At 36.5% G+C, this 269,653-nt stretch overlaps 13 protein-coding genes across 17 annotated transcripts in view; 5 read left to right on the top strand and 8 right to left on the bottom strand.

Moving 5' to 3' along the window:
• Nucleotides 1–12,144, bottom strand: part of sdr42e2 (short chain dehydrogenase/reductase family 42E, member 2) — a 12,973-nt gene extending 829 nt beyond the window's left edge. Inside the window, exons 1-11 of the mRNA XM_087809200.1 lie at nucleotides 12,077–12,144; nucleotides 9,934–10,328; nucleotides 8,508–8,603; nucleotides 7,612–7,669; nucleotides 6,579–6,697; nucleotides 6,433–6,508; nucleotides 4,609–4,691; nucleotides 3,379–3,516; nucleotides 3,248–3,313; nucleotides 2,107–2,170; nucleotides 1,939–2,012 (exon numbers count right to left, since the gene is read on the bottom strand). Coding sequence (XP_087665326.1) covers nucleotides 1,939–2,012; nucleotides 2,107–2,170; nucleotides 3,248–3,313; nucleotides 3,379–3,516; nucleotides 4,609–4,691; nucleotides 6,433–6,508; nucleotides 6,579–6,697; nucleotides 7,612–7,669; nucleotides 8,508–8,603; nucleotides 9,934–10,323 — 1,164 coding nt within the window. The 5' untranslated portion in view covers nucleotides 10,324–10,328; nucleotides 12,077–12,144. The remainder of the gene's footprint in view (nucleotides 1–1,938; nucleotides 2,013–2,106; nucleotides 2,171–3,247; nucleotides 3,314–3,378; nucleotides 3,517–4,608; nucleotides 4,692–6,432; nucleotides 6,509–6,578; nucleotides 6,698–7,611; nucleotides 7,670–8,507; nucleotides 8,604–9,933; nucleotides 10,329–12,076) is intronic.
• Nucleotides 12,145–26,700: 14,556 nt separating this feature from the next.
• On the bottom strand, nucleotides 26,701–47,310 carry mosmoa (modulator of smoothened a). Its single transcript, XM_087810073.1, has 3 exons — nucleotides 47,103–47,310; nucleotides 36,400–36,612; nucleotides 26,701–29,180 (listed from the first exon to the last, which is right to left on the bottom strand). The coding sequence occupies exons 1-3, from the start codon at nucleotides 47,206–47,208 to the stop codon at nucleotides 28,996–28,998; spliced, it is 504 nt and encodes a 167-aa protein (XP_087666199.1). The 5' UTR covers nucleotides 47,209–47,310; the 3' UTR covers nucleotides 26,701–28,995.
• A 2,338-nt stretch (nucleotides 47,311–49,648) lies between these two features.
• Nucleotides 49,649–55,986, bottom strand: uqcrc2a (ubiquinol-cytochrome c reductase core protein 2a). The gene is made up of 14 exons (XM_087810072.1): nucleotides 55,884–55,986; nucleotides 54,529–54,627; nucleotides 54,276–54,425; nucleotides 54,035–54,099; nucleotides 53,895–53,951; nucleotides 52,827–52,951; nucleotides 52,623–52,720; nucleotides 52,501–52,558; nucleotides 51,271–51,366; nucleotides 51,005–51,204; nucleotides 50,473–50,553; nucleotides 50,321–50,397; nucleotides 50,040–50,193; nucleotides 49,649–49,947 (listed from the first exon to the last, which is right to left on the bottom strand). Exons 1-14 carry the CDS (start codon nucleotides 55,914–55,916, stop codon nucleotides 49,864–49,866), a joined length of 1,377 nt encoding a protein of 458 aa, XP_087666198.1. The 5' UTR covers nucleotides 55,917–55,986; the 3' UTR covers nucleotides 49,649–49,863.
• Nucleotides 55,987–56,158: 172 nt separating this feature from the next.
• LOC148065038 (kelch-like protein 24) lies at nucleotides 56,159–65,449 on the bottom strand. Its single transcript, XM_087810071.1, has 12 exons — nucleotides 65,244–65,449; nucleotides 64,735–65,034; nucleotides 62,654–62,788; nucleotides 62,396–62,587; nucleotides 61,038–61,181; nucleotides 59,559–59,745; nucleotides 59,309–59,455; nucleotides 59,111–59,239; nucleotides 57,847–58,023; nucleotides 56,955–57,101; nucleotides 56,722–56,887; nucleotides 56,159–56,655 (listed from the first exon to the last, which is right to left on the bottom strand). The coding sequence occupies exons 2-12, from the start codon at nucleotides 65,020–65,022 to the stop codon at nucleotides 56,514–56,516; spliced, it is 1,854 nt and encodes a 617-aa protein (XP_087666197.1). The 5' UTR covers nucleotides 65,023–65,034; nucleotides 65,244–65,449; the 3' UTR covers nucleotides 56,159–56,513.
• A 1,588-nt stretch (nucleotides 65,450–67,037) lies between these two features.
• On the bottom strand, nucleotides 67,038–70,534 carry anks4b (ankyrin repeat and sterile alpha motif domain containing 4B). The gene is made up of 3 exons (XM_087810070.1): nucleotides 70,448–70,534; nucleotides 70,206–70,391; nucleotides 67,038–68,426 (listed from the first exon to the last, which is right to left on the bottom strand). Exons 2-3 carry the CDS (start codon nucleotides 70,364–70,366, stop codon nucleotides 67,310–67,312), a joined length of 1,278 nt encoding a protein of 425 aa, XP_087666196.1. The 5' UTR covers nucleotides 70,367–70,391; nucleotides 70,448–70,534; the 3' UTR covers nucleotides 67,038–67,309.
• Nucleotides 70,535–72,237: 1,703 nt separating this feature from the next.
• Nucleotides 72,238–79,646, top strand: slc25a17l (solute carrier family 25 member 17-like). The gene is made up of 9 exons (XM_087810069.1): nucleotides 72,238–72,506; nucleotides 72,582–72,642; nucleotides 73,460–73,526; nucleotides 74,484–74,638; nucleotides 75,565–75,681; nucleotides 75,761–75,906; nucleotides 76,851–76,946; nucleotides 77,089–77,171; nucleotides 78,740–79,646. Exons 1-9 carry the CDS (start codon nucleotides 72,432–72,434, stop codon nucleotides 78,885–78,887), a joined length of 948 nt encoding a protein of 315 aa, XP_087666195.1. The 5' UTR covers nucleotides 72,238–72,431; the 3' UTR covers nucleotides 78,888–79,646.
• A 27-nt stretch (nucleotides 79,647–79,673) lies between these two features.
• On the bottom strand, nucleotides 79,674–84,153 carry dxo (decapping exoribonuclease). Of its 3 annotated transcripts, XM_087810067.1 has the most exons (7): nucleotides 84,018–84,149; nucleotides 83,245–83,804; nucleotides 82,935–83,161; nucleotides 82,018–82,237; nucleotides 81,820–81,955; nucleotides 80,587–80,681; nucleotides 79,674–80,512 (listed from the first exon to the last, which is right to left on the bottom strand). In XM_087810067.1, the coding sequence occupies exons 2-7, from the start codon at nucleotides 83,796–83,798 to the stop codon at nucleotides 80,380–80,382; spliced, it is 1,365 nt and encodes a 454-aa protein (XP_087666193.1). In that variant the 5' UTR covers nucleotides 83,799–83,804; nucleotides 84,018–84,149; the 3' UTR covers nucleotides 79,674–80,379. The 3 variants fall into 3 exon arrangements, with proteins under 3 accessions (XP_087666193.1, XP_087666191.1, XP_087666194.1); XM_087810065.1 differs by having other exon boundaries at nucleotides 83,245–84,153; XM_087810068.1 differs by lacking the exons at nucleotides 79,674–80,512; nucleotides 80,587–80,681 and having other exon boundaries at nucleotides 81,826–81,963; nucleotides 83,245–84,153.
• Nucleotides 84,154–84,412: 259 nt separating this feature from the next.
• On the top strand, nucleotides 84,413–86,721 carry LOC148065034 (winged helix repair factor 1-like). The gene is made up of 7 exons (XM_087810137.1): nucleotides 84,413–84,526; nucleotides 85,395–85,490; nucleotides 85,566–85,708; nucleotides 85,775–86,010; nucleotides 86,099–86,196; nucleotides 86,303–86,450; nucleotides 86,536–86,721. Exons 2-7 carry the CDS (start codon nucleotides 85,397–85,399, stop codon nucleotides 86,579–86,581), a joined length of 765 nt encoding a protein of 254 aa, XP_087666263.1. The 5' UTR covers nucleotides 84,413–84,526; nucleotides 85,395–85,396; the 3' UTR covers nucleotides 86,582–86,721.
• Nucleotides 86,722–87,311: 590 nt separating this feature from the next.
• Nucleotides 87,312–93,292, bottom strand: LOC148065033 (ras-related C3 botulinum toxin substrate 1-like). Its single transcript, XM_087810138.1, has 6 exons — nucleotides 92,982–93,292; nucleotides 90,841–90,912; nucleotides 90,560–90,677; nucleotides 89,599–89,661; nucleotides 88,470–88,629; nucleotides 87,312–88,389 (listed from the first exon to the last, which is right to left on the bottom strand). The coding sequence occupies exons 1-6, from the start codon at nucleotides 93,014–93,016 to the stop codon at nucleotides 88,256–88,258; spliced, it is 582 nt and encodes a 193-aa protein (XP_087666264.1). The 5' UTR covers nucleotides 93,017–93,292; the 3' UTR covers nucleotides 87,312–88,255.
• A 3,330-nt stretch (nucleotides 93,293–96,622) lies between these two features.
• smim10l3 (small integral membrane protein 10 like 3) lies at nucleotides 96,623–100,208 on the top strand. The gene is made up of 2 exons (XM_087809227.1): nucleotides 96,623–96,997; nucleotides 99,656–100,208. The coding sequence occupies exons 1-2, from the start codon at nucleotides 96,818–96,820 to the stop codon at nucleotides 99,674–99,676; spliced, it is 201 nt and encodes a 66-aa protein (XP_087665353.1). The 5' UTR covers nucleotides 96,623–96,817; the 3' UTR covers nucleotides 99,677–100,208.
• Nucleotides 100,209–106,754: 6,546 nt separating this feature from the next.
• LOC148065031 (cytohesin-3) lies at nucleotides 106,755–144,453 on the top strand. Its single transcript, XM_087808954.1, has 13 exons — nucleotides 106,755–107,033; nucleotides 127,649–127,731; nucleotides 127,800–127,864; nucleotides 129,014–129,080; nucleotides 129,202–129,320; nucleotides 131,274–131,354; nucleotides 131,483–131,595; nucleotides 135,061–135,209; nucleotides 136,171–136,282; nucleotides 139,210–139,286; nucleotides 139,456–139,527; nucleotides 140,596–140,750; nucleotides 142,516–144,453. The coding sequence occupies exons 1-13, from the start codon at nucleotides 107,015–107,017 to the stop codon at nucleotides 142,586–142,588; spliced, it is 1,185 nt and encodes a 394-aa protein (XP_087665080.1). The 5' UTR covers nucleotides 106,755–107,014; the 3' UTR covers nucleotides 142,589–144,453.
• A 3,250-nt stretch (nucleotides 144,454–147,703) lies between these two features.
• On the bottom strand, nucleotides 147,704–241,582 carry prkcab (protein kinase C, alpha, b). 3 transcript variants are annotated; one of them, XR_015713435.1, is made up of 19 exons: nucleotides 241,280–241,582; nucleotides 241,162–241,193; nucleotides 196,885–196,967; nucleotides 171,019–171,130; nucleotides 169,694–169,822; nucleotides 160,225–160,381; nucleotides 160,010–160,144; nucleotides 159,629–159,722; nucleotides 156,942–156,971; nucleotides 154,596–154,736; nucleotides 154,353–154,526; nucleotides 153,500–153,591; nucleotides 153,368–153,430; nucleotides 151,105–151,243; nucleotides 150,960–151,040; nucleotides 150,775–150,882; nucleotides 150,556–150,696; nucleotides 148,799–149,053; nucleotides 147,704–148,723 (listed from the first exon to the last, which is right to left on the bottom strand). XR_015713435.1 is itself a non-coding variant. In XM_087809748.1 (18 exons), exons 1-18 carry the CDS (start codon nucleotides 241,444–241,446, stop codon nucleotides 148,889–148,891), a joined length of 2,043 nt encoding a protein of 680 aa, XP_087665874.1. In that variant the 5' UTR covers nucleotides 241,447–241,555; the 3' UTR covers nucleotides 147,704–148,888. The 3 variants fall into 3 exon arrangements, 2 of the variants coding, with proteins under 2 accessions (XP_087665874.1, XP_087665872.1); XM_087809748.1 differs by having other exon boundaries at nucleotides 147,704–149,053; nucleotides 241,280–241,555; XM_087809746.1 differs by lacking the exon at nucleotides 156,942–156,971 and having other exon boundaries at nucleotides 147,704–149,053; nucleotides 241,280–241,581.
• Nucleotides 241,583–262,596: 21,014 nt separating this feature from the next.
• Nucleotides 262,597–269,653, top strand: part of cep112 (centrosomal protein 112) — a 96,055-nt gene continuing 88,998 nt past the window's right edge. Inside the window, exons 1-3 of the mRNA XM_087808368.1 lie at nucleotides 262,597–262,677; nucleotides 265,469–265,568; nucleotides 268,105–268,217. Of these exons, the coding sequence (XP_087664494.1) occupies nucleotides 262,597–262,677; nucleotides 265,469–265,568; nucleotides 268,105–268,217 (294 nt within the window). The remainder of the gene's footprint in view (nucleotides 262,678–265,468; nucleotides 265,569–268,104; nucleotides 268,218–269,653) is intronic.

Here is a 269,653-nt window from a genome sequence, read left to right as displayed (position 1 = left end):
ACCAGACAGTACCAATAGAGCACAGAGCCACATGATCCAACTTTTAAGCCAATCAAGCGAAGAGCAGACGATCACGTGATGATCACAGGAACTTTATCTCCTGGTGGCACAACTATAATAACATTTTAATATTGAAATTAAAAGACTACAGATTAAAACATATTGTATAAGGATTTTTTTTTTCTTTTTTTAATTATTGGAATAAACACGTCAAACTCTTTGTGTAAAAAATAAATCATTAATTTAATTCCTGTAATTTAGAATGTTTTAGTTAATGTACAAAAGGCTAATAAACAGAAGGAAATAGACATTTTGTAAATCGCTCGCAGACACTAACGAGTCTAATCGTTTTCACTAAGAGCTAAAAATAAATTGTTGTTCGGACAGAATTGCACCAGCGAACGTGATCTCCTACGCGTGTCACCACCCGGCCCCTGAGGTCACTTCCTGTCAACATCAACTTGAACTTCCTCCGTCCCGAACCCGCAGCAAGCGTGTGAATTATTCACCGGATAATCATTGATCCTCCGGTCAGCGGCGAGGCCTGACAGACGGCGCTCGGGGCAAGAGCCCACTTTGGTTTCGGCCTCATTAGACTTTGATGAGGACCTCGGATCCTCAAGACCAACACCTCGAGGATGAGACTCTGAACATCATCCTGGAGTCACCGCGAGTGTTCAAGAGGGGTTTCTGGGTAATATTCTAGATTGTTTGTCATGAGATATACATGTTTGTGTGTGCAATAATCTACTCGTCAGCAGGGAACTATATCCTGCACTTTCAATTAGACCCCCACACTCTGAGGAGTGTGTTCACACACACACACACACACACCCCCCCACACACACACACACACACACACACAGCTTTGAAGGCGGCGACACGGTTGCGTCATCATCACGCTCAATAAATCATCTCCTGCAGTTCAACCAGGTTCATGAGTAACGATATATATGGCTACGAATGTTGGGATTGAATTTAACTGAACTTTTTTTTTTTTTTTGTTGAAATAATTTTTGTTTAGCATTTAATACAATACAACATTCAATCATTTCTCTATTGAAAAGTTTTTTTATTTAATAAGTTAATTCAATGATTTGTATAGTGCTAAATAGTTTTTAATAAAAACTAACTAGCTAAAGAAAAAGTAACTTGCTAAACAAAAGCTTACAGGCTTGAAAAAGCTAACTAGCTAAAAAAAAAAAGAAGCCAATTAACTAAAAAAGGCTGACTAGCTAATAAAATGTAACCAGCCAAACAAATGCTAACTAGCTAAATTGAAGCTAACTAGCTAAACAAAAAAAACTTACTACCTAAAAAAAATCTTACTGACTTAGCAAAAGCTAACCACCTCAACAAAAAGCCAATTTATTTAAAAAAGGCTGTCTAGCTATAAGTTAACTAGCCAAACAAAAGCTAACTAGCTAAAAAAAAAAAAAAAAAGCTAACTAGCTCAACAAAAAGCCAACTTTCTAATAAAAAGGCTGTCTAGCTAAAAGCTAGCTAGCCAAACAAAAGCTTACTAGCTAAAAAAAAACAAAAAGATAACTAGCTTAACAAAAGCCAACTTATAAAATAAAGACTATCGAACATGTAATACAATATACAATTCAATAATTTCTGTATTGAAAAATTGAATTGTTTTTTTTTAATTTAATTAAGTAATTTGACCAAACTTCAATTCATTTGGATTTTTTTTCAGATGTTTTATATACACAAGAGCCACAATAACTCACTGGAAAAATATACTTTAGTTTCAGGAGATTATTAGTTTAATATTATTATACAAGCGGATAGTCGAGGATCTAACATTTGGCCACCAGGGGGCGGTGCATTAGACGGACGCTTAGATGTCAGAAGAAGAGAATCCAGTGAATTAATAACAAGTGGATCACAATAAAAAACAGTTTTAATAAAAACAGTGAATGACATTGTTACCTCACTTTTGGTGAACAGCAGTGGGACATGGACGATGGGTCGCAGGATAATGTGCAAATACTCCACAAACACGGCTGCAACACAAACATCGGTCATTAGAAGACGTGGAATCATATTATATTATCATTATTATATTATGTTGGGTTTTTTTACTTAAAAAGTCCAAACCTGCCGAGTAGACGAGGGAAAAGGGAAGATTTATCACCGGCCTGCTGTAACCAAGCTTCTCAAACTGCAACAGAAAATGAAAAGTGTATTTTGGATAATATTTATATTTGAATTCATAGTTTGTACAAGTTTAACAACAACTATTTCATCTCTGTAAAAAAAGGTATACATTGATTAATATTGATTGATTGACATTGATTGATTGATATTGATTGATTGATATACCTTTATTCTTCCTGCATGGGAGTTATTTGGCTTGTTTCAGCAGTTCACACCAAAAACATTAAACATACATAGACATTATTTAAATACATAGTTTACAGATATTAAAAATAATTCCAAGACATAAAAAAATAAAAATAAAAAAAGAATAATGCTAATAAAATAAGAAAAAAATGAATGTAAGATTAATTAAATTATAAATGAAACACAAATTAAAGATGTTATATTTTTTAAATGTTATATTCACTTTTAAACACATTATAATTTAAAAGAATGTTTAGGAAATTATATAGTATAATAATACTATATAAACAAGATAAAGATAAAAACATTATAATTGTTCTGCCACTTAGCAAACAACGCTAACTAGCTAGTAAAAGCTAACTAGCTAGTAAAAGCTAATTGGCAAAACAAAAACCTACTAGCTAAAAAAGTTTACTATCTAAGCAAAAGCTAATTAGCTAAACAAAAGCCAACTAACTAATAGAAAGACTAACTAGCAAAAAGTTAAATAAATGCTAACCAGCTAAAAATAAGCTAACTAGCTTTAAATAAAAACTAACTACCTTAACAAAAGCTAACTAGCTTAACAAAAGCCAACCAGTGCAACAAACGCCAGCCAACTAAAAGAAAGGCTATCTAGCAAAAAAGCGAACTACTTAAATACAATCTAACTAGCTTAACAGGAGCATACTAGCTTTTTTAAAAAAGCTAACACGCTAAAGAAAAGCTAACTGGCCAAAAAGCTGACTAGCTAAAGAAAAGCTACCAAACTATAGAAAAGCTTACTCGCTGAACAAGGCAAACTGGCTCAAAAAAGTAAACTTAATTTTAAAAAAAAGGTAACTTGCAAAATAAAACCTAACTAGCTTTAAAAAAAAAAAAAGCAAACTTATTAAAGTCAACCCACGATACTCACCAAAGGTGTCAACCACTCAAAGAGGTTCACAGAGACCCCGTCATTGATGAAGTAAACCTGACCGCTCTGTGAACACAAGGCTAAAGTCACTCAAGTGTCCTCCGGTTCTGAGGAAAGACCGGCTCGCTCACGGCGACGCAGCTCCTCCTGGGCGTCAGGGCCTGGGCGGCCAGGGTGTGAGCCAGGATCAGGTTGTCCACATGGACCCAGTTCATCCGGGCTCGCTCGTCCCCAAACCTGAAGCTAAACAAGCGACGCTCCACGTTCACCTGCAAACGAAAAACCAAGATCTTCCATCAGAGGGAAACGAAAGTTTAACTGTTGCAGTGCATTGTGGGACGACATTATTCTACAAGAATCCAATAAAATCGAACTAGCTAAACAGGAGCATATTAGCTTTAAACTAGCTTAACATAAGGTAACTAGCTAAACTAAATATAACTAGCCAAACAAAAGCTAAACATAAGGTAACTAGCTAAACAAAATGTAAGTAGCCAAACAAAAGCTAACAAGCTAAACATAAGGTAACTAGCTAAAGAAAATGTAACTAGCCAAACAAAAGCTAACTAGCTAAACATAAGGTAACCAGCTAAACAAAATGTAACTAGCCAAACAAAAGCTAACTAGCTAAACAAAAGCAAACTCGCTAAACAAACGCTAACTGGCTAAAAAGCTAACTAGGTAAACATAAGGTAACTAGCTAAACAAAATGTAACTAGCCAAACAAAAGCTAAACATAAGGTAACTAGCTAAACAAAATGTAACTAGCCAAACAAAAGCTAACTAGCTAAACAAAAGCAATCTAGCTAAACAAAAGCTAACCAGCTTAAAAAATGTTACTGTACTGTAAATGTACTTTATAAAGATGTCTGTGTTAAAGATAAGATAAGAAACATACTAAAACTAGATAGAGATAATTAAGATATGACTTAAACATTCAAAAATGAAAATACAACATAAAACCAGACTCCTACTTCCTGTTAAGGACAGAAAACACACATCTTGCTTGGCCCACGACCTTGACCCTTTCAACCTTTTCACGTCCTCTCTCCACTATTTTTGGCCGCCACATTTTGCACAGCATCTCTGATTCAAGTAGCGGTTGCCAGGCAACCGCTAGGATTTTCGATCTTGTCAAGACGGAATAAAATTCATGAGTTTTTTTAATCTAAATCTGATCAATACTCGTTCAGATTATCTCTGAATTTCACGGCGGTTCGGTCGGAGCGAGGAAGACGAGGCGGGGGGTTTGAAACAGGACGCCTGGAGTGAAGCATCAATAATGTAGACTCTCCAGGAACACGGTCTGTCGTCGAGGGCCTTCAAGATGTTGGCAACAAAAATATCTGTGGGTGTCTCACCATGACTCGGTGCAGGTGCCTCCTCTCCTCCGGCCCGTAGATGCCACAGGGACGAAGGACGCAGGTCCTCAGAAGACCTCCATCTCCGTGAAGAAACAACACTTGAAACTCTGCTCACGGCTACGAGAACATCTTGTTTTTTATCAAATATTGAAAACGTTTCATTTAAGTCAACCTCTAACTTAGAGCAAATCTAAAGTAAAAGCCAGGAACTGAAAATGCATCTTTCGATTATCTATTACTGACCTTAAATGGGTTTAATAATAATCTATTTTTATTCATTTGAATTAATTAATTTAAATTACTTTTAAACACTAACACCATTTAGTGAACTATATAGTACAATAATGCTATATAAAGAAAATATAGATAAAAACATGACAATTGTTGTCCAAGCAATGTTTGGGTCATTGTTCTGCCACTTAGCAAACAACACTAACTAGTAAAAGCTAACTAGCTAAACAAAAACCTATTAGCTAAAAAAGAGTATAAGGTAAGGTGAAGTTGATCCCTATACTAGCTAAGCAAAAGCTAAATAGCTAAACCAAAACCTACTAGTTAAAAAAGAGCATACTAGCTAAGCAAAAGCTAAATAGCTAAACCAAAACCTACTAGCTTAAAAAGAGCATACTAGCTAAGCAAAAGCTTAATAGCTAAACCAAAACCTGCTAGCTAAAAAAGAGCATACTAGCTAAGCAAAAGCTAAATAGCTAAACCAAAACCTACAAGCTAAAAAAAAAAAGCGTACTAGCTAAGCAGAAGCTAGAATAGCTCAACCAAAACCGACTAGCTTAAAAAGAGCATACTAGCTAAGCAAAAGCTTAATAGCTAAACCAAAATCTACTAGCTAAAAAAAAAAGCTTACTAGCTAAGCAGAAGCTAAATAGCTAAACCAGGACCTACTAGCTAAAAAAAAAGCGTACTAGATAAGCAGAAGCTAAATAGCTAAACCAAAACCTACTAGCTAAAAAAAAAGCGTACTAGCTAAGCAACAGCTAAATAGCTAAACCAAAGCCAACTAACTAAAAGAAAGGCTATCTAGCAAAAAGTTAAATAAAAGCTTTATAGCTAATCAGAAGTTAACTAGCTAAACAAAAGCAAACTGGCTTAAAAAAAGCTAGCCTACCAAACAAAATCTTACAGGCTAAAAAAGCTAAGTAGCTAAAAACAAGGCTGAATAGCTAATGGAAATTTAACGAGCCAAACAAAACGCTAACTAGCTAAACAAAAACTCACTACCCAAAATGTTTTTTATAATTACTGCCTCAAATGTGTAGTTTTTAAATCCTGTTTTTTCTAAAGTAACATTAGCCTGTCACTCATGACACCTCAAGACACTCCTGTCAGTCAAGTTTGTAAAGAAAATAAGAGATAAATTAAAACAAACTTTATGATTTCAGACGGTTGTATATTTAATAAGTAAGCCATTATTATTTGTAAATAGAATATCGACATCAAACCGATCTGTGGTGCAATAATACGCGGACGACTGACTCATATAACTCGGTCTTGGTGACATCTGTCCGTCAACCTGATACGCAGGTTCAGACATAAACGTCAGTCGAGAAGCGTGATCTTCACCCGACGCTGCAGAAGAAGAAGCTTTGAATGTATACGTCGACGGTGTCGCGTTTCAAGCGTGACCCGTTTCTCAGGCGTCACATCTGTGCGACCCGGGCAACCTAAGACCCCCGACGGTACCCAAGGTCTCATAGCGGGTCATGACTCAAAACACAGGAAGATCTGGGATCGGTTCAAACGGTTGTTTCCACTACGATAACTGCCGAAAAGAAATTTGGATTTTGTCTAAAGAATTCTTCGCACCTTTCAGGGAACATCCGTTGGCAGAGAGAACCGACTGCTCGGCGATAGCTTTGGTCCTGGAGTAGTGATCGATGTGCTGGACACAACAAACACACAAGTTTAGGTTTTTACAAAAAAAAAACTTCTTTAAGTGAATTTTTTTCAACCTGTTCTGGCGGCAAAGGTGGAACCGAGGACTCGTCTCCCTCGTCGATGGGCTCCCCGGCGAACACCACGTTAATAGTGCTGGTGTAGATGAGCCGCGGGATGCTACGCTCCTTGCACACTGGGAAAAAAAATATTATTATTAGTTTAATGTTTCATTGCCAGCAAGTGAAGTACTTCTATAATTCAGAAAAATTAAACTTGCAATTTCTAAGATATTCCCTACTCACTTTTAAACATGAACGTTTTTTGTTTTTTTTAAGATTTTTACTGTTTTTTGAGTTTCCGATTTTTTTTGTGATTGCGAGAGGTTTGTCGTAATACAATTTAAAATGACAAATACATTATTTTTGTATTGTATTTTACTTATTTTTTAGGTTTGTACTTTTTCTAAAAGGTTTTATCAAAATATTTCGAAGTAATCTCACGAAGTACAAATTTTATTTTAATCGTTTATATTTTGTGACTTTGTTAATTAAAAATAAAAAAATAAAAAATTGGTGTATCATGCCACAACTTCCAATAAAAACATGTAATAAACAGGAAATAAATTATGTGTCAAACGCTAAAAATGCAACACTCAGAGATAAAAAAAAAAAAAAGAATTAAAAAAAAAACACTGAACTCAGGATACAAATGTCTAAAATTCAATTTTAAAAAAAAGTTGTTAAAGCCCCAATAAGTACGATTGAAAATGTTGTTTTTGGCTTCCCCTAGTGTCGGGATGGTGTTACTACAATGTTGTTGTTTTCTGTGTATGTATTTCTTTCACTTCACAAAAAAAAAGAAAAACTCTGTCTCTGGTTTGATCTTTAGGGAAAACTTGGAAAAAAAAACCTCTCAGTACTTGAAAACTACTACTCCAGAAAAGTAGCCTGGTCACATGACGCTCAAAGACAATTCTGTTTGGTCGCCCAGGAAAAGTCGTGAAAAATATCGTTCAAATAATCAAGTTATGGTTGTTCAAAATCTGACCAATCAATGCTGGAAATCATTAATAAATATTCTCTTGAAAATGTTGCTGCTTCATATTACCTTTAATGACATTATTTGTTCCTCCAACGTTGATCGACTCCACCTGCTCTTTTCTCAGCTGGTTAAAAAAAAAAGAAAAGATAATGAAACACGTAATTACACTTATTATACATACATGTCAGCAGGTGATGATAATAGTTATTTAGCGACAAAGTTCGTCTGAGAATGATGACATCATTGTCTGATTCTAGCCCTACTGAACAAGTACTGGTTAAATTCTCAGACACTTGTTATATTTATTTGTGTCACCGAAGTTGAAATGTGTTTTTTTTTTAATAATTGCAAAAAATCGAATATTTTCAAAATATTGTTTTTACACAAAGAGTTTGATATTCTTATTCCAATAATATAAAAATATATATTTTTTAATTCAATATTTTTATATATTTAGCCTTTTAAATTCATTCTAAAATGACATACTTGATCAAATTTTAAGCCAATCATGCGACACATAAACAATCACATGACGACTTTGATCCTGAAGAAAACTGGCAGCCAGTGAAGAGTTTCGGAGAAATGTGAGTTCTTCTACTAGAGCAGATCCTACTTGTTTAGACACCAAAACAAACTGTAACAATAGTCCAAACAAGAAGACATACTCATGGATTACAAGATCCAGATCGTGTTGTGACATAATTTTCCTGATTTTTCTCAGATTTATACACATTTTTATATTTTTTAAATTATTGTTATCGAAATATTAAAATCTATTTGTAAGAAAAGGAAAATATTCTAATTATTAATTAAAATTAATAAATAAACCTAATTCAACCTTTTAATATACTAATTATTGAATTAAGTGACTTCATTATGAATTCATTAATAATGAAACGCTTAAAAAAGAACAACATTTCAATTAAAAACACTATAAGGATTTTGTATTTATTGAAACTCACCTGCTCTGGACCAGACATGCCGTACGACGCAGAGTGAAAAATACAATCAACTCCTTCACACAACTTGTGAAGTGATGAATAGTCGCGGATGTCGTTCTGAGGGAAAAAAAAAAAAAGTATAAATCAAAGACAATCTAATATCATCCCTGGACAAAAAATCTCAGGAGGAAGTGGTATCAGACCTAAAAACAGGCTTTCAGGCATAACTAGTCGATGGCCGAGATGCTGCATCATTAGCACCTTGGAATGTTCTCAGGTTAAGTGACATGTGTCACTAATCTGTCACAATTATAATAAAGCTAAGTGAGCGACGAGGCCTGCGGGTGAAACTTGAATCATGTCTCCACCCTCGAGTGGAAAACGTCATATTGCCGATGCCTGGAAAGTGCATCGATCATCTTGACTTGTTTTCTAAAGTTCCACAATAGATATATAGATTTATTAGTGCGTGGAAAACTGGATCTGACAGAAAAACAGCTTATTTTAAAATAAATATGTCTATGTTTATACATAATTGTGTGTAATTCGCCAAACAGGAAGTTGACAGGAGTGTGATCTCGATAATTTCCATCTTGAAGGCTTGATCTATCTTAAGATCTGTTCTTTTCCTTCTGTGATTATTTTTATTGTTATTGGAGTTCCTGTAAATTCTTGACACCCATAATCTATGTTTCTTTACTTTAACTGTGTGGCATTTGTAAGTAAGTAGGTAAGTAAGTAATTTATATTTATAGAGCGCTTTTCTAGACCAGGGTCACAAAACGCTTAAACAATCAAAACAATACTCAATAAAATATATACTTAAAATGTCAAGATAACACAGAGAACAACACGTGTCTTTTACTACTGTTAATTTTATTTTATTTTATTAACGTTAACAAATAATTAACTACTTATTTTTATTTTTATTTTATTTTAATTTATTTTAATTTTTTTTTAATTTTATTTTTAATTTTATTTAAAAAAGAATTACTTACTTATATTATATATATATATATATATATATATATTTATATATTTATATATATATATATATTTGTTTTGTTTTATTTTATTTAACAAATAATTACTTATTTACTTAATTTAATTGTAATTTTAATTGTAATTTTAATGTATTGTATTTTATTTTACAATTTAATTTAATTTAATTTAATTTTTATTTCATTTAATTTAAAAAAAAAGGTTTTACAGGAAATATGACATATGACAAATATTAAATATGTTGTTTTGAATGTTTCATTTTCAGGGACTTCACGTTCACCTTATATTAAGTCTCTGTCCTTTATCTTATCTTCAACACTGGAATCTTTAGTCACCATATCAACATGAACCTTCACCTACTTTCATTTGAGTGAATCATACGACCCCCAACATTGAATGAGTTTTTCATCATCACACGATTTGAAAACACATGATGTTCCTGCACCTGACAGAACACGGCTCCGTCAGGAATGTCACCCGGAGGTCCGTTCTTGTCCAGGAGGACGACGGACATGCCTTGACGGGCCAGCTCTCGACCCAGCCTGAACCCGAAGTACCCTCCTCCTCCGGTCACCAGAACCTTCCCGGACGAGAAGCTCCAGTCCAGCTCCTGCCGGGCCCTGGAGGCCTGACACTCGGGGATGCTGCAGCCGGACACCAGAGCTCCGCAGCCTCGGAGTCTGACGGGGGCCGGGTCGCCCGAGTGACCCGCCCGGGTCTGGTGGGTCAGGTGGGTCAGGTGGTTCTGGGCGCAGCGTCTGCTGGTCTTGAGACGACAAAGAGAGACATAGCAGGTTCTCTTCTTCGTCTGGTGGAGAGGACCTTCGCTCTCCATGATGCCTGTGGGACCAGAAACAAACAAGTTTTTTCATGGTTTTTGTTTCAATAAATTTGGTATAAGGTCAAATAATTATTTACACTTAACATATAAATATTAATATTATGATTGTTATGATTGTGATTTTATAATAGGTTTATAATTCAATCAGGTGGGAATAAATGTTTAAAAAAATTGATTAAAATAGTTATTGTTGTTATCAGGTTATCATCATAATTATTAATTTATTTTAAATACTTACTTTTCTCTATATTCAATAGCACTGAACGGGTTAATTTTTTTTGATAATTTATGGATTTCTTTTTAATAAAGTATTAAAAAAATATTTTAATTATTATTTATTAGCAATTAACCTGCAAATATGTACCTCGTTTGTTCGTTTTTCTGTTGCAATTAAACTTCATAATTACGTCCTTCACAGCTGAACAAAATCCTGTGAGATCCCGGTGATAACTGGGGACGAGAGGATACGGTAAACTCCAGCTTCTTTTACAGCTGATGTTTGGACATATTTTGGTTTGAAAACAAATGAAAGCAGTTACGACTTTGTCAAGAGTCATGTGGTCTGTAAATTCTGCAACACCAGAGTCAAGTACTCGACAATACTACAAATATATACTTGTTACTACAGTATCACTATATATCGTAACGTTGTCCCTGTATCGTTATACTTATCGCTAGATTCTCGCTAATATACATCTTTAATTGAAATATTAGTTATTACTTATATAGGTATAATTGGTCAAAATATTTATTTTCACTCATACAAGTATTTAAATACACCTGTTTTCTCATCATGTTGACCGTACGATACTAACTGCTTTCTGATGAAATTAATTTCATGTCAGCTTTCATTGTCCAAGTCATTCTAGAACGTGAGTGAAGTCGTCGCTACGATCAGAGCAAATAATTACTAGGCAAATACCATTTTAATTTTCAGTGTTGACTGACAGTTAATATCCTCATTAGATTTGATTGCAGATCAAGCAAACCATGGAAAGTAAATATTTTAGAAAACATGTCCAATTACAATAATAATTATATCATTAATATCGTATTTGTTCTCCTGTGATATTGATAGTTAAAGTAATGAATACATGTCTGTACATCAGCAACACGTCCCACGGAACGATGGTATTCAATATACAGAGGGTTATATTTACCTTTACTACGTTGATATTTGTCCACTCAGATCAAGTAATAAACACATATTCATATATCTTGTTTGCCATCTGCTGTCCACCAGATACTCCAGACTCAAAGTTTCTCTGAAAACCCTTCACCTGTCCGCAGGTAAACATGTTTTATACTAGATAAACTTAAGATTTAATATGTAACAAACTATTTTTTTTTAAAACCCATTATACTTTTCAGGTATATTTGTTAAATAATATCATGTTCTGATGATTTAAATGTCAATTTAAGTAATAAAATGCTTGCATTATAATAAAGAATGTATCAAGAAGGGAAATATAAAACAGAATAATATTGGGAATATATGATATTTAAAGGTTTAAACGTGGTTCTATGACATTTGAATCATCTCGAGGATGGATCTTAGGTATTCACAAGCAGCACAACACGTCAACAAAACAGGTTTCACGAGATATTTTGGCTCGCATGTGAGCTGAACAAGATGAATATGTCAGATAAGTATGTCAAGAGAGCGCTTTTTTGGTATCTTAGCAACCAATAAACTTGTAATAAACAAACTCTAAATAAAAAAAATAAAAATTATATATAAAGTTACCTTAAAATCTGGATCCTCCCGCTGCGATCAACTCTTGACCAGCAAGTCCAAGAAAGGATCCGATCTCGTCTTTTCTGCACCTGGATCCCTCCCAGCGCGTCACCTGTCTCACCTGCACGCACGAGATATCTCTTACCAGTAAATGCCCGGATGCTGCGCGCAACAGCCTCCTCTTCTGTCCCGTGAAGAAAGTCCTCATTGATGTTTTCATTCATTAAATCATATTTTGTTTTGCCTCTAAAGTTTTAGTCAACTTTACCTGAATTTACCTGCCGGCGTCGATGACGTCATCGCCATCCCCGCGCCGCCGTCGATGCGTTTGACCTCCGCAGTTTTCTAACGAGACTCTAGGGGGCGCCAGCTCACCTATTGTTTGGTTTTGGTTTAAACACATTTTTTTAAGTTATTATTTTTAATAACAAAATAATATAATAAATAATAATAATCCTTTTATCATTTTTTTTTCTTTGTCTTTGTTATTTTTCTTTGATCAATGTTCTTTATCTTTATCTTTAGACTTAGATTGTATCATCGTGTTCTTTCTCTTTATTTCTCTTAGTTCTTGTTCTTATTTTATTTTGATTTATTTTTTAATAAAAAATTGCTGTATTTGCTGTGGCTAATTGAAAAAAAAAACTATTTTCAATAAAGTTCTACCTGACCTAACCTAAAACTTAATTTTATATTGTAATAAAATGTTTGAAAAAAGGCTATTGTGTTGGCAAAAGAAGATTTTTACGTTCGGACAAAGCAACAGTTGTTCGTGGTGGACTAGTGAGTCCTGTTTTTCATGTTTTTTTTCTTTTACAGGATGTACCAGAGTCTGTGGGGAAGTCATTACCGAAGTGTCACCAGGATGGTCGCCTGGTATTGTGGAAGGATAACGTGGTAGTATTGTTAAGAGTTGTTGCCACTACATGTTGAGAGAAATATTGTGGCACAACTTTTTTACTTGAGCCAAGAGAAACAGGGTTTTCCAGCTGCTTTGGTCTTAAGGGAACACGGCACTGATTTGATCCCAATTGTGAATGTCGGCTCCAGTCCTCAGTCCTTCATCCCCATACAGTAAACCCCTCACCAACCGGTAACCACTGCTAAGGTCCTTCACAAAACTGAGGATCTTTTTATTATTTAAAAAAAATACCTCTTATTAGGATATTAATACAGTGCATTAATGTCAATATTATAATATTGATGTAATAATAAAACATATTATAACGGTAAAAAGATTAAAAACTATCGTTATTATCATGATTATTACCATTTTCCTAGTAATAATAGCAATAATTCATTTGCAATAATATTACAAATAGGGTTTGTAATAATAATAATAATAATGTTTGATAAAAAATATTTCCTGTCTTCACAGAACTTTCTTTTCTCCCTCCTAATTTACGGAACACTCATTTTAGTTACAGACCTGCATGTATATACATGACTTTATATTGTAGTGTATTAATAGAGTAGTTAATGGTCACTAAATCAATGAACTCAACCTCTGACCTCTAAAAAGATTTTATAGAGATCAATTAACCAAATAAGGTTTGTTCTTTTTTCATGAATGAAACGTTTTTCTCATATTATTTCTAACATTGTTTTAGAATAATTTCTTAAGGTTGCTTGCGCCTAAAAAAAGGCAAACATTTTTCATTTTTCCTTTGATTCCCGATCAACGAACAATACAAGACGATATGACAGGTATTATTTTTCAATTGTGTGCTCTCTGGCTCGTCGTAGTTTTGCTCTGTGGCAGGAAAACACCAATAATAAAATCAGTTTTTCTAGTTTTTAATTCATTTATATATGGACAACAACATGTCAAAATAAAAATCATAATGTATAAATGACAAAATGTGTATTTAGATGTAAAATAGCTCCATTCTTTGACAAAAACAAAAATTAGAAGTCATTTATTTATTTTGACATTTTGACATATTGATATTTATCCACACATTTATTTTGACATTTTGCTACGGATTTATACATTTATTTATACATCTATTTATACAATTATATATTTTGTTACGAATTTATACATTTATTTATACATTTACACATTTTGTGACGAATTTATTTTTACATTTTGTTAAGAATTTACACATTTATTTATACATTTTGTTACGCATTTATACATTTATTTAAACATTTATAAAAAAAATAATACATTTATGTATACATTTATACTTTATTTATACATTTGTAATTGTATTGATACATTTATTGATACATTTATTGATGCATTCATTTATACATTCATACTTTTAATTTTACATTTATTTATACATTCATACTTTTATTTATACATTTATTTATACATTCATACTTTTATTTATACATTTATTTATACACAAGTAATTTATCGTCCTTCATAATAGTAGCACTATTAGCAGCGTTTCAATCACTACATGTATTTATTATGAATCGAGTTATTATGGGGTCCCAACAGCAGGGGGCGCCACAGAACTGGATTCGCTGAGTCACCTGTCGTGCTACCAGTCAAATTGATTTTAATTTTCATTTAAAAGGATGTCAATCAACATTTCTCTAACCTTGTCAGGCTAACGTTCTAGTCGTTCGTCACCATCGACAGGTCACGGAGGGGTCACGGAGGGGTCACGGAGGGGTCACGGACTTCCTGGAGTCCAGATGATGAGTTGGAATCCAACAGGCTCCAGATGTGGCAGATGTTGGAAACACAGAGGACGTTCGGGCCTCGTGACAAGAATGTGAGATTTACGGCCGAGAATATCGACATAAATCCTCAGAGAATGTCTTTGGATATTCCGGGCGAGCGGCGGGGGAGGCGCCGGGCTCCGAAATAAACCTTTGGAGACGAAAAAAAAAGTTGAAGGAGAGGGAGGTGAAGAAGGAGAGATCAGAGATGTTGTGAAGGAGAAGCTTTTCCTTCTCGCACCTTGTTTTCTACTCCAGTGTGTGTGTATGTTGTGGGTTTATATGGTCATGTGAATTTATGGTCATTGGCAGAGGTATGCATTGTATCGGTGCTAGATAAAGAGGCCACATAAAGATGGCGGGGTTTGCCTGGATTTGGCCTCTCACGGGCTGTGACCTGATTGGTTGAACCTTCTCCTCCTTTGGTAACTCCTTCTCTAGAGATCTTCATCAAACCCACTTGTTTTTTTAATAATCAAACTGAATCATTTGCATGTTGAAAGAGAAGTTTAAAAAAAATGAAAATTTCAAAATGAAAATTTCCATCCCAATATTTTAAAATATGTAGCCTTTTTAATTCAATATAAAGATGTTGGTACAATAGTGTCACCAGACCTACTCAATCGCACTTTCAGCCAATCATGCGACGTACAGACGATCATGTGACGTCGTAGAACAGCTGGTGCGTTAATTCATCGTCGGGATATTTTAAAAGCAACAGTAAGATTTTATATATTTGCTGAAAATAATCGTAGTTTTACAGATTTGGGTGAATTTAAAAAGGTACTAATTCTACCACTACTTATTCTACTTCTAATTCTACTATTATTTCTTCTACTTCTACTACTAATTCTACTACTACTTATTCTACTTCTACTACTAATTCGACTATTATTTATTCGACTTCTACTACTAATTCTACTTCTACTACTAATTGTACTACTACTTCTTATTATTCTACTTCTACTACTAATTCTACTATTATTTATTCTACTTCCACTACTAATTCTACTATTATTTATTCTACTTCCACTACTAATTCTACTACTAATACTTCTACTTCTACTACTACTTCTTCTTCTTCTACTACTAATTTTACCACTACTACTTATTATTCTACTTCTACTATTAATTCCACTACTACTACTTATTATGCTTCTACTACTAATTCCACTACTACTACTTATTATACTTCTACTACTAATTCCACTACTACTACTTATTATACTTCTACTACTAATTCCACTACTACTACTTATTATACTTCTACTACTAATTCCACTACTACTACTTATTATGCTTCTACTACTAATTCTACTACTACTTATTATGCTTCTACTACTAATTCCACTACTACTACTAATTATACTTCTACTACTAATTCCACTACTACTACTTATTATACTTCTACTACTAATTCCACTACTACTACTTATTATACTTCTACTACTAATTCCACTACTACTACTTATTATACTTCTACTACTAATTCCACTACTACTACTTATTATACTTCTACTACTAATTCCACTACTACTACTAATTATACTTCTACTACTAATTCCACTACTACTACTTATTATACTTCTACTACTAATTCCACTACTACTACTTATTATACTTCTACTACTAATTCCACTACTACTACTAATTATACTTCTACTACTAATTCCACTACTACTACTTATTATACTTCTACTACTAATTCCACTACTACTACTTATTATGCTTCTACTACTAATTCTACTACTACTTATTATGCTTCTACTACTAATTCCACTACTACTACTTATTATACTTCTACTACTAATTCTACTACTACTTATTATGCTTCTACTACTAATTCTACTACTACTTATTATGCTTCTACTACTAATTCTACGACTACTACTTATTATACTTCTACTACTAATTCTACTACTACTTATTATGCTTCTACTACTAATTATACTACTTATTATACTTCTACTACTAATTCTACGACTACTACTTATTATACTTCTACTACTAATTCTACTACTAATTATTATGCTTCTACTACTAATTATACTACTACTACTTATTATACTTCTACTACTAATTCTACTTCTACTAATTATTCTACTACTTATTCTACTTATCCCAATAATTTTAATTCAATTAGTAAAAAACTCCATCATCCACATCTCTGTGTCTCCGATATACTTCATCAACCTCCTTCCTTATTAACTTAACTTAACTTAATAAAGCAGATCTTGAAGGCGACGCCGGTGTCTTTTATTTTTAAAGCAGCAATTATCGAGAAACGTTTCATTTCACGGACATTTTTAGAAAGCCGGCACCATGAGGGCTTCACTAATGCGCTGAGAGGATTTTCTCAACAACAAGCAATTAGCCGGGATTTATGGGAAGTCATTACTTGGGTGAAAAAAAGCAGCAAATAAGGAGGAGAAAATGTCTTTTTTTTGGGGGGGCGTCAAGATTTAGCGTGAAATCCAGATGTTCTAAAAGTGAAAAATAAAGCTTCATTTCCTGTGGACGATGATGGAGTAGAAAAAGTGTCTCCTCGGGGCTGGAGAGATAAAAATAGCAGCAGTACAGTGTCGGCGTTTAAAGAAGAAGAGATGAAACACTGGCTGTCAGAACGAGATGCCTTTCCTTGAGTCAGGAAACCTTGACAGTTTCAACCGTTTATCCTCAGAAAACCTGCGACTCGGAGCAGACGCTTCAAGACGACCACGACGGAAGTGACTTTGTTTTGTTCGTGAAAATATATACAGGAAGTTGAATTGAATCAAGGAGACAAACAAACCAAGAAGGAAAGAATAATGAGAAGAATAATGATGATAATGTGGATTCGCAATATTAATGACACAAGCTCACAAAAATAGGAAGTTTCATTTTCCTTCAGATATTTCAGGAACTACTCCGGTTTCACATTTATCCTTCAACAATACTGTGTTTTTTTTTACCCTAAACTTAGAAATGTACTCAGTCCTCACAGCTATTGAGCAATATGTCATTAAATCATAATAATTCTACTACTTCTTCTACTCCCACTACTACTTCTTCTACTACTAACTTCTACTTCAACTACTTCTTCTACTCCCACTACTACTTCTTCTACTACTAACTTCTACTACTTCGTCTACTCCCACTACTACTTCTTCTACTACTAACTTCTACTACTTCTACTACAATTCTACTACTTCTACTACTTATTCTTCTACTTCTACTACCAATTCTACTACTTCTACTACTAATTCTACTAATTCTACTACTTCTTCTACTCCCACTACTACTACTTATTCTAATAATTCTATCACTCATACTACTACTTCTACTAATAATTCTACTACTTCTTCTACTCCCACTACTACTTATACTACTCATACTTCTAATTCCACTACTACTTTTTCTACTTATACTACTTATTCTACTACTTATACTGCTAATTCTAATACTACTTCTACTTCTACTACTAATTATTCTACTACTTCTAGTAATACTTCTTCTACTTCTACTGCTAATCCCACTACTTCTACTGCTAATTCTAATTCTACTACTACTTCTACTACTACTTCTTCTACAACTTCTAGTACTACTTCTACTACTTCTTCTACTCCAACTACTACTACTTATTCTACTAATTCTATTACTCATACTACTACTTCTACTAATAATTCTACTACTACTACTAATTCTACTACTTCTTCTACTCCCACTACTACTTCTACTACTTCTACTTCTACTACTTTTACCACCACAAGATGGCAGTCACTGCACTTTGTTTTGAACGTCTGTTCTAATGAAACATCACATTATTTTTAAACGGATGGCGCCACCTACTGACCTCTAAACACCACAGCACTGTTTCATGAAGCTTCATCACTTTATTTCCACTTAGTTTCAAGCATAACTAATCCTCCGTCACCGAGAAGGATCTCTGAAGTGTCAGATCGCTCGTACTATCGTCAGGCTCACCTTGAGCGACTCAGTTGTTTGGATCTCGTCGTGAGGACGTTATCGCAGACAAAACATACTCTGTGAATTGTGAGCTCCCTGAAGCACAGGCTGTTCTCACATGTACCCACACATTCCCACGTGACTCATCCGAACACCAGAGACCAAATACAAACAGACATTAATACCCCGGTGAAAATAAACGTCGGGGGCCGACAGAAATAAACGCCGGTCCGAAGGAGCCGGACCCTCAGGACCCTCAGGACCCTCCTGCTGCGACGACGACAAACACAAACACAAACACACCGACGGGCTGAACCGATGGCGTGAAATTGTCTGAGGACTCGGCGAAGCCTTCATGCAGAAGAACAGCGGCAGCGAAGTGAGTCAGGAGCAATATTTCATTCTGACGTCTGGAGCACGATTCATCTATTTGAGGCAACAAACAGGATGATGGTTTCATTCACGGACGTCAAACTCAATCAGACGGGAATAAAAAGGATATTTCAAATGGTTTTCAATTTAAATGTTTTTCTGACAATTAAATGAAATCATTTGTATCTTGAAAGGGTGAATTTCTTGCTTTAAAAAAAATAAATAATTACATTTAATATTAATCCTTTTTTTTTTTTACACATAGAGTTTGATGTTTTAATTCCAATATTTAAAAAAATACATTTTCAGACTCATATTTTTCAATTCAAATTCAAATTTATAATCACCACACAAAACCAATAGACAACCGAGCTACTGTACATTTCGAACTTTCAGCCAATCAGGCGACGGAAAGACGATCATGTGACGATGCAGACGCACTGGTGCGTCAATTCATCGTCGCAAGAATATCGTTAATATTTTAGCTATTGCAACTATTTGTAGTTTAACAGCTTTGTGTGAATTTAAACTGTAGATATTTTACCAGTTTTTTTTTTATTGAATGTAAAATGTAGATATTAAACCAGCATTTTAAAAATTTAATTTAAAAGGCTACAAATTACAATTTTTAAAAAGCAACATTTTCAATGAATTAAAATATCAAACTCTGTGTATAAAAAAAACATTGAATTAAGAAATATTAAAAAATATGTAATTAAATTATTTTTAAAAATAATAAATTCAATCTTTTAATATAATTAAAAAATATTGATTGATTTGCCTTAAATAAAATATTATTCGTTTTTCTCACGCTTATATTGACCCATTTAATACTCTTGATTTATCTTTTCATGAAAATGAACTTTTTAACGTAAATCCAGCCAGTCACAGAATTCACCACGACATGTTAACCAATCAGAAGCAACATAAGGCGGGTCTATCTTTCAACACAGCATCACTAGTCTTACTGACAACAAAGTGTGTAACATTTTAATTCAATAAATAAATAAATAAATAAAAGCTCAGCTTTCAAATTAAGAGCATTGAATCAGCTGCGTCTTCCTTGTAATCCTTTACTATCACAGTCGTACTCTATACAGTTTAAATCCACGTTTGTTCATCCTTTTTTAAATGATTTATTAGTTCATCTTTTTCTATATCCATTGATTGTTTAAAACGACTATAGATTTTCAGCCAATTGAAAGTTCTCAGATCATTAAATATGGTTAAAGATTGAATAGAATATAGAATAATAGAATATAGAATTTTAAATACATTGATAATAATTAAAACATAGTATTTTAGCTATGACTCTTATGTCAATGTCAAAGATGACAAGTTAATGTAGCTCGATGACTGCCATAGATCTACAGGACGTAGACCAACACCCCACAAACCACAACAAACCTTCAGTCCTCACGGCTGTCGAGCAACACGCCAGTAAATCACTCAAAAACGATTCAAATCCTGCAGGACTGGAGTGAATGGATGGTTCCTGACGGAGCGAACACATCATTAAGGCTAAGGATGGCGTGCGGCGCCACATCTGCTTCACTACCTGACTCCGGGTAAACGGCAGCAGATGTCCTTGAATCTCCGCCGTTGATGATGAGGCGGCGACACGTGTTTGTGTTTATCTGCGCGTCCGGTCGTTGTCAACACGCTTTAGTGATCGGGCTTGTTTTGCAAATTCACTCAAAGGGAAATTTGAGTAAATGAGTTTTCTCAAGAACACAATAGTATATTTTTTAAGGATGTTTGATAGTAATGTAACAACAGCATTACTGCAATTATCTTACATTACATGACACTTATGTTAAAAATTGGTGTCAGAAGTAGGATATGCGGGGAATCGCATATTTTGAATATATAAAGAGGTTTTATTTGTGTTTATCCGTCAACAAATGAACCCCAAAACGGTAAACTTTTCACGAAACCTTGCTAATGCTACAAGACAGAGGTCGCCATTGTATTCCTCGGGGCGACCTTTAGATTAGAAGAAGTTAAAATAAACAACATAGAGTTTGTGTTTCATTCATTTACACTAGTTTACAGGTTTATTTTTTGAGTAAATTTGAATAAACGTCACGTGTCGAGAGTCGCAGGCTATTGTAACTTCAGAGGAAATGAAAAACAAAACACCTTTCAGACAGTATTAATCAATAGAACAGAAATAATTTCTTATTTCGGTGCCTCAGGGACCAGAACTGGTAGCCAGACTGGGAATTGTGGACCACTGGTGTAAGGAACAGAGTACCGAATAACCATCTGGATCCAGTAATAGCATGAAGTATTCGTCACTAATAAATGGTAAATGGTTCTTACTTATTAATGACTATCGTTGCTAATTTACCACTCGATACACTTTAGACTAAGACAGTTATTTACCGACGCAAAACACACACTGATGGGAGTAGGCCGCGACGCACCGAACCAGCTCACCATCAGCGACCAATCAGGATTCAATCGTCAACGATGACATCATTTCTACCAGTAGATCAAAAAGCACCTGTGGTAAATACTGTATAGTACAAGAGTTACAGATCCATTGATATTAACGAGAATTCAAAAGCTAAAAAGTTACTTTCTATACTTATTAAATTAATTTAGTGCAATAGTTTTGGGTTAAAATAATAGCTGGAGATTTATGTTTGTATATATTTTAGGTATTTAAAACTAAAATACTCTCCATTACCTTAACAAGTTTACGTACAAGGGAGAGTCATTAAATATATTCAGGGGCCACATTATATTCTGTGATTATTAAAAGGGAAAGAAAAGCAGGAAGAACAGGGAACAAAACCTTTAAAAAAAAACGTATAAAAAATATAAAATCTGATTTAAAAAAAGTTATCTTTTCAAAAAGGTTATTTAATTGAATTAAAAAAATTATTTTGTGGAACAAAAAAACAGGGTTGTGTTATTTGTTGGAATAAATAAAAATCAAACAAATTAAAAGTGTTGGTAAGATATCAAAGTAATTCCTACACGATCCTAACGTGACATCATGAGGGCCATATGTGACCCCCGGGCCGTACTTTTTTTTTACCACACGCAAACAAGTTTCCCATGTTTAATTCACGCACTTTTTCTATTACATGTTTTTTTTTCCTATTGTTTCATTTAATATTTGAAACGAAATCCCTCAGGACATGTTTTCTATCGACGGAGAAACATTGAATAATTCAACGAGGCTCGCGCCGATCATTACGCCTGATCGTGGAACAGAAACGAACGAGTCGGGACGACGACCTCCTCACCACGGCGGCGGATCAGACGGATGTCGGCCTCGGACGCCTCAGCTTCTTCCTCCCACAGAGCGGCGGGTCGATACTGGAGGTCGCTAAAGTTAGAAGCTCAGGAAACATCTTCTCATGACTCCTTCAAGTCTTGACTCCTGCGGGAGAGACAACGTTAGAAGCTTCTGGAGAAACAATAAAGCTTTGTATCAATAATTCAGAAGGAAGTTATGTATCGGATTCAGCGTTTTTGACGAATCACAGACGCCATTTAAACCATCGTGGGTTTTTTTTCCTAAAGGAAATTCAATTCTTGTTGTTTTAATGATAGATCATTTTATGAATTATAACTCAATGAAGTGTGTACAAAACAAAACAATCCAAATAAAATGAAAATACATGACAATATTCACAGCTTTTGTTGCATTTTTGTGTTGCAATTACATTTCTGTCCGCTAGATGGCAGCAGTCGTTACGTCCTCCACAGCTAAAGGAAGAATAAAATCCTGTTAGATCCTGGAGATGACTGAGGACGAGAGGATACGGTCGACTCCAGCAGCTTTTAAAGCTGATGTCTGGACACATTTTGGGTTGAAAACAAATGAAAGAAGTTACGACTTCGTCAAGAATCATGTGGTCTGTAAATTCTGCAACACCGGAGTCAAGTACTCGACAATGCTACAAATATATTCTTGGCCAATGACTGAGGACGAGAGGATACAGTTGACTCCAGCAGCTTTTATAGTTGACGTTTGGACGTATTTAGGTTTCAAAACAAATGAAAGCAGTTACGACTTCGTCAAGAGTCATGTGGTCTGTAGATTCTGCAACACCAGAGTCAAGTACTCGACAATACTACACATATATACTTGGCCAATGACTGAGGACGAGAGGATACAGTTGACTCCAGCAGCTTTTATAGTTGACGTTTGGACGTATTTAGGTTTCAAAACAAATGAAAGCAGTTACGACTTCGTCAAGATTCATGTGGTCTGTAAATTCTGAAACACCGCAGTCAAGTACTCGACAATACTACAAATATATGCTTGTTATTACAGTATCACTTTATATCATATCATTGCTCCTGTATCGTGATACGTATCCAGATTCTTGCACGCACTCGCGCAGAATAAGCGAAGGAAAGGCGTTAAATAAAGCAGTAAAGGATGGAAACTCTCCAAATATTCACCAGCATCTTCCGCCCACACAGCTCATGCCAAGATGGGGAAGATTTTGTCTGCAGACGAGTGATGGATGTAAACTGCATCACTGTTAAGCTCTTATGAATCAGGGGTTGAATTTAAAAGAGACTGAAAACACACAGTCCAACGTGTTTGTAAGACGGTAAGAAAGAGATGAAGGGAATATTGAAATTGTTCTTTCATTTCTATTCTTCTGTCCATTCATGCAAACTGCTGTGAGTTAAAGGCAGACTTCACCTGGGATTGTTCTGTTGCTCATGGAAACACAAAAAAGTAAATGAGATTCACAAACCTGATGCATTTCGTTACAGAGGGAAGAATGAACGTCACACCTGTGGGATTGTTCATTAACCTGCGTATGTTTTTTTGAATATTGAAGATATTCATGTAAAACAAATGAAGACCTTAGTATAGTAATATTTATTAGAGGCATGTACTTGAATCTGACGCTATATAGTAATACTGTAGTAACAAGCATACAATTGTAGTAATGTTGAGTACTTGACTCTGGTGTTGCAGAATTTACAGACCACATGACTCTTGACGAAGTCGTAACTGTTTTCGTTTGTTTTGAAACCAAAATATGTCCAAACATCAGCTTTAAAAGATGCTGGAGTCAATGAATCCTCTCGTCCTCAGTCATCACCAGGATCTCGTGGGATTTCATTGGTTCCTTTAGCTATGAAGGATTTAATGATTGGCCAGAACTTTAATTGCTTATATATATATATATATATATATATATATATATATGTATACATTTATTATATAAAACACCCTTTACTGAAATAAAAACCATAAAAGAACTATGATAAATAATAAAATGCGACTCCAAGTCAAAATTTGACGCCCAAAAAATGACAAAAATATATATATATATATATATATACACATTTTTTTTAATTTTTTTTTACAATTAACATATATAAACAATATATAAGGTAACCAATGAAATCCAGAGAGCCTGGAGATGACTGAGGACGAGAGGATATGTATATATACTGTATATATATATATATATATATATATATTTGGCTTCAAATCATATTGCATTTTTTATCATAATATAAAAAACGAAAATTTCAATATATTTAATAACTAAATAACACGCAATACGTTTGATTCTCCTCAATAATAAAAATCTTTTCATCTGCACTTCAGATTACAACTGATATTTTCATGTAAATAACAATACATGTAAAAACCTGAAGGTACAACACCAACGATTAAGATGCTTAAGTCTAATTAGAAAAACAGTTGAATGCCAACTTTTGAACATGAAGAACATTCTCACACGTTTGAACGTCTGATACGTGGCTTGAAAATAATTGATCTTGTGCTGAGATCTGTCAATAACTCACCGTTGAGCATCAGGAGAGCGAGAGTGAGACCCTCGACGGCTGATCACACCTGAGCACATGCAGAGCGACATACGTCGGCTGAAAGAAGTGAGAGCATCCATTTATTAGAAGCACTTCGGTGTGTTATTGATGACACGTTTAACAAAACACAAGCAGATATTAAGTAAGTAAAGGTTATTTGTAAAGATCTTTCTAGACCAGGGTCACGAAGCGCATTAACAATCAAAAACAATACATAGTTAAAATATATACTTTAAAAGATCAAGACACATAAGACAAACACAGGAGTCCCATAAAATCAGTGAAAAGCATGAATAAGAATGTCTAAAGATGTTTCTTGAAGGAGTCAGTAGATCATCAAACACAGAGATTGTTCCAAAGCTTAGGAGCAACAGCCTGGAAGGATTTCTCTCCTCTGGTCCTGAACCGTGTTCAGGAACCATCAGTAGATTCTGATCCACAGACCTCAGAGCCCGAGCTGGGGTGTAAGGCTGGATCAGATCACTGATGGAAGGAGGAGCCTGACCATGAATAGATCTGAAAGTAAGAACCAGAACTTTAAAAATGATCCTGAAGGAAACTGGAAGCCAGTGAAGAATTTTAAGGATCGGAGAAATGTGAGTTCTTCTACTAGAGCTGGTCAGAATTCTCGCTGCAGAGTTTTGTTTCAACTGCAGGCGTGACAGCTCCTTCTTGTTAAGACATGAAAATAAACTGTTACAATAGTCTAAACGAGAAGAAACAAACACATGGATTATAAGATCCAGGTGGTTTTGTCATTTTACTAAATTTATAGATTTTTCTCAGTCTTGTCCACATTTAGCTTCAAAGTGTTTTCACTCATTGTTTGATTTCTAGCAAGTTCAGCCTCTGGGGCTCAGTTGGATCAAAAGAGCAGTAGAGCTGGATGTCATCAGCAAACATGTGATAAGAAACATCAGGAAATCTCTGAATGATTTTACCCAGGGGAATCAAGTACAGCAAAAATAATAAAGGACCCAAAACAGAACCTTGAGGAACTCCACACAATAAATCGATATCATACAATGAAAATTATTAAGGAGGCAGCCATTTATAATAAATAAACCATTTGGAGATGTGGACAATAGACATCATTGTTGAGAAGCTTTTGTGACTTCAGATATTAAGATATTAGATGTGTCAGCACTCAAGAGCTCAAGGTCACAGTGAGGTCAAATACTTTTTATGTGAGAGAAATATATAAAAACATGCGACTTACCTGGAGGATGTTGAACTTTAAACTCAAAGATAAACATCTTTATATTTTAAGAATATTTGCTGCAAGTAAAGTGATTGTTATGATTATGCTACTATATTCAATTTTTCTCAAAAGAATGAATCGAGTTATATCCAATATAAACCAACATCTAATATTATTTTCACATTAAAACAATAAAAATAAACTAATATTCAAAATGTCTTATCGCTAGTTAGACTGATATTACTTTACAGAAAATACAAAAAAAATCAAGACAGTAATAATCAATAAAACAGGAATTGCACAACATCGTTCAACATCTTTCTTTGTTTTATTACTAGTGCAACTCTTTTTTTTCTACTTTTCTTTGCATTGTTTTTTTTGTTGTCGTTCAGAGAATTTTTAAATCATAAGAAATTTAGTTAAAATAAATATTATACAATTTGTTTAATGGTATCATCATACACATGTAATGCATTTTATAAAATAATAAAAAGGTAAAATATACGTTATATCCTGTTTGTTAAAATCTTCTAATACAATCAATTTAAAAGATTAAATAATATAAAATTCTTCTTGACCGTCGCAAAAGAAACGCACGACAAAGCGATAGTGTCAGTCACACACACCCATTTTCTTCTTTATTGAGTGATAAATAATTCCCTATGATCACAGGCTTTATGTGTAGAGTCCGATCAAGGCGAGAGACTAATGGGCGACACAATCTGCCACCGTTCCGAACAGAAACAAAAAACAATGAGGTAAGAAGTTTCTCTTTTTTTTTTTTTATACATTTGTGGTGCAACTATATCTTTTTAGCTTTAACTGTCCGACGCACAGTGTTTCCTAATACACCTGCCGATTTGTGTCTATACATTTTTCTTAAACAAACAAAAAAAAATAAAAATATGGCACAATACTGGAGTCACCCAGACGGGGGCGCTGCAGGGGCCGAAGGGGGAGAAGACTTGAAATGACTTGAGGACGGAGAGCTCTGTGAATGCAGGGACGGATCAGTTGGAATATTAACGTTAGGCTAACTTTATCGTTCTTAATCCATAATTGTATCGATGTAGGTTAGCAATGTTTGTTTAAAGACGCTAAAGCTAATAATACGGTTGTCATTAGCGTGTTATTATAAGAGTAGTTCTTAGCTTTAGTCTAACAACACGATGGGAAATAAAATGACTTTTATTTCGACTTGAAAACGAGTCGTTTCCAAACCATCGAAGCGAGTGTTTGGTTCACAGAGCTCCGGAGCAGCACAGAGGTTCCCGCCCCGTGATTGGACCAGACCAGCGGGTCCCTTAATACGTTCATTCTCCACAAAAAACAACATTTTTGATGGGATTTGAAGATTAAAAAAAAAAAAGAAAAAAAAAAAAAGGTAATCACCAAAATACTCATGATTCACATGTTATCAACCAAATATACAATCAATACTGTTCTTTGCTGACATTTCTTCATCTTAATGGCACTGAGTCGCCTCAACCCTCAGGAGTTCATCTCAACAGGAAGTGAGTGGAAGTTTTTCAGCGACATCGGAATAATCCACGGTTGAATTTAACGTTTTCAAATGTTGAAATTTTGTCTCTCATTGACTTATTTAGGCATGAAATATCTTTTGTATATTGAAAATTTGAGTTTGTTTTTGGTAGTTGTTTTTTTATAGTTACACAAAAAAAATTCAAATTTGAAATAGTTGGAAGGTATTTTCTTAAATTAAATATTTAAAAATGGGTAGCCTCTTAAATAAAAAAAATGTTTAAGTAAACTTTGATATTGTAATTCCAATAATTAAAAATATTTTTTCCTAATATTTTTTTCATTTGTAGCATTTTAAAGTAAACAGAAAATGTTGGTATAATTGTGCAACCATTTCTATATTCAACTTATAATGCAACAACAAATTAGAACATGAATGAATTTAGAAAACGCTTTTAAAATAAACAAAAAACATTCATGTTAGCATTATTATACCGACATTTTTATATTGAATTGAAATGCTACGAATTAAAAAATATTGAATTAAGAAGAAAAGAAAATAATTATTGGAAGTATATCAAACTTCATGTATAATCAATTTAAACCAAAAAACTGCATTCATTATTTTTTTTTTTTAAAGTCAACATTTTAATATAAAAAATGTTGAATTATTCAATTTAAAATTAAATGTAACCTTTTACTATAGAAAGCATTTAATTCAATAATGAACATTTTTTTTGTTAAATTCAACCATGATTATTCTGCAGCCACAGATACACTTGAATAGAATTAAAAGATTGAATTCACAGTCACTGGTTGGTTTTGGTGTTTGTCGTGGGCGAGCGTGTGGGGGCGTTTTACGGTCAATATAAATAAATGTTTTCTCCTCCATTTTTTAAGGAGCTTTTTTTCCCCCTCTTCCCGAGAGACAACGAGGGACCTGGACCACCTTTTTTTTCCCCCACGTGAACCTCATCCACAAACGAGGGGTGCACTTAAAGAACATGAACACAATGTACAACAGAAAGAAAACACACAGCAGAAATAGCTAGAGAGCCCAGAATAGCATCAGGGGGTGACAGTGTGGAAGCGTGAGGAGGGGGGGGGGGGGGGGGGGTGAGGCCTGCGGCTCCGAGCCAAGGTGAGGAGGGGGGGCTTGTAGTGGTCCTTGATGAAGTGTGAGCCAGCACTACGCCTACGGTTGCCATGAGAGCGGCAAAATAAAGCGCTTTGTTTCCACCGAGCGACGGCGTATCTGGGATGATGCTTGCGGCAGCTTCTCCGGGTTAGTGTTCGGCTGATCCGCGCCGTCATCGTCGTCGTCACAAACTTCCGCTTGTACTCAGTCGTTTTTATAAAAAAAATCCCATCGTGGTTCCAGAGCCTCCCGGGTCGGTCCGTGAGGCGGGCGCGCCGCCGTCCTTCAGCCCGGGAGGCAGACTTTCCCTGCGAACAGCAGTCCCACTATCGTGAAGAAGATGGAGAGCACGAAGAGGACGTACGACGAGCCCACCACCGTGTTGTTGGGCAGCTTGTAGGGCTGGCCCCCCACCTCGTTGATGTAGAAGCCTATGGGGAAGATGAGCGCCGCCATGCAGAACAGGATCACTGCAACACACAAGGGTCGAGGTTTAGCTTTATTAGATAATGTGGCAATACTTGAATAAACGTTAATAATTAATCAAATAAATAATAATAATACACATAAAGTCCTGTTGAATATCGATACGGTATAGTGGAAAAATGTTGCGAAATTAAAAATATTATACATTGTGTATTATACTTTATCGTAGATCTATTATGGTTTATATTTGAATATATTTACAATTAACATGCAAATATTTAGAGCCTTTTGTTTTTTATTTTGTTTTGAAATTAAACATACGGCCGCAAGATGGAAGCCGTCATTACGTCTAGCAAGATTGCGGGCGTTGACTTAGGATGAGAGGATACAGTGGACTCCAGCACCGAAAAATAGTTTTTTTATTTACATTGACATTAAAATATTAATAGGGTTTGTTTATTTTTTTTTGTGTTGCAATTAAACTTCTGGCCACGTAGTCATTACTTGCTCCCCAGCTATTGGAACAATTAAATCCTGAAGGATCCCGGCAATGACTAAGGACAAGAGGATACAGTCGATTCAAGCAGCTTAAGCCGATATTTGGACATATTTTGGTTTCAAAACAAATGAAAAGTTACGACTTCAAGTGGTCTGTAAATTCTACAACACCAAAGTCAAGTACTCGACAATACTACAACTATATCCTTGTTACTACACTATCACAATGTATAGTATCTATTTATTGCGATGTATTGTGAGGCTGTAGTAACAAGGATATAGTTGTAGTATTGTCGAGTACTTGACTTGACCACTTGAAGTCGTAACTGCTTTCATTTGTTTTGAAACCAAAATATGTCCAAACATCGGCTTTAAAAGCTGCTGGAATTGACTGTATCCCCTTGTCCTCAGTCATCGCCAGAATATCGCAGGATTTCATTGTCCCTTTAGCTGACGAGCAAGTAATGACTATGTGGCCAGAAGTTTAATTGCAAAACAATAAATACACAAACACTATTTATATTTGAATGTTAATGTAACTAAAAACGTTGAAAGAACTATGGTAAAAAATAAAATGACTTGAAATCCAGAAACATGGTTCAGTTGAATATAAAATAAAATGTAGATATAGACACATCAACACCACTAATCATATTGTTGCGACTTTATCGTGATACGTAGCGTATCGCATATTGTACTATGTACAATTAAATCCAATTAAAATACATTAAAAAAAGAAATCAATTTTAGTAAAAACCTACCTTGTATTTGGTTGTCAAATTTAAATTGAATATCAACATTGACATAGTGAGCAATGAACAAAAAAAACATTTATTATCACAGGTTTGTATTTCGTGACGCGGCGTGTTGACACAGAATCACTCGACGTTAGCGTGTTTCCGTTTCGGATGCTAAATCAATGCAAGTGGATCCATTAGCCAAACAGGGTTTGCACTTTCCCCACTGATCTTAAATGGAACGATTACGCCTGAAGCATCTCTCCTCGTTTTGTTGGAGAGGAAATGAGTCACGACGGAGAAGAAACAGTGGATTATTGTCTATTTTTGAAAATGTTGATAGATTCAGGGCGACAGACAAGTGCAGACGTCTTTGACGGAGTGTTGCCTGCTGCCGAAATAAATGATGTTTTAGGAAACATATCCACTTAAACCACCTCTAAATATTTGTACGTTTTTTTTCTCTAGATTTTCTTTAAAAACACAAGAAATGTTATCAAAGTAAATAACTGATGTCTTAGGTATAAATGACCAAGTAGCCATAGTGTTTCATCAAATATCATATTTCGCGCTTTAAAAAAACAAACATATGATTATCTTATTTCTTTATTTTATTCTGTAATTCCATCACACAGAAAATCTTATGTCGCGTTTATATTTCAATCCAACCATCATTGTATAGCAAATTTGAATTTAATCCATTAGTCTAAAAACCTTTTATTGCTCCCAACATTGAATTAGCTTGGCTTTCAAATCAAATTTTTAACCACAGTTATTTCATAGCCGACATTTAAATAAAGCGTGTTAAACATATATTCATTTTATTTACAATTTAAATGCAAATATTCACGGCATTTGTTCATTTTAGTGTCACAATTAAACTTGTAGTTGCTAAATTGAAGCACTCATTACATTCTTCTGAGCTAAAGGATGAAATCATGCAGGATCCCTGTGATGACTGAGGATGAGAGGATACCGTCGACCCCAGAAAATGAGACAAAAAAGAAAGAAGATAATCTTTGGCTATATGTAATAGGTTATATTTATTTGTATTTGTACAGTTGCACAAGAAATAAAGATATAAAGTATTAACCTGAATAAATATACTACTGGTCTTTTTTAGTTAGTTATAAAAAGCATCAACAACAGCCAAAATGACTCACAAAAGTGGAACCTGCGTGACACAAATGACTCAGAATCTCTGGCCATTATCGAACGAGACTCGGCGCTCGCCATCGACAACCCCCCCACTCGCTCACTCCATCTTCTCACAGCTGCAGCCCAGGTGTCGCTCGCAGCAGCAGCAGCCTTCGCTTACAAACAACACGTGAAGCGAACCTACAGCCATCTTGAAATGCATGTGTTCGGAGCCCTTCGTTCTCTGAACGGACTCGTTCACGGCGTCGTCGCCTCCGGAGCCGGCGACGGCATCTCAAATGTTGTCGAAAGGAAACCACGGTATATCCGGAAGGTCGCCACGAAGATGCTTCACATCCCTTCGTCAACATCCTTTATTTGTTTCACTGTCTTTATCCCATTATTTCCATCTGTACCTTTTACTCGCATGTCTTTTCCTAGGGATGTACGAAAAGTATTAATTAAACAAAAATGTTCTGGCTTAAGAGTGTTTATGGTTTATAATTGCATGACAGGAATATAAGCTAAAATTATTCTATTTTTTTTTTAAGATTCACAAACGTATGTTCAGGGCATTTGTTCATTTTTGAATTAAACTTCTGGCCACCAGATGGCAGCATCCCTTATCTGCTCCTCAGCTATAGGAAACCTATAAGATCCCGGGGCGATGAACGAAGACGAGAGGATACAGTCGACCCGAGCAGCTTTTTAAAGACGACGTTTGATCATAGTTCTTTTATGAATTATAAATTAAAATACAATGAAAATATTCATAGCTTTTGTTGCATTTTTTGTGTCGCAATTAAACTTCCGTCCGCTAGATGGCGGCAGTCGTTACGTCCTGCGCAGCTAAAGGAACAATGAAATCCTATTGGATCCTGGAGATGACTGAGGACGAGAGGATACTCCAGCTGCCGATGTTTGGACATAATTTGGTTTCAAAACAAATGAAAGCAGTTACGACTTCATCAAGAGTCATGTGGTCTGTAAGTTCTGCAACATTAGACGAAGTACTCGACGATACTACACATTTATACTTGTTCCTACAGTAATACAATATATCGTATTTAGGAGCATGTATTGAAAAAAGAAAAATCTGGTGATACAATAGATTTCAGAATACACGATACAATATATTGCGATACTGTTGAAACAAGAATACATTTGTAGTATTGTTGAGTAATTGACTCTGGTGTTGCAGTATTTACAGACCACATGGCTCTTGACAAACTAGAGTCAAGTACTTGGACAATACTACACATATTTACTTGTTCCTACAATATTACAATATCGTATTTAGGAGTATGTATGGAAAATAAAAAATCTGGTGATACAATAGGTTTCAGAATACAGGGACAACAATTAAATATATTGCGATACTGTTGGAACAAGGATACATTAGTATTTGAGTAATTTCAAACATCTATCTATCTAATTGACTCTGGTGTTGCAGTATTTACAGACCACATTACTCTTGACAAACTAGAGTCAAGTACTTGGACAATACTACAAAATACTTTTGCCCCTCCATCGTAATGTGTATTCTATTGCCAGAATCTTGCCGATACACGTCCATAGTTTACTAATAAACCCTTACAAGTGATGCAGAAGAGAAAGAAAATGATGCCCTTTCCGAGCCAATATTCTCTTTCCATCAAGAACTGGTCCGACTGTGAGAGTAGGCAGTGATACAAAGATAAATAAACCAACACAGGAAGGGTAAAATATAGCCATTCAAGTAGCCCAGTAAATCATCATCTGCAAGGATAAGAAAAACATTTTCTTATCAGTTACCCATAAGTACTCTTTCTCAAAACACCACAGGCTGATTAACGGATTAATATTCATCGCTAAGACTCGAGATGCAAATCGCTTATCAGATTTTCAAAACAAGCAGATCCATCTTTGTTGTTTACTCTGCAGGCGAGTCTACTCCCAAAATAGGCTCTTCGCGACCGCGGGACTGGACGCTGCGAGGCGGACCGATGCCGGAGAGTCCTTCAGCCGCCACTGGAGGTTACGTAACGCAAACGAGTGATCGAGAGGGTCTCCAAACAGGAAGTTGATTTGCATTCATCCTCTTATGTTACAAGTGACTTGTTTGTTAGTCTCGTGAGGAGATGAATCGATGCCAGAGACACGGAAATACGCCGAGGGTTTTAAGATAAGATTATAGTAGGGACTTGCCTGTGTTACCGCGGACCAGCTGAAGATATAGACAACAAGGGTTGATATCCAGGAGAAGAAGCAGGTTTTACATCATTATTAGTGAAACTAAATGCATACTTGGATCTAAGAAAAAGACAAAAACTTATCTTCCCTGATTCAGTACTTGTGTTCATTCTAGGCAAAGGTTGTCGAACTCAATCAAACATGGGGCCAAGATCCTTTAGCTGAGACGTTCAAAATGTGTATTTCCTGAGCTGCCAATAACAGTAAAAACTGATTTTAATTTTTTGTTTTTGGATTCTCAATATATCTGGGTTTGTTATCCATTATCAAACACTCTTCCCCACCTGTCACTCTTTCTCTATAGAGATATATATAGACATGTTATATAAAAAAACATTTATTTTAAATGTATTCATTTTAGAAGCGTGTAAACTGTTAGCACTGTTAATAAATTAAGCCTTTTTTTTTTCTTTGATTCATTTTGTCCAGCATTTGCAAGCTGTAGATTATGAATACTGTGTATATTTAGTTTCAGTTATATTTATTAAACCAAAATAAAATTAAAATCCCAAGATGTCACTAAATTTCCATCCCGCTTAATTGTTCACACGTCTCGAGTATCGACTTAAAACTCAGTGTCCCCTAAAATCCTTCCAGAAACTGTGCAAGTGCATCGAAATAGATCGTCCGGAATGGAACCATGAGCTAAAAATATCGTTTCATGAGATTAGTGTCGCGCTACAGACCAACTCCACACCCACCTGCATCACACACTCCTTATAACCCCTTTAGATTTAACACTTTTTACCTCAATTGAATGTGTTATTATTACTTTACATTGATTTAATTGTTCTTTGCATTTATAAAGCGACCACGAGAGCTCAAGAAGGCACTTTTAAATAAAATGTATAGACAAGGAAGGCAAATTATTGGTACCATAACATTCTAAATAGATATTTCCTCCATTTTTTGGTAAATCTAGACAAAACGGCAAACCCCAAAAAAACATCACCAAGGTAGCCAATATTTACACAAGTCTTAATAAACGTTCCGTTTCTCAGCAAACAAACAACAAACTAACTCGGGAATACATCACCTTCTTGGCAGAGGTCATGTACAAACAGTACCCGTAACACAACCCTTTTCTTAATTCGCCCCAGTTTCCATCACATTCAAACTGTGCACTAATGATCACGAAAACAGTATCTGTAATTACCGAGTGGAATGATTGACGTCCGTGAACACGGCGACACGGCATCCCGGTCGGAAATGAAATGGCCTTTTGTGTTCACGGAGAGAAAACGCTAGAAGAAACGGTGGCACTTAGGACTCCCACTCGTTTGCCAGAAAAGTGTGTGTGCGTCTGTTTTAGCTTCGGGGAGTGAGAGAAGTGACGGGGCATTGAAAAAAAAAACAAAAACAACAAATGCCAACACGAATACACACACCCACGCACAGGTTGTCGCGTCATTCCTCGACAAGAAAACAGACCGACGTTGCTGCATATCCGCTTGTAATAAAAAGGGATGCGACACGTATTATTTAAAAAGAAGAATACTACCTTATTTTCCGGACTATAAGTCGCTCCGGAGTACAAGTCGCACCAGCCATAAAATGCATAATAAAGGAAAAAACATATATAAGTCGCACTGGAGTGTAAGTCGGGGAAATTTATTTGATAAAATCCAACACCAAGAACAGACATGTCATCTTGAAAGACAATTTTAAATAAAAATAGAATAAAGGCAACGACAGGCTGAATAATTGTACGTTATGCTTACGTTACACAACTGAGAACGTACCTGGTATGTTAACATAACATATTAAGTAAGTAAGTAATATTTATTTATATAGCGCTTTGAGACCAGGGTCACAAAGCGCTTCGACAATCAAAACAATACTCAAAAAAGTACATACTTTAAAGATCAAGATAATACTGAGAACAACACATGAGTTCGAGAAATTCAAGGAAAAGTCTGAACAAATATAAACGTCTTAAGATGTTTCTTAAAGGAGTCAGTAGATCCATCAAGCGCAAAGAGAGAGGAAGATCGTTCCAAAGCTAAGGAGCAACAGTCTGGAAGGATTTCTCTCCTCTGGTCCAGAACCGTGTTCAGGAACCATCAGTAGATTCTGATCCACAGACCTCAGAGCCCGAGCTGGGGTGTAAGGCTGGATCAGATCAGTGATGTAAGGAGGAGTCTGACCATGAATAGATCTGGAAGTAAGAACCAGAATTTTAAAGTTGATCCTGAAAGAAACTGGAAGCCAGTGAAGAGTTTTAAGGATCGGAGAAATGTGAGTTCTTATTCAGATAACTATAGCATAAATAACTAAGAAGTTTACCAAACCATCCGTGTAACTCCAAATAACTCAAATCCAATGAAATCTTCATCCTTCGGTGTCACTTTTTAACAACTCCGCTAACTCCGGAGGTAGAAGATGCGGCGCTCCCTCTTCTACGTCGAAATTATCAACACAGGCCTGGAGCGCCCTCTTGTGGTTTAGTGTGAAAATAACATGTGAAATGATATACCGGTAATAATGTGTTAATAATTTCACACATAAGTCGCTCCAGAGTATAAGTCGCACCCCCGGACAAACTATGAAAAAAACTGCGACTTAAAGTCCGTAAAATGCGGTATTAAAATATGTTGACAAAGTTGTGTTTCTGATCCCGACACGTCCGTCCGTCTGTATGCATGTGTGGTTGACTTACTGCCTGTGAAGGCGATCCAGCGAGCGTACTTGGTGGCTTCCCTCCGCCAGTGCGACGCCACCAGCAGTCCACAGGTGACCGTGAGGGAGATGATGCCCATGATGATGAAGAAGAGCGTCGTGACCCACTCCGGGGGAAGCCGTGGAGGAATACAGGTCCGGTCTCGTCCGTGGATGGTCTGGCATTGTCGGACCAGACCCACCGTGAGCGCACCTGGACGAAGAAAAAGAAAAAAAGGTTCAAGTCGATTAGTGGCAAATCAAGTTTATTTCAGAAAGTTTATCTGTGTAGCATCGGAGGATATAATAAAACAGCTCTTGGAGTGAAAGTCTTTGCATACGCCCGTCTTTGTTTTCTTAAAGGGGCGTTTTGTTAGAGTGCCATTGAAAATGTGTGTTAGAAAGACACACCCTTGTATAAAGTTAAGTACACAATCAAATAAAGAGTATTCAACCTCGACAAACCAAAATAAAAAGACAAACAGGAAAATCTAAAATGCAAGAAAACGGAAATCAATTCAATGACGTGATGATATGACAACATTTTCTTTCTTTTTTTTGTAATATACCACAATTTGACTTAAGAAAATGTATTACAACTTCAGCTTAATGTCTTTTAAAATAAGAAACAATACCAGCAACAATATAAAACATCATATAAAGTCTAAAATGGTTTATGGCAATATTAATATGGCAGTATTATTTTTATTTTGGGTATTTTTTATTGCTTAAAAAAAAACAACCTTCAATGTTTTCACATATATAGACTTTGGTCCTTAATAGTACAACTGATTTTTCTTTTGTTGAATTAAGCAAAAGTAGGTTTCAAGCTCCACCTGCATCCCCTTCGTATTAAGTTTTATATAATCTTAACTTAATTTTCAAATGTTAGAAATAACTGTTTATAGCAGGAATAGTACCTTTAGAAAACGTATACTTAAGTAAACAAACTAGTTGTATTTATTTGTTATAAATAAAATCTCAGATCGAAAAAACAGTGTATTCACATTCTTCCTCCCAATTATTTCCAGACAACAATGAATACAAAGGAGAGATAATTAAAAAAAAAGCTTTGTTTTGATTTTTAGTTAAACACACCAATTTCCCCTAAAAAAAAGCGCCAGCTGTCTTTTCACAGATATCATTTGTCGTTACAGTCACCTTAAAAGCTGACATTCACAGAGAATTAAGCCATTAATGAATCCGAAGAAAAAAAACAAAAACAGAATTACATTCGTCATGAGCTTTAGACAATTATTTTTGCTCTTGAAAAATTTAATTTGCATGTTTTTCTGCCTCTTCAAATCTTGCCAAATGAAGGTTAATATTTTTTGCACAACCGCATGCGCATCTATAAACCAATTAAATATGATTTACTTAATTAATGATGAAGAAAAAAACTGGATAGAAAAACATGTACAAATGGCCTTAGGCACTAAATGAAAAAATGGCTTCTCATCTGGTGATGTAAAGAGAAAAAAAAGAGGTAAAGTGACAGATATATTCAGTGCCAGCAGCACAACAATCTGTAGGAGTCATTATATGACAGGCATTTTTTCTGGCTCCGTCAAGCTGAAGAAGACTGGAACAGACCGGGCCCGTCAATCACCCTTTCCAGCCCACGCCGGTACGACTCTCAGGACAGATACTGCTCACGAGAAAATGGATTTATATAAATGTCAGACTTAAACTAAAGAGATTCTATAATCAAGGGAATCATCATTTCACCAATACTGATTTTAAAACCGATTCAAAATTGTGTTTTTTTTTGTTAAGCGACTATTTACTATGATGTCGAAATGATTTGAAGCTTAAAAAAAAAAGAGCAACATGATCTGATAAGAAAAAATCTGGAGCCGTTAGACCCGAGCCACAGAAGTCGGGAGTCATGCTCCAGCGCTGCAGGGTCTGGGAGGACGTCATTCAATTAGAAAACATTCTCAAGGGCAATTTCTCCCACAGTAAGCAAAACCTGCTGATAAGCGGCAGGAAGTGATAGATGGATGGTTTTTGATTGGCAGCCGTCTCCTCGGCCAAATGGTTAAAGGGCCCGGTCGACTTGTGAGCGTCTATTTATGGAAGCCTGGAGGCAAAGACTTGCCATTTTAAAAGAAACATCAGCCTCAGTTCTCTCTTTCCAAGTCATTTTACTTTATTTTATTGCATTACAAAACAGGAGGAAACACAATTTAGGCTTTTAACTTCTAGATATACACTTTATTTAGAACTAAAAACATCTTATAAGTCAAATATTAGTGGAATAATCATAATTTATCAGCGTATTTACCATATTCATGTTCACAAAACAAAATATTTGAATGCATTTCAGGACATCAATAGATTAAATACACAAATCTCTTTGTATTAGGAATATACAGTATAAGGCTTCAATTATTTGTCTGGTCAAAAAAAGTGCAATGATTATTTCCCCGTCTTCAAAGAATATGTCATTTAAAGAAACCAGTTGTGTGAATTTAAAGTAAACTCAAATGTAAATGTGCAAATTTAATTGGGAAAAAAATGCTTAAAAAGAGTCATAAACAATTAGGGCTACACAATATATATGGAAAAAATATCGCGATATTGGCCTGTGCGATATGCATATCGAAAACATGTGCAATAATTTATGATTTTTCATTGTATAAATCCAGCATAACTTAAATGTGCACTTTGACCAAATAAACGAAAGGGAAATATTGCATGGTTCTAACTAATAAAGAGCTTTTTAGATAATATTTGCTAATTTATAATCGTGAGTTTGGAACATGTTTAAACAAAAGAAAACTGTTGACAGGTTGAACTAAACACTGGGAAACAAAAACTAAAAAAGAACACCTGTTTGGAACAATCTACGGGTAACTAGGTTAATTGGAGAGATTTAAGTGTCATGGTTGGATATAAAAGGAGAATTTATTGAGCAAATATTTGCAAAAAGAGGAAAAAAGGTTAAAGAGAATTTCCAAATGATCTTTTTTTATGTTGAATTGGAACTTTTTTGTTGCACTTTTCTGTACCTCAATCGTTGTATTGTTCTCAAACACACACACACACATTGCTGGTTGAGTTTTAAGCAAGAAACATTAGAATACTCACAATACTGACAGAAAGTAATGAGCTGGCGGCCGCACTCCCATTCAATCCACCGACCACGAAATAAATAAGCGATTCATTGTAAAAGCGAGTGTGGGCGACATCACAGGGCCTCTACAGTAGCTCGGCAAGTGGGCGGACACATGTAGCAAGCAAAGGAGTTTGAGGGTCGAAAGGTCAAACACTCTTCTGTCTGGCACCTGAATCTTCAAAACGTTCTCAAGAGCTCCGTTGTGTAACCAGGCATTCAATGGCGTGAATATGAAAAAGCCCGATAATTCCAAACAGGAAAAGCCAGGCATGTTCAAGAGAAAACGCTCCGGGGTGTGGTGGGTTCAGGCTGTCCAGAGGAAATCCTGTCCCTTTAAAAAACAACCCTTAAATCCTTTAACGACCAGACAGACATTTTGTGCTTCTTTAGCTCACGCGAACAATGCTGGTGTTGAAACGATGGAACAGTGATTCATGGATAATAGTTCACAGTCACTTCCAAGCAGCCGTTTGATGCGGAACATCTAGGGATCAATGTTAGCTTCCTCCGTGAATCTATAACGCTGTAGGTTTAGATCACAGGGCAGAATCTTTAAGTAGTCCGATATGCGGGAAACGCTAAATGTATATTTGCCTCAACAGGATGTGAAGGTCTTATATTTTCTTTGGGGTCTTATTAACACAAATTATCTCTGCGTTTGTTTACCAAAGAGTTTTACTCATATTTTTGACATCCGTCATTTCTATCGCTTTTCTTATACTAAACACTGGAATCTTAATAAATCACCTTGTAAATATGAACATAAATCAATGTTAAGCCTTGGCGGGCCCGATTTGGCCCCTGGCCACAAGTTAGAAATTGTGTTTAAGGACATCAAAAACTCTTTGTACGACCATTTTGTTGCTGAAAAAATAGCCCAGCTTTCACCCGCCGACGAGCCCATGAAACATCATTTTGACATTGAACCGGTCCCTGGTTGAGGCTGGGTATCAAACTTCAGTTATTTTGGGTAGGTTAGGTCAGGTATAGCTTTATTGATTATTTTTTTTTCTTTCCCAATTAGCCACAGCAATACAGCAATTATTCATAAAAAATAAATAAAAATAAAATAAGAACAAAGAGAAAGAACAGGATGATACAATCTAAGTCTAAAGATAAAGAACATAGATCAAAGAAAAATAACAAATACAAACGATACAAAGATTAACATAGAATAGAAAATTAAAATAAATGTGGAACCGACTGTAACGCTTGGGTAGTATAGAGCACCGAAACTTCATCTTTCGGTACCCAATTTTCAGGGAAACCTAGTCGTGATCAAAACGTGATGGTGTGTGAATTTATCTTAAGAATAACTGATGAAGTGACAAAGGCAGTAAAAATCAGATTCATTTGTTCCGTTTGAAAAAGGTGCTCGAAATAGTTTTTTTTTAATTTTGGTTTTCAATGACAAAATAGTTGAAATATTAAACTCAAAATTTGTACCAGGTTGTAGTGTCATTTTATTTCTGCTAGAATTGCCATTAAAAAAAATCGGTATCGAAGTTATATTTTATATTTATATATATATATATATATATATATATATATATATTCTATATATCTAAAATATTTTATTGTGTTTCGGTCTGTGTTCTCGGTCCATGGCACAAAAAGGATTGAGCACTGTTGATTTTATTGCATTAAATGAGGGGATTTAAAGATAACAAACACTAATGATGATAATAATGGTTGTGGCTCCTCCATTTCCCAGCACTCCAATGGTCTCACAGTTGCCCAAAACTTGTCTTAAATGTAGATAATAAGGGCTGTTAGCGTAGCGAGTGTAAAAACTGATAATGAGAACAAAAAAAACGTGTTAATGGCACCATTTAATGAGCGTTTTCCCTCCCCGGAGTCCTGGCGTTTCACTAGCGCTCAGTTTTAAATTCCTACAGCAGAGGCGGCAGGCACGCGATGGTCGCAGGTAAACACCTTTAATCCACACAAACAAATGGTTTGAGTTAGCGCTTGTGAAGTGAGCAAACACCATCTTGTTTGAAGAAAAATGGACCAAGATGTCTACATAGAAGAGCTTTCTTTTAGACGCTTAACAAAACACACCTTGTTACTACCTTCGACATGCAAGAAGCGACGGATGGTTTTAAGTTCTGCACCCGCGGCAGGTTCGCTCGCCTGCAACCCATTTACTGACTCCGGATCAAACCAATTTGGCTCTACGTGTCGCGGTCTAAATGAGAGGAAATAAGGGCTCGTTCCGGCGCGTCTCCGGCGCCATCATTAGTGCGGCCCGTGGTGCCGGCATGTTGTCGAGCGATGAGTCCAAGAGGTCTTGAACTGCAGCAGGAGGTAAATTGGAAAACAGCTAAAGCAACAAAAGGGACATTGCAAGAGGAATTCAGCATTCCTACGGCGTCGCAAAACAGTGCTGCAGGGCTGTGAGAAAATATCGATATAATTGAATATCGCAATATTTCTCTATACGATTATTATGTCCAACAACGCTGCATTGATTTAAAAAGATATATATATATATATATACATACATACATACATACATACATACATACATACACACACAGTATATCCATGTTCTTTATCTTTAGACTTAGATTGTATCATCTTTATTTCTCTTTGTTCTTGTTCTTATTTTAATTTATTTTTATGAAAAATTGCTGTTTTTTCTGTGGCTATTGGAAAAAAACTATTTCATCAATAAAGTTTTACCTTACCTTAGCTTATATATACAATGTTTTGGTGTTTTTTTGCCAACTAATTATAGTTCTGTTATGGTTTCTTTTTCAATAAAGTGTGTGTAAAATAATTCGTAGCAAGACGAGCAATCTAATCCCACAAGATTCAGGAGATGACTGAGGACGAGAGGATACATTCGAGTCAGCTAATAAATAGGTCCATTGGACACATTGTGGTTAGAAACAAACGAAAGCAGTTACGACTTCTTCGAGATTCACGTGGTCTGCAACAATACCACAAATACCTTAGTTCCCACAGCATTACAATATATTGACAGATTCTTGCCAATACACACTACCGCTATTGGTTTACGATGGTTTTGCAATGTTTTCAACCGCTGCTGTTTGGACACAAAGGATGTGGTCGCCGATTTTAAGGAACAACACACGTGTGACGCATCTTTGTGACGCTCGACACAAAAACCCACGCGCACACAGTACACAGTACAATAGACTTAAGAGATAATACAGTAAAACCAACACGGGTGAGAAGTGGATTTAAGGCTTGGTGGTGACACCATCTATCGTCTACATTATGCAGCAATACAATAGTTATGGTGGTTGAAGATCAGCAGGCGACGACTGTCGGGTTTAACACCTGTAACCATGTCTTACAGGGTCAGCAGATAAAAGTCAACCCTGGCACTGAGACCTTGTCGCAACAAAGTGTGGACTCAGATAGCGACTCTTCAGTCTTCTAGAACAGTGAGTAACACACGTCCATTGTTTGCCAAGGATTATCTTCAAAGCCACTTTGTTCTAAATACAGTCAATACTTAATCTCACATCATCAAGTCCTTATCTCGAGGAAACGGTGAATTTTCTACGCTTGAAACTAATATAAATTTTGCACCAATTCATTTCACAAATATTCTTCATAGTAAAAGGTTTTTTTTTCTCTTGAAATGAAAGAGAGAAAACTGGATGACACCGAGATGAAAGATGAGAGCATACACGTGAGGCAGCATCAAAAATGTACTTCAGAATGTATAATGACTTTTTTTCTGTTGTCTTGTTGAATGTAGCACGATCATCAACACACCACAAAATGAGTCTGAACTGAAAAACACGCCTGTTTGAAAGGCTAACTTATGAAAAACTGTTCTTCATATTGTCAAATTGAGCAAGTTTTAATTGACCAGACATGAAAAAATAATGCTCTGGGTCTGGACCACCAGTATTTATGGAATATTTGAGTAAAAGGTTGTATGATCCACAAAGGAAAGATAAGGTTTTCCCTCAGCTTCCCCCTCTTCGTTCATCTTTAAAACCACTCCGGTTTTGAGAAACACCAGCAAATGTCGGGGTTATGGTTCAGTTCATTCTACATTTGCATTAGGTTTTATTCACACCGTTACACGTCATCAGACAGAAAACAGTCTTTATTTAACCAGCTGCGTTGCGCAAGATGTCGCCTCAGACGTGTCGACATGGTTATCACACAGCGAGGTCAAACGTCCTGACATCCACTGATGAGTCATAAAGCCATGTGATAACCAAAAGCGACTGAGCAGGAGTAGCTTTTATAAAGCGGCGTCATGACTGTACCTCGTACAGTTATTGAAAATCAGAATTATACTTGACTAAAAAGGGACCAGATTGAAAAATCTACCTATTTAAAAACACAAGACTCATTTAAAAGGTATATTTTGATACTATACATAAATGTTAACGCTTTTCAGATGTCCATGCGTTCAGTTAACTAACATACAGCAACTTTCTAAAGATGGGAAGATAGTACAGTTGTGGAAAGACAACAACAACCACCAGCTTGTTTCGTTTCTTTAAGGACTTAATACACAAGTTCTAAGCAGAACCGACATGTGCAGAACACAAGAGAGTCTATTTATTAGCATATCCATAAAAAACAATGTTGTAATCACCTCTTAAAATTTGAAATGATTGGTTGTTTTTTTAACCCTGGGCGAGTCCTTACACTCTCAATTTTGAGTGCACAATGCATCCCGTTGAGCAATGTAGTGCACGATTGGTGCACTCAAACGGCCAGAAAATTGAGTGCGGATCGATGGACACTTTCCACCCTTAAGTAAGCTTGACGCTAATCGGAAGCTACATCACTGACGATGTTTCTTCGGGGCAGATAGTGACGTATATGTCTCGAGAAAACACTCATTTTACAACAAAACAACAACAATAATAACACAACTTAATAACTTGTTTCAATTGGGGAAAAAATGTTGTCAAGTGTCAGCGATGGAGTTCCAACAGCTAGTTCAGTCAGCTTTAAAAAGTAGTAGAAGAAGAAGCTGTCGAGTCATTTCCGGTAAGTGTGCAGCTGCAGTGTTTGATTTAAAACTGTTTTTATTTTGTTCAGGCTTTTCTTTGATTTTCTGGAACTCCTGTTGTGTTATCAGTTTTATCTTGCCCTTCAAAGTATATACTTTATTGAATATTGTTTTGATTGTTTAAGCGCTTTGTGACCCTGGTCTACAAAAGCGCTATACAAATAAAAATTACTTACTTACAGTACTACCCTTTTGAAAATGTGCGCAAGTACGTACACTGTCTTAAAGCGCACTTTAAACCTTTGCTAATGCACGAGTACTGAGACTTGGAACCAAAAGATGAAGTATGTTTCCATACAGAGGCGTTTCGGTCAGTCCTTTCGAAAAAAAACTGCATTTTGTTTGATACCCAGCCCTAACTGGTATCGACCATAGAAGACAGGATTGGCGTTTGGTAAACCATGTGTAGAAGAGATCTGGTGTATATATATATTTTTTACTTTATTTTGTCAAAGCAGTAATACATAACGACACACGTTCTCTCGACCAGACGGACTATCCACGGGCTCCAAAAACGCCTTCGGTTCCGCAGCAAAATCAATTACAATCAAAGTGCTAATTTATTTCAGAAGCATGGAGTGGTTGATGGCTCGAACGATGAGATTCCACCGACGCAGTCGAGCATTTCGAGATGTAGAACATTTGAATAATGGAGACACTACGATCGAGAAGAGATTTAGATCGTGTTATAGTGCGCGTGTTATAGTAGGAGGGTTTTGGCTGGAAATAGGAAAGAATTGCCGGAAGATGATTAACCCTCGGTGACCTGGTTACTAAGCCGTTATCCCGCAGAACAAAGAGCCATCGACCATTGATTTAACAAAAGAACATGTAAAACATCGAACAAAGCCTTGTTTATGAACAGATCAGTTTAGAAATCACGATTTATTTCGGATGCACGAGACACTTATCCAGAGAGGAAATCATTTTTAATTTCTTTGGAGCCACAACAGAAACAAGATATACTCACTAGTATAGTTTGGCCTTTAATCGTCAACTGCTTCCATTACTTATTTATGTGGTACATCTCATCTCGTTTACTCGCAACTTCTTCACAGTATCTCAACGATATATACAGCAACATGAACTATACTGAATCCTGTGCTCCACCAAAAAAGGTACCAGAGCGACGACGTAGCTCCTCTCGGGGCGTAGTGAGATAGGAAGTTGTTTAATAGCGTTATCTTGTCCCCGCGGTTATTAACAAACACCCGTGGTCGCCGGTGAGGACGAGAGCGATAAGAAAATACTCAAAAGTCATTGTCAGCTCTTTGAATTGGAACAAAGCGTCAGATATCAACGATTGATGCCAGCGATAAAGCTGAGCTAAGTGACAGATTATCAATGTCAACCATTATACTGAGACTTTTAAAGAAACACTTTGATTGGAAATAAATACACAAAAATGTGATATACAAAAAGATTTGGCCTCTTGTGTGATTGAGTTCGACACCCCAGGTCTACACCGATGTAGAGTTTTACTTCAGGTTCACGACTCGTTCTTGACCAACTATGCTGTGTATCCTGGATGAAAGAGGAAGTGTCGAATCCGCATAAAACTTACACTAAAATATTAACGCTGCTGACTCATTTCTAAACTAAATCTGCAATACTTCCTTTATAGAGGTGTGTGAGAAAATATCAAGACAACAGTACATGACTTACATTGTTATCTTTATTTTTGATGATAGTACTATACAGATGTCGTTCTTTCGGCTTTCAAATCACAGTTTTTATTTCAATCGTCGTCCTTTTATGGTTTTAATTTCAATAAAGTACATAAAAATGTGACTTACTTTGATATTCTCATTGCTGTACCATTTTTGTGTCGCGATTAAACGAGATAACTGAGGACGAGGGGATACAGTCGATTCCGGCTGCTTTTTAAAGATGATCCCTGGACATAATTTGTTTTTTTTTAGAACAAATGAAAGCAGTGACGACTTTGTCAAGAGTCATAATTCAGAGGCAAGTACTGGGACAATACTACAAATCATGTAGTCTCATTTACACCATTAAATGTTTAGTGTTTGTTGTGGAATTTCTCCAACAGATTCCGTCTAGACACAAAAGTAAGTAGCTGCTGATTTTAAAAGGAACAACACATGTGATGCATCTTTGTGATGCTACACACACACACACATCTGTTATTTTTTTATTTTAATCGTCGTCCTTTTATGGTTTTAATTTCAATAAAGTACATAAAAATGTGACTTACTTTGACATTCTCAGTCCATTTTTGTGTTGCGACGATTAAACGAGATAACTGAGGACGAGAGGATACAGTCGATTCCAGCTGCTTTTTAAAGATGATCCCTGGACATAATGTGTTTTTTTCTCTTTGTCAAGAGTCATAATTCTGCAACCCCAGAGGCAAGTACTCGGAACAATACTACAAATCGTATATAGTCTCATTTACACCATGAATCGTTTAGTGTTTGTTGTTGAATTCCTCCAACTGCTACCGTCTAGACACAAAAGGAAGTAGCTGCTGATTTTAACAACACGTGTGATGCATCTTTGTGACACACACACACACACACATATATACACACACATTTACCTGCCGACTCGCCGGTGTTGATCCAGTCCGGGTTCGCGATGCTGGCGATGGCGAAGATATCCGCGGCCAGAAACAGGCACCCCGATATGATGGTGAGTTTATCCATGTCTGGGAGCTGCTGGAGCGGGTGACGTCAAATGTCTAGTGTCGACCCCGGGTGTTGCGAGACACAGGGCGGCCTGTTATCAGCGTGACCTCGCCCCCCCACCACCCACCCCGCCACCCTCCTCCTCTCAGCCCAGTGTTGTGGTTCCGCCGTGCATTTTTGCAGCAACGTTAGCCCCCCCACTTTTTAGTTGTTTTTTTTAAATAGTTTTTCTTGCTACTAAACAAAAAAAAAGGGGGCCACAGTCACATCTCACCCGGTCCTGCGCAGTTGGAACAATAAGTCTCCGGGGCGCGCAGATGCTCTAAAGCGCTTTTGTTGTGATCCTCTGAGCATCAGCACAGCTGCAGCTAATGCTATAGCTAGTGCTAGCTGTAGCTATTCACCAGGTTCGGCCCAGAAACTGCTCGACCGGACCGGGACCGGGACCATGCTCGCGTTCCAGGGGAGTATCTCCCCCAAGGGGGAAGGAAGCCGCACTCCCTCGGTCGAGCTAGCACGTCTTTTTTATCTCCGGGAGGGTTTTTTTTTTTAGCCGTCCGGGAAGCGAGCGTCCATCACCGTCTTTGAAGTCCGCTGGACTAGCATCCGTTAGCCTCGCTCCGTGTCTGGACTCGACGCCGCGGAGCCAGAAGGAAAGTGTCCGGCGTTAGTGTTGTGTTTGCGGCAGTGCTGTGTGTGAGTGTCCGCCGTTAGCTCAGCCTCCCCTCTTCTTCTTCTTCTACTGCCGGATGACATCACGACACCCCCCGACACAAGACCACTGTGTTCCCGCGCCGGAGGAGGGGGGCTGGGGGGATCCACTGTCTTCTCGCGATATCGCGGTTTTTTTTTCTTTAATAATGGGGTTCGGTTCCGGTCACAACTCGTCCACAAGTCTTCTGAGGTCACGTTACATGAAAAGAGGAATGAATACGAGTTCTTGTCAATACTATTTATTGTAACCATTTATTTAATGATTTATTATTTATTTTATACGCTGCCTCTGTTATTTTATTGTATTGTCTTATATTTAATTAATTTCCTCTTTTTTTTCCCTGTAACCCCATTTCTGTGTGGTGAAAAAGAAAACAGGACGATTAAAAAATAAGAAAAGATAATAAGGTAAGGTAAGGTAAAACTTTATTGATTAAATTGTTTTTTTTCAATAGCCACAGAAAATACAGCAATTTTTCATAAAAAATAAATCAACAAATGAAAAACAAGAGAAATAAAGAGAAAGAATAAGATGTTACAAGTCTAAAGATAAAGAACATAGATAAAAAATAAATAATAAAGACAAAGGATACAAAGACTAAAATAAAATAAAGAAAATAATGTCAATAATAAAAATATATATGGTAAAGAAAATAAGTTTTATTAGAAAAAATAGTTGCGTAAAAAAAATTAACTAAAACACACAAACAATAAAGAAATATATAAAGGAAATATATAAAAGTTAGGTACAAAACCAAAAAGGAAATTGTGTAAAGAAAATAAATAAATATTGGACAAAAAAGTGGGGGGGAAACAAAAAGGTAATTGTGTAAATAAAATAAAGGAAATTTGATTAAAAAAAATCAAATAGTAAATTGTGTAAAGAAAATAAATACAAGTTGGAAAAAAGACGAAACGGTTGGATAACAAACAAACAAGAAAATGGTGTGAAAATAAACAATAGTTGGGGGAAAAAAAAGAAGAAAATTGTGTAAAGAAAATAGTACAGAAAAGTAAATGAGTTAAACTTTTAAGCGAATAGTATTTCACCACCTCTGAATCAAAGGTATACGTTCACATTATCTGACTTTTCTCCTCATCCTGTGCAAGATGTTATGTGGGAAAAGGGAAGTATATCAATATTGAAAATCAAACTTTAACCAAAAAGGTAACACAGAAGTTAAATAAGTCACCGCGATGTCATAACATTTTTTTTTAACTAGTAGGCTGTGTATTTGCAAGAATTTGCCGATCCATCAGCTTTATAAGCTGCTGAAGTCGACTGTATCCTCTCGTCCTCAGTCATCTCAGGGATCTTCTAGGACTTCATTGTTCCTTTAGCTAAGGTAAGGATAAAACTTTATTGACTTTATTTATTTAATGCATACATATTTGCATTAAATTGTAATTAATGTATAATTATTTTCACATTGTCCATTTATTTTAAACACAAAATAACTATAAGAGTATTTATACTGTTATTGCAATGTCAACAACTTCTCAGAAGGACTATTAAGTAGTGAAACTCCATTTAGTTTCACAATACACACATACTTCCACATTTATTTATTTATATTATTTATCTTACACAGCATTTAAAGTAAAATATTTATTTACAAAAGTCCAAGCTAAGAACTCTAATAATAAATTCTTTTCATGTTGTATTTGACGCCCCCTATTGGTCGAATACCAAAACACACGTTCCTAGTGATGTTGCCGGTCCAAACACACAACAAAGTCGATCTCACAGTCATTTCTTTAATTTACACAGATATACAGATGGATGGAAAGAGAGACAGTTTTGTTTGATTCTTGTTCTGAGTGGTGACGAAACACATCGATGGTAGATGAAATGCTGCCGAGGCCTTTCATGTCTTCAGAAGCACTCGGACGCGTCGCTTCGATGTTTGTTTTTTTTCCTTTTTTATATATAGTGGTAGATTCTATATTTAAAATGGCTCATATTTCATCTAAAAAGGGTGTCTTGACGAGGTGTCCGCTGGCCACCATTGACTTCTTACCGTCGATAAACTTCCTCGCAGCCTGGAATAGATCAAAAGTAACGTTGTAAAAAACAATAATCTACTGTTTTTAGAGGAAATATTCCGGCTGCACGAGCTTCAAAAACGACTCACTGCAACCACGCTCTCCTTGGAGATGGAGTCCATCGCCTGCAGGAAGGTTTCGGGAGCCTGGTACGCCGCCGTCATCAAAGCCTGAGTGCCGATCTCCTCCAGCAGGCCCTCGGAGCTCTCCAGGGACATCAGGTAGTCGGTCTTCACTTGGACTCTGTACGACGCAGAACCATGAGTGGGCTTTTTTTTTTTTCAGCTATAGAATAACATTCATGAGGCTAGAGGTTTTTTTTCCCGGGTGACTTAATTAGACGTGTCAATCAAAATAAATTGGGTCTTACCTGGCTCTGGCGACGTCAGCCTCCGACACGTTTCCATCGGCGACACCTTGAACCTGAGCCACGGCAGCTTTGATCACCTGCGCAGATGAAAACGCTTGAACGTTCCCGCGACTTTTAACCCCGAGACAATCTACGGGGATCTTCGCCCTCACCTGTCCCGCGCAGTCGGCCTGAGAGATGGTGTAGACGCCGAAAAGACCGGAGTCGGAGTAGGAAGAGTGGAAAGCCGAGGCCTTTGAAAAAAAAAGGAATAAATGAATAAAACCGAGACAAGAAAGTAACATTGTGTGTAACAAAAATGACATCATTTGATCAATTTACCCATTTTTTTTGCCTCTTGGTATTTTGAAACTCACATTTATTGACACTTTATCATCTTGTGTATCACAACATTGCACATTTCATTGAAAACTGGCACTCGTCATAATAATTCTTCAGCAGCTTCCAAATAAAGTCAATAGGATATTTCAGAAATAAACCAAAAAAGTCTCATATTGCAACAATATTTTAAGCACAGTAATTTCCATTTTAAGTTATTACAGAGTAAACTGTTACCTTTTCTACTTTTGTTGAGATTATATTGTTCATAAAAACCAAAACTGTCGTTTGTTGGTTGTCAATAAAACGTCAGAATAATTCTACTTCCTGTCGATTACCGAAAAACGATCAAAACATCCCACTTACATCGAAGGGTTCGGTGGTAGCTTTGGCGATTCCCTGACTCAGTTTACTGGTGATGTTGGCGCCTCTCTTCACGTGTGGACCGGCTCCCAGGATCCTTTGCAGCACGCTGAAGGCGTTGGTCTCGGCGCTCCCCGACACGCCGCCCTCGACCGCGATCAGCGCGTGCACCAGGTCGTCGTTGTTCTGCAGCCGGATTTCGGCTACAGTGACACACGGTGAGACTTGAGTGTTTTTTTTCCAATGGCGACCAAAGTAATCAAACTTACCGCTACGGTACGCCGCTTGGTCAGAGCTGGCTCCAGCGCCGCTGGGTGGGCTCAGGAGACCCTCAGCCGCCTGCCTCAAAGTCGAGTGGTTCACTCCTGCGTGAAGACGCATTGACAAGGTCATGGTTTTGAACCCTACGACAACCTGATAATAAACCTGGGGCTTCACGCACAAAGAAGTTTGTGGATTTTTCCTTTTTACATCCAAATCAACTTGGAAATAATCGCAGACTTTTTCGTCCCTTTTTCCAAGCCATCATTTACATATTTTAATGAACCAGAATCCGTGATTTTTCACTCTGTGATCAGAAAAAACAAATGAAACCATGAATTTTAAACTGGATTAACAGTTTATATTTGTTAATTTATAATATTTCTGACATGGATCACTTACTTAAATTTAGAAATGTAACTTTTTAAATATTAAATGAGTACAGACGAGCTCCTGTGTAAATGTTTATATTTTACATACAGTTATTAACACAAATACTTTATTTCAAGAGACGATCAGGGGCTTATTTGAAACATCTTAAAATGGAGTTTAACAAGAATAAAACTGTAAATCAGTAACTTGGAGCACAGATGATAATGATCTGAGCTTCATATGAATCTGTGACGCAGCTGCGCACATTTTTATTATATTTATAAAATAAAAGCGTTTTATTTACAAATTACAAATGAAAAAATCATGTGACGATGTATTTATGCAAGTATGTTTTTTAAGGAGATTGACATGACGAAAAATGTAGCTGCTTTCATTCTGCAGCTTCACTTTGATCGATCTGATCTGTGACTCCATCAGACGCCGATCATTTTGTTCGTTATATTATAAAAACAAGCTCATAAGTCATTAACATTTTTATGTGAAATATCTGATTAAAATATTTATTACAAAAAAATCGATGTTGTCTTAATAAATCTCAGATCATCAGTTTCATCAGTTTGGTGAATAAGAACATAGTTAGAAGTTTGTGACTAATTTAATATGCACTCCTGTCACTACAAACACGTGTGTGTGTGTGTGTTAATTTTTGATCAATATTGATGGTTAACGTAACTCTAGTGAGCAGTAAATAAGGACGTAGGCAAACTTCAACCGCGTCGGGAAGTCTGTAGTTTTTAATGCCCTTTTCCTTATTGATACATATGGAATTTGACGTGAAAAAGTATTTTCGCTCATTTTTTTGTATGTACGACCCCTCAGTACACGAGGCCCCTGGAGAAACTCACCCAGTCCAACAAGAGCCATTCTTCCCGAGGTGAAGTTGTCGCGCACAAACGACTGCAGCTGCAAAGGAAGTGGAAGGAGAAAAGTGAAGCGTTCTGTCATTTCAACCAGAGCAGAAACTCACATTTTCAGAGGAGATCCGGCCGACCATGTAGTCTGGGCAGTAGAGCGAGTTGGCGAGGCTGGTTTTATAAGCCGCTTCGTGCAACTTCTCAACCACTCCTACACGAGTGGAACGGACGATATTCAAGAGTTAGTTCACATTTTGGATGAGAGACAAAAAACGACAGGAACATCGAATGAAATAAGTTTGTTGAATTGTTCTCACGGATCTGAGGAGACTCGTTCGCCAGCGCGTTGTCAATCTGCACCCTGGACTTCAGCGCTTTCACCTCCCAAGGTCGGAACTCTTGAGCCGTCGTCACGTTGGCCAGATATCCCAAAAGCTCGTCTCTGAATCAACATATGACCAGAGTGAAGACATCACTTTCTGATGTCTACTTTCTGGTAAAATGTTTAATTAACGTTATGTATGCGTGTAAATCAGTGTCGTCACAATATTGAATGGTTAAATTTATTGTTGAAACTTGTTTTTGTTTTTTAATTGAAATGTTTTACAATAATTTAATTATTATTTCTTAAAATAATTAAACGTGTTCATTTCTATATATATACAGTATATATATATATATATATTGCTCTTGATGGAGTCTACCGACTCCTTTAAGAAACATCTTAAGACGTTTTTATTTGTTCAGGCTTTTCCTTGATTTTCTGGAACTCCTGTTGTGTTATCAGTTTTATCTTGACCTTTAAAGTATATATTTTATTGAATATTGTTTTGATTGTTTAAGCGCTTTGTGACCCTGGTCTTGAAAAGCGCTATACAAATAAAAATTACTTACTTACTTACATATAGGAAGGTTAAACATGTTTTTAGAAGAAATATTTGTTTTTTTTTGTTACAATTTTGGCCCTAACAACATCTTTATATTAAATGTAAAAAATTATGAATGAAAGAATATTGACTTAATTATTAATTATTTTTTAATTATTGGAATTGGAATATAAATTGTTATTCAATTATTATAAATTAAAAAAAAAATAATCAACCTTTCAATATAGAAATAATTATAATAGATAAAAAAAAAAACGATCTTTTTATATACAAAGTATTGAATTGTATTTATTCAAAAATAGTAATTAAACCAAACAAAAATGTAAGTACATTTGAAATGTTAAATTCAACCATTAAATATCCCGATGACACTGACATACTTCCATATTTACGACACATTGTGTTAATATACAAAACACCTTCTATACTTTTAAAGTCGATCCTTTGAGATTAAAAGAACATTTTATGTCCCAACAGTTTAAAAAAGGAAACACTCACAGATTATCTCTCAGGCACTCAGCAGTGTAAACCATAGTTTCTCGTGTCGAGGTCACGCTGCAGGTGAACAGATCATTAGTGAATGCGACCTTCGGTGCAGGTGAAAATAAAACGCGGAGATTAATTGTCGCACAACTGACCTCAGACTCCCTCCTAGAGCTTCAACCCCTCGACAGATCTTGAAAGCCGTCGCTCCTGTTGTGGTCTATAGACGGAAAGCGGGACAAGAGATAAAAGTCTTCATCGGGAATATAAGTGTATTTGTTTGCATCCATTCATAGTAATGACAGATGCTTAAAAGCGTTTTTTGAATAGTGGTCACGTAAATAGTAATACTTCTATAAAGAATCCATCCTTCTGTGACAAATAAAAGACTTTTACCAGGTTTGCTGCGAGCCGGAGCACATGAGAGACACCATGGCTGCCAGCTGTCTCGTAGCGACACCCGGCTTTCACGAAAAGACCAACGCTGGAAACTGGCGAGTAGTTCTCCAACGACGCCACAACCAGACCGTTCGGCATCTTGGAGACCTCGGGTGGCAAAAGGGAAAACGGATTTAAAAATATATATATATATATTTATACAGTATATATATAGAGATTGAGATTAAAAAGGTTAAATACGAGTGCTCACCTGAACATCTTGAGGCGGGAGAGTCGCGGCGATGGACGGTTTGCTCCCGGCCAAAGGCTGAGTCAGCGTGTTACTCCTCGCCGCTGCATAGCAGCGTTTCTTAAAAAAAAAGAAGGACATAATGAATTACATTTCAGTTGTCATTTTAATATTTGGAAATATACAATTAAATATAAAAAAAAAGCTTCCTGAAGAGAGGCAGTGGATTAAACCTTAGAGACAAAATAGATAATCCCTTGTAAATTAAGATTAAAACTACATTGTATAGGGAAAGACTTGTAGTCACGACTTGTAATAAACATAACCAGACAAGAAATATATATATATATATTTCATGGCACTTAACAGGTCGAGTAGATCACCTATTCTTTCATTTTAATACTTTTTTTAATGATCATTTTATTACATGCATTTTATTGGTATGTTAAATTATATATTTTATTGTATATTATATTGTTACAAATACATACAATTCAGATTATTTAATAGGATTCTACAAATGTGGGAATCATTGTTTTTTTCCCCATCTCTTTATAGTGTGTAAATAAATGAAGTAAAAGGAAAAATAGACAGACTTGTATATAAATCTCATTTGGGTTAAAAGTACATCTAATAATATATGTCCATTGTCCACCACATGTTCATCCATTATGTTTTTTAAATAATATCTTTATTAAAAGGTTAACTTCAAGTTTTTCTGTAGTGAAATACATTTTTTTTTATGATCAAAATATGTTTCATGTTAATATCATCTTAAATCAAAGTTCCTGTTTAAAATGCACTGCAAAAATCAACAATTGTTTTGTATTGAAGTACAATATGTCCAATGTTTACCTTCGTGTAAAACACGTAAATAAATAAATGTTGAGTGACGTGTTATGGAACCTGTCGTGAGTGCTGGGTGACACTAGTTGACCTGAAACAACGTGACCTTAAGGTTCAAATATTTCCACATGTCGACTTAAATTTACTAGAGGAACAAAAATGTTTTTTTGAGTGTTTTGACCAAATAATTGTGATTATTAGGGATTTAAATTCAAGTCAATGAACATTGTGAGGATGATGACCTTCAGATTACTTTCTAGAAATATGACAGACTCTAAGAAATGAATTTCATCGAACAAGGAGCACAAAAAAATGCATGTTTACGTTGAAGAGTTAATATAGTTTAATAGATAAACCACTTGTTGTTTAACTTGACTGCACAAATATCTGTGTGTTAGCACAGTTAGCATGCTAACTAGCATGAGCTACCAGCATAGATTCGCAATATTTTGCTGCCGGGCGAGGAGAATCCGATTAAAATGGAGTAAACGAGTTAAACACGAATTGAGAATATAAACGCCAGGACTCACGGGGAGATAGTTTAGAGCCTGGATTCTTCGCATGACTCCCAACTCTCTCCTTCAGCCGGGGAGAGACAGCTATGGCCGCGGTTGTCCACTTACCCACAATGCAGCACGGCGAGGAGCCAATCAAAGCGCAAGATGATGGCCTCGAAGATTTTTTATTTTCGAGTGATTAAAAAGTAAATAAAACAATCCAACTAATTTATTACAATTTAATTTAACGTCATAAATAATTAAGTGAATGCAGATACAACACACGCAATTATAAAATAAAAAAACAATAGCATTTATTCTTTATTAGAAACAATCCCCAGTTAAATTAACTAACGTTTCTTTACTTACACGATTACAAAAATATAATATACAGGTAGCAAATGCACATAAGAACATGTTTCGACAAAGCGGATAAAATAGTCACAGTTAAATCCAAAATTTCTCCCACAGACATTTTTTTCAAAAATGCCAGCTACACCCGAAATAAATACGTGTTAAACGACGATACAAAAATATACTATGTAGCTTACACTGCCTCGGTGGTGCAACATTCAATTTTTCAAAGTTATCCCCCAGATCGCAGGAATCTTAACAGCACTAAGGCTTCACAGGTTAGTTAGTGGGCAACCCTGGGAAAAGTCCCTACTCGTCCGGCGTCCCCGGACAAATGTCTTTCCTCAGCTGCAGCGAGACGCAGCTGAGCCAGCTCCGGCTGGTGGGCATCTCACCCACGATCTCCCAGGAGTCCGTCTCGTCACAGTACCTCTCGATGGTATCATGGTATCTTGAAACAAAAAAAAACACATTGAAATCTTTTTCCTTGTCTGTCCTTTTTTAACTAAATCCTCACCTGTCCCATCCTTCTTCTCCTCCCAGAACATAGATCTTCCCGTCCACGACCGTGGCGCCGGGTCGGTACCGGCGTTCCTTCATGGGGGCGCACATGGTCCACCGGTTGGTCTTGGGATCGTAACACTCCACCTTGTCGGTGTTTTCCGTCGAGGCGTGCCATCCGCCTGGAATAAAAAAAAAGGGAGTTGAAACTTCTGCTGCGGGCATCAGAAGGTTGTGGGTTTTCAGTACCGATGACGTAGATCTTCCCTTTCAAGGTGCAGGCGGCCGAGCCGGAGCGAGCGATCAGCATCGGGGACACCTGCGTCCACGCCGAGGTTTTGGGGTTGTAGACTTGAGCCAGGTCGGTGCCGTCGCCGTCCTCCAGCACCGCGCCGCCTTTGAAAGAGGATTTTTTTTCTTCAATCCAACATTCATTACATGCATTACATACAAAAATGTATAAACAAGTTCTTTTGTCCACTTACATTTTTTTTTTTAAATACCAGATTTGTTGAATCAAAAAACACAAACTGAATTGGTTCCTAAGGTCTTAGTCTTTTTCCACCGTCTTGTTTGTTGTTTTTTGTGTGTATAACTAGCGAGCATGTTTTTTTTTTTGGTTTGTTTTAAACCCAATTAAAAAGTTGTTTTTTTTAATGGTTTGACAACCAGTTCTTATTCAAATTGAGGAGGACTAAAGTAGAACATCAGTACAACATGTGCATCAAAACTGTTTAAAAAATTTGGCAAATAAAAAAGATTTTGTTTTCATCAGGAAAAGTAAACAAAATGCCCCTCCCCCCCAAAAAAAATCAACGTCTTTTAAAAAATTTAAATAAGCAGCAGAACCAAAGTCTGTGTTCAGTTGGACAATGTGAACACAAATAAATGTTACCCAATTTTCTAAAATGCTATTTTCCGAAGTTTCAAAAATTTGGAAGAAACTAAAAAATTGTGTTTGTCATTTGAAAAAGTGAAAAGAATTTAAAAGTCTGAAAGAAATGGTGAAATAATTCAGTTAAACCGAAGTAAATTTTAAGGCAGATTATTTGAAAATAATTAATATGTGTTCAAATATTTCAAGATTTGAATTTAACATTAAATACTACTTTGCATGTGATCGCATTTTCGGAATCTCTACCTGTCACATAAAGCAGTCCGTCCAATGCGACGACGGCGGGGCTTGTGACGGCCATCTTGTAGCACTCGGTGAACTGCCAGGAGTTGGTGTGAGGGTTGTAGCACTCGACAGAGTCCAGCCGAGAGTGACCCTCCCACCCACCCACGGCGTACACGAACCCGTCCAGCATCACCAGCCCTGTGAGACAATGAACAAAAATACCTTAAAATCACTTGATAATACATTTTAGTATTTTTAACATGAAATTTACAAAACATCTGAAAATGGCCTTTTTTTTGTATTGAAGAAACCAACTTGACCTTTATGGTATTTCAGGGTCAAGGTGACCCGAAGGCCCGAAAACAAATGTGTTTGTGGTATCCCTTGTGTTGTCTCTGGGTAAAGGTCAAGACCTCCTTAGCTGCCATGAATACATATGCAGTGGTGGAGGTCGTTCACATTTGTTTTCGGGCATTCGGGTCACCTTGACCCAGAGATAAATGTTCTTAAAAAAAAAAAACGGTAGATTTTTTTTCCACATGTTTGGATGTACATCAGCATCATCAAAATATTGAATGTTTGAATTTCATCATTTCACATGTTTAAACTTGATTATAATAATTATGTATTGAATTAAATTATTTCACATGTTGATTTTTCTTTTGTGTAAATAAAAATAAAAATGTTTTTGAATGATTATAAAAAAAATGAATTAAATTTCTTTTACAAACAGTTTGATATTCTTATTTATATCATTAAAAAATACATCGTCTAACTCGAATATTATTTGATTCGTAGGCTTTTAAATTCAATATAAAAATGTTGGTACAATTGCGTCACCAGACCAAACCAAACGAGTACCGATCAAACTCTCCTCCGCTAATAGTGTGAGGTACAGGCGATCATGTGACGACGTCATTATAACAAAATCTTTAAAATTGATATTAAATGGCTATGAATGAAAGAATCCAAAATTTAGAAATGTCTTTTTGAATTATTGGAATTTAAAATATTAAGTTCCGTTTCAAAAGAAAGAAGAAAAACAATTATTTTTTATTTTCTTTACTCAATTAATGAAAAACGTATTTGATTTGAATATCGAAATTAATTAATTCAATTAAAAATATATATATATTTAATATTATAATATTTAATGTTAAAAATGTTAAATCTTTTGATATTCTGACACAGATATACTTCCGTACAAATCCAAGTGTTCATTTCTTCCACCAGTATTGTATAAAATATCATTTTCTTCAAATACTCCATTAAAGTAACAACGTACCCAGCTCGGAGCGGGCGACATTCATCGGCGCCATCTCCATCCAGGAGTCGAAGCAGGGGTCGTAGCGCCACATCTCCCTGCTGGCCGAGCCGTCCGGAAACTCTCCGCCGGCCAGGTACACCGTAGAATCTGCAGAGAGACGACCATCTTTAAAAATGGCTTCTTTCTCTAAACCTCTTTCCATGACTCCGGACTCACCCGACACGACCATGCCGTGCTTGCTGATGGCGAAGGCGAGACACGCCAGATTCCTCCACGTGTTGGTCATGGGATCGAAGCTTTCCATGCTGCGAAGCACCACCTTATCGTCTTCCCCGCCGACCGTCACCACCACTTCTGCGGTTCCTGTTTCCAAGGCAACGACAGAACCGGCGATAAAAAAAAAAAAAAAAGGGGAAGCAATTTTTGAGTCGATCTGGGTCACGATCTTGATCCAAAGAAAGCGTACCGGTGGATCTGCGAGGCCGTGCTCTGTGGCAGTAGAGTTCTCCGCGGCGGTCTTTTAGCAGCAGGTAGTCTTTGGCTTCGGAGATGAGGGTCTGACAGCTGGGGGTCTCCTTCACCACATCCTGGGCCTCGATGACGTCGTGGAGGTAGTAGGGGCTGATCAGAGGTAGTCGTATGTGCTCCAGGACCTGACGACCAGTTGATAAACATCATTTAAATCAAGTGCTTTACTTCTTCCATTTTCATTCCTGAAGCGACTTATCACTTTTAGCGTATTTATAAAAAATCGACTGCGGGAAAAAAAGTGACGAGTGTAAGAAAATATCAATACACTATTGTTGTTCAACGATACCTTATCAATATTCAACGTATATGTATTGATTCATCTTAACCTTATTTGTCATTTTTACATTTCAAATTAAACCATTTATTTTATCATAGATATTTTGTCGGTTACATTTCATTAAAGTGTGTCTAAAATAAATTAGATTTTAATAAATTACATTTAGAATTCAAATAGTCACAGCGTTTGTTCATTTTTGTGATGCAATTAAACTACTCGCCGCTAGATGGCAGCAGTCATTAGTTTGTTTTGATCAATTTCACTAGTTTACAAACTTGTTTAATTTTACAAAGAAATAATAAAAAAAAAGTATTTTATTGAAGATTTAAATATTAAAGGGACAATTAAAGATGTAGTTATATATATAAGGTTCTTTAATGGTTTATATTCCAATAAAGTGTGTATGAGAACAAATAATTGGATTGTATTTTTTTTATTAACTATTAACATGTAAATATTCATGAGGTTTATTCATTTTTGTGTTGCATTTAAACCTACAGCCGCTAGGTGGCAGCAGTCATTACGTCCTCTGCCGCTAAAGGAACAATAAAATCCTTCAAGATCCTGGTGATGACTGAGGACGAGAGGATACAGTCGACTCCAGCTGTTTTTAAAGCTTCTTGGTTTCAAAACAAATTAAAGCAGTTACGACTTCGTCAAGAGTCATGTGGTCTTTAAATTCTGCAACACTAGAGTCAAGTACTCAACAATACTATACATATATACTTGTTACTACACTATCGTGCTACGAATCAAATTGCCGGACAATACACACCCCAAGTGTTTTATCCTACACAACGATGTTGCTTTTTCCAATTTCAAATTCAATTTGTGACCCAAAAATACTCATGGCAGGAAAATAGATCCCAAACGATACATGAAGTCAAACTATTTCAGTTCTACTGAGCAACGAAAAGGAAGAAGGAAGTAGAAATTAGGAGTTGTATTGGTTTACAAGGGTGTTTACGTGTCCCAAAATAGTCTCTACCGTCTGCGAAAAAACAGTGCGTCTTGATTTATGGACGTCTTCAACCCCGACAGCTGCCGAGCAACTCAACAAACCCCCCCTCGAGCAGCACTCTGGGTGTGGGACGCAGACTCGGATCAAACGGCAACAATACAGAATTTTAACGAGACCTTTTCGAAGCTCTGCTTGCGTGACGGGCACTTGTTGAGCCACAACATAGCGGCCTCAAACACCAGCTCCTCCTTCGTCACGTTGAGATGGTCGCTGGACAGTATTTCCGCCAGTTTGTCCACACACAGAGAGAGAAACTCCTCCTGCAGGACAAGATACAGTCTTACTAGGTTTACAAAACAACTCCTTCAGGTCAATCACGTTGTAGCCATTGATTCAGTCGTCGACAGGCGGGGATGGATTATCCAACTAAGCCCCTTTTAACACATGTAGCTGCGGCGCTGTCGGGCTCGTGACCACGATTGATATCACATACTGAACTGATCCAAAGAACAAATGACCTTTAAGTGAATTATTTTACCTGATTCAACTTCCATTTAGCACAAATATAAATATTTTGACAACACGATTCAATTGTTCATATATTAAAACATTATAAAAATGACATTTTTTTTCTTATGGGGTTAAATTATGAGTCACTACCATTACTTTTAATGTCCATTTCCTCTCATGGGTTCTATGGAAGTAAATCAGTGTCAAGAGATTATTGAATGGAATTTCAAATGTTGAAATTATTTTAATTTAAATGTTTTTCGGTGATTTAATTCGTTTTTATTAATTGAATTCAATTAAGTTAATTTTTTTTTCTTTAATGGTTGAAATAAAACATTAAAATATATTCAATATAAAATATATATATATATATATTTCAACATATACTGTAGTTTGTTATTCTAATTCCAATTATTAAAAAAAAAAGTTAAATATAATTATTTAATTCGTAGGCTTTTAAATTCAATATTAAAACGCTAGTACAGTAGTGCCACTGTAAAATACAAAGGGTACCGAGCAACTTGAGCAAAAAGTCACGTGATCGATGAGTGCATTATGATTGGCTGAAATTATTATTTATTTATTTTTCTCAGACTTTCTAATATACAGATTATTGAATTCAATTATTCAAGGAAAACTGATTCAAACCTTTCAAAATAGATATTATTTTATGTTTTTATTAAAAAATCCTCCATTTAATATTCTGATGGCACTGATATCCTTCCATAGAGTTCATCATCTAAACATGACATTTATTTATTTATATTCACACCAACAGCTTGATGGATCTACTGACTCCTTTAAGAAACATCTTTAGACATTTTTATTTGTTCAGGCTTTTCCTTGATTTTCTGGCACTCCTGTTGTGTAAACAGTTTTATTTTGATCTTTAAAGTATATACTTTATTGAATATCGATTTGATTGTTTAAGCGCTTTGTGACCCTGGTCTGGAAAAGCGCTATACAAATAAAAATTACTTACTTACTTACAATGTTTTAGATTTCAGCTCCAAAATATAATCACCTGCTGACACACGGTGCTGAAGTTTTCCAGGATGTACTCCATGCTCCGCTTCTCCAGAACCTTACAGGAGTGAGCTTCAGCGAAGCAGTGAATCCCAACACAGTTCATCTCGTCCATCTGTCGCTCCATGAATCGACAACAGGCCTCTCGCACGGCCATGATGTCCAGAAGATTGGCGGCAGCCAGCAACGCCTGCACGGAGAAGCGCAAGGGATTATGAACGCTGGAAACCATCGGGAGGTGGATTGGAGATCCTACCTGCACGTTGGCTTTGGATATGTAGACCTCCGACGTGTAGGCGTAGGTCACCAACTTGCCGATCATTTGAGGTTCCACTCCGTTGATGGCGACTCGCTCCTGGCATGATTCAATCAGGTCGGTGGAAAACATTGCCTGCGTAGGGGCAAAAAAATTAAAAGCATAAAATCAATGAAAATAAGCACTTGAGTGAACAAAAACATGTTTATTTCTGTCCACACAGGCATGCGTTTACTTTTGAAGTTATAACATTCATGCCAAACATTCATGTAACTAGACAAACCAGTTGTGTTTTTGGCTTCACTTTTATTTTTGTTCATGCAACTGGTGGAATGGATTTAGGTGTGGCACAAGCCTTTACTGAAACACACAGTAGATTTCTACTGCATATACTAGGAGTGTGTATTAGCAACACATCTACAGGTACAATGATGCGATATATAGTTATACTGTAGTAACAAGGATATATTTGTAGTATTGTCGAGTACTTGACTCTGGTGTTACAGAATTTACAGATCACATGACTCTTGATGAAGTCGCAACTGTTTTCATTTGTTTTCAAACCAAAACTGTATCCTCTCGTCCTCAGAAATTGCTAAAGATTTCCTTTAGCTGCGGAGGAGGTGATGACTGCTGCCACGTAGTTACCGGACGTTTAGTTGTAGCAAATGATCAAACGCTGTATTACGGATTGTTATTGTAGGTTGTTTTTTCAAGAAATGTACACTATACTACTACTACTACATTGAAATTTAAACCATAGAAAATATATGATTATTTCATTATTTTGTTCTGTACTGCCACCACAAAAAATCCTATCTTGTCTTAACAACACTGGAAATAAAAAGTTTCTGATTCTGAAATAAATGATTTGAAAGCCAAAACATAAAGAAAGGTTTTTTAAATATCCATGCAGTTTTTTTTATATCGATATGGTACTGTATAAAAAAAATGTGTGTTTTAGTCGATAGATTCTTTTCTCACATCCCTAATCAATTCTAGTATCATTTTATAGACAGATCGATAAAACTTAATTGATCCCTCTGGAGGTCTCCTTTGTGAAATTATTTTTCCAGTCAGCACACAGCAACACAGACGATAAATTCATAAAAAAAATACACAAAGTTTCTATAAAAAGAAAGTGCTAGATTACACAATCTGAAGATAAAGAACATAGATCAAAGGATGAATGAATGAATGAGTCCCTGAGTCTATTAGTGTTGCATCATGGGAGGAGCATTCGTGCTCTTCATCTGCTTCTCAGTTCACTGATGACAGTGTTCAGAGGATGATGTCATCATCCATGATGGACAGTAGTTTGTAGTTTATAAACATGTTTTAAAGTGTATTTTCTATGTTTAATGATAAACAAGTGTCCGGCACTTAAGAGGATTTAACTGAAGCTGGATATAATAGCAAGAGACTATTGTAACTCTGCAGCGAGAATTGTAACCCGCTCAAGTAAAAGAACTCACATTTCTCCGATCCTTAAAACTCTTCACTGGCTTCCAGTTTCTTTCAGGATCAACTTTAAAATTCTGGTTCTTATTTTCAGATCTATTCATGGTCAGACTCCTCCTTACATCACTGATCTGATCCAGACTTACACCCCAGCTCGGGCTCTGAGGTCTGTGGATCAGAATCTACTGATGGTTCCTGAACACGGTTCAGGACCAGAGGAGAGAAATCCTTCCAGACTGTTGCTCCTAAGCTTTGGAACGATCTTCCTCTCTCTTTGCGCTTGATGGATCTACTGACTCCTTTAAGAAACATCTATTTGTTCAGGCTTTTCCTTGATTTTCTGGAACTCCTGTTGTGTTATCAGTTTTATCTTGACCTTTTAAAGTATATACTTTATTGATTATTGTTTTGATTGTTTAAGCACTTTGTGACCCTGGTCTGGAAAAGCGCTATATAAATAAAAATCACTTACTTACTTAAGATTATTTAACTGAAGCTGGATTTAATAGTAAAATAGTATAAACTAAATGACTAGATCGACACACAATACATGCTTTGTCTTGTGAACTTCTTCTCTTATGACTGAGCCAACAACAACAAAAAAAAGAGAATTTATTTACCTGAAAGTAGGAGCTAAAGGAGGCCAACACTATTCGATGACAGGGGAACTCCTGCCCCCCACAACACAGGGTCACGTCGCAGAAGGCTTTGTTGAGTCGAAGGCTGTTGAGACCCTGCAGGACCGTGTTGGGGTGTCGGGACTCCACGAACAGGAAGTCCTCGGCGTTCCCCGGCGTCGGAACCGCAACCGCCGCCGGACCGTCGCTCTCCTCCTGGGCCGGGAAGTTCACGTCCAGGGTGGGCGTCGAAGGGAAACCGGCGTCGACAACAGCGAGACCATCAGCCATGTCTACCTCAGTCTGTGATGTTTTTTTTCGAGAGAGTTGTTGACAAACAGGTAAGAGTCCATTAGCTTTAAAGAGGCTTATCGTAGAAGAAGAAGAAGAGTCGTGACAACAACAGGTTCTCTTTCCAGGTAAACATCGTATTTGAAAAAAAAAGCACAAACGACTCGTATATATATGTATAAAATGAAATACTTGTCAGGTTTAGTCAAAAGACACTTTACCCGTTGGACATAATCTTGACCAGAACAAAGTCTCGGGAGAAACACCGACAGATTTTTAAGCCGTCAAACTTCTTCTTCTTTTGATCGTAATTGACAACCGGTGGAGCGCTTAACTGCGGGTGGCTGCCACCTACCGGGCAGAAGGAAAACTATATTTCAGAACTTTTTAAAAAACGAAATTGAAAGAAAAAAAGAGGTTAAGGTTGTTTTCGCAACACCTCTGCTCTAAAATGGAGTGAAATTATCATTATGTTGTATTGTATCCTTTGTATTTGTTATTTTTCTTTGATCTATGTTCTTTATCTTTAGACTTAGATTGTATCATCTTGTTCTTTCTCTTTATTTGTCTTTGTTCTTGTTCTTATTTTTATTTTTATTTTTATGGATAATTGCTGTATTGCTTTGTCTAATTGAAAAAAAAAAAAAATTCCCAAAGGAGACCGCCTGAGGGATCAATAAAGTTCTTCCTAACCTAACCTTAAAGGAAGTACAATGTAAGCGTACGAATGATCCTTTTGCTTTTTCACTTTTTTAATAATTAGCTTTGTTTTTTAATAATATTTGCAATATAACTAACGAAAAATATTTGTATATGTATGGTTAGACAAAAATGAATTCAGGGAAACAATACCTTTGTTTCCTCCAAACGTTGTTTTGTTGTTACTTTTCATCTTTAAAATTCAAGGGAAAATAAAATGCTTTGACACTTTATTGTCTAATAGAAGAACTCCCTGAAAAAAACATGGCTCTCACCCCCTAACATGTATTTAATAGTTTAGCCCTCACTTATAAAATTAAATGGCTTATTTAGTTGTGTTTTTTATTTTGTATGTATATTTATATGTCTTCGATTAAGAAATATGTGGCATATAATGTATTATGTGGACGGCAGGGAGTAAATATAGTTTATCAAACGGGATGTTCTGGTCCAGAGATTTCTTTAAACCTTGTGTTATCTCAGGGTCAAGGTGAACGACCTCCGCAGCTTCCATAAATACATATAAGTAAGTAAGTAAGTAATTTGTATTTATATAGCGCTTTTCCAGACCAGGGTCACAAAGCGCTTAAACAATCAAAACAATTGCAGTGGTTGAGGTCGTTTACCCGGACCCAGAGACAACATAAGGGATACCTGCTCTAGTAGAAGAACTCACATTTCCCCCGATCCTTAAAACTATTTACTGGCTGCCAGTTTCTTTCAGGATCATTTTTAAATTCTGGTTCTTACTTTCAGAGCTATTCATGGTCAGGCTCCTCCTTACATCACTGATCTGATCCAGCCTTACACCCCAACTCTGGTTCTGAGGTCTGTGGATCAGAATCTACTGATGGTTCCTGAACACGGTTGAGGACCAGAGGAGAGAAATCATTCCAGGCTGTTGCTCCTTTGGAACGATCTTCCTCTGTGTTTGATGATCTACTGACTCCTTCAAGAAACTTCTTAATATCGTTTTTATTTGTGTTTTTCCCTGATTTTCTGGAACTCCTGTGTTTCGTATGTTGTTTTAGCATTTTAGAGTTTTTAAATCTGTAGGTATATTTTAACTGTGTATTGTTTTAATTGTTCAAGCGCTTTGTGACCCTGGTCCAGAAAGGCGCTTTTTACGGCGCTAATAACTGTGACTTACTTACGAACACATTTCAGCACTTCGGGTCACCTTGACCCAGAGATAACACAAGGGGTTCATCTCCTTCCAGACGGGTAGCATTTCAAACAAGCGGCGTGTCCCGGGGGTAGAGGGTCAGATACGATCCTGCCTGAACTTTCAAAGTAAAACAAAATGAATAATTGGATACAATTCAAATAATTTATTATGTTTTATACGTTACAGTGTTTTCTTTATCATATTATTCAACGCTACATTTTGACATTTTAAGAGATTTACTTATATAACAAAAATGTGATTTTCCAAAAGCATCTTTTAATAGTACAATACAAATATTTCTAGTATACCTCAGTCACCAGGACTCACTTTTTAACCTGTGATACAATGGACGTTTTTTTTTGGAACTATGAGAAGTACAGTTGAAGTACTTTTGGATTTAGGATTACAGATGAGTTCATGTTACAAGCAGCTTTCTTTCATGACCCCCGAGGAGGCCAGAGCGTTCCTCCTCCTCGCAGCAGCGTCCAGGATCTTCTTCCGAGGCCCCAGCTGGATCTGAATTCCCTTCAGGTCCTCATCAGAGCAGAGCATGAGAGCTTCCAGGTCCAGGTGCTCTTTGTCAAACGCGTGAGAATACTCTGGTAAGGAAAGAGCGGAGAGAAAAACATCCAAGGCGGAGGAATCTTTATCCTCGTCGTCGTCCAGCCCGAGGTTTTCCTTTTCCCACGGCAGGTCGCTGTTCACGTCCAGGCCGTAGACGTCCTCGTCCGCCTCGTCCAAGGAGCTGTGGACCAGGTAGCCCAGGCTCTCGTTCTCGCCTCGGGGCAGATCCTCCGAAGACTCCAGCCTCATCTTGCTCATGAAAACCAGACCTCCCAGACCGGGTCGGTGAAAGATGGACTGCTTCCCTTCGGATTCTTCTCCTCCTCCTCCGGAGGGCGACTCCTCCTCCATCCCGGCCTCGTCCTGCTCGTTGAAAACCTCCAGAAACTCCGGCTCCTCGGACACCTTGCTCTCCGGCTTCAGGAAGATGACGTTCCCGTCAGCGGCCGTTTTCTGCAGGGTTCTTTTCTCCTTCTTTGACCCGAGCTTCCCGAACGTTCCCTTCAACCTGGCGCTGAGGGATCCGGATTTCTCCTTGGAGATGAGTTTGGAGAACTGCTCGTTGACGCCCGTGATGGTTCCTCCGCTCAGCAGCGCGGAGGCGGTGGCTTCCGACACGGACTCGTTGTAGTCGACGCCGCGATGCATTTTGCTCATCTTGCTCTGGTGCCGCTGCGTGACCTTCTGGTACTGCTTGACCCGCCGCTCAGCCTCCTTCTGCGCCTCCTTCTTCAACAACCCCACCCCCCTGGGGTCCTCGTTGGTGCGCCGCGAGCTGGCCGAGTCCAGGAACTCCACGCAGTCCATGCGGTCGCGGGACGCCGCCACGTCCATCGCGGTGTGGAAGTCGTTGTCCAGGGCGAAGAGGTTGACGTCGAAGCTGACCAGGAAGCTGAGGATGTGGATGTGGCCGTTGGTGGCGGCGTGGTGCAGCGGCGTGTTCCCCCAGATGTCGCACTTGTTGGCGTTGCCGCTGTAAATAAAAGGCAGGTTATCATTTTTTTTTTAATTGAGGGAATATCCAAGATCCAAGATCCAAGATTCTATAGACCAGTGGTGGGCAAGTCAATCTCCACAGGGGGCCACATTTTATCCAGTAAAAAAATAAACGAATTTAAAGCTTAAATACAATGGAACACAAAAATCTAATACATTTTTTTATTGTATTTTATATAAATTGTATTAAAAAAAACATTTTTTTAGGGGGCAATACATGATAACAAAAATGGACGAGATCTATATTGTTGTGTTGAATTTGTTTTTATTGAATAATATTAACATATATATTTTTTAAATAAAACGTTATTGGATGTTTTCAAAAGACCACAGTCACAAGCTACAATATTTGTATTATTGTTTTATATTTATAAATATATATTATTCATCTGATGTAAAATAATTAAAAATATATATATATTCACTTGTCTTTTTTAAGGGGCAAAAATACTAATAAAAAGTGTCCCTTATAGTGACATTTATTTAGAATTGGTCTAGAAATAAAACGTTATTGGATATTTTGAAATGACCACAGTCACAAGCTTAATGAGCTACAATATTTTTTATTATTGTTTTGTATTTATAAATATATATTATTCATCTGATGTAAAATAATAAAAAACATTTTTATATTCACTTGTCTTTTTTAAGGGGCAAACATACTAATATAAATGGAGTCCTTTATAATTAAATTTATTTAGAATTGATCTAGAAATAAAACGTTATTGGATATTTTCAAAAGACCACAGTTTCAAGCTAAATGAGCTACAATATTTTTTATTATTGTTTTATATTTATATAATATAAATATATATTATAAATCTGATGTAAAATAATTAAAAACATTTTTATATTCACTTGTCTTTTTCAAGGGGCAAAAATACTAATACAAATGGAGTCCCTTATAGTGACATTTATTTAGAATTGATCTAGAAATAATGACATATATATAAATATATAATCAATACAAAATCACATTTATTTTTAGCCTTTTTAGCTTCGTAGACATCTTAACGGCCGCATATATAAAATGTCCCACACTTTTAAATGTATTTCCTATTATTTGTTTGTTTTGTAAAATTATAAATACTAGATTATTTTATTAGTTTATTCTAAATATCCAAAAATGATGGTTCAACTCTGTGATCCACCTTTTCTTTTTTCTTTTTTTTTTTGGACAGCAATCTCCATCATAGCAGCTGGAAAATAATAAGTCATCCATTAAGATGTAAAGTCCTCGAGTTCTGAGGTTTTTATTGTCTCTGCGATAAAAAAAAAAGCTCCACCTTTAAATCACTGCTGGTGTTTCACAACCTGGTCCAGATGACCCATGACCCCCACAGTTACACTTCCAAACATGTCAGAAACACATTTTTATCTTGTTTTTGTTGTTGTTTGTTTCAAGGGAGGAGAACAGAGGGATGTGAGGACTAATAGGAGAAGCTTTTGTTTCGCTTCATGGTCGAATGAACCTTTGGTTCATCATGTAAGAGCCTGGAATGTGGGTCCGAATAAAGAAAGTATAAAGCTCGCTAAATCTTTATTTATGGTGCAGCAATAAGGAAGAAGAACTTACATTATGAATTTACTTTTTCAAAAAATATATAATTCAAAACATGTTAGATTATCTCTGATTTAAAATAAAAATAAACTTAACAAGGACCATAACATGGTTAATATTCCATTTTCTTAAATAGATGTGTAGTTTTGCACTTTAATATTAATAAAATGAGTTTGTTTATTGATTTTGTCTCACCCTCGACTGCAGATGAGCTGGAGAGCCTCGATGTGTCCGTAGAAAGCGGCCAGTAAAGTAGGAGTCATGCCATCCTCGTCAGGGGTGTTCAGGTCTTTCCTCGTGGCCTCCTTCAACATGTCCAGCTTGCCATCGATGGCCGCTTTGTGGTACCGAGACATTCTCTCTGGCCTCGTTCACAAGAAACTACAGGGAAATAAAAGTGAAGTTTTCTCATAGAATATCGAGGAATATAGTTGTACCTGCTGCTGCGTGGAAACACCGGAGAGGAGCAGAGAGAAGGAGGAACTGGGCGTAGACTTCAGTCCGAGCCATAAAACAAAGTCCAGTCCAGCTCACGCGTCTTCAGCCGCACCAGTCATTCAGTTCAATATCAACCAGTGTATTAAAAAAAACGGTTTTAATCTGCTGTTATTTCGGTAGATGGCGCTGTAATGAGCTTCAATTCGACAGGGAATATTAAAACATACCATTATTTAGTATCATAAAATAAATCGATTTTTCGATTTTTCATTCGACGAAAGTGACTAAAAATAAAGATTTCTATTTCTATCATATTTATCTTATCTTTCCTTTTTTTACATTTAAATATCGTATAGCAAAATAATATATTTATCTATTTTCATTGCACAATTATATATTTTTTTGCAATAAATATATATATATTTTTAATTATTTTATCTACTTTTTATCCCAATATATGATAACTTGCGTCTTAAAAAATAAAGACATTCAAATATATATTTTCCATCTCTGTACACAATTTTGTATTTTAATATTTGTATTTTCAATTGCAAAGTCGTTTATTTTAGTATTTTCCTTTGTACAACATTGTATTTTCTCTTTTTCAATGCACAATTTTGTATTTTGGTATTTATAATTGTACAGTATTGTATTTCAGTATTTTTCATTGAGAAGTAGTTTATTTCTCCATTTGTCTTTGTACAATGTTGTAATTCTGTATTTTTCTTTGTGCAATATAGTATTTTCCTTGCAAAATGTATATATATATATATTTTTTCATTCCACAATATATATATATTTTTTTTATTTAAAATAAAATACATATACTCTATCTCTTTGCACACATTTGTATTTTTGTATTTATAATTGTATAATATTTTTCTTTTAATATTTTTCTTTGTACAACATTGTATTTTGTGTTTTTCATTGCACATTATTGTTGTTTTTATTTAAAATAAAATACATATACTCTATCGCTTTGCACAAATTTGAAGTTTTGTATTTATAATTGTATAACATATATTTTTTTTGTATTTTTCTTTGTACAACATTGTATTTTAGTATTTTAAAATGCACAATTTGTATTTTAATATTCATATTTTTCATTGCAAAGTAGTTTATTTTACTATTCGTCTTTGTGCAACATTGTATTTTGTGTTTTTCATTGCACGTTATTGTTGTTTTTATTTAAAATAAAATACATATACTCTATCTCTATGCACAATTTTGTTCAGAATAAAATATCCAACATGGTGCCTCACTTTTAAATCAAATATAGAAATTGTCTTGTTTATAAAACGTAGTATTTGGACATTATTTTGTTAAAAAAAGTTTTTATCGTGTTCTAAACAAGCATTTATTTCCAATATTGATAAAAGTGCTGAGCTGCGAGACAAATGAAACATACCATAAAATAATAAATCAATAGTACTTTTCAAAAATGATAAATCAAACTTTATTACAATTTTGCAATATATATATATATTTTAAATTATTTTATCTATCAATCTTTTTATCCCAATATATAATAACTTGCGTCTTAAAAAGTAAAGACATTCAAATATATTTTTTCCATCTCTGTGCACAATTTTGTATTTTTATATTTTTAATTGCAGACTTTGTATTTTAATATTTGTATTTTTCATTGTGAAGTCGTTTATTTCTCCATTTGTCTTTGTACAATATTGTAATTTTCAATTTCAACTTTTTCGCCTTTTATAACCTCCTTTCCTTTTTGTCTCTGTGAGGCAGCCGTCGTGACGTCACGTGTGACCACTGCGCATGCGTGCTCGCTAGTATTTGATGCAGTTTCGGCAGGAGATTTTCACTCAACACCGGTTTTCTTCCTTCACTCTTGTGCAAGTTTCCTGTTGACATTTAAAAACTTTTGAACTGCTTCAAAAAAAGAGACGATTTCGAAGAAGAATTTCTTCTTTCTTTTGCGAACTTCACTCCGTCTGTCACCGGGAGAGAGAGAGAGAGATGTCCGGGGAAGGCGCCTCGACGGTCGGCCTTCTGTCGTATGAGACGCTGGTTCATGCGGTGGCAGGTGCTTTGGTGAACGAGCTTTTAAAATGTATTTTTATCTTTCTTTTAGTGTTTGTAACCTTTTTAAATGGATTATTCGTGCAGGGCAGCGTGACGGCCATGAGCACCTTCTTCCCTCTGGACACCGCCAAGAGCAGACTGCAGGGTGAGTTTGGACAGATGTTCACAACAATAGAAGTTTTTTTTTTTTCACAAATATAGGTTTAAACTCGTCAATATACTTGAATGTCTGGTTCTAAATTAAAAGCATAGTTCTACGTTTGAACTGCAGTATTTGTGTTGCTCTTTCTACTAAAACTATTGTCGCAAATTAAACTATAAAACATTTACACCTTTGACTTTGACTGTGTTTATGTCATGAAGACGTAGTAAAACTATAAAAACGGATAATCTAGAAATGTTTAAGACCATTTTTTTTATTCATCATTATATCATTTTCAATATGAAAAATAGAAAACAACCAAACAATATTATTGTATTATTGTATTCCTATTTCATAAACGATTTATCTTATGTAACTTTTCTTTTTTTTTTTACCCTTTTATTTGAACGTATTTTGGTTATAATTACTTTAAATTCCTATTTTTTTCATTCTTTATCAATTTTTTTTATTACTTTATCCATTCATTTTATTGTATTTTAGTTATAATTAATTTCCATTCCTATTTTATTTATTCTTTATCAATTTGTTTTATTTTTTTATTCATTTAATTTATACTTTATATTTTATTTGTTTTATTCTTACTTTCTTACTTGCGTTTAACTCAACGACTCACTGGCTTTTAAATAAATAAACTGAAACTGAATGTACTCAAAAAAAGTGAGATAAACTAGCAACTGTAGTAGAAAAATCTCTTTATTTTTCTCTTAAGACTGGACCATGTACTGAGTCTGACTCAGGCTTCTGGTCTTCTTTAGGATTTTTCACGACATTAGACTGAAGTGAACTTGGTTTGTTTCAGTGGATGAGAGTCGTAAATCCAAATCCACTCCGGTCATCTTGGCAGAGATTGTGCAGGAAGAAGGATTGTAAGTAGAACAAGTTCAACATTTCCTTTAGTTTTGTAACTCGCCTCAAACATTTATATCGTACACTATTTGTTTGTGTAATATATCGGTGTGTACTGTCAAGAATCTGGCGAAACGATACGTTACACGATACAGGTGCATGACAGGATATATTGTGATACTGTAGTAACAAGGATACATTTGTAGTATTGTTGAGTACTTGACTCTGGTTTTGCAGAATTTACAGACCACATGACTCTTGATGAAGTCGTAACTGCTTTCGTTTGTTTTGAAACCAAAATATGTCCAAACATCAGCTTCAAAAACTGCTGGGAGTCACTGTATCCTCTCATCCTCGGTCATCGCCAGGATATTGCGAGATTTCCTTATTCCTTTAGCTTCAGAGGACGTTATGACGGCTGCCATCTAGCAGCTGGAGGTTTAATCGCAACACAAAAATGAACAAATGTGTGAATATTTACATGTTAAAAGTAAATAAAAGAATAAAATAAATACAAGAAATGAATTGTTCTCGTACACACTTTATTGAAATAGAACTTAATCATTATTATTATTTTCCTTTTCCCTTTATAATATAGTTGACCGTATCCTCTTGTCCTCAGCCATTGTCAATATCTCACGTGACTCTAGACGAAGTCGTAATGGCTTTCATTTGTTTTGAAACCAAAATATGTTCAAACATCCGCTTCAAAACTGCCGGAGTCGATTGTATCCTCTAGTCCTGAGTCGTCGCCGGGATTGATTGTTCCGTTAGCTGTGGCGGATGTAATGACTGCCATCTAGCGGCCGGAAATGTAATTGCAACACAAAAATGATTAAATGTTGTGAATATTTCACGTTTAGTGTAAAAAAAACTGTATTATTTGTAGTCATGAACACTGTGCCATAAACAAACAAAAAAAGGATACAGAGATGGGATATTGTGAAATGATTGAACGTGTATCCTGTCGCCTCCAGGTTGTCTCTTTACAGAGGTTGGTTCCCTGTGATCTCCAGCCTCTGCTGCTCCAACTTCGTCTACTTCTACACCTTCAACTCACTGAAGAGACTGACGGCGTCGAGTCCTCGGGAATCCAGACTCGCAAGAGACCTGCTGATGGGAATCATATCAGGTCCGTGAGTTTAGAGAACAGGCTTCGAAACACTCCGGGTTATTTGCAGATTTCATGCAGCCTGTGGTGGTTTTTTGAAGTGTAAAAGTAAATATTTTAACTGTAACATTTTTTTTTAAACCTTTTATCATAAGAAAATGTCATGAAATATGGATGCTATTTGCTAAATAAGCAGCGTTTATTTAGTAAGTAATGGTTATTTGTTAAGATCTTTCTAGACCAGGGTCACAAATCACTTTAACAATCACAAAAAAAACAACAAAAAGATCAAGACAACATAAGACAAACACGGGAGTCGCAGAAAAACAGGGAAAAGCTCAAATAAGAATGTCTTAAGAAGTTTCTTAAAGGAGTCAGTAGATCATCAAACACAGAGGGAGAGGAAGATCGTTCCAAAGCTAAGGAGCAACAGCCTGGAAGGATTTCTCTCCTCTGGTCCTGAACCGTGTTTAGGAACCATCAGTAGATTCTGATCCACAGACCTCAGAGCCCGAGCTGGGGTGTAAGGCTGGATCAGATCAGTGATGTAAGGAGGAGTCTGACCATGAATAGATCTGAAAGTAAGAACCAGAATTTTAAAGTTGATCCTGAAAGAAACTGGCAGCCGGTGAATAGTTTTACGGATCGGGGGAAATGTGAGTTCTTCTACTAGATCGGTTCAGGATTCTCGTTGCAGAGTTTTGAATCAACTGCAGACGAGACAGATCCTTCTTGTTAAGACACGAAAATGAACCGTTACAATATTCCAAACGAGAAGAGGCAATCGCATGGATGACAAGATCCAGATCCCTAGAAGTTCGAACAGTTTCTGGTCAGTCTTCTGCAGTGTTGAACTAGAACTCCTGGATGAAGCGTCTCTTAAGAGCTTGTTTAATGTGGATCCAGATGATAAGAGGAACAGTTAAAGAAGGTTGTCTTCACCACAGGAGCCGTGAACGTCGTCCTGACCACTCCCATGTGGGTGGTCAACACCAGGCTTAAGCTGCAAGGCGTGAAGTTCAGGGACGAAGACCTCCACCAGACGCAGTACAAGGGGATCTTCGGTGAGTTTATTGTCTAAAAACCAACCGACGTGTCGACGCGTAGTCCTGGAAGTGACGCAGTGATATTTTGGGGGCGCAGACGCTTTCCGGCAGATCATCGCCAGCGAGGGGGTGGCGACGCTGTGGAACGGGACCCTCCCGTCGCTGATCCTGGTCCTCAATCCCGCGGTCCAGTTCATGATTTACGAGGCCATGAAGAGGAGGGCGGGTCACGGAGGGAAGAAGGTCAGCCTGTTGTCCGATCCTTTACGGACATTTCAAAGCAGTCGTTGGTTTACGGACTGAAAAAACTGAAGCCACTTCCTGAAATACCTAAAGGAATACGATACGATACATTGTGATACTGTAGTAACACTATGTGTAGTTTTGTCCAGTACTTGACTCTGGTCTTGCAGAATCTACAGACCACATGACTCTTGACGAAGTCACTTTCATTTGTTTTAAAACCAAAATATGTCCAACATCAGCTTTAAAACGCTGCTGGAGTTTACTGTATCCTCTCGTCCTCAGTCATCGCCTGGATATTGCAGGATCATTGTTACTTTAGCAGCGGAGGACGTAACTAATGCTGCCATCTAGCAGCTGGAGGTTTAATCGCAACACAAAAATGAACAAACGTCTTAAATATTTACATGTTAATAGTAAATTAAAATACATTAAAAAAAAAAATCCTTTTGTTCTCATACACACTTCATTGAAATGTAAACCATAATAGAACTTAATCATTATTTTGATTATTTAAATAATTGTTGTTCATTTCTTATGAAATAAAACGAGTAAACTAGTAAAAATGAGCAAAACAAAAAGCCTTCTAGAGCACCTGCTGAGTCAGCATTATTGTGGGATGTATTTTTCATGCACTCAAAGTAGTTTTTTCTGCCAGTCATTACGTTTTATTTGAACCGTTTCCTGTGTTTTTTTTAGGTCCGTGTGTAGGTCTACAATGATGACAATAAACTAGTACTGTAGTGCAAGAAAGATTGTAGAACCTTGATTTTAAATTCAATTAAAATAATTTAAATTTTAAACCATTTCCCGTAGTGATCAATAAAGTTCTAGCTAATTTTAAAGTACCTATTTAACCAGAGTACATCTACTACTGTGCGCCTGGTTTCTCGTCGTATCGTCATGCATTTAATCTCGTGCTCTTTCTTCACCTTCTCCTCCAGATCTCGTCCGCGGAGATCTTTCTCATCGGAGCCGTCGCCAAAGCCGTGGCGACCACAGCCACGTATCCTCTGCAGACGGTGCAGGCCATCCTCAGGGTGCGTTGACCTCCATGACCTTTACGGGGTTATCGCCCGGTCAAAGTGTCGAAGTAAACGCCGACCGAACCTTTTGTTTATGTCCTCGGACTTGTCGATAAGAAGTCAATGATTGTCTCGACAAATCTTCTTCTCCTGTTAGTTTGGTCAGCACAAGGTGGACGGCAAAGGCGGCGTCACCGGAAGCATCTCCAACATCTTCTCCTTGTTGATGGACAGAATCAAGTGAGTGATGCGTTTATATCAGTTTATAATTCATAACCTGATGTTTTGGATCAATTATTAAGAAAAAAAATGTTGTTTTCTTGTTGAAAATATTAGCATTTTTATACTACTTTATTTTCTATAACGGAAAAATAATCTAAGAAGTCAGATCTGGTGCATAAGTCTCACAGATCTGTACTCGTACTATTAATCCAGAAGGTACGCATGTGTAATTGAAGACTTGTAGTCGTAAAAAAAAAAACCCACAAAAAACAAGCGTTGACTATATTTTCCAAGTCTCTGAGTACAAGTTATTAAACACAACCTCTTGAATCTGCAGGCGGGAGTCACAGATTTGTTTTGCACCTCGATCACTGCTAAAAGTGTATAAATAAAGTATATACTTTATTGAATATTGTTTTGATTGTTTAAGCGCTTTGTGACCCTGGTCTCGAAAAGCGCTATACAAATAAAAATTACTTACTTACTAAAATAGTTGCATATATTCCGCACACTCATAGCCTGAGATCTGTACTTCAATTGTGAATACACCTTACTATACATTTGTAGTGCGTACCTTCTGGATTACGAGTATAAATATGTAGTTGCGTCAATGCAACTTAATAATACGAGTCTCATGTTACGGGTATGTGGGATTTATGCACCCGTTCTGACTTCATCATAATCTCCCCAAAATAATTTCTTCTAATTGTCAGCATCTGTTACACGACACATAAAAATGTTCGGGGCTTTGCAAGAAATATTGTTCTAGCTAATGTTTAACAGATATTTTCTATCAAATTTTTTTTGTACCTAAACTACCTGAATAATTGACCTTACTATGGACTGATAACTCATTTGATTCATCATTAATTATACCATTTATTTTGTTTTAAATGTATTTGTAAAAGTAGCAAACATGGCATTTCTTCTTAGGTCTAAACACAAAATATTTCATGAAATGAAGAAAGAAACAGATTTTCAATATGTATTTATACGTCATTTTGTGGTGATTTATCTTATTTGTTTTTTTTGTATTGGTGTAATTTGTTTTTTAATTAATCTCTTTATTTCATTTTTATATTCTGTGCGGAAACACAAGTTTTCCGATTCTGAGTAGAAACGAGAAAATGTCAGTTAAAAAGTGAAAATAAATCCGTAAAAAATAAGGTAAAATATGATGAAATCTGGAGAAAATATAAAGACTTCAGTAAATGTCTAAACCAGCGACTCCACCTGATCTTCCTCACAACATTTTTGATGTCACCTAAAGTACAATTTGAAAAGATGCAGATCAGTAGCACAAAATGTTCCTGACTGAAAGTGGAAGATTAAGATTATTAAGAATAATCTTGTTTATTTAGCCGATTTCACCTTTTTTTTTTTTCTTCAGTTAACTGCTTAAATAATCGTTTTAAATATTTGCAGGTAAACTGAAAACATTGCCGTCATCAATAACACACACTTTTTCCTGATTAATAAATTGTTGTTTTGGTTGTAAATCATTTGTTTTAAGACTGAAGTGGTAAAAGTGCCGTTTACGTGGCATATATTGATGTTTTTCTTCAAACGCTTCTCATGGTTTCCAGGAAACACGGAGCTCTGGGTCTGTACAAAGGACTGGAGGCCAAGTTGCTCCAGACGGTGCTGACGGCGGCGCTCATGTTCGTCATCTACGAGAAGATCACTGCCGCGACCTTCAGGGTCATGGGTCTGAACCAGAAACTGAAACTGTGAGATTACCATGAGCTACAGGCTCTAATGCGAAAGGTCAACGAAGACGGATTAATCCGTGTTAACGCGACCCAGATTTACGATACGAACACAAACGACAACTTCCTTCACGATTCTTCAGGTCTTTCTACCTCACAGACTGAAGGAAAAATGGCTTCTTTTCTGTCTGTAGACTGGTTTAAACCGGTGACGACCAACCAATAGAGTGCCTTAACAAGTCGCCAGGTTTAGATCAGAAATTAAACTTGATTAAAAGATATATACATTTAACTATGTTTAGATGTAAAACATTTCTTCAGTAACTCAAAAACAAAAGAAAGAAATGTCGTTTACTACGGCTTTTAATGCAGCATTAAGCAACAAGACTTTATAATTAAATAATAAAGCAATTTAGAAACCGATATTTCGGTTGTTAAGATAGTATTTTAATGTATTTGTTGTGATCAATAATTAAACGAAAACACTGTAACTTATCATGACTGTCTTAATTTACATGGTAGAGTAGCCAAAACGTATTAAAACCTCAAGGTTATTTATTTTGGACCATTGAGACTCAAAGGTGTCGAATCCAGAAGCAGAATAATACTTTTTTTTTTCCCCCGTAAGAGTTTTTACGAGACGTTCTTTATCTGTGGCCGAGCTTCTTCACGCGTGTGTGACATAAACATAATTCATTCCAGTTCAGTTCATTGATTAAACTGCTGTTTTTGTATTAAAATAATGTTTATTTCATCCTAATTACATCGAATAAACATGTTAAACCTGAAACCGTGTTTGTTCATCCTCTTAATTCGATTGTTTTTTTTCCATATCATTTTAAATACGAAGCCTTTTAAATTCCGCTCACTGAATCCTACTTACTGAATCATAAGATGTTTAAACTCCAGACGTTAAAACAAAGTTGATACTTTGTCATGAAAATATCTAAACTGACGTCGTCACCTGATCGTTTATGCAAGTATGATCAAATAGCTCGGTGCTCGTTTGGTTTGGGCTGGTCTTCTTTAATATCGTATTTAAAAGGCTACGAATTTAAAAAAAAAATTGAATTGAAATTAAAATATAAAAAATATTGAATAATTTAAATGATTTTAACGTTTAAATATGAATAATAATAAATTAAACCATTCAATGTTCTGATGGCACTTCCATAAAAATATGCTTTTTTTTTTTCAGCCCAGAAACTCAATTATTAAAAGATTTTGGCCCCTTGTACGATGGAGTTTGACTCCGCGGCTCCGAACTCTTAATTCAGATTATCATACGTTTATAATATCCTTTTTAAAAGGAATCTTGTCCAATCTTAAGTGTTTAGGTAAGAAAACAAAGGTAATGAACAGGTGGTCATAATGTTTATGTATGTCTTGTTTCTAGTATTTACAACACAGATCATTAAGGCATTAAAAACAGGTCAATGCAGTGAAAAAAATCTAGCTAAGAAAACGAAGACATGAAACGTTTTTGAAAAATTGCTTTTGAAATCCCAAAAGTGAATTCAGACTTGCTGAGAGTCAGATCCTCCGGTCATTCCCTCCACAAACCAGCGAGGCAGGAAGGAGTACGATGAGTTCCGGTGTATGGAGTATCCCACGTCCATGTGGGGCTCCCAGGAGAAGAGGTACACCAGGCTGGAGGTAACAAAATACCTCAACTTTAAATACTGTCAGACCTTGAAACTGGGGAGAAATCTAAAGGGACTCACTCTGGGTCGTCGTCGGTCGCTACAGATTTGACGAAGGAAAGGAAGTCGCAGCAGAAGTTCATGCAGATGGTTGGTTTCCAGGGGTTGATTTCATTCTGTTGAAAAACGTTACGTTACCGTACGTATCTCGATACAGGTGCACAACAGGACTCTTGACTCTAGTAATACTGTAGTAACAAGGAAATATTTGTAGTATTGTCGAGTACTTGACTCTGGTGTTGCAGAATTTACAGACCACATGACGCTTGACTAAGTCGAAACTGATTTAATTTGTTTTTCAAACCAACATATGTCCAAACATCAGCTTTAAAAGCTGCTAGAGTCCACTGTATCCTCTCGTCCTCAGTTGCATTTCATAATTCTTTTAGCTGCGTTGGAGTTAACGACTGCTGCCATCTGGTGGCCGGAATTTTAATTGCAAGACAAAAATGAACAAACGCTGTGAATATTTGCATTTTAAAAAGAATGTCATTTATTTTTACACGCAGTTTATTGAATTATGAAATAACGATGATAAATAAAATATGATTTAATAGCAATTATTTGATACTGTATTGCTCCTCCCATGATGCAACACTAATAGACTCAGGGACGCAGTTATTCCTCTTGCTATTAAATTGTTTAATTCTGAGTTTGGGGGCAGGAGTGGAGTGAAGAGATGATTCTATTCCATGTCTGTGCTGCGTCCGTCCGTCCGTCAATCCATCCGTCCGTCCGTCCGTCCGTCCGTCCGTCCGTCCGTCCGTCCGTCCGTCCGTCCGTCCGTCCGTCCGTCCGTCCGTCCGTCCGTCCGTCCGTCCGTCCGTCCGTCCGTCCGTCCGTCCGTCCGTCCGTCCGTCCGTCCGTCCGTCCGTCCGTCCGTCCGTCCGTCCGTCCGTCCGTCCGTCCGTCCGTCCGTCCGTCCGTCCGTCCATCCATCCATCCATCCATCCATCCATCCATCCATCGTTTCTTCAGCCCCGGAGCATTTGATGACTGCCGTCAGCTAGCGGCCGCAATTTTAGTTGCAATCGAAAGTGAAAAAAATGCAGTACAAACTCTTTATAATATATAAACCATAAAATAACTTTAATTCAAATCAAATATGAATTAAACCCCCCCCCCCCCCCCCACAAAATGATATATTTTTGATTTTATTAAAATATATATATATTAATATATATATATCATGAGAGTATTGTGAAAAAATTATCGCCATCGAAAGTTTACACACCACAGTTTAAAGCTTCATACCTTGGCAAGCTGTGACATTTTAGAGGTCTGGAAAGTCTCCGTCGACACGACCACTCCGTCATCATTTCGAAACCCCGCCACGACTCGGGGAACCCCGGGAAGAAAGGACTGCGCCCACCATTTCATCAGTCTGAACCTGCAGACCTACAGATCAGTTTCTTACACCGCAGAACCAGAACCGTGGCAGCCGGCGCTTACCTGTAGAAGGTGCTTAGGTGTCTCGGCTCGAGGATCTCTCTGGTGGTCTTCAGCTCCACGTAGCAGGCGGGGGGCGCCGGAGCGTTGGGGTCTTTATCGCGGCAGTCCACCTCGCCGGAGAACAGCAGTCTGTGATCCTCCAGGCGAGTCTGGACCACCGTGCAGAACGCCGTGTTTGTGTTCACCACGCCGTTTGGGTCGGGCGAGCCGTGGACGTCGTCTAGTCCAGAAAGTGAGCAGAAACATTAGTCGGGGGGCACGTACGTCCTCCTAATGTCATGAGGGGGTGTAACTCGAAACGATAACGTAGACAAGATAAAAACAGCTTCAATATACTGGAAAAAGTTAAGAAAAAAATAGTTTTACAGGTAAATCAAAAAGCTCTTTTGAAAGAAAACACGTGTGTTTCCCTTTTTCATATAATAGTGACTCAAAAAAAAAGGTTGGTTTATACAAGGAGTCCCTTGGAGGTGGAGGATTGATGAGGTGCGGTGACAACCCTTGATGAACAATGATGCCTGAGTGGGTGTGGTTATGGTAAACAAGATTTCATCTACAGAAAAACTGAAAGTTTTCAGTGGGCGGGGCTTAAGATCATTTTCCTAATGTCAATATATTTGAATGAAAAGAGAGTTTTTGTACAAACACACACTGATGATACGATAGAGTCACAACATCTATTTAAGACACACTTAAATCAACACGTTAGTTTTACCTTTGAACAACAACAAAAAACTAAATTGTACTTAGGAGTTTAACTAGTAATAGATTACTAAACAAGTTTAGTATCAGAAACGATTCTTTAAGACCTAGTTCTATAGCTTTACGCCGACATTAGGGGGCGCCGCCATGAAAACAATCAAAGGGGCCACATCTGATCTGGTCAGGTGTGTTTTAATACATCAAGAGGTACCCACCCGAGCACATGTACTGCTCAAACTTGTATCCCCAGTATTTCATCTCTTTCTGCCGCTCATTTTCCTTCTCCTCCATTTGTCGCGAAGCCTCCGTTTCCACTTCGCTGATGTAAAGAGTCCCTCGGAACCGGGTCACCGCCAGCAGCCATCCCTCCATGTTGCTGTAAGGAGTCGTCAGCACTTTGGTCAGGTGGCCCCGCCACGTTACAAAGTCATGGTCTAGACGACTGAGCAAAAAAAAAAAAAATGGAAAAAGTTAATAAAAGAGAAAACAAACCATTGTAAAAATAAAATAAAAAATGCAACACACCATGTTTTCGTGAGCTTTGACTTGTTAGTCAAGATCCATCGCAGCAAGTGGTCCAACTTCTCCTTCACGCCATCGTCTCTCTTCACAAAACGATCCCTGTATCCATCCCTTAGGTCAAAACGAGGGGTTCGGTCCGGCTCCACGTAATACTTCTCTGCCCTGCGGTCGTTGAAGAACCTTCGCTCGGGGTCCAGTGAGAACGAGCCCACCTCGACCGGCATCTTGTACACGGGGAAGTCTCGATCGTAGGCCTCCCTCCTGGCGCTCAGAACCTCCTGCCCGCTCCTGGATCTCTGAAGAACCTCCTGCCCACTCCTGGAGCTCAGAACCTCCTGCCTGCTCCTGGGGCTCAGAAGAACTTCCTGCCCGCTCCTGGAGCCCAGAAGAACCTCCTCCCCGCTCCTGGAGCTCAGAACCTCTTGCCCCATGGAGTCGGATTCTGTTCGACGCCGGTGTTTTGGCCGCGAAGTGTCCGAGAGATCGCATTCAAAATCGGCTCGACCCCGTTTGTTATTGTGTCCCGAGTGAGGAGTGTGTCGCCTGCGGTCGTCCATGTTTTCCTTCACATAACACATGAAATGAACACCCTTTGTTGGATGGGACTTCGAGGAGCTTCGACTTATACTTTTGAATAAAGTTGCAAGCCTTGCATCTGTAAATTTTAACATTTAGTGTATTTATTTCACTTATGTTTTTTTTTGTTGATGTTTATGTAGCATTAGCATTTACACGTTTCTAGCTTGTTTCGTAAACGTTATTCAAGATTTACTCGCCTTTACGTTTGGGAAAAATACAAATAAAAAAGGTCGAAACGTTTCCAGTTGTTTCTTCAGGTCACGAAGGTAATTTTTTTTAATTTTCCCATTTTTACAGCAGCTAACTCGCTAACTGACCCTCAAAACGTGTGGCTTCTTCTTCTGCGCGAAACGCTATCGTCGGTTTGAGCTCAGTAGCGCCACCGTGTGACAACATGTATATCTTGATTTGTTTTGTTATTAAAGAAACATTATTTTGCAAAAGGCGTTTTACTAAATTGTTTTTTAGTAAACATTGACTAAAGTTAAATTAAACCATTGAACCACATTGAAAAATAATATCTCACCGGCTGCAGGTACACGCCCCGACCTGTTGATGTCAGTGTTGCGCCGTAGATCGGTGACAATATAGACGAAGAAGAAGTGAACCGTTTGTTTTGGGTCGACTGGACGTTGATCTTTTATCATATGATCCGAAACATAAAACAAAACAAATAATCTTATTTATCCGGTAAATGTGGCGACAGGTAAGACTCGAGTTTAAGCCCGTTTTGATCATTAGATCGCGGTTGTTGTTAGCTTTGTTAGCTCCAACTTGTTTACCCGTTTGGGCGTGTTCGAAAGGACTTTACTTTGGGAAAGTTGTGTCTTTTGTCAAAATTATTGTAGATTATTTAACAATCATGAGACTTTAAAGATTTATTCATAAATAGATCAATTTATTTTTAACGTTGTACATTCAAACAGGAAGCGGATCTGAATTAAATTTAGCTCAGTTATCCCTTTTTCTAAGTAAGTAAGTAAAGTAACAGTTATTTGTAAAGCGCATTTCTAGACCAGGGTCACAAAGCGCTTTAACAATAATAGACAATACACAATTAAAATATATACTTAAAAAAGGCCAAGATACATAAGACACAGGAGTCCCAAAGTTTAGGAGCAACAGTCTGGAAGGATTTCTCTCCTCTGGTCCTGAACCGTGTTCAGGAACCATCAATAAATTCTGATCCACAGACCTCAGAGCCCGAGCTGGGGTGTAAGGCTGGATCAGATCAGTGACGTAAGAAGAAGCCTGACCATGAATAGATCTGAAAGTAAGAACCAGAATTTTTAAAATTGATCCCAAAAGAAACTGGAAGCCAGTGAATAGTTTCAAGGATCAGGGAAATGTGAGTTCTTCTACTAGAGCGGGTCAGAATTCTCGCTACAGAGTTTTGCATTAAAAAAAACCTGTTGCAATAGTCTAAACGAGAAGGATATCTCCAATTAAAGAAACACTAATCTTAAGGTAACATGTAGTTGTCTGAGTCTTCATATTCTGATTGTTACAAGACACGAACAATTGAAATGATCAAACAAACCACTTAGTTATACTTTTCTGAATATTTTCTTCAGGTATGAGCAGGAAACGAACTTTGATTTCAGACACATTCAAGGTGAAGCGAATAAAACATGTCACCCAGAAGTTTGGCGCTGTTGCTGATGGAGAAGGTAGCTAGAAAAACATCTGTATATATAACGTAGAAATAAAGCCCTTTATGACAAATTTACTTTCTTATTTTAAAGGGCCAGCGGATGTCGGTTCGACACTCGAGTATCTCAGAACGCTTTTCCCCAGAAAGCTCTTCAACGATGCTTTGCCTCAGATCGTGTTGAAGCACCAGATCTACAGTTTGCACGCCGACAAAACTATGGTGGACAAGGAAGTGGTTCGTGGACTTAAAGGTTCCGTTCACGCCTCAACGAAAACTAATCCCGATTTTTGTCGTTCACAGAACAAAATGCGCGCCGAAGGAGAACTGTTGATGTTCCAGCTCGGGTTCGACGCAGAAGCCTTCGCCCTGGTTCTGGCGTCGGATTACAAAGCCAAAGTTCTGGCGGGGGAAGACGGGCGAGCGACACGCGGGGCGGTGGAGAAGTTTGTGGAGAGAGTGTTGTCGTCCACCACAGACCTGAGCTTCAGTAAAGAGAAAATGCTGCGAGAGTTTCTCTTCATGGACTCCGAGATAACGTAAAAAAAACCTTACGCCGGCTCAAAAATAACCCGATGATGTCATCCTTTTAAAATTCCGACGGTGTGCACTTTGACCCCAATCCAGGCAGCTGGTGAAGTCCGGGGTCTTGACTGTGAGGGACGCCGGCAGCTGGTGGCTGTCCATCCCAAACTCTGGCAAATTTGCCAAGTATTTGATACAAGGTGGAGAAGTAACACGCGAATGAGGTAATTGACAAACTCCTGCTAACTTTCCCGTTGTTGGTTGTTTTGTTTTTTTGGGGGGTCCTTTTTTCCTTCCCCTCGCCAGGTCGTAAAGCCGTGCTCGGTATGGTGAAGAAGTCCAAGTACGGTGAAGTCCTGAAGGCGGATCTGGAGGAGAGGAAGACGCCGTCACAAGTGAAATTCCACATGAAATACCACATTCATGACATTGTTGGAGCTGAGCTGGTGGAGAGGTAAAAACACACACACTTTTTTTTCTTTTTTTTTAAAGTCTTAGAAACTTGTTTTTCACTTTATTTTATCTTTTTTTTCCTGCAGCATTTCAACCACTTCAGGAGCGATGTTGAGATGCGTCGACACGTGAAAGTAGAAAAGACTGAAGCCAAACGTGATCATTGAACGAACATTTGTTTGCTTTTGTTCTAAGAATTAATTGAACCTTGTGGGTTTATGTCATTTCTGTTGATCTATTGTCAGGATGAAATAAAATTATTTTCGCTGCGACGTCACTCTCGTGTCACTCTGTCGAAGGACATAACGGTCGTGGAAAGTTGATTGACAAGTCGCTATCTGCCGGTTGTTCAACATTCCACTCATTACTTCCTAGTGTATGTGGGTCAGTAGCACTGAAAGTCCATGAATGCAACAACTGCCCAAAAAAAAGGACACTTTCTTTAAAATAAAAGTCTTATTTTAACATTTGTAACATAGTTTACTTTAGGGAAAGTTAAGTAAGCTTCAAAATTAAGTTCATTTTCAGAGATACTTGAATTTAATTGTTCATTTTAAATTATAATCTATATTTGTAAGTAACCCTTGTTTCACAGGCCAATGTGGTTAATAGTATTTATCCATCAACAAACAAACCCCAAAACAGATAAATATTGAATCTTTTTAGGACATTTTAAAATACACATTAAATAAAACAGCTTTCCCATTGATTAAAAATGTAAAACGATTCATCAGCTGCTTGGGGGAGGTCTGCGCCTTCCAAGCATTCCTAGTTTAGTTCATTTTTCCAACTTATACAAGTTAGAGGGAAATAAAATGAATGTTCCACGGCTAAAGAAAAGGTAACAAAAACAAACAAGAGGTATTCGTTTGTAATTTATTGGGTTTTTCGACAAAATAAAAGTGACAATTAAGTTCAATAAAACACAGACAACATTGGCTTTTATTAAAAGCACACGTCTGAATACAGAGAAGAACACAAACATACTTGACCCCCTGACCTAAACATTTTCTTGTAAATAGATAACTTGTAGTTTTAAGTATACGTCGCATATACATGCTATTGACAGTAATTACAACAAGAAAAAACAAAACAAATGAACAGTGGGTGGGATTATCGGGGTGTCTTCATAGTGTTAGCACGACAGTACAGTGAGAGTCACATCGGTGACCAGAGAAGCTTCTTTTTTTTTTTAGTGACATGTTCTACATCAAGAAACGAATTTCTGAGAAATGCCCGAAGAGCAAGTAAGAGGCGCTCTTGTTCCCCACTGTCACCGGAAAGCCTCGGACCCTCTATGGAATTTACAATCTTTCTGGGGCCGAAGTAAAGGAAAATAAAGAATACTGGACGTCGAACAGCACTGACGGCGTCACTCCATCTAGAACAGTGTTGACGTAGCAGGAGAGGTTACGATGCGTTCAAAGACACCGGGAGTCGTTGACGTTAGGAACATTAAACGTGATGATGGTTTGGAGACGCATCGACCAGCACAGAGAATGTTATATATTTGGCAACATTTCTTCAGCCAAAAACTGTAAACAAAAAAAAAGTGGAAATAAAATTGAAAACATTCCACCGTCACTGAACCCACCATGAAAACAATCCACGTTAGAAAGGCCTCAAGAATTTAAAATTGTCATAGTGTTGCTTTACGGAGCATATGTTGGTGACGATCGACTAGATACTCGTCCTCGATTACTGACTAGACGCGTGATTGGAATAGGTCGGCGCCGACGCTGTGGATATCTGGAGCACTTGGTTAACTTCTATTGGCCGCCTCCACCCGTGTGAGCCCGTCCGGCCTTAGAGGGCGACACATTTGTGCTTGTTCTTGTTCTTCTTGGGCGGAGGGCACAGGACGGCCCGGATGGCCTCGTCGAAGACAGTTTTAAGGCCGCGCTGAGTCAAGGCCGAGCATTCCAGGTACTTGAAAGCACCTGACGTAGGAGAGAAAATTAGTTTTTTTAAATGTTTGACATTGGGATAAACTTGGGAGGACATAAGGTTTTTTTCTTACTAATCTCTTTGGCCATGGACAGAGCTTGAGGATAAGTGATCGGCGCCAGTTTCTTCTCCCGCAGCTTCTCTTGCGTGTCCTTGTCTTCTCTCAAGTCCAACTTGGTGCCGACCAGAATGATGGGAGTGTTGGGACAGTGATGTCTCACCTCCGGGAACCACTGCAGGTCCATTAGAGATGCCATCGTTAATGTTTATCAGTCAAAAATAGACTATTATTAAAAAATAATTGTGTTGTAATGTTTTACAGTTATATATATATACATATATATATATATATATATATATATATATATATATCGATATAAAGACACTGAATATCAAACATTTATTTCTCTTTATAAGTAAGTAAGTAATATTTATTTATATAGCGCTTTTCCAGACCAGGGTCACAAAGCACTTTAACAATCAAAACAATACTCAAAAAAGTATATACTTTAAAGATCAAGATAATACTGAGAACAACACAGGAGATCCAGAAAATCAAGGAAAAGCCTGAACAAATAGAAACGTCTTAAGATGTTTCTTAAAGGAGTCAGTAGATCCATCAAGCGCAAAGAGAGAGAGAAGATCGTTCCAAAGCTTAGGAGCAACAGCCTGAAAAGATTTCTCTCCTCTGGTCCTGAACCGTGTTCAGGAACCATCAGTAGATTCTGATCCACAGACCTCAGAGCCCGAGCTGGGGTGTAAGGCTGGATCAGATCAGTGATGTAAGGAGGAGCCTGACCATGAATAGCTCTGAAAGTAAGAACCAGAATTTTAAAGTTGATCCTGAAAGAAACTGGAAGCCAGTGAAGAGTTTTAACGATCGGAGAAAATGTGAGTTCTTCTACTAGAGCGAGTCAGAATTCTCGCTGCAGAGTTCTGAATCAACTGCAGGCGAGACAGATCCTTCTTGTTAAGACATGAAAACAAACTGTTACAATAGTCCAGACGAGAAGAAACAAACGCATGGATTACAAGCTCCAGATCATGTTCCGACAACATTTTCCTAAGTTTAGTAATTATAATAACTGCTATGCTTTATATGCTTTATATGTGTAAACGTAACTACTTATGATCAGGGCTGAATAAAACTAAAAGTGTAAACGAGTGTAACGACCCATGTTCCACCAGATTCAGGGGCTCACCTTGGCACGGACGTTTTCGAAGGAGGCGGGACTCACGAGGGAGAAGCAGATGAGAAACACATCCTGTTCAGAAGAAACAATGCAATCAGAAACTGGGAATTATCGCTTCCCTTTGGCGACTGACGGGAACAAAGGTGTGGTCGTTCCACGCTCTTCCTGCCTCGCTGTTACCGATGGACCGGTTCAAAAATCATGATTAAATCAGTACATAGAGTCCCTGAAACAATATAAACTGATATACATTATGAAGAGCCTCACTAGGTTAGAGCGATGTGACGGCTAACTCAACATTTTATTTAATCCTTTTTTTTCATTAGAAACATTATGAAAAGATTAAGATCGAACAATATAACTTCCTTAACCCACAAAATACTTTTTTTTTTTTTAAATCACATCCCCCTGATTTCATTCTTGTAAGGACATTTTCTTAGTCCAATTAGAGCAGACCTGGGCACAGTCATGTAGAAAGTAAAAATTAAAATTCGTATTTATTCATTTTATTTATAACTAGTCTGAAATATAACTATTGGGTTTTTGTTTCATGACTTTTGTCGTCTGCCCAAGTCCAAGTGTTTAGTGTCCCTCAGAATAAGAAAAAGTGCCATAAAATAATTATTATATTATTAGTTAAGCAAATTAAGCTTGATTTTATAACCTTATTCGATACTTGATTATTTTTTCCACAACATCCATTTTCACTGACCTTGAACTTCAACAAAGAAAAAGATATTGGATCATAATTTGCCATCATGTCTCTGTAACTTCCTTCCCCCCCCCATCCACCATTTTAAGAGACGTTTAATTTATCCTTTTGTTTGACGGTCCCTCACCAACATCAGATAATTTAATGTGGTCCCTTAATAATTCATCTGTCCCTGGCCAAGACAAAAGTACTTAAAACACAACATGTATGATCCAGACTTCTTGAAGACTTTTTAATATGGACTTTTTTTTTCTGTACCGTCTGTGGGTAAGAGAGTGGGCGGAGCCTGTCGTAGTCCTCCTGTCCCGCCGTGTCCCACAGACCCAGGTTCACCGGCTTCCCGTCCACCATCACATTGGCCGAGTAGTTGTCGAACCTGACGGGAGGAGAAATGGTTAAAACCGAGCCGGATTAACATCAAGTCGAGCTTCGGATCAAATAGACCACATTCTTAGAAAAAAAATCACACTTTTTAAGACACAACGATTTAACCTCAATCTAGAGGAAAATGGTCAAAAAATCCAGCTGCTCGTACTCACACTGTCGGGATGTATTCTCCAGGAAAGGCATTGGTGGTGTAGCTGATGAGCAGGCAGGTTTTACCCACAGCTCTGGAGGAGAAAGATAAAAAAAAAAAGCATGAACACTCGTCCTCACTTAAAGGAAGAGGACAAAGATGGAAATGGCTTAAGTGAGGAAACACGGGGCCCTTGAGAGCAACAGATAACTTCTTATGTTTAGATCAACCGTCTCGAGGGTTTCATCTGTTTTTTCGCAAAAGATCTCCTGACGTCTTCTTCTCGTTGCTCCAACAAATAAAAAAAAAACTCCTTTTTTAACTCGCCAAGTTGAGCTCAGCGCTCACAGAAGTAATGAGGCAGATGACATGGAAAGTGTGTCAAATGTAGGGCGGGAGAGCGAGTTATGAATCTGGGAAGAGTTTACGATAAAAACTCTTCCCTTCCCCGTCGGTCATTTGATGGGGAGCCACACCTGGACTTCTTACACAGCTGCCGCTTATTGTTTAAGATGACATTAAAGATCAATCTACTCATTATGATGAACAAATACTTTTTAGGGGGTATCTTTTTCATTTTAAAACTATATTAATTATATATAAAATGAAACAAGTCGGTTCAGACATATATACTTTAAATACTCACTCGAAACAAACCTGTTGCCTCAAAACTACTTTTTCATAATGTAAAGAAAAACATTTTATTCAGCTGTAGCAAAGTGACAAACATAATACTGTGAAGGATTTACAACAAATATATATATATCATGATTATCCAAGTAATTGTCAAGCAACTAAAATAAAAAGTAGCATTGCATTTTCATTTATTCAGCCAAGAACAACTTAAAAATGAGATATAAAGATAGAACGTACTGTATTAACCCCTTGTAGGATTGTCAAAAGTATTTAAAAACACGAAATCTATTTTTTTTGGACTACCTCAGACACTGAAACCTGTTAAGTTGCAGTATCTTTTTGCACAAATGTTTTTCTTTTTTATCATAAACATTTAATGAGTGGTTCTGTTAAAAGTTTCTTAAATAATATAAATATTTATCTTAAATTTGGTGGTCCCCCCCCCCCTTGCGGTTTGGAAAATGGTATCAAAACATCCAACATTTTCTGGAGTATCCGTATCGTGATAACCCTAATCCCCAAACTTGGAAGTGAGTCCTTTGACAATTTATAATTCCAGATTCAGCACAGCAGCCGACAGAAGAGGGGAAAAGATAAATAAATGAATTTTGATTTCAAAGTGTTTGGGAATACGCAAACATTTGTAAAAGATCTCATGAATTTATTCACTCAAGCCATTTCCCCCGGGCCACCAAACTCCTGACTTTTTTATACTGCAGATTAAACCATAAATCTGGCCTTGGAATGTCTTGTGTGCACGGAGGTTAAACAGAAACAACACAGTCGGTTCATACCGAAATAAATTGTGATGTGCATTTATAAAAAATGTTATTAAGTATATTTCAGTGTCGAGTTTTCCTATTCATCAGCCTGCAAAACACAATAATAGCCAGTCTTTCAGTCACCATCGGATTGTTTGAGTGACTAATCCGATGTGAACACATGACTAGAAGAAGCCGCAGAAAGGCTTGAACAATACTTTAATACAGGTCTGTTATGGAAGAGTCTGGCCGGACAAACCAGAGATGAAATGACAAAGGAGGCTCCATGAGTGACTCTGCTGCTGTGGTATCTACCACACCCTGAAGTTACCACTGTGTTTACACCTCCCACTTATTATTACACAGGCTTCTCACATTCCTTGCACCTTTGGGCAGCTGGTGAAATGGTCTTTAAAGACTATTTGACCAGGAAGAAAAACAAGATAAAAGCACGGATTTTAGTGCAAACGTGAGGGATTTTAAAGTGGGTTTGTTTAACAAGAAAGAAATGCAAGATGGGGCCAGTGAGCCACCCCAAGATTATAGACAACATAATGTTGCGTATATGGTATTTTTAAGTCAAATAAAGGTTAAATATATTAAGATTATTTGGATGTTTGTTGTCAAAGTTAAGACAAAAAATAATAAATAAGCGAGTCATACAGTGAATAATCTGATTCAAACAAGTGTCCACTTCTCTTAAGACTTGTTTTAAATTATTGACACGAATGTATAAAGATTAAGAGTATATTTAAAGTCCACTCACCCGTCCCCGACAACCACACACTTTATGGCCTGCATTGCGCCGGAGTGTTAGGTTAGCTCCAGCAGCCAAAGCTAGCTCGATGCTAGCCCTCGACTCGGTCTCTTTGTCCGGGGGGTTCACTCGCTTCGGAAGCCTTCGAGAAGCGTCTCAGACGTGGCGGCAGAGCTCCGGGTCAAGTGGGGGAACCTGGTGGAGAAGTCGCAGCAACTTTGTGAGTAACTTTGAGGCGAGTTTAGACGGTAAATCCCCGGCTACATTCCCATGCTTTCCACCGGCGATTCTGGAAGCTACGAAGCAAAACAGCGGCCACCACCCATAAGAGAGAAGAATGGAGCTCACTACCGCCGCCGCATGGTGCATCCGGTGTAACTGCACACGCCCACGCGTCCTCCTCCTGACAATGATGTGATTTTTATCTACTCGTCATCCTGTTTTACCTCTTCTGAAAACTATTATAATTACATGAACCTTCACTCACAGTTCCCTGTTGCAGAACTAGTTTTATTTTATGACGTTTTTCTATGTGTAAATGATCAAAAGCTCCCAAAAGTTACATATTTTAATAAATACATGAATGAAGTTCCTTATTTTAAACATATAATACACTTTAAAAACAAAACTAGTTTTATTTTATGACGTTTTTTTTATGTGTAAATGATCAAAAGCTCCCATAAAGTTACATATTTTAATAAATACATGAATGAAGTTCCTTATTTTAAACATATAATACACTTTAAAACAAAACTAGTTTTATTTTATGACGTTTTTTTATGTGTAAATGATCAAAAGCTCCCAAAAAGTTACATATTTTAATAAATACATGAATGAAGTTCCTTATTTTAAACATATAATACACTTTAAAAACAAAACTAGTTTTTATTTTATAACGTTTTTTTATGTGTAAATGATCAAAAGCTCCCAAAAAGTTACATATTTTAATAAATACATGAATGAAGTTCCTTATTTTAAACATTTAATACACTTTAAAAACAAAACTAGTTTTATTTTATGACGTTTTTTTATGTGTAAATGATCAAAAGCTCCCAAAAAGTTACTTATTTTAATAAATAAATGAATGAAATTCCTTATTTTAAACATTTAATACACTTTAAAAACAAAACTAGTTTTATTTTATGACGTTTTTTTATGTGTAAATGATCAAAAGCTCCCAAAAAGTTACTTATTTTAATAAATAAATGAATGAAATTCCTTATTTTAAACATTTAATACACTTTAAAAACAAAACTAGTTTTATTTTATGACATTTTTTTATGTGTAAATGATCAAAAGCTCCCAAAAAGTTACATATTTTAATAAATACACGAATGAAGTTCCTTATTTTAAACATATAATACACTTTAAAAACAAAACTAGTTTTATTTTATGACTTTTTCTTATGTGTAAATGATCAAAAGCTCCCAAAAAGTTACTTATTTTAATAAATAAATGAATGAAATTCCTTATTTTAAACATTTAATACACTTTAAAAACAAAACTAGTTTTATTTTATGACGTTTTTTTATGTGTAAATGATCAAAACCTCCCAAAATGTTACATATTTTAATGAATACACGAATGAAGTTCCTTATTTTAAACATATAATACACTTTAAAAACAAAACTAGTTTTATTTTATGACGTTTTTATATGTGTAAATGATCAAAAGTTCCCAAAAAGCTACATATTTTAATAAATACATGAATGAAGTTCCTTATTTTAAACATTTAATACACTTTAAAAACCAAACTAGTTTTATTTTATGACGTTTTTTTATGTGTAAATGATCAAATCACGTGAAACAACGTTCAAAACCTCCAGAAAAGTTACATATTTTAATAAATATATGAATGAAGTTCCTTATTTTAAACATATAATACACTTTAAAAACAAAACTAGTTTTATTTTATAACGTTTTTTATGTGTAAATGATCAAAAGCCCCCAAAAAGTTACATATTTTAATAAATACACGAATGAAGTTCCTTATTTTAAACATATAATACACTTTAAAAACAAAACTAGTTTTATTTTATGACGTTTTTATATGTGTAAATGATCAAAAGTTCCCAAAAAGTTACATATTTTAATAAATACATGAATGAAGTTCCTTATTTTAAACATATAATACACTTTAAAAACAAAACTAGTTTTATTTTATAACGTTTTTTAATGTGTAAATGATCAAAAGCTCCCAAAAAGTTACATATTTTAATAAATACATGAATGAAGTTCCTTATTTTAAACGTAGAATACACTTTAATAACAAACAACAACAAAAAATACAAACAATAAAGTAGTGTTTGAATGAATGTTAACATTACTTAATATTTATTTCCAATATACCCACTTTTCACACAATCTCTTTTATTAGAGAGATTGTATTTAAAACAAAAATAGTTTTAAATAATTTGGGACTAGCATTAAAGCCAAACTTGACTCTCATTGTCACTTTTGCAAAATTCCCCTTGATGACACAAAGCCCTGGAACATGTAGACATGTAAACAAGTGTACAACTCAATGTAGCAGACACACACGAAGTATAATCATAATAATTATTATTATAATTATAATAATTGAGTGAATGAGGCTGGCGTCAACTGCCGTTAGGTTACTTCATACAAAAATATAATGCCTGAATGAATTGTAACAATTCTTATGTACGTGTATGATTGTTTGATGGTTTTCTATTTATTTATCATTAATTGATTAATAATGGTGCATAATTTATTTTAATGTATTCTAATTATTATTATTTATTTATTTATTGTGTTTATTATTATTATTTTGTTATTATTATTATCCAGTATGCGAACTGTATTTTATATATTTAGTTTAAATTGATTTATATTTATTTGTATGTTTAATCTCTTTTGGAAACTGGAAGAATAAAAGCATATCATATAAATAATAACAATATTAATAATAATTAAGCGATAATAATAAAAAATAGAAACAATAATTATAAGGATCACTATAATTATAATGATAATCATAATAACAAGTTTTTGATTCGGATTCTGGTAGGAAAAAAAATCTTAATCAGAAATGTTATTGAACTTATTTAGTTGTGGAAATTAAATAAAAAATGCTATTTAATTAAGCCAAACCATTTATTTTTACAGTATATATATATATTATAAAAACAAATATATATATATAGTCATCGGCAGGAGTGATTGCAAAGGATGAAACGAAATTTTTATATTTATTTTATACACACTTTTTCTTTGATCTATGTTCTTTATCTTTAGACTTAGATTGTATCATCTTGTTCTTTCTCTTTACTTCTCTTTGTTCTTGTTCATATTTTATTTGTATTTATTTTTTATGAAAAATTGCTGTTTTGCTGTGGCTAATTGGAAAAAAACAATCAAGTTCTACCTACCTACCTATATATGAAACATTAACGTAAAATGACATATGAATACTTAACACAAATAAACAATATAATATTAGAAACAAGGTATTTTAAACAATACTATTAAATAATATCTTAAAAATAAATCAGTAGTACAATTAAAATCCATCCAAAAACGAAGTTTCGCCCTCTAGCGGCAGTTCTAGTCACTACTCACGGCCCTTTATACTCTTAACAACTTCCGTGTGTCACACTTTAATCCGTCCGCCCCGCAAACACACACAGTACCATAACAGGCAACAGTAAACGGCAGCCGTGTCAGGGTGGAGCACCTCTGTCAACACTCAACTCAACCGTTTCCGCCACCTCTCGTAAAAACAACTGTTCGTCCTCCGCGACATGACCCGGGGAACGTCTCGCCCTCCATCCGCGGCTTGTCGGCGCCTCCAGTGAAGTATCGTCCGGAGCAGACGCGTCTTGATGGCCGGCCTGTCTCACTTGGTGCTCCGGTTTTCGGGCTCCGCTAGTCGCACGTACGGGGTCTTCTCCAAAGGTTTGACCAGGACGTTGTTGATATTTTTCGATCTCGCCTGGAGACTAAGAATCCGCTTCCCCTACCTGTACCTGGTGGCCTCCATGATGTTTAATGTTCGCCTGCAGGTAAACAAACCTTGTTGTGTCGACGGTTGAACTGACAGATGACGCTTCCTCCACAGGATTCTACATTTTCAGCATAATTACGAGAAAGATTAAAACGAAACATTTATTTGTTTAACATAACATTTTACCACTTCATCAAGAGTAAACCTTTCTGTCGCTAAGAAGTTTTAAAAAAAAATCGATATCAGTATATTGTTTTATTAGGCCCCAATAGTACAACCTTTTCCGGATTAATAAAATATGTTGTCAACAAAGTTTTTGGTTAACAAATAATGTTTTTTTTTTTACTTTAAGTTCCTTATTTAGTTAAAACTGTTAAGATTATGATTGTGTACTGGCAAGAATCTGACTTCTGATATCACTTTTCATTTGCTGTGAAAGGAAAACTATGCTGGAGTCGACTGGACTGTATCCTCTCGTCCTCAGTCATACTCTAGTAACGAGGACATATCTGTGGTATTGTCGAGTACTTGACTCCGGTGTTGCCGAATTTTCAGACCACATTACCCTTGACGAAGTCTTAACTGCTTTCATTTGCTGTGAAACAAAACTATGCTGGAGTCGACTGGACTGTATCCTCTCGTCCTCAGTCATACTCTAGTAACGAGGACATATCTGTAGTATTGTCGAGTACTTGACTCTGGTGTTGCCGAATTTTCAGACCACATGACCCTTGACGAAGTCTTAACTGCTTTCATTTGCTGTGAAACAAAACTATGCCCGAGTCGACTGGACTGTATACTCTCGTCCTCAGTCATACTCTAGTTACGAGGACATATCTGTACTATTGTCGAGTACTTGACTCTGGTGTTGCAGAATTTATGGACCACGTTACTCTTGACAAAGTCGTTACTGCTTTCATTTGTTGTGAAACGAAAACATGCTGGTGTTGACTGGGCTGTATCCTCTGGTCCTCAGTCGTATTGTAGTAACAAGTTTACAGGTATATCTGTAGTATTGTCCAGTGCTTGACTCTAGTGTTGCAGATTTTACAGACCACATGACCTTTGATTAAGTTGTAACTGCTTACATTTGCTTTGAAACCAAATATGCTGGAGCTGACCGGACTGTATCCTCTCGTCCTCAGATATACTGTAGTAACGAGGACATATCTGTAGTATTGTCGAGTACTTGACTCTGGTTTTTGCCGAATTTATGGACCACGTTACTCTTGACAAAGTCATAACTGCTTTTATTTGCTGTGAAACAAAAATATGCGGGAGTCGACTGGACTGTATCCTCTCGTCCTCAGTCATACTCTAGTAACGAGGCCATATCTGTAGTATTGTCGAGTACTTGACTCTGGTGTTGCCGAATTTTCAGACCACATGACCCTTGACGAAGTCTTAACTGCTTTCATTTGCTGTGAAACAAAACTATGCCCGAGTCGACTGGACTGTATACTCTCGTCCTCAGTCATACTCTAGTTACGAGGACATATCTGTAGTATTGTCGAGTACTTGACTCTGGTGTTGCAGAATTTATGGACCACGTTACTCTTGACAAAGTCGTTACTGCTTTCATTTGTTGTGAAACGAAAACATGCTGGTGTTGACTGGGCTGTATCCTCTGGTCCTCAGTCGTATTGTAGTAACACGTTTACAGGTATATCTGTAGTATTGTCCAGTGCTTGACTCTAGTGTTGCAGAATTTACGGACCACATGACCTTTGATGAAGTTGTAACTGCTTACATTTGCTTTGAAACCAAAATATGCTGGAGCTGACTGGACTGTATCCTCTCGTCCTCAGATATACTGTAGTAACGAGGACATATCTGTAGTATTGTCGAGTACTTGACTCTGGTTTTTGCCGAATTTTTGGACCACGTTACTCTTGACGAAGTCGTAACTGCTTTCATTTGCTGTGAAACAAAAATATGCTGGAGTCAACTGTGTCCTCTCGTCCTCAGTCATCTCCAGGAGTGATGGCAAAGGATGAAACTACTCCAGTAAAAAAAAAAAGAAATAATTATTATTATTTTATACACACTTTTTTAAGCTAAAAAACATTTAATAAATATGATGCATTAAGTATGATTTGAAAGAAAAATGTATTGATATTTTCTCACACCCTTGATTCATTATTCATGCATTGTTATTACATTAAAACTACTATTATATATATACTACACTTTTAAGATCTTCTGATAATCTGGGTTAATAAAATCGATATGATAATAAATATCCAATAAAATATATATTATTATTAAACTGAAATTTGGACCAAATAAACATACAAATAAACGCTTTATAAAAATGATCTGGTTAAGAAGTTTTACTAAATATCACGTGATATTTGCATTAATTCTGCTATATTTGTGTGGCTTTCATCAGGTCAAAGATCATGTTGAAACTAATCATTTAATTTAATTTTAATTATCCATCACTAGTATTTGATGAAGGGTTTTTGTCGTCCACTTTTGTTGGGAGAATTTAATGTCCCTCAAAAACATTTAAGTGAATATAAAAACATATTTGGGACACGTTTAACTTGATTTAAATGACTTTATTTTTATATTCGTCACCACTTCATCGTTGCTTGACGAGCCCTCGCCGTAGCGCGAGTAAAAATGTTTCGTGTTTTTCGGGGTTCGAGACTTTTATCTTGAAGAATCGAGGGGTTCTACGTGTTCTAACGGTGGTTTCTTCCGTCCACAGGTCCACATTGAAATCCACTGAGTCATGCGGCCAAAAGCAGCTCCGTCATGTTTACACGGCCTGGAAGATGGATGGATGGCTCAGCACGGAGGAGAGGAACTCCGTGACCTCACACAACATGAAGAAGAACGGAGGTCGAGCGACTGTTTTCGCTCACCACGGACGACACTGAGCTCGCGGAGATATCTGACGCCGTGGAGCCCGGAGAAACATTTGGAAACGTCTCACTAAAAAAAAAAAAAAAAAGTGTCTTTTTTTCACTTTTTCCACAAACGTGACCCACTGACGCACGTCTTTTCGGATGCCATCGTTATACTTTGTGACGGGGAGGGGGGGGGGAATCATATTGTACATTTGCTCATCTGTGGTACTGGAATTGTTACTTTATTTTAAACCAAACATAACTTGAAGATGATTTTTTTTTTTTTTTTGTAGCTGCTTTTTTAAAAAAATCTTGATTTCTGTGATCAAAAGCTTCGGTGGGAATTTTTTGCACTCAGCAGTTTGATGATGATCACCGAACTTGCAGAATAAATCCATATTTAAATCCATACTTTTGGCAGCATTTCTTTTTAAGGTTCGATTTTCAGGTAATCGACAGGCATAGGATAACATTTGAAGATATAATTATATAGAAAACAACACGTTGCGATTCATTTGTCTGTAGTTATGTTTTCATCCACAAGATGGCGGCATCCAATTTACAATTTTCCTGCAGTAAGGAGACAGTAAAGTAAATATCGATCATGCTTCTGTTTAATGATTGTAATTTTATAAATTAATGTATCTATGATGGTCTCAGGGTCACATGTTTGCCCGTAGTTTAATTTTCTTAACCTAATTACAACTGTACACTCCAAACCTAAAGTATAAGAATTTTAAACATTTAAAAAACAAGTTTGTTTTGTCATTAATTTGAATTGAATGACATTTTAAGAATAATTTCCTTCACCTTTTCTCTTTATTATTTATTTTATTTTATTTATTATAGTAACTAAATGCAATCTAAATAGAATAACATCCTTTTTTTAATTTTAAAAATAGAGTTAGGGTTACCACGATTAGGTTAAAAACAATATATATAATTATCCTCATTTACTAATATGAATAAAATGAAATACATGGAATTAATTTAATAAAAAGATACTGACCAGATACTTTACAATGCAAGCAAATACGTTTTCATATTCTGATTAAACAAGATATTAAATTATAAAGTGGGTTTTTACAAAGTTTAAAGCAACAAATACCATTTTTAGTGGTTTAGGGATGGTTTTAGGGCATAAAAACATTGTTATAATCTGGTTTATATGATTAATGAAAAAAACAAAAACAAATCAATACATTTAGAAACGATAAATACATTTTAAATTAAATAAATTCGTCCTTAAAATAGTCCAAATCAATAAAAAAAAGAAAGATAATTCAATGAGTTATGGTTAATAATGTTGCTAATGCTAACATGCCATCAAATGTTAAATCAAAAGTCCTTTGAGTTCTTTTACGACTTCACTCTCCATGAATCCTCTTTTCTTTTTGTGTTTAAGAGACTTTAGCGCTCGTCGGATCATCCAAATATTTGAAAGCGTAGATCATTTTCTTTCACACCGACACCAGAGTTCTGCTTCTCATCAAAACAGGAAACGAGGCGTTCATTAAAAGTGGGACGAAGGAAATATATCGCATCTTAGTGATTCCATTTCTAAATGTTTCAAACACTCGAACCAAGACTCGCGACTCGTCCTTTTACAGTTGTTCGATTGACCTTTGACCCTCCTTTTTTTTTGTGTGTAGATCGATACACAACATCCTGGCATCGGTGTGTGTGTGTACAGTGTAAGAAGAATTGGGCGCCGGAGAAGTTGACCTCAAAACTGAAGTGGTTGGGGGAGGAGAGGAGGAAGAGGAGGAGAGGAGGAGAGGAGGAGGAGGGGGAGAGTTGTGTAGTTTGTGTAGTGTACTGGAATAAAGTGGGTCACACCATGGAGGGCAGACACACAGAAGACAGACAGGTAGTCGCAGCCAAGGCTGAATGAAATGCAGATGAAGCTTGAATCAAGGAGGAAATCCTGCCTCACACACACACACACACACACACACACACACACACACACACACACACACACACACACACACACACACACACACACACACACACACACACACACCCACACACACACACACACACACACACACACATCCTGTGACCTGTCACACACATTTCGGGGTGACCCCGCCCGACCTCTGGACAGGATGGAGTGTGAAAACGACACGGTTTGATAGAATGAGGCGAGGATCGGACGTTTTCACTGCTTAGACCTAAAATGAAAAGTATGAATTAATAATATTTTATTTGTGTTACTTCTTTGCTCCTTCCTTCCGTAATAACTATATTTTTAGCTTTAGTTGTTTGAGACTAATTTCCTTCGTATTGCTATATTTTAATCAACCCGTGTGTAATCTCAGGGTCAAGCTGTCCCGAAGGTCCGGAAAACAAATGTGTTCGTGGTATCCCCTGTGTTATCCCAGACTCAAGGTGACCTGAAGGTCCGGTATCCCTTGTGTTGTCTTCGGGTCAAGGTTAAGCATGATGTAGATCATGTAATTCATGATCTACATATTTTTTTAGTTTTAATCATTCAAAATAATGTTTTTTTTAATTAACTACATGCAACATATTTTTAAAATAATGCAGGACGATTATTAAATGAATTAAATCCTTTTTTTATAATGATTGTTAAAAAAAAAGGATCAATATTACAATCGGATCTTTCTTTCATTAATTTGAGTTTAGTACCAGATCTTTTTATATAAATGTATATATTTTGTGAAATATTATTTTTTTATTTTTAATGTTTTTTAAATACTATTTTATTTCTGTTATCAAAACATTCAAAAAATTGTATATAAGACTGCAATATTTTAAAGCAATTTTTAGTGTTAAATTTTTATTGTATTTGTAATGAAATATTCACAATATTTATTTTAATTTTTTTTAATAAGTTTATCATTCATTTTTTTTAAATATTATTTTAAATTATTATTTTTTATACTTTTTTTTTTAAGGATTTATTTTCATTTTGTTTTAGCTTTTTCATTTAAAAAATATGGATATGCCTGAAATTGTTGAAATATATATATATATATATATATATATAATTTTAGTATTAATAATGCCTTCATGGCTTATTGTGTTAAAAGCTTTAAAATTTCAAGTGCAGGATTTTGTGAAAATCTTTATTCTTTTCTGAAATTGTATAAAAATTTAGTTAAAAACATGTTTAAAAAACGATTTATATCATTCAACATGCTTTTAAATAATGTCATTTTATTAAAGTTAATCAATTACGTTTGTAAAGTTATTTATTAAAGTCCTTCTTGAAAAAGCAGTGTTATTACATTATTATATTTGTTATTACACACAAAAAACAATAATAATAATAAAAATAATGCGTTTTTCTATGTACTCTTGAAAACAGATAAAGATTTATATACACTTATAACTTTGAGAAATTAATTTTTCCCCCTCGACCGATTTTTCTTTTTCTGGCTTCATGCAAACACAATAAAAACACAAACACAACAAAAGTCAGTCTTTTTGATCTCATTTGAAGTCACAGGATAATCAGATAAGACCGTTGTGAAAGGATCAAGATGTTGCCGGTCAGGAACTAGAGGTTGATGATTAGCTGAGTTAGCTGGACCAGTGTGTGTGTGTGAGTGTGTGAGGTGATCGTGGGGGGGCCGGCTCTGCAGAAGGAGGTGAAGACCCTCGGGGGGGGCTGACTGCTCAATCAGGTCACGTGAAGTCGGTCAGGGGTATCGCAGACGCTCGCCGTGATCACGGCTCTAATGTAGCAGACGTGCACCTCCCTGAGGGGGGCTGTGGTGGGGGGTTCACCCTGTGTGACACGAGTCCCACCGGCCAAGAACCACACACACGTTCACATTTTGGCACTACAAGGTTTAGGGCTCGACCTGATGGTCGGTGGCGACGTAGCCTAAAACTGATGTTGACTTATGTGAATATGTCCAAAAAAAACCTCCACTGAGCTGAGGCTCGTGACCTACATTTTCTCTGCAATATTCAAATATAAGCTGCTGCTGTTGACAGACGTCTTTGCATCGACACGAGCTTCGACAAGGAGACGAACGATAGCGATGCACTCGTCCTTCAAACTTTGAACGTCACTCTTAATGACGTTAAGTGATCGACCTTCGGGAGAAATGCATGTTCGAATTCGAGTTTCGTTCAGGTTTAGAATTGATCAGAGGGTTAGAGAGAAAGTTTCTTGGAAAATATTTTTTAAAAACCTTAGGGGCCACATTTTTATAAAGTTCCTGTCGTGAGGGGCCGTCAAGCAAAAATAAAAGGATAATACAATCAAGTTGAATATATATTAAAAATAATATAATGTTTTTATATGACATATTTATAGACTAATAATACAAATAAATACAATATAAAATAGTTAGTTTCCACATCATAAGGGCCTCGTGTGACCCCTGGGTCAAACAAAGCCAATTCGAGGTGTGGCCTGCGGGCCAATTGAGGCCCTTTGACTGTATGTATGCGGACCTTATGAGTAATGAGAGATGTAGAAGTAATAATTTGGTTGTGTATGTTCTAATGTAAGATTTTTAAACCAGACCCTGGAAAAGGGGGGCCCAGGGGCCACATGCGGCCATGTGACTGTATTAAAGTGGCCCTCATGAGGCTAATTATGTAGAAATGATTTAGAAAGCTAAGCATTCAATTCAATTTTCATTCTTTTGTGTTCTTTACAAATGCTATTATATATATATATATATTTTAATTTTCTTCACTTTTGTTTGCTTGTCATTTTCTTTTACTTTTAACCCTTGTGTTATCTCTGGGTCACGGTGACCCACTGGCCCGAAAATAAATGTCCCAGAGGCAACACAAGGGATACCTCAGACACATTTGTTTTGTTTTTTGTTATTTTGGGCCACCGGGTCACCTTGACCCATAAATAAAACAAAGGTTAAAAAAAAAAGAAGTCAAAATCCCTTATTTATTTATTTTTAGACAAAAAAAGTGAAGAAATGTTTTAAAATATGTTTAATTTGTAAAGAATACAAAAGAATGCAAATTTCGATGTTGTAAGCATCATGAGGGCCACTTTAATACAGTCACAGGGCCACATGCGGCCCCCGGGCCACACTTTCCCAGGGTCTGGATATACTAAAAATTCAAAATAAAAATAAAATAAAATAAAATGGTGCATAGATCTTATCTGTATGATCATATTTTTATTTTATTTTACATCATATTTAGCGAAATGTTTTTTCACGACTCACTACAGTACATCATGTGGTTCAGAAAAGTGACAAAATACGAGACATAACCTGGATTTCATGGCAGAAAAAGGCATCATTTGTTGTGGTGTGTAGGCAGAAGCTTCTAGGGAAGGATCTCCTGGAAACTTCAGACAGTATAATATCGATCAACGGTCCGAGTCTAATGCAGCTTCTCAACACTAAAGAAGTGAGAAAACTATGGACTCTGCTTTTCACATCCCCTGCTGAGGGTCTCATATTCCCGGAGGTGATGGGAAAGGGGGGAGGGGGGGGCATAATAATCCAGCGTGGATTAGGCTGGATTGAGCAAGATTATGTAATATGTTTGATGTGCTCATCTGAGATATTGATGGTCTCATAATAATAACCAGTTGACCTTTGACCTCGGATTGTCGAATCGGAATTCCTTCGAATCGTGTGTTTTTGTAAATGTTTAGAGACTCTGGGCAGGCGATCACTGACTGTTATGTCTTCCGAGGGAACGACGTGATCGGAAACAAACAGACGGACTGGCGAACGTTCGTGCTTGACCACCGGAGGAACAGGAAGTGAGGAGCCCCCCTCCTCGCGCGCCGAGGCTGGAATGTCATAATTGAAACCACGTGTCGAAAAGAAACAAGCTCGATTTTTTTTTTTGTTGCGCGAGTGCGACTTCAAACTTTTTAACGGCAGATTATTGAGACGTTTCTTGAATATTTACAGCCGTGTTGCTCCGAGGTTGAAATAGAGCCAACACTAACAGCTCCACAGTTGAACACACACTATTAATGTGTGTGTGTGTGTGTGTGTTGCAGACAGCTGCAGTGGCCAGAACACCTTTCCACATAATACTCCATTGTATCTGCCGCAGGAACATTTTACACATGTTTAATTATGATATTTAACTGTAAATAAAAACAACCTAAAAACATTTTCTCTTGTTGTTTTTTTTAATTTGGAACTATTTTTATAGATACTTAAGGGAAATCAATCCAGGTCAAGGAAAAAGCGTACAAATCCCCCCAAAAAACATATGAAGACAAATTGATTATTCTAAATTTATGATGGACTTTCCAGGGTGTCCACAACTTCTCTTCACGCTTGTAGACAGGAAAAAGGTATAACCAGCTCTTCACAACTTTTTTTTAAAGATGAATTAAGTCATGATAATTCTTAGGAAATTATATATTATATACATTAATAATTGAATCTAAAAATAACTCATGTCTTTAAGTATCAAGGGAATCATTTTTAAAAATTAATATATTAAAATTTGGGTAGATTTTTGTTTTATTTCAACATCTTGTTTTATTTTTTCATTTATTACGAGTATAAGATACATTTATTAACAAAAACAAATATAAAACTATAACAACCATACTACCTCTATTAAAACAATATTATTAATAATACAACTAACACAATATGGCAAGTAGTAGTAGATATTAACCTGGATAAACCTTTAATAACTCACAGTCCTTAGTTCCGGTTGACTGTTAACGAAAAACAAACAAATAAAGGTTTATTTCTTGGATGACAGCTTCTGTCGTCACGTGATCGCGGCCACAGCTGTGTCGAGGCGCTTTTAATGGAGCTTCAATTAGAATAAAGTTACCATTCACCACGTACATCACTTCTGTTTGAATTACACAATAAAGTAAGTTTCTGTAGCATCTGGAAGCGAATTTAAAATGAGGGTTGCTTTTATTTTGAAAAACACAACATCCTAAACCGGTGTGGTCACGGCGGCGTGTCAGCGCCTGATGCAGCAGCTCCGACTACTCTCTCCCGGCGCTGGAGGAGTGAAGGCGGATCCGGAGAAGATACCGAGGACCGTCTCGGCCACAAGAGCCGAACCCCCGGGACCCGTCTTCAGCCGGAACCTGTTGGCAGCGCCTGAAACCAAGTCAATGGCTCCCGTGTTCTCGAGAAGAGGAAGAAGAAGCTGCTGGTGAAGCAGCGTCCAGTAAAAAAAAAGACCTTCTGAGGAGAAACATCCCTGAGAATCCATCACCGACGGAAGTTTAGAAAGAGAGGGTTTCTCTGGAAGCTGCTAGCATGGATGACGACAACCAAGGTATGTTTAATATTCACTCATACATGTCAGTAATTCTTCTTTTTTTTAATCGTTATTACAAATGCTCGGTGTTGCCTTCGTGGTAGTAACAGTTTCAGCTGCAGTGCGCACATGTATTCGTCCACATTTTTCAGCCTTTTTCAGCCTTTTCTTGTTTTGTAAACTTGACCAATAGTTGTAGTTTTCACCTGAGTCTCTATGTTCGTTTACTCTTGGAAAGGAAACTATTTTGAAATAGGTCATCATGCTGCTTTTTGCCTCCAAGTCTTTAAACATGTGTTTTATGCTTGTTATTACATAGGGGTGTGAGAAAATATCAACAATATATGACAATACTGTGTCAATATTCATTCATTTTTCCCCCCAATAATACTAGTTATTGTATGGCTGTTTTCACCGATTTTCCCGAAGGAGATCTCCAGAGGGATTAATAAAGTTTATCTATCCATATATATTTCATTAAATAGAAAAACAAACAACAAATTTGTTATTATTTAAACCGACAATGTTTGTTTATTTGTGTTGGAATCAAACTTCCGGCCGATAGATGGCAGCAGTCATTACGCAGCTAAAGGAACAATATCCCCAACAATGACTGCTGAGGACAAGAGGATACTGTGGACTCCAGCAGATTTTAAAGCTGATGTTTGGTTTCAAAACAAACAAGAGCAGTTACGACTTCTTCAAGAGTAATGTGTTCTGTAAATTCCGCAACGCAAGAGTCAAGTACTCGGACAATACTACAAATATATCCTTGTTTCTATAGTGTTGTGATATATCTTGATCTACTCTTTGAAAGGAAACTGTTTTGAAATAGGTCATCATGTTGCTTTGTGCCTCCAAGTCTCTAAACTGTTTTATGCTTGTTATTACATAGGGGTGTGAGAAAATATCAACCATATATGACAATACTGTGTCAATATTAATTCCTTTTATTTCCCAATAATACTTAATTTTTAATCATAGTTATTTTATGGATCTCTCCACCGATTTCCCGAAGGAGATCTCCAGAGGTATTAATAAAGTTTATCCATCCATCTATATTTAAATAAATAGAAAAACAAACAACAAATTTGTTATTATTTAAACCGACAATGTTTGTTTATTTGTGTTGGAATCAAACTTCCGGCCGATAGATGGCAGCAGTCATTACGCAGCTAAAGGAACAATATCCCCAACAATGACTGCTGAGGACAAGAGGATACTGTGGACTCCAGCAAGTTTTTAAAGCTGATGTTTGGTTTCAAAACAAACAAGAGCAGTTACGACTTCGTCAAGAGTCATGTGGTCTGTAAATTCCGCAACACAAGAGTCAAGTACTCGGACAATACTACAAATATATCCTTGTTTCTATAGTGTTGTGATATATTGGGATCTCTATCGGGATTCATATCGCATCGCCAAATTATCGCCAATACACACTCGTATCATCGCTTTTATTCCACAACGTTTAGCTCGAGGTGAGGATTTAACTGCAGATCTATTGTATTATCGCTTAAAATCCAATTTGAAAATCCTGTAAAAACAAGACTTTTAGCTCCGGTTAATCTTTATTTATTCAACCGAAATCGCCTGTAAGTGTGCCTGGGCTACAACTCGTGTTCACTACATCTATTGAAAATGTTATGCACAGACTGATTTATTTATTTATTTTTATGCGACGTTTCATTGATAATTTATTTCGCATGTCTACGTTCAAATTAAGGGCACGGGCATAGGATTTCCTAAGGGGCTGTCAAACCAAATAACGGAAACAAAGGCGAAGAATATTCCTTTATATGTTGGGAGAATAATGACCATAAATATAAAGAAAACCAAATGTAGCTTTTATAGTTTTGTCCAAGTCTGTGCTTATTAATTCTTGCAGTAATTTGTTTAAAATATTGTAAACTGTGTTGTAGACAAATTGAAAAAAGTTTCTTTTGTAGTCATTACCGTCATTCATGATTCATCCTTGAGGGGAAAAAAAAAAGGAGCACCCACTGAGATATGTTTGGGCAGAAATTACTTAATCTAAGTTAATGCAAAGGTTTTGTTCTGACCTACATTAAATGCTCAACAGTGTCTTAGCCTGGAGTGGGTGAGTGAATACCGTGAAGCGGTGACACATCTGCAGCGAGAGCGTTGTTGATCTAAGTCTTTTGTCAGCTCTGGGCTTGTATCGCTGTGATCCTCTCACCGTCTGCCAATGGAGTCGCCCTAACGTTGCTCATTTGACTCACGGCTCAGAGCCGTTTGTTTGAACAACGTGTTGTCACGGCCGACAAACAAATGTGCCGAACAGAGCTTTCGAAACTTTTCTTCTTTTTTTTTTGGAGGCCACATTTACAGGACGCTTCGCACGAAGAGCCTTGTGAAGGTGTTAAATATTAGAGCATAAAGTTGTCATTGTGCTGCAGATCCGGGGGCCTCTAGTGGCGGAACATATGGTTTTGAGATTGTGTGGCTCTCGCCGACAAACGCCGCGAGGATTTACACACATTTTTCATCTGGGATGAGGACGTTCGTAGCGTTAACTAACGCCTACTTATTCCTTTCTTCCAGCAGTGCTAGCGGCCAATCGGATGAAAGAATTATAACCTAGATCTTTTTTATTGCTTGTGCCTGATTATGTTTCAGTCGTGAATGTGGAAGAGGTTTTATTTTAGCTCTGGGTATTATATTCACCATTAGGCACTTACTCACTAGGGCTGTGCATTGGCAAGAATCTGGTGATACGATACACATCCCGATACATTGCGATACTGTAAAAACAAGGATATATTTTTAGTATTGCCAAAGTACTTGAAATTACCACATGACTCTTGACTCTTGCTTTAATTTGTTTTAAACCTAAAAAAAAACCCCACAGTCATTAGCTTTAAAAGCCGACTGTATCCTCTCGTCCTCAGTCATTGCTGGGATATTGAGGGATTTCATAGTTTCCTTTAGCTGCGTTGTCCCTTTTAGCTTAAATATTTCTTAATTGTAAATAATAATGAAAAAAATAATGATTACATTTTATAAACTCTTTATTGAAGTATAAATCATAAAATTAACTATTATTTCAAAGACAAAACACCCCAAAAAACAAACACTGCTGTTTAATAGTGCAACTGTATTGTGGTTTTCTGATCAATTAAACGATTAAAGGAAGGGGAAAGTAACTTTTGGTTAACTTTTAACCTTCTTTGTGCCGCCCCTTAAGTGAGGGGTCAGAATCTTATTTATTATTATTATTATTTTTTTTACAAATTTGAATGTAAACGTGTTTAAATAATAATAATAATAATATTAATGTCTATTTATATAGCGCCTTTCTCTCCCTAAATAAGGACTCTTTTTTCCAAAATTAAATTTTATTTTTATATCGCAACAGTTTTAAAAAATCTCACTTTAAGAGACTAAAAATAGCAACATAATATATAATGTTTTGGGGTTTTTATTTTTACTTCTTTGATTTCAGGGCGAAATCGGAAAACAAACCTGTTTTAGTTCATAATTCTTTCTCAGTGTTGTTTTGCTCTAATATATTTACATTTTTTAAATACCAACCAAATGATTGGTTGCTAAAAAAAAACCAATATTTGTCTTTGTAAAGTAGTGAAACATGTACATGGGATGTGTGAAGCATAGGTTTAAAAAAAAAAAAGCAGATTGAAAGTTTTATTAGGGAAGTGGAAAACCAGACTGACCACATACATTTTTCTTTCCATTCAATCCATAACCCTCCTGCTGAACGCTCTTCTACCGCCGACCATCCGTTACAAACCACCTCCTTTATGACGGGTCTGTTTTTCTTTCCTGCCTTTACCTGTTTTTGTCCTGCACATGAACAAAAAAAAAAACCTGATGCAAAAACCTGACATCAGCCTTTTATTTTTCATCAGATTTCTCATGTTGTTTTTTGTCAAATAAGTAGATTTTTATGCTCGACCCTGCAAGATTATACAGTCAAGATTTTTATTTTTTATATTTTTTGCATCAGTTATCCCCTGACATGATGGGGGGAGGGGGGGACAATACGATGCATTCAGGGACTCGAGACAATCCGAGCTCATTGCTCAGTTGACACATTCTTAACAGTTTATATACCATGTGCTCCCGTTGACAAGACCCCTGAGAACAATGTTCATCTTCTCCATATGGCTCGTGGCAGCGCCAGACACTGGCCGGATTGTCTGCGCCGTGACGACCTGCGGGGTTTAACTACAGACCGCTCTATTTACACAACGTCGGAGAACGGGCCATTAAAAATGTGAAGGGAGTCGTCGGCGGTGCGACGTGGGTGTCAATTTGTGGTCTGCGGGGTTTGACGCTTGACTGCGAGTCAGTGTGAGAGACACGGTTGACGAGACTTTTTCTTTTTTTGCGCTCGCCGTGCCAACCATGTGACAAGATTCAGGACAGCTTTTTTTTTGGTGATGCGTTCAGGTTCTGGCCTTGAGAGTCCAATCTGCTGTTCTTTTGCCCACATGTTGTGAGAGGAAGCCTGAGTTAAAGGAGTCTTTTCTATCCATTTTTTCCACCAGGAAGTCCTTTTGCGTTTGAGATCATTTGGAGAACAGATTTGACAGAAGTTTTTTTTTTTTTTTTGGGCAGGAGACCCGACAGGAAGCAGTTCAACTTTACAATACAGGCTTATGTAAGTGACTTTTCCTCTGGAACAAACTATTAAGCCTTCTTTGTTCTAATGTTCTACAAACACGAGTTACGTAAACCGAGCATAATTTCCATCTCATACCAACTCCTTTTACTATAAATATGAATTAAACTTTTTTTTTTTTATAACTTGCATTTTAACTGTAGACGCACATGAATTACAATATTAAAGAGAAACAACATTTATACAATAAGTTGGTCATACAGTTCTTCCTTGTTGTGTTATCAGTTTTATCTTGACCTTTAAAGTATATACTTTATTGATTATTGTTTTGATTGTTTAAGCGCTTTGTGACCCTGGTCTGGAAAAGCGCTATACAAATAAAAATGACTTACTTACTTACTTATTACTCACTTTATTTTCAGTCTCTCCATAGGTTATAAACAGTTTCTTGTAATAGCTTCTTTTTTTTAAAGCCGCCAATCAAATCTGGTTGAGACAATCGAAAGATACAATTACAAAATGGTTCAATTGCAGGAAAAACTCAATTTTAACCCATATTTGTCTAGCAATGGTTGAGCTACCAAATTCCGAACTTTTCAGTCTAATGAATACAAAACAAGTTACAACGACACATTATATCTTATAGTTGTAATTTGTATTTTTTTAAGCCTCTTTTTCACAGACCACGGTCAACAAACGATCTTAGAATTTAAATACAGTACTGTATTGACCAATCGGCCGTCTCTAAATCGAGCAGTGTGTAGAAAGGCATCATGGGAGTTCACTTTTTTTTGTCTGACAACCCGGTAGGTAACATTGACAAACATAATGCTTTGCCGCCCAGCTAACGTAAACTAGCTGTTGATCACATTTGACATAGAAATGGAATTTAATTACAGTATTGTAGGGACCTCTCTTAAGTAGAGCAGTGTGTAGAAAAGCATCATGGGAGTTCATGGTTTAATGGCAACCATTAGTAAGGAGGTTGCGGTCATTAGTGGGTCCCAGTAAGTCCCACTAAGTACTGTGGATCGTTTTGACGTAGACCTTCTGTTCAGGTAGCTTTTGCTGTCCATGAGTGAGTTTGTTACAATTTATTTTAATACTCGGTAACAAGTGCAAAATATGGCGAGGTGACCACTGTACCCCCTTTTATCTAGTTACACACAATCATCTCCTGACTTTATTGATCATCACAGAGATGTGAGTAAAAACTTGGAAAATTTGGAACAAATCTGATCATCAATTTGTTTGTAAAGACTTTTTTTTTTTTAAAACGCTAAAAAGACTAAAACTATTCCCACACACGTGGCAAGTCGTTCTTTTTTTTTTTTTTTGGCAAGTCCATCTTCTCCAGACAGGAAACGCGCCCGTGTGCACAGGAGATCCCTGGGGTCTGACATTGTGCTAAATTGAGTCTGAATGTCCTGCTTTCACTTAGCAAGGGATCATGGTTGCTAACAGTGTGTGGAAAAGGTGGAGGGGAGTGTGTGTGTGGGGGGGCTAAGGCTCACAGGAAAAGGGGACGTCTGGAAGGATTATGTAAGTGCACAATGATTGTTTGACCTGCTGAAGGTGCAGGAAAAGGTGTAGAGCCCAGAACATCCAGTCCTTCCCACCGAGGACACACTGACGCTACTGTTTCTGAAGCGACACTCGCCTGAATTATCACCACCACCTGGTCATGTCACCCATTTTTAGCCGAGGCCACATAGAAAGAAATGTTGCTTGTGTTGATTGTTACCGTCCTAAAGACATTTTATTTAGAAAAAATAGACGAGATCCTCGTGATTATTATTATTATTACATTGATTTATTAGTTTTATAATAAATAATTTGGCACAATTTATTTTTGTATACTCCTTGAACCTTTGTTCATGAGAGGTGGGTTAGTTACAACAATCGTAGTGTTTTCATTGTCGTCAAACAAATGTAGTCGTGTCAACTAGCAAAAATAAGTACCGCAAATTCTATTGGATACCGACTTGTTGCAGATAAAATAGAAAATAATGGCTACATTAAACAAATCCTTGTAAGATGAATTAAGATGGAGATTGTATGTGAATATCTTCTTCTATTGTAGCTCTATTATGGTTTACATTTAAGGGAGTTTGGAAAAAATAATTCAATATATACATTTTTTAATCTGCAATTTATCCGCATAGCTTAGTGTTTGTTCATTTTTGTGTTGCAATTAAACCTCTGTCTGCTAGATGGCAGCAGTCACCTCGTACGCAGCTAAAGGAACAATGATCTCCCCGCAATATCCCCACGATGACTGAGGACGAGAGGATACAGTGGACTTCCGCAGCTTTTAAAAGCTGATGTTTGGACATATTTTCCTTTTCAAAACAAATGTTCAGATTTCGTCTGTAAATTCTGCAACACCAGAGTCAAGTACTCGGACAAAACTACAAATATATCCTTGTTCCTATAGTATATCACATCGTGAAAGATATCATACACCCTCAACGTCAGCGAAACGTTCAGCCACAGCTTCATTTAAAATTCATCCTCCTCGTCTCGGAGGACGAGAGGAAACGTCGCAGAGGTTGCTCGGTTTGTCGCTGGGAAGCCCGACAAAGATCACGACGAGCGAGGGAAGCGTTGTATTTACACGAGTGTGACAGTTTGTGTACGTCCACAAGAGAGGGACGGAAGATTTGCTGCGATGGCTGATTCAAAGATGCTGCGTGTATTCAGTCAGATGCTGTAAGTAGGTTAGTGTGGTGACGTTGGAGCCCAGCTGTGTGGCTCCTCTACCTCCACTTGTGGAGTTGGTGTGTAGGAATGTGTGTGTGTGTGTGTCTCCATATGATACATCCGAGTGTATTGGAGCATTGAGGATTACTGAGAGCTGTGTAGACAAATGATGGCGATCACGTGTGGAGGGAAATGAACGTCAGTTAGTAGATTATAGGTCGTGAATTTAAGCCTTCATTTATTTTTTTTCTATTCTCCATAGACACGCATGGATACTTGACGGCTGATTCTACGGTTTAGAATAGTCCTGTTTGACGTCAAATATCTTTACGAAATGTAATTTGTGTAAAGCTTAATTGTCGGTGTGAAAAACAAAAAGTTATAATAAAAATGTTCTTTTCATTGAAATAAAATATGTTGTTCGAATAAAGAGAATATAGAAATGATTTGCAAACAATGCTGGTAGAAAATGATAAATCAATGAAGTATATAAACAAAAGAATTCTAAAAAAAGTGTTTTATAATTACAATTAATAAAATGAAATAATTCAAGTAAAATAAGTGAAGAGATTTTATAAATAACCTTTTGGAAAGTAAAAAAGAAAAGCATATATTTATTAACGTATCATGTCAGATACAAAAACCAACAGAACACAAGTAGTCATAATAATAGGGATAATAAAATGTATTTAAGAGTAAATAATGAATATAGTAGTACTAGTCAACGATAAAACAAGCCGAAAACATAGACATAAAAAAAAAAACTTACAGTAGGATGTTTATGTAAGTGGAACAACCCTCCACTAATAAAAATACTTTACATAAAGACTTTTTAAAAGAGTTTCTAATGAACACAGAAAACAGGAAAAAAGTTGCAGATCGACATTTGCACCCCCCTTGTTTGTTTAACAATTAAATAAAGTTTTTTCAAAGGTAAAAAAAATTGGCATTAGAATCGTGACTAACGGCCTCGAACAGTTTTGGATGTTAAGGTAAGGTAAGGTTAAACTTTATTGAATTGTTTTTTTCCACTAGCCATACAATTTTTTTTATAAAAAATAAATCAAAATAAAATAAGAACAAGAACACAAAGGGAAAGAACAAGATGACACAATCTAAGTCTAAAGATAAAGACAAAATAAATACAGTAAATAAATACATAAATAATGTTTGTTAAATACAGTAAAGAAAGAGAATAAAAACAATATATTTCTCGGATTTTATCGCTGCAGTGTTTTATGGGAGTTTCAAACCGTGACTTGGGAGGGGTCAAGGTGAGTCTAGCGGGTAACTGGGGGTCCTTCATTGAATACTGTCTCACTACAATGGTTCAATCAGTTATGGTGTCGCTAAAGGTGTCCTCCGTCCTGTACAGACTGGATGTCCCGCACGTCCACATCCATAATTCATGATGCTTTAAAAGGATCATGATCTGGAATGATTGATGGGTGAGGTGGCTCCGACTGGGGTCACGACCACGTGACACGTGTGAGGTGCACTCTGGGGGGGGCGGTGGGGTTCACACGAGCTGTCAGCTTCTCAAGACTCGCAGCTTTGATTACGCCAGGAGTTTATTTCACTTCCGTAATTCCTCTCTTGGTGAAATAATAACAGCGGTGGTGATGGTGCAATAATGAGTAATCTTTGTCTGTCTCCGCTGGGAAGGAGTGCGAGGGAGAACATCAGCAGTTGCCGGGAGGCTCCCGGGAGATCTGTCACATGTTGCTGACAGGAGGCCGGCAACGTGTTATGGAACAGCTTTTATGATCGATGCAGCCTTTTATTATTTTAAAAATGCATATCACAAAACCCTGAACAGAAGAGTTTTCTATTAAATAAAGCCTGATTGTTGCAAGAAGTAATGTTTATCCGGAGCATGTTTGGCTTCTTGTCTTCATCAGATGGTTTTAACAAACAGTTGGACGGGCGGATGAGTCGTCCTCTCGACCGCCCGAGGGTCTTTATTTTCCAATCTGTTTTTTTTTTATTCCCTCGCGATGAAACCCTCGTTCGCTAATGACAAGACGGCTGAAGCGACGGGTTCATCTGCTGACGTGGCGGGAAGTCGGTGTATCTTAAGGCAAACCCCAGCCTTTGTATTAGAAATAAACACCTTGATAATAATAATAATAATAAACTTGATGTAGATGCTAAGTTTCCGGTTCATCTGTTCTTGGGAAGGTTACGTTTGAATGAGGTTGAATGAGGTTTTGGAAAAAATCCGATCTCTTCACCGACCTCAGATGAGTCGAGTTGTTTGCAATCTTCCAAAAAAATATAAAATATTGTCATAATAATCCCTCAGTTATCGCGGTCAAGAAGAACCTGCAATAATGGAGAAACTCCTTCTTAGTGACACTATGATTCGGATAAATGTACTGTTCTGGTTCTTTTGGATCTACTGACTCCTTCAAGAAAAATCTTAAGACTATATCATTTATTCAGGCTTTTCCTTGATTTTCTGGAACGCCTGTTGTGTTATCAGTTTTATCTTGACCTTTAAAGTATATACTTTATTGAATATTGTTTTGATTGCTGAAGCGCTTTGTGACCCTGGTCTAGAAAAGCGCTATACAAATAAAAATGACTTACTTACTTATTTACTATCTTAATTTAGTTATTCACATACATTTATTACCTTGTATACAGTAAGTACACCAAACAAAGGGAAGTGGACGGGCGAGAGCCAATCAACGATCAGGTTCTGGATACAGAACTCGTCCTCCGATTGGTGGGATTGTATGTTAGTCGATAGCATGTTAGCCTGTTGTATATACTGTACATGGCGCATCCTGCAATCCCACCAATATAGCCGTAAATCTGCAATATATATGTACATAAAGACCCCATACAATGTGTAGCTTTCAGATATAAACTGCGGTTATATAGCAATGGGAAACTATATTAGACATTTATACTATTTTGGGGGTTAAATGTTCAATTTTCGTTATTGGCAAGAACCTCTATACTTTGGTCACGATCGCGATGTCACAATATCGTGATGTCTTGCGATATTCTAAATAGTTAACTAGATCAAAAATACAATGCAATATATATAAAACTTACAAGGACAAAGTAAGTCCAATTTCTTTCAATAAACTTTATTCTTTCCGCAATAATGGAAGTACTGAAGTCTTATTTTACTTAAAACTCATTTATAACATTGTATGACAAGTCAAAGTATCGGCGACGTATTGCCGTGTCAATATTTGTCCGGGGGATGATTGCCAATCGACATTTCTATACTTTCAGTAATAGAGTATTTATAAATAAGTAATACTCGAGAGGTATAACTGTGGTTCTTTAAATCTTCATTTCAAAATAGATTTCCGTCTGTTGAATATTATCCGGAGGATCTTACGAGTGATTTGGTTTCATTGGGAAAGCAAAACCTAATACTAAACTAATGACACAAATCAAATAAAGCAACATAAACGTTGGGGAAAGTGAAGGAAGTGACCTGTGCCCCCCACACAAAAGTCAAAACCTGGCTTTTTTCCTCCGTCGGCCTCTTGTTTCCGCTGACGGGGAACAGCAGGAGTTTAACTTGTCCGGTCAAATGTCTCTTCAGGTTTAATCAGTTGTACATTAAGCAGCTGTTTCTTTGGAGTTTTACGTCTGTGTGGCTGTTTTTGTATTCAAACCTGGTCCAGTGTAGTATTTCTTGCGTGACTGAGTATTTTTCTTTTTTTATAAACATTCCTTATGGACAGGTTTGTTCTGACAGATTGTTGCTTTTATATTAAAACAAGTTTTGGGTTAATGTGGTTAAAATAGGAGCGTCTGTCTGATACTTGAACTCTTTAAGTGCAATAGCAGGATCGCATGCAAACGTCGAGTAACTATCATCGTAAGAATTTAGAAACAAACCTTTAGACGGTTTGTGCAACTTTTTAACGGTTTAAATCCGACACCTCCTGTCTCGGCTTGTGCAAGTTGATGTAAAATCTCATCCCTCGTGTAATTGTTGCACTTTTGTTGTTGTGTAACGATAATGTCGGCAGATCACAATCGTTCTTTGTGACCGAAACTCCCGACAACAGTCTGGTTATCGTGGAGACATCTTAATCAGATAAGTAAAGGTCTCTGTCAGCAGATGGCGGGCTTGCAGATGGTTCCGTCACTTATCGTTTAGTACTTGTGTTGTGGAGGAAATGGCATGAAGGTAGATAAAACACCAGAGCTCATGACGGAACCGGTTCTGTTGCCAGTTATACTAAGAGGTGATTATAAACAAAACTTTTAGTCTTATATCTTCACGGCACAACAATTATTTCTCTTTAAAGTATTGCTTATTCATTCATAATTAAATTAAATAAGTCTTTAAAGTCTTTTAGTCAAAAGTGTAGATGGTTCGGGGGCGATAACTGACACAGACGCAAGATGTTTTTTACCTTCTTATTTACTTCGTTCACGTAAATGTTAAAGTCTTCCTTTACAAGATGCGGTAAGTCCATCATCATGACCACGTCTTGAACTTATTACTTGATAAAGTTTGCTTAAAATATCGACGAACGACATGTCACGAGAGCCGAATCCATTATGACCTAATAATGGCTTCCTCCGGCCAGCTGTAAATCCCGCCCAGCTTTGTTTATAAAACGAGTCCCTTGGAGGTGGAGACTTCCGGGATTGATATAACGCGGAGGCAAACCTCTGTTTGACCAATCACAGCATAGTGGTTTGTGGTTATGGTAAACAAGTTTTCATCTCTAGAAAAAGTGTTTTCAGTGGGTGGGGCTTAAGCTTCTAATGTAAAAATTTCAACGAAAAAGAGTTTTGTACAAACAGACACTGATGATACAATATAGGTCCAAGATCAATTTAAGACACACTTAAATCAACACATTAGTTGCCCTTTAAAAGAACCTCGATTTCGAGAACCTGAAACGGTTGATTGACTTTAAATCATCTCTGTTGTTATCAGTGAATCTGCTGTTGCGTGTGTTTTGGATGCATTTGCATTCCTGAGAGCTGTGAGTAGGAGGAACTCCGGAGGGGAAAACAATTATTGCACACCTACCTGCCACAGTCGCTGCTTTCAGGAACTGCTAAAAGCGTCAATTTCAATCACACACACGCGCCCACACGCTTGTATATCAGTCATCATGGGCAGAGGAAACCTTTCGAGGAAATTCACATCACCAAACCACCCGATATGTGACCTCAGATAAAGAAACATGACGTCCTTCATCAGCCTTGTCTAGGCGGTGTGTCGGCGGCTGCAACATCCTATTAGGACGTGGACTTGAGTTCTGCCTGATGTTTATCTGGTTGCTATCGTGACAGGATGGCCGGCCCGGGAGTCTTAACGAAATCCGTCACCCGTTGTCCGTCCGCTAGCCTGCTGCTTGTTAGGAAACCTCTGTCTTCATTTGTGGGTTTGTTGTTTTTAGATTCTGTCATCACTCGGGCGCTGTTGAGAGAACTGCAGTTGAAAGACTCGGATTAAAGACTTTTAAAATCTTTCAGCAGAAGTCATTTTAATGCATCTCTTTCAGAAAGTCTGTTACAATTGGTTGATGTGTTCATAACGACAGTGGAATTAGAGAATATTGGACTTTTCTGCAGAAAAAATGGGAAATACTATGGTGATCTGTGGAGTAATCTTATGGTGACTTGCAGAGTAATACTATGGTGACTTGCGGAGTAATACTACGGTGACTCGCGGAGAGATACTAAGGTGACTTGCGGATTAATACTACGGTGACTTGCGGAGTAATACTATGGTGACTTGCGGAGTTATGCTACGGTGACTTGCGGAGTAATACTGTGATGACTTGGGGAGTAATACTACGGTGACTCGCGGAGAGATACTAAGGTGACTTGCAGATTAATACTACGAGGACTTGCAAAGTGATACTATGGCAACTTGCAGAGTAAAACTACGCTGGGTAATACTATGCTGACTGCCCGAGTAAAACTATGGTGACTTGTAGTTAAAGTTCTTATTATAAAAAAAAATTCAAAGTTTTTTGAGCGCTGTGCACAACATAAAATCAGAATGAATACATGCAGCCTATAAGGCCCACTGATTTTTTTTTTTTTAGGGGGGGCCTTGAAGTCAGAAAAAAACAGTAAAATTAATTTCTGTGCTTTATCTGTTATGTTATGTTATGTCTTGTCTACAAGAATAAAAGTTATTTTGTACTGGTAGGGTCATGCTGCAATTGGATTAGGTCGGATGTGTTTGAATAAAGACAGAACCTTGTAATGGTTATATAGCGCAACTGCAATAGACAGATGACATAACTGAGATCAAAAATCTCTGTCTTGTAACCAATTACGCAACGGTTAGAAGCTTTGGTTACACATGTAGAAAGAATTTAAACGTTGACACCCCTAATTGATATTGCGCTTTATAACGAGAAAAATACATTTTATCTTTATGGTCATTTAACTTGCATATTTAACATTAGGTTAGACTTTTACTTTGGTAGTGTTTACTTAGATAATCCTAAATCAAAGCCCAGCAACATACATTAAACTCAAATCTATTGAGTATCTCTATTGAACTCGACTGACACTAGCTATACGTGTAACTTGTGACCCCTTCATGAACCTTCTCCGTGGGAAATGGGACACGAGGGTCAAAGGTCGAAGTCGTAGCCTTCTGCAGCTCATTTGTTTAACGCGTGACAAATTGAGTCGACTAAATGAACCATGTTATTTACAATAAGTCTTTCGTTGACTGATGAAATACAATCGCACTTATTTATCTTTGAAGTACACAAAGGTAGTGTCGGATTTCCGTTTGGACGGAAATATTGTGGGTCAAAGAGCCTACATGTGCAGAGCCTACGAAGCAGCACAACACTTCTTTTGTTTACCAAGAATTACTGGGAATAAGTGAGAAGAAGTTTACTCGGTACTAAATATGTTTATGACGTTGGCATACCATTGATGATTGTTCTCCCCCAGTGTAGCTTGAAATTAGATGGTCCTGGTGACCTCTCTGTTACACGCTTATTAGGGTTGTTTCCGACATCACATGGTTAATGAAGGGGTTTGAACACATGGTATTTGTTAACACAGTATTTAGAAGGGATAGTTTAATAGCTTTAGGTTTAAAAAAAAAATATATATATATATATCAAAAGGTTTTTGAAGACTATTTAAAATTGAAAATATGACCTGTTGAAAAGTGAGATTTTTACTTGAACGTCTATTGTGTGCATTGTGTATCTTTATTAAATTTCAAGTACATACAACACTATCTCTTGAACTATTGCATTGTTATCTGCAAACGTGATTATAAATGGTAATGCTAATAGAAATAAACTCCAAATAATCACAATACAAGTCAGATAATGCACTATGCTTTCAATTATGTCCCTGATTGAACAACGTATTTTAAGAAAACTGAATATATTTTTGCTTGTTTGCGATATTTTTAGTTGTTTCCTATAAAGCAGTGGTTCTTGACTTGCTTTTTATTTTTAGGGGAATGGATTATATCTTCAGTTTAAACCAGTTTATTTTATTTATTTTTTTATTTAAATGAATAAAAAAGCCTTTTTATTTTATTTAAGACTTGACTTGACATAAACCCGAACACTGCTCTAGAGGATACACCAGCAAACTGACCTTTTTTGTTGGCTATGGGTGAGAAATATTTATGGTATTTTCCTTTAAATAATAATTTTCATCCCTTTAGTTTTGTTTCTAATGTTTGGCCATCATCATTACTTTTGCATGAATCTTGGCAAACCTTACTAATGGAACCAAACCAGGTCTCTGCTGACGTGGTAACTTCAAAAATGTTGTCCTCACATGGATTTAAAAAGGCCAAGTACGCAAGTTTGGACCCTTATGATGATGTATCGATTGTTAGTAGAACAGCAACTGCAGTCATAATTTTAAATGGTTAAGTGGTGTAGCATTGATAATCTATGCTGCTGGTCCTGAGGCCAGAGAACGGGGTGTTTGTTTTCTAACCTAATATGGATTTTAAGAATGTCTTCAGGGAAAAGAGAAACATATTTTATTTCATGCGTGACTTTAAAGTGTCAGACTGTACAGTAGTAGAACTGCGTCAGCTACAACGGCACGGCAGGAGAACGCTTCAAAGATAATTCGTTCCCTTCCTCCAAGATGGTCTTGTAGACGACGTAGGAGGAATAAGAGTGTGTTTTGTGCATTACAGGCGTGGGTTCTCAGCAGGGTTTCTGGATTCTACAATCAGGGGATTTTTGGTTCTCCTGAGGCGCCGGATGGTTTACCTAACACTAAATCTTTTTCTCTTTGACTCGCATTATACAAATAAAACAATGGAATATTTAAAGGGTCTTTACTTAACTACCACCGTTACACACAAATGGAGACAATCGAGAATTTAAAACAATGAAAAAATTCATACAATGATTCATAGATTTCCTGCCAAAAATTGATTTTGCCACTAGTACCGTTACATACTGCTAGAATACTACGTTCATCGTCGTTGACTCGTATGTAAGTGCCACTAGAATCTGAAAATAACTTCTCGAAAACGTTTCACTGGATAATACATTTACTCCCTTGGAAGGACATTTTTGCTGCAGAGCAGAGAAATATGACTTTTTATCCTTCGCCCAAAGCCAGCACTGACACAATACTCCCAGTGTTCTCTTCCTTCCTGTTCCTGAAGTGTTGCTTAATGACATCCTGATGGCAAATGAGGTTTAGATATTTATTCAAAGGGTGTTGTGGCTCAACCCATCGGTAGCTCGGCTCAAGTGTTTCAACAGTTGGAATAACCCTTTTGGTTACGTTGTGTTGGGTGTTTGACGTCTGCTTCTGGTCGGCTCGGATATTTACTTTACTATTTACGTTGCTTTTTCTTGGATTGTGAGAAAAATGGAGCCAATCACAACTTCTAGAGTTTAAACATGGTGGACAATCTGGGCAGGTTGCTGCTGGTTCTTGGTAGGACCCTTGACGTCCAGTTAGCCGAGAGGCTAAATTAGTGATATTTACTATATTCTAGGGCTGCACGCTATATCGGAAAAATATCGATATCGCGATATTGGCACTTGTGGTATGCATATCAAAAACATTCATTGTATAAATCAAGCATTTCTTAAATGCACACTTTGACCAGTCAGCGTCACATTCTGTAAAGTTGACAATTTGTACTTCTATGCTCGGTCGCTATGGCGACGTGTCTTGCCGGCGCGCTGACTAAGCACGGCTCAGTATAAACACGGATAAAGACTTACTTATGAGCGCTACTCAAACGCGAGTGATCCAGTCACTCATCTCTTTCAACCCCCTTTGCTGAAGCTAAACACATTGTACGCACTTTTAATCTCGTCTCAGTTGTTTTCAGCGTTTTTCTAAGATCGTGGAACTTCCAAACAAGTGTAAACATGTACGTCTTCGCCGTATGCTATTAAGCTAAGTTGTTAGCGTCAGGTCATTTATAAACTGTGTGCGTGTACAAGGGGGTGGGATTTATTATGGTTTTGGTGATATCGCAACACGGCGGCGGCTCCTCTCTGATGTCGCTCAGTTTCGCCTGATTTTCCTTCTCTCGTACAGTACTCATGCTTGCGGCTACATTTTTAGGTGAAAGAATAAAATATTGTATTAATATCTATCGCAATTCAAAACACCAATATCATTATTTCACTTATGTCCAATATCGTGCAGCCCTACTATATTCTTTCGTGTTACTTATATAACATTCATGCTTCGTGCTTCGTACCTTATTGATAACTTGGTATATTTTGTGCGTCCGGTGACATTCGTACAAAAACGACTTTATTTAATAAAGCTTTGATCAATGGATTGATTCTTTCCAACACTGGCGACCTTGTTTATACCTTCACTTTGCCCTTTTCAAGGCTCCTCCTTAATTGAGTCTCACATTTTCAATATAAATTTAATCAACAATTCACTTGTGGTGGTTTACTGCTTGAAAAAAGTCCCCCATCTCAGTTTAAAAAACACCCTGTGGTGTTTTTTTTTTGTCAGCCCAATTATTTCGACTTGCTTGTTTTGTGCCTTTAAAAAGTAGGTTAGACTAAATAAAAAAAGAAGCAACTTTTAATACATTTCAACTGGGATATGGAAGTCTCGTGGACTGGTTTAATCATCAGACTGGCCTGATGCCACAGCTTATCATATTGATGCAGTCATGTGATTACGCGTTTGCTCATGGGCTTTTTGAGGCGACCGAAGGGTTAATGCTGGTTTCCTGCACTTCTGGGATTAATCTGGTTAAAAAGATGAACCTGATATTTTCTGATTGATTTTTTTTTTTTTTTTCCTCACACAATTGTCAGCATCAAGATGTAAAGCTCAGTCGCCGTCCACCCACACTTGCTTCCCTCCAGCCACTGCAAGTCTTTAAATACATTGTGTTTTGGTTTTGTTACTTTTGAAGCTTTAAAGATAAAAGTATAACGAGGGCAGCTTTTGTTTCTTATGTAGGCTATGAGCAGTTAAAAAGCCTTTTTTTTAAGTCAGAGTTTGGCTTCTCGACAGATTCAATCATAAAATCTGACCATTCAAAGTCCTGCAGCACGAGTCGACCTTTACATTAGACTACTCTTACTGCTAAATTACAGATTAATAATGGATGACATCTTATTTATTATATATATTATATAAGTTAAATGGAGATGAAGATGATTTTTAAATTGAATTATTATGATCTCTAATTTATTAATCGAATAAATCACTTTTTAATCTCACCTTAAATGCAGAGCATTATCCTTAATGTTAGACATGATTACATTTTGAATGTATTATTCTGGCGGATTGAAAGATTTTTTGTTTATGAACCTAAAAAAACGATGCAATTCTCAATTTATATTCTGCTGTATTTTGAGGTGTTGCAGGCAACCTTAGAATCCGCCATGAAAGATGAAATATTGTTGTTTTTCTTTTTTCCAATTCCTTAGAAAATAATGATTCAATTTAACTAGAGTTCTAAAGGAAAATGCTTTAAGTCAAAACAATTAATATATGACTCACTATTGGACCAAACAACATCCACTTCAGGTTGTGACTGACCCTTATTTTCACTACAAGAAGCAGAAAAAAATGAAAGTTTGAGATTAAAAATTAATGCAATATATAATATATTATGTGAAAATCATTACAAAAATAAATTTCCCAGCAACACAGGGTACAAAACCTGAAAGAAACAACAAATAAATACACACAATTTTCATGGAAATCGACAAATCCTGAGGTGCCACTTGTTGCACGTCACCTTGAACCCAACCTTAAGTTTCTCTTAAATCACTTAAATCTGTGCTTAGTTTTGAATTCATGTTGCTACGTTGCTTCTGAGCGGTAGCGGTTGCAGCCGAGTACCACGCGGTGATGCTGAGAGTCGACGATGGACTCGACTACAGCGGCGTGGTATTGAATGGATCCTCGCTCTCTTAGCCGGCTGCTCATGTGTGATAACATGAGCTTCATGCCCTCGGAACACAAGAGACCTAATGGTCCATGTAGCTTCTGTCGCTCCAGACCGAGAGGAGAGGAAGAAGGATTGAGAGGGAGATACCGTAGATAAAAGAGAAAATAACTTCATTATTTACAGTCGAGCGGGAAACAAGCGTCTAAATTGTAAAGCAGCTTAGCGGTATGATTCATCTGTGGGTGGGAGGGTAAGAGTAGAGTGTGTGTGTGTGTGTGGGGGGGGGGGGTGGTATCAGTTCTCACCCCCACTTCCAGCTTTGAATTGGGGGGTTGGTAGAGCGAGGGATGAGAAGTGAGCGAAAGCGTGCAGGAGAAGCACAATCTGCTGGAGCTCCATGTGAAAATGACCTACTTCCTGTCAGCGCGCTCTCCAATGGATGGCAGTTTTTTCTGATGTGTTGAGAGTCAAATAAAGAAGGGAGAGGGGGGGAGGAAGGAGGAAGAGGAGGATGAGGGGGGGAGGAAGGAAGGAAGAGGAGGATGAGGGGGGAGGAGATGGAGGTTGACGTGGAAGCGTTAAATGAAGTGTAAGTGTGCGGCTCCTGGGAGCGTCGAGGGAAATGTGTGTCAGTGGGTGAGGCGTGTGTGGTTCAGTCAGCTGTGCACACACACGTTTGTTTAAACTTCATATGTAGTTAAACACACGTGTGATGCCGCGTCTGTCACGCCTCATCAACAGACAATACGTGTGGACGTACGAACGCCAGGTGTTGTCGTGTTTTCACGCAACAGCGCCGCCTCTAAAGCGTGAACGACCTGAGCCACTGCATATGTGTTTCTGGCGGCAAGGGGGGTCGGTCACCTTGACCCAGAGACGACACAAGGGACACCCCAAACACATTTGTTTATTTTCGGGTCTTCGGGTGACCTTGATCCAGAGACGACACAAGGGATACCACAAACGCATTCGGGTTTTTTTGGGGCCTTCGGGTCACCTTGATCCAGAGACGATACAAGGGATACCACAAACGCATTCAGGTTTTTTTGGGGCCTTCGGGTCACCTTGATCCAGAGACGATACAAGGGATACCACAAACGCATTTGGGTTTCTTTGGGGCCTTCGAGTCACCTTGATCCATAGACGACACTAGGGATACCACAAACACATTTGTTTTTTCAGGCCTTCTGGTCACCTTGACCCAGACACAACACAAGGGATACCACAAACACATTTGTTTTGTTTTGGGCCTTCCGGTCACCTTGATCCAGAGACAACACAAGGGATACCACAAAAAAAAAGTTTTTTTGGGGGGCCTTCGGGTCACCTTGATCCAGAGACAACACAAGGGATACCACAAACACATTTGTTTTCAGGCCACCTTAACCTTGAGATAACACAAGGGTTAAACAATTTATTTTTACATTCAACATGCAAATATTGTCAGTTTGTGTTGCAAGTATTACGTCCTACGCAGCTAAAGTAACAATGAAATCCCGGCCATGACTGAGGACGAGAGGATACAGCTGACTCCATCAGCTTTCAAAGCTGATGTTTGGACATATTTTGGTTTGAAAACAAATGAAAGCAGTTACAACTTCGTCAAGAGTCATGTGGTCTGTAAATTCTGCAACACCAGAGTCAAGTACTCCACAATACTACAAATATATACTCGTTACTGCACTATTGCCTTTCTTGCCAATACACGCCAACCTTTGTGATCGAGATAGTTTTCCACTAATCTCTTATTTACATTTGTCTGATCTTGATGTTGAAGCAAAAACGACGATTAAATCAACATTTGTGTTATTTCAGTCGTTCGGTGATAGTTTTGGTAAAACACGCAGGTACACAAAACTCCTGTCCAGGCTTAATCCCTGGGATGAGATGTTAAGAAGAAGAAGAAGCATTTAATCCATCCTTCGCATCCCTTCTTTCTTTCCTCTCACATGCTCTTCTTCTTCTCATCCCCAGTTCCCGAGGACTTGTCTCTGGAGGAGAGAGACGAGCTGTCCAACATCCGACGACGGAAGAAGGAGCTTCTGGACGACATCGAGGTGAGTACCTGGAGCCGGGGCGTGGATGGAGTGAATACGGATCCATCAACTGAGGGACTTCTTTGCAGAGACTGAAGTTCGAGATCGCGGAGGTCATGACGGAGATTGAGCAGCTCACCTGTGTCGGCGAGAGGTGAGTCGTCAGGAGTCCTCGAGGCGCAACGTAGCATCACAAGCTTTAAAATAATCTTTGCTATTTTAGTTCAACAACAACCAAGTTAATGTACATTTATTCTTGTTCCACGAGAGATTCGACCGAATCGTTAAACTGAAGGAGACGGTTTAAATAAATTAAAAATAATGGGAGTTTTTGTTATTAAAATGTATCTTCTTAAGCCATAATAAATGTCTTGATCCACTTACTTTGGCTGAAGTTTCGAATAAGAATCAGAAACGTTTATTGTCAAAAACAACAGAGGATTTCATTTTTTCATGAAATGATGCAAGTGAAAAAAAATGAAAATAAATTGAAAATACATTAAATTGAAAACTAAATAAATAAAATTGAAGATGTATTAAATTAAAAAAATATTAAATTAAAAATAAATTAAATAGAAAATACATTGAAAATAAATAACAATGAAAATAAATTGAAAATACATTAAATTGAAAACTAAATAAATACTTTTGAAAATATATTAAATTAAAAAAATATTAAATTAAAAATAAATTAAATAAAAAATGAAATTGAAAATTAATTTAAAATAAATTAAATTAAGTTAAAAATAAAATGATCCATAAGAGTGTTGCGAGTTTAATGTATTTTACAGATTATTTATGCAATGCTAATAATGCATTTAAAGCTCGGGCTATTAAATTGTACAATTGTGAGTTCGGGGGCAGGAGTGGAGTAAAAGTATCATGATGTTCTGTTCTATGTTAGTCTTTGTATCCTTTGTCGTTGTTATTTTTCTTTAACCTATGTTCTATATCTTTAGACTTAGATTGTATCATCTTGTTCTTTCTCTTTATTTCTCTTTGTTCTTGTTCTTTTTCAATTTTTTTGTCATGATCAAATCTACTGAAAGAGAAAATTAAAATGTATTTATAATGTAATTAAAAGTAATGGAAAAGAAACATAAGAATGTGTTGATCTGCTAAAAAAAACATGAGAAGAAAACGCACATCTTGTTCTTTATGTTCTTCTTCTTATTTTATTTTTATTTATTACTTTGTATTGTTTATGAAAAATTGCTGGCTATTGGAAAAAAAAACATTTTTCAATAAAGTTTTACCTTACTTCAACGCCTCCTGATGTTTGTTTGTGTGTTTGTTTCTGCAGCAAAGCCACACAGAGGAACAAGCAGATCGCTATGGGCAGGAAGAAGTTCAACATGGACCCGAAGAAGGTCAGTGAATAGAAACCTTCTGTCACATCACGACTGAGCCTCTTATATTAAACTGTAAAACCTCCTTAAAACCTCGTCTCAAAGTCATAAAACGGGGATCAAAAGTTTGTGATTCCAACAGGGGATCCAGTTCCTCCTGGAGAACGACCTGCTGCAGAACACACCGGAGGACATCGCTCAGTTCCTCTACAAAGGCGAAGGGCTCAACAAGACAGTAATCGGGGACTATCTCGGAGAACGGTGAGATTTTTTATACTTTCCTGCTGTCGCCACTTATTTTGTTGTTTTCTTGCCCCCTCGCCGCGAGATCTTGGGGCTCAGATGGAAGCGTGAAGCCCCAGGATGTCGGTCGTCTGGATATTATAGAGCGGAGCCGCGACAGGAGTCCGAGCCAATTGAAACAAATACGCCGACATGTGGTTCTTATCAAACGAGAATCGTCAAAACGACAAGTATTTGAAGACGCTCGATCAGCCAAAAAAACGCAGTCTGGCACCGAGAGTTTTTGCAACTATTTTCCACCAGAACATACGTGCAGTCGACCGCGAGCTGCAGTGTCACAAGAGTTTTTCCACTGAACACAGACTTCATTTATATCAGGGCTGCATTCTTTCTTCAAGAGAAAACACTTGGAGTGTAAACACAGCCCACGGAAAGGTCAAATGGTGAATGATTCACTCCATGTTTTCACCGACTGTCACTGTAATCATCCATACTGTGTGTGTCTGTTTGTGTTTGTGTGCGATTCAAATCGTTTGTGGTGTACCACAGGGCTCTATTTTGGGTCCTATTTTGACCCACATATGGCTCATTGAGTTGCATCTTTTTTTTCCATGTGTGCTTTCATTAGAAATGAGTCAAGAAAAAAAGAGAACAAGGTCAAGTGGAAAGAAGATAAACATAATTCATTAAACTGAATAGAATGCGTATATAGCCTATAACGTCTTTTTAATATATATAAAAAAAAAAAAAACGACACCCATAAAACTTTAATCCACATATTCATTATTTGCGTTTTTTCGCATTATCATTGTAGAAAGAAAGAATAATAAATAAAAATATATATATGACCACATTCACATGTTAGTTGATCATTATAGTAGATACATATTTTTAAACTATGTTTCGTAAATAACTATTTTTATTTAACTGTTCAGAGAAAAAAACATTTTTTTTAGCAATTCATTTCACATTTTGACCTTTCTGTGTGTTGTATTCAATATAACTGTGATTGTAATTGTTCATACTGTGTGTGGTTGTTTGTATTTGTGTGCGATTTCAATCACTTGTGGTGTACCACCAGGGTTCTATTCTGGGTCCTATTTTGATCCAGATATGGCTCATGGAGTTCAATCTTTTTTTTTCCCCTTTGTTTCTTTTCTATTCAATGTGTCTTTTCATCGGAAAGGAAAGAAAAAAAGTTTAAAAAAGAGAACAATGATTAATTGGCACATACTGTGTGTAGTTGTTTGTATTTGTGTGCGATTCAAATCACTTGTGGTGTACCGGTTCTATTTCGGGTCCTATTTTGATGCAGATATGACTCATAATGCTTCCTGTTGTAAAGCCAAAAAACCCCAAAAAAACCCGTCATATTTGACACATTATTTTATTTCATCATCACTTTAATTCTGTTCTCGCTGTATTTGTAAAAACCACATTGTCTTATTGATATATTAGGACAACATCTCATTACATTACATACATTTTTCTTAACCACGCTTCTCTAAAATACTCTACCATATTGACACCTGTTTTAGATTTCGGTTTGAATTCTCCCTGACGAAAAAAACTCGTAAACGTCCATGTGTTTATGTTCACAGTTTATTCTGACCTCGTACAATAATGCACACAATCTAACTGACAGAACATACCTATAATTATTTTGCAATGAAAGAACTTTCTAGTGAGAAAAAAGTGTTGAAATTGTTGCGAAAACGGATTCAAATGAACAAAAATTCAACTAAGTTTTTATATTTTACATCTTTTGAAAACTATTTTCACAAAAAAGACTGATAAGACACTGGTATGTGTTTAAAAACTTTGCCAAATCCATTGATATTCCATCAGATTCTATGAACTCTGAACGGTGCACCAGAGACTCTGAGTAGAACCCATTCTCTCCACTAAAGACTCAAAAATATCCTTGCAGAACCAGTTTTGTAAATAACAAAAAGATTGTCTCTCCTGCAGGGACGACTTCAACATCAAGGTCCTCCAGGCGTTCGTGGAGCTTCATGAGTTTGCAGACCTCAACCTCGTTCAAGCCTTAAGGTGAGACTCCTGGTTCTCTACTTGGATTTGCAAAACAATAAACGAGTTTGCCTTGAGTTTCTACGCGTGTAATGACCGTAAAAAAGGAAAGTTCTGGTTGACGTTTTGACGTTCTTGTGCGTCTGCAGGCAGTTCTTGTGGAGCTTCAGACTTCCTGGCGAAGCCCAGAAGATCGATCGTATGATGGAGGCCTTCGCTTCCAGATACTGCCAATGTAACCCTGGTGTCTTCCAGTCTACAGGTAACACACACACACACACGCACACACGCTTAATGTCTCTGTTTTTTTTATTTCTTTATTTTATTGACAAGAAGATGAAAAGAATTGCATCATAAAAACATTAGAATTTTCTCTTTTTTTTCTTCCCATGACACAAATTAAGCTTCTACATGTCATTTAAGAGTCGAAAATCGAGGAAAAAAACACGCCTCTAAAGTGATTAGTAATTAGTACTATTAGTAATATAGATATATACATTTAAAAAAAGGTAGAAATACATACTGGTCGTTTAACTATGGTTGCCACAAATTAAAATGGTGCTCAGTCTTGCAACACTTGCTTAAATCTTTTTTCTTAAATCATTTTTTTTAATGCATCATAAAGTAATAGACAAAGGTTGATAAAGTAACAGTGATGGAGGAAATCACAATTAAATTGTGTAGCATAATATTTACCTAGCATGGTTTTTACGTAGCATGATCTTTTTATAGCATAGTTTTATATAGCATAGTCATTGCGTAGCATTATCTTTACCTAGCATAGTTTTTATGTGGCATTATCTTTATTTAGCATAGTTTTATATAGCATAGTCATTGCGTAGCATTATCTTTGTATAGCATAGTTGTTGTACAGCATAGTCATTGCATAGCATGATCTTTATGTAGAATAGTTTTTACATAGCTTGATCTTTATGTACCATAGTTGTTATATAGCGCAGTTATAGCATAGCTTGATTTTTATGTAGCATAGCTTTTACGTAGCATAATCTTTACCTAGCATAGTTTTTACATCGCATCATCTTTATGTAGCATAGTTTTATATAGCATAGTCATTGCGTAGCATTATCTTTACCTAGCATAGTTTTTATGTAGCATTATCTTTATTTAGCATAGTTTTATATAGCATAGTCATTGCGTAGCATTATCTTTGTATAGCATAGTTGTTGTATAGCATAGTTTTTACATAGCTTGATCTTTATATACCATAGTTGTTATACAGCGCAGTTATTGCATAGCATGATTTTTATGTAGCATAGCTTTTACGTAGCATAGTCATTGCGTAGCGTTATCTTCATGTTGCATAGTTTTTACATAGCTAGATCTTTATGTAGCATAGTTGTTATATAGCATAGTCATTGCATAGGATGATCTTTATGTAGCATAGTTTTTACGTAGCATAATCCTTACCTAGCATAGTTTTTACATAGCATGATCTTTATGTAGCATAGTTTTATATAGCATAGTCATTGCGTAGCATTATCTTTACCTAGCATAGTTTTTACATAGCATCATCTTTATGTAGCATAGTTTTATATAGCATAGTCATTGCGTAGCATAATCTTTACCTAGCATAGTATTTATGTAGCATAGTCATTGCATAGCATGATCTTTATGTAGCATAGTTTTTATATAGCGCAGTTATTGCATAGCATGATTTTTATGTAGCATAACTTTTACGTAGCATAATCTTTACCTAGCATAGTTTTTACATAGCATACATAGCATTGCGTAGCGTTATCTTTATATAGCATAGTTGTTATATAGCATGGTCATTGCATAGCATAATCTTCACCTAGCTAGTTTTTATGAAGCCTTATCTTTATATAGCATAGTTGTTATATAGCATGGTCATTGCGTAGCCTTATCTTTATATAGAATAGTTTTTATATATCAGAGTCATTGTTTAGCATGATCTTAATGTAGCATAGTTTTTACCTAATGTGAATTCAATTAAAACAGAGAAACACATTGACTGACAGCTTTTAATGAAGTTATCTAGTGGTTATCAAGTTGTCATGTGATCAATATAGTCCTGTGTCCCCTGACGATAATGGATCCTGGATCAATACGCGTCTGCGCCGGCGGAGTCTTGGTCCAGAGTCGATGGTGTCGTCGCTCTTGAAAGGCTCTGGAAATCAGAGCATGGTGGAAGAAAAATGAAGCCGGCTTTGGCTTAAATAAAGGAGGCGTCACGTGACTTCTCTTGTTGTCACTAATATCTGTTTCTAAAAAACAAAACTCCAAGAAAGAAATGTATAGAAATAAACTCATGTCTTCGTGAAAAATGTTGACCTTTATTTAGAGTTTTTATTTCAGGGTGTCGTGATGGTTTTATAGGTGAGAGGTCACCGCGAGGTTAAAGATGAAGTCATTTGTTTAACAATCTGAAGCTCTTGAAGTTGATTGAATCTCTTTATTTGTGGAAGTGGTTTTGAGAAGAAGTCGCTGCCAAAAAAATTGCATTTTTATTCAGAAATGTATGGATTGAAAATAAAAATCCATATACTTGAGATTTTTTTTTCCGTATTGATATTTAACATTGATTTATTTGCTTTCAAAACATCACATTTTTATAGAAATTTTTGTCATAGCATTTTTCTTTGTTTTGAAAAAATAGAACCATTTAAAAAATGTACCATTAACATGAAAATAATTACTGCCTTTTTTCATTTTTGTGTTGCAATTAAACTTCTGGCCTCGGTCAATGCGTCCTGACTGAGGACCAGAGGATACAGTCGACGGCTTTTATAGTTAAGGTTTGGACATATTTTGGTTTCAAAACAAATGAAAGCAGTTACGACTTTGTCAAGAGTCATGTGGTCTAGAAATTCTGCAACACCAGAGTCAAGTACTCGACAATACTACACATATATACTTGTTAGTACACCTGGAAGGAATAAGGTAAAATTATGGTTGAGAAAAAACGTTTTCAATTTTTCAATTTTCTTTCATTTATTTAGAATAAACATGCAAATATTCAGTGTTTTTGTTTATATCGTTTTTGTGTTGCCAATAAATTTCCGACCGCTAGATGGCAACAATCATCCTCTACAGTTAAAGGAACAATGAAATGACTGAGGACGAGAGGATACAGTCGACTCCAGCAGCTTTTTAAAGCTGATGTTTGGACATATTTTGGTTTCAAAACAAACGAAAGCAGTTGCGACTTCGTCAAGAGTCATGTGGTCTGTAAATTCTGCAACACCAGAGTCAAGTACTCAACAATACTACACATATATAATTGTTACTACACTGGGAAGGAATAAGGTAAAATTATGGTTGAGAAATAACGTTTTTAATTTTCCGATTTTCTTTCATTTATTTAGAATAAACATGCAAATATTCAGTGTTTTTGTTTATTTCGTTTTTGTGTTGCTAATAAGCTTCCGACTGCTAGTTGGCAGCAGTCACCCTCTGCAGTTAAAGGAAAAATTGAAATGACTGAGGATGAGAGGATACAGTCGACTCCAGCAGCTTTTTAAACTGATGTTTGGACATATTTTGGTTTGAAAACAAATGAAATCAGTTACGACTTCGTCAAGAGTCATGTGGTCTGTAAATTCTGCAACACCAGAGTCAAGTACTCGACAATACTACAAATTTATTCTCGTTACTGCAGTATTACAATGTATCGTATCGCAGGATTCTCGCCAATACACGCCTCCATTCAGACGTTTGTGTCTCTTCTTGGCCTCGGCCTCCGCAGACACCTGCTACGTCCTGTCGTTCGCCATCATCATGCTGAACACCAGCCTGCACAATCCCAACGTCAGAGACAAGCCCCTGGTGGAGCGTTTCATCTCCATGAACCGGGGGATCAACGAGGGGGGAGACCTCCCCGAGGAGCTACTCAGGGTGAGACGCCGAGACTTCATCAGCGCCAGAGCTTCGACTAATGTAGCGAGCGCCGAACTGTTTTTTTCGTTTTGTCATGCTGTGATGCTCGCGCCGTGAAACTTCCAAGAGTCTCTGTTTGTTGGTTATGTAACGGGAAAGAAGAAGAAAACAAAAGTGTGACACGACTGGAACATTTTCTCTTTATCTTCAAAAGGTTGAGCCTGGTTGAGTTTTCACCGCGAACCTTTACCTGAAAAAAAAACCTCTTTAGTGCTAAGGTCTTTTCTCTTTGCTTTGGAGAATTTATATTAAAAAATATATAGATATATTCATTTTAAACAATGACTCAAAAGGTTTTGTTCCTATTCTATAAAACGACATTTCATTCATTGAGAGATAAAAGCCTATAATTTACATTTTTGTAAAAGGTAAAAAAGTTAAGTGTAAGCTAATGTAAAGATCTACATTTAATAATGTTAAATTACAGAAGAAAGTAAAGTGTAAAACAATATTAATTAAAAAAAATTCAAAAAAAAGTTTTCCTGAGAAAGACTGAAAAATAAGAAATGTTTTTAAAGTATGTTTTAAAAATGTATTTTTGATCGCGAACAGAGTTGCACCTTAGACGATACATTATATACATTTAAATTATGATATTTTCGATCAATTTGAATTATTGAGTTAATAAATATATGAGGGAACATTTATAGAAGTAAATAATTAACAAAATCAGGCCATTTTAATTTACAAAAAGATCAATATTGTTTTAATAAATGGCTTTTTTATAATTACTATTTCTTTGTACACATGTTAATAGAATGACCTCATTTGACCGTTTTCTTAATGAAATATTCATCGTGTCCCTTGATAGCAGATAAAAATGTAGGTAACTACAGGTTAACAGTCAAGGGTGAGGGAAGTCTAGAAAGCCGTCCGTCTTTGTCCCAGTATTCACGTGAAGCGATCGATTCCTCCACAGAATCTATACGACAGCATCAAGAGTGAACCCTTTAAGATCCCGGAGGACGACGGGAACGACTTGACTCACACGTTCTTCAACCCTGACAGAGAAGGCTGGCTCCTCAAATTAGGTTTGTGTGTTGTTTGGTGGTTTTCTGTTTGCTTACTGTTGTCGTCCCTCCAACTGTCAATCCCAACTGTCAACCCATGTTTACCTTCTTTGTTGGATAAGTAGGTGTTGATTCATAGGCTGGACAATAGTCTTTTCATAGCACAGTTATGTAGCATAATCTTTACCTAGCATAGTTTTTATGTAGCATTCTCTTTACCTAGCATAGTTTTTACGTAGCATGATCTTTACCTAGTATAGTTTTTACATTGCATTATCTTTACCTAGCCTAGTTTAATGTAGCATTCTCTTTACCTAGTATAGTTTTTACGTAGCATTATCTTTACCTAGCATAGTTTTAACGTTGCATTATCTTTACCTAGCATAGTCATTGCATAGCATTATCTTTACCTAGCATAGTTTTATGTAGCATTCAAAAAGCTAATCAAACACTATGCAACGCTAAGACAACACTTATCTTCACTATGCTACGCTAAGACAACACTAATCAAAACTATGTTACGCTAAGACTACACTAATCAAACACCATGCTACGCTAAGACTACGCTAATCAAAACTATGCTACGCTAAGACTACACTAATCAAAACTATGTTACGCTGAGACTACACTAATCAAACACCATGCTAAGCTAAGACTACGCTAATCAAAACTATGCTACACTAAGACTACACTAATCAAAACTATGTTACGCTAAGACTACACTAATCAAACACCATGCTACGCTAAGACTACACTAATCAAAACTATGGTACGTAAGACTACACTAATCAAAACTATGTTACGCTAAGACTACACTAATCAAACACCATGCTATGCTAAGACTACAATAATCAAACACCATGCTATGCTAAGACTACACTAATCAAACACCATGCTACGCTAAGACTACACTAATCAAAACTATGTTGCGCTAAGACTACACTAATCAAACACTATGCTACGCTAGGACTACACTAATCAAACACTATGCTACGCTAGGACTACACTAATCAAACACCATGCTACGCTAGGACTACACCAATCAAACACCATGCTACGCTAAGACTACAATAATCAAACAGTATGCTACGTAAGAATACACTAATCAAAACTATGTTACGCTAAGACTTCACTAATCAAACAGTATGCTACGCTAGGACTCCACTAATCAAACAGTATGCTACGCTAAGACTACACTAATAAAACACTATACTACGCTAAGACTACACTTGATTAGTGTAGTCTTAGCGTAGCATAGCTTGAGCTCCCGCTGCTTCATAACCATCTGAACTGTTCGCAGTGTTACGAGGTGTTAACACAACCTGGTTCTTATTTGTGTTGTCGACCCCAGTGGGACGGTTTACTCCGATATAAAAAAAAAAAACTCCTCATCCTCACGGGTACTCCAGCCCCCCATCGTGAAAACATGGTTTCATAAAAGCGAGCCCTCGTGTCTCGACTGAAGCGCCGAGAGAGCCGAGTTCTTGAGTGTATTTTCCCACACAGCTGCAGATAAGTGTGTTGTTGTCAAGAGTGCATGTGTTTCTAATATTTGGCTCCAGTTCGCACCACATTAACGCACTTCCTGCTGCTCCTCGCTCACCACGTCGCATCCCAACGTCCTCCTCAAAGCTCTTCCCAATTCTTGATTTACTGGTCGAGTCGATCGTTCCTGTCAAAGGTCAAAGGCCGGCCTCTCTCTCTCCTCAGGTGAGGAGGTCCACGAGCGTGTTTACGTGCAATGACCCGCACATTCTTGACCCCTCGGTCACGTCTCCGCCACCGCCGCCTCGTCGAGCGTGCGAATGAAAATCAGATCCCAGAACAGTTCCTCCTCGCAGCCATTACACCAGTCGTCACTGTCGCCCTCCTCGTCACAGGCTCCCGAAATAAACCTGGATGAATAAATCCCTATTTCAGCAAATCTCAGCCGGGGTGGAAATTTGGGAGGACGACGTTGATGTTGGGGAAATGTCGGGGCGACCATTAAACGACTTTTAACTCATCAGAACCAGAAGAAAAGATGATTTAATTGTATTTAACTTTCGATTAAAAGTGTTTTTGACGCTAAACTGAACCATTTCAGATCATGATAATAACAAAATAATACATAAATATAATATTTTGAATACAGGAAAAGTGTAATTATTATAATAAATACATTTTTCGTTTTTAAAATAAAGACAAATCTGATAATAATGTCTCACTTTTTTCATATTTAAATAAAATAAGTTCGATAAAAGCAAATCATACAAATTTCCAGAAAACATTTTTGTCAATATTTGTAGAATTATTTATATTAAACAAAAAATGTATCCAGGTAAGCACGTTCACTTCCTGTGTCGAGTTTGTATATTCTCCTCATCCTTGGGTTTACTCCAGGTACTCCAGTTTTCTCCCATATAACAAATAAGGGTAGAGGTTGTTAAAGTGAACTAAATTGTGTGCGGTTCAAAGTTTGTGAGTATTTGTTAAGGCTGGTGACTTATTCAGGGTTGTCTCCTGCCTCTTGCCCCGAGTAGCTGGGATAGGCTCCAGTTACCGCATAACCCCATTAAAAGAATAAGTTGCTGAAATATCCTATAACCTTAATTTCCTTGTACTTTAAAAAAAAAAAAAAAGTTTAAATAATATTGGGGGATTCATATACAAATCGTATACAGTAGTTATTATATATATATATTCATTTTTATTCTTGATGTTAATCCTTCATGTAAGAAAAAATGTAGAAAAAATATCTTTGTTTTCTTTAAAATATTTCAATTTTTTGAAAAACTCAATAGTTTTTATCAACACATAATCCATGTATTTTTATTCTGATGGCGAATCCATCCAAACAGGAAACTGATCTTGATTTTCAGCCTTTTTTTTGTTTTTGTTTAAACTGTGTGTTTGTCCAGAGAAGGTCAGTCTGTCGTCCTGACACTTCCTGTCTGCTCTTCCGTCAGGAGGGCGAGTGAAGACCTGGAAGCGGAGGTGGTTCATCCTGACCGACAACTGCCTCTACTACTTTGAGTACACGACGGTGAGACCTGTGTTCACACGTCCACTTCAATGATTGATCCTTCGTCCTGCAGCACATCATCATCATCATCATCATCCTCATCCTCTCCCTCTTCTTCTTTGATCCATCCCTTCTTTCTGTGGTACCCCTCCATCCTCACTCACCCCCCACTCGGGTCTCTCTGTTCCAGGACAAGGAGCCCCGAGGGATCATCCCGCTGGAGAATCTAAGCATCAGGGAGGTGGAGGAGCCGCGGAAGCCTGTGAGTGAAACTCCGCCTCTTTTGTTGGAACATACTTTATATTTCGTTAAAATGTTTACTTTACTGATGTTTTAACTGCATTACAAGTACTTTAAAAACTAAAACATAATGGTATATTACAATATTTACTTTACTTATTATATATACAGTTTATTAATATAAATTAATAGTACAAAAATGTAATAATTTCAATAATATTTAAGAAAAAAAAGATTTTGTCAGGAATTTACAAAGTGTTTCAGTCAGATGCAATTTTAATATACATTAATTTTCTTTTCTTTTTGAGTTTTCCAATTTTATTTGATCGCATAGCTCCTTTTTTTTCCTCCTCTAACTCGTTTTTAATCCAGAAATTATATATAGATTAATCATTCATTTTCATTATTCAGAAAATATGTTGAATTAAATATTTTAAATTTAAATTCTCCATTTCGACCCAAATCTTTTTCATCACATATTCTTAAAAGTAATTATCCAAATTAAATAATAATGATAAAAATAAAGTTGTTTTTTTAAGTTAAGAAAATATTTTAAAAAAAACAAGTGCTAATGTAGAATATTTTTTAAAGAAATAAAGAGTTTTGCTGTATTTTAAATAAAACAATTAATTTAATAAATTAAAAGAAAATTTCTATAGTTTTGATTTAAAACATAGAAATGATAACACTGGCAATGATGTCATGAAACATTTTTTTTTCATATTTAAATGAAAATACTTCAGATAAAAGTCTATCATACAAATTCCCCAAAAACATTTTGGTAAAAAAAAAATGTCCTCTTCCCATCAGAGAGAATCATTGTTGAAATAAAACATTCATAAAAAGTATATGGATATAAAACTCGATTTTATGTTTTAAGTTCAGAAAAGTTTACAAAATTAGAGACTTTTAAAATAATAGAAATAAGTTTATTAAATGCATACAAATACTCATTAATTGCGTACATTTTTGACCAAAAAAAAACAACCAAAAAATTAAAGAAAAAATTCTAAATGTATTTAATTTATTAACGAAGAACCTATTTTAAATAAAATATTCCTCTTGTAATTGCGGCTCTCGTTGCGTCCAGAACTGCTTCGAGCTCTACAACCCGAACCACAAAGGTCAGGTGATCAAGGCCTGCAAGACGGAGGCGGACGGACGCGTCGTGGAAGGAAACCACGTCGTCTACAGGATATCAGCGCCGACGCCGGAGGAGAAGGAGGAGTGGATCAAATCTATCAAGTGAGTCGCGCACAAGTCAACCATTTTATTTTGAAAAATAAACCAATATATCTATATATAAAAAATAAATTTGAGTATTTAATGTACATCACAGATTTTAACGTGTCAAAATCATACTTTTAAAAATATTCTTACTTTACTGATTTCATTTAAATCCATTCAGTCGGTCTTGAATAAATTATTTTAGTTAAATCAAAACATGACAAACATAACCGTTGTGGACGAGCTAAGCTAACAAGTTTAGCATTCTGTTTTGGAGTTTCTTTCACTTTATTTTCGAGTAAACAATGTGTATAATAATTAGTCGTAAAAAAGTCTCTCTATCTGTTGTGTGTTCTGGGGTGGTAACTTTGGACTATCCAACCACCGAACGGCGCAAATAAACCGCATCAAACTAAAATGAAGCTCGCCCGTTTTACGCCTTGGCTCCAGCAAGGGTTTGAGTGACTTCGCTCTTCTGTGTTTCGCTTTTATTCACAAGTAGATTGAAAGGTAAATTATTAAATTTAGAAAACTTAAATTAAAAGTTGTTACGGGGTGGTTAAGTCGATGTCATAATAGCTGCAGCTAGCTTGCGCTTTAGCTAGCTTTTTTTCAACTAGCTAAGCTAGCAAGTTTAGCATTGAATTTGGAATTTCCTTCACTTTATTTTAAATTAAAAAAAATATTGTAACAGTCTTTTCTCATATTGTTTGTTCAGGGGTGGCAACTTAGACTATCCAACCACCAAACGTTTCAAATTAACAAGATAAAATAACAATGAAAGTTGCCTGTTTGACACCTTGGCTCCAGCAAGGGTTTGTGTGTTTCGTTTTTATTCACAATGAGATTGAAATGTGAATTATTAAATTGAGAAAACTTCAATTAAAAGTTATTACGTGTTAGTTAAGTTGATTTCATAATAGCCGCAGCTAGCTAGCACTTTAGCTAGCTTTTTTTTCAACTAGCTAAGCTAGCAAGTTTAGCAATGAGTTTGGAATTTCTTTCACTTTATTTTGAATTTTAAAAAATTGTTGTCACAGTTTCTACATGTATTGTGCGACCAACTACCAAACGCTGCAAATAAACAAGATAAAACTGGCCTGCTTGACACCTTGGCTCCAGTGAGGGTTTGAGCGACTTCATCTGCCGTTTCGATTGTTATTCAAAATGACATTTAAACGTCAATTAAAGCAGTTTCGATGCTTTTGTTTCTTCAGCGCTCGCAGATCCGTCACACTTTTGCTTTGACGGACGTGGGCGACACTATAGTCGTTGATAAGAAGCCGAAAAAGTCACATAAAAGCCTTTTGGAAATCCAAGTGATCCGCGGTGGGGGGTTCGAGCCGGTTCTAACAGGATTCAGCAGCCGTGAAACTGGCGCCGCGTTTGAGCCAGAATGGCTTCCTTTTTGCCTGAGCCACCAACTGTGTGGATTGTGAAGGATCGATAATCCCGAATTGTTCCCCGTCCTTCACACCCGTCCACTTCTCTGGAAAACTTCCAGAGCCGTGAAAAAAAAGGGTTCTAGTACAAACCGGAGAACCGCGAGTCTTCAGGGATGGAACTCGATAGAAACCATGGAAACCAAAGTGGGTCACTGCACAAACTTTTTCTTTTTTCATGATCCAGAAGACGCAGGGTTTGTGAAAATGCGGCTCATCTGCATATCAAAGATGCAGACGACCCTCGTCTCATGTGTGTGTGTGTGTGTGTGTGTGTCTCTCTGTGTGTGTGTGTGTGTGTGTGTGTGTGTGTGTGTGTGTGTGTGTGTGTGACCCTGCAGGGCCAGCATCAGCAGAGACCCCTTCTACGACATGTTGGCCACCAGGAAGAGACGCGTGGCCAACAAGAAGTGACAACCTGCCATCTCTACCTTCATCACTCTCACACACACACCTTTTTTTCTACGTTTACACACACCCACACCCACACACACACACACACACACACGTTTGTTTCAGGTGCATGTTTGTGTTCTCGACCGTGTGCATGAACGCGGCGCACGACACCGTTTGTAACGTTTGTTAACGATCGACCGGGAAAACTTTAGTTTTCACTCCCGTTACACACACTTTTTCACTCCCGTTACACACACTTTTTTCACTCCTGTTACACACACTTTTTTACTCCCGTTGCACACACTTTACTGCAGGGTGGGGGAGAAAGTTGTGTAACTATTGTCAACAACGTTTGACTCGAAAAGTTGATAGGAAAATTGAATAGTTTCACTTGTTTATCGTCCATTTTTGGGGGAATTTCAGGACTTTTTTAAAAAAAAAAAGTTAAATTATTGTTTTTTTGCTTTGACTATTCAAAGTATTACGGTAGGTATTTAAAAAGTATATTTAGAGACAACATTTACTTTCTGTCCCGTAATGCATTGAAAAGAGGAAAACATGAAGCATGTTCAACTTAAAAAAATGTTACACATAAGTTAGCGTTTGCCCCTTCTACTCAAGACATTACGGTATTTAAACATTTTAACGAAAATGTTTTTTCGATATAAAATCATGCTCACAATTATAGTTTGTGGAGTAAAGTTTGGAATAAACAGGAAATTGAACCACGTCTTAATAACACGACACACTCTTAATCTATTCCTAACATTACGGTAGAGACACTTGTCATACACGATTAAAGACATTTACCGTAACTATTGAAAAAAAGACAAGAAATTCAATTGGAGCACGGCAAAAATGCAGCTGCTGTAACTGTCTATTTGCGGTATTACGGTAGAAGTACTTTTATTTCATTTCCTTTTTTTTCCCGAATTTTTATTTTTCAGTTACTTTGAAAAATAAGCTTTTTTCATCTTCCTTCTAGAATTTATTTCTACACTTTATAAGCAATTTATAATTATTTAATTATTAATAAGATCCATGCGTTATATAACTTTTTTTATGTTCAATAATCAAGAACTTTCTGTAGAACCAAAAAAGTGACGCTGGTGATCGCGCTACACCTGCAGTCCCGTCACTGACCACTAGAGGCGTCACTACTCATCCTCCAGATACTTTTTTAAAAACTTCATTTTTTTTCACTAAAGTGGTGAAAACGGGAGTGAAAAGTATCGTCTCGTCGATCCACCGCAGAAGCAGATCAGCTGGGCTGACGTTTTTTCGTTTGTGCGTGTCGTGTTTGCATTTTTTTTTGTTTCCTTGTTTAAAAATTCTATAAAATAACTTTTGCTTGCGTTTATGTTGAAAGATTCCGGAAGTATAACCTTCTATCGTTTGATATTTATTTTACTTTGTTAAGTTATGTTTGTACATATCCTGCTTTTGAGTTCCAGCTTTACTCAAATCATCGACACACGAGGAAGAGAACTTTGGTGCTTCAGGATCGATAACTGTGACGTAACAAGCCATGAAAGTTTGTCATACATGCGACGATTGTCGTGACGTCAGTGATGGAGATGTCGGCCGTTACATTATGACCGGGGGGGGGGTGGTAAAAAGTCGGTAGTTTTTCTATGTGATTGTAAAAACAAAGAAGGAAGACTCTATACGCGACATTAACTTTTATATTCTCTGTAACAGATGTTGTATCTGCATCTACGTCCAGTAAATGCATCAAAAGACGTCACGTGTGTTTATTATTATTGCTGACCTACATAGTTCATACACGCCGCGGGAGCTGGTGCGAGGGCGCCCTCTGCTGGCGTTGAAGACGCATGACATGCAAACTAAACGCTCTTCAGTACATTTTTCCCTTTTTTCTTTTTTTTTACAAGTAAAATACAAATCTACATTGTTTTTCAGAAGTACATTATGGTTACTGTTTAAAAATGAAGGGACTTTTAAGCCACTAAAATGAAAATGATCTCTTGATAGTCTTGGAAAAACAAAACCATATTTTCTTCAACAGTTTGTTAATTTGTGTGAAGCTCTCGAAACATACAAATATGATTCATTATTCAAAATATTATACAAACTATTAAACGCTACTTTTTGGTTTGTTTTAAACTGTTTAAAAACATTTCCAAAATGTTGTTTTTTTCACATTTGTTTAAAAAAAGGCATTATTTAAAAAAAATAAAAAAAATTCAAAACGAACACCAAAATATATTTTGTGTAAATATTAAGTGTCTGTAAATATCTTTAATTTCTCAAATTTACACCTTTTTCAAAAGTTTGTAATTTTGTTACAAGACTTTGTACATTTGATTTAAACTCTTGAAACAAATATAACGTTTTATTTTCCTTAGAATTGAAGAAAACAAAATTATGAAACTCAAATGTTAGAGTTTTGATTAGTTTATGAGTTTTATCATTGAGTTTGTGCACCTCCCAGCCACCGTACATTATTCTCATCACACTTCTCTTGACAAACAAGACACCAGGAAGTAAACATTTTCCCTCATACTTTATTCGTACACAGTATTTGTCATCGTACATAAATAAACGAAGGAACAAGATCGGGGGGAACAATAAAAAAACAGAGGGGCCACCAAACTGAAATACACACGAGTCTCCTGATGAGGTCGACTTTGAATTTGACTCTCAATGTGAGACATCGTCAACTTTTCCTCTGAATCGAAAACATTTGCGTCAGATTTAAAGATGTGGGAGATATTGGTGCGAATAAAAACACGATTAACAAAAAACTATTTTGTTTCCATATGAATCTAAGACGAGATGATAAATATGAGCTTTTTAATTTTTTTTTTAACTGAGGTCATTGAACGCACCGGCTCACAATATGCTAGTTGTTCTTTGGCTATTTTAATGATTTGTTGATTATTTCACAAATTCTTTTTTTTTTAAATCGTAACATTTTACCTCACAAAACATTTCTCCTCTTGATTTTTCCACCTATACAACTATCATAAAATCTGTAGAATATCTATTTGAAATAATATTCAAAAATAAATAAAACATTATAATATATAATAAAATAAATATTTTCTACCGTTTACTTTCACTTACCCTGAATTAAAAATAGTTTCAAGGCCTTAAATGTGTTCTTTTGCCCTCTTAAATCCCTAAAAAAAAAAAAGTTTTGCATCTTTAAAAGTAAAAGAAAAATCTGAATTAAAAATTGTTAATCATTGAATTTCAATAATCAATTTAGAAAATGGCCATTTTTTTTAAATTAACGTTAAATTAGACGCTTGTTTTAATTGTACATCATGTCAACTTGGGGTTGGTTCAGTAGTAATTTTGGGGGTTACATAAAACAAACATTATTCCAGAATTTAAAAAAAACAAACAGGAAAATGTTACAATTTGACCTTGAACGCACCACGAAGACGGGGTTTGGCACCGGGGACTGAAAAGAAATGACAGTTTCCAAGTCACATGATGGGGTCAAAGGAGCATGACGGAGGTCCTCATGCTCCTCGGGGAGGGGGGGGGGTCTCTATCATGCGGGGTCTTCCTCATGCTTGGATCAGGCCTCAAGCATGCACACGACCACGAAGATCAGATTCATGAATCCACGAAGCATCACAGGCCCTGAGACGAGACCACGACAGGGGGGGGGGGGAGCAGGAAGTAGAAAACAAGAAGGGGGCGGGGCATAGAAATGTTCTACGGTAGTAAAAGCACATTCAGCTCGTTGTATAAAATCAGCTTCTCCAAACGTATGTACAAAAAACATGGAGGGTCTTGCGATGGGTTTAAAAAAGGACGACGTTGATGTAGATGAAGCTCGTCTAAAACGCATGCAACACACACTAGTGCATCTTCGGACGACCAAACATGGACTTCCTGCGTCACTGCCACTTTTCCCGCCACTTTGGCACGAGCGTCAACACGTCCCACTGGTGCGATGTCGGAACACACTCAACCAAAATATGAACGGACTGAGTCGCGTTGTCTCCGCGGAGGAAGTGACGAGGTGACTTCCTGTGTGATTTATGACAACTTCCTGCTGGTGTTGGGAAGGAAAATATTTTGGGGAAGAACTTCCTGTTTTCATCAGCGCTCTTAAGACGCAATTATCATCATTCCTGCTGCAAACTTTCTTTGACTACCTGTAGCCATTAGCGCAGCAATGCTAACAAGCTCAATGTTTCTGCAAGAGGAAAGTATGTTTCAAAATGTAGACATTAGCGCACCAACGCTAGACGGCTCTATGTTTTTGCACGAAACATGTTTGTAAATGTAGCTATTAGTGCAGCAATGCTAACCAGTTTACTATTTGTAGTGAAGTATATTCTCGGATGTAGCCATTAGCACAGCAATGCTAACAAGCTCAATGTTTCTGCAAGAGGAAAGTATGTTTCAAAATGTAGACATTAGCGCACCAACGCTAGACAGCTCTATGTTTTTGCACGAAACATGTTTCCAAATGTAGCGTTTAGTGCGGCAATGCTAACCAGTTTACTATTTGTAGTGAAGTATATTCTCAGATGTAGCCATTAGCGCAGCAATGCTAACAAGCTCAATATTTCTGCAAGAGAAAAGTATGTTTCAAAATGTAGACATTAGCGCACCAACGCTAGACAGCTCTATGTTTTTGCACGAAACATGTTTGTAAATGTAGCTATTAGTGCGGCAATGCTAACCAGTTTACTATTTGTAGTGAAGTATATTCTCGGATGTAGCCATTAGCGCAGCAATGCTAACAAGCTCAATGTTTCTGCAAGAGAAAAGTATGTTTCAAAATGTAGACATTAGCGCACCAACGCTAGACAGCTCTATGTTTTTGCACGAAACATGTTTGTAAATGTAGCTATTAGTGCGGCAATGCTAACCAGTTTACTATTTGTAGTGAAGTATATTCATGGATGTAGCCATTAGCCCAGCAATGCTAACAAGCTCAATGTTTCTGCAAGAGGAAAGTATGTTTCAAAATGTAGACATTAGCGCACGAACGCTAAACAGCTCTATGTTTTTGCACGAAACATGTTTGTAAATGTAGCTATTAGTGCGGCAATGCTAACCAGTTTACTATTTGTAGTGAAGTATATTCTCGGGTGTAGCCATCAGCGCAGCAATGCTTACCACCTATTTTTTTCCGCCTGAATTATATTCCAAAATGTATCCATTAGAGCGGCAATACTTGTTAGATAAACATTTCTTCATGAAGTATGATTGTGAATGGAGCGATTAGCACTGCTAACCAGCTCACTGTATCTGCATGAATTACCTTTTTTTGAACGCAGCCATTAGCGTGGCAATGCTAACAAGCTAAATGTGTCCACCTGAAGTATGTATGGTAATGCAACCATTAGCATGGCATTGCTAACAAGCTAAGTGTCTCTTGCATGAAGCATGAATGTAAATGCACCCATTAGCGTGGCAGTGCTAACAAGCTAAATGTGTCCACCTGAAGTATGTATGGTAATACAACCATTAGCATGGCATTGCTAACAAGCTAAGTGTCTCTTGCATGACGTATGAATGTTAATGCACCCATTAGCGTGGCAGTGCTAACAAGCTAAATTTGTTCACCTGAAGTATGTATGGTAATACAACCATTAGCATGGCATTGCTAACAAGCTAAGTGTCTCTTGTATGAATGTTAATGCACCCATTAGCGTGGCAGTGCTAACAAGCTAAGTGTCTCTCGCATAAAGTATGAATGTTAATGCACCCATTAGCGTGGCAGTGCTAAATGTTACTGCTTTATGCTAATGTTCTTATTTGCAGCCATTAGCTGTTTAGCATTAGCACGGTAATGCTAACCAACTCAATGTCACTGCTTTAAATATGTTTTTAATGTGACCATTAGCGCAGCAATGCTAACCACTTAAGAGCGTCTGCAGAAAGTGTTTGTACATGTAGCCATTAGCACAGTTGTATTTGAAATCCGTGTAAGATGTGTCACCGCGTAAAGTCTTTAATCAAAACCACTCGACCCACAATGCACTGCACCGGTCAAAGCTTCCACCAGTTAAAAATGTAGTTTAAAAGTATTTTCTTGATCATTCGTGGTCAAACATTGAGGAAGTTCGTGAGGGAGTCGTTGATATTTTGGTTGAGTGTGGTTCATGTTGTGTTCTTGGAGAAAATTTGGCCAAAACCAAAAAAAGGAAAAAAGAACTAAATAGAAAATCAGGAGAACAGAATAAATAAAAGAGAGATTTCTTGTAGGAATGCTAAGGTGTGCTCACGAACCTGCCATTGTCTTGGAACACGAGTCATGAGCGAAACACTGCGGATCACGAGAGTCTTGAGAAAGCGAGGCGTGGGGGGGTCAAGGGTCGTTCATACGACGCTGTGCAGCGCTGGATTGAGGAACTGAGGGTTGATGAAGGAGAAGCCGGCGAACTCGCTCTGGTCGATGTTGGCGATCACCAGCTGGTCGGGCGGAGTCAGCACCGGCTGTGTGCGCGTGAAAAACTTGTCAAAGTTCTCGGCTCCTTTGCCGCCCTGCAGGTGGACAGAGGAAGTGTTTTTAGACGTGCAGTGAAGGAGGAAACTTGAATTGTCATGTTTTTCACATTCAAAAAAATATTGATTTACCATCAATTTAAAGAAATATTAAGATTTACCCACAAAACATGATGATTTTTTATCTCTAAATATGACAAAGTCTAACTGTGGTTTTTAAAATTGTATCAAATTTTAATTAAACATTTTCATCTTCTACTTCGGATTTTTAATTCCAAAACATGATGACTTTTAATCTTGATACGGTACGACTTTTAAAACGTTGTAACTCTTAATCTGTAACTCTGTATCATGGTACTTTATGACTATTGAAATTGTAATACTACGACTTTTAATCTGGTAACATTACGATTTTTAATCTCAAACGATTTTTAATCTGGTAACAGTACGATTTTTAATCTCAATAGATGATTTTTAATCTGGTAACAGTACAATTTTTAATCTCAATACGCAACTTTTATTTTTGGTAACATTATGACTTTTAATCTCGATACATGACTTTTAATATGGTAACAATAAGATTTTAATCTCAATAAACGATTTTTAATCTGGTAACATTACTATTTTTAATCTCAATACATGACATTTAAACGGGTAACATTACAGTTTTTAATCTCAATACATGACTTTTAATATGGTAACATTATGATTTTTAATCTCAATACGCAATTTTTAATATGGTACATTTAAATATATAGATTATAGATTTAGAATATAGATTTTTTATCTCAATACATGACATTTAAACTGGTAACATTACAGTTTTTAATCTCAATACATGACTTTTAATATGGGAACATTATGATTTTTAATCTGGTAACATTATGACTTTTAATCTCAAGACGCAATTTTTAATCTGGTAACATTACGATTTTTAATCTTGATATGATGACTTCTAAACTCGTCACTATACAAATTTTAATCTCAATTGATGACTTTCAATATTGTAACAATAAGATCTTTAATCTCAATACATTACTTTTAATCTTTTAGAGATAATATTTTTAATCTCATAACATGACTTTAAATCCTGGTACGAAAATATTTTTACTTCAAAACATCACTTTAAAACTTGTAACAATGTTTTTTTTAAATCTCTACAAGACTTTTAATCTTGTAACATTTTAATCTAATCTAAAAAAAAAAGTGTGACTTTTTTAATCTCTAATTGTCAATAGTTTGTGTTACTGACCTCAATAGTCAGTGAATTGAATTCACAGCTTTTTATAACATAACAATAATTTACGATTGAGCGAAATTAACACAAGTAATTTATATTAGAACTTGAATTAAAATTAAATAACGTGGTTAAGAAGTTGTTTTGACTGTAAATGTTTTATCAAACAAAAACATGTAAAACAATTATTTATAATGAAAAACAGAAGAAAGAATCAACATTTTTAGTTAATGTTCATAAGTAAACGGGAGTTTAGCTGAAAATTGTAGTCAGGTCAAAGGTCAAAGGTTTCTTCCCCACTCACCACTTTGGGCTTGAACGGAGGCTGGATCTCTCTGTTGGTCAGCCGGTCCCAGTCGATGCGTCTGAAGAAGGCCTGCTCCCGGATGTCGCGCTCGCCCTCCGGCCCGCAGCCCAGACGTTTGGACGGGTGTTTGGTCATCAGCTGGTGAGACACGTTTCGATGTCCAATCAAGTTTTATTTTTTTCTCTCAAAATTCTTCCCGACGACCCCGGAACTCACTCCTTTACAGATGGACACGGCTTCTTTGGACATGGACTTGGGGTAGGACACGTTGTGCTCCATGATGGACTGGAAGAGCTCGTCCTCGTCCTCCCCGTCGAACGGCGGCTGACGAAAGAACGGAGAAGAAGAAGTGAGAAGAAGAAGAAGAAGAAGAGACGGAGGATCTCAGGTGAGACGCTCACCTGTCCCGCCAACATCTCGTACAGCAGAACCCCGTACGCCCACCAGTCCACCGACTTCCCGTACGGCTGGTAGGCTATGATCTGGTGGAGTCAAAGGTCAAATGCTTTTGAGTCTTTGAGGTGAGGCCGCATCGCCGGCGCTCACCTCCGGGGCGATGTAGTCCGGCGTGCCGCAGAAGGTGCGCGTGGTGATTCCTTCATACATGTTCTCTTTGCACATGCCAAAGTCCGCGATCTTGATGTGACCTTCGGAGTCCAGCATCACGTTGTCCAGCTTCAGATCCCTGCAGCAGAGACACGTGTTGACGGTCCCTGGACTTCAACTCGCACTCGTAACATAAGAGTCTTATATTAAACACAAAGACTGTACAACCCTTTAACTCGTTTTCCTTTGTGTTCAAAAATGTTGTGAAATAAAAACAGTTCTTGGAAAATGCATTCATAGTTTAAGAGACAAAAAGAGAAAAAACAAAAATACTATTTAATTCGTCATTTGAAACCCTTTTTTTTTAATGATCTAAATTTAATTCAAATATCAGGTTTTCATGTTAATGTGTGAAAAATGTATAATTTAGATTTAAAGTAACAAGTTCTGGTAGAACAGTTTACTTTGTGTTCATCATGTCTTCTTGTTTTCATCTGTTTTTGTTGAAAAACTTTCAACTTCACAACATAAAGTACCAAATGGTGCCACTTTTTCATCTTGTAGCTCTTGTACAATTCATCTCATAATGACTCTTAATCTATTATTAAAGACTTATTATCTATATTATTATAAAATTTGAGCTTGTAACGTTTGTACCTTTAATCTCAATACATGGCAACTTTGAATTATGTAACGTCAGAACATTTAATCACAAACATTATGGCTTTTAAACTTTAAAAAATCTATGACTATTTCAAATTTAACGACTTTAAATCTTGAAACTCTACGACTATTAACCTTGAAATTTAACGACTTTAAATCTTGTAACTCTATGACTTTTAAAGACTTTAAATCTAGTAACTCTGACTTTTAACCTTGAAATTTAACGACTTTAAATCTAGTTACTCTGACTTTTAACCTTGAAATTTAACGACTTTAAGTCTTGTAACTCTATGACTTTTAAAGACTTTAAATCTAGTAACTCTGACTTTTAACCCTGAAATTTAACGACTTTAAAATCTTTTAACTCATGACTTTTAACGACTTTAAATCTTGTTACTCTATGACTTTAATCGACTTGAAATCTTGTAACTCTATGAATTTTAATTTCTTTAAATCTAGTAACTATGTCTTTTAACCTTTTAACTTTTAACTCATCTCATTACGTTGCAACTTTTGATCTTGTAACATTATTCCAATGGTCATTTAAAAACATTAAGCTTCTAAAAGCCAAAAATGTTACTACTGATGATCTCAAGTAGTACCATTTTTAATTTATTTTTATCTTGTAATGTCAAAAAATAAATTCTGTGTGTGGCTCAGATACTTGGTTGTAGTTTGATGTCGACCCCTGAATGTGTCTGGCACTCCAAGTGTCATAAAAGTGTAACTACAATCTCATAGAAAAGTGCATTACCGTATTTTCTGGACTATAAGTCGCAGTTTTTTTCATAGTTTGTCCGGGGGTGCGACTTATACTCTGGAGCGACTTATGTGTGAAATTATTAACACATTATTACCGGTATATCATTTCACATGTTATTTTCACACTAAACCACAAGAGGGCGCTCTAAGGCCTGTGTTGATAATTTCGACGTAGAAGAGGAAGCGTCGCATCTTCTACCTCCGGAGTTAGCGGAGTTGTTTAAAAGTGACACCGAAGGATGAAGATTTCATTGGATTTGAGTTATTTGGAGTTACACGGATGGTTTGGTAAACTTATTAGCATGTTATTTATGCTATAGTTCTCTGAATAACTCTTAATATGTTATGTTAACATACCAGGAACGTTCTCAGTTGTGTCATGTAACGTAACGTACAATTATTCAGCCTGTTGTTGCCTCTATTTTTATTTTAAATTGCCTTTCAAGATGACATGTCTGTTCTTGGTGTTGGATTTTATCAAATAAATTCCCCCCAAATATGCGACTTATACTCCAGTGCGACTTACATATGTTTTTTCCTTCTTTATTATGCATTTTACGGCTGGTGCGACTTGTACTCCGGATCGACTTATAGTCCGGAATATACGGTAGTTTGATAACTCCCTGAGTGTTGCTACATTTGGATCCACAACAGTTTAATAAAAAGTGTTATTATTAAGGTTCCATTTTGACACAATCACTGGTCACATAACTGTATGAAAAGACATGACGTGTCTCTTTTGTGTACGACGGAATAAGACCTTGTCATGACTTGAATAGATGATAGAATTCTCAGTCAACATCACTTCTACTGCATGAATCGAGTCTGCATGACTCACCTGTAAATGATTCCTTTCCGGTGCAGGAAAAACAAACCGACGGCGATCTCTGCAGCGTAGAACCTTCACACAAATGTCAATGAAAAAGCCTTCGCTGTAACATAGTGTCACAGGTTACTGTCGATCTCTTACACAGCCTGAGGCTCCTTGAACTTCCCCATACGCTGGATATGATACATGAGGTCTCCTCCATTGATGTACTCCATCACGAAGTACAGCCGGTCCTGAAACACAAACATCATTTCTAAAAAAAAAAAAAAACTCATGATATTGTTGCGTGTTTTTGCAAGAATCTGGCGATACGATACGTGACACGATACAGGGGCGACGATACGATATATTGCGATACTATGGGAACAAGAATATATTTGTAGTATTGTCGAGTACTTGACTCTGGTGTTGCAGAATTTACAGACCACATGACTCTTGACGAAGTCGTAACTGCTTTCATTTGTTTTGAAACCAAAATATGTCCAGACGTCAGATTCGAGTGTATCCTCTCGTCCTCAGTCATTTTATTGTTCCCTTAGCTGCGGAGGATGACTGCTGCCATCTAGTGGTCGGAGGTTTATTAGCAACACAAAAATGAAAAGAAAAAAAAAAGAAAAAACACTGAATATTTGCATGTTTATTCTAAATAAATGAAAAGAAAAATCAAATACTTGAAAATTTTAGTCTTTGAAAATTAATAATAACTTGTTTATTTATTGATTATTCACTGAGTATATGACGAGCAAGAACGCACCAAAAATGTAACCTCAGTCCAGCTATTTCAAGAGATATTTTTTTAATCTATTTTTTAAATGCTTTCATTTGTTTTCAAACCAAAATATGACCAAACATCAGCTTTAAAAGCTGCTGGAGTCGACTGTATCCTCTCGTCCTCAGTCATCGACAGGATCTCGCGTAATTGTATTCTCTAGCTGCGTACAGACTGCTGCCACCTAGTGACTTGATATTTTACAAACCAAAAATGCAGACCCACCACAGTCTGGAAGCAGGAATGAAGCTGAGTGAGGAAGGGCGGCTTGTCCCTCTGCGCCAACACCCTCTTCTCCACCATCGTGCATTCCACGTCGTCGTCCTGGATCACCACGTCTTTCTTCAGGATCTTGATGGCGTACAGCTCCTCGGTCGACTTCATCTCGGCCAGCATCACCTGCGTCACGTCGAAAAGAATCATCTCAGGCCCTCAAGAGAGAGACAAAGAAGGAGGAGAAAGACTCACTTTGCCGAAACTGCCTTTACCCAGCAGGGCGAGGAAGTTGAAGTCGCTGAGGCGGATGCGGTCCCCGTTGCCAGATGGTAGACTGAAGCGCCGGTGGTCCGAGGGCGTGATCACCTTCTTCCCGTGACCGAGCTTGGCCTTCTGTGTCGTGAGCAGAGCCAGACGTCAGAAAAGGGGAAATAACGGCGCCAAGTGAAAGATACACCAACGTATACGACTTAAAAATATATTTGAATGTTTATCTCTCTTGCATTTTTTTTGTAAAAGTGGTCCGAAGAAAACTAATGTTGGTCTACAAGAGAAGGACAGATAAGGACATTTGAGTCTACGTATGTAGCCCCCCTTGGATCAAAGATAATCTAGAAACTGATTATTGTATCTTGTATTTATTTCCTTTATTCATTACTAGTCTCTAGATATAAAGGGTTTTTGTTTTAGGACTTTTATCCTCACCTTTTTTCATTATTTATTGCCACTTAAAAAAGATTAAAGTGGAAATTAAACAAACACTGCTTTTATATAAAAGGAAAGTTATATTAAATACAATACCATAATAACTAGACCATAATTAGCTGAATTTTATAACTTGATTTTATACTTTTCCTTCCTTATTTTTGCTTGACGGCCCCTAAAACAACTTAATCTTCTAAGACTTTACATCAGTACAGTCCATCTACATAATGTTCATATATAAGTTAATAAGTTTACTTTGAATTGTCTCCTTTTCTTGGCTGTTTTTAAACATATCTTGATATTTTTTAAAAATAGAGGAAGGAACTTCAAAGGTAAACTGCAGAAGGAGCATAATCTGTGCAGAAGCTCATCCATCTAGGTCAACATGACAGTGTTTTGGATTTCAAACATTAAGTCCTCGAGTGTAACATTGAGCCACGTGTCGTGTATCGATATTTCTTTTGTACACTTCAGCCTGTCGGCGCTTCTGTCGCTGCTGTATTTGCCGCTCAAAATATCATAGACGCGCCCCGTGGTCATCACATCAAAGCCGACATCACATCAAAGCATCGACCAGTTGATAGAAAAAAAAAAAAGTTTCACCCCAAAAAAAGAAAAATCAACACAAAAAAAAGACTGTATTGTAGAGGAAACATCGCCACCGTGTGGACAGGTAGGGCATGCACGACAAGCACACCTGAGCTGCGTTAGTGACTCATCATGCTTCATGTGAGAAGAGCAACGATCGACACCAACGTACTTTTATTTTTTTTAAAAGCTTCTGCACCATCATTGAGACGCACAAGAATCTAATTGAACAAAGTATTTTGATTGTTGATGAAGTTTGGAAGTGTATCAGTGCCATCGAAATATTGAATGGTTGAATTTCGAAGGTTGAGATCCTACATTTTATATTGAAATGTTTTTTTTAGAATTTGGATTTTTTTTTTTTATGAATCATTTAATTTTTATATTTAAAGGTTGATTTTTTAAAAAAAAATGTAATAATTGAATACAAAAGGCAAATGTTTTCTAAATGAATCCAATTGCTTTACACGTACTTTAATATTCCTATTACAATAATTGTACTATACTAATAATTATTTTTAATTAATGGAATAAGAATATCAAACTTTGTGTAATCACAATATATTTTTTAAATAAATTAATTGGTTTTTCACACACAGAGATATTTCTGTAAAAGGTTGAATTGGTTTTGATAGAAGAAATGATTTAAAAATGATATATTGAAAGGCTTAAAAAATTAAATTTAATAATTTGATTCTATTTAAATTAATTAAATGTTGTTTTTAACACGCATAGAGTTTAAAAAATGTTTTCAATATTTTTTTGTATTGTAATCCTTCAAATTCAATATAAAAATGTTGATATCCTAGAATTTAATTATTGTAATTAGAATATAAAACTATGTGTAAAAATGATTGACAAATAGTTTCAAATTTTTTTCAAGACGATTCTTATTCCAATAATTCAAATACAGTTGTTCTAAAGTACATTTTTTTTATTTGTAACCTTTGAAGAAACTCCACGTGTGAATAAATAAATAAAATCATTATTTATTTAGAATATTACATTTTGGTATTCACTGAATAAAAAATGAAAAAAAAAATGGAATTAAATGAATGATATATATATTTAAAAAAAAAATGAACCTCATAAAACAACATTACAACATCAGCATATAAACATAGCAACAGTATAAGCACATGGACTCAGTGTTAATATCTGTGAGCTGGTGTTAGTGGATGCGGTTTGTTAGACACTCAGATTAGTTTGTGGAAGCCCAGCGGAGATACCAGAAACAATCCAGACTGGAAATAAATAGAGTGATGCAAGCATGAGAAATAAAGGTGGAGTAGGCAGGAGAGCTACCTTCAGATAGTGGATATTTAACTGGCAGGCCTGTGGGGAAGAAGAAACTGGTTTGTTAGTGAGGGGGGAAAAAGTTAATGGTTCTGATTCTTCTTCTGTAAGGATTTTTTTTGTTTACCTTTTAATCTAAAGAGTCTCTAACATTTTTGTATTATATTTATATTTCAAAATAGGCTTCTAAAAGATATACAATAACATTACGATTTACCTTTATTATCATTATTATATTTATTATTGTGTTATCATTTTTATCTTGCCCTTTAAAGTATATAATTTATTGAATATTGTTTTGATTGTTTAAGCGCTTTGTGACCCTGGTCTGGAAAAGCGCTATACAAATAAAAATGATTTACTTACTTACTTACTTTAAAATAATATTTTAACAACATTTAATGAGTTGCCAGATCATGGTTATTTGAAGGAAAATAATCTTAAAGTCCACGTATTTTTCACCCACATTTCTGATTTATTGTCAGTTTATTATTTACAGTGCCTTGCGAAAGTATTCGGCCCCCTTGAACCTTTCAACATTTCGCCACATTTCAGGCTTCAAACATAAAGATATAAAATTTTTTGTCATGAATCAACAACAAGTGGGACACAATCGTGAAGTGGAACGAAATTTATTGGATAATTTAAACTTTTTTAACAAATAAAAAACTGAAAAGTGGGGCGTGCAATATTATTCGGCCCCTTTACTTTCAGTGCAGCAAACTCACTCCAGAAGTTCAGTGAGGATCTTTGAATGATCCAATGTTGTCCTAAATGACTGATGATGATAAATAGAATGCACCTGTGTGTAATCAAGTCTCCGTATAAATGCACCTGCTCTTTGATAGTCTCAGGGTTCTGTTTAAAGCGCAGAGAGAACCATGAAGACAAAGGAACACACCAGGCAGGTCCGAGATACTGTTGTGGAGAAGTTTAAAGCCGGATTTGGATACAAAAAGATTTCCCAAGCTTTAAACATCTCAAGGAGCACTGTGCAAGCAATTATATTGAAATGGAAGGAGTATCAGACCACTGCAAATCTACCAAGACCCGGCCGTCCCTCCAAACTTTCATCTCAAACAAGGAGAAGACTGATCAGAGATGCAGCCAAGAGGCCCATGATCACTCTGGATGAACTGCAGATAACTACAGCTGAGGTGGGAGAGTCTGTCCATAGGACAACAATCAGTCGTGCACTGCACAAATCTGGCCTTTATGGAAGAGTGGCAAGAAGAAAGCCATTTCTCAAAGATATCCATTAAAAGTCTCGTTTAAAGTTTGCCACAAGCCACCTGGGAGACACACCAAACATGTGGAAGAAGGTGCTCTGGTCAGATGAAACCAAAATCGAACTTTTTGGCCACAATGCAAAACGATATGTTTGGCGTAAAAGCAACACAGCTCATCACCCTGAACACACCATCCCCACTGTCAAACATGGTGGTGGCAGCATCATGGTTTGGGCCTGCTTTTCTTCATCAGGGACAGGGAAGATGGCTAAAATTGATGGGAAGATGGATGGAGCCAAATACAGGACCATTCTGGAAGAAAACCTGTTGGAGTCTGCAAAAGACCTGAGACTGGGACGGAGATTTATCTTCCAACAGGACAATGATCCAAAACATAAAGCCAAATCTACAATGGAATGGTTCACAAATAGACGTATCCAGGTGTTAGAATGGCCAAGTCAAAGTCCAGACCTGAATCCAATCGAGAATCTGTGGAAAGAGCTGAAGACTGCTGTTCACAAACGCTCTCCATCCAACCTCACTGAGCTCGAGCTGTTTTGCAAGGAAGAATGGGCAAGAATTCCAGTCTCTCGATGTGCAAAACTGATAGAGACATACCCCAAGCGACTTGCAGCTGTAATTGCAGCAAAAGGTGGCGCTACAAAGTATTAGCGCAAGGGGGCCGAATAATATTGCACGCCCAACTTTTCAGTTTTTTATTTGTTAAAAAAGTTTAAATTATACAATAAATTTCGTTCCACTTCACGATTGTGTCCCACTTGTTGTTGATTCTTGACAAAAAATTAAAATTTTATATCTTTATGTTTGAAGCCTGAAATGTGGCGAAATGTTGAAAGGTTCAAGGGGGCCGAATACTTTCGCAAGGCACTGTACTTCAGAAACTATACAAACATGTAGTAAACATGCTGACCACTAGGGCGCAGCAAAGGGCAACAGACGTGACCACCGATGAAGTCACGACAAAGGTAAACAACGCATTCAACTAAGATCAAGCGAAATAGAGACAACATAATGAGGGAAATAATTTGATATAAATACATTTTATAAATCGATATGTGTTGCAAAATACAACAGTATACTTGGACTATATCAAGCATATTTATTTATTGGATTAGTATTAGTATAAGTATGCGTAGTAACTAGATGCTTAATTGTATTTTCCTCTTTTAAAATAAAACAACTATTGATTTAGTCAATCTAATATTTATATGACCTCATTAATGTCAATTAAAATATATATTTTCAAAAGGATATATACAGCATAGAAGTTATAATAATAACTAGCTGGAGTTCAAAGTACTATAGTAGAAGTTGTAAATATATTATTTATATTTTCCGCATGTCTCTGTTGTGACATGAGCAGCTTTGTTAATGTGTGCATGTGAATGCGCAAGAAAAAGAGACTTTTTTTCCTTTCATTTAATGCTCACGTTCCAAAGGTCTTACCTCAAACTTCTGCCGGAGCTCCAGGTCTATGTCGTCCACCTCCGGTATTGGAACGTTGTAGTACTCGCCCTCCTCCTGGTTCAGCAGCTTGTACCTGACGCGTGTAAACGAAAGGATTCGTAAGGAATCAAATTGATCGATTAATCGGAATTTCAGTCAGAGTCGAGTACTCGACAATACTACAAATATATCCTTGTTACCACAGTATCACGATATATCGTGTAGTTGTCTCTGTTTACAGTATTGTATCACCTTTTTCCTGCCGTGGATACAACTTTTTTAAACCCTATCGTCATATTGTTATTGTGTTTAATATCTGATAGAACCAACAGATACTTTCATATTGTATTAAAATGTCAACATGTCGGGGACGTGACTCACCATCCACACGTTGGAGCTTTAATAAGCTCAGAAACCCCGAACGACATGGAACCCATGAAGTCGTTCCGAGTGGTCCTGTCCCAGTCCCAGATCTCGATGGACAGGCGACGGTCTTTGTCGGACAATTTGAGTTTACTGGACGAAAAACAAAGTGTTTTTTTTTTTTTTTTAAACGGACCTAAAACGTTTTGAAGTTCATATCTTAGTGGACTCACAAGCTGAAGGACTCGTTCCAACAGGGATTTAGAGACGAGCGGATGGTTCTGGTCTTCTGTTTGGTCTCGTTCTTTGGGTCTGGGATGAGTTTGAGCTTGACGTACGGGTCCGATAAGCCGTTTGGATCCATCGGAATCAAGTTCCGGGCTTCACCGACTGGAGTGCAGACAGGAAATTAAAAAGGAAGTGATGTTAAATCAAAATAATATCAGTGTTCTATTCCTAAAACTGAACAATTGCATCAGTGTGTTTTTTTTTTGTTATTTCAACACGACATTAAAGAACAACATCTGGCGATGAAGAACAGAATTAAAAGATATATAAGGATTAAATCCTCACATACTGAAGCAACTATGATCACGATGGATTCTACGGCTTCCTTCCTATGATTGCTAAATAAGCTTTTGTCTAAAATACACACATTTTTAAAACAGTTAACATCAGTTTGAATATAACAATTAGTTTTATTACTGACAAAAAAACCTTTAAACTCTCTAAACTATGTTAATTTTCTTTTTTTTTTACCAATAACTATTCGATTAGCTATTATGCTATTTATTAGCCGATTAGCTTAGCATTGCTAACACTAAAAGTCAGCTCCCATACAAAGATGTTGTTTTATTTGTCTCACCTGCAAAAAGGAAATTCCATCTTAATGTAAATATTTTTACTTCGCGTATGTCCTCAGAACCAAGAGTTATTTTTGTAAAATAAATGTTGTTAGCAACACCACACCATGCTGTCATGTTTGGTCACATGACCAGGAAATCATTTTCCAACCCAAAATGTTTATTTATTTATTTAAATAGTTTTTATTAAATTTGTTATTATTAGGAAGCAAACTGTTAGATAGTTTATTTCTAAAATTCTACGCTGACATAAATCCAAATACTTAATGTAAACAAATGTTTTACTATCTTACAGAAGCTTTTTTTTGTGGTTATATATTTATTAATCTTTTTGTGCTTATTATTTTTACTTTTCTGACTAAAACATTGATTTTTTTTAGGTAATTTTTTCCGTTTTTCCTGCTAATTATCTTTCGATTTTCCTTATTATTATAATTATTATTATGTTTTTAATGATAATTATTTATATGTTTTTTTTAAATAATTATTGTTCTGTTTATTTATTTTTCTTCTGCTGTATAGTATGCACCATATTGGTCCAACATACAATGACACGAGTCACCACACGTGTTGCAGGATTTCAAAGCATCTTCATTATTCAGAAATAAATATTAGTCGAAAAGAGTCGGTGGAAAAAGTAGCTCAAAAAAACTGAAGAACTTTATTATTAAAGGGAAAACTGCATTTATATTACACATTGATTACTTAAAAAAAGGGTATAACATTATTAATGAGTTTTTAAAGTGATTTTTGAACTATAATTTCATCATTTTTGTAACTATTTACATATACTAATATAACACAAAGGTACTACATGTTTGGGAAACGTTTTAGTTTTTATTTTCAAACACTTGATAGTTCAAGCAAAATAAGCCAAAGGTCTTCGTTCCATATTTAATGCCAGAAGTCTAAATTCAGTCCCAAAACTCCAAAATAGTCTTCACGCTCGCTCATAACAGGTGCTTCTCAGCGAAGCACATGTCAAACTCACTTGAGTCCGACATGTGTGAAACTCGCTCTCCAAACCACCACAACACAAGTGGGAGTCAGCGCATGTGACCCGGCACATTCACAAAACAACACAGCGAGGGCGAGCGGTGTCAAAATGTGGAACGTTTTCACAAATAATGTTATCACGGTTTATGAAACAAGTAGATGAAAATGAATGTGATGTGGCTTTTTTTTTTTTATTATTGTGTGTTAATGGACAAATGGGAGCCAAGAGTGCTGTTTCATAGCAACAAGATTGTGGGGTGGGGGTGGGGGGGGGCATGCCACTTTCACCATGGCGACAATATCTACAGTAGATGGCCAATGGGTCGACGTCAGTTCACTTAGCAACGTCAAGAAAGAAACCCCCGGCCGTGGTTAACGAGAAAAAAAGATGGCAAAGAATCGATAATTTTTCACTGAATCACAGATTGATCAGTTAAAAAAAAGAAGACATTTTCAAGTAGATAAAAGAGAATAATAATTGGCCAGAGCTGAAGCAGAAGCAGGATCACATTGATCCTCCGAATCTTATCGGCTTCAATCCCCCCCGACTCTGCATATTTTAATGTAGTTTAACACGGAGACGAATATTTCTAAGAGCCAAAAAGTGAACTTTCACACGGTTTGCCGAAGAGTCGAAGAAAAGCGATAATGAATTCTCTCCCTCAGTGGAGGAAATGTTTGTTTTGATCTCCGTCATCTTTAATATGAACACGCATCTAAAAACAATCTCCTCGTAACCTTTCACACACACGGAATATCCATCAGGCGCCGCCTCTCGCTTCACTTCTTACTCCAAAAAAAAAAAAAGATATATAATAACAAACATCATGTCGTCGTCGTCGCCTACACGCATCTCTTCGCGTGGATACTGTTACACAAAAGTCACGGACGCACACAAACTCCGAGGAGCCAAAAGGAAAAATCTCATCATCCCACGTTCTCATCTAATTCTTCCCCTCTGCCGGCTGCGGCGCCGTTAAAAGCATCGTTGGTTTCCATGGCGACGCTAGCATCAAACGACAACTTCACCAAGCATGTAAACATTTGAATAAAAGGAGGCAGACAAAAGAAGTAGGCTGGACGGACATAAATTTTCGAGATGAGAGCGTCGACCTACATCATTGTTGACCTCGCTTCTTATTAGGGAAAAAAATACTAAAATCATCGATAATAGAAATAAAAAAAAGCCCTATTAGCACCATCGGCACTGATCAAGGACCATCTCTACTGTCTGTTGTTGCTTAGATACAAGAGCCGCTTTCTTTTCTATCCACTCTTTACTCCTTACGTCAGATAAGTGTCTTTCTCTTTCAGAGTAAACCAAAATATATCGATTTGTTACACAATAACACCAAAAATGAGCTTACAGCGAAACTGCTTTCTTTATTATACAATTATACACGTCACCTTGAATGGATTTATTTGGCAAAAATGATAAAAAATTCACAAATAGACAAAAAAAAACCCATGGACACATTTTCTGGTTAGCTAGTACAGCCTTGGCTTGGTGACGCTATTAAAGTTTACCTAAAAGTATTTTAGGTACTTTTTAACAATAAATGAATCAAAACAAAGTGTAGGATTTAAAACACCTATAATTCTGAATATATTATCAAGTATTCATTTATTATTGCCCGGAAAATGAGGCCCAAAATTTGTGCAACTTTCACTAGCAACTAGCTTAGCTTAGTCTAGGCTAGCTATCTTTTTTTTGGAAATAGCCGTTTTCTAAAGCTTCCAAACTCGTGTGAATCTGATTAAAACCTTGGATTTGTGTATTTTAGGTACAGATTGTTAATGTTTAGCTAAAATGCTACTCACTTACAAGAGTTGCTAGTTTAGCTAATGTCTTAGCATGTTAGAAGCTAACCTTTTTTTCGTTTCACAGCTCATTAACAGATGATACACTTCATAAAATTCAATTCACCATGGACTCTAAAACAATCTTTTGTATTTAGCCTTTTTCAGCATTATAAACAAATTTATTGGAGTATATGTTTATCTTGGTTGTTTTTTAGTGAATTTTTGGCCAATTTAACAGCTTTTTCTCCTTGGAAATCCACCAATTCTTTCATGTTATCCATCAAACTTTACATTATGAAAGCCATTCCACCATGTTTCGAATTAGAATGTATTTATTGTTATTATTATATTATTATTTAAACCAAATAACTGGAACTACACATTGAATCTAACTTTATTAGACTCTTCAACTCGCACACTGATCTTCAGAGACAAAAGTACGAACATTTTTATTACACAATTCCTCTTTATTTGTTTATAAAGTTCCTTCCAGCAGCAAGTAATGACTGCTGCGATTCTATTGAGAGTGAATTTAAAAAAAAAGGTGCAGCAGGTGAAACGCCGGCGAAATATTCATGCGAATATAATCTTTTGTATCCGAAGCGAGCTTTTTGCCTTGGCTAAAAATGACATCAAATTTGGATCCCGGGGAGGGTGCGTGCGAGGCGGCATGTGGACCGAGAGTGTAATCTCACGGAAAAAAAAGAAAAAAAGAAAAAGAAAGGCTTTGAAATTCAAATGTGTTATTGCATAACAATGCCATGTGCGTCCAGTGAATGTCTGATAATCTGGAGGGAAAGCTGCGCGAGGACGGATCCACGGTGTCAGAGGTCAGAGGTCATTCGCCGCACGCTCAAGTGGAGACGAATGTGACTTTTTTTTTGGCAATCCCATTAATTCTTTTGGGTTTAATGTTAAATTAACCTTTGACTCAACGTGGTGGTCCGGTCAGCTCACATTTCTGTGTATATCTTGCATAAAAAACAGAATTAAGGTCTTGTTCCTGTCACAGCTGCAGCCATTGTGCTGTACTGTGGAGATACGACATGTTATCTGTCCTCTGAACCCGAGGCAAACATGTCGGCAGAGAGAAATCTCACCCTTAGTTAACCACAGCGAGATCACTTTGACCTGATCCTCACATTGCCCTTTGGCCACGAGAGCGTGTGTTCACGGCCAAATAATATATTTATTTCTTTATCTTAAATGAACTCAAGACAATAAACCTCTTTTAAGATTTTTAGATTCCATTTTTTTTTTACATTGGCCTGTTTCATGGGAGCTTTTAATGATGAGGAGATGTAAACGTAACATTTAACATGCTAACACATTAGCTAAAGTAGCTACTAAAAGCCATGGTTTTTACCTGTGAAGTGATTAGCATTTTAGCTTATCATAAACAATCTGTACTTCAAATAAAAGAAAACTAGCTATTATTACAAAAGGTTTTTTTTTCTAGCTTTTAACATGCTAACAGATTAGCTAAAATAGCTACTAAAAGCCATGGTTTGATCTATTAAGTGACTAGCATTTTAGCTTAACATAAACAACCTAACTTTTAACATGCTAACACATTATCCTTTTTCTGAGCTATTAAGCTTTTTATTATTTAAACTTTTATTACAAGAAAACAAGCTATTAATAAAATAAAAAAGAAAGTCTAGCCTTTAACATGCTAACATATTAGCTAAAATAGCAACTCTTATATTAAGAGAAAAGCTTTTTAACAAACCAAAAACTATTTGAACTTTTATCCAAAATTATCCATCTTTTAATCTAATCTGATTAAGCTTTTAACATGCTAATGCATTAGCTAAATTAGCTACTAAAAGCCATGGTTTGACCAAAAAAGCAATGATTCAACAAGAGACATTAACCTAGATTTTAACATGCTAACACATTAGCTCTATAGCATCTTAAAAGCTAGGTTAACATTTCCTTCGTATTAAAGGCGTTTTTCTTTTCTTTCTTTTGGATGTACAAATAGTTTTTGGTAAGCTAAAAGCTTCTCTCTTAAGAGATCAAAATAAGGCTAAGAGTTAGCTATTTTAGCTAATGTGTTAGCACGTTAAAAGCTAGGTTAACGTATATTTCTTGTTGATATCTTGTTTTCTTGTATTGAAGTGCATATTGTTTTTGGTAAACTAAAATGCTTCTAACTTTACAGCTCAAAACAAGGTACAACCAATACTGATAGAAAGACCTTATTGAGAAGGAGTTGTTAACCTAGGTTTAATAATGCTGACACTATTTAGCTAACTCTAAGAATGGTTTTGAGCTATTAAGTAACTAGCATTTTAGCTTACCAAAAAGAAAATGTACTTAGGTTAGGTTAGGTTAGGTAGAACTTTGTTGAAATTGTTTTTCCAATAGCCACAGCAAATACAGACATTTTTCATAAAAATAAATTAAAATAAAATAAGAACAAGAACAAAGAGAAATAAAGACAAAGAACAAGATACAATCTAAGTCTAAAGATAAAGATAAAGAACATAGATGAATAAAATAAAAAAAATCTTCAATTCAGACGGAGATTTCAACAGGTTTTAAACACATTACCTGAAATCTTAGCCTTGTTTTGAGCAATTAAGTACGAATACTTTTAGTTTACCTTTAACAATCCGTACGTTAATATATATAAAAACGCGCTTTTAATTAGAACAACAGGGCTTGGAGCTTGATAACAACAAGCTTTTTATTCACAACACCTGTCATGCAAAAGGTGAGACCAAAGCAAAACCAAAGAAGAAGAGTGAAAAGAATCCACGAACAATGAGTTAAAAAGAAAAAAAAAAAAGGGAAAAAGCTAGACAGCAAAAAGGAGAACAATCCAGGAGCGACTGGGGAGGTTCAGAGACGAAGAGAATAAAATGGTGGTGAAGGCAGGAACACCCAAAGGAGCCAGGCTTCCAGACTCGAACCTGAAAATGTCAGTATTGGAGGAAGGAAGTTAGATAGGGGAGCCGAAGGCGGGGCCGTTTAATGGGAGAGTGGAAGAGACATGTCTGTTTTCTTTGCTTGAAGATTGAATTAAGTTCATACTGGTGCAGTGAACCATGAAGACTCACCACTTTTCTTTTTTTTTTTTGGCCAGACTAGACTTGGTGGAATACAAGTTCCCCGCGAGGGCGACAGCGATCATGCGACGATAAGTGTGGCGTCTGGATTTTCATAGCGGAACAAAGCGTCGTCTTGAAGTTGATTCTCTGACGCGTTCGCACACTGGCGTACCTTCGCTACCTCTGGAGTTGTGTGTTCATAACATGTAGGTGTGTGGAGGCAATCGCTTAAAAAAAAATCATAAGTGAGCGAAAGCCAAACTTGCAAATTGAGTGTGTAGGAAGTGCCTGTGAGCAATTTTTTTGTTATGTCACATTTCATTTTCTCTCAAAGAAAACACTCTGAACTAATTGATTGAATCAATGATTAAGTTAGACGTGTTAATTTGGTTAAGTGAGACATCATTTCGATTCAGAAAATTGCAGGTTTCATTCAGGTCATTTCAGTCTGAGGCAGCGACACAGGATGTGTCACGTCTTCGGTGTCCCCCCCTAAACGAAAGCAACCATTCTGCTGAAAATGCCTGTCTCCTTGTGAAGAAAAACTTTTTGTCCCATCTGTTTTTACTAGTGTATATTTTCCATTAAGGCAAATCAACATCTGTGGTAGGTAAAACCTCTTTTGGAGTCTTGTTCTTATGAGGTTTCTCGTGTCATTCTGATTCAAAACTTGGATTTGTGTATTTTAAGTACACAGATTGTTAATGTTTAGCTAAAATGCTACTCACTTAAAAGAGTTGCTAGTTAAGCTAATGTGTCAGCATGTTGGAAGCTAACTTTTTTTCGTTTCACAGCTCATTAACAGATGATACACTTCATAAAATCCAAGTTTTAATTGTAATTTAAATTTTTTTGGCCACCATGGACTCTAAAAAACAATCTTTTTTATTTAGCCTTTTTTAGCGTTATAAACAAATTTATTGGAGTATATGTTTATCTTGGTTGTTCTGTAGTGACTTTGTGGCCAATTTAACAGCTTTTTCTCTTTGGAAATCCACCTATTCTTTCATTTTATCCAACAAACTTTACATTATGAAAGCCATTCCCCCTTGGGGTGTCCCCTCCGAAACGAAAGCAACTGTTCTTTGAAAATGCCTGTCTCCTTGTGAAGAAAAAACTTTTTGTCCCATCTGTTTTAACTCTGGTTCTTATGAGGTTTCTGCCCAAACAGGAAGCAAATAGATACAGAATACCTACAAGATAACCCTGGCAAGTTGTCAAGACCTTACTGGGCAATGTAGCAGTACTCGCTCTGCTTGTTATTCTCGAAATACTATTGTATTTTAAGCACTCGCAAAACCAGATGTCATACTGCCAGTGAAGGACGATGTCACGACGTACGTATTAGGACATATTTTTGTGTAACAAAAGCAAAATATCAAATTCCAGAGTCGGATCAAATTCAAAAAGTGGTTCAAATTAAACATGATATTTTAGGTGTACGATGTTGCGCAACAATGTGGCAGCTTGGGATATGTTTCTTGAAACAAGTTTCAGGCAATATCTGAACAGGTAGTAAAAAAAAGGCTCAGGGTGACCAATGTGTGTTAACCAATCGATAATCAGATCCAACCATGTCTCTTTCTATACCACCTAAGATACCTAAGATACCATAAGATAAAGGTACAATTCTGCTGATGGTATCCACCATTTTAACTTTAAAGACCACCGGTGGAATGGCCTACTCGTTTTAACTTGAGAGACGAGGGAAGTCTCACTGCACAGTTACAGCCCTACTTAACTTGACCCTGTATTTCTGCCCTTCTCTGCTACCTACTAGCGGTGGTCGGGGCCGTCATAACATAGCCCCGGTAAAACTTGGAGGTAATGCTGCCCCTTACCATACACAAAAGGTCTGGACCAAGACCACAGAACAACTTTGCGGACAGACCTTGACTCTGTGTTTCCACTGGTCCTGCTACCTCCTTGCTGTGGGCGGGGCCATAATAGCAAAGCACCGTAAAACTAGCAATTGTGTACTTATCGGGACAACAAAAGGTCTGGACCCCGTCCAGAGGCCAATGTTTTGGACAATCGTACTGTACTCCTTCTCACATTTTTAATGGCGGGTTTGCTTCTTGTTTTGGGAGCTGAGGTACTGACTTTGCAGTGATGCCACTATCTGACCAATCCGTGGCCGGCCTATTGGTCAACGCCAACCTTTCCATTCGAAGAAGGTCTTGTGGAAAAATGGTTCTCCAAGATTGTCCCTTGAATACTGGTTCACAGCCAATGCTTAGGGCTCGCCCTCAAAATAAATCACTACCAAATCCTCTTCAAAACTCGTCTGATAGACCCTTGTGTTGTCTCTGGGTCAAGGTGACCCGGAAGCCTGGAAAAACAAATGTGTTTGAGGTGTCCCTTGTGTTGACTCTGGGTCAAGGTGACCCGAAAGCCTGGAAAAACAAATGTGTTTGAGGTGTCCCTTGTGTTGACTCTGGGTCAAGGTGAACGACCTCCACCACTGCATATGTATGTATAGGGTAGCAAGGACCCAGAGACATTACAAGGGATACCACAAACACATTGTTTGTTTTTTTCGGGCCTTCTGGTCACCTTGACACGAAGATAACACAAAGGTTAACTTCCATTGAAACAAATTTCTAAGCCGTCGTAGCAAATATGTGCTGAAACTCCAGTTATTATCTTGAGAGTTTTTAATTTTAACCTCCATGGTTTTGTGTTCGCTGACTAACATAAAGCGCTTTTTATTCCTCCGACCATCAATGTCTCATCATGTTCCTGAGAGGAGAACCTGCACTCATTTTTCTCCGCTTGAGTGTTTTTTTATGAAAGTCCTCAAACAAAAGTGCTGCTCTTGACAGACGCTATAATACTAAGGTGTGGGAAACAAACACACGCTTCAGGGTCGGTGAGTAACGGCTACAGTGTACAGGGAAAAAAAAAAAAGTTCCCCGCCGGGCTCGGAGTTTAGCGTCCATGGTGGTTCTGACAAAGACGTGGTCGAAGGACGCACTCACCTGTGACGTGCAACCTGTCGCCGCTGACCTCGATCTTGAGGAAGAGGCGCCCGCGACGCTCCGTGTGGTCGGTTCCGCACAAGCTCGGCACGTTGACCACGCACTGTTTGTGGACGTTCATGTCGCACGCTGCACAAGGAAACGGCGTGAGACGATATCGATACACTTAAATATTACCAGATTTTTTCATGAAAAAAAGTCAAAAAACATATTTGTTTTTTTAAATTAATTATATAGTATGTTTAATATAATATTCACTGTGTTTGTATATTTTAGTGTTGCACTTAAACTCCCGGGGGCTAGATTGAAGCAATCATTACGTCCTCTGCAGCGAAACGAGCTAAATGGATCAAAATCCCAGCGATAACTGAGGACGAGAAGATACAGTCGACTATTTGGTCAAAACTTTGGTTCCAAAACAAAGCTGTTACGACTTGGTCAAGAGTCATGAGAGATCCCGAAGATGACTGAGAACAAGAGGATACAGTCAATTCCAGCAGCTTTTAAAGCTGATATTTGGACAAATTTGGGTCTCAAAACAAATTAAAGCAGTTATGATTTTTAAGAGTCACGTGAGATCTTAAGGATGCCTGAGGACAAGAGGATACAGTCGACTCTAGCAGCTTTTAAAGCTGATATTTGACAAATTTGGGTCTCAAAACAAACAAAAGCAGTTACGACTTCTTAAGAGTCATGTGAGATCTTGACGATGCCTGAGGACAAGAGGATACAGTCGACTCCAGCATCTTTAAAAGCTGATATTTTGTAAAAAAAATGTTGGTTCCGAAACAAATGAAAGCAGTTACGACTTCTTTAGAGTCACGTGACACCTTGACGATGCCTGAGGACTAGATGATACAGTCGACTCCAGCAGCTTTTAAAGCTGATATCTGGACAAATGTGTGTTTTGAAACATTAAGAAAATGTTACGACTTCTTAAGAGTCACGTGACATCTTGATGATGCCTGAGGACAAGAGGATACAGTCGACTCCAGCAGCTTTTAAAGCTGATATTTGGACAAATTTGGGTTTCAAAACAAATGATAGCAGTTACGACTTCTTAAGAGTGAGATCTTGACGATGCCTGAGGACAAGAGGATTTTTCAACATATTTAGTTTTTTTTAAAACAAATGGTATATCTTAACACAAAAAAAACACATTCAAGGGTTGATGCGGTTTTAGTTGATGTCTGGTCCGGCCGGTGGAAGCAGAGAAAAGGTCAGGAACCGACTGTGTGTGTCGTGCATTCGTAGCAAGTGTTGACAGAGGATCAGCTCACATCTGGACACACACACATGTGCAAACATGGCGGCTGCAGACTTACTGTCACATTTCATCCCCTGGTGGATCAGGCCGTAGAGCAGTGACCCACAGTGGTCGCAGAAGGTGGGGCTGCCGTACGTGTGGATCTTGAACTTGTGTTTGCTTCTGGGGTCCTGGAAATACAGCAAACAAATGTTGTTATGAAGCGGAAGGACAACCATGTACAGGAATACACACAGTATACATCATCTTTGGGGGAGCCACCTATCTATAGAAAAAAGTCGTCCTTAAAAGACTATTTTTTTTTAGGCGGGAAGCAAATGTCACACTGTTAGCTGTGAGTGGGAGGGTGGAAGGTTCCAGAGTGTGTTGGTGCTCAGTGTCAGCACTCTCCATCTTGTCATCCTGGAAGGAATCCCAGCTTCTCCCAGGTTTTCATGAAGTGTTTTAAAAAGAGAAGAAGTGCCAGAAAAAAAACCTCACACAACTCTGGCAAATTAATAGTTGTGTATTTAAAACCTCATAAATGTATTTAAGCTACAGTTATGGGAAAAAAAATCTTGCGATACGATATGTATTACGATACAGGGTCAACGATACAAAGTATATACAAGGATATATTTGTAGTATTGTTGAGTACTTGACTCTGGTGTTGCAGAATTTACAGACCACATGACCCTTGACGAAGTCGTAACTGCTTCTTTGTTTTGAAACCAAAATATGTCCAAACATCATCTTTAAAAGCTGCTGCACTTGACTGTATCCCCTCGTCCTCAGTCACTGCCTCCAACAGTCTGTCTTGTCAAAAAATGTCAGGGTTTTTTTCTCGGCTCTTAGATTCAACCTCTACACCCACCGTGTACTGTAAGAGAATATCGATATGCTTAAATAAACACTGTATCCATTTTTTAATTTTAAGTTTTTATCATAGTTTTTTTATGGTTTCTTCTTCAATAAACTGTGTATAAAATATAGGAACTTGTTTTTTAAAATTAACAATTTTATATTCACAGCATTTGTTCATTTGTGTGTCGCAATTAAACATTTGTCTGCTAGATGGCAGCAGTCTTTAGGAGCAATACATTTCCGCGATGACTGAGGACGAGAGGATACAGTGACTCCAGCCGCTTGTAAAGCTGATGGTTGGACATATTTTGGTTTGAAAACAAATGAAAGCAGTTACGACTTCGTCAAGAGTCATGTGGTCTGTAAATTCTGCAACACCAGAGTCAAGTACTCGACAATACTACGCATATATCCTCGTTACTACAGTATCACAATATATTGTATTGTTGACCCTGTATCGTGATATGTGTCATATTGCCAGATAGATACAAATTAACTAATAAAATCACAGTAATAAATAATAAACCTTTTTAATATGTTTTTGGCAAATTGTTTTCTTTAGGTTAAACTTATTTTAACATCTTGTTCATTTAATAAATCATTCGCTCGGACAGAAGACGAGTCACTCCATCAGGCTTTCCCTCAATAGTATCACAATCAGACAAATGGTATGAAGGTGGGATCATCGCGAAAGCACCAGTAGATTACTGGAGATTAGAGATTACTGGAAGCTGAATTCTCTCTAACCTCGCTCGCGTACCGATAACACAAAAAAAATGTCATTTTACTAACTGGGAAGAGACACATCTGCTCGTATCTCAGAGTCACGGCGGCGTAATTATAGAGATGCTGACTGAGCAAGTTTTACACAAATATAAATACGAGCGAACAAATTGAGGAGAAACAAAAAGAGGCACAACAATATAAATAATGCAGGCTGGTTAAGTGTAGAGATTGGCAAGGACATTAGTCAGCGGTATAAAGGTCGAGGAAACAGAAGGAAAAAGGCTTTTTTCTCCTTTTAGAACACCTGCTATTTATATTCTGCTATATTTCCTGGAGGCACACCTGGAGGAGAGTCAGAGCTGAGAGGGGAAAAGGACTCTTTTAGTCCACAAATATGAGGTAAAAAAAAAAAAGATGCTAGAGACTTTTAATGGCGGTGAACAACAACAACAAATAATTCATGACAGGAGCTGCATGGGAACTTTCGGCCAGGAAAAAATGGATGAGATGAAGCGAGATCTGGCACATCCTGAAACTGCATTCACGATTTCCACGAGTGATCGGCCTCGTCCGTCCATCCATCGAAAGATATTCACGCCGGCTTAAAAAGATGCTTGTTCGGACAGACCGTCGACGCCGACCGCACCAGAAGGGGCGGCAGACGGCAGCGAGGCGAGATCCCTTCTGAACTCCGGGGAGAACAACATCCACCAGCCGAGGGAGGTCGACGATGAGAGCGCCGAGCGCCCAAGAATGAGTCAAACATGAGTTTTTGGCTAATTAAGAGTACGGGCTCCGAGGAATGCGTTGTCCCCCGGAGGGTGAGATGTCTTATGGGTAATTAGACGAGATCGCCACACAAGATCCTGACGATGACCGCGGTCAATCTGTTAAACATGCTCTTTAGAAGTGTTTTTACAGTTGAAAAATATAGTCATGTCCGAAACAAGTTCTTTGTCTCTTCGGTTTCTTGTACATCTTGTAAAAAAATTCTGATAGAAAATCAAAAAAAACACTTGGTGAATTTTTACTTAGAAATAAGAAACAGATTACTAAATAATAAGAAAAATAAATCCATCCATCCATCTATCTGTCGTCCACTAGATGGCAGCAGTCATTACGTCCTCTACAAGTAAAGGAACAATGAAATCCAGCGATGACTGAGGATGAGAGGATACAGTGGACTCCACCAGATTTTAAAGTTGATTTCTGGACATATTTTGGTTTCAAAACAAATGAAAGCATTTACGACTTCGTCAAGAGTCATGTGGTCTGTAAATTCTGCAACACCAGAGTCAAGTACTCGACAATACTACAAGTATACTTGTTACTACATTATACCTATGTATCGGATCGTTGACCCTGTGTTGTGATAAGTTTCGTATTGCTTTTCTTAAAGGAAAATCATGAGAAAAAACCTAGCATGTGAATGAGAGTTAATTTCATTGAATAAATGTAAAAATGAATATTGGTCAAATGACCCTTTTCACTAATTTAAGATAGTTAACCAGAAGAAAAAAATTAAAAAAGTTAACAATGAGAACAAAGTTAAAGTGATAGTTCACCCAAAATTCAAACCTCACTCTTTATCTACTCACCCTCATGTTGACTATGGTTGGGATTATTTTCAGAGTTATCTATCAATTTTTACAGTTATAGACTAAAATGTTTGTTCATTTTAATGTAGCAACTGATGCTCAGTTGTACTTCTTCATCTTCGTCCAAAAAGACACTTAAAAACGTATCCAAATACCTCCGTACTGCTCGTCTGTAACGTCCATCTTGTATTGAATATCGCTTCAAACACTGGGCCTGAAATTATTCCTCAATATTTACAATAAATATTTACTCTGAAACCAGTATTGCTACTAAAAGTAATTCTGTCAAGTATCTCCGACAGACGGTACTGTTTGTATGACAAGATTGAATGGATTGAACAGCTTTCCAAACAACACAGAGAAAACATGTTCTGTGTAATCGTAACAAATATGAGGATTACGAGGGAACAGAATAAACAACTCACTTCATTAATGATTAAAGGAAACATTAAACAAACACCTGCGATGAAAACAGAAGCGACGGACTCGCTGCCCCGATGGTTTGTTTAATTACATCCCGAGAAATTCTGTGGGGAATTATTTCATCAGGCTTTGTTTTTGGATTATTCCAAAAACAAACGTTCATTTCCTCTGCGAGCGCGAGGCGCGTTTTAAAACACGAGTAAACAGAAGATAATTACGATAAAAGGCCGGTGTCGCACCTTGTGTCTGTTTGTATTCCTGTAAAAAAAAAATCAGGAATCCAAATGAACAACTGCTGTTGCTATGGTGATAATTGGCAGGAGAAATGCAGTGAAAGATTGAGCATTAGGCGACAGAAAGCAAACATTAGAGAAAAGTGGCAAACAAGCAGAGGGATGATCTTCTTCTGTGGCTTAATGGAATGATTCGTTCGCACGTTTTTTCCCCCGCAAGTCGGATCAGAAGAACGAGTCGGTCTCAGCGACTTCTTGCTGAGCCGCTCGGAGAGAAAAGAGGCTGTTTTCAGCCAACTGGACTCTCTGGTTCTGACTGCTGGCAGTTTCACTCCAGAATGCACAGTGCAGTCCGATGAAGCCAAACAACTCCAGCCTCCAGCCTTTGGCTTCCCTGACCTGCCGCGAAGGACAGGCGCTGCAGAGAAGATCATCACGGACCTCGAGTGGATTCGATGCTCTTTATTTAGAGGGAAAATATTATCCGAACCGGTGCCTTTCATGCGGAGAAAATTGATTTAACACCATGAACCGAGGTCTACGTGACAAACAACATCAGGTTCAATGTCGTTAGCAACATAAATCCAGACTTTTAGCTCATTTTTTTTCCAGGATAATGGACCATTTTTCATACACAGCACCTAACATTCACATTAAAAATGATAGGTTTCTTATCCTTATCTATTTCACTGACTTCAGAAAATGTTTCATTTAACTCACATCCCTTGAACCCGGCAGAGGCTAGCGCCGCAAGCTAGCTCCTAAACAGTTTAATATGATATTTCTTGCTCATTTAAGTAGTTAAATCCGGTCTGTATAACCATACTACCTTCTAAAAACAAACATTACTTTGTGAAAACTACTAAAAAAAACATAATGCTAAGTGTAAATGTAAGGTGAATGCTATACTTGCTAGCTTAGCTGGTCGTTAACAGTAGCTACCAGTTATATTTAAAAATATGTTGAAATACTGTATATTGTTAAAATAAACTTCAGATAAGAATATTCTTTAACTATGACAATGTAAGGGAAGATATTCCAACTATTTTTTGTCTTAAAAGTTATTATTATATTCCTTTTCATGGTCAAGATTGTGATTAATTTATTTGGATATTAAAAATATGCCACTTGTATTGGATATGTTTAACAGCAATAACATGAAAATAGTTTTGTCATAAATGTGATTTATTCATTTATTCTCAGTCATTTGCCCTTATTTTTGTTGTGGCCTCGTGAATACAGAAAAGAAAAAGATGTAATAAATAAATGCAGGAATCATGGAAAAATATGCCGACGGGCTCATTAGTCAAATGTGGTGCATAATCTGAAAGGCTGGGATTAAGGGATACGACGTTAATATAATGAATTTCAACGATGTTTCCGTATGAAATTGTAGCAGGAAGTACCACATTATGATTTCGGACATCGATATTGTTGTATGACACAACAATGGACATTTTTACAGATGTCGGAGCTTTAAATCCGATGGAGAAAAAACGTAATGTTCAGCTTTGAATTCAGCGCCGCCTTTCATCAGCAGCAGAACTTTCATCCTCCAACACGGCATGTAATTACGGTGGCCATGATGGCAGGTTTTTTGAAGAAGCATCCGCACGTGCTTCACCGTCAGACCGCTGTCATCTCTGCTGTAATGGAACTAAACGCTGGTCAGGTGGTTTGTCAAGAGGGGGTCAACGGGTAGTGGAGCCGACCACTCACACGGTTACTTAGAAATGAATCACTTGTTCCGGCTTAGAGCTCTCTGGGCTATAATACAGTGATGGAGCCATGGTTAGCACAAGGGTTGGTGCTGATATATTGACTGATGGTCCAGGGTTTGAGAAGTTCAATTGTGCTGTGTCTCAAATCGCATACTTCTCTTAGTATACTAGACGTTAGTATGCATCAGGATAGTGTACATACTAACTAGTATACGCAAATTCTCAACAGATAGTATGTCTTAAATCAAACAGGAAATGACGCGACAGCTTCTTCTTCTACTTCTATTTAACGATGTTTCAACCAGCTGTCTGAACGCTATCGCCGACACCTGCTGGCAGCACCTTTTGCAAGTTTGTAAAAAGAAATAAAGAAAAAATATGAGAATCGAAATATTCGCGAGATATTTAAGTATTGTATAGTATTTTAGTGCGTTAGTGCGTCTCAATTCTTAGTGTGCGAAATTTAGTGCGCCATGCACACTAAATTGGCGTACTAACACGCCCACAAAACTGAGTATGGTTCGATGGACACTAACCACCCTAAACGGCCGACATCTTAATGACGTTTTAAACGGAAGTTACGTCATATATAAATGCATATATATTCATATACTTACAGGTGTATTTTCAGCAGCAGTACGAGGATGACATGTCTTCGCTGCTGATACCAGCTTAAATATCTCGGGAATATTCCGATTCTCATATTTTTTCTTTATTTCTTTTTCCAAAGTTGCAAAACGTGCTGCCAGCAGGTGGCGATAGTGTTCAAACAGCTGGTTGAAACATCGTTAAATAGAAGTAGAAGAAAAAGCTGTCATGTGATTTCCTGTTAGTGTGTAGCAGCAGCGTTTGATTTGAGACATACCATCTGTGGAGAATTTGCGTACTAGTTAGTACGTACACTAAACTGATGCATACTAACTTCTAATTTACTAAGAGTAGGATGCGATTTGAGACACAGCACTGGTATCAGCAGCGAAGACGTGTCATCCTCCCACCTGTAAGTATATGCATATACAGTATATATGCATATATATATATGCATATATATATGACGTAACTTCCGTTTAAAACGTCATTAAGATGGCGGCCGTTTAGGGTGGTTAGTGTCCATCGAACCATCCTCAGTTTTGTGGGCGTGTTAGTACGCCACTTTAGTTTATGGCGCACTTAATTTCGCATACTAAGAATTGAGACGCACTAAAATACTTACTTTGAGTACGCTAGTATGCGATTTGAGACACAGCATTGGTCTTTGCCAAAACGTTTGCGACAACACTGGAGGAAACATCCGAAAATTGGCTGCGAGAAGTCATTGCGAACTGTCAGAAAAACCTAACGAAGATAAACGGATAGAAGTAAAAAATAAATTATTAAAAGTTGGTGAGTAAAAATGCTTGGTAGCAGTCGCTGAGACGTTTTGTCACTGGGCTGCAGAGAAAGAAAAAAAATATGTTTGATTTATTATAACCGTCATGTCTTGTCTCATGGTTTTATTTTGAAACTCGTTTTCTTCTGTTTCCTGAGTTCCACGTCACCTGTTGCTCTCTCAGCAGCTGCAGCTCGTCAAACAATCAGCACCTCAGCAGCCGAGCTTGAAGCCACCTCTCCTGCAGCAACAGGCGCCGGATTATAATCGTCACTCCCTGGTATGTAAGATCTCTATTCTCTCTCTGTGGATTTTTTCTAGTTTTTTGGTGTTTTTGTTAGGGCCTGAGCCTTATTATAGTCATTTTATTTGTGTTTTTTCCTAATCACCAGTCTCTTTGTCTTTGAGTTTTTGTTTTCGACTTTCAGTTTGTTTTGAGTTTCCTTCGGACAGTGATTTCTTTGGAACTATTGTAATTAAACATTGTTTGAATTATTCAGTTTTCATCCCTTGTTTGGTTGTTGCATCTGCACTTATGTACTGCACAAAGTCTCTAAAACCTAAAGAACACCATCGTCGGCATACAATCGATTATATACATCGATGCAAATACACAAACATCTTCTTGTAACAGTAACAGTAGTTTTTTCGCAGGTCATGCAACGTATTTTTAACTTTTTTCTATCTCAACGTCGGTGGGTGAATAAAATCCTGGTTTAGATTTTTACGGTCGCTAAGTATCTACTATTAAAATAAGATACGATACAGAGGCGACATATCGTTTTTACATTTATTCAATGGAATTAACACTTTCATTCAAATGCTGGTCTTTTTTTCATTCTTTTACTTTAAGAAAAGCAACACGATACGTATCACAATACAGGGTCCGATACATAGTGATACTGTAGTAATCAAGGATATATTTGTAGTATTTTCGAGTACTTGACTCTGGTGTTGCAGAGATTTGTAGTCAAGAAAAACATTGGATATTGAAACAAATAATCATCTTGTCCGTTAAGTGGTGGTAAAAATGATTAATTTGCTGTGTAAAATCAATTAATATTTATAGTAGGACCACCCCGAAACACAAAATTGTAAGTATAAAATTGGTACTCACAGACCACATGACTCTTGACGAAGTCGTAACTGCTTTCCTTTTTTTTTAAACCAAAATATGTCCAAACATCAGCTTTAAAAGCTGCTGGAGTCACTGTATCCTCTCGTCCTCAGTCATCCCCGGAATTTCATTGTCACTATAGCAGCGGAGAACATAACGACTGCTGCAATCTAGCGCCGGAAGTTGAATAGCAACCAAAAAATAAACAAACGGGGTTAATATTTCCTTTTTTTATATAAGTTTATTGTAAGTAAAGAAATGTAACACAATTCATTAAAATAAAAACCATAAAATAACTCAAATTAACTTCTTGTGCTTTAAACATCGATAATGTATTGCAAAAATATATATATATATATATATATATATATATATATATATATATATTAGTATCAATATTTTCTTACGTCCCTTAATTAAATGGGCAGGAAATGTATAACCATCTGGATCCATTTGACATTTGAAGATTTGTCTTTGGCGGTGATGGGGGAGGTGAGTTCTATAAAAAACTCTCCCATTTAGGTTTTTGATATCAAAAATATTTAAAATGTTTGAAAAAATATATCGGATAATGCTGGTAAAATGTTTGAAAAGCATCTTGGGTAAAAAAAAAACGACGATCTTGTTTTTTTTGTACTTTGAATATGTTTTTTATTTGACATTTAGCGGTTGTGTAACACAGAGACACCGGGGTCACGTGAAACTCTTGATTCTACGACCCCCCAAAAAACAAAACAAGCTTTTACTCTTTCCTTATCTACAAACACACATGAGAAATAAGAGATCAAAGTACAGAAGAAAACATCAAATTAAGCGGCATCTCTTTCACAGTCGGAATAAAAACTCCGGGGCACGACACACAACAACAACAACAACAACAACTGCTAATTGAACAAGTCAGTGAGTTCACTTTAAACCTGAGTAACTTAAACCTAAACTCTCGCCAACTGTTACCATTCTGTCAAAAAATTGGAAAAAAAAGAAAACTATTGAGATGATTTATCTTCCGCCGTCAGCGTTTTCTCAGCCTACCCCAGTTCCTTCTCGCGCTTTTATTAAAGCTCGGCTTTTTTAAACATACCTGGACGTTAATCACCGCGACGTCGCCATGGCAACCGCAGAGGACGAGTCTCAGGTGTCCAACGCTTTCTCGCACATTCTCACACATTCCTCTTACAAGGTGTTTTTCTTACAGCTTCATTAAAACTTCTTTATTAAACTTAATAAATCCAGGTATATTGTAGGTACAACGATGAGCAAACAGATTATAAGAATATCAGTGACATAAGAATATTTACTGGTTGAAATAAACATTTTAAATGTGGAAACTTTGAATCTTTTTGCTCGAAAAGAGCATTTACTTAATTTTTCTTTTTTAAGGTTGAACTTGTAAAAAAAAAAAGAGTTGAATTCAACAATCTGTATATTGAAAGCTTAAACGAATAAAATATTAATATATTTATTTGTTTTTTAATATAGAGTTTAATAGAGCCACCAGACAATAACAAACTATTTGATCGAACTGTCAGCCTATCATGTGACTCGCGGCATTATTACATCAATAAATTATTATTGAATTTAGAAGACTACAATTAAAAAAGATTTGGTTTAGAAAATATATTTTTGAATTAATTAATTTAAAATGTATATATATATTTTCTTCTTTAAAATTGCTTGACAGACCCTTACAACACTCTCAGAATTTAATGTTGTCCTTAAGAAAAAAATATCCCTTGTAAGACTGCTCTTATAAATGTGTGTGTATATATATATATATATATATATATATATATATATATAAAATCTAGTTTGATAGGCAAAAGAAAGTGTTAAAGTAAGATGTACTTTGAATATTGAAGTTGTTTAAAACTTGCAAAAAATCATATTAAACGTACATTTAAAAAAAATAAACGAATACAATATTAATATATTTTTTTGGTTTTTCATATGTAGTTTAATAGAGCCACCAGACAATAACAAACTATTTGATCGAACGGTCACACAATCATGTGACTCGCAGCATTATTACATCAATAAATTATTATTGAATTTAAAAGGCTACCATTGAAAAAATATTCAGTTTAGAAAATATATTTTTGAATTATTGGTATTAGAGTATCAAACTCTAAGTGTAAAAATAAAATGATTAATTTTGAAAACATTCAAATTGTATACCATTATTTAAAAACGCATTGAACCTTTCACTATAAAAATGATTGAGTTAAATGATTCAATACAAGAAATGTAACCTTTTTAATATAGAAATTATTGAATTTAATTATAAAAAAAATGCTAAAACTTAATACAAAATTCAAAGTTTAACCATTTAAGTTGATGATGTCACTTCCAACAACAACACGGCCGTAATAATCACACGGTTTCTAATCCTCCGCAGACATATGTGACTTGTTTGTGTTGAGGATTTCTTTCTCAGCGATGAGTTCTGTAGCGACCGTGATTAAGTGACGTCCAGAGACGCAGATGTTCTGGTGTGTGTTCCCGGCATTACGTCACACGTCCTGTATCTGCCAGCGAAACCCCTGCCGTCGAGCTTACGGGCGCCATCATTAGCGCCTTGTTTGACGCTTTGTCGTGGACTTGCGTAATAAGAGACCCACATGACTCTCCTCCCGCCCCCCCTCCCCCCGGGAGTTCCCTCAACAAGCCCTCGGTTAAAGCCAACGGTGGTCTTCAAAGCCAAGAAGATCAGCAGCTGGCCGAGGCCGGCGTGATCCTCAAGGTGCTAATGATACGGGGGAAGCTCTGGCCGGCTTATCTACGGCGTATCTGTGATTGACGGCCATGACTGCCAATACGGTGTGAGGCGCGGGATCATTGGATGACCTTTGACACGCAGATTACTGAAGATAAACGAGAAGTGAGTCGCAATAATCGAAGCGTTGATTGTGTTTTTTTTAAATCCTCGAGTGAGTCGTTTCGCTGTTAAACGTATACGCACCAGAGGATCCGGGAAGATCTAGACGCCGCAAAGACGTGTTTATGTCCTTAATATACATATATTTACGATACTTACATGTTTATAACAAAGATCTATATTGTTAAAATGAAACAACACATTCCATTTTAGAAATTATGGAAAAAAGGTGAATATTTTGTGGTCATAAATGTCATTTATTTGATATCATAGATTGTATTTTTGTATTTTTTTTTTTAGAGAATTAAGATTTCAATTTTAAAAACATACAAAGTGTTACAGGGGATAAACTTGACCTTACAACGATTGCGGCTACGAGCTAAGCTAGCAAGTAAACCGTTAAAGAAAAGTGTATTTAACAAGTCTACTGTATTTCACAGGGTTGTTAAGGTTAATCTTAATTGACCCTTATCTTATTCCCAATGTTGATGTGGGGAACTTGGTTGGACCTTGGCTCCAGCACAGGTTTGATTGAAGTCAAAGGCACATGCAGCCTTTTGAGTGTATTTCTCGGCCCCTCATGAGATCGAAGTATAAAGTATAGAAATGCCTCTTATACCTAGCTAACAAATGTATTTTGAATTTATTATTAATTTACATGTCAACAAATAGTTTTGTTTAAAATGATTGGTCCTCTTTGTGAGTATTTATTTTTCCCTTCATTTTAGAATAAATTGTTAATTTAATATGTCTAATTAAAAAAAATGCATTTTCTCATATTTTACATTATAATTAAGAAAATAAATGTTAATAGTAGCCATGACATAAATATTTATTAATTAAAAAATGCATATATATTTTCTTATTTCAAATTGCTTGACTGACCCTTACAACATTCACATAATTTAATGTTGTCCCTGAGAAAAAAAACATCCCTTGTAAGACTGCTCTTATAAATGTTTGTATAAATATATATATAATAAAAAAAATTCTAGTTTGATTTAAAAATAAAAAAGTGTTATAAAGTATTGTATCAAAGATGTACTTTAAATATTGAAGTTGTTTAAAATGTGCAAAAAATCGTATTAAACGTACATTTTAAATGTCAGTTTTTTAGACAAATATCTTTCAATTTCATAAGTAAAATTGGTCCTTAGATTCGATGAAAAACTTGGTAAAAATGCTCAAAACTTCTAATTTAAGGTAAACGACCAATTTAAATGATAAATATTTTGAAAATAATAATAATCTTGATTGTTATTAATGTTAGTAGTAGAAATAGCAGAAGGAAGAATGAGACTCATCAGCAACTATCAACCCTAAAACAACAAATGCCTAAAAAGAGCGTCGAGACTGAGCCAGCGGCTGTTTTGGTGTCAGACGGAGCGTTACATCATCTTAAGTTGCCCGATGAACAGTGAAGTGGGGACTGGAGGGAGGCTGAGGGAGTATACTGTATATTTCAATTTAAGTGTATTAAAGAATCATGCTGTTTTTATTTCCAATACATTTTTACAGTGCCTGTTCATTTAAGTGTAGCATGAAACTTCCGGCCACTAGATGGCAGCAATAGTCGCATCCTTCTCTGCTATAGTAACAATGAGTTCCCGGCGATGACTGAGGACAAGAGGATACAGACTCCAGCAGCTTTTAAAGCTGATGTTTGGACATATTTTGTTTTCAAAACAAATTAAATCAGTTATGACTTCGTCAAGAGTCATGTGGTCTGTAACTTCTGCCAAACCACAGTCAAGTACTTGACAATACTACACAAATATACTTGTTACTACAGTATCACAATATATCGTATCATGATATTTAAGCGTATCGATATATTTCCTTACAGTCCACGGTGGTTGTAGCGGTCTAATCTATGAGCCCAAAAAAAAGCCCTGAAATGCTTCTTGACAAGACGGACTGTTCTAGGTTATTTAGCGATGACTGAGGACTAGGGGATGCAGCAGCTTTTAAAGCTTTTTTTTTTTAGTTTTTTTTTTACATATTTTGAATAAAAAAAAATGTAAGCAGTGACGACTTTGTCAAGAGTCATGTGGTCTGTAAATTCTGCAACACCAGAGCCAAGTACTCGACAATACTACAAATATATTCTTGTTACTACAGTATTACTATATATCGTAATGGTGCCCCTGTATTGTGATACATTCTAGCCAATACAACACCTCTAATGTTAAGAAGATGTTCCGAGTCCCTTTCGCCTGAAAAAAAAATCACATCGTTGACAAAACGGCGTCTTTAATTCAAAGAGTTTTTCGGTGGCCCCCTCCCCCCGGTGGTGACATTAAACACTGCGCCGCCTCCGCCTCCAGTCTGAGGAATAGGTCAGATCCCTGGCTGTCGCAAACACACACTGTTTACCAGTCTGTCAGAGATCATGCAGGTTGAGGTGGGCACGAGTGTATGCACACGCCCACGCTCGTGTGTTGGCTCTATGTCACCGCGAACAATGATTCATAATCGGCCATCTGATGCGTTCAATGTCGCACCTCGTCTCCGTTATTGTACAGCTCTGGTGGTTCACTGTACAGTCGACAGTAACATCCTTGTGTATCAGCTCTACCTTTGTTCAGGGGCCAAATTTCAGTTGTTGGGGGCCATCAAGCCAAGAATAATGGAGCGAAAAGTTTAAATATAATAGGAAACCAAAACAAAAGTTACAAAAAAATATAATAAAATCTGACTAAATATGGCAAAATTATTATTTAGTTTTATATAACTTTTTTTTTTTTACGAATTAAATATGATATAAAGTGTTTGTTTTTTTTTAATATTCACTTAAACATGTTTTTAAAAACTCATAACGAAAAAATTATATTTAGAGATTGAATGAATTTAATAAAAAAAAGATTAACTTATTATAAACTACATATAAATGGTTAGTTTGACTTCACGAGAAGCACAAATACACTAAAAACATACTCAACAGCACTGTTTTGTTGTTGTTTTTTTTTTACAAAAAGAAAAGAAACATAATGAAAAAATATTTTCAAATTTGAAATCATATATATTTTTTAATCATATTTTTTGTAACATCGTTTACTGTATATATTTAATTCAAGTTTCATTATTATTTAATAAATTTACAATTAACTTAGCAAATATTCACAGCGTTCGTTCATTTTTGTGTTGCAATTAAACTTCCGACCGCTAGATGGCAGCAGTCATTACGTCCTCCGTAGTTACAGGAGCAATTACAATCCTGCAATATCCTGGCAATGACTGAGGATGAGAGGATACAGTCGACTCCAGCATGTTTGCCCAAGACTCACCTAAAATAAAAGTCTAGTTTGGGGGCCCGTTGTGGCCATCTACATTTATTTTAAAGACATTTTGTTGTGAAATAAACGTAAAAAAAAGACAGTTTTTCTTTTTATTGTATGTTTTTAATTATGACGGTTAAGAGATGAAGATATGTACGAAAGCTCAGGAGGTGCATTTTGAGCAGTCTAAGTAAATATTCTACTTTCATATGCACTTTATCAAACTATTGTTTAGCTTTCTTAGCTATCCAGTTAGCATTCCACCACCATGTTACTTCTTCAGCTACGTTAGCATTTATCCAAGGTTATTTTTATTCAAAATAGCCGTTTTTACCTTGAATAACTTGTGTAACGTTAACTTTTTTATGCCAATCCTTGTACACATTGCCTTAAATGCATTACATTAACGGCTCGTAAAACTGCACCAAGATATAACAGCGAACTAACAGCTCTGAGCTTCATAAAGGCCTGTAAACTGTTCTTATTTCTCACTCATATACAAGTAAAACGTGTGACTTTAAACCAGATCAGATTTCTATTCTTTGCTTAAGTTAAAGCATTAAGTCAGATTTCTGACCTGACACAGGAGATTGCCTCTTCTTCAGGTGCTTTAAAGTGTTGTTTAAATATATATTTTTTATATATATGTACTTTTTATTTTTGTTGAAATCACCCCAATTTTTGGGGATGATTGTTTTTGTGGCCAAATAAAATCAATAATGGTAATAAGCCAAATTACTGTAATATACTGTAGCACGTGCAGGAATAGGTGAGTATACTGTGTTAATATACAATTTGTACTCAAGAAAAACTTGAGAGAACATAATTACATTATTATAGTAATACATTAATTATACATCATTAGGTGCCTTTTTTTTCTTCAATTTTTACCTTTTTAAGAATCGTAAAAATGAATTACGATTAAATCCATTGAAAGAAATGACATTATATTATCAGGTAATAATAAGCAAATGTCATAAATGTATATCTTGTGGCGTCGTCATCCCGGGAGAGCACGGGCAGTTCTTCTGCGGCGAAATCGAGGAAAACTCACGTCAAAACACATCAAAGAAGGTTTGCGTGAGAGGAACAATGGGTCACGGGGAAAACAGCGTGTTCATGTGACCCATGTGAGGTAAACATGTCGGAAACGCTAAAAATCTCTTCTTTTTCATCTCATACTTTAACTTCATCCACAAAAAAAAAAAAAAACGGTTGACGTATCTGGGGCGTCTATTGTTTATTTCCTTACTTGAAGAAAAGGTTACGATATATTTTTGTTGTCATCATAACTAAAGCAGCAAACTAACTTTGACTTCTATACCATTTAGAATCTAGAATACTGCAACAAAACTAGTTTTTATGCGGGCGTTCTGAGCTTGTGATCGGTGCCACACCCACCGCTGTGCCGGACCCCTGAAACACGGGGCCACGTTTGCAGACGTCAGCTGGTTTGACGGGCTTCGGAACAGAAGCCCCACTGAGTCCACTCTGGCTGGTTGGCTTGTCTCAGCTCGAATTTAAAAAAACAGACCAGAGGGAAAGTGGCAACAATGTGCTCATGTAAGAACTGAAGGAGCTCAGCAGAAGAAGTAGATCAACCTTAAAGTCCTTCTTACTGTAGTAACAAGTATATATTTGTAGTATTGACAAGTACTTGACTCTGGTGTTGCAGAATTTACAGACCACATGACTGTTGACAAAGTCGTACCTGCAGTCATTTGTTTTGAAACCAAAATATCTCCAAATATCAGCTTTAAAAAGCTGCTGGAGTCGACTGTATCCTCTCGTCCTCAGTCATCAATATTTGGTCAAATTTAGTTTGATAGGAATATCTATAGAATGCCAGTAGTGCCACAATTGAGTAATAAAAAAGCGAATGAAAAGAGGGATGTTTATTGGCAATATTCTAGAGATGTTACATTTTGCAATACTGTAGTAACAAGTATATATTTGTAGTATTGTCAAGTACTTGACTTTGGTGTTGCAGAATGTACAGACCACATGACTCTTGACGAAGTCGTAACGGCAGTCATTTGTTTTTAAACCAAAATATCTCCAAACTTCAGCTTCCAAAGCTGCTGGAGTCCACTGTATCCTCTAGTCCTCAGTCATCAGTATTTGGTCCAATTTAGTTTGACAGGCATATCTATAGTGCCACAATTGAGTAATAAAAAAGCGAATGAAAAGAGGGATGTTTATTGGCAATATTCTAGAGATTTTACATTTTGTAATACTGTAGTAACAAGTATATATTTGTAGTACTGTCGAGTACTTGACTCTGGTGTTGCAGAATTTACAGACCACAACACTCTTGATGTAGTCGTAACTGCTTTCATTTGTTTTGAAACCAAAATATGTCCAGACGTCGGCTTTAAAAGCTTCCAGATTCCAGTGTATCCTCTCGTCCTCAGTCATTTTATTGTTCCCTTAGCTGCGGAGGATGACTGCTGCCATCTAGTGGTCGGAGGTTTATTAGCAACACAAAAATGAAATGAAAAAAATGAAAAAACACTGTGAATATTTGCATGTTTATTCTAAATAAAAGAAAAGAAAAGAAAATACTTGAAAATGTTAGTCTCTGAAAATTAATAATAACTTGTTTATTTATTGATTATTTACTGAGTATATGACGAGCAAGAACGCAACAAAAATGTAACCTCAGTCCAGCTATTTCAAGAGATATTTTTTTATCTAGAAAAAAAAAACAACTTTAGTTTTCATTAGTAATCATTTTAATTAACCTACTTTTTGCTATTTTATTTGCCTCAGAATGTTAAAGACTCACCAGGAATCAAAAGAAAACAAAATGACACAATTCCTCCTCCATTTTCTGTGATTAATTAATCTCAATTAATCACGTTGTTCTATTAACTTACGATTCACTCTTTTATCGGCTTCAGAATGTTAAAGACTCACCGGGAATCAAAAGAAAACAAAATGACACTCCCCCCCTCCCCCCCTTTCTGTGATTAATTAATCGCAATTAATCACGTCGTTTTATTAACTTAAGATTCACTTTTTTATCGGCCTCAGAATGTTAAAGACTCACCGGGAATCAAAAGAAAACAAAATGACACAATTCCTCTCCCATTTTCTGTGTGATCAATTAATCGCAATTAATCGCGTCGTTTTACCATCGTAGGTTTTGCTATTTTATTGGGCTCAGAATGTTAAAGACTCACCGGGAATCAAAAGAAAACAAAATGACACAATTCCTCTCCCATTTTCTGTGCGATTAATTAATCGCAATTAATCGGTCGTTTTACTATCGTAGGTTTTCCTATTTTATTGGGCTCAGAATGTTAAAGACTCACCGGGAATCAAAAGAAAACAAAATGACACAATTCCTCTCCCATTTTCTGTGCGATTAATTAATCGCAATTAATCGGTCGTTTTACTATCGTAGGTTTTCCTATTTTATTGGGCTCAGAATGTTAAAGATCACCAGGGAAACCAAAGAAAAAGAGAATAGAACCAAAAATAAAATGTTTTTCATTTTCCTTAACAGTTTCTACAGATATTGATTCATGTGTGTGCGTTATTGATTCACACAGTTGTGTAATCTATTCCAGAAGAAGTGGGTCTGCAGGAATATTTTAGGCCTGGAGCTCGCAGGTGTTACGTCTCTCACTGGAATTGGGTCGAGTGAAAAATGTGGGGCCCCCACGATTCTTCTTCACCCTTTAAGAAAACATCTAATGTCTCAATCTGACGTTCAAAGTGTGTAACCATGACAGAAACAAGGGCCTCACATCTTTAGGCTCCTGACAGCGTCGACATCTTCCCACGATAATAATCGAGATTCTCTCGAACGAATCAGCAGAGTAAAAAAAAAAAAAAAGAGGTTCTGAAGCCGTCTCCGGTTTCTTACTACTTAACGGCGCGACAGATTGTGGCTCCTCACACCCCCCTCGGTGCGACAGCGTTACGTAACGTGACGTCTGTGATCCCGCCGTTCTCGACGTACGCCGCGGACTCGATCTTCTCGGCCGACCCCCCCACCCCCCCAGCCTCTCGCATATTTGTGTTTAGTCACCGACAGGAAAAGTCGTGGTGTGATGTCACCGCCAGGGATTCCTTAAGCTGGATCCTGCTGCTCGCCGCGCTCTGGCATTAGAGATTTGACATTGTGTAAGCCGCTGTGGCAGATTTCGTCGCTTCCCAAAAGCCGGAGCTGCAGGTCGGAGATTTGTTTTTGGGGAAAAAAGGTCGAGGGGAGATTGACGGCGAAAAAAAAACTAAAAACTAATCTTTAAAAATAGACACTTGCAGTGACTAGTTGGAAACAAGATCTATAATTACAAGAGCAAATAATACATCCTTTGATACATCAAATTAGATTTGAGGTCAAAGACCAAGTACAAACTTTTAAAAAAAATGACTTGAGGGTTTTTGTTTTAGTACTGTTGTCCTCCACTTTAGTTGCTTGTGTGATTATTTGATATGCTAGCTCTCTTTGTTTATTAGCTTATAATAGCTCTGCGTTGGTTTATTAGCTGATGCTAGCTCTCTTTTTTTATAAGCTGATACTGGCTCTGTGTTTGTTTATAAGCAGATGCTAGCTCTCTTTGTTTATTAGCTGATGCTGGCTTTTGTTTCATAATTAGCTGATGCTAGCTCTCTTTGTTTATTAGCTGATGCTAGCCCTGTGTTTGTTTATTAGCTGATACTAGCTCTATTTTTTTATTCGCTGATGCTAGCTCTCTTTGTTTATTAGCTGATGCTAGCTTTTGTTTGTTTATTAGCTGATGCTAGCTCTGTGTTTGTTTATTAGCTGATGCTAGCTCTCTTTTTTTATTAGCTGATGCTAGCTCTCTTTGTTTATTAGCTGATACTAGCTCTCTTTTTTTATTCGCTGATGCTAGCTCTCTTTGTTTATTAGCTGATGCTAGCTCTGTGTTTGTTTATTAGCTGATGCTAGCTCTCTTTTTTTATTAGCTTATGCGAGCTCTCTTTGTTTATTAGCTGATGTTAGCTCTGTATTTGCTTATTAGCTGATGCTAGCTCTGTATTTGTTTATTAGCTGATGCTCAGCTTCAGTAAATTTCTACTCCAAGCAGAAAAAATAAAACGATATTAAAAAAAACAACTAATAATTTCCATTGCAAAATAACTCTTGCAAACAACCGACGAATCAATCTGACTGTTATTTATCGTTTTTTTCTTCAGTTTAATCTACACATTATCAAGTATTGATCAAGCATGGGTACAGAAACTTGGCACCAAAATACGAAGCATGTTTTGATACTTAGTACATATTTGTACCACAAAAGAAAACATTTTCGAGTCACAGTCTATGAAAGTGACAAATAAGTTTAATTCAAATTATATTTAGAAATGGTTTATTCTAAGATCACGGAGGCTACATACGAAGCCATACGTGTCCTGATCAGATAAATTGAAGCTTATAAGAGATAATTCTATGACTTAAAACTTAGTTTTCTGTCTTCAAACTCATCGGAGTGAAGCGAAACATGGATGGAGGTGAAGTCGACATCATGTCGGCATTATAAGTTCAGTCGTCCGACCGCCGCTGTAACCTTTCCGGATGAAAACAAAGAAGCATTAAGCTGTCGCTACTGCTGAAAGCAGCGCTGCACACGAGAAGAACAAGGGATTTGCTGCGTTTCAGCTCATCACCTGTCATTGTGTGTCAAAGTGACGCGGCAACTCCCCGTCTTTTCATCTCGCACGCCGTCTTATCCTCTTTTCCGTCCCCGTCCGCGGCAGGCAATAAGGCAGCCAGCCATGAACACCTTGTTTTTCTGCACAAATAAGTGGAACGCAACAACATGCGCTCCTCTGGGACTTCAGGCATCTACTGAGTGAATGTGTGCACATCATCACATTTAATATGTGAGCTTCAGGATTTCATAAAGACATGATCCGGATAAGAAATGTTTGCTCCATATTCAATGGAATGAACTCCGTGGAAGTCGGGAGTAATAATAAGATCATAACAAGAGCTGGACTTCGTTGGACTCGCAGCGCGACGTTCGTCCCTTTGGCTCGGTCGGTCTTAATAAAACTTTATAGATAACCTATAATAAAGGATATATGCGACCGAAAAGCCAATAATAAGGAGAGCACACAAGAAGGTACACACTAGGGGTGAGTATTAAAACATAACATGGCGATACGACGAAGTATCACAATACCAGGGCAACAATACGATATATCGTGATACTGTAGTAACAAGGATATATGTGGATCTATATGTCCAAATATCAGCTTCAAAAGCTCGTCCTCAGTTATCAATATTTGGTCCAATTTATCTCTGGTACCTCTACCATATTCTATTCATAACATATTGCACTTTTTTTTTTTACTTATTTATATTTATACTTTTATATACATTAATTGTTATATGCAATATTTAAAAGGTGATTTATTTATTGTGTTTATACTGTATTGCACTATTTTTAACTTATTAATATTAATATTTATACTTTTTATATACACATTCACTCTGCTGGGTTTTTAACGGTTGCCAAGCAACGAAATTTTGTGTTTTCTGTTCAAGGACAATAAAAGAAAGTCTAAAGTCTATTGAATGCCAGTAGTGTCACAATTGAGTAATAAAAAAGCGAATGAAAGTGATGTTTATTGGCAATATTCTAGAGATGACATTTTGCAATACTCTAGGAACAATGATATATCTGTAGTATTGTGGAGTACTTGACTCTGGTGTTGCAGAATTTACAGACCACATGACTCTTGATGAAGTCGTAACTGCTTTCATTTGTTTTTAAACCAAAATATGTCCAAAAATCAGCTTTAAAAGCTGCTGGAGTCTGACTGTATCCTCTCGTCCTCAATCATCGCCTTGTTACTATAGCAGCGAAGGATGTGACTATTGCTGCCATCTAGTGGCCAGAAGTTTGATTGTAACGCTAAAATGAACAAGCACAGTGAAGATTTGCTTGTTTATTGGAAATTAAAAATGTCATTATTTTATTTTATACACTTTTTTCTTACTGAAATATAAACCATGAAAGAACTATAAAAATATTACACAATTTGAAATTTTGTATTTTATAGAAGCAATACAGTGCTGAGGAATATCGTTTAAGTTTTGTGGGAAAAAATAAATATTGCGATATATTGGTGTATCCATCTATTTTTTTAAACTTTTATTTCTTCTTTATTTTCCCAAACCTGTTATCAGGAGTCACTATCCAACTCCAAAAACAAAATTAATCCTTAACTTAAAAAAATGGATGCAACTGTTCTGTTGAACAAGTTGGTAACAGACAAAAAAAAAGGTTACATAGAGGTCAAAACACACACAAGGCAGGAGAAAAAAACTCTTGCAGGAATAAAAAAAAAAATGTGTCCAGAAATCAGAAGTGAGGGTCGAGTGCATCCTCTTGTACTGAGTCATCACCAGGATCTCAAGGGATTTAATTGTTCCATGATGTAGTGGTCGGAAGCTCTATTGCAACATGAAAATGAACAAATGCCGTGAATATTTGCATGCTAACAGGAAATTAAAAAGATAAATAAATCGACGTTGATTATTTTATACAATATTTATTGAAATTAAACCATAAAATAAATATGATAAAATAATATCTGATGAGGAAAATAAAAATGCATTTGAAAATTTAGCAAAATAAATTGTTAAATTTCTGTTGAAAATTAAAACGGTATCGTGAATTTGAAAAATGATTACGATATATCGCAAATTAACATAACCTTCTCATTGTGGATTTTTTTTTTCACTTTGAAAAATGTCAGCAAACAATAAAATGTATAATTTAAAGTCGTCATTAGAAAGTTCAACCTGATCCGGCGTCTTGATCAAAGACTGATGGAAAAGGAGGGACGGACACAGTAGGACTGACATTTGCATGTAACCTGGTTGTGAATAGAGGTTCGTTTCTCTATGGGTGAGTCACCTTCATTCACTCACTCCAGAGTGATCCTTGACTGAAAAACACAGCATTATTTCCCGCCTACGCTTCGACAAGTGTTGAATGAAACATGGAAGCATCTGGCGGACTCGGAGACGTAAGTAGCCTCGTACGAGCGAGGGCCCGAGAAGATGGAAAATGTTGGCAATTGATTGCTTTTAGCATCCATTGGTGGAGTGTTTGCAAACTTATGTTATCTTCAATATAACCACAGATGTTTTTTTTCCATTATACAGTACGTCCATTAATATTCTTTAACTGATTTCCTTCGTGGGGTGACAGGAGTGGGTGTCCCAGCTCTATAGGGCGATAGCCAGTGGACCACTGGGGAAGGTCGGTCTAATTGAGAGTCAACAACATGTATTTTTTTAAAATAAATATTATTTGGTGTTATTGTATTTAAGAGTAATACAAAAAACAACATAAAATACAGATATAAATGCATACCAAGTTTTTATGATCAAAAAAAAAAGTCAATGTTTAGGAAAAAAATCGGCAAAACATGGCAAATCATTAGGCATTTTTTGATAAACAGGAATATATAACTTAAAATACAAAAATATATATTTTTGACCTGATTAGAGCTCTGTGTTTGTTTATTAGCTGGTGCTAGCTATGTGTTTGTCTGTTAGCTGATGCTAGCTCTGTGTTGGTTTATTAGCTGATGCATGGTCTGTTTTTGTTTGTGAGCTGATGCTATTTCTGTTTTTGTTTATTAACTGATGCTAGCTCTGTGTTTGATTATAAGCTGATGTTAGCTCTGTGTTTGATTGCTAGCTCATTTCATACATCAGTGTTCTTTTATAAGCTAATGCTAGCCCCCTCCTTCTTTTATTAGCTGAAACTAGATCTAGTTCTGTTTGTTTTTAAGCTCTGTGTTTGTTAGTTAGCTGACGCTACATTTGTGACTGTTTGTGAGCTGATGCTAACTCTGTGTTTTTGTTAGCTGATGCTAGCTCTGTGTTTTATTATAAGCTGATGTTAGCTCTGTGTTTGTTTGCTCCCTGATTTCATACCTATGTGTTTGCTTATTAGCTGATGCTAGCTCTGTATTTGTTTGTTAGCTGACGCTAGATATGTGCCTGTTTGTTAGCTGGTGCTAGCTCTGTTTTTTTTATTAGCTGATCATAGCTCTGTGTTTGTTTATTAGCTGATGCTAGCTCTCTTTGATTATAAGCTGTTACTATATATAGTTTTTCCAATAGAAAACGTGCATACTATTTTTTATTATTATTTAATTTTCTATAAAACAATAATACGCTGTGATATAAAAAAGAAACGCACAAGAAAATATGAATTGTCTAATTTTTATTAAATTCCATTAAATATAAATTGTATATAAACATTTTTTGAATCAACAAACACAATAAATGAAATGATTAAATCAAAGAACATACCAAAAAGTAAGAAACTTGAACCTTTAGAATAAGTTGTTATATATACTAAAACAATAATAAAATGAAATATAACTTTCATCCAGGGTTTGCTAAATGATACATACTGGTTCAGGTGTGTCTGAACCTGAGAACGGAGGAATTGTTTGGCATAAAGATTGAAAATAAAGCAAGATCTGACTGACAATAGCTGGACCTGGAGTGACACTGAAAACCAGTCCTTGAAAGTAAGAAACAAAAAAGAGAGCGATAAAAAGAACTGGAAGATCAGTCGAAGGTCACCTGCAAGATTCTCTTAATAACGTTCCGAAAAAGAAAAAAAAACTATGTTTGTTGTGGAGTGTTTAGTGGTGATTAAGACAACACACTCATTAAACGCTGCAGTTTATAGGTGTAAACGTGTCTGTAATTGACTCATTGAATGAAAAGTCATTAGCGAGTGTCTCAGTCCAGTGAAGCTGAAACACAAGTGTCTAATTGGCTTTTCGTGCTTCATCATTCGGAGAAGAAGAAGAAGAAGAAGAAGAAGAACACACTCCAACAGCTTTACTTTGGGGAAATGGAATGTGAAGAATAATTATCTTTTAACGCCTAAAATTAACAGGTTGTCCTGACGTCTCATATATAGCTTTCATTTTGAATTGAACTCTGGCTAGCTCCGTATTTGTTTATTAGCCTGCGCTAGTTCTGTGGTTTCTTTTAATTTTAGGTGCTAGTTCTGTATTTCTTGATTAGCCGGCGCTAGTTGTGTATTATCTTTTAATAACAGATGCTAGCTCCATATGTCTTTATTAGCCAGCGCTAGTGCTGTGTTTTCTATTATTAACAGATGCTAATTTTGTGTTTCATTTTGATATCAAATGCTCGCTCTGTATTTGTTTATTAGATGATGCTGGATATGCATTGGTTTATTAGCTGATGCTAGCTTTGTGCTTGTTTATTAGCTGATGCTAGCTTTGTGTTTGTTTATTAGCTGATGCTCGCTCTGTGCTTGTGTTTTAGCTGATGCTCGCTCTATGCTTGTGTTTTAGCTGATGCTAGCTTTGTGTTTATTTACTAACTGAAGCTAGTTTGTTTATGAGCTGATACTAGATCTTTATTTGATTATTAGCTGATGCTAGCTTTGTGTTTGTTTATTAGCTGATACTAGATCTGTAATGTTTAATAGCTGAGGCTAGCTCTTTGCTTGTTTTTTTTTGCTGATGCTAGCTTTGTGTTTGTTTACTAACTGATGCTAGCTTGGTGTTTGTTTATTAGCTGATACTAGATCTGTATTTGATTATTAGCGGATGCTAGTGCTGTGTTTGTTTACTAGCTGATGCTAGCTTTGTATTTGTTTATTAGCTGAAACTAGATCTGAATTTGTTTATTAGCTGATACTAGATCTGTATTTGATTATAAGCTGATTCTAGCTTTGTGTTTGTTTACTAGCTGATGCTAGTTTGGTGTTTGTTTATTAGCTGATACTAGATCTGTATTTGATTATAAGCTGATTCTAGCTTTGTGTTTGTTTACTAGCTGATGCTAGTTTGGTGTTTGTTTATTAGCTGATACTAGATAGCTAATAATTAAAATAAATCATCTTTCATGTAAATCCATTGTGCAAATCCAAAATTTTATTTGAGAGTTTTAAATATTTGACGACATTAAAATTGACATTTTCTCTCCTATAAATGAACGGCAAGATCAGATGTTAAATTTCTCTCTCAATCTTTTTAAACATTTTTTTTTTCCCCTTCAGGTTCATACTCCAGCTCACGACCAGACAGCTTGACACCCGGGCGTCTGCACAGAGACATGCCCAGGTGACATCTTGAACATGAGAGAAATGGAAGGTAATGAGCTTCAGGCCCCACATGATGTGCTGCAGGTCCTCAGCAGTTACGGTGAGGGATGGCGACAGCTGCCCGGTGTTAATATTGAAAGACGTGACGGATGTTGCATCAGATGAAAGTGATGCTGAGCAGACAAAGAGCCGAGAGAGAAAGAGCAACAGACGCTCGACAGCAGCCGTAAAAGTGGCGTTAAAGGCCAAATAATGTGTTGATGGAAGTCTCTTAAAAAGATCTTGGAAGCTCTATGGTGCTCATCAGTATGTGTCTGTTTGTACAAAGCGGGTCGAGCATCAAGGTTTGTCACTGCGCATCATCAATCCAGGAAGTCTCCACCTCCAAGTGACTCGTTGTATAAACAAAGCCGGGGCGTGATTACAGCTGGCTCCGCTCTCGTAACCCCTCGTTCGCCCGGATTTCACACGAGGGAGAACTTTATAAAGTAATAATTTCAAAACATTGGTCATGATGAGGGATTTACTGCATCTTGGAGAGGAAGACTTCAACATTTGAAACATGTGAGTGAGTCAGTTGGAGTTTCACATTAGTTGCCTGGTAACAACGAGGAAAAAAAGACCAAAAAAATGTAAACTTACGTCCGTATCCGGACCCTTGTCGGCCCCGGGACAGGAGAAAGTGACAAACTCATGGCACCTCTTGTGAACCACAAAACAGCAAACTGAAATAAGAAATCATAACACATATTAGACACTTTAAAAAAATAAATATAAATAGATTTAAAACGTTTTTCTCTTCATATTTACGTACATTTACAGCAGAGATCACTGTTCAGGTGTGAGAGGTTTAAGCAAAGTGCTAAAAAAAAGGGGAGAAATCTTGTGGAAATAAAAGATTTAACCAGAAGCTTGCGAAAGTGAAGGCCAAGGTGATGCTACAAATGGTTCGATGCTAGCATCAGGTCAGCGTTCTTTTTTTTTTAACAACAGAATTTTTTTTGGGTGCGTGTAAGACCATCGCTAGCAAAGCCTGGATTTAAAGCACAAGCTTTAAACAGAAGGGAGAGTATGAAAAGAGGATTTCTTGTCTTTAGTTCATTGTCAGTGAATTTGTTAAAAGGTTACAGCCCATCCACCGACCCACAGTTAATCCTTTTAAGCGTCGCCAGGAGATTGAAACGGTCTCGTCCCCAGTTGCGGCTATTTTTGTCTTTAGATGGTTTTGGCCACTGGCTTTTTATCTCTTTATGACTTTTAAATAAAAAGTAGCATTTTAATTTTTTACATAAAAATGTTTGGATAATAGTATTGTTGATTTTGAAATTCACCACGATGAATCGACGCGCTAGTGTGTCGTCATGTGATTTAAATAATAATAAATATATAATAAAATAAAAGAATGAAAAGTTTCAACATTAAAAAAATGTATAAATTCAACCGATGGTTCTGATATACAGTACAGGCCAACATTTGGACAGATCTAACAGCAGACCTGGACAAAGTTCTTTGACATTACGATGGTCCGCATTAATACAGTCAAAGTATGATCATGTATAAATGGTTCTAATGCATTAACAAATGTATTTTGTATTTATTATTCATTTACATTTTCACACTTATTTTTCTTTTCCTTCCGTTCTTGTGTGTAATTTTTCCAGTATATATTAATCCCTCAAAATATTTTTTACAAGTTAGTTGAAAAAGTGTTTTGAAAAAAACTCATATATACAAGAATAAAATTGCATCTTATTTAGCTTAATAAATTTCACGGCCTAATGACGAATGTCCTTTTTTTTTTTTCATCTTTCTTTTTGCTTGACGGCCCCTAACAACATTTGCAAAATTGAATGTGGCCCTTGAAGAATTATAATGGCCCACCCCTGCCTAACAGGCTCATTCAAAGTAGTTTTTTTTGTGCAATTTTCTGGTCTGACTGGCCTTTTATTCTCAAAGTAATGATGGTCACTGGTTTCTACCCATTCAGCTGATTAGTTCTTGTCGTTACAAACAACTCCATTAAAAAGTCTAGAAATTCCACAAGACAAGACTAACCTACGAAGTGAAAACCATGTCACCTCTTGAATTCATTAAGAAAAAGCTAAAAGTCTAGACAAAGGTTGGATACTTTGAAGGAACTGGACTATAAGACATGTTTTCAGTTTTTTGAGTACATAATACCGGATGTATTTATTTATTGTTTCAAACCCTGACACCCAATGATGCATTATAAATGTTTATTATGCTCCTTGTTTGGATCCAAATGAAAACATTTTAATTATACTATAACATACAGAATAAACTATATTATTTAAAACTAAAGGAAAACTTAATTTTCCACACACTCATCACAATCCGACACAAAGAAACTCCTTACCCCAACTGCAAATAACAAATTATATATATATTTTTAAAACTAGTCAAATTAAAATGTCAAGAGCGGGATCGAACTGGCAAGACCCTCTATATGTTACCATGTGACCTATTGACAAAAGTGCAAAAGTTTACCTTTATGTATTGCAACTACCAGGCTCACTTTTCTTCCAGCCCCAGAACGTATATCAATGCAAATATATCCAAGTGAAGACTTTGGGAAAAACTCCAAAAATGATAAATGGTTTATTCAATTAAATATATAAATAAAGATCAATAAATAAAAACAAGCCAAAACAAAAGACCAGCCGCCAATAGAGCCTACGGCAAAACTTTTTTTAATGCTTTTTGTATTTTCCCAAAGATAGAATTTGTCTATTCACAGGACGTTTGGATTCTACCAGTGGAAGTATCTCGTCACGATGTTACGAGCTCCTGTCTTCACCACCTTATTTCAAGATACAGCCACTAAAAGCACCGTGCTTTTTTTTCTTTCTTCTTCTTACCACTTAAGATAAAGTGCCTAATTTCGCTCTATTATCTTGTGTGTTGTTTTGTGCTTTTTTTTTGTTCCCTACGCTTCATCACTGCCTCCCAATATATAAAGATGCTCAAGTCCAAGTGTCACTCGGCGTGACACTGCTGGCACGACACCCGACGCCGCTCGTACGTCAGCGACAGTCGGACGGTCGGGAGCGAAAAAAATAAAGTGTGGACATCTTGCGCTGGAACACGAGATGACGGCCCTGGCGCTGCTCGCCCGCATGTATTATTCCCTGCCATTATTTGAAATTCCTCGTTACCTTTTTCTTTTTTTTTTTCTCTCCCTCTCTCACACAATCTGTCTGCTTTGCTCACTGTCAAGCTGCCGGCTTGTCCATGTGATCACTTGCTCACCATCATATTTGTTGGGTTTTTTTGTCTCGTTCTCGGCCAGAGACCGTTTCCAAAATAATGAAAGAGGAGATAAATCCCTTGTTAAAAATGTACTTTCCCATCTGTTTCTGCGCAACCGACTCCTGATCTTCACCTAACAGAATAAATACTTTTTTTATTTTCATACATCTCCACTCACCATTACTATTTCCAGCACCACGATTTATTCCGTCATTGTAATCCTAATCTGGCTCTAATACTCTCTTCTGGGTTTCTGTGTTCGAGTGTTAGAGATTAATATTCTCCTGGCAATACGGCAGCGCTGAGCCAGAGGCAGTGTACAGAACAAATTAATCTCTCTGGGTTATGAGGAGAGGAAGGGGATGAAATGCTCAGCAGAAACGGTGGCTCGCTGTGTTATTGAAAGACTTGTTTGTTTACTTAGAAATGATCCTAACAGAAGGACAATCCACACATAATGACGGCAGACTTTTCTGACAAGAACTAACAACTGTCCTCTTTGTACTTTAACTTGGATGACGGATGTCTTCAGATTAAACAATCCAGTGTGTGGTTCACTATGAGGGATTTAAAAGGCAATTTTTATACTTTATATTGGGACAAAAACTCAGAGTAAACCTATATATCTTAAAGATATTTTTCATTTGACCTTTTTCGATTTTTAACAACACAGTAGTGTTTTTTTTGGCTTTTAAGGCATATTTCATTTATCTTTTATATTTACAGCTGCTAATAGAACGATAACTGAGGATACAGTCGACTCAAGCAGCTTTTAATTGATTTTAACAGAAAAAAAAATGAAGTTCGCTAATTATTTGTTAATGATTGTTGCATTAGCCTAGCTGCTATTGACAAGGATACTACATCTTAGCCACAGTCATTACGTCCTCCGCAGTTAAATGAACAAAGAAATATAGAAAGATTTCGGCGATGACTGAGGACGAGAGGATACAGTCGACTCCAGCAGCTTTTAAAGCTGATGTTTGTTCATATTTTGGTTTCAAAACAAATGAAAGCAGTTACGACTTCGTCAAGAGTCATGTGTTCTGTAAATTCTGCAACACCAGAGTCAAGTACTCGACAATACTACAACTATATCAGTATCACAATATATCGTATCAGTGCTCTTGATCTGTAATACGTAGCCTCAGATTTCTGCCAATACATACATACCCCTAATAAAACATCTCAATGTATGTCCTGTCCAGACTGGAAGGAGTTAAGTTGTCTTATGAAAAGAGCTGAGCCAAAAGGCAAAGATGGTTCATCAAGCTGCCAAATTTTCTTCTAAGCGTGATTAGAGAAGCCAGCTATGGAAGGACTGGGTCCCTTTTTTTAGGACTCTTCCTCAACTGATGTTTACGGGTACTGGGTAGAGACCTCAGGGCGGACCTAGGACACTTGGGATACTATGTATGTCGCTTCCTGTCTCAGTATTATCACAGACTAGCTTAAAGAAGTAACTTCTTTACCCGGTTTACCAGGACCTGACCTTTGGATGGATGGACGGATGGATGGGCATTATGTGTAAAAATATAGAAGAGACATAGTGTGTCATCCAAACAAGGATAATTATAAAGGACACTGTTTTTTTTACTAAACATTTTCCAAACAATAAGACATTATTTTAACACATTGTGTTTCAAACATATTTTTCCTTTTGATGCAAATAAAAGTCTCTTCCTCTGTCCAAATGTACTGCAGTGATTTGGATCAAAATTAACTTGAATTTTGGGCTTTTATTAGGCTATGAAACGGCCTAAACTTTAAACATTAGACAGAAAATGAACCAGCGCATCACCTTCATCAGACAGTCGAGCGACTCGTCATTGAGTCGACAGATACTAAACGACGAGTCGTTCTTTAAAACTTGGGAGTCAATCGTATTCCTCTAAATCTGAATGTCAGATGCGAAACAACATGGCGGTCTCCTCTAAACTCCCCGCAGATTGGTGAGGCACCCACCAGAAGCAGCTTGTCATCCTTTTTTTCTAATGACTTCACAAAGGTGAGCATAAAAACAAGAGCACCACCTTGTTAAATCCGAGAGGCGAGCGTCGCATGCGAGTGCCGAAATGAGACGGCGCAATATTAGCGAAGTGTATTAGCTAGCGACTGACTGTTGACCCCGGCGGCTTTCAATCCAGCTTTATGGCCACCTCGCTCTCACCCGGCGAGTCAAAGGTTCAATCCTCCCCTCCCACAGTCTGCCCACTCGGCTCGGAGGGAAATTAAGAATACGTTTGCTTACAGGCATCCGTGCTTGATGTGTTCGTAATCCCTACTCTTTCGCTGCTCCTCTGCCTCTCACGATTCGTTCCGAGTGCGACGACTCGTAATCTCCACTTCTTTGCCGCCGTCAATCAAGGCCGGTCCGTACTTTGAAATTAAAATCAATCGAAAAAAATATACTTTAAGTCCTGACTGGACTTTTTTTGGACAGCGACCATGTATAACCTTGGATATATCCTATGATAATTGTTGCAGTGCATTACGGAAATTGTGGATCACGCAACCTTCGGGTCTTCTGACATACAGACTTAGGGTGTGTCCCAAATCGCGCACTTACTTACTTCTGCATTTACACTTTATATTTTGAGTGCACGAGTGCAGGGTGCAAAAATTTAGTGTGCAATGAGGACTCAAATGGCTAGAGTGCTACATTCTTAGCCACAGTCATTACGCAGGTGAATGAACAATGAGATATAGAAAGATTTCGGCGATTACTGAGGACGAGAGGATACAGTGGACTCCATTAGCTTTTAAAGCTGATGTTTGGACATATTTTGGTTTCAAAACAAATGAAAGCAGTTACGACTTCGTCAAGAGTCATGTGGTCTGTAAATTCTGGCCAGTACTCGACAATACTACAAATATATACTTGTTACTACGGTGTCACTATACTGTATATATTGTGTTGTAAGTATTGTTCGTGATTCTTGTCAATACACAGCCATATTCTCGGTTTTAAACCAGCCTCTTCAATGCAAATACGCTTTAAAAAACGCCTGTAACATTTAGCAACTAGCATCACCAATTACCAAGGCAGATTTTTTAACTCAACTAAAATAAAAACCAAGACACTTTTTTCGGTAGAAGCCGCAGGCAACATCGTTTCAAATCAACGGCTTCAATTGACCCCCGGGGCCAAACTGTGTACGCCAGTTTTTCTTCCCATGTACAGTCCTTTTCAAAACACCTTTTGAATTATCTTTTACAATCTGTTGAAGGTCTTCGGTGTCTGACCTACAACGTTTTATCATCTAAGGTCGAACGTTTTCACAGAAAATAGGATAGTTTAATAGGAAATTTTGATGTAAATGTTATCATTTGATTTTCTTATTGCTAACTTTGCTCTTTTTAATGCTAGCTACACATTCATGTGTCATTTAATGTCCAGAAACATGCCTATATAAGTGGAATAGCAAAGTTCTAACTTTCCCAAAAAAAACAACTTCCGACGCGACTTAGAAACCAATTAAATTTTTTTATAAACTAAGAACCTGCAGGGAAGAGTGATTTAACTTTCTGAATTGCCAATATTTCTTAAATCCCAGGTGAGAAAAACCCTCTCTGTTGCTATGATATTAATTCCTAAACGTTGTCGCGGCAGCGGCGTCGGTGACACACTGTAACGTCGGGGATGTTGTCATCAATTAGTTCTGGCTTTTGTCTCACAAGCCTAATTGCGGCAGATTAGTTGCTGTGGAATCATAAAGCAGCTTAAACAACACAAACACAAACACTCTCTCGTCGGCGTTCCGATGCCATTAAAGCCTGTATTTCCTTGAATGATGTTACGCTGGTTTATAGCAGTGTGTGGTCTTGAAGCGCTTATATACACACATTAAGTAGCACTTAATGGAGAGTATTAACCAACTTCAAACAATACACTGATTACTCTGCTCGCTCGCGCCACTTATAGAATATTGCTTTTTTTTTTTTATTTAATCCGGCTCGGATGTTACGGAGCTTATAGTTCAATATTGACCTATATGACATGCATAAGTCTAAGTATGACATTGTTAAACACACAACTGAGCTGAGCTGCTGTGCACTTGATTGAAGTGAATTTCTTCAGTTCATCCAGTTTAAATGGGAAATAAAAAAAAAGATTTTCCATTTTATCCCATGTTATAACTAAAGGTTATGGATATGCAAACTAACCTCAAATTATACAATTAACGCATTTTCACTGTTAGGCTTTTATTATTCCGTTTTCTGCTTATTGATTGCAAGTTGCAACAATGTCCAGGGGCCTCGTGTACTAAGGGGTCATACACGCAAAAAAAACCAAAAAAACCCCTACTTTTCCACGTCAAAGTCCATATGTATCAATAAGGAAAAAACGTTAAAAAGGTCGGACTTCCCGACACGTTTGAAGTTTGCGTACGTTCTTATTTACTGCTCACTAGTCATGTTGAGATGTTCACGTCAGACTTACATTAACCATTAATATTGATAAAAAATTAACACACACACAAGTGTTTGTTGTGACAAGAGTGGATATTAAATTAGTCACAAACGTATAAATATGTTCTCATTCACCAAACTGATGAAACTGTATTTATTAAGACAATATCCATCGTTTTATACTGAATAGTTTAATCTGCTATTTCACTCTATTCAAAAAAAATGTAAATGGATTATGAGCTTGTTTTTTATAATATATCGAACAGAATGATCGGCGTCTGATCGAAAGAGTCACAGACGTTCTTGTGGAACAACATCACGTCAAAGTGAAGCTGCAGAATGAAAGCAGCTAAAGTTTCCCTCATGTCGATGTCCTTGAAAAACATACTTGCATAAACACACTGTCACATGATTTGTTCACTTGTCATTTTGTAACGCTTTTATTTTATAAATGTAAGAAGAATTTGCACGTGTTTCGCAGCTGCGTCACACATTCATGTTAAACTCAGACATGAGCTTCATCACTACTCGGGGCTTTAAGTTACTGATTTATAGTAAAATATAAACATTTACACCGGAGCTCGTCTGCACTCATTTAAATTTAAGAATGTGATCCATGTCAGGGATTTTTTAATAAACTAATATAAACCCGTTAATCCAGTTAAAATTCATGTTTTCATTTGTTTTTTCTGATCGTGGAGAGAATAATCACGGACTGTGGTTTATTTAATTATGATTTAAATATGTAAATTTAAATGGAAATGGGCGAACAAGGCTGCCTTTAATTCTATGTTGATTTGGATGTACAGAGAAAAAGTGTTTGTAAGTGTACGACCGTTTTTGTTAGAAAATCCGAACAAACTTCTTTGTATATGAGGCCCCTGGTGTTTTTTAGCTTAAGGCATAGGACTGAGCTTCTTGCTTTTTATTGATTTGAATTAAACGAAACAACCACTAGGGGTGGGAAAAAAAAGAAGTGATATTTCATTATTCAACCTCACTGTATTGATTATTTTATTTGTTTGCTTTTATATATTTTATTTATACAATTTTTATAACAAAGTGCAAACATGTTCAAGAGTACAAAAGAAAACCAGGTTATTAAAGCACAGGAAACAAAGAAAATTAAAATAACAAGAAACAAGAATACACTGTACCGAATAAAGTAGACAAGAGTAGAAATATAAGAGAAAAAATAAATAAAAAATACTAAAAATAAAAAAGAAAATAAATAAAATAAAATAAAACAACTGTCAGGCAAAAGCTTAATGATAATAAACACTCTTGTAGTACGTCAAGGGGTTCAAAGGACCTCGGTGTCCAGGAGAAAAGTCCAGCTCAAGGATAATTTATAAATGTCTATGCGTCTCTCTTAATGAATTGAATGAAAGGATCCCAGATTTTTTTGTACTTTCCTGCATTCCCAGAAAGGGAAAATCGAATCTCCTCCAGATAGAGGCATGAGGCTTTGTTTGCTTTTAGATCATATATCATTATCTATCGTAGTTAATTTTTCGTCACAATCAACATGCAAATTTAAAGTAACAATTATATTCTGCGGAATCCTGACTGGGGATGAGAGGATGCAATCGACTCCAGTAGCTTTTGAAGCTGATGTTTGGACGTATATTGTGTAATCTATAAAATGATATTGAACTAAGACAACCACATGGTTTTTGTAATTCAAGGCATTCTGGGATACCACTCTCGGTCAATAACATCCCGCGAGATTTTGAGATTGAGGATTAAGGAGCTAAATGGGGCGGGGCCTCACTCTTTATTTACAATCCTGTGGCGGCAAACATGATTTGAACTCCACATTTCCGGTTGTTGTAAATCTTTGAATGTTGAAAACCCTACAAAAGCAAAGAACTAGGATGTAGAACTAGCCAAACACAGACTAGATTCAGTGGCACATGTATCAAGAGCTATACGACAATATATATTTTTTAATGTAATTTTCCTTGATATAAAGCCTGCTTTATCGATTGACTTGACGGGATATTACTCATTCATCCATTAAATGCTTTCATTTAGAAAAAACCAACACGATTACTCTGGTAAAATCTACGTGGTCCAGGCTAATAGAATCAGTGCACGGGACCTTCTGAGACGCTGCTTGAAGAGCAGAGAAGAAAGGGACGCCCCCGGTGGATTCAATACCCTCCAGACATGTTTAATAGATCCGGACCCCCCTGCTGAGTCCTTCCCAACACAAAGATCTCTTTCCTGCTTTCATCCAAAGAACCATCAAGAAGAAAAAGAATTGAAAAGCTGAAAAGGAGAGAGTGAACATTAGAGGGCGTCCACATGACTATTAGCTTCTTTCTGGGGCGGTGACGGCTTTCCCCCCCACTTTCTCGAGAACAACGGCGTGCGAGGAGATGAGAAAAGCGAGCGTATGTCCGCTCTGGGTTATTTTTAGAATTGATTCTGGACCGAGGGCTGGAACAAAGCGTCCTGAACCCCGCTGTGGAAGGGAGATATTCCCCGGCAGACGCTCCACACACACCTGCCCCCAAAAAACAAACACCTATGAATAGTGAATGATGCTATTCCCGTCGCTAGCAGGAGTCGGGCGACGAGAGAGGGATGGAAAGCGTGGAGGGATTCATACAATGAGGAAAAAAAAAAAAAAAAAAAGAAAGGGAGGAGGCCGCTTGGCTTGTGTCAGGTTCTCATCAAACTTTGAAAGAGTTCAGGGGTCGACGTTACGGAGAAACTGTATCTGTTCGTTGCTCACTCCTCGCCGTTCTTCTCGCTTTACTTCAGGAATAATGGAGTTGAAATAATGTTCTCGTCCCTCAGAGACGCACACGGCCCGAGGTCTGACCCGGCGACCGGCGTCTTCACCCACATGTTGTGCGAGACGCCGATTAAAATGTGACCACTTTCGTATGCCTCGGGCAAGGTTCCCCGACATCTTGGGTCACTTATAACGTTTTATATAATACGAGCAAATATTCCTTCTGGAGGTTGCATAATGAATAATTTATCAAGATATGATACATGCTGGAAGCAGATCGCCCTGGACCGCTGGGAAAATGATTGACAGTTATTTTAATACAAATGTGTTGTCAGATTTGTTGACTTTAATCTAGTAAAAAAAAAAGGGTCCAACCCATGTCACATGACATAAATATATGCGCCCAGAAAATACAATTTCAATTCCCATAATGCACTGCAGCTGGAACGAGCAAGCCCCTGAAGCCCCGTCTCCAAACTTTATTTAATCTATTTCCTAACTTTTTATATGGCTTTTCCTTGAATAAGAAATCCTGACAGCTTAAGGAGTACGACACGATATATCGTGATACTGTAGTAACAAGTATACATTTGTAGTATTGTCGAGTACTTAACTCTAGTGTTTCAGAATTTACAGACCACATGACTCTTGACGAAATGCTTTCATTTGTTTTCAAACCAAAATATGTCCAAACATCAGCTTTAAAAGCTGCTGGAGTCCGCTGTATCCTCTCGTCCTCAGTCATCGCCAGGATTTCGGTGTTACTATAGCAGCGAAGGATGTGACTATTGCTGGCATCTAGTGGCCAGGAGTTCAATTGTTACACTAAAATTAACAAGCACTGTGAAGATATGCTTGGAAATAAAAAACGTCATGATTATTTTATTTTATATATTTAATTAAAAGATATACCACGAAATAACTATGAACATATTACACAATTTGAAAGCCATTTGTAGTTTATAGAAACAATACAGTGATGAGGAATATCGATAAAGTTTTGTGTGGAAAAATATTGCGATATATTGGTGTAACTATGTATATTTTTGCTTTTATTTTTTTCTATAGTTTCTCATACCCGTTACCGGGAGTCACCGTCGACTGTATCCTCTCGTCCTCAGTCACCAGCGAGATCGTAGCATTCTTGTCAATAGCAACTTAGCTAATGCGACAATCGTGTTAACGAAAACATTTTTTTGTACGCATTCTCTTTTTTAAATGTAAAATCAAACCTTTTCATAGTACAGTACAATTTAAAGTGCATCATCCAGATGGTGCAAATTACGACACATATTTCAAGTATAAATATAAAAGTAGGGTTCAAAAGATGTATAAAAAAAAATACAAAATACACAAATAAAGACAACATGAAGCGATAAACAGAGAAGCAGCAGAAGGTAAAGGGTTTCATAATATTGCGTGGTTATTAAAAGTGCAATGTTTTGTTTCCCAGGTCTATTCAGTGCACAGCGGGTGAAGAAACACGGGGAAGAAGAATGATATTCTCTCGAGCGATGCTGCGACCCCCACTGGGACTGCCGTTCCTGAGATGTTGTGACCAACTTTTCCGAGGCTTAATGTGAACAACCTTGAATGTTCTCTGGCTTTCACGCATCTGCCGGTTCCTGCTTTTTGTCGCCTGTCAATGTTCTGCAGAGGCCACTTCAGCAACACGTATTATAACGACATATTCAATGATTTAAAGATCGAATAAATAATGTATTAATGTTCATCAGCTACGACCACACTCGCTTTATCTGTCGTGTAAATCATCTGTTTTAATTTTATAACAATACTATTTTACATTTTGCATCACAGGCGAACTACCTTGAGGCACTGCTTGTGACCCAGGCTTTAAAAATTCAGTTTATTGTCCCTGACTGATCCTTATTGTCGATTTTCGGTTGTTATTAAATTTAAAAAATATATTTATTATTACTTCCACTACTAGATGAAATGTTTTTTCTTCAGGCAGCAAATAAATAAATAGAAATAATAGTTTTGATTATACCGGTAAAAGATGGCGTCTTGGGTTACCATCTGGAACCAGGAACTTTTTTGAAGTATCCATCACACTCATTCTTTTTATTTCCGTGTGAAGTGCGAGCGAGTTCTGGGTGGCTAATGCCAGCTTCTTACATACTGACCTTTTTTTAAATTATAAAAATATTATATTAGATTAAAAAAATAGCTTTTATTATTTAATTTGACAGAGAAAATGTCCTTGATTTAAAAAGCGAAAAGCAAAGACGAGAGCACAGAATGACGGATATAAATAGTGTGTGTTATGTGTTCATATTTGAATAATTATGCATTGCTGCAAGAAAAAAGGGCGGAGACGATGAAGGGGGGAAATCTCATGAGAGATTTATCCAGTTGTTTGTATTGAGACACAACAATTATAACAGTTTTTATCCATCGGTCATGGAAAAATTTCTGTTAATAATACTATATAATAAAACCACAAAGAGATACATTACAGTTCCAATTTATTTGATAACTTGTAATAAAACTAAATCAAATTCTACCTATTATAAAAAAAAAAAACGTTTGTGGAGCAGCAGTTGGATCAATTGAGACATGTCTAGCCTGGACTTGATGTCCTCTGAGATCTGGGTTCTACTATGCATGTCTGGAATGTTGAATGAGAGCGGGTGTTTCCCCTCTTCAAAACATTCTTGTGTATCTCATTTTCTTTTTAATCATCCTGATTTTTTTTCGCAATATATTTAAGTTTTTTTGCACATTAAAGCACATATTATATTTTTTCATCTATTTATTTAGGTAATATCAAATTTTAAAAATATATGAATACGGGAAAATTGATAATTATTTTATCAATAAGAAAAAAATCATGACAATACGGTTTCAGTAATATATGGATATATTTATAAAAAAAAGGGCTAAAAATATATGTATAGTAATTAATCACATGATTTTCCTAATTAATCAGGATTAATCATATTAAAAATTAATTATTTTTGGTTAAATACTTTTATTTGTTTAATTAATAATTTAATAATTTAATAATGTAAAATAACCGCTTGACATTACCTTCACATCTGAAGATTTACATTTTTGGCATATTTTCTCACAATTTTATTTAGCTTATATAAAGGCAAGAAGCCCTATAAAATTAAAAAAGAAGAAATAGATCAATATTGAATCAACAAGTAATACTGTGTTCTCTATATGGATATATATATATTTATTAGGATTTTTAATTGCGATTAATCGCATGATTCCCTCGATTAATCCCAATTAATCACATTGTGTGTGCAGCCTACTCCCATCAGTATGTGTGAATGGCTGTCAAAGCGTTTTGTGACCTTGGTCTAGAAAGGCGCTATATAAATAGAGATTATTATTATTATTATTATTATTATTATTGTATAAGAAGAGAGCTCCCCCACTGTCCTCCTCACTCCCTCTCACCGTGTTCCCTCCTGTGGTGAGACAATTATCGCATCACTTACATAAATCCATAGCACATAAAAACAGAAGGATTTATGTTTTATCTCAACTTTAAAAATTGTAATAAATAATAATATATATTTTAATGTTTCTTGACTTAAGCTTTCTTAACGTTGGAAGCTTTTATTTTCTCGAGTCGAATACATTTTTTTTTCCCGTTAATGTCATGTGTACGACATGTTTATTAAAAGATCAGACGTCAAATGTTGCTCTAGGTAGGACGGTGTTTAACCTGCAAACATTGGGAGGCCACACAGGGAGCGCAGTGACACCGTCCCATGAATTAAATATGGTTCTGATGGCGACTTGTTTGGCCGCGCATACGCACACACACACACACACACAAACACACACGTGTCAATTTGTGTTTCTCTGCAGAGAAAAGCGAGCATTTTCTCGAGTCAAATAAATAGCCCTGATTAGATAAATATAGTTTTTACATCCAGAGCACATGCTGTCCGCGTATTTTCTCCGACACACACACTCACACACACTCACACACACATCCAGACAGTGATGAATCACCTGCACTCGTCTGGCTCCGAGCCCCCTGTGTCTGTGTATCAGGTGTTGCAGTAGTAGTAGTAAAGTAATGAGTGTGACTCTGGCTGGTCCAGGAGCAGACTCACACACACACACACACTCACACACACACACACACACACACACTCACACACACTCACACACACACACACTCACACACACACACACTCACACACACACACACTCTCACACACACACACACAATCACACACACACACACACACTCGCACACACACACACACACACACACACACACACACACACACACACACACACGCGTGCACACATACACATGGGTGCATTTTAGATGAAGGTGTTTAGAAGCAAATACACATGTAAAAAAAAAAAGTCACAAAGGAATTGAGAGTCAGTTGTTCCAGTAAGAGATTTAGCTTCTGGCTTCAATGCTAGTGAAATAGAAGGTCAAAGGTCACGGCCAAGTTGGCTCCCCGGGGACCGATGGTCGACAACATCAACGTCAGAACATCTTCCGGCATCGAACATGCTCGTCCAGTTTGTTCCAGTTGCGTCGAGAAACATAGAATTTAGATAGAATATAAATAGAATATACATATAATTTAAATGGAATATAAATGAAATATACATATATTTTAAATGGAATATAAATAGAACATACATATACTTTAGATAGATTATAAATAGAATATACAAATAATTTAAATACAAAAACGCTTTTCTTTTAAATGTGTAAAACATTTTAATTTAATATATATATATATATATATATATAAATTATATATATATATATATATACATTTTTATATTAATATATATTAATTCTTTTTTTCTTTTTTCATTTAATTTCCATCTATTTATGTTGGATTTTCGCACATTTTTCATTTCTTGTACCACTTTACAAAATAAAACTTACAGCTGGCTCATCCAGTTCCAGCAACGAACAATTCAACTAGCTGAAAGGTTCTAGCAACCAGCATGCTAACACAATCTGCAGCAATCCTTTTTTTTTTTCTACACAACTCTTTGACTGTTGTGACTACTTTAAATAACATATCTCACGAGTGAGGTCACTTCCTCTTTCACCAGAAAACACAACTGACGCTCAACGGATCATCGACCTCCCAGGTACCGTAGGATTGTTCGGAAACTTCCTCTTTCGGTGACGTCCGTGTTGCAATTATTTTGATGGATGGGAGGTGTACTTTGATGCAGTAGATGTGTAACCACGCAGGTGTCGAAACTGTGTGGTCACATGTTGAATTTCATAAGAAAAATAGATCAAACTGTAATAGAAAATCTGATTTAATAAGAAACCTGTTGCGTTCTTACCTTCAAACCGTGCTGTGCGAGCTGCATGAATCACAGTTCAGTGAGTAGTATGAGTGACTCAGCTCACACACTCCTTTGTGTACACAAAACTGAAATTAGAATGATTCATGCTGCCCTTTTTCCAAGCATGGAAAACAGGTAGTAAATGATATAACACACAACATTTTGACGGTAACACGCTCGTGCAGCCGGGACTTGAAAGGGACAGCGATGCTTCTGAGTAAGAACCTCCAGGTAATCATGAAATACATTAGTGGAGAAAGAGAAATAGTCAAATAGGAAACTTGTTTTGTGGTTTTACTATCATTTTGAATAATATTTATGAACCTATAAATATCTAAGTTGGCTTCTGAACTCTTAAAATACATTTATTAAATATTGATGACGTTAGTAGCTTCTTAGCCGCGGTGATTATTGGCGAGAATTTTGGCAATACGATATGTATCACGATCCAATATATAGTTATCCTGTAGTAACAAGGATATATTTGTAGTATTGCCGAGTACTTTACTCTGCTGTTGCAGAATTTACAGACCACATTACTCTTGACGAAGTTGTAACTGCTTTCATTTGTATTGAATCCAAAATACGTCCAAACATTTGCTTTAGAAGCTGCTGGAGTCCACTGTATCCTCTCATACTCAGTCATCGGCCAAGAATAAATTGGTAGAATTGTGGAGTACATGACTCTGTTGTTGCAGAATTTACAGACCACATGACTCTTGACGAAGTCTTTAATTTGTTTTGAAACCAAAATATGTCCAAACATCAGCTTTAAAAGCTGCTTCAGTCAAATGTATCCTCTCGTCCTCAGTCATCGGCAGAACCTCACTGGACTCCAATCTTCCTATAGCTTGAATGTAATCTTAAAAAAACACTTTATTTTACAGTCAAATTATGTTAAAATTTAAATAACCATAGTAGAAAAAAAGGAAATACAGTGCAGTTGAATATCTTCACAGTATAAAGAAAAATATTATAGCAACATATCGCCGTATAAATAATTTGTAATCTTTACAATAATCTTTGTTATCTGTATCTTAAATTTCCTCAGGGGCCACATTATATACTGCTCCTGTTGGGAGTGGTTGTCATGTCAAAATAAAGGAAAAACTAAAATAGGTCAAATATGATGGTAAAACTAATAAAATAAATAGTAATTTAATATTCAAGTATATACAAAAAAAATACATTTTGTAACAAGCAAAAAAGAAAGAAGCGTAATAATGTTATTTAAAAAAAAGCAGAATTTGCTCAAGTTATTTTATCTTGTTCTACTTCATTGAATAAACATTTATCTGAAAACATGACATTAAAGAACTTATATAATAATACCCTAAAAAATAAAAAGAAAAGAGCAGAAACATCTTAAGTTATATGTATGTATATGTACAGTATGTGTTGTTCTAGTATAACAATGTATATAGTTTTACTGCGATCTCTTGAAAGCCGATCTGATCATTTATCCTTCGTCAATGTCACATGCTGCTAGTAATACGGCTGGATCGTCCAGTTCTAGCATAGAATTCAGTGTATTGAGAAAGTTTTGGACCAGATACAAAGTACACAGGTTTTACACTGCAGGATATAATGCCAAGAAAGTTTTCTTTCACTTTGTTGTCTTTTTAATTTTTTTATAAATATAAATCAAGCGTTAGTAAGTAAGTAAGTAAGTAATATTTATTTATATAGCGCTTTTCGAGACCAGGGTCACAAAGCGCTTTAACAATCAAAACAATACTCAAAACAGTACATACTTCAAAGATCAAGACAACACCGAGAACAACACAGGAGTTCGAGAAATTCAAGGAAAAGCCTGAACAAATAGAAACGTCTTAAGATGTTTCTTAAAGGAGTCAGTAGATCCATCAAGCGCAAAGAGAGAGAGGAAGATTGTTCCAAAGCTTAGGAGCAACAGCCTGAAAAGATTTCTCTCCTCTGGTCCTGAGCCGTGTGCGTGGAACCATAAGTAGATTCTGATCCACAGACCTCAGAGACCGAGCTGGGGTGTAAGGCTGGATCAGATCAGTGATGTAAGGAGGAGCCTGACCATGAATAGTTCTGAAAGTAAGAACCAGAATTTTAAAGTTGATCCTGAAAGAAACTGGAAGCCAGTGAAGAGTTTTAAGGATCGGAGAAATGTGAGTTCTTCTACTTGAGCGGGTCAGAATTCTCGCTGCAGAGTTCTGAATCAACTGCAGACGAGACAGATCCTTCTTGTTAAGACATGAAAACAAACTGTTACAATAGTCCAGACGAGAAGAAACAAACGCATGAATTACAAGCTCCAGATCATGTTGTGACAACATTTTCCTAAGTTTAGAGATTTTTCTCAGTTGAAGGAAACAGTTTCTGGTCAGTTTTCTGCAGTGTTGAACAAGAGACATGTCTTAATCAAATACAACACCCAGGTTTCTCAGGCTCAGTTTGACAGACTGACCTAAGTCACCCAAGTACTGACTCAACCCTGGAATCTTATCATCAGGAGCAATCACCAGAGTTTCAGTTTTGTCCACATTAAGCTGTAAAGTGTTTTCACTCAGCCATTGTTTGATTACTAGCAAACAATTGACTAAGCTGTTCAGCCTTTGGGGCTCAGTTGGGTCAAAAGAGCAGTAGAGCTGGATGTCATCAGCAAAAATGTGATAAGAAACATCTGGAAATCTCTGAATGATTTTACCAAGGGGAATCAAGTACAGCAAAAACAATAAAGGACCCAGAACAGAACATTGAGGGACTCCACACAACAGATCTGCCGATTCAGACCTCATTTGATTGGCAGATACACTAAAACTGCGCCCAGAAAGGTAAGATGAGAACCATTCTAACACAGACCCAGACAGTCCCACTTCATCCCTTAGTCTTCTCAGCAAGATCTGGTGATCAACTGTGTCAAAGGCTGACGACAGATCCAAGAGAACCAGAACAGTGAATTTACCACAGTCAGCCGACATCATGATGTCACTGGACACTTTCAATAAAGCTGTCTCCGTAGAGTGATGTTTACAGAAGCCAGACTGAAACTTCTCATGGATGTCGCTCTGATCCAGGAACAAAGACAGCTGCTCGGACACCACCTTCTCCAAGATCTTGGACAAGAAAGGGAGCTTAGAAATAGGCCTGAAATTACTGAGGTCAGTTGGGTCTAAGCCTGGTTTTTTGAGCAGAGGCTCCACAATGGCATGTTTAAATGCATTGGGAAAAACCCCTGTGGAAAGGGAGAGGTTCACCATATTGGTAACCCAGGGTCCAATTACATCAAATACTTTGATAAAAAGCCTACAAGGAAGGACGTCATCTGAGCAAGAGGAGGGTTTCATCTTGTTCACTAGTGCTGAAATATCACCCAAAGATACAGCAGTGAAGGATGACCAAGAGGAGGAGATGGGCTCAGAGACAGTAGGGGTTCCCAACAAAGGGGGAGAGATTTTCTCTTTGATCAATTTAATTTTGTCAATGAAAAATCTCAACAATGCATTGCTGTCAGCTTCACAGAAGACAGGCGTGATTTGAGGAGCAGGAGACACGAGAGAATTAATCGTATCAAACAAAACTTTGGGGTTTTTCCTATTTGCTGCTACCAGTTTTCTGATGTAATCAGATCTAGCAGTTTCTACCATCTCATTGTAAGAAGTCAACAGATCCCTGAGGTGAAGTCTGTGCACCTCAAGTTTAGTAGACTACCAGAGACGCTCAGTCTTTCGACAAAGTCTCTTCAGACTCAGGAGATCTTCATTTGTCCAAGGGCACCGTTTTTTCTGAATTTTCAAGTTCGATTTAACAGGTGCCACTTGATCCAGTATTTCAACACAATGATCAGTGTAACAGTGAATCAAACTGTCCACATCTGGACAGTCATCAAAGGAAAGACGGTCAAATATAGCAGAAAAACTGTCTGCAGTATCGGCTGAGATGACACGCCTCTGAGACCTAACTTTCAAAGGCTTAGGTTCAGGGATGAAGTCCAGGTTGAACAAGACAAGAGAATGATCACTCAGATGGACATCATGTACAGATACATTAGAAATGTTCAGGCCAAGAGTAAAAACTAAGTCTAAAATGTGGCCTTTTTGATGAGTGGGTTCAGAAACATGTTGCTCAAAATTAAAGGCTTCAGTTAAAGTTAAAAGTTCTTTAGCAGAACAAGATGTGACGTCATCAACATGAAGATTAAAGTCTCCAAGAATAAGAACAGATTCCATCTGAATAATGGAAGATAAGAAGTCACTAAAGTCTTTCAAGAACACCGCCGCAGGACCAGGCGGACGGTAGATTGACACACAATAGAAAGGTCTTGTAGAACCAACCAAGATCATCTGAGACTCAAAAGAAGTGAATTCCTGTGTCTGAATCACTTTGCAAGAACAACTCTCCCTAAAAACAGTAGCAAGACCTCCTCCACGACCAGAGAGGCGAGGCTTCCCCAGGACAGCGCTCCCTACTGGACAGAGTTCGTTCAGATGAATAAACTCTTCCTCTCTCTGCCAAGTCTCAGAAAGACATAATAAATCCAAATTAACTCTTGTGAAAAGATCATTAAGAATAAAGGATTTATTAGTAATGGAGCGAACATTAAGAAGTCCTACATTCAGCACCGATGACGTCACTGACGACGCCGCGTCACTGACAGGCGCGCAGAGCGGGATCTTTTGAAGCGAACAGCGGTCACGTGGGTACCAGCTGTCACTGAAGTTCAACTCGGTTGTAAAATTCGAATTAAAGAGAGGAAATGAAAAAATCTTACCACCTTTCGTTGAGGTCTGGACAGACGGCAGCGCTGATGTGTCGTCACACACAGTGAGAGGAATGTCGATCAAACATCGATGATGTTCGATGACGTCAGAGTTGTTCCGAGCGATCGCAACTGCACGTCTCATCCTGACCTGTACTCCAGCCCGACTCGATCCCTTGTGGAAATCGCCCGGTACTCGAGAGATCAAACGATATTCCACAGAGTCCGAGTCGATGAGAAGCGGAGCCGGAAACACGTTCACCGGACGTTGGTAACTGTCGCGAGTGAAGTTCTCCATCGACTCTCTGATGTTGAGAAGAGCATCACGATCATAGATCCGAGATGCTTGAGACATATCTTAAGTGATATGAGCATAATATCCGGACAAGTAGTCGTTAAAACGACTGTTTTTGGCAATTATTGCAGGAGCTTACGTTTCAAGCAGCCGATCAAAGGCTCACCGGAAGCGGAAGTCAAGTGTGTTCCCCGTCTTGCCCTAAGTAGCTGGGAATATTTGTTGAAGTCCTACTGTGTATAAATGTGCCATTATTAGGTGTATTAATTAATTAACTATAAAGGAACACAATGTCGTCGCTTCATGGTTAAGAAGCAAAGAGAAAACTTTCTGCCTCTTTATTTGCTTATTAATGCTGCTGGTGCGAGTTCATCCACAGATCCACGTCCAACCAGAACAATTATTCCGCCTGTCAAGTGCAGAACTTGACCATTTGGTGGGAAAGCGTGAAAGAAGAAGAGGCAGCAGCTGTGGCCAAATTTATCCTTTTTAATTTTTCATGCAAGATGGTTTCAATTCGCACCTGCGACTCCCACGCTTCCTGTTTTGTTTTCACCGGAGATGAATCAAATCCAACGCACAGATTTATTCCCTTCAATTTTTACTAAACTATTGTTTAATCAAGCTGGTTATAGAAACACTTTACTTAACTATTGTTTATCCAAGCTGGTTATAGAAACACTTTACTTAACTATTGTTTATCCAAGCTGGTTATAGAAACACTTTACTTAACCATTGTTTATCCAAGCTAGTTATAGAAACACTTTACTCAACTATTGTTTAACCAAGCTAGTTATAGAAACACTTTACTCAACTATTGTTTATCCAAGCTAGTTTTTAAAAACACTTTACTCAACTATTGTTTATCCAAGCTAGTTTTTAAAAACACTTTACTCAACTATTGTTTATCCAAGCTAGTTATAGAAACACTTTACTCAACTATTGTTTATCCAAGCTAGTTATAGAAACACTTTACTCAACTATTGTTTAACCAAGCTAGTTATAGAAACACTTTACCTAACTATTGTTTATCCAAGCTAGTTATAGAAACACTTTACTCAACTATTGTTTAACCAAGCTAGTTATAGAAACACTTTACTCAACTATTGTTTATCCAAGCTAGTTATAGAAACACTTTACTCAACTATTGTTTAACCAAGCTAGTTATAGAAACACTCTACTTAACTATTGTTTATCCAAGCTAGTTATAGAAACACTTTACTCAACTATTGTTTAACCAAGCTAGTTATAGAAACACTTTACTCAACTATTGTTTATCCAAGCTAGTTAAAGAAACACTTTACTCAACTATTGTTTAACCAAGCTAGTTTTGGAAACACTTTATTCAACTATTGTTTAACCAAGCTAGTTTTTAGAAACACTTTATTCAACTATTGTTTAACCAAGCTAGTTTTTAGAGACACTTTATTCAACTATTGTTTAACCAAGCTAGTTTTTAGAAACACTTTACTCAACTATTGTTTATCCAAGCTAGTTATAGAAACTCTTTACTCAACTATTGTTTATCCAAGCTAGTTTTTAGAAACACTTTACTCAACTATTGTTTATCCAAGCTAGTTAAAGAAACACTTTACTCAACTATTGTTTATCCAAGCTAGTTTAAGAAACACTTTACTCAACTATTGTTTATCCAAGCTAGTTTTTAGAAACACTTTATTCAACTATTGTTTAACCAAGCTAGTTTTTAGAAACACTTTATTCAACTATTGTTTAACCAAGCTAGTTTTTAGAAACAATTTACTCAACTATTGTTTATCCAAGCTAGTTTTTAGAAACACTTTATTCAACTATTGTTTAACCAAGCTAGTTTAAGAAACACTTTATTCAACTATTGTTTAACCAAGCTAGTTTTTAGAAACAATTTACTCAACTATTGTTTATCCAAGCTAGTTTTTAGAAACACTTTATTCAACTATTGTTTAACCAAGCTAGTTTAAGAAACACTTTATTCAACTATTGTTTATCCAAGCTAGTTTAAGAAACACTTTACTCAACTATTGTTTATCCAAGCTAGTTTTTAGAAACACTTTATTCAACTATTGTTTAACCAAGCTAGTTTTTAGAAACACTTTATTCAACTATTGTTTAACCAAGCTAGTTTTTAGAAACACTTTATTCAACTATTGTTTAACCAAGCTAGTTTTTAGAAACACTTTATTCAACTATTGTTTAACCAAGCTAGTTTTTAGAAACACTTTATTCAACTATTGTTTAACCAAGCTAGTTTAAGAAACACTTTACTCAACTATTGTTTATCCAAGCTAGTTTTAGAAACACTTTACTCAACTATTGTTTATCCAAGCTAGTTTTTAGAAACACTTTACTCAATTATTGTTTATCCAAGCTGGATTAAGAAACACTTTACTCAACTATTGTTTATCCAAGTTAGATTAAGAAACACTTTACTCAACTATTGTTTATCCAAGCTAGTTTTTAGAAACTCATTACTCAACTATTGTTTATCCAAGCTAGTTTTTAGAAACTCTTTACTCAACTATTGTTTAACAAAGCTAGTTTAAGAAACACTTTACTCAACTATTTTTTATCCAAGCTAGTTTTAGAAACACTTTACTCAACTATTGTTTATCCAAGCTAGTTTAAGAAACACTTTACTCAACTATTGTTTATCCAAGATAGATTAAGAAACACTTTACTCAACTATTGTTTATCCAAGCTAGATTAAGAAACACTTTACTCAACTATTGTTTAACCAAGCTAGTTTTTAGAAACTCTTTACTCAACTATTGTTTATCCAAGCTAGATTAAGAAACTCTTTACTCAACTATTGTTTATCCAAGCTAGTTTTTAGAAACTCTTTACTCAACTATTGTTTAACAAAGCTAGTTTAAGAAACACTTTACTCAACTATTTTTTATCCAAGCTAGTTTTAGAAACACTTTACTCAACTATTGTTTATCCAAGCTAGTTTAAGAAACACTTTACTCAACTATTGTTTATCCAAGATAGATTAAGAAACACTTTACTCAACTATTGTTTATCCAAGCTAGATTAAGAAACACTTTACTCAACTATTGTTTAACCAAGCTAGTTTTTAGAAACTCTTTACTCAACTATTGTTTATCCAAGCTAGATTAAGAAACTCTTTACTCAACTATTGTTTATCCAAGCTAGTTTTTAGAAACACTTTACTAAACTATTGTTTATCCAAGCTAGTTTAGAAAACACTTTACTCAACTATTGTTTATCCAAGCTAGTTTTTAGAAACACTTTACTCAACTATTGTTTATCCAAGCTAGTTTTTAGAAACACTTTACTCAACTATTGTTTATCCAGGCTAGTTTAAGAAACACTTTACTCAACTATTGTTTATCCAAGCTAGTTTAAGAAACACTTTACTCAACTATTGTTTATCCAAGCTAGTTATAGAAACACTTTACTCAACTCTTGTTTAACCAAGCTAGTTATAGAAACACTTTACTCAACTCTTGTTTAACCAAGCTAGTTTTAGAAACTCATTACTCAACTATTGTTTATCCAAGCTAGTTTTAGAAACACTTTACTAAACTATTGTTTAACAAATCTAGTTTAAGAAACACTTTACTCAACTATTGTTTATCCAAACTAGTTTTTAGAAACTCTTTACTCAACTATTGTTTAACAAAGCTAGTTTAAGAAACACTTTACTCAACTATCGTTTATCCAAGCTAGTTTTAGAAACACTTTACTCAACTATTGTTTATCCAAGCTAGTTTTTAGAAACACTTTACTCAATTATTGTTTATCCAAGCTGGATTAAGAAACACTTTACTCAACTATTGTTTATCCAAGTTAGATTAAGAAACACTTTACTCAACTATTGTTTATCCAAGCTAGTTTTTAGAAACTCATTACTCAACTATTGTTTATCCAAGCTAGTTTTTAGAAACTCTTTACTCAACTATTGTTTAACAAAGCTAGTTTAAGAAACACTTTACTCAACTATTTTTTATCCAAGCTAGTTTTAGAAACACTTTACTCAACTATTGTTTATCCAAGCTAGTTTAAGAAACACTTTACTCAACTATTGTTTATCCAAGATAGATTAAGAAACACTTTACTCAACTATTGTTTATCCAAGCTAGATTAAGAAACACTTTACTCAACTATTGTTTAACCAAGCTAGTTTTTAGAAACTCTTTACTCAACTATTGTTTATCCAAGCTAGATTAAGAAACTCTTTACTCAACTATTGTTTATCCAAGCTAGTTTTTAGAAACTCTTTACTCAACTATTGTTTAACAAAGCTAGTTTAAGAAACACTTTACTCAACTATTTTTTATCCAAGCTAGTTTTAGAAACACTTTACTCAACTATTGTTTATCCAAGCTAGTTTAAGAAACACTTTACTCAACTATTGTTTATCCAAGATAGATTAAGAAACACTTTACTCAACTATTGTTTATCCAAGCTAGATTAAGAAACACTTTACTCAACTATTGTTTAACCAAGCTAGTTTTTAGAAACTCTTTACTCAACTATTGTTTATCCAAGCTAGATTAAGAAACTCTTTACTCAACTATTGTTTATCCAAGCTAGTTTTTAGAAACACTTTACTAAACTATTGTTTATCCAAGCTAGTTTAGAAAACACTTTACTCAACTATTGTTTATCCAAGCTAGTTTTTAGAAACACTTTACTCAACTATTGTTTATCCAAGCTAGTTTTTAGAAACACTTTACTCAACTATTGTTTATCCAGGCTAGTTTAAGAAACACTTTACTCAACTATTGTTTATCCAAGCTAGTTTAAGAAACACTTTACTCAACTATTGTTTATCCAAGCTAGTTATAGAAACACTTTACTCAACTCTTGTTTAACCAAGCTAGTTATAGAAACACTTTACTCAACTCTTGTTTAACCAAGCTAGTTTTAGAAACTCATTACTCAACTATTGTTTATCCAAGCTAGTTTTAGAAACACTTTACTAAACTATTGTTTAACAAATCTAGTTTAAGAAACACTTTACTCAACTATTGTTTATCCAAACTAGTTTTTAGAAACTCTTTACTCAACTATTGTTTAACAAAGCTAGTTTAAGAAACACTTTACTCAACTATTTTTTATCCAAGCTAGTTTTAGAAACACTTTACTCAACTATTGTTTATCCAAGCTAGTTTAAGAAACACTTTACTCAACTATTGTTTATCCAAGATAGATTAAGAAACACTTTACTCAACTATTGTTTATCCAAGCTAGATTAAGAAACACTTTACTCAACTATTGTTTATCCAAGCTAGTTTTTAGAAACTCTTTACTCAACTATTGTTTATCCAAGCTAGTTTTTAGAAACACTTTATTCAACAATTGTTCATCCAAGCTAGTTTAAGAAACACTTTACTCAACTATTGTTTATCCAAGCTAGTTTTTAGAAACACTTTACTCAACTCTTGTTTATCCAAGGTCGTTTTTAGAAACACTTTACTCAACTCTTGTTTATCCAAGCTAGTTTTTAGAAACACTTTACTCAACTCTTGTTTATCCAAGGTCGTTTTTAGAAACACTTTACTCAACTCTTGTTTATCCAAGGTCGTTTTTAGAAACACTTTACTCAACTATTGTTTATCCAAGCTAGTTTTTAGAAACACTTTACTCAACTCTTGTTTATCCAAGGTCGTTTTTAGAAACACTTTACTCAACTATTGTTTATCCAAGCTAGTTTTTAGAAACACTTTACTCAACTCTTGTTTATCCAAGCTAGTTTTTAGAAACACTTTACTCAACTCTTGTTTATCCAAGCTAGTTTTTAGAAACACTTTACTCAACTATTGTTTATCCAAGCTAGTTTTTAGAAACACTTTACTCAACTCTTGTTTATCCAAGCTAGTTTTTAGAAACACTTTACTCAACTATTGTTTATCCAGGCTAGTTTTAGAAACACTTTACTCAACTCTTGTTTAACCAAGCTAGTTTTTAGAAACACTTTACTCAACTCTTGTTTATCCAAGGTCGTTTTTAGAAACACTTTACTCAACTCTTGTTTATCCAAGCTAGTTTTTAGAAACACTTTACTCAACTATTGTCTATCCAAGCTAGTTTTTAGAAACACTTTACTCAACTATTGTTTATCCAAGGTAGTTCTTAGAAACACTTTACTCAACTCTTGTTTAACCAAGCTAGTTTTTAGAAACACTTTACTCAACTCTTGTTTAACCAAGCTAGTTTTTAGAAACACTTTACTCAACTATTGTTTATCCAAGGTAGTTCTTAGAAACACTTTACTCAACTCTTGTTTAACCAAGCTAGTTTTTAGAAACACTTTACTCAACTCTTGTTTATCCAAGGTCGTTTTTAGAAACACTTTACTCAACTCTTGTTTATCCAAGCTAGTTTTTAGAAACACTTTACTCAACTATTGTCTATCCAAGCTAGTTTTTAGAAACACTTTACTCAACTATTGTCTATCCAAGCTAGTTTTTAGAAACACTTTACTCAACTCTTGTTTAACCAAGCTAGTTTTTAGAAACACTTTACTCAACTCTTGTCTATCCAAGCTAGTTTTTAGAAACACTTTACTAAACTATTGTTTATCCAAGCTAGTTTAGAAAACACTTTACTCAACTATTGTTTATCCAAGCTAGTTTTTAGAAACACTTTACTCAACTCTTGTTTATCCAAGCTAGTTTTTAGAAACACTTTACTCAACTATTGTTTATCCAAGCTAGTTTTAGAAACACTTTACTCAACTCTTGTTTAACCAAGCTAGTTTTTAGAAACACTTTACTCAACTATTGTTTATCCAGGCTAGTTTAAGAAACACTTTACTCAACTATTGTTTATCCAGGCTAGTTTTAGAAACACTTTACTCAACTCTTGTTTAACCAAGCTAGTTTTTAGAAACACTTTACTCAACTATTGTTTATCCAGGCTAGTTTTAGAAACACTTTACTCAACTCTTGTTTAACCAAGCTAGTTTTTAGAAACACTTTACTCAACTATTGTTTATCCAGGCTAGTTTTAGAAACACTTTACTCAACTCTTGTTTAACCAAGCTAGTTTTTAGAAACACTTTACTCAACTATTGTTTATCCAAGCTAGTTTTTAGAAACACTTTACTCAACTATTGTTTAACCAAGCTAGTTTTTAGAAACTCTTTACTCAACTATTGTTTATCCAAGCTAGTTTCGGAAACACTTTACTAAACTATTGTTTTTTCAAGCTAGTTTTTAGAAACACTATACTCAACTATTGTTTATCCAAGCTAGTTTTTAGAAACACTTTACTCAACTATTGTTTATCCAAGCTAGTTTTAGAAACACTTTACTCAACTCTTGTTTATCCAAGCTAGTTTTTAGAAACACTATACTCAACTATTGTTTATCCAAGCTAGTTTTTAGAAACACTTTACTCAACTATTGTTTATCCAGGCTAGTTTAAGAAACACTTTACTCAACTATTGTTTATCCAGGCTAGTTTTAGAAACACTTTACTCAACTCTTGTTTAACCAAGCTAGTTTTTAGAAACACTTTACTCAACTATTGTTTATCCAGGCTAGTTTTAGAAACACTTTACTCAACTCTTGTTTAACCAAGCTAGTTTTTAGAAACACTTTACTCAACTATTGTTTATCCAGGCTAGTTTTAGAAACACTTTACTCAACTCTTGTTTAATCAAGCTAGTTTTTAGAAACACTTTACTCAACTATTGTTTATCCAGGCTAGTTTTAGAAACACTTTACTCAACTCTTGTTTAACCAAGCTAGTTTTTAGAAACACTTTACTCAACTATTGTTTATCCAAGCTAGTTTTTAGAAACACTTTACTCAACTATTGTTTAACCAAGCTAGTTTTTAGAAACTCTTTACTCAACTATTGTTTATCCAAGCTAGTTTCGGAAACACTTTACTAAACTTTTGTTTTTTCAAGCTAGTTTTTAGAAACACTATACTCAACTATTGTTTATCCAAGCTATTTTTTAGAAACACTTTACTCAACTATTGTTTAACCAAGCTAGTTTTTAGAAACTCTTTACTCAACTATTGTTTATCCAAGCTAGTTTCGGAAACACTTTACTAAACTATTGTTTTTTCAAGCTAGTTTTTAGAAAACACTTTACTCAACTATTGTTTATCCAGGCTGGTTTAAGAAACACTTAACTTAACTATTGTTTATCCAAGCTAGTTTAAGAAACACTTTACTCAACTATCGTTTATCCAGGCTGGTTTAAGAAACACTTAACTTAACTATTGTTTAACCAAGCTGGTTTAAGAAACACTTAACTCAACTATTGTTTATCCAAGCTGGTTTGAGAAACTCTTAACTCAACTATTGTTTATCCAAGCTGGTTTAAGAAACACTTTACTCAACTATTGTTTACCAAGCTAGTTTTTCATCCATCCATCCATCCATCCATCCATCCATCCATCCATCCATCCATCCATCCATCCATCCATCCATCCATCCATCCATCCATCCATCCATCCATCCATCCATCCATCCATCCATCCATCCATCCATCCATCCATCCATCCATCCATCCATCCATCCATCCATCCAACCAACCAACCAACCAGCAACTTCTTATTTTAAACCAGGGCATCCCTTCTGCTAAAGATAATAATAATAATAATAATAATAATGTATTTTATTTATATTGCACTTCATATTTGAACACAAAAACCAAGGATTATTAAATTAAAAATTTAAAAATGGAGGAGAAAAGAAAGACATTACGACGATGTAGAAATTGTATCTGCACTTGGGCTCTCTGATGTGTTTAATAACTTATGGCTGTTTTTAAAGCCGACAGGACTGTATTTCATTGAAAGGGAAAATGTCCAAGTGATGGAAAGATCCTACCCTCTTAAAAGGCACTCCCGTTTGTCTTTCATTTTTTATTTTTCTACACTTCTCATGAAAGGCAATAAATGATGGATTGTTATGGATTATCATGTCAGTGCTGCGGTGTATTACTGTTGATGGTCGTGTCTATTTTTTATATTTTTATCATCACGTCTCTTTATTTTCTCTTGTCTTTGTCTGCCCAATGTGAATGACAAATAATCTCAAGAACTAAAAGATTGGTGAAAAAAAAACAGCTTTTTTTTTTATCTATATATTTAACTTGCATGAGGGCAAAAACTCTTATATTCTAAAGTAGTTTCTGTAATATCAATAGGTGTCTATTGGCAAGAATCTGGTGACACGATACGTATCACGATACATATATTGTGATACTGTAGGAACAAGGATATATTGGTAGTATTGTCGAGTACTTGACTCTGGTGTTGCAGAATTTACAGACCACATACAGACTCTTGACAAAGTCGCAACTGCTTTAATTTGTTTTCAAAACTTAATATGTCCAAACTTCAGCTTTAAAAGCTGCCGGAGTCGACCGTATCCTCTCGTCCTCAGTCATCAAATCGTGTAGGATTTCATCGTTCCTTTAACTGCTAAGGTAATAACGACTGCTGCCATCTAGCGGCCGGAAGTTTATCTGGTACACATCAATTCTGTGAATATTTGATTATTAATTGTGAATACAAATTTAATAACTTTACATTTTATACGTAATAAATTGAAACTAGACCATAAAATAACTGATAAAAATCGAATAGGATTTGCGAGCCAAACCAAATGAATAATAATAATAGAAATAATTATAATTCTTAGTTTCTTTTTTTTAAATATCAATAAAGTGTCTCTATTCTTAAGTGTAGCTTTATTTTCTCACAACACTTAAATACTTATTTATAGTTTATTCCATGTATCATATTGCACTTTGTGGAAATGTTAGGTTCTGATGGTCCATGTGTGGTACATTACATACCTTTTTTTTTTTCGTTCTGTTGTTGGAATAAACGATAAGAACCCAAATATATAACCGTTTCTACCATTATTAAATCCACATCTCCAATAACTACCCATCATTTGTTCATTCAAAACAAGATTTCAACCTCCTTCTCTACTCCGAGGTGATTAAAAAGATGTATTGATATTGTCGTTTTTTCCAGCAGTTTATGGCTTCTTTTTTTTTTCTTCTTTAAATCACCCCCCTTTTACACCTGGCAGGAAATATAAAAAGATTTCCGTGTGTGTGAGCGTGTGTGTGTGTGTTCACGAGTCCAACTGAGGACAAAGAGCTGTTGAGTAAGTGACTTCTCAAGGCCTCGGCATCACTCTGACATTTACTTTGACTAACGGTCTGCAATAACACCGCAGTAATCATGCGCTTGCAACGGCGTGGATGTGGAAACAGATTGCAGCGTGTTATTAAACACACAGCGGCTATAGTGTGTGTGTTTGTCGTCTGGAGTGTGTGAGAGCAGCACTGTGCTCCCATGATCCCAGGTGGGGCTCGGATTTATGAATAGTTGACTATTTTTTGACCTGCGTGGAGCAAAAAACACTGGTGTTCCTTGAAGGATGTGCTTGGAAATTTTGGCTCAAACCTGGAGGTGAAAAAGCAAGAGAAACACACAAATCAAAACCCCAAAATACACTTATATATATATATATATATATATATATATATTCCTGGAATCAATTTCCCGGAGTGAGATTCTCAGGACTATTAATGCGGATCAAAAGACAAGATTCCTTCCACTATGCCGCGCAGATGCCAGAGTAAACATGGCGGCAAAATATCCGAGTCTCCCCAGTGAAGTCTGTTGCTAAATTTTGCCCCGAGTGCAGCCGCGAGGCTGAGAAAGACCAGGACACGCAGCTGCGCAACCATCACTGCAAGATGTTGGAAACAAGAGGAAGCAGCGACGTCATGAGAGCAGCAGGGAGCGAACCCATGATGTTTTCAGATGAGTTCATATTTCGGTTCAAAGACATACACTGAGGCTTTGAATATTCAACACAACATGAGTCCATGGGATTTTAAAAAGTCTACTATAAACCAGAGTCCTAATAAAAATAATAATACAAATTATATATACATATAAAATGTAAACTAATGATCAAATAATTAAAAAGGGTGATTGTTGTTATCTGTATATTTGAAATTGTTTATTTATGACTTATTTAACTAAGAAACATCATCAAGCGGATACATAAAAACAGCAAGCGAAGACCTCTGCCAAGCTGCCCATTTAAACCCATGTATTTTATTTTACCCGATTATATTATTCTACATGTGGTTTATTAACAATCTTTATTCACTTTTTAAACATTTCGATTGTTGATAGCATAAGTTTAATAGTATAGTAGTGGTGTGTATTGTCAATCTGGTGATACGATACGTATCACGATACAGGGGCACCGATATTGTATATTGTGATACTGTGGGAACAAGGATATATTTGTAGTGTTGTCGAGTACTTGACTCTGGTGTTGCAGAATTTACAGACCACATGACGCTAGATGAAGTCGTAACTGCTTTCATTTGTTTTGAAACCAAAATATGTCCAAACATCAGCTTTAAAAGCTGCTGGATTCCACTGTATCCTCTTGTCCTCAGTCAGCAAATAAATCTCGCAAGATTTCATTGTTTCTTTAGCTCCGTAGGACGTAACGACTGCAGCGATGTAGAGGCCGGAGGTTTAATAAAACAAATAAATAATCTAATTATTTTATCTTATACACACTTTATTAAAATATATACATAAAAAACAAATACAAAAACAAAAACATCAAGTATGATTCGAAAGCTAACATATATATAAATACTTACATACATACATACATACATACATACTATATAGTATATACTTCGATACAGTAGTACCAGAGTATATACTTCGATACAGTAGAACCAAAGTACATACTTTGATATGTACTTTGATACAGTAGTATCAGAGTATATACTTTTATACAGTTGAACCAGAATTTATACTTAGATACAGTAGAACCAGATTATATACTTTAATACAGTAGTACCAGAGTATATACTTTGATACAGTAGTACCAGAATGTATACTTAGATACAGTAGAACCAGAGTATATACTTTGATACAGTAGTACCAGAATGTATACTTAGATACAGTAGAACCAGATTATATACTTTGATACAGTAGTACCAGAGTATATACTTTGATACAGTAGTACCATAATGTATACTTGGTTACAATAGAACCAGAGTATATACTTTGATACAGTAGTACCAGAGTATATACTTCAAAACAGTAGTACCAGAGTACAGTATATACTTTGATACAATAGAACCAGTGTATGTACTTTGATACAGTAGTACCAGAGTATATAATTTGATACAGTAGTACCAGAGTATATACCTTGATACATTAGTACCAGAGCACAGTATATACTTTGATACAGTAGAACCAGAGTATATAATTTGATACAGTAGTACCAGAATATATACTTTGATACAGTAGTACCAGAGTATGTACTGTACTTAAGTTTACCAATATTTTCTTAAATTCTTCAGACAGCAGGTGGCAGTAGTGTACTGGAACTTACGTACACGACACAAAAAGCAAAACGGACAAAAAAAAACTCCTTGGCAGAAGGAATGATCAAAAATACTTGATCAGACCTTGTTAAAAATTTCCAGATATAACAAGTCTTGTCCATTTGTTGTGATCAACTTGATGACATTGTGTTACTATGTTGGAGATTCCTCTCTTTCATCTCTATATTCAACTGTCTTCGCTGGTAAAGAACATTTACATGATGTTGCGTAGCTTCAAATATAGCCACGCATTTCCATATTGTAATTCGGCGGCGGAGGGGGAATGTGTTCCTGGTGGTAAACAAGAAGACAGATGGACGGTCAGGTAACGGGGGAGCGAGGTGTGAGGATGACTAAGAGGCGAAGCTGCAGTCTTGCTGAGTGACCCTCAAACTGATGCACATATTCACCACGCCACGGGAGCAGGAAGTGACACGCGCCTCACAGATCTGGCACATAGTATCTCCCGCCTCACGCCTCGCATCTCAGTGAGGACGTGGGGAAGTCCTGCGGGTCCATCTGAGACTTGTGTGCTGAGATCCTCAGGTTCAGGCCTGAAGGTTCAGGCTCCTCCTCGAATGAAAGAGTCGCTCATTGACACAAACACGAGACCTGAAGAAGGTGCGAGTCGGTGAAGCGTAAGATTACAAAGAGTTCCGAGGCTAATGAATTAAATATTTAGGGATCAAGTGGTGCAGGTGGAGACGGAGAGAGTCGAGAGGCTCCGTAGAAAGTGAACGTCTTCTTGGCTGAAGCCGAAAACGTCGGCCGACATTTAATGGACGTTTTTTGGAAAAATGGACTTTGACAAATTGTGGCCTGGGGGCCAAATGTGGCCCTTTGACTGAATCTATGCGGCCTTTATGTTTGACATGTGAATATTATATTTGTCATGTGAACATTGTGTTTGTCATGTGAATATTATATTTGTCATGTGAACATTATGTTTGTCATGTGAACATTGTTTGTCATGTGAACATTGTTTGTCATGTGAACATCATGTTTGTCATGTGAACATTATGTTTGTCATGTGAACATTATGTTTGTCATGTGAACATTGTTTGTCATGTGAACATCATGTTTGTCATGTGAACATTATATTTGTCATGTGAACATTATATTTGTCATGTGAACATTATGTTTGTCATGTGAACATTATGTTTGTCATGTGAACATTATGTGTGTCATGTGAACATTATGTTTGTCATGTGAACATTATGTGTGTCATGTGAACATTGTTTGTCATGTGAACATTATATTTGTCATGTGAACATTAAATTTGTCATGTGAACATTATCTTTGTCATTTGAACATTATGTTTGTCATGTGAACATTATATTTGTCATTTGAACATTATATTTGTCATGTGAACATTAAATTTGTCATGTGAACATTATCTTTGTCATTTGAACATTATATTTGTCATTTGAACATTATGTTTGTCATGTGAACCTTATGTGTGTCATGTGAACATTATGTTTCTCATGTGAACATTATATTTGTCATGTGAACATTAAATTTGTCATGTGAACATTATCTTTGTCATTTGAACATTATGTTTGTCATGTGAACATTATATTTGTCATTTGAACATTGTTTGTCATGTGAACATTATGTGTGTCATGTGAACATTATGTTTGTCATGTGAACATTATGTTTGTCATGTAAACATTATAGTTTTCATGTAAACATTATGTTTGTCATGTGAACATTACATTTGTCATGTGAACATCATGTTTGTAATGTAAACATTATATTTGTCATGTGAACATTATGTTTGTCATGTGAACATTATATTTGTCATGTGAACATTGTGTTTGTCATTTGGATATTATGTTTGTCATGTGAACATTGTGTTTGTCATTTGGATATTATGTTTGTCATGTAAACATTATATTTGTCATGTGAACATTATGTTTGTCATGTGAACATCATATTTGTCATGTGAACATTGTGTTTGTAATGTGGACATTATATTTGTCATGTGAATATTGTGTTTTTCATGTGGATATTATGTTTGTCATGTGAACATCATGTTTGTCATGTAAACATTATATTTGTCATGTGAACATTATGTTTGTCATGTGAACATTATATTTGTCATATGAACATTGTGTTTGTCATGTGAACATTATGTTTGTCATGTGAACATTACATTTGTCATGTGAACATTATGTTTGTCATGTGAACATTATATTTGTCATGTGAACATTATGTTTGTCATGTAAACATTATATTTGTCATGTAAACATTATGTTTGTCATGTGAACATTATGTTTGTCATGTGAACATTATATTTGTCATGTGAACATTATGTTTGTCATGTGAACATTATGTTTGTCATGTAAACATTATATTTGTCATGTGAACATTATGTTTGTCATGTAAACATTATATTTGTCATGTGAACATTATGTTTGTCATGTAAACATTCTATTTGTCACGTAAACATTGTGTTTGTCTTTGTCATGTGAACATTATGTTTGTCATGTGAACATTATGTTTTTAATGTGAACATTGTGTTTGCCATGTGAACATTGTGTTTTTCACGTGAACATTGTGTTTGTCATGTGAACATTATGTTTGTCATGTGAACATTATGTTTGTCATGTGAACATTATGTGTGTCATGTCAACATTATATTTGTCATGTGACCATTATGTTTGTGATGTGAACAGTATATTTGTCATGTAAGCATTATGTTTGTCATGTGAACATCATGTTTGTCATGTCAACATTATATTTGTCATGTGACCATTATGTTTGTGATGTGAACAGTATATTTGTCATGTGAACATTATGTTTGTCATGTCAACATTATGTTTGTCATGTTACCATTATGTTTGTCATGTGAACATTATATTTGTCATGTGAACATTGTGTTTGTCATGTGAACATTTTGTTTGTCATTTGAACATTGTGTTTGTCATGTGAAAATTATGTTTGTCATGTGATTTTTTTGTTTGTGATGTGAACATTATATTTGTCACGTGACCATTGTGTTTGTCATGTGAACAGTAGGTTTGTCATGTTAACATAATATTTGTCGTTTGAACATCATGTTTATCATGTGAACAGTATGTTTTTCATGTGAACATTAGGTTTGTCATGTCAACATTATATTTGTCATGTGACCATTATGTTTGTCATGTGAACAGTACATTTGTCATGTGAACATTATGTTTGTCATGTCAACATTATGTTTGTCATGTAACCATTATGTTTGTCATGTGAACATTATATTTGTCATGTGAACATTGTGTTTGTCATGTGAACATTGTGTTTGTCATTTGAACATTGTGTTTGTCATGTGGAAATTATGTTTGTCATGTGAAAATTATGTTTTTCATGTGAACAGTAGGTTTGTCATGTGAACATAATATTTGTCGTTTGAACATCATGCTTATCATGTGAACATTATGTTTATCATGTGAACATTATGTTTTTCATGTGAACATTATCTTTGTCATGTGAACATTATCTTTGTCATTTGAACTTTATGTTTGTCATGTGAACAGTATGTTTGCCATGTGAACATTATATTTATCATGTGAACATTGTGTTTGTCATGTGAACATTATGTTTGTCATGTGAACATTATATTTGTCATGTGAACATCATGTTTGTCACGTGAACATTATATTTGTCATGTGAACATTGTGTTTGTCATGTGAACATTATGTTTGTCATGTGAACATTATGTTTGTCATGTGAACATTATATTTGTCATGTGAACATCATGTTTGTCATGTAAACATTATATTTGTCATGTGAACATTATATTTGTCATGTGAACATTGTGTTTGTCATGTGGATATTATGTTTGTCATGTGAACAGTATGTTTTTCATGTGAACATTATATTTGTCATGTGACAATAGGTGAGTCATGTGACTCGTAGCACACCTGACGAACATCCTCTCAGCCACACCGTAAGATTTAGAACTCGTGCACATTGTTCTCGTCTCATGTGGGTCAAGACAGACGTGTCTTAAAGCTCCAAAAATAGCCTCAGGAGTGATCAGCGCAGAATTCATTAAGCGCAGCTGGTCGAGCGTCATGCAGAGGTGAACGCCCTCCGTCCACTGCTCCCCACAGTCAGGTCCTGCCGGCACCGAGTTCCAAACACCGACATTATTTACCAATTTCTCATCACCTATGAAAGGAGACACATGTCGCTGTGTTGTGTTGCCATAGCAACCAGTGGCTCGGGAAGCCGGGAGGTCATTGATGTCAGCGCGAAGTGTGAATCCAGGTCTTCCTCTGGTCCTATTTCATAGAGATGTGCAGCTCCATCTTTTTTTAAACGGATTCTGCCCTTTTTATCAACCAATATTGACATTTTCTTTAAAAGCTCACGGATACATGTGGCTCATGCGGCGTCCTGTCAGTCAACACGCTGTAACTCCATACGTGTAATTACACAACCAAGTCATAACGTTACAGCAATTACCATCACTTCTTCATCTTTAATGCAGCACAGAGATCATTAACGGAAAGAGTACACTGCAAAAACACATCATCTTTATTTCATACAGCTCTTTTTATTTTTAATAATATTTAAAATACAATTTGGGGTTTTATTTGAGTTAATTGATTTAATTTTCTTTTTTATATTTGATCAGTTTAATCATAAAAAACATGTTTAATGATAAGATAAAATAAATCAAATGTTATTTAATGTTTTGGATTAAAAAATATTAATATATATTGTTTTTATTTTTGCTTGTTTAAAAACAATTCTTAATACTTTTAAATGCATTTTGGTTTTCAAGTTCAATTGTCTTTTCTTTTAATAATGTTATTTAAACGTAGATATTTTATGACCTCTATTAATAAAAAAATTATATTTTACCTGCTATTTGACTTTGAAAAATAAAAGAATATTTTTCAAGGTTTTATTTAGGTTATTGGGTTTTTTCTTCATCTTAAAAAGTAATTATATTTATATTTTAGTTTTTGTGGGGTAATGTGTTTTTTCGTACCTCCCTGCAGCTTAAGGAACAATAAAATAGAGAGAGATCCCGGCGATGACTGAGGACGAGAGGATACAGTCGACTTCAGCAGCTCTTAAAGATGATGTTTGGACATATTTCGGTTTAAAAACAAGTGATTAAATGTTATTTTTATGATGATAAATCTTTTGAACAGCAGTTTTGGATACATTGATTATCTTTCATTTTTCTATTTTTTTTAAAAATTTATTTTAATTTAATTTGATTTTCACGGTCTATTTTATTTTTTAATATTCCTCACTGATTTTTAATTGAATTAAAATTTCGCCAAAATCTTTCTTGCACAACCCCAGTGTGTGTTTGGAACATTTGGTGAATCAGTGGTGAGTTCAAAGAGCGTGAACAAGGAAACTAGGACAAGACAAATGACTCACTGTGTAGAAGAAGATAATGGAAACACAATGACTGTAAAAAAAAAAAAAAAAATACTACAATAAAAATCTAATCAGTGGATCCATTTGATAAAAAAAAAATGCATGTTTACAAAGAGGAAAAACTCTTTTCCAGAACCAGGACCTTCTATAAGTCACCTCAGGACCGACAGTCTCAGCGAAAACACACCAGCGTCTCCCCAACAATTAACGTCCGGCTCTGAGTAATGGAGCCTCCGAAAAAAGACCCTGTTTTTTTCCTAATGTCACCAGATGATGTTACGTAAGATAAACACTGTGACAGGATCTGCTGAGACAGGCGACTAAAACAACTGTATTGCACTCGTGGCGGAGTCAGAATCAAAAGACAAGTGATTTTCTTACCACTTTTGGTGCCGGTTGTTACAAAATAAATTTGTTAAAATGCAATGTATGTTAATACCACATTCTGTTTGTGCTTTGAAACTGTGTAGTTTTGCCTAAAAACCAAATCATCGCTGATGAAAGGACAACCAGGTGTGTAGGCGGTTAGACACCAGCCAAAAAAAGATCTAACCAAAGTAACTACTGTATCAAAGTAGATAATCCGGTACTACTGTATCCAATTATATACTCTTGTAATACTGTATCAAAGTATATACTCATGTTCTACTGTATCAAAGTATATACTCTGGTACTACTGGATCGAAGTATATACTCTGGTACTACTGGATCGAAGTATATACTCTGGTAATACTGTATCAAAGTATATACTCATGTTCTACTGTATCAAAGTATATACTCTGGTACTACTGGATCGAAGTATATAATCTGATACTACTGTATCAAATTATATACTCTGGTAATACTGTATCAAAGTATATACTCATGTTCTACTGTATCAAAGTATATACTCTGGTACTACTGGATCGAAGTATATAATCTGATACTACTGTATCAAATTAAATACTCTGGTAATACTGTATCAAAGTATATACTCATGTTCTACTGTATCAAAGTATATACTCTGGTACTAGTGGATCGAAGTATATAATCTGGTACTACTGTATCAAATTATATACTCTGGTAATACTGTATCAAAGTATATACTCATGTTCTACTGTATCAAAGTATATACTCTGGTACTAGTGGATCGAAGTATATAATCTGGTACTACTGTATCAAATTATATACTCTGGTAATACTGTATCAAAGTATATACTCATGTTCTACTGTATCAAAGTATATACTCTGGTACTAGTGGATCGAAGTATATAATCTGGTACTACTGTATCAAATTATATACTCTGGTAATACTGTATCAAAGTATATACTCATGTTCTACTGTATCAAACTATATACTCTGTTTCTACTGGATCGAGGTATATAATCTGGTTCTACTGTATCCAATTATATACTCTGGTAATACTGTATCAAAGTATATACTCATGTTCTACTGTATCAAAGTATATACTCTGGTACTACTGGATCAAAGTATATAATCGGGTACTACTGTATCCAATTATATACTCTGGTAATACTGTATCAAAGTATATACTCATGTTCTACTGTATCAATGTATTTACTCTGGTTCTACTGGATCGAAGTATATAATCTGGTACTACTGTATCAAATTATATACTCTGGTAATACTGTATCAAAGTATATACTCATGTTCTACTGGATCGAAGTATTTAATCTTTTAATGCTGTATCAAAGTATATACTCTGGTAATTATGTATAGAAGTATATACTCTGGTCCTACTATTACGAAGTACCACAGTATATGATTTATATCTATCTATATATGTGTATGTATATATATATATATATATATATATATATATATATATATATATGTATCTATGTATTTATGTATGTCTGTATGTATGTATGTATGTATGTAAGCGTTTATATATATGTTAGCTTTCAAATCATATTTTATGTTTTTTAAAGTTTTTAACAAAGTGTGTATAAGATTCAATAATTAGATTTTTTCTTTGTTTTAATTAAACCCCCGGCCTCTAGATGGCAGCAGTCGTTACGTCCTCTGCGGCTAAAGAAACAATGAAATCTTGCGAGATCTATTCTCTGACTGAGGACGTGAGGATACAGTCGTCTCAGCAGCAGGTTTTAAAGTTGATACTTGGACATATTTTGGTTTTAAAACAAATTAAAGTCATGTGGTCTGTAAATTCTGCAACACCAGAGTCGAGTACTCGACAATACTACACATATATCCTCGTTACTACAGTATCACAATGTATTGTACTATTTCTCCTGTATCGTGATATGTATTATATCGCCAGAATACACGGCCCTAGTATAAACATAAATGTTTTTTTTTGCATTTAATTTTTATCTATCATTATCTATATTTATTTATCATATAATTCTATATGATTAAAGATGCATATGTGTCTGTATATAAAGGTTCATTATCATTATTCATAATAATCCTTTTTATTGTATATTAATATTATATTTCTAGACACTCATAACCCTGGTTCTCTGAAGCCCCCACACTGGTGCTCATTGATTGGCCCGAGTCCATCTCTCAAGTCCTAGTGCAGTGATTGGCTCGACGCCCACGCCGCCATTAGATTTGAGTCAGGCGCCTGTGGGCAGCCTGTGCCAGCGTCCATCACACTAACAGACCATGTCACCCGCGGGCGCTCAAAGTGATTGACAGGTCTTGAAGAAAACAAAGATTGATGACCAAGCTCGAACCGAGACGATGACGTGAACTTCCTGAAGGTGTCAGTAGAGAGCAACAACAAAGAAGAAATACCTAATAAATCTATGTGGGGTAGTTTGTATTTCAAAATAATTCACATTATTTAAGCAATTCATATTTTAAAGTTCAGATTCAGATTCCAATAATTAAAAAATACAATTTCTAAAATCAATATGTTTTGATTTAATTTTTTTCACTTTTAAATTCAATAAAAAACGTTTGATAGATTTTTAGCCAATCATGCGGCAGGAAAACGATCATGTGACTGATTGTCTGTTTTTAAAAAAAAAAAAAAAAATTAACCATAAAATATATCAATTATTTTGAAAAAAATAATTCAATAGTTAAAAAACAAATATACCTCCATATATTAATTGGTCAGACTTAAAACTTGAATCAACTCATATAAAAGACACATTGATTATGGGTTTTATAGTCAAATTATTTATTTATTTAAAAAAGGTTGTTTTTCGTTGTTTTAATTAGAGAAACTTGTTTAAAAAATGTACTTAAATATGTGTTTTTTGGTTTGAGTTAAATAAGAGGTTAGGTTTTTGTTTTAGATCATTTTATTTTTCAAATAAATGTTTTAAATGTAAGTAAATATTTAAATAAAAATTATTATTCCATTTTTTCATTCATTCATTTTCATCTTTTAAAAATCCACTTTTTACACACTTCTACAGTGAAGACAAAGCTCATATTCACATCAATTATTTAAATGGAGAGCTTTTATTTGTGATTTTAAAAATATAAATAGTAAAAAGTACAATGAGAAAATAATAAATAATTAATAAAGAATGTAAAAAGGGGTTTAAACTACTTTTTTTTCTCAGATAAGACCAACATCAATGTTGTTACACTTTGATAATAAGACAAATGATTAAAAAAGAACTAAATAAATGGTATAAATAAAGAATATTATCAATCTAGTTTTTGATCAAACATCACATTTTATGACCTTTAACTGTAACGGTGTGTCATGAATCAATTCTTTCTTCCTCTCCTCTGTTCTCATCCTCTCTTCCAGGCCCAGACGTCTTCTCTCGTTCTTCTGATCTTCTCTCGTTCAACCTCTCTCTGCAGAGCTCGCACTCGGAAGCTTCTTCTTCAGATGTTACTTGGCAACGGTTCCCACCGTCGGTCATCACCTCCACATGACACCACCTCTGCGTTCACTCTGCTCACTTTCATCGGCCGCGTGTCGTCTCGCGGTTCTGACCCGGTTCTGACCCGGCTCGGCCAGAACTCCCCGACGAAGACTGTGTGGAAGAGCTTCTGACTCGCCTCACGCAGGGAACTGTTACCAGTTTGTTAAGGACGGTGAATATCAGTGGTGTGTACTGTCAACGATCTGGTGATGCCATACGTATCACGATACATGTGAACGATATACAGTGATACTGTAGTAACGAGAATATATTTGTAGTATTATCGAGTACTTGACTCTTGAGAATTTACAGACCACATGACTCTTGACGAAGTCGTAACTGCTTTCATTTGTTTTGAAACCAAAATATGTCCAAAGATCAGCTTTAAAAGCCGCTGGAGACGACTGTATCCTCTCGTCCTCAGTCATTGCTGGGAACTTGCAGGATTTCATTGTTTCTTCAGCTGCGGAGGACGTAATGACTGCTGCCATCTAGCGGCTAGAAGTTTAATTTCAAAACAAAAATGAATAAACGCTGTGAGTATTTGCATTTTAAAAATATGACAATTGATTTTACACAAACTTTGTTGAAATTTTAACTATAAAAGTAAAATGATAGAAATATTTTTGACATTAACTTTAGAAAGATTTGATAAATTGATTTACACAGTGATTGACATGGAAACAAAAACCTCTCCATTAATTTTGACCAAAGAGATATAAATCCATTTATTTATATCAACTGTATCCTCTCATTCTGAGTCACACCAACAAATATTAATGTTCCTTTAGCCTCATAGGACACAATGACTGCTGCCATCTAGCAGCCAGAAGTTTAATTGCAAAACCAAAATGAACAAATGCTGCTTTGCATTAAAAATATATATATTATTGAATATAAACTATTAAAGAAGAATGATAGAAAAAACCTAGATAAATAAATACACAGTGTTGTTGATACAGTATCAGAAAAAAACGTTTCCATTATCTCGGTGTATCTCTATTCTTCCTTCACCTCTAACTTACATCAACTGTATCCTCTAGTCCTCAGTGATCGCCCGACAAATTAATTGTTCCTATAGCTGTCTCATTTAAACATTAAAATGAACAAACCCCATGAATATTTGCATTGTCATAGTAATTTCAATTTCACACACACTTAATATAATAAATTAAAAAAAAATAGGATAAAAATAAAATATGATTTAAAAACCAAAAGAATATATGAAAGAAATATTGTTACTGTTTCGTTAAATATATCGATAGAGTATCGCAATAAGAAAGCGACGTATCAGCGTATTGTTTCCTTACATCCCTACTAGTTGTTCAAGAACACACCTGCACATGATCCAGTTACTGATCAGTCGAGAGCCGGGTCGACCAATAGGAGCGCGGCACGATCCCGATTAAAACAGGTGCGTCCAGAAGGTGGCGTACAGGTCTGAGGAGAACAGGTTGCTGCTGTTCAGCGGATAGCCATGGCTCGTCTGCACTTCCTTCTGTGGTACGTTCCCCTCCCTGGATCCTGCTTTTTCAAAATCCTGGTTCTAAAGTTTGTTTCTCAAGGGTTCTCTGTGCTGTGTGTTTGTTCGACGGTGGAGTCGGCTGGCCGGCCCGAGGTAACACATTTTTAAAAAGAAAATGATCTTGAAGTATTTGATACTCGAGGTTAACTTCAAATATCGCCAACAGTAGGTTATACTAACCAGGACAGCCTCGACTTCCAAAACTTGGGGGAAACCGGGGTGGACGCGGAAGTATTTGGCGGCCATGCCCAAGAGTTGGCCTTCGACTCCGCTACCGGTCATCAGGAACGCCCAAGTGGGGCCACCGCTTGGGGGTCTAAAGGTCCGGCCCAGCTGCCGTTACAGGTGCCGATCCTCGCCAACGTGGTACCGGTCGACTGGGCGCTGTCGAACCCGGGCTCCTTCCTCATCTTCCCTTTGAGACCATCGAGCGGTAAAGGGGGCTCGACCCCAGGCCCGGCTTCTCGATGGGTTAATCCGGCCAGTCATCCCGCGAACATCGAGAGCAACCAGGCTGGCCGGGACTTCACGAAAGGAGGAGACTCCCACCTGGTTTTTGAGAAGGTCTTTGACTTTCCCCAAGAGAACCAACCCAGCGACGGGAACCGATACGTGCCTCAGTGGTTTACACCCAGAGCTATGAAATCTGACGAGCAATACGAGGAGATCCCTTGGCCCGTTCGAACGCCTGAAGCCCAAGTATTCAAAGAACCACCACCTCCGCCACCACCTTCAGCAACGACCAAAGTGAAGTTACCGTACTCTTCGAAATTCATTGTCAAGTCCAGGAGTCGCTATGGGAGGGTCAAGAAGTTGTACACGAAAACTACCTACACGCCCTCTGTTTGGAGATGATGTGACAACATGGTTTTGGCAAAGCACGTTGAATTAAAAAGCCACAAAACTACTTGACTTGTGTGTTTTTCATGGTGAAATTCGATTATATTAAGTCATGAATGAATCAAAAAATTCAAATCTTTACCTTGACATTGAAATCCTTGCTTTCCAAACCCCCTGCAAGCGCAAACGATTTCGGTCAGTAATGGTGCATTTAAGAACCGCTTACTTTGACAACTAAAATCTTTTTAACTTTTCCTCACCATATGAAGTCCGTGCAGTGGCTGCAGAAGGTCGGTTGCTTGAAAAATCTCGCGGTAAATTTATGGTTTTTCACTTCGTGCACGTTCTTCTGCCGCAAAGCCCCTTTGCGGGCGAATCTATTCCCAACACCCGCCGAGTCGTTGTAGTGCAAAAGATGGTCCGCCATGGTTTTAAAAGAAAAAAAAAAAAAGCTGAGACACAGCTGGTTTAAAAAAAAAAAAAAAAAAAAGGACCAGTAGTGAGGTTGATGCCTGCGCAGCGGAGTCTGCAGGGGCTTCGAACCGACACACGCCTCCCTACTGACTGGACTGTACAGCTGAGCGCTTCTTTTTCATTCACCGTGACGTCAGGGATGCTACCTTCAGGAACAACATGGTGATGTATCTTTCTGTGATGCTAACACTGCGGAAAACCTGCAACTTTTTCACAACTGGTTTAATTTAAACGCGTGAATTTACTGTACTTTTAAACCAACAGATAAATGAAATTATTTCAAAACAAATGTAACTTGAGGAAAAGCGTGGATCTACTCTTCTTTGTGAATAAATTCAGTCTATAAATAAATATTAAATATATATATATATACTGAATTTCAAATCAATGAAACCTTTGACATACTTTAGTAAATTGAACCCGAAAAGATTAAATCGCTTTTGTGTCGTCTGACTGTCCCGATGTTAATTTCTTTGTGTTTGGCGACCTCTGGTGGATAAACAAGGTAATGACTTTATCGCTCGAGGTTGTTTCCATAGCGACGATACAACTCTTTTTTTGTAAGGGGGTGAACGGTCGTCATTAATACACTTTATAATATCCACGTTATTAATAGTAGAATGTAAATCAGAGATGTTGCATTATTCATTTAATACCGTTTGACAACTTAAAATCCGTTATTTAAAAAAGTAATTGAAAAAATTGGACATAATGCATTGTATAAATATAATAAAAAATGTCTCCCTAGTACTGTGCACAGTATGTTGGAGGTATTTAAAACATTTATTAATGCGTTTTATATTTGTGTAACAATCGTTGAACACACATGGAACTTGTTTCAACTTGTCAATAAAAGTGTTAAATATTGGGATATAAAGTAAAAAAGTAGTGACTCTTCATAGGCTATTATTTTTACATTTTTTCCTGTTTAGTTAAGTACCAAGTTTAGTAAGCGCCGAAATCACTGCACGATTTGTTATATTTTAAAATAATTCATGTTGTATATATATTGGTCAATTTTTTAGGGTAAATCGGAGAAAAGAGATTAAAATAATGAATAGAAAATATAATGTACTGAATACAATTTCATATTAATGGTTAAGAAGTTAAAAAAAAATTAAATTTGTATCATTTTTGGCAATTAAGGAAAAACAACAACAAACGATAAGGTTTAACTAATTTTCAATTTAAAACATGTTTAAAAGCTTAAGTTGGTGTATGTAATACAGTTTAAATTGTCTTTAAATGTTGTTGGATGCAACAAATGTTGGTAAAATCAGAGAAAAGAGGGTAGTGTCAGGGAAATATCTAAAAGTACTACATTTTAATTGATATTATTAAGGTAATTTTCATGTTCGTATAAGATTTACATCTTTGGCTCTTGCTTCTTTTCTAATAGATCTTGCGTCTGTGATGAAAGATGTGGGTCCAAGTCCACCAAATCACTGGCCTGTCGACTCCACTCCCCCCTTACAAGCATAACTTGCAGGTACTTTCTTACTTTAATTCATAAAAAAGGTATTATCAAATATTGAAACCACGCATTCTAGAGAAACCATGAGTGAAAATGTATTTGCTCAATATCCAGGAAGAATCCTCTTCTCTCTGAGAGCGTTGCATTGACTTTGAAGGATGTTATAGACAAGCCTGATCAGTTTCTCCTTGATGCTCAGCAGCTCTGTCTGAAAACCAGGAGACGTTGCAGTGTCCTTGCATCAGTCAGCGTCCATCCTGCATTTTCAAAGCTAGGAACTTCAAAACGAAACCAGAGAAACCTCTCAATGATTCTTATTTTTTCTCTCTTAAAACCCTTTCCAAGTTGCTGTGAGTCCTATTATTAACCACTAGATGGTGCCATTGTTTCAAACGTAAATCCAAACGAGTTATTAATTATATTAAATTATACAGTAGGGGTTAAAAAAGGTTAAAACTTTACCCGTGTTCTGCTCACCCTCATGTCGACTAAGGGTTGGGATTATTTTTCAGAGCAATCTTTTTTTTTTTAGATTTATAGACTAAAATATTTGTTCATTTTAATGTAGCGACTGACGCTCAGTTGTCTTCGTCTCCATCTTCCTTTATAGTAATACACTTGTCACATCAATTCCATCAAAATTTATGATTCACCTAAAAGATAATCCAGTTGTCAGTTAATGAACAGATTTTAATAAACAGACTTCATTAAAATCTGGTCTTTTTAGGAAATACATTTATGGCATTTTTAAACCAACAAATGTTGTTGTATTTACAGATTAATAGATTGAGGGAATTGTTTCTTAAGCAACGCTACATAATTACAAAAAAAAGAAGTGTTGACTTGTGGTCGCACTTTATTATATCCACTTTATAAATTGAGTTGTTGAATTTTCTCATTACGAATTAAATAAAGTCCTTTTTTTCCACAATTCAAAATGCGTTACTGGAAAAAGTCATGTACAAAATAGAATTATGAGAGTGAGACATATTTCCTAATCATTATTACATCACTCAGCTGTTCTCTGTTTTCGTATTATACCAGTGGACATTTTATAAATAAATAAAAATAATTTCTCCCTGGTACTGTGCACAAAACACAATAACGTGTTAAAGATATTTTACTTTTCTTTTTTTTAGAACGTGCAACACATATATGTATAAAACGATTAATATTATATTTAACAGAATACAGATTGCAATAGTTAAATATAATATTGCCAAAAGTAATCTTTGAAAAAGGTAACAATGTGTGGTGTTTAGCGACTCTTTGTGGGCAGTTACCGAACTACACTTAAAGTGAAAAATATTTATATTTTAATTTAATTTTTAATTATCATCCTGTTATCGTCATCATAAATATTATAAAAAATATTTTAGAAGTGTAAACAAAAATAGAAACGTCCCATACTAAAAAAGTTTGTCTTTCTTCGACAAACTGTTTCCATAGCAACGCTGTCTCCTACCGGAAACCGGATGTGTCGTAAAGAGTCAACATCGGAGTTTTAAATTACATTGAGCGGCGAAATCAGTGCAACAGGTTGTTTTCTTTTATTTTTTAACATTCTAAATGTTATTTATACATTCATTTTTACAATCTCTGCAATCGTGTTTGTACTCGTTGCTAAGGCTGACGTAGAAAACTGTCTACAGACTAGCATGATGTTCTTCTGTTGATGCTCTGGAGACAATAAATCACGTTTTTTATCCTTAAAGTTAAAGCTAGACCGAGATATACATAATGTTATTTAACTCAGAGATGTATCAAAAATAATTAAAACATTAAAGGGGGTTTTAACGCCAACATTTGACGTAATTTAGCTTAGCAACGTTAGCTCTTCTCTAGCAGTTTAACTTGTTTATAAACTGTTTTCCAGGACAACATGAGTAGAAATGAGGAGACAGTGGATCAGCTGGACACAGAGTTTGACCTGAACCTTCGGGAAATAAAGCCTTACGTCCATGAAAACCCGAACAGTAAAGGTATTTAATGTCATATGTAATTTATAGCACCTTTTTAAAGGTTACACTGTATAACAACGGCGCCATTTTATATTTTTGAGGCCATTTTTCAATGCGAAAAAATGCAAAAAAAATGTCTCTAAATCATAATAAATGTGTTGGTTTAATATGTTTTACTAAACCATGAACATGCTCAGCTCATTTGAGCATTATTTAAAAATATTTAAACAATAAACATTTACATTGAGCTTTAGAGGAAAAATACAAATAAAACTTGCATGTGAATATATTATGTGTTGAATTTGAGTGAATATTACTATACAGAAATTTACATCACAAATTTAATCATTTTAAAATTGACTCCATGTTATGAATCTGTATTTTAATCATTTCTAAATGAAACAATTTTCCGAAGGAGACCTCCTGAGGGATCAATAAAGTTCTACCTTACCTTACCTTACCTTAAATCATTAACATATACATGGCAAGTAAAAACATGACAAGAGAGTGAGATTGATTTTTTTTTAACACAAAATTCAAATATAAAGGCAACATTTTGGTGAATTGAGATTTTGGTTTAAAATGTTTTGAAATATTGGTCAGTGCAACAAGATTTTGGGGGGGAACCAGAGAATAGAGAATGGCTTTAGTGTAAATAGAAAATGTACTTTATATACTTTGATATTTTTTGGATTAGCAATGAATGTAAAAGCCTCTTAAAAAAACATAATTTGAGGCCGTTAATTAAAGAAATTGCATTGTGATTTTCCCGTTGGATTGGATAAGGAATAAACTTTGCTTCTCGTTTTGACAGATTGCAAGCTGTGGATCAAGAAGTTGTGCGACGGGTCGTCGCGTGGCCGAGGCATCAAAGCTCTGAAGGTTCGCAACTCGTACCTGCGCCTGCTGCTCCAGATGCTGAAAAGAGGACATCTTGAGGCGCCATTCACCGTGAAACCAAAGCCTGGCTCCCTCAGTACACTTCCTGCCTACTTGGTAAATCTTGAAAGATCACAAAAGATAACTTTTTTATCAACCAAATTTTCAATTTTTCTTAGTGCATTTACTACGAAGATGATCCGAGGAGACTGCGGGAAGAAAAAAAGTTGGATTCACATGACTTGTCGATCGAAGAGCTGAGTCCTGATAACACTCTGACTCTCGGCCTGTTGAGCACAGGATCCCCTCCCAGCAGAACCTACAGGTACAATAAATCAGATTGGTTATAGGAATTTTAGTTATCATACTCTGAGTCATCACAATTTGTAATCATAGTTTGATTATTTGAACCCTTTTTTCTGTAACATAATTTATTATTCATTATTTATTTTCAACAAGAAAACAAACATAGTCCTAATCATATAGACATAATCCTGTTGAAAACTGTCCTTTTCTTGTCCTGTATGCAGCACATTTAGTTTAACTTTCACTAAATACACTGCAATTAAAGTGAAGATGGGGAATAGATTTAAGGAATATTTGCACTTACTTTTGTGAATAATAATTGTCAATAGTGGTTATTGTTTAACAAAAAAATTAAATCACAGTAGAACATTAGATTTAATATGACATCTGGGGCTGACGCGACTAATTTGGACATTTTATTAACCTGGATTTTTATTAATTAGATAGTTTCTCAAATTCTATCATGTTGGAATAAGATAATCATTTACATGGTATTTACAAGCATTCGCAAGTACAAAAATTGCCTTTAAAAGTATAATTTCTTGCATTGAATTGAGAATTCGGTTTTAAATGTCTACAAATATATATATTTTTTTAACCCCCAAAGACTTTTACTTTTGTATGTATTGTATTGTGTGAAAAGCTTGTTATTTCCTCTCCAATTGTCGCCGCAGTTGAGTTCGAATGCACTTTGATTAAAGTAGATAATCAATGCATTTGTCGTGGAAGATATAAGAACATATCGGAGAATGTATTTGCTCAATATCCAGCCAAGAATCCTCTTCCATCTGAGAGCGTTGCATAGACTTTGAAGGATGTTATAGACAAGCCTGATCAGTTTCTCCTTGATGCTCAGCGGCTCTGTCTGAAAAACCAGGAGACGTTGCAGTGTCCTTGCATCAGTCAGCGTGAGCCGTCCATCCTGCATTTTCAAAGCTAGGAACTTCAAAACAAAACCAGGGAATGAGAAACCTCTCAAATGATTCTTATTTTTTTTTTCCTTCTGACACTTTTTTTCCCCCCAAGTTGCTGTGCCGACAACCAAACCAGTAAAACCCCAAGAGTTTGTCTTCTATGTTTTCTAGATCTATGATGGGTACTTAGAATCGATCTAATTTGAGTTTAAATGAAATCTTTTAGTCAGGTATCTTTTCTTATTGCTGTTTTCGGTCGCTTTAAATCGAATATCATAAGAGGATGTTTAAAAATGACATCCAAAGCCTCGAGCAATTAAAAGAAGGCGGTGTAATTGATAGTTCCACTCGTAGCCACTAGATGGCGCCACTGCTTCGAGCATCAACCATCAAAAGGAGTTCGTGCGAAGTTGCGTCAATTATAGCGTCATTTACAAACACAATTTCACAACATTTGCTTTTAAAAGGGATGACGCTTCTCCAGTGCAAAATAGGGGATTGGACAAGTATATTTTAATGTAAAAACTATAAATATATTGTCCTTATTTTCTTCTCTTTTACTATTTCCCCCAAACTTTCTGCATTTAATCTGTAAATTCCTGTAAAAAAAAACAAACAAAAAAAATCCCCATGTTGCCAAGTGTGGCGGTGATGTTGTCCTCGCAGTCAAGGCCAGAGCGTTTTTTTCCACTCGTCTCACCTCCAGGTGGAGTCACAGTTTGGCAAAGGACCTGAGCAGGCAGAAGGATGTTTTCTGGTCCCAAGGTCAGACGGCTTCCTTCGGTGTAGCCCGAGGCTCAGATGTGGCTCGCCGGCTCCGCACCTGGAGGTCAAGCTGCTGTGTGGACGTCGAGGCTGCTTTAATCAACCGAGCTGCAGCTTGTCAGGGTTGACATGGTGCTCACATTTTTGTGTGTGTGTGTGTGTGTGTGTGTGTGTGCGCGTGTGTGTGTGTGCGTGTGTGTGTGTGTTGCTTTGGCCCGACTTTTCGTCAGCTTTGATCTGTGGGCCTCCCGACTCCAGACACATCTGATTTAATTATCTTCATCCACCTGTTGACTTAGAGGCCCAAAATTGAACACTTTGCTCTCCAAGTTTCTCTCCTTTTATGTTCTCTGATTTATTTTTATTTTTTTTAAGGAAACTTCCATGATTTAAGAATGCTTAATATTGACTTTTCAACCATGTTGAGTTTACTAAACGTCGTCTTGTAGATAAGGAGTTGGCATTCATACTTTATAATATTGCCTTTAAGGATTTTAAGCCCAACTAGAAAAGCACTGAGACTTTGCATAACCCTGCCAAGGAGCCCATTGTGCATCCAAATAAATATAATAACATTATTAAATCATGTCAAGATCAAGCATTATCTTAGGTTTCTAAAGTTTTACTGTATAAACAACGACAGAACATATGTCCCATGAAAATCCATTGCTGTGTCTCAAATCGCATACTTCTCTTAGTATACTAGAAGTTAGTATGCATCAGGATAGTGTACATACTAACTAGTACGCAAACTCTCCACAGATAGTACGTCTCAAATCAAACAATGCTGCTACACACTAACAGGAAATCACATGACAGCTTCTTCTTCTACTTCTATTTAACAATGTTTCAACCAGCTGTTTGAACACTATCGCCACCTGCTGGCAGCACGTTTTGCAAGTTTTGAAGAAGAAATAAAGAAAAAATATGAGAATCGAAATATTCGCGAGATATTTAAGCTGGTATCGGCAGCGAAGACGTGTTTATCCTCCTGCTGCTGCTGAAAATACACCTGTAAGTATATGAATATATATATATATATATGACGTAACTTCCGTTTAAAACGTCATTAAGATGGCGGCTGTTTAGTGTGGTTAGTGTCCATCGAACCATGCTCAGTTTTGTGGGCGTGTTAGTGTGCATGGCGCACTAAATTTCGCATACTAAGAATTGAGACGCACTAACGCACTTAAAATACTAACTTTCAGTACGCTAGTATGCGATTTGAGACACAGCACATGTCTTTGAATTGATGTTTTGAATGATGTTTTTAGTGTTTGTTTGTTTGTTTTTGCTAGCTCTGAGCATTGGTAGATCACGTGATCAGCAGCGATGAATTATACAAGTGAACAATAAAACCTTCTGGATGGAACTTAATAAAACAAAGCGGTCAAAATCAATGCTAAGCTACATTTTTAGGTTATGAAGTTTAGGAACCAGCTGAAAAGAAGTCATGATCTAAGTTTGAAATCTTTTATGACGACTGGAAACGCATAAGACAAATGTATGAGGCCACACCTTAAAACCGGATTGATTATCTTACAAAACACAACTGGTTCTTATGACTGAAAACAACCTTTTTTTGAGAACAGTTGACCATGAATCCCTCCAGTCACACTCTGTCTGGGAAATTGTGCGAGGGTTTCATCACTTTTATAGCTCAATGAAAACCACTACAATACAAACGGAACAGATGTCGAAACAGGAAATCTGCGTCTAATCTGTGTTTGTCCGCCTGCATCTTTCTGAAGTACAATTTGTGCACAAACAAACTTTTTAATGCTTCCTTTATTAGGAGATCGCTGCGCAAAAAAAAGACGCCACCGCAACCAACCACCTCCAGTCCCTTGAAGCCCTCGGCGACGCCATATGATGGAGGGGTGAGTTCCTATAGAATAGAGTCTCTGACCAACTAAAGGTAACTTGTATCTTTTTTCCCCTTTTTTTGTTTTGACTTGTTTCCCTCGCCAAGGGGGCCGGCCGACTGGGGGTTGACGCGTCTTCCTCTGACAGCGACCTGGAGGCAGGTGTCAACAGCTGGAATTTGGGGGTGAGTCCTGAGGCACACCTTGAGCTGGTTAGCTGCATCTACAGTCATTAGCGCTCATCCACCAACGCCCTAGTTGATTCATGGTGACAAACAATCCGACGACCTCGTGTGTTACAGTGAAATCTATATTTCTGTACGATGGGTCTTTGTGTTTTTAACCGCTCGACTAAATGATCTAGAATTCCCCGGACCCCTCAGTGAAGGTTTTAGAAGGTCAAGGGTAAGGGGGCGTAAGGACTCAAGACCCCGAGGAAAATTCAAATATGTGCCAATCTCTCATGACAATGATACGATATATCGTGATACTGTATCGTGCTAGTGTAGTAACAAGGATGTCTTTTTAGTATTGTCGAGTACTTAACTCTGGTGTTGCAGAATTTACAGACCACATGACTCTTGACGAAGTCGTAACTGCTTTTATTTGTTTTCAAACCAAAATATGTCCAAACATCAGCTTTAAAAGCTGCTGGAGTCCACTGTATCCTCTCGTCCTCAGTCATCGCCAGGATCTCGCTGGATTTATTATTGTTCCTTTAGCTACTAATGATTTGAATTGTAAGCACAAATATTATGCATGAATACGTGAGTACATTGAAAAAGAAAATCGAATGACTCTTGACTAAGTCGTAACTGCTTTCATTTGTTTTGAAACCAAAATGTGTCCAAAGAGTCCAAAGACGGTATCCTCTAGTCCTCAGTCATCGCTATAATCAATTTATTTGTCATCTGCGGTTCTCGTTTTCTTCTGCCAAAGGTAAATGTTGCAAATAATAAAAAATATGAATAATAATACAATTTATTTAAACACATCTTTTCAAAACTGCTATGCTTAAATGCTAGGGGAAAATAATTTAAAACCATAAAATAAAGGCATAAAAATCAACATAACAAAATATAGTTATAGTAATATAGAGACGTTATGGGGCAATGTGGTACAAGATCGGTGAGTTTGAAGAGTATTTTATATGTTTTTATGTATGTTACTACCATTTTCATTAGGACAAAAATATTTAAATTCCTTCATGCTCTCACTAAATATACATTTTAGAACATAGTATATTATTGTTTTACCATGATAATGAATACTTAAAAGTAACACATTTTAGATGTATGGTAAACAAAAGACAATAGTTTGTATACAAAAGACAGGTAAACACAATAACTAATCAGCAGGAGAACACAAGACCAGGTGAAGACAATAACTAATCAGCAGGAGAACACAAGACCAGGTGAAGACAATAACTAATCAGCAGGAGAACACAAGACAGGTGAAGATAATAACTAATCAGCAGGAGAACACAAGACAGGTGAAGACAATAACTAATCAGCAGGAGAACACAAGACAGGTGAAGACAATAACAATCAGCAGGAGGTATATAGGAGGATTGTTTTACCATGATAATGAATACTTAAAAGTAACACATTTTAGATGTATGGTCAACAAAAGACAATAGTTTGTGTATATATACAAACTTTTTTACTTTCCTTTTCCTTCTTTCTCTGGTATTTGAAGTAGTAAAATCCCAAGATAAGCCTTGGATTGACACTTTCACTTGCATTCCTTTCAGAGGACCTTTTTTTTTTTTGCTACAAGGGGCTTCATGACATGACAGGGTGGAGAGCAAGTGCGTGGTTGTCTAAACATTTGAAGACATGTTCAGTCCATCTATCAGTCCGTTGCATCAGACCCCAGTTTGATAAGCACTCTGCCCTCATGTCTTTGAATCCTTCACGAGTTCCTTATCTCACCTTCATCATTTTTTATCATCCTGCCATATTTCTTTTCTCTTTCAAGCCACCGCCACGCCAATCCTCTTTTCGCTTCTCTTCTCCACAGTGCTTTCTTTCACAAGACTGTATTTCAGTATCTCTCACAGCGACTGAGGTAATCTGAGGTTTCTATCTGTAGACGTGAATGTGTGCACTACTCCGCTCTGCACTCCTCTGTTGAGACGCTGATAAGAAGAACTGCTTGGCAACACTCCCCCAAGCCTGCATCTTTCAAATCAACAGATGCTACTTTACACCCAAAACATGCCGACACACTCCAAACCCCCCTTCAAGTTTACAGAAGTTTTTATAGCTGCTTCAAAGGACCCGAGCTGCTAATGAATTTGACTGCAGCCGGAGCATGCTATCTGGAGCATCACAGGCTGTACCTCAGATGTTTTTGTTGGGGTTCAGTTCACAGATGATCGCAATTTGAAGGTTGTTTTGGATCAACTATATTAAGTTACACCATCAGTGGGAGTACATGCTCGCCTGCACATCAAAACTAGCGTGATCTGAACAGTCAGAAATAACGTATATAACATACACGACTGGCAGATACTGATACCACAGTTACTGGAGTAATACTGCTGTGAGTTGTAGAGTAATGCTTTGGTGAGTCTCGGAGTAATACTGCTGTGACTCGTGGAATAATACTGCTGTGACTCGTGGAGTAATACTCCTGTGACTCATGGAGTACTTCTGTGGTGACTCATGGAGTACTACTGTGGTGACTCATAGAGTAATATTATGGTGACTCGTGGAGTGTAATACTTCTGTGATTTGTGGAGTTATGCTTTGGTGTATCTCAGAGTAATACTGCTGTGACTCGTGGAGTAATACTGCTGTGACTCATGGAGGACTACTGTGGTGACTCGTGGAGTAATACTATGGTGATTCGTGGAGTTTAATACTTCTGTGATTTGTGGAGTACTACTGTGGTGACTTGTGGAGTACTACTGTGGTGACTCGTGGAATTATACTGCTGTGACTCGTGGAGTGTAATACTGCTATGACTCATGGAGTACTTCTGTGGTGACTCATGGAGTAATACTGCTGTGATTCGTGGAGTAATACTTCTGTGACTCGTGGAGTAATACGTCTGTGACTCGTAGACTAATGCTTTGGTGACTCGTGGACTACTACTGTGGTGACTTGTGGAGTACTACTGTGGTGACTTGTGCAGTACTATTGTGGTGACTTGTGCAGTACTATTGTGGTGACTTGTGCAGTACTACTGTGGTGACTTGTGGAGTACTACTGTGGGGACTCGTGGAGTAATATAAGGTGATTGTGGAGTAATAATATGGTGACTCGTGGAGTAATACTGCTGAGACTCATGGAGTAATACTATGTAGACTTGTGTAGTAATTCTGTGACTCACGGAATTCCACCTCAGTGAGTGGCGGAATAATACTTTTGTGACTCATGGAGTAATACTATGGTGACCTGTGGAGAAATACTACTGTGAATTGTGAAGTAAGATTGCTGTGACTTTCAGAGGAATACTACAGCGGCTGGCTGATTAATACTACAGTGACTAATGGAGTTATACTTCTGTGACTCTCGGAGTAATACTGCGGTGACGTATGAAGTAATACTATTATGAGTTGCTGAGTAATATTACAGTGACTTTTGGATTAATATTACGGAGACTTGAAGGGCAGTACTATGTTGACTCGCAAAGAAATACGTTCAAAATGAGTAAGTAAAAACAGAATTCATACAATGCATGCATTGTCGATTGTTTTATCTCTATAGTCTGGAAAATGTGGTAAATGCAGTTGCATGTGATTTATCTGTTATGTTTTCGTTTAGTGAGTACATATTTGAAATAGATCCACAAGAATAAATGACTTGTTCCTCAAAACTCCTGGAAGGGTTTGCTGTAATGGGATTATGTGTTTGAATGGAGACAGAACACTCTTTTAGGGTTAAATGGATCAACTGCATGTAACTGGTTACACAACAGTTACAAGCCTCTACTTCATCATTGACACCCCTAATATATAAGTGTATTTCTTTTTGATCATAAATACACTGTGTTATCAAAACATGATCTATTTGACCAAACAAAAATGGCTGGTAATGGAGAGAACTGATGTTCATTTAATTGTAAAGACTTTTTTCGGGGGGCATTTTCACCGGTTTTCATGTAAGCCCTAAAAATGGATTTCATATGGTTCCCCTGCGTTAAAAAACACCTGTGCATGTAAAACACATTTGTTGGAATCTAATTAAAAATAAGCTTGATGTCTCCTTTCACCGAGGGCTTACAGTCTGTCAGATAACCTCCTATCTGACTTGTTCTACCTGCATCATGTCTTTAAAATAGGTGGCAGATGCACTTTCATCTCTTTCACCTGTCAGTCGCTCGCCCCGAAGCGGCAGATTGTGACTTTATCCGTGTACAGTAGCTGCTCCTATTTTAGGATCTGAGCTCTGGGGTTATTTCAGTTCCCATGCTTTTATCTCTCATTCATTCTGGATTAGCTTTATGTGGGCTGGGCCACCTCACAACATGAAATCCTTCCATAAAGACTGAATAAGTCCCACACGACCCTGCTCTTTTCAGTGACTCTCCTCTCCTCCTTGTCCTCCCTCCTTCCTCCCCTTCTCTTCTTCCTTCGCATGCGCTTCGTCGCCGTGATGAAGAGCTTAGCAACAGAACTGTTTGCTCGGCGTCATGGCTTCCTGTCATCTCCAAAGTCAGCTCGGCTGCTTTGAAAAGGCCGTGATCTTGCTGCTAGTTGGCAGTCCCTGCAGACAGCCTGAGTGCATGCACCAAAAAAAAAAAAAAGAAAAAAGTTGTATAGTGTGAGTTCATAAGAAAGTAATGGGGTCATAAACAAGCGTCAAATAGTGGAAAGAAAATGGCAGGTTGTCAACACAGAGATTTATTTATGTCGGGAGTGTAACGCAATCGAGACTGTTCTTCTGTGACCTTTTTTTTCTGTGACTTCCTGGGGGTTTAGCGGCTCACCGTTCCTCCCTCAACTATGTTTCATATTAGAATCAAAGAGCCTTCTCTGTCAGCTATTGGCATGGACATAAACTGCAAGTCTAGTTTGGTCTGCGAACTGACCAGAGACTGTTTACAGATTATTGGTGTGGATTGTTTAAAAAAAAAAAAGAAAAAAAAGGGACAAGCCGAGAAATAAAACTGACTTTCATGTACACAAGGCCTTGTTGCCCACTGATCCTGTTTTTATAAACACTGCGATGACGAAAGGGATTCTGTCAAAGCGCCAGGCTTTTGATTTTCTTCCCACATTGTTTATATCAAAGTGTGGGTGGATGTTAGATTATTTTAATGACTGCCCTTCTGTTGGAAAAAGAAACCTAAGGGCTTTTTTTTTCTTCTTTTCTCTCTTTCAGGTTGAAAATCCCCCATATTTGCGAGAGAACACTGTCTCCTTCTCGCCCGTAAGTTTTAATTTAATCGAGGGGAAAGCCTCGTTCTCTGAGATTTTTTTTGTTTTCTTGAACTCCGTAGGATGACGAGTCCAACTCAGGAAAGGGATTGTCCACGGTGGACGACGCTGACGCGCATCTAAAGCTGAGAAGAAAGGTATAGATCTGGACGACAACCTTGACTCATCAGATATTTTCTATTCACCAGTAATGATTTGAGTGTAGCAACCATCCCGATGAATGATTTATCACCACGCCTCTTCAATCCAGTATACAGGGCATTTTATAGAGACCCTCAAGATAAAACGCATCTTAAGATATATTGGAATATGAATCTGTTACTGATGTCAAGAAGTCAAATGCATTTACCAAGGATTACAGCCCCAATGATGCACCGCCTTAGATGGGAGGAAAAGAAAAAAGTGTGTTTGCATCATTTTTCTCATTATTTTTGGACGTCTATGACGTTTGCGTGGACTTTTTGAAGAACCACAGAAGCAGCCAAGCAACATACCGTATTATCCGCACCATTAGGCGCACCGGATTATAAGGTGCACCTTCAATGAATGGCCTATTTTAGAAGTGTTTTCATAAATGGGGCAAACCGGATTATAAGGCGCATAGAATAAAAGATATATTCAAACGTTTGACTAGGGTTGCGTTATGCATCCACTAGATAAAGCTGTGCTAAAGGGAATGTCAACAAAACAGTCGGATAAAGTCAAACTTTATTAAGCGTTCTGACAACTCCGTTCAATCCCATGGTAACGATGTTCAAAAGGCTTGAGACTGAAGTTGTGAGCAGACAAACGCATGTATGACAGCTAGAGCACGCATATGGCATGTTGAACGCACGTTTATGACTGGTTGAGCGCGCACCTAAGGGATTTTAAGTGTACAACAACCAAAACATGCACGCTCAAAAACGATGGCAGTAATCTTACTCCATATACGGCCGCCATGATGTGACATGCGTCGTTAATCCCACCCCTTGATGACGCAATGACGTAATTCCGCTCACAGCGTGTCGGCTCAGTCGGCGCAGAGTCATGAAAGTGTTTGTAAACAAGTCAGCCACAAGGTAATGTTGATGTATAAGGCACTCGGATTATAAGGCGCACTGTCGTTTTTGGAGAAAATTGAAAAGTGTTTTAGGTTCGCCTTATTGTGCGGAAAATACGGTAGTCCATTTTGTAGTCTTGTTGTTGGTCGTTCCATTTTAACAGGGTTCCTCAACTCTGGGGGCTGTATAAAATGTTCTTCAGCACTGTAAAATCGTATTTTGTAAGTTTTTTTTGGGTCATTTACATTTAATAAAGTGTGTGTGTAAACTAGACATATTATATTTATTTTCAATTAACATGCAAAGATTCACAGCATTGTGATGCAATTGAACTTCCAACCATTCATTACGTCCTCCACAGCTAATTGAAAAAGGCTAATGTTTGGACATATTGTTGTTCATATATGCTCGGACATAATTTCAGTTCTACTAATTCAACCGAAGGGAGTGAACCAATGACAAGGTTTCACTAAAATTACGTGTTCAGAAAAGATATATATTGAATCGTATGGTTAGCTGAATTAATTGAATCGTATCGTGAGCTGAATATATTGAATCGTATCGTGAGATGAATATATTGAATCGTATCGTGAGCTGAATTAATTTAATCGTATCGTGAGTTAAATATATTGAATCGTATCGTTAGCTGAATTAATTTAATCGTATCGTGAGCTGAATATATTGAATCGTATCGTGAGCTGAATTAATTTAATCGTATCGTGAGTTAAATATATTGAATCGTATCGTTAGCTGAATATATTGAATCGTATCATGAGCTAAATATATTGAATCGTATTGTTAGCTAAATATATTGAATCGTAATGTTAGCTGAATTAATTTAATCGTATCATTAGCTAAATATATTAAATCGTATCGATAGCTGTATTAATTGAATCGTATTGTTAGCTAAATATATTTAATCGTATCGTGAGCTAAATATATTGAATCGTATCGTGAGCTGAATATATTGAATCGTATCGTGAGCTGAATATATTGAATCGTATCGTGAGCTAAATATATTGAATCGTATTGTTAGCTAAATATATTGAATCGTAATGTTAGCTGAATTAATTTAATCGTATCATTAGCTAAATATATTAAATCGTATCGATAGCTGTATTAATTGAATCGTATTGTTAGCTAAATATATTTAATCGTATCGTGAGCTGAATATATTTAATCGTATCGTGAGATGAATATATTTAATCGTATCGTGAGCTAAATATATTGAATCGTATCGTGAGCTGAATATATTGAATCGTATCGTGAGCTGAATATATTGTATCGTATCGTGAGCTGAATATATTGAATCGTATCGTGAGATGAATATATTGAATCGTATCGTGAGCTGAATTAATTTAATCGTATCGTGAGTTAAATATATTGAATCGTATCGTTAGCTGAATTAATTTAATCGTATCGTGAGCTGAATATATTGAATCGTATCGTGAGCTGAATTAATTTAATCGTATCGTGAGTTAAATATATTGAATCGTATCCTTAGCTGAATTAATTTAATCGTATCGTGAGCTGAATATATTGAATCGTATCGTGAGCTGAATTAATTTAATCGTATCGTGAGTTAAATATATTGAATCGTATCGTTAGCTGAATTAATTTAATCGTATCGTGAGCTGAATATATTGAATCGTATCGTGAGCTGAATTAATTTAATCGTATCGTGAGTTAAATATATTGAATCGTATCGTTAGCTAAATATATTGAATAGTATCGTGAGCTGAATATATTGAATCGTATCGTGAGATGAATATATTGAATCGTATCGTGAGCTGAATATATTGAATCGTATCGTGAGATGAATATATTGAATCGTATCGTGAGCTGAATTAATTTAATCGTATCGTGAGCTGAATATATTGAATCGTATCATGAGATGAATATATTGAATCGTATCGTGAGATGAATATATTGAATCGTATCGTGAGATGAATATATTGAATCGTATCGTGAGCTGAATATATTGAATCGTATCGTGAGCTGAATATATTGAATCGTATCGTGAGCTGAATATATTGAATCGTATCGTTAGATGAATATATTGAATCGTATCGTGAGCTGAATATATTGAATCGTATCTTGAGCTGAATATATTGAATCGTATCGTGAGCTGAATATATTGAATCGTATCGTGAGCTGAATATATTGAATCGTATCGTGAGCTGAATATATTGAATCGTATCGTGAGCTGAATATATTGAATCGTATCGTGAGATGAATATATTGAATCGTATCGTGAGATGAATATATTGAATCGTATCGTGAGCTGAATATATTGAATTGTATCGTTAGCTGAATTAATTTAATCGTATCATGAGCTGAATATATTGAATCGTATCATGAGCTGAATATATTGAATCGTATCGTGAGCTGAATATATTGAATCGTATCGTGAGCTGAATATATTGTATCGTATCGTGAGATGAATATATTGAATCGTATCGTGAGATGAATATATTGAATCGTATCGTGAGCTGAATATATTGAATCGTATCGTGAGCTGAATATATTGAATCGTATCGTGAGCTGAATATATTGAATCGTATCGTGAGATGAATATATTGAATCGTATCGTGAGATGAATATATTTAATCGTATAGTGAGATGAATATATTGAATCGTATCGTGAGATGAATATATTGAATCGTATCGTGAGATGAATATATTGAATCGTATCGTGAGATGAATATATTGAATCGTAACGTGAGCTGAATATATTGAATCGTATCGTGAGATGAATATATTGAATCGTATCGTGAGCTGAATATATTTAATCGTATCGTGAGCTGAATATATTGAATCGTATCGTGAGATGAATATATTGAATCGTATCGTGAGATGAATATATTGAATCGTAACGTGAGCTGAATATATTTAATCATATCGTGAGCTGAATATATTGAATCGTATCGTGAGCTGAATATATTGAATCGTAACGTGAGCTGTATTAATTGAATCCTATCGTTAGTTAAATATATTGAATCGTATCGTGAGCTGAATATATTGAATCGTATCGTGAGCTAAATATATTGAATCGTATCGTGAGCTGAATATATTGAATTGTATCGTGAGCTGAATATATTGAATCGTATCGTGAGCTAAATATATTGAATTGTATCGTGAGCTGAATATATTGAATTGTATCGTCTCTTCTTTATGAGGAGCAAGGAGTTGCTCTCTGAACAATCTGAACATTTAAAAGAGTATACATTCAAAACTGCCGTAGCAATGTTTTCCACAAACTGAAACAGCTTCCCTGGACGACAGCGAGGGTTTTAAGTTGATAACAAAAAGCTGACCCTCCCTGAAAGAGCCATCAGAAGGATACTCGTTTAAAAAGATTGTGAGTGAGTCATTTTTAGATCTGATGACCAATTGAAGGCAGGCAGTCTTTGAACCGGAGTTGTTTGAATGTGCTCTCGCTTCAAACCCGGCGCTGACCCGAGGGACAGTTGGCAGCAGGCTTTGCATGGCAGATGAGTAAGCAGTCACACTGATGGTCACAAGCTACTGACTGGGGATCAGACCCCTTTACTATCTGATGCCATAACGATGCCGTCCCTTTAATCTGGGGATCCTTTGGGATGAAGCGCTCGGCCTGTGATTTAGTAGGTCATGGTCTGTCTTATCTGATGCTTTTTCAAAGATAAAATGGAGCATGCTAGTGAGCTTTTTTTTAAAAGAAAAGTCTTTTAAAAAGGAGCTTTGTTTTGAGTCGACGCTTTGGTTTGGGTAAACACGAGGGTTCGACTGTGTCGTCCATTGTTAAACCATAGTGTTTCTTATAGTAAGTAAGTAAGTAATTTTTATTTGTTTAGCGCTTTTCCAGACCAGGGTCACAAAGCGCTTAAACAATCAAAAAAATATTCAATAAATGTTCAGGGTTCTGCTATCGTTAATGACAAAATCCAAAGGATGGCATTAAGGAAGTAATATAGATATTTTTTTTAGCTTTTTTTGTTTTATGTTTTTCTAATAGTTCTTTGAGTGTATATTACAATAAAGTGTGAATAAAATACATTTCATTTTACAATGATCATGCGAATATTCAAAGTCATTTTTGTGTTGCAATTATACCTTGCTAGATGGCAGCAGTCATTATGTAATTTGCATTTAAGGGAAAAATGTTATCTTGCAAGATCCTGGTGATTACTGAGGACGAGAGGATACAATCGAATAAAGCAGCCTTTAAAGCTAATGATTGGACATATTTTGGTTTCAAATCAAATGAAAGCAGTTACGACTTTGTCAAGAGTCATGTGGTCTGTAAATCCTGCAACACCAGAGTCAAGTACTCGACAATACTGCAAATATATTCTTGATCCTACAGTATTAAAATGTATCCTACTTGGTATCGTTGCCAATGTATTCTTATTTCTAAATCTTTTGTCACAATTTAAGCATCACATTATATAATGTTCAAAAGCTGCAGAAACTGACCCTTTCTGTCCTTCAGTAGATAAGAAAATGATTCATAAAGTCCATTCTGCAGCATCTGTGTTTACCAGGGATGAAAAAAAAACCCACCAGAACAATGTACATCGGCGCCGCGAAGACGGTTCTAAAAAAGAAAAGAAAAAAACAAAACAACAACCTTGCTTTGTGCAGCGCGAACAGTTAGCGCACACTTTGTGAACACATCTCCTTGAGGAAAGAGGTCTTGACCCAATCCTGCTTCTAAGCAGAGACGGCGACTGTTGCAATCCTCTCCTCGCATACCTTGTCTCATACACCTCCCTCTGTACTCTTATCCTCTAACGGCAAAGTGTCAAAAAACATGGCATCTTCTAGCTATGACTCTGAAGTGAGGGAAAAAAAAGCGGTTACCACCCAGTCTGGCTGATTGAAGGTGCCTTTAGAACCCTTAGGTGTACGACATACCTCCTCTGCCTTTGCTCACTGACGCCTTTATAAACAAGTTTTAAACGCCCTGATCTAGTTTGACAAACTTTCTCCAAAGAGCATTTGAAAAGAGGATGAGAAAGTGACACCCCCACACGCGCCTCCACCTCCCCCCCACTTTTCTTTTTTTAGGCGCCTTCAGAATCAGGTCTTCACTTACTTCTCGGCGTTTCAATCACTGCCATCTCTCTCTCTCTCGTAGCCGTCTCTCTCTTCTTCTCTGTTGCTTTTTTTCCCTTTTTACTTTGACAGGTCTCTTGTGGTCCCCTCAATTGCACAAGAAATGGTGGTAAATCAAGAAAAAAAAAAAAAGGCTGCACAAAGAGACAGAATATTTAACAGAACTTTGTCAAGGATACCGTGTTTAAATCTAGCTGAAATGCAATAATGAGGTGAGACATCATGAAGGGATTTTTTTTTTTTTTGTATTTTGTGGACTCTGAATTTTTAATGGAGCTCAGAATCATTATAGAAAGTGAACTGTTGAACTCGACACAATCTAAGCGCTTATTTTTTAAAATAGATTTTGCCATTACGATCCCAAAACATCAGTACATAATTTCACTGTGTTGTGCCAACGTGCTTGAAGACTTGGGCGGCTTTTTTTTATGTTTCAATCTAGGAAAAGGGGTTCTAATGAGGTTCGTCAAAAGCTGCGTTCGTCACACAATGGTATAATGAAGCTTGTACTTTCTGCCTTCTTCAAACAATACATCAGAACCGTTGACCACTTATCCATTGACGCCACCGTTTCCTCGCAATCTGGATGTTTCTCAGCAGGGATATTAGCCGGCTCATTTCAAATAAGAAGGTTCTTTTTCAAAAGAAATCGTGACGGTAATTAAGAAGCAAATATAATGGTGCAATCATAGATCTCAATGAAGAGCCGATTCTGACCTTTTCCTAGTGTGAACTTATTGAGGACACGCAAGCTAGTACGCCATTGATTTCGTCACTTTGTTTCCTGGAGCAGTGCATGGGTAAATAGCGTTAAATGTTAATGCACTTCATTTCATCATCTGCTGTACTCGTGGTCATGTTCTGTTTTCTTTGGCCCCGCTCTGCTAATTTATGTGCTTTTGTAAGTGCTAAATACACTGAGATATTTAAGTAGTCAAGAGAGAGTCATTTTTTTTATTAAATCAACATATTATTTTCAATTAATTACAAGAAAACGGGACCAATTTTCCCTATTTTTCGTCCGAATCGAGTGGACATCAGAAGAAACAGAAAGTTGCCTTCAACAAAAGATGTAAGAAGATACAACTTTATTTAAACTTATCTTAAGACTTTCTTATTCATGCAGGCTTTTCCCTGATTTTCTGGGACACCTGTGTTTTTCTCGGTTTTATCTTGATCTTTTTTTTATAGATTTTATTTTTTTATTTTTGATTGTTTAAGCGCTTTGTGAACAGCGTGGTATTAATTTAAATTACTTACTTACTTACATTCCCAAACACCCCTTATTATTATCAGACATTCAACCACAGTTTTCATCTTATCTCTTAAGATGCTACATTTGTGTCAAAGATTGAAAGTTGGTTTATTTGCTGGATCTCATTATTGTTTTTGTGTTTGTGTAACAAGATGGAGATGAAGGTACTAGAGGCCAAACATCAGGAGGAGAAGCTGAAGATGGAACAACGTCAGGATAAAGTCATTGAAGATGTAAGTTTGAATTTCAACGATTATAAAGTGTTACTACAGTGTGCCATGGATGCTGTTTCAAATCAGTTCAAAGCCAGATTAACGGAGCGTTAAAACTGTTTTCCTTGGTCAGATAAGATGGCTTTGTTATTAACTATGACGGACTGTATGAAGTTTAAAATATCTCCTTAGCTTGCTTTTTTTCCCCAACGAAAATAGGCTTAGAGAAAGTTTATTCCCCCTTTTTAGGTGCCCGTCAAACCGGGGTGCAGCTCAAGCGACTAGTGTACCGTAAGTCTAGATGACTTTCCTTTGCCGGGACAGAAGCTAGCATTCAAAGAGAAAAAGAAAATCATATCAAGATGCCTTTGCTTTGTGTTTGACAAGAGACAGGATGACGGCTTGCTCCGACTTTAATTACACACAGATTGTGAGATATGTCCAAGTTAATTTTCGGATTTTTTTGCCCTGAATTCCCTGTAACGGCTTCAAAGAGGGCCCATTCTGAGCGGATTCTGACGAGCCGCTCGGAAAAGTTTAGTTTTAATTAGTCGCCTTTTGAATAATGTATACACCGCTGAAGGGTTACTGATCATTGTCCCCCTCAGTGGGAATGGAAAGGCTAATTGGAGAGCAGGCCAGTGAGTATATGGTAATTGTCTATATGTTACTCTAAAATCCTCAATGAGTCAACATGAAGAGCCCTGAAGTAAGACTTTTATCAGCCGATATAGAGATACGTTCTTGCCCCTTCCATCATTGCTGGATCGGCCATATTCTCACTATCAGAAGTAACCTGGTAAAAAAACAAACAATAATAAAACGATTAAAACACATCTCTTTACAAGTTAGACGCCTGTTTCAGTTGAGTTTAATCAAAAAATAAGCCAGTAAACTGTTGAAAATAAGTCAAATACAAATTCCAAATAGGACCATCTTGGCTTCTGCTGATTCAGCATTATAGTAGGACTGACTGGCCTTGGACAAAAGTAACATCTGCAGCGTCTCTAATATAATACGTCTGTTTGGGCGAAAAGTTGCCGCAAAGTGGCTGCATAGGTTTAGTTTCCCCATGACGATTTCTGCGAATTTTTACCGACCTTGCAACCTCCTAGCTTTGGCCCCGGACAAGCAAACAACTCAAAACTTTGCACGGACAAAGGTCCTCTTTCAAGCAGCTCCGATCCAATGTCTTCTTCAGCGACCTCCCAAAATCAGGGCGTCATTCCTACTGTTCGGCCACAGCAACGTTAAGAAAATCACGACCTTTCAGTCTTGACAGCGATTACATCTCCACCGACCCGCTGACCCAGTGACCCTGCGCAACTTAACTTTCCGTTTACTCTCTCCAACGCTGTTGGGGAAGCAGGCATTTTTCTGCATGACGGACACAGTTTTTATTATAGTAAACACCTTTTCTTTATGCACTTAACGTTTTTCGCCATTTTATATTTGCCGTTTCAATCCAGTCTGTGAAACTAATGCCATAGATTATAGTTGTGTTTAGTGAGCTACGTGTGTGAGTTGTTGGCTAACAATGGAATTTAATGGTACATTTTTTATTTCAAATAACGAGGGTTAGAATTCTTTCTTATTCATTTGTTGGATCAATAATACTCGCTCTCGACTTACCTGGCGGCCACCGGAGATGGACCCCCCCTTTTTCCCATTGAATTTTGCAGGTAAATAATTAATAACTTGCCTAACAAAGATTAAAATGTCAGTTATTGATTTGCCGATGTGGGAATATAACCTGCAAGCAACTATCATTCATTATAAAATGACTTATTATTATATATATATATATATATATATATATATATATATATATATATTATTAATGTGAAATGGATTCTTTGCCTGTTACTACAGATGCATATCATGTAGGTTTTATTCGATATTGAACTAGTATATTTGAAACCAATGGATGCAAAAAGTGTATTTTTCTAAAAGCTTTAATCCTGTAATGATTTTGAACATGAAAGTTATTTTCGGTCAGTATTGATTTTGTGCAAAATGTTGTCAATTGCAACAGACCCTGAATTGTGTTAGCTTGGTATTATTGTATTATAAGGTCCCCCTTGTCTTTTTTTATTCAACAACATTTTGGACTCTATGACAAAAGAAAATAATCATTACAATTTTTGTTTAATTTTTCTTAATATTAAAACCTCTAACATCTAACAGAATATAACCCAGAATAAGTCTGTTACAATAGACACCATTAAAACTGTTGAAATTAAATAAATGTTGCTTTTATTTAAGAATAAATAAATCTAACTAGGACTTCAAAGTAGTAGTAGGAGTAATGGTACTTGGAATGGAGGAAGATGACAATTCTCACCTGAACGAATCCTAACAACCCTTAAATGTAACAATTTCATAATTATATTTATTTAAAACCCCTTAATTCCTTCACATGAAGGGACCCCGACTTGTCGTTTCTTACTGGCGCTCCTGCTCTCCACGGCCCAATTTATCTAATCACGCACAGATGGCAGCTGCAAGCGGAGGCGGTTACCGTCGCGGCACCTCGACACAGCTGGTTCATTCAGTTTCCATTTGACTCAGTTACACTCCGTCCTCCTAAGGAACAGACATGAATATGGAACATGACGTCTATACATAGAGTGTCGCGTGTCCTGCATCAGCTCCAGCTGTGTGATGCTGCTCGCCGACACGCCCTCTTCATGTTCTACACCCCCCACAGAAGTACTGCTTCACCTCCAGAGTATTGGGCTGAAACATGACTCGGTCGATAGATGTTTTAAGCTGCATTTAATGAACTGCGTCAAATGAATCCTCTCTGTAGATACTACTGAGAAAAAATGGGGAGATGAACCAGATGAAGGGTTCGTATCGAGCGAAGATGCAGGAATTGGAGGAGAGGAATCATGAATTGGAGATGAGAGGTGAGTAAGGAGCAGTACTGCAGAAAGTATTTCCTCTAATTCCGAGATTTTCTTAAAAAATTGAAGTGCGCCTTATGTGTGAGTTGTGGCTGAACTCACTGATCTTAAACTTATTTTATCTGTTAAGTTCTAGTATTACTTAGTGAGACTTCTTACTATTACTCAGCGGGGCTTCGTAGTGTAACTGGATTAGGCTTTGTAGTAATACTCAGCAAGGGTTTGTAGTATTACTCAGCAAGGCTTCTTACTATTACTCAGCGAGGCTTCGTAGTGTAACTGGATTAGGTTTTGTAGTAATACTCAGCAAGGGTTCGTAGTATTACTCAGTGAGGCTTCTTACTATTACTCAGCGAGGCTTCGTAGTGTAACTGGATTAGGTTTTGTAGTAATACTCAGCAAGGGTTCGTAGTATTACTCAGTGAGGCTTCTTACTGTTACTCAGTGAGGCTTCGTAGTGTAACTGGATTAGGCTTTGTAGTATTACTCAGCAAGGGTACGTAGTATTACTCAGCGAGGCTTCTTACTATAACTCAGCAAGGCTTCGTAGTGTAACTGGATTAGGCTTTGTAGTATTACTCAGCAAGGGTTCTTAGTATTACTCAGCGAGGCTTCGTAGTGTAACTGGATTAGGTTTTGTAGTAATACTCAGCAAGGGTTCGTAGTATTACTCAGTGAGGCTTCTTACTGTTACTCAGCGAGGCTTCGTAGTGTAACTGGATTAGGTTTTGTAGTAATACTCAGCAAGGGTTCGTAGTATTACTCAGTGAGGCTTCTTACTATTACTCAGCGAGGCTTCGTAGTGTAACTGGATTAGGCTTTGTAGTATTACTCAGCAAGGGTTCGTTGTATAACTCAAATAAGATTTGTAGTAGTTAGTGAGGCTTGGTAGTATTACTCTGCCATGCTTTGTAGTATTACTCCACTAAGCTTTGTAGTATAATCCTGCGTGGCCTCATAGTATTACTCAGAAAGGCTTTGTAGTATTACTCTGTAAGGCTTTGTAGTGTTACTCTGAGGCTTCATCAGCAAAGCTTATTAGAATACTCCCCAAGGCTTTGTAGTTTTAATTTGGCAGGGTTCATAGTATTACTCCGCAATGCTATGAAGTATTACTCCGCGAGGTTTTGTAGTATTACTCCATTAGGCTTCGTAGTATTACTCCTCTAGGTTCTAAAGCAGGGGTGTCAAACTGGTTTTCACCAGGGGCCACATCATCATAATGGCTGCCCTCAAAGGGCCAGATGTAACTTATAAATGTAACTAAATGTAAGCTAATGTAAAATAAATGTAACTACTCCTTAATGGTAAATGACTTTGAATGTATTACTTCCTGTCGATGGTTCTCCGTAGTCACGAGAAACGTCGTCACGAGAACCGTCGTCACGAGAACCGCAAGGTTATGTAGTATTACCCCATTAGGCTTCGTAGTATTACTCTGCAAGGCTTTGAAGTATTACTTCACAAGGCTTCATAGTATTACTCCGCAAGGTTATGTAGTATTACCCCATTAGGCTTCGTAGTATTACTCTGCAAGGCTTCATAGTATTACTTCACAAGGCTTCATAGTATTACTCCGCAAGGTTATGTAGTATTACCCCATTAGGCTTCGTAGTATTACTCTGCAAGGCTTTGAAGTATTAATTCAAAAGGATTCATAGTATAACTACGCAAGGTTATGTAGTATTACCCCATTAGGCTTCGTAGTATTACTCTGCAAGGCTTTGAAGTATTACTTCACAAGGCTTCATAGTATAACTCCGCAAGGTTATGTAGTATTACCCCATTAGGCTCCGTAGTATTACTCTGCAAGGCTTCGAAGTATTACTTCACAAGGCTTCATAGTATAACTCCGCAAGGTTATGTAGTATTACCCCATTAGGCTCCGTAGTATTACTCTGCAAGGCTTCGAAGTATTACTGCACAAGTCTTCATAGTATTACTCCGCAAGGTTATGTAGTATTACCCCATTAGTCTTCGTAGTATTACTCTGCAAGGCTTCGTGGTATTACTTCACAAGGCTTCATAGTATTACTCCGCAAGGTTATGTAGTATTTCCCCATTAGGCTTCGTAGTACTACTCTGTAAGGCTTCGTAGTATTACTCTGCAAGGCTTCGTAGTAGAACTCCGCAAGGCTTTGTAATAACTCAAAATGGCACCTGTGAAGAGTTATGCTTAGGAAGCAGATTTCAAACTCAATGCATTTCATAAGCCGGTGTGTCTTGTGTTCGAAAAAGTACGGTAAGTATTCATTAGACGTAAACCTCCATTAGCTTGTTGCTATATTGAGTTCTCTCCTCCTCCATCCTGTCTCAGGGAGAGCCTGATGAAAGGCACATGAACTTGAATTGCTACTGGCCATTTGATAGAAGCAGAATCTTTAGTGACATTGATTTACTGACATTTCTTTGAGGAGAACTTTGTGTGTATATGTGTGTCTCCAGACCCCGAGGCAAGACCTGACTAACGTTTGTGCGTGTGTGCGTGTGTGCGTGTGTGTGTGTGTGTGTGTGTGTATGTGTGTGTGTTCCCCCACAGTTCAACGAACGATTCAAGACTCCCAGGTCATCCAGCAGAGCCAAGATCTGCAGATTGCTGAGCTGAAGAAGACGTTGGATCAGAGCTGCTTGAAAGAGGAACTGGAGAGGAAGGTAGAGGGAGAAGTTGAAGGGCTTGGATCTGGTGCCGCCCAACCCCCTGTAAGCTCCCCTAAGCCAGAGGAAACTGTCTGATCGAATGAGGCTCGTGGACCTCACTGCGAGCAGCTGGGCACCTCTGGATTCTCAGAAGAAAATCTTTATCTCTTCAAGCTGTGCCTGCTATAGTCCGGGCGCTTTTAAGTGCATAACAATTAATGTTCTCTGCCAAAGCTGGTTTTAGCAAAAGTTTGAAAAAAAAAAAGAGTTTTTCTTGTCATAACCGCAAAGGTCTCTTGTCTCGTTTTATAGCAGAAAATCATTTTTTAAAGTCTTTTTTTTTTAATTATTGAGACAAAATGAAAACACTGCCCATTAAAGAGAAAAAAATAATATTGGATCTTGAAAATTTGAAACTAAAATACAGTGTTGGTCTGATTGAATCTTGTGAAACAGCTTTTGTTTAATATTTGTAGTATTACTCTGTGAGGCTTTGTAGTATAACTCAGTATGGCTTCATACTATTACTCCGCAAGGCTTCATAGTATTACTCTGCAAAGCTTCGTAGTATTACTAGTATTATACCAGTACTCATTTTATAGCTCCTTCCCACAAGGCTTAGTCGTATTACTCCGCAAGGCTTGGTAGTATTACTCCGCAAGGCTTCGTATAATTTCCCTGCAAGGCTTTGTAGTATTATTCCGCGAGGCTTCATATAATTTCCCTGCAAGGCTTCATAGTATTACTCCGTGAGGCTTCGTTGTATTACTTCTTGTTGCATCGTAATATTACTAGTATTATACCAGTACTCATTTAATAGCTCCTTCCCACAAGGCTTAGTAGTATTACTCCGCCAGGCTAAGTAGCATTACTCCGCGAGGTTACGTAAAATTTCCCTGCAAGGCTATGTAGTATTACTCCGCGAGGCTTAGTAGTATTACTTTGCGAGGCTAAGTAGTATTACTCCGCGAGGTTACGTAAAATTTCCCTGCGAGGCTTAGTAGTATTACTCCGCGAGGCTTAGTAGTATTACTCCGTGAGTCTTCGTATAATTTCCCTGCAAGGCTTTGTAGTATTACTCCGTAAGGCTTCGTTGTGTTACTTCTTGTTGCATCGTAATGTTACTAGTATTATACCAGTACTGATTTTATAGCTCCTTTCCACAAGGCTTAGTAGTATTACTCCGCGAGGTAACGTAAAATTCCCTGCAAGGCTATGTAGTATTACCCCTGGAAGCTTCGTAGCACAACCTGGCGAGGCTTTGTAGTATTTTTCCACGTTGTAGCCTGAATCATGGAAGTTATTTTTACTCTTTATTATTTATATCATTGTGTTTTATACAGTCCCATGAAATAAGCTCCTTGGCAGAGGTATGCTCTGTCAAAGTTCTTTCTCTTTCCATTTTACAAGATCAAAAAGACTAAAAGTGAAAACTAAATACAAATGAAAGT

The sequence above is a fragment of the Callionymus lyra genome, chromosome 15 (genome assembly GCF_982586985.1).
Source record: "Callionymus lyra chromosome 15, fCalLyr1.hap1.1, whole genome shotgun sequence".
Classification (NCBI taxonomy): domain Eukaryota; kingdom Metazoa; phylum Chordata; class Actinopteri; order Syngnathiformes; family Callionymidae; genus Callionymus; species Callionymus lyra.
The sequence above is the reverse complement of the archived record's forward strand: the minus strand, read 5'-3'. Positions and strand labels throughout refer to the sequence as shown.

Bases quoted from the DNA above. Each gene is read 5' to 3' on its own strand.
- smim10l3 (XM_087809227.1), top strand. From the start codon at position 96,818: ATGGCCGGCCTGTCTCACTTGGTGCTCCGGTTTTCGGGCTCCGCTAGT. The intron at 96,998-99,655 runs GTAAACAAACCT...TTCCGTCCACAG, and splicing joins TGTTTAATGTTCGCCTGCAG to GTCCACATTGAAATCCACTG.
- LOC148065034 (XM_087810137.1), top strand. From the start codon at position 85,397: ATGAGCAGGAAACGAACTTTGATTTCAGACACATTCAAGGTGAAGCGA. The intron at 85,491-85,565 runs GTAGCTAGAAAA...CTTATTTTAAAG, and splicing joins CGCTGTTGCTGATGGAGAAG to GGCCAGCGGATGTCGGTTCG. The intron at 86,197-86,302 runs GTGGAGAAGTAA...TCCCCTCGCCAG, and splicing joins TGCCAAGTATTTGATACAAG to GTCGTAAAGCCGTGCTCGGT.
- anks4b (XM_087810070.1), bottom strand. From the start codon at position 70,366: ATGTCTCGGTACCACAAAGCGGCCATCGATGGCAAGCTGGACATGTTG. The intron at 68,427-70,205 runs GTGAGACAAAAT...TTTTATTTACAG, and splicing joins CAGCTCATCTGCAGTCGAGG to CGGCAACGCCAACAAGTGCG.
- LOC148065031 (XM_087808954.1), top strand. The intron at 127,732-127,799 runs GTGAGTACCTGG...ACTTCTTTGCAG, and splicing joins AGCTTCTGGACGACATCGAG to AGACTGAAGTTCGAGATCGC. The intron at 129,321-131,273 runs GTGAGATTTTTT...TCTCTCCTGCAG, and splicing joins GGGGACTATCTCGGAGAACG to GGACGACTTCAACATCAAGG.
- slc25a17l (XM_087810069.1), top strand. From the start codon at position 72,432: ATGTCCGGGGAAGGCGCCTCGACGGTCGGCCTTCTGTCGTATGAGACG. The intron at 75,682-75,760 runs GTGAGTTTATTG...TTGGGGGCGCAG, and splicing joins GCAGTACAAGGGGATCTTCG to ACGCTTTCCGGCAGATCATC. The intron at 77,172-78,739 runs GTGAGTGATGCG...CATGGTTTCCAG, and splicing joins TTGTTGATGGACAGAATCAA to GAAACACGGAGCTCTGGGTC.
- LOC148065033 (XM_087810138.1), bottom strand. From the start codon at position 93,016: ATGCAGGCCATAAAGTGTGTGGTTGTCGGGGACGG. The intron at 90,678-90,840 runs GTGAGTACGAGC...TCCTCCCGTCAG, and splicing joins GGAGAATACATCCCGACAGT to GTTCGACAACTACTCGGCCA. The intron at 88,390-88,469 runs GTAAGAAAAAAA...CTCCTACGTCAG, and splicing joins GTCCATGGCCAAAGAGATTA to GTGCTTTCAAGTACCTGGAA.
- prkcab (XM_087809748.1), bottom strand. From the start codon at position 241,446: ATGGCGGACCATCTTTTGCACTACAACGACTCGGCGGGTGTTGGGAAT. The intron at 154,527-154,595 runs GTGAGTCTTTCT...GACGTGACGCAG, and splicing joins GTAAAGGCAGTTTCGGCAAA to GTGATGCTGGCCGAGATGAA. The intron at 150,697-150,774 runs GTGAGTTCCGGG...GTGTCTCACCAG, and splicing joins CCGTGTCCATCTGTAAAGGA to CTGATGACCAAACACCCGTC.
- mosmoa (XM_087810073.1), bottom strand. From the start codon at position 47,208: ATGGATAAACTCACCATCATATCGGGGTGCCTGTTTCTGGCCGCGGAT. The intron at 36,613-47,102 runs GTAAATGTGTGT...TTCTTCGTCCAG, and splicing joins CAACACCGGCGAGTCGGCAG to GTGCGCTCACGGTGGGTCTG. The intron at 29,181-36,399 runs GTAAGTCAACCA...TGTGTGTTGCAG, and splicing joins CTGGATCGCCTTCACAGGCA to TGATCCTGTTCTGCATGGCG.
- uqcrc2a (XM_087810072.1), bottom strand. From the start codon at position 55,916: ATGCGAAGAATCCAGGCTCTAAACTATCTCCCC. The intron at 54,100-54,275 runs GTAAAAGTCTTT...TTCCGTCTATAG, and splicing joins TCCGGCTCGCAGCAAACCTG to ACCACAACAGGAGCGACGGC. The intron at 52,559-52,622 runs GTGAGTTTCTGC...CTTCCTTTGCAG, and splicing joins GCCGGATCTCCTCTGAAAAT to CTGCAGTCGTTTGTGCGCGA.
- dxo (XM_087810065.1), bottom strand. From the start codon at position 83,912: ATGTTAAAATTTACAGATGCAAGGCTTGCAACTTTATTCAAAAGTATA. The intron at 82,238-82,934 runs GTGGGTACCTCT...TTTCTGGACTAG, and splicing joins TGAGCAGTACATGTGCTCGG to ACGACGTCCACGGCTCGCCC. The intron at 81,956-82,017 runs GTAAGCGCCGGC...GTAGGTCTGCAG, and splicing joins CACCTAAGCACCTTCTACAG to GTTCAGACTGATGAAATGGT.
- LOC148065038 (XM_087810071.1), bottom strand. From the start codon at position 65,022: ATGGCTGATGGTCTCGCTGTTGTCGACGCCGGTTTCCCTTCGACGCCC. The intron at 59,240-59,308 runs GTGAGTCCGGAG...GTCTCTCTGCAG, and splicing joins GCACGGCATGGTCGTGTCGG to ATTCTACGGTGTACCTGGCC. The intron at 57,102-57,846 runs GTAGAGATTCCG...CCTCTTTCAAAG, and splicing joins CGGACTGCTTTATGTGACAG to GCGGCGCGGTGCTGGAGGAC.